The 288,358-nt window shown below is 45.6% G+C and overlaps 5 protein-coding genes across 10 annotated transcripts; 3 read left to right on the forward strand and 2 right to left on the reverse strand.

Annotated features, from left to right (window-relative positions):
* Positions 1–6,578: 6,578 nt before the first annotated feature.
* LZTS2 (leucine zipper tumor suppressor 2) lies at positions 6,579–71,828 on the forward strand. Of its 5 annotated transcripts, none has more exons than XM_066620330.1 (7): positions 6,579–6,665; positions 9,904–9,958; positions 36,484–36,558; positions 63,373–63,783; positions 64,656–65,246; positions 66,580–66,849; positions 67,658–71,828. In XM_066620330.1, exons 4-7 carry the CDS (start codon positions 63,403–63,405, stop codon positions 68,324–68,326), a joined length of 1,911 nt encoding a protein of 636 aa, XP_066476427.1. In that variant the 5' UTR covers positions 6,579–6,665; positions 9,904–9,958; positions 36,484–36,558; positions 63,373–63,402; the 3' UTR covers positions 68,327–71,828. The 5 variants fall into 5 exon arrangements, with proteins under 5 accessions (XP_066476427.1, XP_066476429.1, XP_066476428.1 ...); XM_066620332.1 differs by lacking the exon at positions 6,579–6,665 and adding an exon at positions 6,700–6,731; XM_066620331.1 differs by lacking the exon at positions 6,579–6,665 and adding an exon at positions 9,123–9,270.
* Positions 71,829–73,331: 1,503 nt separating this feature from the next.
* Positions 73,332–108,646, reverse strand: PDZD7 (PDZ domain containing 7). Its single transcript, XM_066620329.1, has 15 exons — positions 108,454–108,646; positions 104,721–104,861; positions 102,731–102,905; positions 99,472–99,648; positions 98,744–98,891; positions 97,706–97,766; positions 95,506–95,976; positions 89,031–89,216; positions 85,579–85,754; positions 84,359–84,450; positions 83,223–83,314; positions 82,643–82,714; positions 80,675–81,277; positions 79,566–79,666; positions 73,332–73,478 (listed from the first exon to the last, which is right to left on the reverse strand). Exons 1-15 carry the CDS (start codon positions 108,644–108,646, stop codon positions 73,332–73,334), a joined length of 2,835 nt encoding a protein of 944 aa, XP_066476426.1.
* Positions 108,647–115,518: 6,872 nt separating this feature from the next.
* On the reverse strand, positions 115,519–124,152 carry LOC136643722 (proton channel OTOP2-like). The gene is made up of 6 exons (XM_066618990.1): positions 123,903–124,152; positions 121,776–121,912; positions 121,436–121,494; positions 120,805–120,932; positions 118,721–119,637; positions 115,519–115,692 (listed from the first exon to the last, which is right to left on the reverse strand). The coding sequence occupies exons 1-6, from the start codon at positions 124,150–124,152 to the stop codon at positions 115,519–115,521; spliced, it is 1,665 nt and encodes a 554-aa protein (XP_066475087.1).
* A 4,621-nt stretch (positions 124,153–128,773) lies between these two features.
* Positions 128,774–152,144, forward strand: SFXN3 (sideroflexin 3). 2 transcript variants are annotated; one of them, XM_066619824.1, is made up of 12 exons: positions 128,774–128,855; positions 136,680–136,846; positions 138,088–138,258; positions 139,987–140,085; positions 141,303–141,378; positions 142,433–142,518; positions 143,521–143,648; positions 144,480–144,529; positions 145,326–145,403; positions 146,138–146,187; positions 148,415–148,462; positions 150,546–152,144. In XM_066619824.1, the coding sequence occupies exons 2-12, from the start codon at positions 136,683–136,685 to the stop codon at positions 150,640–150,642; spliced, it is 1,047 nt and encodes a 348-aa protein (XP_066475921.1). In that variant the 5' UTR covers positions 128,774–128,855; positions 136,680–136,682; the 3' UTR covers positions 150,643–152,144. The 2 variants fall into 2 exon arrangements, with proteins under 2 accessions (XP_066475921.1, XP_066475922.1); XM_066619825.1 differs by lacking the exon at positions 145,326–145,403.
* A 60,307-nt stretch (positions 152,145–212,451) lies between these two features.
* Positions 212,452–220,889, forward strand: KAZALD1 (Kazal type serine peptidase inhibitor domain 1). The gene is made up of 4 exons (XM_066622403.1): positions 212,452–212,947; positions 214,660–214,820; positions 219,645–219,792; positions 220,795–220,889. Exons 1-4 carry the CDS (start codon positions 212,452–212,454, stop codon positions 220,887–220,889), a joined length of 900 nt encoding a protein of 299 aa, XP_066478500.1.
* Positions 220,890–288,358: the final 67,469 nt, after the last annotated feature.

The raw sequence follows: 288,358 nt of genomic DNA on the forward strand, positions 1-288,358 counted from the left end.
GGCTCCAGAGGGTGGGTGGAGGTGACAGTAGCAGACACAGCGGTGCCACTCCCACAGACCTCACAGGCATGGCACCCTGGGGCTTTTGTCCCCCTGACCCCTCCAGGACTATCACTGAAAGTGGGTTCAGGCCTGAGAGGGGGATGGGGATGACAGCAGATGCTGCCGCCGCATCCTAACCCCCCAGTCTTGGAGCCCTAAACAGGTCCCCTCAGTTCTGTGCTAGCTCAATACTGTAGCTGGTGCAGATCTGAGCAAACCCATAGGTACTGCAGGGGCCCAACACGGGAAAAGGAAACGGATGTTCCCTTACCCCAAGGAGACGTCTGGTTGCCTCCTTACAGTGGCAGCGGTACTGCTGAACTGTGCGGAAGCAGTCTGCATAGGACTGGGCTGTTACTGAATTTTCAAAAATAAAGCAGTAACATTTAATAATACTTAGTTAATTAAGATTTTGCAATGACAGGAAACTGCTGTAAAAATTGTAACAAATATTTTATTTAACAATGTTCACTTCCTTTTGTATACAGCTCCTGTATTGTTGATAAAATAGTAAAATGCACCTTTCATCCACATATTCTTTCAGCAGACAACCTTTGTAGCATATTCTCCAATTGCAAATCTGTGTGGTTTTCTTTATCATACAAGGATCATAATCGCCAGCATAGAAACCGTTCTTTTCACTGGCAGGTCTCCAAGGCCCTGTGTATATAACCTAATAGTGCTGGTGAAACCAAATACCACTGGTGTTATTTGTTTGATTGTACAGTACTTATATTATTATCATGTTTGATTGTAGTTTTATTGTCAGTGGCATACTGTATGTTCAGTATACTTCTAGCATTAACTGTCATCAAGTGTGAGAATTAATTGTGCTGATGATATATCATGGGTGAATGAAATGCCTCTTTGAGCATGGCCACACATCTTTACAGTCTAGTTAGTGCAAAAGTGCAGATCTTAGCAGGATGATTACCAGATATATCACCCAAAACCCCTGGGGGCTGGGGGATAAGAATAGGCCCTCAGTTTGGCTGTACTTGTCATAAGAGGCGACTAAACAGCCATCGGGTAGATGGGACTCCTTAGCCTGGGAAGGCAGCTCATCTGAGAGAAGGAAAACTCTGATCCCAAACCTCCACTGCCTTGTGGCTACATCCAGTTATGGAAAAGGCTTCAGGAGTCAACCTCGAGGCAAAATCCGGAGCCGGAGTCCCTGAGGCAGTTCATGGCTGAACACAGTCATGTTCTGGCAACTTCTGCGACGCCGCTGGAACCAACCGTATTGGCTTCTGCCTTTCCATTGGACCATTTCAGCGATGTGGAGAGGGGGGATTTGCTGCATGGGTAACAGTCTATCCTCCATATCTACTTTACCCAGGCTTCGCGCACTGGAGAGGACACTCTGTTCCAGAACCACTATTCAGAGTGCGATACCGTAGTCTTCCGAGACTGAAGGATGCCAACAACATATCACCCAAACACATTTTATGCTGATGCACGTATTTTCAGCAGTTCACATGGGAGAGATCTTTTGTTTACGATTGAACATTATCTAATCACACCACTGTAATATAAGCACAATACATACTTTTGTCTCCTTTTGACTGAAGGATACTCTTGCTGTTGGGTTCTGACTCTCTCTCAAGATGTGTTCAAATGTCTCTTCTATACTCTGCGTAAGTATAGAATTCAGAAATAAATCCTCACTTGCATTGAGTTCAGATACGGAAATGCATTTGGAAAGGCTTTGGAAATGCATATCAACACAATTAAACTGCAGAAGCACAACTGAGAATTAAAGCATCTTCCTTACAAGGAGCCCAATCCTACCTAAATCCCCGTGTGATGATGCAGCGGTACAGGCTCAGGGTAAGCCCCAGCAGCTGCTATGGGACAACTCAGATCTGCACCAGCTCAATTGCTGGTGCAAATTCACGTTGCTCTGTGAAGGTGAATCAGGCCTTGAAGGCTCCTGACCATGATCAGCCCTCCTCCCCACCCTAATCACTGTCCTGTTCTGTCCATCTCTCCCCTGAACCATCCTCCCTGCCTTCCTCCAAACCCCTGCACAGGCCTACCTGCCACGGTAGGTGTCCATGGGTCTTGACTACCTGCTATTGTCTAGGTTTTTGGGGAACTCTCCAAATAACTGGGGAGGGGGAGAGAATTCCAGGTATGGTCTTTTTCTACTTGGCTTTGTGTTTTTGGTGGCAGTGGACTTTATCAATTCTAACTCTGGTATAAGGCGAAAGGAAAAAGGCACCAAGACCATGGTTCCTCCCCTCCCTGATCACCTCCACATGATCTAGCAATGTGTATTCACCAGGAGGATAGTTAATGGAAGGAACTGCATATTGCTGAGGATCACCTGGAAAGAGTTGTTTTCATATGCCCTGTTTGTGGGTTTCCTGAAGGCAACAGGATGCTGGATTAGACTGACCTTTGTCCTGATCCAGCAGGCCTTGAGCCCTGGCTTAATATCTCTGTAATGGCAAGGCTTCCAGTACTGTATCTTGTTTCATGCCCTTGCATGGTGTAGCATCTGCCTCTTTTTTTTTTTTTTGTGGCTAGTAATCTTGGTTGTTTTTCTTTTCTAGTTTTTTTTGCTAGAATCAGGTTCTTAGTTATGTAAGCAAACAAATGCACAGTTGATAGCTGTCAGTTCTCTATAGTGGCATATGCTAAGGACTGGGAATTTTCTTCATTGTTATTTTCCTTTGAAAAGCCAGTGTGGCTTAAGCCTGAATTACATGCAAACATTTGAACATATGAAGCTCTTTTCACACAACCTGAAATGGTGTGTGGTGAATAAATGGAGGGGCTTCCACTCAGCTTCCATGACTTCAACTGCTCTGAACAAGTTGCATGCACAATCAGGAGCTTTTTACCTCTAATCCAGGGGTCTCCAAACTTTTTGGTCAGAGGGCTGCATCAAATGTCAGGCACGGTTTTGAGGGCCGGAAAAAAAATTTAAATATAAAATTTATATAAATAAATTAGAGATGGAACTTAGATGTGTGAATAAATGAATGAATGGGCTCATTCATTCAACCTCTCTGGCCCTTAGAACACCCTCCAGATGCAACCAGAGCACAGTTCCAGTCATGTTCAGCAAAGTGGGCCAGGGGCTTTCAGGGGACAAGAGGCTGGCTTCTGGCCAGATAGAAGCTGGCCATGGGCTGCATTTGGCCCCTGGGCCGGGGTTTGGAGACCCCTGCTCTAATCCAGTGAGTCTGTCCTTTTTGTAATAGAGTTCTCTGCTGTTTTTTGAAGGGACTGCATCATTGTGTACCTTCCGCAAAAAGGTGGGAAGTAGGTAAGCTGGTGCAAATGCTGGCAGCATCCTGTCATGTGGAATGCACGTGGCAAATGTGCCAATTTAACACTGACTTTTTAAATAATATTCCAAAAACCATTCATCAAATACATTAGTCTCAAAATGAATTATGTAGCTAATTGAACAAGGCAAGGGTTAAATTGACACAGTTAGCACTGAGTTGGCTCATTATGCGAGTTAAAAATCCAGTCTGCAAAAGCAAAGGCAGATAACATGATTATGGAAACTACTGTGTGCATATATTGCACAAGGGGAAGCATTACATTTGAGCGGAAAAAGTTATTCATGCAAAAAAATACACGCACTCTGCATAAATATTACTACTGGTAAATTGCAGCCTGAGGCTAGAAAAAAGCCCCAGATAAAACCTAAAACCCCCTCCCAACTACATCAGCAAAACAGGAAGAAGTAAGTTAATCTACTGTGGAAACCACCTCCCCTTTGCTCCTTTACTTCAGTGTAGCCCCTGCAATCTCATGTGCTTGTTGCACAAACATACATGAGGGGTCATCACCCCTTCCATCAGCATATTCTGGGCTCAAGGAGAAGTTCCTGCCTTGCTTTAGAACAGGGGTGCCCAAGCCCCAGCCTGGGGGCCACTTGCGGCCCTTGTGGCCCTCAGGGAGACCTCAGTCTCCAATGAGCCTCTGGCCCTCCAGAAACTTGCTGGAGCCTGTACTGGCCCGACGCAACTGCTCTCAGCGTGAGGGCGACTGTTTGACCTCTCGTGTTAGCTGTGTGATGAGGGCTCCCTCCACTGCTTGCTGTTTCACATCTGTGATGCAGTAGCGGCAGCAAAGAAAAGGCCAGCCTTGCTTTGTTCAAGGCCTTTTATAGGCCTTGAGCTCTTGCAAGACCTTCATTCGTTTATATAAGTTCCAGCTCTAGTATATTAATTTATGTAAATTTATTCAAATTTTAATGTAAATTAATCCCCCCCCGGCCCCCGGCACAGTGTCAGAGAGATGATGTGGCCCTTCTGCCAAAAACTTTGGACACCCCTGCTTTAGAAACTGGTGGATAACCTCGTGATTCTGTTGCTTTGAAATAATGTAGGTGACTGTGCTCTGATTTCTGGTTTTTTATTGGAAGTGCTGGGTGCATCTTCTGCAAAAGGTGAAAAAGGCATTGTTCAGAGGTAATAGGTAGTAGTTAAAAGGAATGTAATGGAGTGGAAAAGCAGGCTTCTGCTCCCTGCCCTTAAAGCAAAAGGAAGTTCCCTCTTGTCTTGCAGGCAATGCAAGAAAAGCCACTTGCCTTAAGACACTTGCATAGCTAATGTCAACGACTGCAGGCTCTCATGGCCCCTACATATTAATTCCATTGGAAATGACAGTTAATTACTCAAACTTAGAGTTCCACCAGCTTGTCTCTCTCAAGGGACTTGAATTAGCTCAGCCACTCCTGTGTTTGCAGAGTGTTGTTTACTTCCTTGTTCTAGCAAACACACTGCCAGTTGTCCCATCTTTTTGTAGAACATCACAATACCAGTGGACCTAACAGATCTCTCTTTTTAGGAATATCGCAACTCAGGTGAACTCCATAGAAGATCAGCTGGGCAGTTTCCTTATTGTTGAAATATTGGCAGGAGGTATACTGCAGGATTACTAGCATCAGTGCCGGCCCATCCATGTAGCCAATTGGGGTGGCTGCCTCAGGTAGCAGATTATCAGGGGCATCCTCCTCTGTCTGCTTGCTTACCTCCATTCCTCCTCCTCTTCCTCCTCCCACTTCCTGGATTGGTAAAGGAAGAGGTGAATGGAACATAAGAGATGTTCTGGCCCACCATTTTCCTCTCCTCCACACTTCCTCTTCCACTGCCCCCTCTCTTTCTTTTCCAGGCCTGGGACCAGGAGGAGCAGAGGTTGTTGCATCACCTGGTGGTGGGGGCAGCACTTGGTATACCACCTCAGGCATGAGGAGATATTGGGCCAGTCTGGTCACCATAAATTTTTCCAAGTTTGGAACTTTTTCCAACTTTTTCTTGTTTGTTTGGAGGCCCTGCTACTGTTTTCATAACAAGTGACATGTGAGAACAAGTGGTGTTCCTCTTTTATTTAGCAGGGGGAGAGTCACTGTCCCTCTTCACCCCGGCAGTATCTTTTCTAGTGGCTGTTTACTGGTGTTCTTCTGCATCTTTTTAGATCACCAAACCTGATTACAGGATTAAATTAGATTAGATTAGATTACAGGAAGTAATTTAATTATTTGATTTTGTCTGTAAACCGCCTTGTGAACTACTAATACTCCTCCTCCTTCTTTTTCAAAAGTGGTACAGTGTGTGTGTGTGTGTGTGTGTGTGTGTGTGTGTACACAAACTTACAACATCATCATTATCATCAACAACAACAGAAAAGTTACTGTGGAAGCTTGCTGATACCCCCCATCCCTTGGCTTCTTGGCACTGAGCCAGGAGTGGCCTCAGGGATGGGCCAGATTAGGCACCACCAGAGGGCTGCATCCATCCATTGACCTAGCTGGCCAGGGCGCCACCTGAGCAGTCAGTACTCATTGCAGTGGTGAGGCCCAACGTAAAATGGGTGGGGGTGACCAGTGAAGGGCCTTGGCCCAAGACCCCCATGCAACCTGGCGCCCGCACTGCATGTAACACCTTCCACAGAACTGCAGTTTTCATGTGAACCTTACCAGAATATATGACCACTGGCTTCACACTTTTACAGAATTTGTGGACTGGAGCATGCAGGAGGCAGACACTCTTTCCTGGATACAGTATTTCCTACTACAGAAGCTGCTATTTGTTCATGTAAACGCAGCCCAGTCCATATAAACGGTGCCATGAGTGGAAAACACTTCCATCTGTTATCTCAACAGGCAAGGGACGTGGAATGGGGAAGTCCTACAGAAAATCCCAACAAGTCCCCTCACCTTTGGGATGATGATGATGATGATGATGATCAAAAGTTGCACCATGGGACTGGAAAAGTGCTATTGAACTCATAATCAGTACGTCAAAAGTTGGGGTGGGTGCAGGAAAGGCATCATGCTCGGTCCAAGGCTGGAATGATCTCGCCTTACAGACCCAAAGCCCCTGCTCGGAACCCTAAAGGCGCCCTTTCTTTCCTTCCCCGGTAGATCGTCTGGAGCAAGACTCCGCCCGCCCGCCCGTCGGGACTCCCCCGCGCCTGGCCCCTTCCCGCTGTCCGTGCGGTCGACTGGCCGGCTGGTTAGGGGGGCTTTAGGGGGGAAGCAGCAGTGGCCGGGCGGAGCTTGACGCTGGGGCGGGCGGGCTGAGGCTTGGGCTACAGTGGCGATGGGAGCCGTCGGTGGGGTCAACAGGGCTGTGCTGGAGCTCCTCTCGGAGAGGGTGAGTGAGGGACGAGCTGGCTGCTTGCGTGGACCTGGATCCGTGGCAGAAAGAGACTTTGCAAGGGTGGGACAGTGGGGATGATGACTGAGGGCTGCAGGGCAAGCTGGGGACAGGCAGGGGACACGTGGAGAGAAGCACCCCAGGGTGCCTTATGCTGGTCTACTAGCTGAAGGGGTCAGAGGTGTGGGGCAAGAGCTGGGGTGGGGCGTATGTTTGGAAATCTGCACAGTATATGAGAGATTCTCCATACAATGAGGAGGGAAGAGACTTTTGGGGGGGTCTGTGGGGAAGTGGGGGGGGGATCCGTGCAGCTGTGAGTTGTTGGAGGGTCTTTGGGGAGATCGGGGCGTCTGGAAACAGTCAGGGGAGAGAGGACTGGGAGATCAGCTTGGGAGGTTGGTGGGTAGGGTTGGGTCGGATCAAAGTGTGGGGCAGCGTCTCAAAGGAAGGGGGTGACTGCTAGGGATTGGTGGAAGGGGCTGATATTGAGGGGCTAGCCGGAATGTTGGATCCAGGGGGTGCTGGGTCCAGTGTGGGGCTTCAAGGTTATAATGACCGAGGGCCAAATCCTATCCAGTTTTCCAGTGCTGGTGCTGCTGTATCAGTGGGGTATGCACTGCTTCTTGTGTTGGGCAGGCAGTCACAGAGGCTTCTTCAGGGTATGAGAACATTTGTTCCCTTACCTTGGGCTGTGTTGCGCTGCACCGGTGCTAGAAAGTTGGATAGGATTGGGCCCTGAGATGGGCTGGGTCTGGGATAAGGATCAGTCTGGTGCAAAAGAGTGCCTGGTATGTTGGGTGACTGTTTCAGCAACTTTGTTTCAGGCCTGGAAGTTGGCAAAACCTGAAGGGTGCTGTTGGTGGCTTCCTTGCCCTGTTTCACCTCCAGCCCAAAATTTCTCTGACGTTCTTTCCCAGCACGTGCAGTGGCCAGCTTGCCCCAGCAGCTTCCTTTGCTCCTTCAGAACATTCCCTTTCCATTTCACAACCTCATGGGAAAGGCTGCCTCCCATGCAAGCAGAAGCCAGATGCATTTGGACCTCCCCTCCCCACCCATGTCTACTCTTCCCATTCCAGCTTTGACATCAAGGAACAGGCGCAGCTGGAGACTTTGGCATCTGGAGAAGCAACCGCCATAGGAATGTAAAGTCACCCCTCCTTAGGCAAACTGCCCCTTCCTATTGGATGATAGCTTGTAGACCAGGATGTAGAGCAGTTAAGGAGTGTGTATGTTTACATTGGTAGTCTAAGTTTAGGGAGTGCCGACTTTATAGTATGGATAATTTATTCCGCCTTATGCCTTAGAATGTGGCTCTTGGGCACATGCCTCATGCTATGACTGACTTCATTTGAATTGGCAACTCTCTGCTTATTCACTCTCTGCTTACTCTTCTGAATAGGAACCTCAACTTTTCCATCTGTAAAATGGAGCTAGAATTTATCTCCCTAAATTAAGAATTAGTTTCCCACTCTGAGTAGGGAGCAAGGAAATGTCTGTTAAATAATAGGAAGGAATTCTTGGGCAAGGTCCTCATGGGTGGAGAACATAATTTGGAGTTGCTTTGTTCTCACCTTTCCTTTGGAAGTATTTTTCTCTTCCAGTTTAGAGATGGTGGGAAGGTTCATAGAACCCGAATGGCAGCATTCCTTTTGGGTGGTATTTGTTCTGCTTAGATTTTTGAGAAGTGAAGATAGTAGTGGATTACAGTGTCCCTCTCCTCTCATCCAGACCTCATTTTGTGTGCTCCAAATGCTCATGAGAAAGCAGTTGGTAAAATGGCATTTTTTAATTGGATCAATATTTGTTGACAAATATATGCAAGGTTTTTGAGTGTCATAGCACGGTTCTTCAGAGCTTATGGTTTGGGCAGTGTAGCAGCCAGTGGCAGCTGCTCAGTGAATAGTTCATTGAATGCTAATGATTCGGTCTCTGCTTTGTGTCTGCAGCATGAAACGGTCTGTAACTTGATGCTTGGACTTCTAAGGTTGGAGATGGAGGTGTAGAATCCTGGAGGCTTGTAAGCCTGTGTGTGATTTGCTCTTTGTGCCAGCTGGAAAGAGGAAAAATCTCCTGGGCCTTCCTCTGGCATAAATCCAGGAGTTTTTGTGCACTCCTGTGCCAGGCACAGGAAAGAATTGAGGCGATACAAATTGCTGCCTTGTAGGCCTGATCATAAGTTTGGTAGTTCATGTGCGTTGACTTTAGGTTGCTCTGGATGATGTCGTGGAGCTTGTGAGGACTATGACAAGTGAACTGCTTGCAAACAGGGGAAACGTGATGTGAGCTGCACATGTGGGAACATACACACAGAAACCCAGTTGTTAGCATGAGAGAAATGTGAAGCGACGGACATCCCTCCTCTCCTGTTCTCTGATTAGCTGGAAAGCATGTTTGGCTGTGACGCTGGGCAGTTTTTTTTTTGGGTGGAATGGTAGTAAGGGGAGAACAGGCAGCAGGAGTCAACTTGAAATCACAAGTGGTTGACTCTGACAGGATGTGTGAGCCTGCATCCTCTGCCCTTTTCCTGCACGGACAAGCTTTGCCAGTGGTCTGTCCTTTGGCTGGGAAGTCCGGTTGTTGTTGACTAGGCTGGATTTGCTTGGTATGTCTTTCTGTTTTTCTGCCTGCCAAGGCATATGGTATGGGATGCAGAGGGGTGGCCATGGTGTTGCGCTCGGATTTTCTCTGGCGCAATTTGAAACACAATGTTGCCTGGAGGGAAGAGCGTCCCTGCCCTGATCTTAGCATGATAAACATCAGGAACTTGGGGAGAGAAAGCAAACCCATTTCAGCTGCTATTAAATTATTTGCTTGTGTTTGTAACTTTGATGCCAGAGCTGGCTGTTTGGGTGGGGAGTTCCACTGTGGAGCAGCAGAATTGTTTGTGAAAAAAGTGGGAGGACTCTAGCAAGGAATCCCCGAAGCTGAGTGGAAGGCAGAGAAGGAAGAACTGCCTCTGTGGGTCTCCGGCATGCATGTGGAAGGAAAGGGTTCGTTTTAAGGATTGATGGATTTTAGTAGGGGGTGGTCTGCTTTTGGCTGTCTTCATCGTATATCCTGTGCTGTCCCGTAGATGCATTTTGCATCTTCTTACGGAATCCTGAGCAGCATGGATTACATGAGGCTGCCCTAGGGCCCAGTTGTGACCTGGGCTTACACTATGTCATACCAATGGCAAGATCCATTCTGCTTTTCCCTGGAGTGTCTAGCCTCACTATTTTTTGTGCTGTTTCAGGAGCAAGTGGATGATAGCAGAGCTGAGCTGAGATCACTTGGAAGACCTGAGGCAGGTAAGGTAAATGAGGAGGGACCCTTTCTAGATATCTGAGCAAAGGTTAGAGGGCTCCTGTTGCTGGGTTTCAAGACACAGGATGCGTTGTAGGTTGGACTGAACAACCTTGGTAGCAGTGCTGTTTATTGGATCAATTTAAGGTTGCAATCCTACACATGCTTACCTGGGAGTAAATCCCCTTAAACTCACTAGGGCTTACTTCTGAATAGGCATGCTGAGAATAGCTCTGTAAGATAGTTCCCAGTTCATTCATGATAGAAGGAAGGTTGGTTTCAAGTCTTTTGCTCATTTGGTTCATCAAGAGCACTTTACAGTTAGGTCAAATCACAGCAGATTTGGTTGGCGGTAGGCTGCAAATGGTCACTGCATCAGGTTGTGGCCAAATAGCCTCTTCCCCTTTCTCTCTTTGTCCTTACTCGTTGATTTTCTCTTCCTCTCTTCTTTGCACCTCTTTAATTCAGAGCGTGACACCATAGTCTTCCGAGACTGAAGGATGCCAACTCAATTTTATTTTCTGAAGGACTGATAATTGGCTGGGTGGGAAGAGACAATTCTCTGAGGGAAATGGGAGATGGCTTGTACTTAGGATGATTTGTGGAGAATTTGTAAAAAAAGAAAAAAAGTCCTGTATATATATTTTTAAACCACTAAGGGCGCAATCCTAACCGGCACTTCTGCTGGCATAGGAGCCCCGGGAGGGTCGCAAACGTGCTGTAAAGCACATTTGCGCCTCCAACAGAGGCCACAGAGGCCAGCAGAAGCCTTCGTGGCGCCTTCCTCCCCGCCACTTGTGCCAGCGCACCCGCGCCGACACAAGCAGCAAAGGTAGACGTGGGGGGTGGGTGGGGAGGAGGTGGCTGTTTCTGGGTGGGTGAGGGTGGGCGATGGGCGGCCCTGGGGGTGGGCACGTGGGGAGCCGGGGGCGGGCCTGGGACCTGGTGGTTATGCCGGATCCCAACCCCCATCCCCGGGGAGAACGAAGCTGCTTCAAGCCGCTTCACTCTCCTCGGACTTGCACCACCTATGGAGGTGGCGGAGGTCCAAGGAGACCCATTGGGGTGAGCAGCCCTTACCCAGGGTAAGGGGAAGAGCTTCCCCTTGCCCCTGGCTGAGCTGCTGCAGCCAACGAACCTGCGTTGGATGCAGTGCAAGCCTCCAGGCTTGCCTGCTCCAGCGCAGGTTTGGATTGCGCCCTAACCAAGATATCCCTCACCAATACTTTCCTTGCAAACTACCTGGAAGTCATTCCAGCTCAGTCTTGTGTATCGGATAGAAAAAAATGAGTAGCTCACTAAATAAACCTAGTGGCATATAAAGGGCGCCCCATACTACTTGTTGCATCTTAGTGTCGCCTGAACCCAATCCTTTCCTTTCATTTTGATTCTCCTTTGTTGCAGAAATGGAGGGCTTGGTCTGCCCATTTGGCAATATTTACATGTTGCTGATATCTTTATGGCAAGGAGGATAGCTGCTCTCACTTTCCAGAGGGGGAGTTAATTATATAGAAGTTACTAAAAGGTCTTTTTGTGGAGGTCACTGAGAGGCTGAAACAAAGACGCTCATCCATCTGGATGACCTTCCAATGAAGGGCTTGTAGTTCTCCTTTCAAGGCAATTTGAAACTCTGATAAATGTAGCGAAATGAACGTTCATCTGTATCTGTAGATACTGACAGCCTTGGGGCTGTCTTTGCAGTTTGTTATTGTCCTGAGTAATAATAGTACAGTACAGTATTATGATTTTATCTATGCCTGCAAGTCATGAGCCGTCTTCCTGTCCCTGTGCTGTGTTCTTGTTGCATGTCTGAAGCTCAACAAGGGCGGGCTGATAAAAAAGATCCAGAGAGTGGCCATGTTTCCTATAGCAATTCTTTGGTTGTCCAGATCCATCAGATGACATCAGACTTGACCTCCTTCACATGCTCACCCAGCCTCCTGGAAATGCTTACATGTTGAGCTGATCCATGTGACTGTTGTGCATGTGTGAATATGGCAGCTAACATGGACAGGGCCAATTGTGTATGTCCTTTCCTCTACAAAACATCCTCTCCCTCAGAGGGATGCTGATTGGGTGGAAAGATCTGCATAATCAGCCTTGCCCATATAATCACATTATTCACACATTCGCACAGACACACTCACACACACTAGAGCAGGGGTGCTCAATAGGTGGATCGCGATCTACCGGTAGATCGCAAGGCAAAATGAGTAGATCGCGGAGCCCTGTCTCTCCAAACTGCTAGTATGTCAGTTTCGTCTAGTGACTAGACGAAACTGACATATTTAGCTGACACTAAACTGACACTGAAACTGACACTTTAGCTGCTCTTCAGGCATGCAGCAACAAAACTGACTAAACTCCAGCAGGGGCTCCATACATTAAAGGGGGTGTCTGTCAGATGCTTCCTTCCCCCCTGGTAGATCTCCTGGCCTTGCTGGGTTTCAAAGTAGCTCTCGAGCCAAAAAAAGTGTGAGCACCCCTGCCCTAGAGCCATGTGGGACAGCATCATGGGGAAGCAATTCTCACATGGCTGGTTGGGTGTGTGAATGAGTACTCATCTGATGTCATTTAACGGCAAAGACATTGTTATTGCTTCTGTGCTTAATTTCTAAAATTAGAGTTGCCAGGGCTTGATCTTCCCTGAAAAAATCCTCTGCCCTGAAAACCTTTTCCATTATTCCAGGTGTGTGTTGGGTGGGTGAACGAATGGACTGATTTTAGTTACTGGTAAGGTAAAGGCACTTGGCACATGCTCAGATTCACAACCTTCTTGTTTTTACTTAACACTTTGAGAACTGAGTTCTAACATTAAAACATGCTCTGGAGCTCTTCTTTTACCATATGTTTAGTTGGGACTACTCACAATGTGCCTAAAGCATTTTGTGTGTTGTGTTTGGTCTTTATTTTTCTGAAACACAAAATAAACTCTTGCTGCTTGGTGAGTCAGTGAGACCTCTCCCCTCCCTACCAGACTTCAGCTGTGCTTACTAATTTTGAATGAAACCTGCTAAGGTGCTGGGTTCCATCCTGCAATCACAGTATTCGGGTGGAGAATCACAAGCCAGAACTGGCTATCTTGCCAGGACTGGAAGATGCCCAAAGTCTGAATGGGATGAGCTGGGTCATGTAGCACCTTGGAAAGTGTGGACTACCAGCAAGCCTTACTTGGGTGGAGTAGAAATTATTCTGTGCCTTATACTTCAATTATATCTACATTAACTTGGAGATTAAATCCCACAAGTATCACTGGGATTTACTCCTTAGGAACTGTGCATAGTTATGCAGCCTCCTTGTATAAAGCAGCATGTTAATCCTCAATAAACGTGCCCAGGATTGAACTGTTAGGTTGCATCCAGATCAGTACCTTGTTCTGTTTCATTTACAGTGCAAGTTTGTGCAAGTTTACTCAAAAGTAACACTAGCTGAATTCTGTGGTTCTTACTCAGCAGTGAAATTATTTAGGATTGCAGCCTTAAATTTATTTGGCCTTTTCCCTTTATTGATGCTAATGTTAAAGTTTCACAAATTTCATCCTCTTGATATTTAAAAATAACTTTTTATTTAATTAATTAATTAAATTTGATTTTGTCATGTTGGGGGGGGGCTACAAATCTTGGTTGCAGATAGATGCCTTAGCTATGCCACTAACTGGGGGAGGCAACAGAGCAAGTGGGTGGTGAGCTGCTGGGGAGAGGAGGTGGGTTCCTCCCAACTTGCACTTTTTAAAAAGTCTGGGTGTGACGTCACTTCCGGTTGTGACATCACTTCTGGGGCAACATTTTGAGCTTGGCGCCGGGCTGCATGATCATTTGCTACGCCACTGCATACATTCACACTAAATGATTCTTAAGTAGAGTTCTAAAGACTGACCAGTCATAAAACAGGGTGCGGAACCACAGTTGTGTCTTGCACAATTTTCAGGGACTAGCAGGCCCTGCCAAAACACCCTTGATGGACTGTTAAGAGAGGGAGGGGATGTAAGGCAGGATCCAAAAGAATTTATTGAGGAAGTAAGGGCATAATCCTAACCAGGTCTACTCAGAAGTAAGTCCTATTTTGTTCAATGAAGCTTACTCTCAGGAAAGTGTGGTTAGGATTGCAGCCTAACAATCTGTATTTCAAAATTGTGGCTGGGTGGGATGGATATGGTGGGAAAAAGTGTTTTGAAACTGAATTTTGCTTTTCCTTTGAATATGGTCAAAGCTGTTTTTTACCTGGCAGCTCTAGAGTTCTTCAAAATCACATAAAAATTTGGTGTAAACAGAAGTTTGCGAATGAGAATCATCTTAGTTTCGCTTGCTTTAAGATTAATGCACACCCTCCACTTTCCTTGCACTCAAGGAGGCCTTCAATAAAGCAAGGCTTGCTGCTAATAAAAAAAAATTATTATTAATAATAATACAACTTGGGAATAACCTGTGCTGAACTCAAATCAGACTTAATTTTGTGTATGTTTGTGTAGCAAGATCAGACTGTTGGACTCAAAGAGGCCTTGAACAAAGAAAGGCTTGCTCATGCAATGGGACTGAACTTATGTAGGAGGCTATACTTCAGTATTAGCAGCTCAATTTGTCACTCAATTTAGGATATGCATCTGTGGAATGTTGGCATCATTATGATTTCATGGGATTTACTCAAGGTACCATATATCTGCGCATCTGATCCCAGTGCCCTCTTTGAGTGTGTGGGCTGAGCATGCAAAAAGAGTCTCTGAAAAAAGAGCATCAAGTCAATTTTGGTTTTATCCCACATCTAAATAGATTGCAGACAGACACTGTGGCTGGCCACACCTCTTCACAGAGCCAGACTGCACAGATGGCTCAATAGAGGGAAAACTGACCTGACAGTAGGGTTTGATTGTAGAGGAAGAATTAAGAGAAGGAGTGGGTAGGGGACCGCTCTCTGGAATGGTGCAATAGAAAAAGGTTGATCGATTGCCCCAGCATGCCCCTTGCTTGGTGTGCTTTGCTTCCACATGCTTGGCAGGAGCTGCAGATATGGGTGATTTGCATGCAGAAGAGCAGAGGAGATATCCATATGGCCGGCTAAGGCATGACTCCTTCTTCTGGCCCCAGGGACAGCCCCTACTCTGCTGCTTCTTGTTAAACGGATCCCAGCTAATCAATTTCTGTTGCTTCCCATGGAATTTCCTGACATTGAGTGGTTTGTTGGTTAGTTGCTGTGTCCTGCTACACTCGGCAACATATCAGCTGTGTCACTGGAGCCTGCCTCTTAGGTTACTGTGGGGAAAGCCGTCTGCTGGAACTAATTATTCCCTTATGTGTGGGAAAGGGATATAGGGGCCCAGTGGGTGATGGCCTCTTCCCTCCGAAGCCCAGATCTTGCTCAGCATGACACAAGCCACAGGAACTTACTTGCTGGCTTTCATTTGTGTGCACTAGGGAAGCTGACATGTTCCTCTTTCTGTTTTTCTGCCTTGGGAGATTCTGGGGTGATGGACATTGGGGCTCATGCAAAGTCCTTTCCCCCTACTATGTGGGCTAATTTTGCAGTGATCAGGGAGGAAAGAATCTTGAGTTGGTGCCTATTCTTTGCAACTCGGTGTGCCCTCTGTGGCCTTGGAACAGAGGTCAGCTTCCCACACTTGAGGTTAGCAATTTTCTTTGCTACACTTGAAAATTGCTTGAGTTGGCAGCTACAACCAGACTGCCCTCTCTGCCTCACCCTGAATGCCACTGGGGCTGTGTTATTCTCAACCACTGAGTTGCGCTGACAAACACGCAGGATAGAGAAGACTGCATCCTGATGTGGTAGGTAATAGTTGGGTGGAGAAGAGTACTCAGTTTGATGCCTGCCACAAGGGCATTCATCATCACGGGCAACACACAGCAGACTGAATAGCATTCATGGCACTTGCTGAGGGCTGGAAGTGATATCATTAAGCAGGAAGTGACATCATTAAGCAGATGATGGGCAGAATGAAGTACTTTGCTTTCACACAGAAATTTATTAGCTGCTAATGACAAGAGAAAATGAGCAAATCTTGATCATATTTTCAAGGTATGGGAGAGCCCAATTATCACATGGGCTGCCCTTTCAGCAGTGCCACTTCTGCCACGGCATTGCCTTGCAGCTCTGCATCCAGCAGCAGATGATCATGGTGCTAGGAGAGCCCAATTATCATGGAGGGCAGGCAGATAAAAAGCTTATAGGGGCTGTATATGGCCCACAAGCCTTTTCTTTGATATCCTTGATCTAGGATGAATGGCAGTGACATTTGCAGAAGGACAAGAGGCAGGGGTTAGCAGGTATAGTTATGGAAAGAAATAAGAGCTGATTTTGAAGACATGCAGGGCAAAAGAAAGCTGTGAGGGAAAGGGCACATTTACAAGCTGACCAACCAATTCACTGCTGGAACAGCGAAAGAAACTAGGTGCAGTCTGCAGAAAGGATGAGTAGCCCCATGTGACTTGGTACCATAGTGGGGACAAAGGATTAAAGGATTCCCTTCCCCCACACCACAGTCCTGATTGGCAGGGGGCACACGACCTGCCTGCTACTTAGTTTAGAAAAAACAAGCATGTCAGGGTCAAGCATGTTTTTTTACACAAAGTGTCATTTGAACCTTAGTCCAGCTGAAAGCAGTGCAACTTTCATGGGTGAAACATTTTCTGGATCATTACCATAAATACTGTATAGAACTTGCAGAACCTGGTCTTGTATAGTCCTAACCTGCCCATGTGGGAAAGATGTGTGAAGCTTTTGGTTAGCCCAGTGGTTCTTGAACTTTTCCGGCTTGCACCTCCCCTGATCCTTGTGGCCATTGGCTACAGCTCCCCATTACAATACCTCACCTCAGTTACCCTCAAAATGGGGATGAAGGTGTTATAATTATACACCTGAAACAAGGAGGCTGCAATCCTAACCACGCTTACCTGAGAGTAAGCTCCATTGAATAAAATAGGACTTACTTCTGAGTAGATCTGGTTAGGATTGTGCCCTGAGTTTGTTAGCAGCACACCTGAAGGGTTTTAGAAAGGGAGGGGGGAAGTGATGAATTCGCAGGAGGGGTTGTTTTATGTGTATCTGCTAATTGCAAACTGATGCAAACTGAGACCTAGAGACTGTTTGGTTGGAATCCTAACCCCACTTTCCTGGGAGTAAGTCCCATTGAACACAATAGGACTTACTTCTGAGTAGACCTAGCTAGGATTGTGCCTTTTGTCTTACAATAGCAGCCAACAGAGTACCCCCCCCCCCATGGAGGCAGGAGGAAAAAGGGATGGCTGAAAAGGAATGGGGATTTTTTTATTTTTAATCAATTGGTAAGTTGATTAATTGGCAGTTAATTGGTAAGTTCATTTGTCTCTCAGGATGCCATCTTTCCTCTACAGAGGGATGATGGTGGCATATCTCTTTCTTGGGAGAGCAATTGGAAAAGACCAAAGAAATAGAACAGTGGAATGAATGAGTGGGTTATAATACGTCACTTTAAGCGGAGTAAGGCACTAAAATCCAGAACTCTTCAGTTCCCACCCAGCATCTTGTCAGCTTTTCCAGACACCATAGCCAGTTACCCTGCACATGCCTGATCTTGGAAGCTAAGCAGGGTCAGGCCTGGTTAGTACTTGGATGGGAGATCACTTGGGAATACCGGGTGCTGTAGGCTTATACCATAGTCTTTTGAGACTGAAGGTTGCCAACCATTTCTTATGCTATGTTAGCATCAAATGCTTCATATTTCCTTGGCTTCCATCCTGCATGTGGATTCCTAAGATCATGCTGCTGATTCAAAACGCTGTGTTCCTTTTCCTCTTGGCCTTTGCCTCCATTTGGAGGCAAACACTTGTGGGAGAACGTGGTGGGTATTTTTCTCAAATGGGTCAAATCTGAAAGAAAACTGTGATGAGGAAGTTGCAAGAGGGTAGTTACTACTACCTGATTCCCTTTGTGAAAGGAAAGCTCAGCACCTCCTAGTTCCTGTGCAGCACACTGTTTGTTTTCTTTGCCTTCCATCTGGCCAGAAATAGCATGTCCCAGGTTATGTGCGGTTGTGCTTGAGGGCCTGCAGCCAAAAAAACCCTCCCATGATGTCCATTCACACCCTTTGTTTGTTTTTGTGACTGTGGAAAATGCTGCCACTTTCCCCTTTAAGTGAAGTTTGTTTTCCTCTGAGTCTGGCAGCTATTTCGGTGCAAGTCCAAACGTGCATGTGGCCTGTGCAGAACTCCAGACTGAGCCAGACGTGGGCCTGCTCCCTTGTCTGTTCCGCAAGAACAGGCTCAGCTACTTTCCTGCTCTCTAACGCTGTAAGGCTCTGTTGGCGATGCTGATCAGCTCATTTGGTGGCTTGATTCTGCCCTGTGTCTTGAAAACATCAATGGAGGGAGGGGAATGGGACAGAAGATCTCTGCCTGAGAACAGAAAATTGCATCTCATGAAAGCTGAGATGTTCCTCTGCTTCAGCAGAGGCTAGACTTGGCAGGATGCACTTCCGTAGGATGTTTCCTTGATTGCCGGGGAGAATCTAGCAGAGGGCACCACACCTCCTGGGTTGCAGTGACAAAAACAACCATTCTTTGCTGCCTCTCTTCTGTTGCGTTCATTCCTTGTGTTCCCTGTTATAGTTCTCTACTTGGATTAGATGTTGATTTCCCAGGAGGGCGAAGACAGAAAAAGATGAGCATTGTCCAGTTGCTGCTGGGGGATGTAAACCAGTCTGGATTTATCTTTCATTGTGGCAGCAGGTCAATCTTGTGGGCCGGCCTCCGCAGGACCCTGTTGAAGTTGGTGGTAAAGTTGCTGACCTTTGTGATGCTAGCAGGCAGTTTCTCCTCAACCAGCTCTTTTTCTTCCAGTGCTGGGTCAGGCAGGACATGTCCTGTTTGAAAGGACTAAAGAAGGATGGATTAGTGCAGGGAAAACAAACCCGGACAGTCACCTCCAGCTGTTCCAGTTCAGTCTCCCAGCTGCTAAAGGTATACTACTAAATAAAGCAAATGGCATTTTCTATCCTTTTGTGTCAAATGATTTTTCTACAGTAAAATGTACTATTTTTGAAGGATGTCCATGGTTTGATAGGGACACACTTGCATTTGAGTTTAAAATATATTTGCACTTCAGTGCAAACAGGAGGGTATTGTCATGCTCCAGTCCCTGATTATAACTGCAGTGGGGCTGTTACCAGCTGTAGGCTGGCCCAGGTGTGAGCTCTCTTGTTAGGGCGAGTTGCAACCTTGCTTTGCCTGACTATGTGTGTGGCATAGAGGGGAAAAGGCTGCATATGTCAGCCTTTGAAATGGGAGGACAGTCAGGCTGAAATCCAGCATCTGCAATTGCTAACATTTCCCAAAGTCCAGTGTGTTTGCAGGTAGATGCATGGGCTTGGGGGCACCCCCTTTGGGTAGAATGCCTGTGTTGGTGTGATGTTCAGGTTGGATGCAGAGGCAAATTCTGTGTTGTTGAAGTTGCTTTTGCTTAGAATAAGAAGCTTGCCTTGCCTTGTCGGTTTCCTAACCCTGCTGAAGGACAGGTTTCCCAGGATTCTGTTAGCTCATGTCTGTTAGCAGAAGTACAGTAATATTTCTGCTCACCTTTGGTTGCATGGAAGGGAAGAAATTAGCTCCTGGCTATTGGATCCAGTGGGTTTGGTACAGATGTGTATGGACAGTGTAATCAAGGTCACTTGAGTGTTAGTCCGTATTACAACAGGCAGAAGTAAACAGTAGCTGAGGAGCCTCACTTGAAATCCTGGTGGGGCGAGACCAGAGGGTTTGGCCTAATGAAATGTCTTAAAGAGACCTCAAGTTCAGTTCTACAACATACTTCAGTAGAGCAGATGCTTGTAAATGCTGAGTGTGAATTGCTTTACTCTTGTCTACTCTAGAAAGGGGATGGGAGGTAACATCCAGTAGAACAGATGGGGGGACGTGGAAACCGAGTCAGGTTGGCTGAACTGACAACACTTGGCATTGGACTGCCCTCCTAAACAGCAGTGTAATGGCCATGGATTTGAATGAGTAAATGAGTGGGAGAGGTATCTTTGTGATCATAGTGGGAAGGACGAAGGCTGGATGTGCATTTGGTTGCAAGTCTGGTTTATATCCATAGGCTCAAGGAATCCTCATAACTGTGAATGATGACATAATAACTCATTGCTCTTTATAAAATCTAGTTACTTGGCTATGCAGTTGTAGAGAAGAAACAAAAAAAAATTTAGGCTTCTTCTCAAGATTAGAAACCCTAGTAGGTCTTGTAGAGCTTCCTATGAACAGGGTTTTTTTAATGGAACCGAGTTTCTGTCCTTGTCCCCGCTTTTTGATTCATACCCTAAACTTCTCAGTTTCTGTTAATCCATACTCTCAGTCTCTGAGAAAATAACACCATAAAATTGGATCTTTTGCAACTCCCCCCCACAAACTGCATAGATTGTGCAACCAAATTTACATTATGTACGCCCCAATCCTATAGGCTTTTTATGACAATGGGACTAGCATACCACTAGTGTGAAAGGTCCTGTGTCAGCATGAAGCTCATGCCACTGCTGGGCTATCTGGGACTGCTGCCACAAAGTAGCTACAATGGTTGACTCTGCTGCCAATGACGCTGGATGAAGCTAGGGTTGGTCGGCTGGCATGGAGGATGGTTCATGAGTGGGGAGGGGGAGAAACCAGGGAAACTGAGGGCAGGAGAGGTGGCTCTAGTGGTGCTCACTTTTGCAGGATCCTATTTTGCAACCTGACATGCCACTAGGCTGTCCTCAGTCTTGTACCAGTCTGAGAAGACCCATAGCTGATTGGCCAGCCTATCAGGAAATAAGTAAAAAAAAATACTTACCTCCTGCAGGTTGTCCAGTTATCCCCCCTACCATAGCATGCAGTGTGTGCTCCAATTGCATGCTACAACATGGCGGGGGATAGGATTGGGCTGGGTTTTTTTTTTGGGGGGGGGGTAATAGATTTCAGGCTTTCGGTTCACAAAATTTGGTTTGTTTTACAAAGAACACGCTCTCCTTTTTAGATACTGTGAAGGTGACCTGTTTGAATCGGATCTGGCCTTTTTTTAGACAGGCCTGCAACTAGATCAGGAGTAATTCCATATACACAAGGAGAGACTGGTGTAAATTGAAGAGTGTGAGGCATGCTAGTGAATGGAATGAAAGAGGATTTGGATGAAATGACCTTTAAGTCCCTTCTAGCATTTTGATTTTATAAAATCAGCAAAGCGACTGTAGGCGTGTGTCATAGTGGGGGTGGTGATCTTTGGAATTGTCATTTAAAAGAGGAGACACTGTACTTCAGGGCAGTTTTGCAGAGAACAAATAGATCAGTTTCTGAGCATTAACTGGGCCCATGTGTAGTAAGAATAAATCAGTCTATGATGGGCTGTTTTACTCATGAACTGCAGAAGAAGCTTTATGCAGAGAATTGCACAGCTCCATACACATGGCACCCTAATGGTTAGTGTTGTAGACAGGGAGTTAGGGTTTTGTTTCCAGCAATTTGTTTTGTCATGAGTGACTTTATTGCCCTGGTTTTTCCACCAACAGTGAGAAAATGCACATCTGAGTATATGTTGCACAGCTGTTTCACTGTGCACCCAAAGTGGACTGACATTGTACTGTGTCACTCCAACGTCCCTCTTTTTACTGTGCACCCTTTATTCCTTCAACCCACATTTCAGCTCCTCAGTTAGGGTCAGAGTTGTGCAGTTGGAAACAATTTTGGGTGGAGTCAGAATCGGTACTGATTCCACAACCCTGGTTGGAATGATGGATTATCTCTGGTTATTTTTGTGCTCGCTCTTTTCACTTGAACATGAGCCAGGTGGGAAGATAGGTGACACATTCAAACACAACTTGGGATGAAATCCCAGTCCCTTATCCTACGGGCTTCCTCTCATACGGACTATCCCCAAGGTGATCAAATCCCATAGTATGCTGTCATAGAGCCTGTTCCTGTTCAAATTTCCAGCTCCGATGCAACTACAATGCAGCCCTTGAGGAGGCCTCCATGATTGCCCCTACACTGCAGGATGTCTTATATACTCTGCTATAAGAACAGCCTTGCTGGATCAGGCCATAGGCCCATCTAGTCCAGCTTCCTGTATCTCACAGTGGCCCACCAAATGCCCCAGGGAGCACACAAGACAGCAAGAGACCTGCATCCTGGTGCCCTCCCTTACATCTGGCTGGCATGGTTGCATCAGTGCTGGTAAGTTGAATAGGATTGGGCCCTATCAAAATAAAAGTAATTTCTGTCAAAATAAAAATTGCTTCTGTGTACAACCCCCATTAGGCTCTGCTTTTTCTCCAGCCATGTGTACCACTTCAAACTGTACCACTTTGAATTGCAGGTGATATGCTTAAATCTTTTTTTTGTATTAAAACAAACAAAAACAATAAAAGCCCTTTGACATAGAAAACTAGCATATCAGGAAGGAGAGTTGGAGATTTTTTCCCCTGGTATCCACTTTTCTATGTGAAGGGATTTTTTGGTCTTCTCTTGATCTTTTAAATACGTATTTAAAGTGGTGTGTATGTCCAAGTCAGAATTAGTAAAGGTGAAGCATCCTTTATAAACGTGGCCTCCGTCTCCTTATACATGGCAAGAGACTTGTGGTAACCAAACCTCCTCACAAATTTATTAATTTAAAAAATATATAGTATATTACTTTTCAACAAAAAGTTCTTGAAGCAGTTTATGTAGCAAAAGGAATGAGAAGATGATTATGTCATATTGTGAGAAAAGGCCCAGTCCTCAGGACTGCAGCATGCAGACCAGATATTCTCCCCACATACAGCTCCCTTGGGTCCAGCTCACACTCCATCCCTGTCTAGGGAAAATGAGCACCCCTGCCATTCAGTTCTTTTCCATGTCTTGAAAGAGCAGTTTTTCCATAGGCTGCCTTCCTATGCACACTTACCCTGAGAATAGGTCCCATTGAATTCTTAGGGATTTACTTCTCAGTGAAATGCATAGGGTTGGACTGGGCCAAGCTAGATATCTCAGTAAGCCCATCTCTATCAGGTGGGGTTAAAGTAAGAAGTGCACTGGAAGAGCTTCTTTTAAGTCTCCAAACAGCTGTAAGGCCCTCTGATTCAGTGTGGAAGCATGGCATTCCCCAAAAATGTTTTCCTCTTACGTTGTTTCTATGCCAAAAGTCCCCCTCAAAACAGCAACTGTATTTTCTTCCAAAGTGGCTATTTGTGGAAGTTTGCACATTGGCAGGGCTGGTCCAAGGTGATTTGCCACCTGAACTCAAATTCTGCGATTCCGCTCAAATTTGCCACCCATTCTCACCAGTGCTCACCTTTTGTGTGTCATCACCACCCAGCACATGTTATCCCTGTCTGCTGCTTCACTTCCACTTTTTGTAAAGTTGCTTGGCTGGGAGAACTTTGGGAACCAAACATCTCCACCCCCTGCATTTTCTCCAGTGACCATTTGACAACAAGCAGCAGCCAAACTAGAGTAGAAGGAGATGAGCCTTCCTAGGCTCATCCTTACCTTGCATTCGTAGTGATAGTGGAGTTGCCAGGTGAAGCACCTGACAGACTGTTGCAGGGTGCAGGATGTTTCTTGCTAGCTCCCCCAGCCTGCAACCAGAGATGCAAGGTTCAGCTGGCCTAATGAGTGATCTGGCCCTGCACACTGGGCACCTATGGTAAAATAAAAATGATTCTATTGCAGTGTACCTGTGACCCAGTGTCTTGCCCAAATTCTCCCTATCCTGCCGACTACGCCAATTTGTAGAATCCCAATTTTCCCTATCCTGCTGACTATGCCAATTTGTCCCGTCCAAATATTTCAACTCCCTTCTAATGCCCACTTTTTGGCTAATTAACCCCCTCCTTTTCCAAGAACAGCTATGGTGTGCAAAGAAATGAACAGAACTCCTTATCAGTTGAGCAATTAACAATAATTTATTGCTACAAACACATACACTCCCTGCAAGTCCTTTTGTCCCAAGGCTTTCCCCTCCCCAAAACTCCACTTAGCTTAGTGGGTAAAGGTCTGAAGCCTCTAGTTCAGTTTTCCTAGTAGCAGTTTACTGCAGCAGAGTCCCTCCTCTGTGTTCTCTCCAGCAGAGTGTCTTCTCCAGCAGAGTCCTGGCAGTCCCCTTCTGTGTCCTCTAGCAGAGTTCTGGTAGTCTCCTTCTCCTGTAGCTCTGGGTCAGGTAGCTTTGCTCCTTCTGAAGTTGCCTTTTATCCTTGTATGTCCCATTAAATCCAAATTAGGCTCAGGTGAGCCATCTCTTCAGCCCATGTCCATTCAACGTCCCATCAAGGTCAAATGAAGCTCAGGTGTCCATCCAGGTCTCTATTGGCCATGATTGATTACAGCTGTGGAGCCAGCCCTGCCCTTCCCAGAGCTGTCAAACAGCTGTCAAAACATGGAATCCGCTGTCAACCCCACATCATCCACTTGATGATCTTCTGATCTTCCATTACACCCAGGTTGTCACAAAAGTGAAACAGGTAATATCAGGTTTTCTCAGGAATTTCTCTCTCTCTTGCGCGCACGCGCGTGCACACACACACACAAAATATGAATGGGTCAAAGAGAGAAAGTCTTGTCTCCATGTTGTTGAGTAGCTGTGTTGGGGACCCAATTCTATTCAGTGTGCACTGGCTTACCGCTGTAAGGCACATTTGTGAGTCCTAGCACCGGTGGAGCGCCGGCACTAGCCTGGTGCTGGTTTAGTGCCAGCGGACCACTGGAACTCTGCCACTTGGCAGTTGCATGGACTGCTGGGCAGTGGAGTGGTAGGTGAGGGTGTGGAGGGGGGAGATGGGGAAGAGGCAGGGCAGGGGAAGGCGGAGGCAGAGGGGGGACAGGGAGAGGGTGGGGAGGAGGCTTGCCGGGGGGATGGAGCAGGGCAGGAGGGAGGCGGGACTGGTGGAACTTTGCTTCACCGGATCCTGAGCCTCCATGTCAGGCTGTCCACCAACACGGAGACTCTGAATTCTACGTCAATCCTTGGGTCGATGTAGACTTGAGTAGCCTCATTGTGGGGCTACTTGCTTTCCCCAGGGGAAGAGGAGGTGGCAGCGGCTGCTGACTGGGGTGCATGGGATGCAGCGACAGCCATTTTCGGCACCGCTGCAGCCCCACACACTGGGCAGCTCCGGATTGGGCTGCCCGTCTCTTACGTTCTCCTGGTACCTCATCAAACTCGCGTTTACCCCAAAACCTAGTTAAGAAAGTACCTGAAAACAGTGGCGTCACTAGGGTTCACGACACCTGGTGTGGGAGGTCAGTGCGTCACCCCCATGCAGTGGGAGGGGCAACACTCCAGGTGGTGGGCGTGGTGATCTACCATAGTCCTACCCCCACTGGTTTTTTGGCTGTACCTTTTGATAGAATAAAGATATTTCAACGCAGTTTGTTTCATCGCATTCTGCATTAAATTACACATTGATTGATATATAACATGATGTATTATTTTTGCAAACTGTGATTTTAGTGATTTTGGTCACTAGCGGTGTCACCTCCCACCAGGGTGTCAACTTACCAACACCTTATTGGAGCAGATCTCAAACTGTTAGCACTGGGAATGACAATCTGTCCAGGACCCATCATAAAGCAAATTAAAATAAATAATTATAAATAAATTAAAGTAAAATAAATAAATAAGGGAAAGCCAGTCCTGTTCCACCAAGTGACTTTTCTCTGCAGCCTGTCTGCAATCACCCCCCCCCCACACACAAAAAGAATCAGTAAGATTTTCACTCCTAACCAGTACCCAGTTCAATTTAAGTTCTTATATTTCAAGCATATCACTATCAGGACCCACCTGGCTTTACAAGACTGAAAGCCCAATCCTATGCCTGTCTACTCAGAAGTAAGTCCCATTATAGTCAGTGGGGCTTACTTCCAGGAAAGTGTGGACAGGATTGCAGCCTAAAACAGAAAAAAATTTCACCTTACCCTGTCAAGCCTCTGTTTCATACTTTTTATGGGTGGGGGGCTGCCTTCTGGAGCATTTGTTGAGCTCCAGTTGCATCAAATCAGGACCATTCTGGTGGCCTCACATTTCCCTTTGCCTGACCTGCCCAGAAACCAAGGCACATTTGCTTACTCGCAAGTAAACGCGACCATGTGGCTTAGTTTCACGTTCCATAGGGCTCAATACATTCACCAGCTTGGAGGGAGGGACCTCCTTCTCGGGTGATTTTGGGGGGCTACATTCATTGGATCAGGACCATTCTGGTGTTGTTGGATTCCTCTCAGCCTGCCCTTTCGGACGGACTAAGGCACGTTTGCCTACTCATGAGTAAATGCGCGATACGGCTCGGTTTCACTTTCCATTGAACTCCATGCATTTTTTGTTTTCTGGTCTTTCCCCAATAACTTTTGTTAGAAAGATTTCACTCCCGTTTTTTGCATTGCATTCAGCTGGAAATTCCGCATCCAATGGTATATAACATGATGGGGTTACACCTAACCACTGCAATTTTAGCACGTCACCCTCCCAGTGCGCGTCACCCCCCCTTGTGCGTCACCCAGTGTGGTCCGCACCCCCACACCCCCCTAGCGATGCCACTGCCTGAAAATACATTGTAGAAGGTACCTGAAGAAGCATCATCTATGTGAAGGGTGGGAGCTGAACCTGAATGAAATAGTTTGTGTACTTTGAGATGGTGAGGTTTTGAAACTGATTTGGGAAAGGTTGCTTTCCTGGCTGGCAGAATCAGTATTTTGAAAATCTTGTTCTGGCTGATGCTGCTTTGGGTCACCACTGCCTTTGTGCTAGCCTGCTCCCCATCAGCAAACCTATATATTTCTAAATAAACAGATGTTATATATACACTCACATCTCTGGTATCCTCTTCTCAGGAGGCAATGACTTAGTCAAGTTGCCCTTAAATTTCCTACCACTCTGGATTCAAAACAATGTGATAGTAAGGGAGCATCCCTTTCTCTTGTCAGCATTTTGCAGAGACTTGCCAAAGGCTGTACAGGGAGTCTGTGGCAGAGCTTTGAATTGATGTCTAGGTTTTTCATGTCAAAGTGCTAGTGACTGTGCTGTGTTTCTATGTTGCTGGGGTTGTGATATGTTTCTGTTCACTTAGATCTTGATACCTAAAGAGAAAGGGACTCCTACTGAAGGGGCTTTCCCTTTTAAAGAAAGTGTTATGCTTGGTGTCAGCAAGCTCTTTGTGCTTGCCAGTGGAGGTGTTGTGGTCTAAAAATTCTAAACCTTTTTGTCTGGCTGGCAAAAGTTGCAACAACTGGGACTAGGCCTTGTGCAAAAATGTTCATCCTCCCCCTCCATCTGGCGGTGTTTTGCCTGCCAAGAGGGCTTGTTTCCGCACCTCTGTTTTATTTAAGGAAATCCCAGGCTGACAATGTGAAGCAAAGGAATGCGCCGTCCTGGAGGCAGCAAGTCTTACAGCAGAACCTTTCTCTGCTCCAAACCTGCCTTCTGCCTCAGGGGGTCTCGGGTTTGTTTTGCTGCGGGTTTGTTTTGCAGGCAGCGCTGTAAGGGTCATCCATGCCGTTCTGCACCGAAATGACCTATTCGGAAAGGCCTTGGTGGATTTCTGGATGGATGAGGCAGCAACAATGAATGTGTTTATCTTGTGGGCTGAGTGCTCCTCAGAACAGGCCTAACTGGTGCAGATGAAGGGCGGACCATTTCTCCTCTTTCTGCTTGGCTGCGTTGCATTTTGTTCCCTTACAGCGGAGAGAGCTGTGCTGAGAACTGAGCAGGAGAAAGCGCGGTGGTGGTGAAGGCCCAGGAATCTGGAGGGGGGGGGGTGCTGAATTTGTGACCGTTTATCCTGGTGAGGCAGGACTGGCCTGCACACCACCATCTGATTTTATTGTAAAATGACCCGTACTCTGGTCCTAGTAAAATTGTATGAATTAGCTATATAGTGTAAATTAATACGAACGTAAGCAGTGTTATGGTGTGTGTTCTTACACGGCAGGAATGTAGCTTGACCATTTGTCATAGCCAAGTCTTCAGGTAGTTGTTCTCTCATCCACGTGTGTTACTCTCCCATCATAAATGCAATTTGTGTCCCAACCATGACATTAATACCATTGTTGAAGGTACATCTTAGGAGGTATACTTTCTGCCACCTATTCACATATGTCACCTCAAGTAGGGCTGTCACAACCATCTTTCTTTTTGCATCCTTTTTTCTACTGTGTGTTGCAGATGAAGAACAGCCCAGACCGGAAGAGAAAAGTGGATTTATAATAGCAAGGTTACAACTGCCACAACCATGTAAACAGCTGCAGCACCCTCATGGCTGCAAAGTGAAGTGGCCACCCACAGCAGTGATGCACGTGACTCCAGCTTTGAGAGATGACGTCTTTTCTTGGAGAGACTCTGTACACTGTGGAGTTTAAATTACAAGCCCTTCATTAAATAAAACAGAACAAAGCAAAAGGAACAAAGCTAATTCTGTTTTCATGGTTTTAAAAGATGGGGGGGGGGGGCTTGAAATGAAGACACAGAGCCTCTGCAGGAACATGCTTAGGGCCTATAAGAGAGCAGAATAAAGTCCCAGTCTGCAGCAGAGCAGATTCCCAGGCCTGCTTTTCCACAGGGACCAAAACGTATTGGAAGTTTAAAGAGCCTGCAGTGGTGTGTGGGTAATCACAGCAACTGCAAGTGGGGCTGGCTTACCCAAATGACTTCCCAAGTGGAACTGAAGTTATGGATTTTCAGTTTATGGGTGGCTGCACTGAATCAGACCTTAGTCTGCTTCAGTACAGACATCCTCTGAGAAATTGGGTCTCGCTTTTAGTTTTTCATAACTTCTTACAAATATGGCCCCAAATATTAAAGCTTTCACCACTGAGTGCATGCTAGTAAAGTCATGCAATGCGGGGATGCGAAGAGAATAATTTTGGTCAAATAAGAAAAGGAAAGATGAAATATGAGGATTTCCATTATTATTGGGAAAAAGATTTTACTTAGTTAAATTTAAAAAGAGGCAATCACACTGGTATGGGGGGAGGGAAAGGTGCACAACATTTCATAAAACTTGCTGAATGTTTAAACCTATAGTGATTTGCCTTGACAATGTCTTTTGGCACTATCTTGCTTTGGTAGCACAGTAGAGAGGCATGTGTTTCCTCTTGCTTCTACCCCTGGAGAGCGGCCAAAGATGGCAATTATTGGGCCAGCCAAACCTGTGCAACGGGATGGGTTTCCTGTCCCAGTTTGTGAAGGGTTAAACATTTACTATGCTTGAATGTACTGTGTAGCCACATGACTGGCACATGATGGATCCCATCTGGTCATATGAGGCTTTGTGTTAAAGTGTGGGAAATGTTATGAGTGGTGTGTTCATCCATCTGGTGTTTGTTCAGGCTGTTGAATGCGCTCTTAGGGCGAAGGAGAGTGCTGAACAGGAGAAAGTCTGAAGTGGACTGCTTGAAGAGAAGACCTCCTGGAACTTGCTATGTGCCAAGAGTTGCCCCTTGTCCTCTCTGGGTAAAGGCTTATCTGCATGTTAGGTTAGGTGGAGGAGGGTGTGTGTCTTGTGTTTTTGGAAAGCTCAAAGCAACATGCTTCCCTAAATAGAATTTGCAGCACTTGCTGCCTGCAGTTACTGGGTTTCTCACCTTCTAACAGATAAATGTTATGTCTGCAACTTTGCTTGCATGTCACTTTTTCCCAAGGCATGTGGATTTTAGCTCTGTTGGTTCAAAAAAACCCACACCCCCTTGGGGAGTCCATGCTCAGTCTGATTGAGAAACTGAGGTCTTTTTCTTCTGTTCCTTAAGAGTCCTGTGCTTGGTGCCACAATGACCAAGAAACAAACCTTGGACCATTTCAGTTCTTCTGAGGATATACCCTCCCAATCTATTTTCCATCATATTGTGGGGCCTAGCCTCTCATGGCCCTGGTACAGAGTAGATTCTCTTAAAACTGGCACAAGAAAGACACTAACAGATCCAAAGTTAGATCTGACGATTATGGGGCAAGAAGGAGATGAACAGCAGTTTTACTAGGGAACATTCTGGCCACTTCCCACATTAGTTTTAAATATATGGAGTGGCATAGTATTTTAAGATGCATGAAATATGGGGGGAGCAAAACCTATATAGGACAGGCCTCTGGAAGCAGCACCAGAGGTTGCACATGTGTCAGAAATAGGTGAACATATGTGCTAGCTGGTGTGAGACTTCAGTTGCTGATACTTCAGTACTGCCTTCTTGTGGTGGATTAAGTCTAATGTATGACTCATGTGCTACTCATTGGCATTCCAGCATCTTTTTCCATGAATGAGATCATGCCTAAGGCTAAAATTCCCTGTGTCTGAGCTATATCACAATGCCAGTGTAGGCCTAGAAGAGCAGTGTGGTGTCCAGTGTGGAGTTTTTTTTGGGGGGGTGTGTGGAAATTACTCCTTCTGTGCAACTTTTCCTTCAAAGTACTTAAAACAATAATAACACACCACTTGTTAACTGTACTTAATTGAGTGCAGGTAGTAGTGATATGAGCAGTACTCCAGAGTCCTGTCTTACTGGGCTATTAAGAGTTATAGTTTATGTGAAATATGTCCTATCCTTACAAGAAGGAAACTTAACAGTGCAATTCTGTGCATGTCTACTCAGAAATAAGCCCTGACTTCAATGGGCTTTCCTCCCTAGTAAGTGTGTACAGGATTGCAAGCTTAATGCTTTAAAAATTGTATTTAATTATTATTTAAAAACCCAATTTAAAGAGTTTTAAAAATCCACCTATGTGGGGGCATCTTTATACGTTCATCAACTCGTTTCAACGTACAAAATACCTTCCAGCTATTTGATCCTCACAACAGCCCTGTGAGACAGGTTTGGATGAGACTTGCTCGAAGCCACCCGGTAAGTTTCGTAGTTAAGCAGAGATTTGAATCTGGCTTTGCCATGTCCATAGATGATGCTGTCAGCTAAATCATGCTGCTCTTTTACTGGTGTGGTATCCCTTTAAGAGTAGCCCCTCCCCAGTTTCTTCTCAGTACCCAGCCTGTGCAGCAAGATGTTCCAGTGAACTTCCAGGAACAGCTGCTGGGTGAATCATATGGCTGCCACAGTCACACCAGGGGGTCTGGGCTGCACTTCTGTTTAAAGAAGGAAAAAATCCAAAGATCATATAAACGCCAAGGGCTGAGGCAGCTGCGTGACAGGAGGGGTGGGCAGGCCTGTCTTCTCAAATCTGCAAGCAGGTCATGGAGATGTCTCTTCTGCAAGCCAGTGTTGAAGCTGCCTGGCATTTGCAGGCAGATGAGGGGGTGGCAGCATCAGGGCCTTGCTTGCACAGCGTCTGTTGGTACCAGAGTGCGGTGGGCAGCAAGGGTGGGTGTTCAGGAACAAATACACCCCAAAGAGCTCTTGATCTTCTGTTGCCCTTCAATCCCTACCCACAGCCCTTGTGAATCTGAGCCCTCGACAAATCTGTGTTTGTCCCAGCTCTTCTGAAGTGCCTCAGTCAATCCTACTTGCAGTCCCTGTGACTTTAGGTTGACAGTCCCCCCTCCCCCTCTATTTTTCTTTTGCTGTTTTAGTTTTCACTGATGTTTGTGTCTTGAGTCAAGCATGGCCTGCCCTAATAGCAGCATCCCCTAGGATTCCAAACTGGGTTATACTTATCGGTAGGTTTGATGTGTTGTATCCACAACAGGAGTGACCATGAAGCCCATAGGGAGTGAGAGCTTTTATTGGCAGTTTGTCGGAAGGAAACTGAGGTGCAAATGCAAGAGATTCTTGGCAGGGCAGGAGGTCTGGTCTAGAGGGTAGAGCCTCTGTCTGCCTGAAGATAACATCCACAAGGTCGCCAGTTCGAGGCCACCGGCACCGTGCGACCTTGAAGCAGCTGACAAGCTGAAGCCGAGCTATTCCATCTGCTCTGAGCGTGGGAGGATGGAGGGCGGAATGTGAAGCCAGATCGGAATGAAACACCTGAATGTAGTGGTTCTTGAAAGAAAGAACCATCTTTCAATTGTAAAAATCCCTATTTAATAAGGGATTTAAATAAAGCCTGCCTATGTAAACCGCCTTGAATAAAGTCTTGAATAAAGACCAAGAAAGGCGGTATATAAATACCTGTTGTTATTATTATTATTATTATTATTATTAGGGCTGACAGTGAAATACATAGTGCAAGTTGACTTTATGTGGCAAAGACTGAGGTGTCGCAGGGATGTGCCGTGTGGAGGCGGCAGGGGAGGCAGAAATGCTCCATCTGAGTCCTCCAAAAAGTGCTGCTGCTGCCAAAGCTGTGAGTGCGCAAACATTCACAATGCAATTGCTCCCAGCAGAGTGTGTGGGTTGTGTTTGTGTACCTGGTGAAGTGAGGTGAGGCAAGGTTGTTCTGCCTCACCTGCTGTCCCCACCCTGCACATCCCTGCATGTTGTAAGAGACCAATGCACACTGAGATGGTTATGCTGCCCAAGCAGGCCTGAATGTACACATATGAGCAACCAGAATTGCCTTATACACTAAGTCAAGAGTATGGGTTCATTTAGTTCTGTGTTGTCTTCTTTGACTGGCAGTGGCTTTACAAGGTTTCAGATGGGGATCTTTCCCAGTCCTACCTGGAGATGCCTGTGATTGCACTTTGGACCTTCTGTATGCAAAGCAGGTGCTGCAGTATTGCGGTAAAGCCTTTTTACATCCTCTGAAACTGAGGCAGATCTTTATAGAAATTGTGGGCAGGTGAGCTATTTTGTAGAGAGCCAGATTTTCACAGGTGACACATGTGGCTGCCAAGTGGCAAGAAAATGTATTACTTGGGTCACAGTTTGCCCCTGTGAGATAAGAGCAACCTTATCTTTTGGCAGCCAACAGCATCACCTGTGAAAGCCACATGGCTTTTTACAGTGCTATGTGGCAGCCGTAGAAAATGGTTTCCTTGTGGTTGGGCTTTATTTTGCTTATAGAAGCGGTGGTCATGGAGGTCACCCATCTAATGTAGCTTCTTCCCACATCACCAATGTGTCTACATCTGGGCTTCTTATGCTGACATAAGAACAGCTTGAGTCTGGCAACACAGGTGATGGGACTTTCCATACATTATGGGTGCAACATGGAACCAGACTACAGAGTGTTCTAGTAGTTACAGTGCCAGCTTCTATGCCATTCCAGTACCCTATGAATTTGGGCCTAGTAGATTTCTTACCCGGGCATTTTTGTGCTGTATTCTCAGTTGTAGATATGCAAATAGTGAAATTAATAATAAGTGAAAGTTGGTCTGAAGAAAAGAAGTAGAGATCAGTCATCCAGCAGGAACAAAAAAATACTTAGTTTCTTTCAGCAGGTTATTAGAGCAGGAACCAGATGGATTTCCCAAGGCAGGGAGTCCCAGAGCTAGATGTAAGATATGCCCTGACATATGAGTTGTGTTCCAGCTACTCTTGTTCCTGCCTAGAGATGGCTGAAGGTGGCAAGTGTGTCTCCCCCAAGGTATTTGTTGTATGTGGTTTCCACTATGATTTAAGCTTCTTTTTAGATGCAGGAGAGTTAGCAGAGGAAAAATTCAGAGGAAGTATTTCTACTAAATTGTATCTACAACTTTTCCTTTGCATCTTGGTCTTTGTGAGTAGGGGCCAATGAAGATTTTCTTTCCCCACTCCTCATTTTCTTATGCTACCAGGTTTGTTTCCTTTCTCCAGAAGTCTGTTCACATTGAAATAGTACAAAGATTAGACGACAGGATTTAAATTTTGCCTTCTGGTGTGACTAAAGTTGATTTTGTCTTGCCTGTCTCATCTTCTGTGCTTGGGCACTCAGAAGATTACCAGCAAGATGGGGAGTGAGGAAATCTACAGTATTGTGAATGCTTTTGCAGGTGTACAAGCTTTTAGTTGTCTTGTATTCAGATGGCCTGTACTTTGGCAGAATCATTTCAGAGCTTTCTCTTGGCTTGACTTTTTATAGAGCTTGATAAAGCAGCCACTTCTTTCTCTACCTTTTCTCCTCCTCCTTCAACAGACTTATGTTTGATCCTGAGAGACTCATATTTTTGAAAATTGACCAGATGGTCATATTGCACATGGCCTTGGGCTTAGTTGAGTTGCATGTATTTATGAGTATGCCACACCATTTCTGTGTAGGTTTTTTTTAGTGAGTTGCTTGAGCATTATTTCTTGTTCATGTAATGAACGATGCCCTCTACTGTTCAGTAACAGCAATACAGTGACAGTGTACAGCAATAATAAAAATAATAAAACTGAGCTTTCTGAATGTGCAAAGCACTTCATGTGCTTTATCTTGGTGAAATCCTTAAAACAACCTTCTTAGGATAAGTAAGTAGTTAGGTAGTATTATCCTTATATTGCAGGTGGCAAGTGAAGGTTGAAAGGGAGTGCCTTGCCTAAGGCTACCTAGGCATGTTCATGATAGAGGTGAGATTCCAACAGAGAACTTTGTGGTTTGTAGCAAGTGGTGTAGTTGAACGTTTTCAAATGCAGGAGCTCATCATGACACTCCCCCTAACTGTACCCTACTAAGACGATACAACAAAATAATCAATTTTTAATGTCTTCATTAGAGACTTTTCTCATCTTACCATTTACTTCTACTTTGAAAGTTATTATATTTGATCTGTACCTGATTTCATTCCAGACTCTTAAAGTGGGTTGTAATAGTTTAAATTAAATGTATAAAAATTTAAAAAATTGGAATTAAAGTTGCAGGTAAATATAAAAGGTATGTTAGAGTGCTAGCCTGCATGTTTCCTCAGAAGTAAGTTCCACTGTTTTTAATAGGACTTTTTCTCAGTTAAATTTGCATAGGATTGTAGCCTGAATGTAGCGCAAGCTATATACTGTCTCTCAAGCAGCCCTTTGAAAAGACAAGGGCCTCTCAGAACATACCATATGCCCCTAGGCAAATTTCTCAGTTTGCCTCTTGCTGAGCCTCATGCTTCTTCTTTGCTAAAATCCTTTGAAAACAGTTTCAAAAGCATCACCTGAACTCTCCTCCTACAATAAGAGTGGTGATATCATCAGCAGAAGTCCCAGAACTCTGCTTCCCCACAGCTACACTCTTGTTCGTAGCTCCGTCTTTTAGCTGGTATCGTGCATTACTTTTCCTGCCTGTTACCATCCAGTATGAATAAGTCTCTGTGAGATCATGTACTGTATATGTTGCACTGTGTGCCTGTCGCATTCTCGGCATCACCTGGCAGGACAAAGTTCCAAACAACACAGTCCTGGAACGAGCTGGAATCCCCAGTGTGTATACAGTGCTGAAACAGAGACGCCTGCATTGGCTCGGTCATGTTGTGAGAATGGATGATGGCCGGATCCCAAAGGATCTCCTCTATGGAGAACTCGTGCAAGGAAAGCGCCCTACAGGTAGACCACAGCTGCGATACAAGGACATCTGCAAGAGGCATCTGAAGGCCTTAGGAGTGGACCTCAACAGGTGGGAAACCCTGGCCTCTGAGCGGCCTGCTTGGAGGCAGGCTGTGCAACATGGCCTTTCCCAGTTTGAAGAGACACTTGGCCAACAGTCTGAGGCAAAGAAGGAAGGCCCATAGCCAGGGAGACAGACCAGGGACAGACTGCACTTGCTCCCGGTGTGGAAGGGATTGTCACTCCTGAGTCGGCCTTTTCAGCCACACTAGACGCTGTTCAGCCACACTAGAACCACCATTCAGAGCGCAATACCATAGTATTTCGAGACTGAAGGTTGCCAACATGATGATGTGCCTGTCGCATATATTTCCAGTAGATTTAGCCTGACTGTGCTCTAAGTCAGTCATCCTAGCATCTCTTTAAGCAAGCAGTTTAATATATCTTTGGGTTTCCCTCTCTTCTCAGTAGATGGTGCTGTGTCAGTGGAAAAAGAGGACTTGAGGCCTTTAAGGAAAAGTGATGAAATGAAGCCTGCCTAGTAGACAAGGCTGAGCCAGACACAGGTCCCAGGGTGCATCGTACATGCAGACTGAATGAACATTCTTTAACTACTTGTCCTTCTTCAAGTAAAGCATGTTAAAAGAGCGAGGATATGGTGAAATTTCCCCTGTACTCTTAGCACATACTTGACTGGGGTTCTAACCCGCATTAGACTATCCTGCAATGCACATACCATAAAAGAATTGCAATTATTCTGGATTATTTAAGAGAGAATAGAAAGGTTAGCATCTCATGTGTGCAGTGCCAACTATCTGATCTTATCTGATTCCAAAGTACAAAATTCACTCCTCTTGGTGTTACTGTCATGTAAAAAAGTTGCACACAGATAAGACCATCCTCACCAGGCTGCAACTAGTACTGTATTTATCTACCACTTTGGAGCAAATAACAGAAAGAACAGCGGTCTGTACACTTATGACTAGTATGGAGAGAGGAAATTTTTCTCATAGAACTTGAATGTGATGTCATCTAATGAAACAGATTGACAGTAGGATAAGGACAGGTAAAAGAAATGTTTTGTCAAATGACACATGATCAAACTAAGGAGAAAATATATAATGTTAAATCTTAGATTTGCTATTAAATCTAAGTTTTGAGATCTGTTCACTGTAGAAAGTAGTTCTTCTGTTTAATTTTCTTGCACAAGTATGTACCTGCCTTGGGCCTTTACCCACTTTCTGTTTTATTTGCAGGAGACTTCATGAACTGTGTCTGAGGAGTGTGGACTGTTCTGGCCTGTTTGGAGTGGGTGAGCAGGCCATATCCTTGTGAGTAGAGATTTTTCTTCTTGTTCCAGTAGTTCCGTGGAGAAGAGATAAAGGCAGTCTTATTTGTGTGATTCCACAGGGGGTTATGGTTAGGCTCCAGAGTGTTTGGAGGATTGTAGAAAGAGGTGATAGTTGTGTTTAGACAAAGGCCCCATACAAAGACCGGAAACTCCTTGTTTGGGCAGAAACATCTGCTCATGATTGAATGAGTACTTTTAGCAGATGCACAGAAGAATGTGAGAAGTTCCCCTAAAAACAAAGGATCCATGTGGATCAAAATAATTCTGTGTCCTTGCCTTACTTTTGGTTGCTTGGACATCAAGCCCTACTCTGGTCTGGTGCTAAGAACAGCCTTCCTGGATCAGGCCTAGGTCCCATCTAGTTCAGTTTTCTGTATCCCACAGAGGCTCACCAGATGCCTCAGGGAACACTCAAGGCAACATGACTGCTGTATCGTGTTGCTCTCCCTTGCACCTCACATTCTGGGGGAAGGTGTGGCAGGGGGAGAGAGTGGTATGGGAGAGGTCGGAGATGGTGGAAGGCCCTGCCACCATATCCTAATCCCACTCCTGGACTGAGAGACCTGACATGGGTCTCCTTTGATTGGTCTCTTTGAAACTGCATCCGCTCGATAGTGGGCTCAGAACCGAGGAGACCCATCGAGGCTGCCTGGGGATTACACAGGGTAAGGGAGCGAGTACACCCTGAGCTGCTTTCTGTCCCCATGGGATGCAGTGGTAACCATTTCAGTGTTGCTGCAGTCCTGGGCACTGGAAAGCTCAGGATTGGGCTGCCCAAGCCCTAAATGGCATAGGTACAGGATACGATCATCAGATAGGATACCACTACCATCTGAAGCCAAGGGGATGGCAGTTAGGTGCAGGGCCTTTTCTGTGTGGCACCACATTTTTGGAATCAGTTACCAGAAAATTTGAGAACAATGTTCTCAAATGCCCCTCCTTATACAGTTTCTGGAGTGGTCTAAAAACTTATTTATTTTGCTTGGCCTTTGAGGAGGGAGGAGGAACCTCCTTGGGACCCTTTTTGTCCTTGGATGCTGTTTTTATGCCACTGTTTTTATGCTGCTGCTTTTTTTTCTATTCTATCCACATCATTTAACTTTTAATTTTAAATTGCTTTTTATGGTTTTTATTTATAAGTTTTTATGATTGTACAGTATATTTTCTTATTGTACAACTTGAACATAGGAAAGGCGGCATAGAAATCTTTTAAATAAATAAATAATTCTCAATTCCTTTTTTTTGTTACTTCTTACCTGCAGACCACCAAAAGAACCACCCTGGGTTCAACATGGGTGTGCAGAGATCACTACCTGAGTATATCTTATGCCCCCCCCCTTCCTGCTTAAAAATCTCTATGCAGATGACTTTTAAAAGTTTCTATCCTTCTGACTAGTATATAACATCTTTGTACTGATCCAGCAGTTAGAATGACAGTGGTAACATCTCGTCTAGCATGTGGCATTCAGTTTGGGGCATCACAGTTCAAGAAGGATTTTGAAAAATTGGAAAGGTTTTACAGGAGAGTTTCAAAGATGGTAAGAGCTAGAAGACAAATTTTTCAGGAAGGATGGAACAAACTGGATATTTCACCTAGGAAAAAGAACATTGAAGGACATGTTGCTGACAGTTTTTAAACACACAAAAGGAGGTCAGAGAGAATAATTTTTACTCAAGAGTTAGGCTTAAACCACAAGAAAGTACTATAGATTTAGGTTAAATATGAGAAAAGATGTCTCTCATAGAAAACGAAACACGCTGCATGTGGAATTACTTTTCCCATCAAGTATTCCTACATAATTGTTTTATAAGCTGATTTAAACACAGAGTGGCCTAAAATCAAGCACTCTATTCTATAACTCTGTTAGCTTAATGGAGATGCTAAATATATTTTAAAAGAGCACTAGAGGACCTGCTACCCAGCATGCTGTAGGGCCAGTTAGATAAGAGTGCTCCAGGGCCAAGAGTGTTCTAGTGGGAGATTGGTTGCCTCTCCTCCCCCCCCCCCCACTATCCTTTGTTGTAGATTGTAAAATGTTAGGGGGAAGAGTCTTCCTAAGTGAACGGCACTTCAAAGCACTTCATTTTATACAAGTTTAAAAAATCTAGTGTGAATGTACTCCTATGGGGGGATTTCTGTGAGGTTAATAGTGCCCTTTAGTGGGTAAAGGAGGAAATGATACTTGAGTTTGAAAATAAAACATCACATGTTCTTTCTGGGGTGAAAGGAGTGGGCGAAGGTGTGTGTTCAAAAAGATTCAGCAGGGCTTGAGGGTGGGGATGACCATGGGAAAGTCACCAGGGAAGGAAGGGCCAGCCAGCACCTATCTGCTGCTTACCTTCTGTCTTGGCTCAGTTTCCTTACTAGGTGGATTGATTGCAAGTGACAGCACGCAGCAGGAAGACTCGTGCACGTGGCCACCTTCCTGGGGTCTTGCCAGCTTCAGTCAAGGTCATGGGCTCCTCTATCACGGCTGTACAAAATCAGATCAGGCAGCCAGCTGAGGGCAGCGGCAGCAGGAGCAGCAGGGAGATGTTGTGACCTACTCCAGACTGGGGTGCATAAATTGAACATAAGAACAGCCCCGCTGGATCCGGCCATAGGCCCACCTAGTCCAGCTTCCTGTATCTCACAGCAGCCAACCAAATGCCCCAGGGAGCACACTTGATAACAAGAGATCTGCATCCTGGTGCCCTCCCTTGCATCTGACATAGCCCATTTCTAAAATCAGGAGGTTGCATCATGGCTTGTAACCCGTAATGAATTTTTCCTCCAGAAACTTGTCCAATCCCCTTTTAAAGACATCTAAGCCAGATGCCATCACCACATACTGTGACAAGGAGTTCCACAGACCAACCACACGCTGAGTAAAGAAATATTTTCTTTTGTCTGTCCTAACTCTCCCAACACTCAATTTTAGTGGATGTCCCCTGGATCTGGTGTTATGTGAGAGTATAAAGAGCATCTCTCTATCCACTCTGTCCTTCCTGTGCATAATTTTGTATGTCTCAATCATGTGCCCCCCTCAGGCGTCTCTTTTCTAGGCTGAAGAGGTCCAAACGCTGTAACCTTTCCTCATAAGGAAGTTGCCTCAGTCCAGTAATCATCTTAGGGCACAATCCTAACCAGGTCTACGCAGAAGTAAGTCCTATTTTGTTCAGTGGGACTTACTCTCAGGAAAGTGTAGTTAAGATTGCAGCCTTAGTTGCTCTTTTTTGCACCTTTTCCATTTCCACTATGTCCTTTTTGAGATGTGGTGACCAGAACTGGACGCAATACTCCAGGTGTGGCCTTACCATTGATTTGTACAACGGCATTATAATATTAGCCGTTTTGTTCTCAATACCTTTTCTAATGATCCCAAGCATAGAATTGACCTTCTTCACTGCCGCTGCACATTGGGTTGACACTTTCATCGAGCTGTCCACCACCTCTCTCCTGATCTGTCACAGACAGCTCAGAACCCATTAGCCTATATGTGAAATTTTGATTTTTTGTCCCAATGTTCATTACCTTACACTTACTTACATTGAAACGCATCTGATATTTAGCTGCCCGTTCTGTCAGTTTGGAGAGATCCTTCTGGAGCTCCTCACAATCACTTCTGGTCTTCACCACTCGGAAAAGTTTGGTGTCGTCTACAAACTTAGCCACCTCACTACTCAGCCCTTTCTCCAGGTCATTTATGAACAGGTTGGAAAGCACTGGTCACAGGACAGATCCTTGGGGCACACTGCTTTTCACCTCTCTCCATTGTGAAAATTTTCCATTGACACCCACTCTCTCTTTCCTGGTCTTCAACCAGTTCCCAATTCATGAGAGGACCTGCCCTCTGATTCCCTGACTGTGGAGTTTTTTCAGTAGCCTTTGGTGAGGGACCATGTTGAATACCTTCTGAAAGTCCAGATATATAATGTCCACGGGTTCTCCCGCATCCACATGCCTGCTGACCTTTTCAAAAAATTCTAAAAGGTTTGTGAGGCAAGACTTACCCTTACATAATCCATGCTGATTCTCCCTCAGCAAGGCTTGTTCGTCTGTGTGTTTTGAGATTCTATCTCTGATGAGGCATTCTGCCATCTTATCTGGAATAGATGTTAGGCTGACCGGCCTGCAGTTTCCCGGGTTCCCCCTCCTTCCCTCTTTTTATTGGATGGTGCCTGGCATTGGCTGAACAGAAGATCTGTCCATGTATGCCTACACTTTGACCAGGGCTTGTAGAGCTGTGAATTTTCTACCAATCCTGCCTTATAGCAGATAACAGACAGTTCAAAAAAATCTCCACTTCTCTTTTTGACTCAGGGAGGTAACCAGATGAAAGGGAAGTCGGGGCTCCTGTACTTTTGAGGGATGCACAGAAGAGCCAGTGTTGGTAAATGCAGCTAGTGGGGGGGGGGTGTATGTATGTGTGAGTGAAAAAGAGAGAAGCTGTACTTACTGAACTCATCTCTCATTCAATTGAAAAGTGCTGGAGGCCAAGCCTCCTTTGCAACAGAGTACCCTCTTTCTCTTCAGAGAAGAAGGTGATAATGAATGATGCCACCTCTGTGACCCACTCTTTAGGCTAAGGCAGGAAAACAGACTTGTGGCTTTCAACCTAACCATAAGATCAGTGGCCTGGGGGAAAGATAAGCCTTGCCCAGCTGGAAAAAGGCCAGCAGTGGAGACTGGGAGCCCAATCCTATGCATTTCTACTCAGAAGGCCCATTATAGTCAATGGGGCTTACTCCCAGGAAAGCGTGCATAAGACTGCATCCTCGGGCTGCGATCCTACCCACACTTTCCTGGGAGTAAGCCCCATTGAACTCAGTGGAACTTACTTGTGAGGAGACATGCATCGGATTGGGCTGTGGGACTGCTAATCTCCCGGGCACCAGCATGCAGTGGGCTCTGAATATTTGGGAGCCGCCTGGCCTGGGCATCTTCTCGTGTGCGGGATAAGAAGTCCCCCCGGTGAACCAAAAAGGGCTGATGCGCAGGAGTGCGATGCGTGGCGTGGGGGGTGCTGCTTCGCTGCCGCGCAAGCGATGCTTAGATGCGGGGCACGGCCGGCTGGGAGGCGCGCCGGGGATGCGTTCGGAGCGCGCCGGCCGCTGCGCTCCGGGGCTGGGCATGTGGTGGAAGGCTGCGGCCAGGCCGGGCCGGGCCGGAGGAGGGCGAAGTGGGGCCGGGCGACTGGAGGGGGAGGACCCGGGCACCAGAGTCCCGGGTGGGCGAGGGGAGGAGCCTCTTCAAACTTGTCCGGACGCGGCGGCGGCGGCCGGGAGAACTGTGCGCCCCGGAGCGGCCGAGCTGCGGACCGGCACCATGGAGGCGGCCAGGCCAGGTGCGGCGCGGCGCGGTGGGGGCTGCTGCTGTTCCCAAGCGGGGCTGGCGGGCCCAGCCGGGGAAGAGCGGGAGGGACAGACAGCCTCCTTCCTTCCCCCCGCGCTGGAGTGGAACCGGTTGGTGCGCCAAGTGCTGGGGAGCGGGAGGCAGGCTGGGCTCCCGCGTCCTGGAGCAGCTTCTCCCGAGCCCGGAGTCGCGCTCTCCCGCCATCGGTGCTGCGTGTTCCCACCGCGCTCCTTCTTCTCCCCGGGGCGGCGAGGAGAGGCGCCTCCTCCTGCCCTGGAGAGCCGCTCTTCGCCACTTTCTCCATGGAGAGGTCTCCCGCCGCGCTCTCGCGCCCCCTCCAAGCATCCCGCTTTCGTGCCTGCTATGGGGAGATCGTGGCTTTCCAGGCAATGCATGAACCGGCCTGGTGGGCTTCCCCGGTTCTCTCCTTGCGTTCATGGGGAAACTTTGGCCACTGGTGCCCTGGATGTGTGTCAGGGGAATGGATGGATGTGTGCCAGAGCTCTCCCTTGGCACCAGACTGTGGATGCGGATGAGCCCCCGCCCCCGCCTTGTGGAGCAATGTTCCATGCGAACCAGAGAGGGCTTGGAGGGGTTTGCTGCCTGTTGATCCAAATTCCCGAGGGCTCTTGGCTGCCCACCTCCAGAGGAGAGCGCTGTTTTTCCCAAGGTGCTTTCTGAGAATGGCCTCAGCAAACAAACCCAAGTTTACTGGACCACCCAGGATAGTTTATTCAGGACCCAGGCTGCAGTCCTGTGCACACTTACCTGGGAGTAAGCCTCATGGACTATAATGAGTCCATTATACTTACTTCTGAGTAGGCATGCATAGGATTGTGCTGCCAGACAACATCTGTGGAGGAACTTAGGGTACGTGCCTGCCTGTGGTGTGTGGAAAGGCTACTATGGCAGTGTGGTGATGGGCAATTGCAGGTATGGAGAGGCCATTGGGGAAGCTGGGTAAAGCTGGTGCTGAAACAGAGTCCTCCAGAGTGACAAACACTGGTTATTATTGTGTCATCAATGCACACGCAGTGCTGTAGACTGACTTGGAATTTAGCTCTACTACTAAATCTTTGTGCTAATGGAGGTGTATTGGGCCCTGTTCCTTCAAGAAGTGACCCTGGGTGATGGAGAGCTGGCAATTTTTGGTTCCTTTGGTCTCCCAGCAAAGCATTGATGGTAGCTAAAAGAGGCCTTCACATACACATACACATGTGTATTTTCTCCCAGTCACACTCAACCTGAACATGGCAGTGTGTGGTAGTAAACTTTGTATGTGCCTTCCATGTTTTCGTGTTTTCTTTAGCGTAGTTGTTGTGATCCAACAGCCATTTCCTCTGCTTTTAGTTTTAGTGGTTGTGAGAGACACTTTAGTGGTTGAGAGATTTTTGTTTGAGTATGGGATAGTGAATGTTATGAACTAATAATTTATAAGAGCTGTAAAGGATCCTGTTCCAGGATAGGGGGAATTCTTCAAGTTCTCAAGCTCTATGAGTGCATCTTTTGCCCTTCCTTGCACTGTTCTCTGCTGAGATTATATGGGAGGGAGCTGGGGCTGCAAATGCATGTTTTAGTTACCTTGAAAAGTGAGATGGGAGGAGGCAGGAAGATTGAGAATAGGAACCTTGGATCTCAGATCATAGGTTGGGACTCTTGCTTGTAGCTGCCTTCTGGATTTGGGCTTCTTGGAGTTCCTGCCTGAATCTTTGAGAATTGTTTAGTAGAGGCTGTCTCACAATGGGCTGCTTACTTTCCTTTGGATTTGGTTTGTGAATCCCCACTTCATTCTCTAAGGAAGGGGCCACAGTACTTGAAATTGCCTGGCACTTTTCAAGCTCCCTGCTGCTGGCAGTTTGGCCTTGCAAAGGTTGGAAAAGGCTAAGAAAACTCAGTTCCATTTGCACCTTCCTCTGACGTAGTGCATATTTGTTGGTTAACTGAGAGGGGCAAAAGTGTCAAGGGACCAGGAAGCCTGTACAGTGCTCAAACTGCCAGGGTTGGGATTGAGGGATTCATTGGTGATTGATGCATGTATGCAAACAGCAAAGCTGCCCTTTTTCTTGGGTTCACTTTATCAATAGTGCAGGGAGGAGTGGAGGGATTGTGGAAGGGTAAGGGTCTGCCCACTCTGATCATGTTCTTTGTTCTCTTGCTTTAGGCTGGATGGGTTTGATGGCTTCAGCAGATGCCTCCCCCCTCTGTGTCTTGGACTGAGATGGATGGGGGAGAGGGAGGATATGGCCCTGACCCCCTCTCCTCTTTTTCTTTCCTGCAGTGGCTTGTTTTTTTTACCCAGTCACTGCTGCTGTGCAGGCATGGAACTTAAGACTCACGGCAAGAAGTGGAGGCTAGTGACTTTTTCTGAGGATTTAGCAAAACCTTGGTGCTCCATGTATTAGTTAGTATCATGCTGTAGTTGCAGAGCATTGTGGGGAAATGCTCCCTGTGTTCTGACACTGATATGGAAGAGAGAGGTTGGATCTTGAGATGGAGGAAGGATTTGTGAGAATCCTTTTGCTAAAGGCAGTGTGTGTTGCTGGAAGTGGCACCCTTCCTTTGGTCTCCCAATGGAAGATCCAAGGTGTGGCATTTCAAATTTGGCAAACTGTGGCTGTAGTTGGTGGCATTTGCCTTTTAGATCAACATAAGGCAGTGATAAACTACTATGGCATCTTATCTGGCCCCCATCCCAACAATCCAAAACATATTGCCTTCCCTTTGCTGCTTTCTTTCATGCAAATCAAAATGCCAGCAAAGGGTTTTTACATCCTCCCAACATAGCTCTTGCTAAACATTAGTTGTGCACATATGATATTCCTGCTTTATGGGTTGCAAATGCTTGTCCAGTGATGTTTGATGTAGTAGTGGCTAGGAGATTGTGCTGTAAAACCAGGAAGTCCCCAGTTCAAGTGTCACCTTCGTGTCAAATTCACTGGGAGGCCATAGGCAAACTTGTAGAGTGCAACAAAAGTTAATAAAATAATATATGTGAAATGTTTGGAACACTTTGAAGCACTATATAAATGTTAAATAGTTGTATTAGTAGGTTGTAGCTGGTTGGGATCAGAATTCTCAGCAGCTGGCCCTCTATTTAGATTGTCCATCTGCTACCCCTTTTATGGCTGCCTGTTGTTTAAACCAGTATATTAGTGAGCAGGGCTAACCCAAGGGTTTTTTTTTTTTGCTGCTGTAGACAAATTAAAATCCCCTCCTCATTAGATATAATGAACAGCATAGCAAGAACATATTGAAATAATCAAGAATTGATCAGGGTCCTATTTTTTAATTTTCATATTTAATTTGTAACTGTATTTCTTTCTACCCCATCCCCTGCCAACTCTGTCTGTGCCCCAAATCTCTGAAGGCTCTTGATTGTGGCCCCTGAAATGCCAGGAATGTTGCCCAGCCCAAGAGTGGCTGAGCTGTCCCTGTGCAAGCAACATATTTCTTTTTAAAAACACTTACATACCTGAGGGAAGTGCTCCTGGAATTTTGACATCTAGATACTTGCCTAGTTTGCTTCTGTGGTTGGCCCAGCCCATGTGGTGAAATCTTGGGCTTAGAGGTATAGGCCCTAGCTGTGTGTTCAGTTTCTGAACTTTTCTGGTTACTTTCTGCATCTGGTGTGAACACGATGGAATTCAAGAGAATTGCAGGTTTGGAACTCTTGTGCCTGGATCCCATGATCTGCTTAGATTGGGCAGCTCAGTGACAGGACCATTGCAACCTGGAAAACTGTGTCCTGGTCCAGTGCATCCTGACATTGGACATTTGCATGTATTCTTTTTTTTCTCCCGGACATTTATGTCCCAATACAGGTGTGCGGCCCTTAGCGATGTTCCGGCTAACGGTGGGAATGCATATCTGACGACCACGTATAGTCATGTGGTCATCAGGGGCGCATACCCCCACCCTTCGAAGCCTTGCTTCTGCAAGGCTCAGATGGAGGGAAATTGCGTCTCTTGTGCGATTTCCGGGTTCCTCTGTGAAACTGAAAGTTGCATGAGAGACACAGTTTCCCTCAGTCTGAGACTCTGGGAGGCTCAGACAACCCTCTGGAGGGGAGGAGAGCAGAGCATCCCCTTCCCTGTGGAGGGTTCACATTGCGTCAAGCACCACTTGACAATGGGGATCGCGGTCCCGATCCTTGTTGTTAAGTGGTGCATGGTTGTATATGTATATTAGATGTACTTTTTTATTTTAAAATGCAAAGGTAGAGTTAGGGTTAGGTTTAAGGATGGGGTAAGAGGCTTAGGATATAAAACTTGGGATTTGTTGCCCAGTTATAGTGGGATGCAAGTGAACAGGATGCAAAAACAAACCTAGATGCGAATGTCCAGGGATATCTATTACTGGGACACCGCATTTGACTGGAACATAATCATCCGGGATGCAAATATGCTAGTACAGTGGTTCCCAAACTCCTTCAGAGGAGTTGGGAACCTCGTAAGTTGTAGCAGGGGAGGGGCGAAGGCAGCAACAATCCCAGGATTGCACAGCTGTAGGGAATGGAAGGGGAGGGTTTTGATACTTACCTTCACCAGCTCCGGCCTCCGGTGGGTGCGGGAAACCCTCCAAAGGGCTCCCCAAGGCTCCAGAAAGGTAAAAAATAATGATTGGAAGTGGTTTCCAATCTTTATTTTTACCTTTCTGGAGCCTTGGGGAGCCCTGCGGAGGCATTCATAGGGCTCCCCACTCAGGCCAGAGCTGATGCAGGTAAGTGTCAAACTTTTCATCCCCTGCACTGAAGCAATCCTGGGGATCGCACTGCTGCCTTCCCCCCTCCCTACCACTTAAAGGAGCAGACACAGCTGCTTCCCAGGCTGGTGGGTCAAGACCCACCAGTTTGGGAACCACTGTCCTAGTGTGCAGCTCTGTGTAACAATTCAGGAAGGCTGCCTCCAGTGACAGATAAAAACCCATGTCTCCTGTTTGCTCCTGAAGGTTTCCCCTTTTCATCTTGTGAATATTTGTGGTTGTGGAAATGGTATGATTTTCCTAGAAAAGTCTGATGCTGTAAGGCTGATGTGAAGCTGGGACACCGTCCAGCAGCTTTTGGCCTTCTTGTGCTTGCACAGGCCATTGTGGTGGTGGAGAAGTGTTAAATCCCCGGTCTTCAGGCTCAGTGAGAAGGTGAGGGTGGTTGCTCCCCATGGCTTACCAGGAATGTGTGGGGAGAATCCCTGCTGGATTGACCCAGCCATGCCCTGTCTGAATGCTGCCCCTGGTTGGCATTCTGAAGGCTCCTCTTCTGGGTGGTCTGTCACTCTGTATCCATCCAGCAATCCTGGTCTCACAGCTATCATAACTCATTAGCTTGGCATGTGTGGAGTTATCACATGGCCTGCACTGATGCTGAGGAGAGTGGAGCTGCTCTAAAAAGGAATGGGATGCTCTTCTGTAGATGGTTCTGTCCTGGGAATTTAATGTTTGTGCTTTTGTAGGTTCTTCATCATGGCATTTTAATCTCACAGTGGCCCACCAACTGATTCTGGGTAACCCACAAGCAGGAGAAAAAGGCATATTTCTCTCTTGCTCTTGCATCTGTGTAGAATCTGTTATGTTCCTCCTCATGTATCATTCCATAGTGACCGTGGGGCAGTGAGCCTGTGTTGGAGATACTTCTTTAAAACTTTCCTGGGGGTGAAGAAAGCACACCATAGCAAAGTATTTTATGGAGCAAATAGTTCTGAATAATGAACCAAAATGAGCAAATCAGGCCACACTCTGTAGGAGAAGTCATCATATTCAGGGACCCTACACGTTTGACCAGGGGACAAGTTGCCTCCTGGTTTTGAATGTTAACAGTAATTAGGTGCTGAACGTAAGCATAATCTGCCCATTGAAACTTGAACCTGGATCTTCCAGGTCTGAGTTCAAATCCCAAACCACTACGCTGTCCTGGCTCTCTGGTTGTTGCAGATCCTGTTGTCCAAAGCAGAAATGGTGCTGGTGGGAATGGAGATACTTCCAAGCCCAGTAGATCATGTAAATGGCCTGGAAAAGGACTACTCAAGTTTAAGATTCTGTAGGTGTTGAATCTATGACCACTGCAGAAAGTTGACCAAGGATATACTCAAATGCAATGCTGGGTTGGGAGATATACTTGTAGAAAGGGTTTGTACTGAGTCACTCTGTTGGCCCAGAACTGTCTACTTTTCTGGTAGTGGCTCTTCAAAGTCAGACAGCTGGGGACTGAACCCAGAACCATCATCATGTAAAACATGTATTCCATCAGTGAACGATGATCCCTCCTAAACTGGTTTTCTTGAATCTAGATTCTAGAGAGAGCCCATTCAGCCTATTGATCCTATTAGGAATAGAGAATTAAGCTTATAAAATGTTAGAAGTGAACAAAGTAATAGAAAATACGCACAGTGCTTTATAACTGGGAAATGTGAGTGTGCTTTGCAGTGGACCCTTGGTACCCCCAGGGGATCTATTCCAGGACCCCCCACCCCATGGATACCAAAATCCATGGATGCTGGAATCAGTGGTGGGGGTACTGCAATTTCTCAAATTAGGGTCATGGTGGGCCCACAGCCCACTCCATAGGACTCCCTGCCTACTCAGAACACGTCTCTGATACAACCAGAAGTCACCTCCAGTTCGGACCTGCAACTTCCAGTTGCACTTGGAAGGTGTTCTGAGGTGTCCCAAAGGCCCACAGCCCTCTCCATGGGCCTTTCCTGACCTCAGAAGTGGCTTCCAGTCATGTTGGAGAGGTGTCCTGAGGCTGGGAAAGGTCTGTGGAGCGGGCCGCGGGTCTTCCTGCGCCTCAGAACACCTCTAGGACACTACCGGCAATGGCTTATGGTCATGTCCTGAAGGCCCTCTGAGGTGTGGGCTTGGTAGCTGCAGATGGTGGAACCCACGAATACCAAGGGTCCCTCTACTTCTACTAAACATTCCAGTTTTTCAGATGAGACACTGAGGTACAGAGATGGTTACTCAGTGATGTATCTCACTGTCCGGTGTTAGGATTTGAACACATTTCTTCTGGTCGCTAAATGACATTATTTACTATCAATTATTGTGTTCCAAATCCTTATAAGTAGAAAGGGTGGAAAGATGTTGCAACTTCCTAGGTGCTATTTACATTTTTTTTTAGATGAACAGAAGTTTAGAATTTTTCCATATCTGATCTTTATATATATATATATATCTTTGACTTTTGACCTATGTAAGAGGTTCAGGATGGCTTCATCATTAAAAAGGAGGGGGGAGGGGAAAAAGGGGGGAAAGCTTAAATGAAAATAAAGGTTAGTGATAAAAGCTGGGCAAATATTAAAAATTTCCAAGCACTATAATATACTTTTGGATTCCAACACCAGACTTTTAAACCCTGGAGTAACCCGGCTGTTGGGATTTCTTTCAGCCAAGTTTATAAGGTAGGTCTGCTTTGTGTCACCCTTTTAAATGTCAAGGGGATAGTAGTAATATGCAGTTTGTCTAGGAGGAGTTTTTGTCAGACATAAGCCATCTAGATTTTGGAGTCATGAGATTCTGTTAAGCCACTGACTTTAATTTGGGGCAGCCCAATCTCTAACTTGCACTGGAACAGGCAGGCTGAGTGGCCTGTGCTATATCCAGCACAATGTAGGTGCCGTCAGGAGGGCAAATTGGGGTAAGAGCATTGCACCTCAGCCACCCATATACAGCTATTTGGATCGGTGCCAGCGATTTCACTGGCACAAATCTGAACAGCCCATGTAAGGTTGCAGGGCCTGGGAGTGGGGCTTAGGATTCGGCCTGTGCTGCCACAGCAGATCACACCCCCCTCCTGGGCCTGATCTGCTCCTCCTGCCTCCATTCTGCCCTTCTGCCACCCTTTCCCACCCCCTGCACCAGCCTGCTTCAGCTGGTGCAAATTTACCCTCTCTGGATCCAAATTCATTGCTGGTGCACATCCCTGCGCTGGGTTCGCCGGCTCTCAAGGTGGCGCAAGCATGCTTTATGGCACTTCACAATACTCCTGAGCTGGCACGATGTGGATTGTGCTCTAAGTAATGTTCTGGGAGATGTTGATTATTTAGCCCTTGTAATGGAATACGATCCAGGACACTTAATTCCTTAGCATTTCCCTAACTGGATATGCTCCTGAACTGCTTTTTCAATTTCAGATCCCATTTTGTGTTGTTTTGAGACCAGGTTCTTATCAATATTGAAAGTTTTGTGTAATTTTGCATGCGCACACACGCATTTGCTGACCTCTCCTTACCCCGATTGCTGGTCAGCTTGCTGTGTTCTCCTGTCTTACATAATGCATTTACCAAGTCCTAGGCCTGTGTGGCACAGTCTACAACTTTCCTAGTCTCGGAGTGGTCCAGCTGTGAGGTCAGATCTGGGACTTCCCTGGAGTTCCAGCCTCAGTGGTTTAGGCCAACATTTACATGAAAAGAGAAGCTTTTGTTCCCCACTTTAGCTTCTGCTGCTGTAGCTGCTGGTGGATTAGTCCTCCCGTAATCCCTTAGCCTGGCGGTTGCTGGGAGATGTTGATTATGCTACAGACAAGAGGATCCTGACATCAAACAGAACCTAAAGCAGTGGGAGCCAACTTGGAAACAAAGATCCGGTTTCTAGGCAGATGACTGCCCTGGAAGAAGAGGAGCAGCAAGTGTAGGGGTGAAATGTGGTCCCCTTCTTTGTATGGGTTTCTGACTCTGAGATTTAGCCTTGGGAAAAGGTATACCTCAGTAGCTGTAAATGTTCTTCACTTTTTCTGAGCTCCAGCCATACTATTCAGTGTAGGCTATTTTGCCTGGTGGTAATGAAACTCCTGGCTTTTGTGCTGCTTCAAAAATATTTAAAAATCTATTTTCAAAAGGCAACTTTTTTTGGTTGTTTTTTAAATTCACCCTGCCTTTAATTGTTCTCTAAATTTATCCTGCCCTGTTTTTTAAATTCACCATCCAAACTGATGGCCAAGGAGCTTACAAAGAATGAAAAGGTCTATGCCAGTGGTTCTCATCGGGACCCACTTTTTAGAATGAGAATCTGTCAGGATCCACTGGAAGTGATGTCATGACTGGAAATGACATCATCAAGCAGGAACATTTTTAACAATCCTAGGCTGCAATCCTACCCACACTTAACCAGAAGTAAGTCCCATTTACTATCATTGTTAAAAGAATATATATAGTAGCTTGTTAAAAGTACAGGTCTGTCACATTTCCTCAAATGCAGTCACATCCCATGGTAGCATCAAGTCTAATATATTAAAAATAAAATATTGAAATGAATGGGGACCCACCTTAAATTTGCTTACAACCCACCTAGTGGGTCCCGACCCATAGTTTGAGAAACACTGGTCTATGCAATAATGCATATTATTAAAAACATTACTGTTTAAATGCAACTGCAGTTAAGAATAACTGTATCAAAGCAGACAAGAACCTAGAAGGTATGTTAGTTAAAATCCACAAAAGCTTTGCTAAATGAATAATTATTTTACCTGGTGCCTAAAAAATGTTAAAGTCTGCACGAAGCCAGTATATCTGGGGAGGACATTCCATAGCCAGGGTGCCATAACAGAGAAGACTCTGTCCCCTGGTAGCAGACCACTTAACTTTTGAAAGTGGTGGTATGTTCATCAGAGTGTCTACTTATGACATAAATTAAGAGGCAAGTTCATGGAGGAGATGACATTCCAGGTTCCCGTTTAGGGCTATATAGGGCAAAACCATCACTGAATTGTACGCAGAAACGAACTGAAAGCCAATGAAGTTCTTTCAGCACTGGTGAAAAATCAACACAACATGTGTCCATTAACCTGGCTGCTGTGTTCATTTTTAAAAAAGATTATTAATATATGGACATACAGCAGTGCTAAGGTTCATTACGATGCTGCATAACTTGTGCTTCCTTCCAGTATTGGGAAGAGTGGGTGGTGATGAGTGGGTGCAATAGCTACAGACAAAAGTATGTGATAAGCAAAGTCTGGATTCATGCCAGTGGTCCCTCTGGCCTAGTATCTTGCTGTGCTGGAGGCAGTAACTTTAATCCTTCAGGAGGAGGAACACAGTCCCAGAGCAGTATGCTATGATCAGCTTTTGAAAGTTGTGGTGTATTTGGGAGCAGGCTAATATTGGGCTGCCCTGCTGATGGAACGCGCATTCCACCAACATTGACTGCTTCAAGCAGCCGTCAAGTGTTCTCTGGCAGCATGCTGAATAGCATGCTGCTGGAGTGCCAGTGGGAAGGACAGGGCCTTCTTGCGTGCCTGCCTGCTCTCTGGCCCCTGCCGGAGCAGGTAAGCCAGCAGGGGGGGCAGGAAGGAGTAGGGGAAGGGCAGAATGTTGGTGGGAAGGCTGCAGGAGGGGTGGATCCGCTGGTGATGGCATGTGCTGAATCCTAAACCCACCGCAGCAGTCTCCCCATCCCCTTTCTCTCCTTGGACTTGGACCAGTGAAATTACTGTTGCAGGTCTGAGGAGACCAATTGTGGAGCAGAAGGCTTACAGAGGGGTAAGGGGATTTAAACTCCAAAGCCTCCCAATCCACCTCCCCCTGCTGGATACAGCATGTACCTTTTCATTACGGCTGGATCTGCCGAAGAGGGGGGAAGAATAGGATTGAGCTGTAAGGTTCCTTAGGCAGCAGGGCAGTACACATTTTACATATATCCTTTATCAGAAGGTTCCTGCTCTGAGAATGGTTAGTCTGAGCCATAGCTTGTGGCCATAAAGACATTTTCAGGTGTGAAACTGGACTCACCATTCTTGAGAGGCATCCATAAGGAGAATCTTATTAGAATTTTTTGTCTTAATTTTTTTCTTTATTTTTGAACAATAATGAAAGCAAAAAAAAAAAAAAGAATATGTATAAATGAATTACATTGAAATTACAAAAAATTACTGTTTACTAATCTATACTATCAACAGTAAGGTGTAAACAATAAATGATCTATGTGTATCTATCTAAAAAGACCTTCCAGATATCAAAAAATGTGGCCTTACGTAGTTGCTGCCTAGAGACGTTCAAATATAGATGGAGTTAAGGAGTCCTTAGTGCGTTAACTCCTGTTGGGTGGGCTTGTATCCTTTTAGGATTTTAGGATTTTTGCTACAGTAAGGGCACACAGAGTCTACTGGATCAGACCTTGTTCATCTAGTCCAGCATCCTGTTTCCCAGAGTGACCCAGAGACATCCACAAGCAGGCCATGTAAGCAGGTACCCCTTCCCTACTATTGTGTCCTGCCAGCCAATAGGCAGAGCCTCTGAACCAGGAGGTGGCATACAGCTATCATGATGAGTAGCCTTTGATAGACTTGTTCTCCATGAATTTCTCTAATCCCCTTTTAAAGCTATCTAGGCTAGTGGCCGTGACCACATCTTGTGGTGTTGGATTCCATAAATTCTGCGCTGTGTGAAGGATGACTTCCTTTTATCTGTCTCGAATCTCCTGCCAGTCACTTTTCATTGGATGACTTGGGGTTTATATGCCCAGAGGCAGTATCTCTAGCCTGTGCAAGTGACTTGAAGAATTTCACCTGTAAGACACCTTCTGTGAGCTGTGCAGTTTGATTAATTCAATAGCAGTGGTTCAGCATCTTTGCGAGATGCAGGAAAATATCAAGAAAGGGGAGTGTGTCGTCTGCTTTGTATCAGTTAGGATAAACTTTTCTCTCTGTGCTCACAGCTGTTTCTCAACATGTACCATGGTTCACCTGACTCTGTGTGATGCTTGATATTTCAGGTGAAGGAAATGCATCCCTTATTGCCAAGTGTATGAATCTGTCTTGTGTTGTCAGATGTTTGGCCTGTCTAGTCTGTGCCGTCCGTTGTCACCAGCAGCGGCTCTTGGGGGTTACAAGTTTTTGCCTGTCATACATAAAATTCAGTAACTGGAGACCCCAGGGCTAAACCTGAGTTTGCTGCATGCAAACAATGCTCCCTACTGCTCACCTTTTGGCTCCTTCTCTCTGTCTTCCTGCTAGCACGCTTGACTGATAAACCCATGTGTTCCAAATTACTTTTTCTCTCTAGTCATGTGATGAGCTTAGAAACAGTCGTGTTAAGTGGGTTCTTTTATCCTGCTTTTGTGAACTCTTAAGAAAACAATTCTTTTATGTTTTCTGTTTTCTCTGAGCCATGGGGGCTGGAAAACTTGCTTTGTGATGCTCAAGTTGTCAGAATTGCAATTGCACAAAAGTGGCTTTTGCAGTCTACTCAGAAGTGACTCACTTCCCCAAACCCCTGCTAGTGTGGCTGACTTCTACCATCAGGCAGGAGGCTTAAGTTTTCTTGTCCTGATAATAACGGTTATTTTGAGCCAATTTTCAACCCGTTTCAGAATGTTAATGCCTCTATTTCTTGTGCCTGGGAGTTCTACAGGCTTGTAGCCTGCTGAGTGGCATCTTTTGAAGTCATACGTGGTTCCTAAAAGAACTTATTGTGGTAATGATGATTTTGACAGTCTAGTGAAGGGGGTATGGGGACATATTGGTTAATCCATTGGGGGTATGTAATCATAAAAATGTTAAGGACAACTACTATAGAGTAACACACAGAAAAACCCCTTGTTCATGCATAGGAAGCCTAAGGAGCAAACTCCCTGTTACGTTAAACATGCGCTGAATGCTGATATGCTTGTCTTAACTAAATTGCAGGTGGATTGTCCCTCCCCCCCCCGCATGAAATTGGGACCATAGCATATGGGGACCCCTAACCCTTGCCCCACTGTCTTCCTTGCCCATATCCCACCCCCCTCCCTGCCCGGCATGTCTGCTATTTCCTTTGGAAGTGAAGCTCTGAGACAAAGAGCAGTGGCGGCCCCCTAAAAATCCCACATTCTGTGGTCCCAGTCTGTGTGGGGCCTGATTTGCCTGCTGCATTGTTAAAGAAAAACAAGCACGTGGTTAATTCAAATGTTGGACCCTATACTAACTGTAAAGGTCATTGATTATACCATGGTGCTTTCTATAGCAAGTGCCCTTAACTGTCCATCTGCCTGGACCAATTTTCTGCAGGCACTTGGGAGTTCTGCCTCCAGAGCTGTGGATCTTGCCGCCTAATTATTGGCTGCCTTATTATATGTACCATCTGGGTTTGGTTTGAGCTGTCCATCTTGCTTCCTCCACTGGGATCCAGGCAGGACCCTAGCTTTAAGACCCCCTAAATGAGATCACTTAATGTGGATTAGCAGACATGCTTTCATCATGCTGCCGAACCTGCAGTCAAGGCTGAGCAGGTGACTAAATTCCACCCTTTCCAAGTGTGCTCACAAGTATCCTTGGGATTCTGTTCTGCAGTAGTGATCAGGTGTGTGGCCCATACACTGTCAGGTCAATGTATTCTGCTATTGTTAATCTGGAGTAAGAGCCACCCTCTGTTATTGCTCTCTTAACTACTAGTGCAGCCTAGAAGCCCTGCTGTGTCAATTAAAACACTCACAAACAAGCAAGGATTGACTTGTCTTGGCAAGGCAGAAAACAATAAAACAACCTACCCTTCTACCATTCCTGTAAATATGACCGACTGTTGAGGGGAGCACACCTGAATTCACTGTTCATAAGTCTGTGTTCCAAGCCTTTGGAATGGAGTTGGGGAATATGGTAGTGTTTGGGGTGGGGGACGGATGGACTGAATTCTGTATGTCCGAACTTCACAGAGCTGACTTTAATAGACTGTCTACTTTTCACTCCCCTGCCACCAAATTTTAGTGCTTCACTCCTGAGAGGCTTTTCCTCTGTTCAGGGTGTTTGAATGGCTATGGAACGGGAAACTGCCACAACCTCCTCTCTCCCCATCCCTGTTTCTTCGTTCCACTCTTTTTTCTTTCCCTGCCCCACAGTGAACTTCTCTATCTCCATTTGGTGTGCAGAGAGAGAGAGAGAGAGAGAGAGAGAGAGAGAGAGAGAGAGAGAGAGAGCCTGCTCAGTTCATAGTGGATTCCTTGAGATCACTTGTTTGAACCTTTTTTTTCTAAGGCTATTCTGAGGGTAGTGGAGAGTAGAAAGACATAACATACTGCTATTTGAAAATGGTTTCGTTTTTTCGTAGATTTCATTATTTGAAAGGCAGAAAGCAGTGTTATGTGTTTTTGTTCCAAGTTCTCATTTTTATTAATTTTAAACATTTTAAAAGTGTACTAGGTTTGTGATGTAGTGTCAGGATATGCAGCCCCAGTATTATTTTTAACTGGAAAAGTAATCTATTTTAATTTGTGGAAGATATCTTAAACACCAAAATGTGGTGTTTTGTGTTTTTATTTGGATATTTTAAACACAAGGTGGTGGGGTTTTGTGTTTTTATGTGTTTTTAACCAAAAAAAGAAGAAAAGAAAAAAACACACACCAGACATAAGGACCAAAAAACAACTGCAGATTCTCAGAACTGTTGGCTAGTCTCTCTGTTAGATATTATTTAGAACAGTGGTTCTCGCACATTTAGCACCGGGACCCACTTTTTAAAATGAGAATCTATCAGGATCAACTGGAAGTGATGTCATGATGGGAAGTGACATCATGAAGCAGGAAAATTTTTAACAATCCTAGGATGCAATTGTACCCACACTTAGCCAGGATTAAGTCCCATTTACTATCGTTAAAAGAATATACATGATAGCTTGTTAAAAGTACAGGTCTGTAACATTTCCCGAAATGCGGTCATATACCATCAAGTCTAATAGATTAAAAATAAAATATTGAAATGAATGGGGACTCACCTGAAATTGGGCCATGAACCACCTAGTGGGTCCTGAAGCACAGTTTGAGAAACACTGATTTAGAATATTTATATGCTGCTTTTAGCGAAAACTTAACAGCTGGGGAATAAGAATGTGGCTCTTTGTCCCAAAGGAAATCCCAGTATAGGTTCTCTATATCTACTTTTTGTGTGCTAAAGACATGCTGCTTTATGGCTACCAGGTTTTTCTGGACAGTCAAGGATGTGCCCACGCTAACTATTTTCTTTAGCATTGTGGTCTCTTGTTCACTCATTTTTTATGTAAGATCCACACAGTGTAGCTGCTTACTTTCCAGTGTTGTTTGTGTCATCCTGTCTTGTTTTTTTTTCAGATTTGTGATGATTTTTGGAAAATACAGTTTGAAAAATATGGTTTGAAAAACCATATTTTTTAAAATATAGTTGAGGCACATGTCTGCCTAGCATAGCTGACCAAAATGCTATTCAGACTTCTCAGGGTCCTATCTCTTTTACTGGTTGTTTCCTTTTCATCCATCACATATTGGCCCCTCAGCAGCCTTCAGTGAGCAAATAATCTCTGCTTCCTGCAATAATGCCCAATCTAGATTCCTCCTCCCCATCCAGTCTCCTCCCTCCCCCACATTGCAGTGTCTTATCCTGCCAGTTATTCCTGTCCTGGGATGGGGAGGGGAAGAGTCCCTGACCAGGGCTTGCTTGTTCACCTCCAACTCCATGTTTCCTGCTATGGAGTGTTGATATATTTTTAATTAACCATTTTTTGGGGTTGCAGAAGGAAATGAGAGAAGGTCGCCACCAGCTTCTAGCAGGGATTTACAAATGCAGTGTAGGGAGCTGGGATTCCTGCCAACTGATGGGTCCCAGCTTCCACCATATTGTATGAGGATAGACTCCTTCCATGTACTGCTGAGGGCAGATGTGTCCTCAAAAACCCCTCCCACCTTTCCCAGGCAGATTTTTGTGATTTTTTTTTACTTCTTAAGACATTGTGATTGACAATCTTTTATCCTATTAAGACTTGCAAGGGTGTACTGGTCAGCCAGTGGCACTGATGGCCACCTTTCATTCTCTCTCATCCATGCACCCACATTACCAAATCATCCTTTGGAAGGTTGATTTCAAGCACAGCCTGGTATGGTGTTGGCTGTGGTGGCCTCTGCCCTCCTTCTGACCCCTCCACTATCTGAGGTGTGTTGCTGTGTCAGGATTGCTTGAGCACATGTTACCTCTCGTTCTGCTCCCATTCCCTGCCATTGTCTTGGGTGCATTTATCTCTGATTTATGGGTTTGCATTTGCAGACTAACAGCCCAGTCCTATCCAACTTTCCAGCACCGGTGCAACCGCAATGCAGCCCTGGGGTAAGGGAACAAATGTTCCCATACCTTAAGGAGGCCTCTGTGACTGTACCCCCAACACAGGAAGCAGTGCATATCCAAATGGTACAGCAGCACTAGCACTGGAAAATTGGATAGGACTGGGCCCTAACTTGGCATCCCAACCTGGGGACGATTCTTTTCAACTGTTTTTAAATAGTTGAACCAGAGAAAATCTGCTCTCATTTTAATGATCTCAAGAACAGTGTGATGATGTGTAAACCTCCTTTACCCTATGGAGGGGAATTTCCTCTTTTATTAGCAGATAGATAAGGGGAAGTGCAAAGGCAAACATGGGGGGACGACAAAAAAGAGAGAGAAGCGAGGCCATGGTACTAGCTCTGAGGTCCTATGTGTTCCTCTGCCTTTCTTCCCACCCATAACCCATGCAGATCCAGGTGTTTTCTATCAGGGTTTCCCCCTCTGCTGTGTTTGCTATGTTCATAGCATCTTACACTGCCCAAAATGGGCTGGTCTGGTGCCTGGGGTTGGAATAAATGTGAGTTAGTTCCGCTCGGTGATCCTGAACTGCTGGCAGGAGCGGGAGACACAGGCGCTTTCTATTTAAAGCACAGCACAGAGGGCAGGTTATAAAAAGGAAATCTGCTCTGTGGACAGCAGCAAAGGGAGAGGGAAGCAGGGGTGGGGAGGTGCTGCTGTTGCTGAGGCCTCCCTCCCCCATGGCTCTTCTTTGTTGGTGGCATGGCAGTGCAACAACCTCCCAGAATCCCTCAGTCCCTCTTCTCCCCCCCCCCACCCATCTGCTCTGTAGAGATGGCTTCCTGAAGGGCTAAGCTGCCTAGCTTGTCGGAGCAAGAATTTTTACAGCGCAGTGCTCTTACAAAAGAGAGCAAATGGTGTCCTGGGAGGAATGAGCAAACGTCTATACTGCACAAGACGCTTTCACTCCCCACAAACATTAGAAGGGTTGTCTGCAGCAGCGCATCGAATTCTGGAATTCAACTACAGAGAGGAAAAAAATGTGGGGGGAAAATGTGAAGGAAAAGATTTCCCACTGCAAGAGTTGTTGGGCCACAGAGCATCAAACTGTGGATAGTCTGGAGTCTTTAAGGAGCCTTCCAAAGCATTATGGAGTGCGGACTTGCCAGCTCCTCTAAGTGCCTCCCTAACTATCAGGTGGTGCAATTCCAGATTCCAGCTTTGCTTTTTAAAGCAGCCAGAACCAGACCTCCTAGAGGGAAAGAAGGATATCCCAGCTGGCATTCAGGCTAGGAGAAGAACATCCAGCTGTAAGGGGCTGCACAGGTCAGGGGCAATTGCCATTCTCCTACACCAGGGGTGTCTAGACTCTCTGATGCTGTGTCAGGGGCCAGCGAAAAAACAATTAATTTACATTTCAAATTTGAATAAATTTACATAATGAATATATTAGAGATGTGAAGGTCTTGCAATAGCTATAAAAGGCCTTGCACAAAGCAAGGCTGGCCTTTCCTTCACTGCTGCATCACAGATGTGAAACAGTGAGCAGTGGAGGGAGCCCTCGGCTGGCAGCTCATGCAAGATGTCGAACAGTTGCCCTCATGCTGAGAGCAGTTATGTCGAACCAGCACAGGCTTCACCAAGTCTCCTGAGGGCCAGAGGCTCATTGGAGATTAGGGACTCCCCACAGGCCAGATTGGGGGTCCCCAAGGGCCACGAACGGCTCCTGGGCTGGGTTTTGGGTACCCTGTCCTACAATTTGAAATAATGGCTGGAATGAAAATAATGGCTGAAATGGAAGACTGTGGAAAGAGTTGGGGGTCCAGGCTATCCTTCCTGTTCCCTTCCAGACATGCCCGTCTTTGAGGTTTAATGAATGCAACCTAAGGTGCCCTTTCGGCATCTGTGTGGCTACTTCTTTTCTGTGACTTCATCCTGTAGTGCTGCTGTAATGTTTAAAAACCTGCTACTGCATGGGTCTTCTCCGTTCCTTTGGCACACCTGATCCTGGCAGGGTGACAGCTTCATGTAATGTAGGATGCAACCCCAGAAAAGCTGTTCCCATATGATTCCCATATGACAAAAGAACACCAGAGTCAGGGATATTCTTTGCAGTATTATTGCAGAACTTTGATCACTTCTGTCCACTTGCAAGTCCTTTCAGAATTAATTGGTCCTGGTTTCATCTTCTCTTGCCACCAGTACTGAATGCTAAGTCTTCTTTCTCCCATAAAAACAAACAGTGATCACTGTTAGACACTCTAGATATGCATTTTTGATCTGGAGTGTGGGGTCTACAGATTGTTATAATTTTATACATACTAGCTTGCTAGTATTTGGAAGTGGAGAAGGTATCCAGCTTCCAGCTAATATTTTGTTTGCAGTATTTGAGGGTGGGGAAGAAACACTTGGATTAACTAGTGCAGAATCTTCCAGGGCTTGTTAATATCTTGGTAGCACTAATTTTGAACTACATATGTGCCAAAGTGTGAAGCCTTGGAGCACTCCCAGCAGAAAATGTCCCAGTAAAATTAGAACAGGCGCTCTGTGCAAATGGACCCTCTGTGTGTCTGTCGAAGGTGGTGTGAGGTGGGTGAAGATGATATACACAACAATGCATGTTCTTGCTGCCTTATTTAGCGAGTCTGCCTGGGTTGATGAGTTCCAGGGAGCAAAACATCCGCACTTAAATCTTACTACCCTCCTGGCACTGTTAACATGAGGGAAGGAATTGCTCTTATTCAGAGAATCCCAGTCTACCAGTACTTTCCTGGCAGAAGGGAGAGGGAAAACTAGCTTAGCTTTTCCTAGTGTAAATGAAATGGGAAAGAAATGTTCCCCAGTGTTTCCTGCTTCATTTAACACTTGCTGTTGTGACTTTTCACTCTCCCCTAAGCTGCACCTCCCCCTATTTAGCAACTTTAGCAGACCTTTCCACTGACCTCTGGCCTGGCAGAGCATGGAGTTGAGCCATGATGAGCTTCTTTATGTGGTTTGATCCCACCCCAGTCCACTTTGAGTCTCAGGCTGTGTGCCTGCTATCTCACGAGAGGCCAACTCTCTCATGAGAGGCCAACTCTGGGATCAGGAATTAGAGTCAGTGTGCACAGGGTGCGTGGCAAAACTGGGACCCCAGCATGGATCTCTGCATATGCAGTCTTTCCTCCTTAGTCTTTCTTCCTTACTGCTCTGAAAAAAACCTCTGTGTGTGCATGCATGCACATGTGCGGTCTAATGGCCATGAGATTGAATTAATCTTCCAGTGTACATTGGACAAGCTACTCTCTATTAAGGGGAGGGGGGGTGTGAAGTTGCATGGCTGCTTCAGCACAGATGCAGATGGCAGGAAATGACTTTTGAGAGAGGCTGCTGAAATGTCAAAAAGGGAGGCTTTGCATTCTCTCTGAAAAGCCATTTCAAGGTCACATCATGGAGGCCTCAGGGCAGTTGTGGCAAGGCCTTCTTGCCTCACGTGGGTTCATGGCACACTGTCCACTCTGCATAATGTGAATGATGACTGGTTACATATGGGTGGATGTAGGCATAGAGGCTTGTTGGCCACAATAGGAGAAGGGCTTTAAAGATTCAGGACCTTGAATTGAGCCCAGAAGTGAATTGGCAGCAAGTGCAGTTTTTGCAGAATAGGTGGAATATGTGAAGTTCTGGTATACACATTCAGGATATAATTCTGCATTTCAGGGGTGAAAATTGGCCTGACCTATTCATCAGCTTTTGAAGGGAATTTGGCAAGTGTGGAGTATTATTTGAAATTCCATATTTTCTTTGAACATTAAGGTAGAGTAGTAAAATTTGGTATGCCAATCTGGAACCTGTACCTCCCTCTAACTGGACAAAGAGGCACATTTTAAAGCAACAATTCACTTTAATTTAGTAGAGGAGATGAACCACTTTATATCCCAGCTCAGTATCCTTCTCAAAGGCCATTGCTGGTGCCCCCCTTGTGTTTCTTTTTAGATTGTCAGCCTCAGAGCTGGCCCAAGACCACCTGATGCCCGAGGCGACATGCAAGGTACTGCCCCCCACCCACTTGATGATGTGCCAGCCTCTGCTTCTTCCACTTCTCCTAGCTCAGCACTCCATCTTTCTTTTCCAATCCAAGGAGGAGCAGTGGAGGCAAGTAGGCAGACTGAGATGGGTGCCCCGTCACCAACCTGCTGCCTAAGACAAACTGGATGAATGGGCTAGTCCTGGTGAGCCCCTTTGGGATGGGTAACCATTCTCATCCCCCCCCCCCCACATAAGGTGTGGTTGTTGAAAGGTGATATATAAAATATTCTTAATAATGGTAGCAGTCATTTTGAAACTTCATAGAATGAACATGATCTACCCAAACATTTTCAGGAGAGGAGCAGAAAACATGAAAAAGCTGTTGTTTGGATCTGCCAAAAACTATTGTTCTTGCCAAAAAAGGCCTCCCAGCAAAGGGAGCAGCCTTAAACAAACTCTTGTTTTGAAAATAAAACCCCCAAATAGAATCCTGTGTGCTGTGTGTGGGGGGTGGAGTGGGGCAAGGAATAGATAACTGTAATAAAGGGACAGAAGTACATTGTTGCTATCCTAGTGGTGTCCTCTTAGCTAGGGGAGAGCAACTGTCCCTCTTCGCCTGAGCATGTTATCTTTTGCAGTGGCTGTTGCTTGCATCTCTTCTGTGTTTTTTTTTTTATTGTGAGCCCATTGGGGATGGAGAACCATTTCTTGATTTTTTTTTTACTGTGTAAACCATTTTGTGAACAACTCTTGTTGAAAATCCGCATATCAATTGATTTGATTTTTACCCCGCCTTTCACCCCAAAGAGTACTCAAGGTGGCTGCTATAAATAAAAATAATAGTAAACATAAGGCTAAGCTGTGGGAATGTAGTGATTGAAATGGCTTTTCTTGATTGGTCTGATCATTCTTTCAGGGCATACAACCAAACTGTTTTTTTTACCATTCCATGTAGTGAAAGGCTCTAGTAAAAACAAAAAATTAAACTACCCCTTTCCCCAATGCAGTGTGATGAAACTTAATATCCTGGGTTAAACCGCTGAGCTGACGAGCCTGTTAACCACAAGGTTGGCAGTTCGAATCCGCATAACAGGGTGAGCTCCAGTTGCATGTCCCAGCTCCTGCCAACCTAGCAGTTAAAAAGCATGTAAAAATGTGAGTAGAGAAATAGGTACCACCACAGTGGAAAGGTAACGGTGTTCTGTGCGCTTTGGGGTCTAGTCTTGCTGGCCACATGACCATGGAAACTATCTGCAGACAAACACTGGCTCTTTGGCTTAGAAGCAGAGATGAGCACCGTCCCTAGAGTCAGACACAACTAGGCTTAAGGCTGGGGGGAACCTTTACCTTTTACAGATTTTCAGGAATGCAAACTTGGATGCAAATTCCTAGAAGTATCACAAAGCCTACTAATTTCCTTTAGTTCTCTTGCTTCTGTTCTCTAGTCTCTTTCTTTTGTTTCTTTTAGGCAAGTTGCAAAGCCCCTACTGTGAACGTCATGGCCATAGTGCAGATGCTTCCTGTCTCCATTGAGTCTGCCTCTGAAGGGGCTGCCCAGCTCCAGACCGGTGCCTGCTCGTCCCCCGCAGCCATGGGCAGTGTCAGTAGCCTCATCTCAGGCCGACCTTGCCACAAGGCCACAACTGAGTTTGGCCCTTTCCGCCTACCTGGTGCTGCTGGCTCTCAAGAACCCTTGTGCCATGGGCTTCCTGCCAAGAAAAGTGGCTACAGTTATGCCAGTGAAGAGGATTGGGCTGAAGCTGTGTCTCCCATCAGCCCCTGTAGTGACACAGAGGACCTGCAAGATGACAAGCCCCGGATAGGCACCATCCGGGGACCACCCCCGAAGTTGGTGCCTGTCTCAGGGAAACTTGAGAAGGTAAGGAGGAGTGGTACTTGAGTAGAATGAGCCAGGCTATCCATCTTTCTGGTCAGTGAATATTCACATAGTGCTGGCAAAAGCATGGTGGCCTCCCTCCCTCAATTGTTCAGTAACCCCCATTGCTTAGGTGCTGTACTTCTACATCCTACATTTAGGCTGCAATCCTAACCACACTTTCTTGAGAGTAAGCCCCATTGAACAAAATAGGACTTCTGAGTAGACCTGGTTAGGATTGTGCCCTTAGAGATGTAGCTCCCTTTTGATATCATGCAGTTCTCCTGCTCAGATCACCCATAATGAAAGCAACTAAACAAGTACCTATTCTTCTTCTCCACCAAAAGGATGTATGCTAAGGCAGTAGGGAGGGGGAGGACCTCCTATCCATCTGCCCTCACTGAATGGTACTTCAAGTTACATGTGTGCTATTTGGCTTTAAAAGGCAAGTTGAGGAAGCTGTAACAGCAATACATTGCTCAGGTTAGCCTAAGGAAGTGCTTCAAAAGCCTAGATGGTGGGAGGCAGTACAGTCTCTAAAGAACTTTGAGAGGGGCTGAAGCTCAGTGATCAAGCTCCTGCTTTGCATTCAGAAGGTCCTAGGTTCAATTCCTGGCATTACAACATAGAACTGGGAAAGACCCCTCAATAAAGCCCTGCAGGGTTGCTGCCCTGCCAGTCAGGGTAGACAGTATTGAGCTGCATGAGCCAATGTCTGACTGGATGTAAGATGAATTCAAGCACAACTTATGTGACCCTTTCATTTGACTGAGGATAAAGCAGTCCAATTTCCTCACCTGAAGGTGCAATAATGGGAGTGGGCAACTGTCGCTTGCCCTTGTCTCACAATCTTGTGCCTTTGTGCTGTTTTTTAGAACATAGAGAAGACGCTAATCCGCCCAACGGCCTTCAAGCCGGTTGTGCCCAAGAACCGCAACCCCCCACTTCAGGGGCACTTGGCTCTGCGTCCTGGTACCTCGGTGCTCTCTGAGAGTCAAGCTAGCCTCGCCCAGCTCTTTGGTGGCCCTTCTGCAGGCGGTACTGAGAAGCACAACTCACTGAGCTGTCGCACCAGCTCCCATTCTGGAACGATGTCTGACTCGGGACGCAACTCCCTCTCAAGCCTGCCCACGTACAGTACCGGTTGCAGCCAGCAGATGGAGCCAGTCAGCATTTCCATGGGCCACATAAACCTTGACAGTCATGGTGGCAGTGGTTCACGGGGCCTTACAGGTCCTTCCAACTCGGACAGTGGGAGGTCATCGTCGAGCAAGAGTACAGGCTCTCTGAGTGGCCGTGGGCATCCTTCCTCTGACAGTGGCTCGTGTGGCGGGCGCTCACCTGTGCACAGTGGTGCTGATGAAGCACTCCTTGTTCATGAACTTGAGGAGAAGCTACGGGAGCGTGAAGCTGAGCTGCAGCATCTGAGGGATAGCTTGGATGAGAATGAGGTGGCCATATGCCAGGTAATCAACAGGTTGCTCACTTGCTCCTCCTAATGTAGGAAGGTCTGGTGCAGCAAGGGAAGATCATGTGCATTTGCAGGGGAGTGGTTTCTAGTTTCACTAGATAGCTTTGTCATTGGTGCTGGTAGTATATGCTAGAAACTGAAAGGTTTTTGTCCAATAATGTGCAACAGATATGAGCTTCCTTTGGTCCCAGTTGGGCTAAATGCAGTTTCTTATTTCTGCAACTGCCTCTTCAGTGCAGAGAGGGAGTGCATAAGAACGTAAGAACAGCCCCACTGGATCAGGCCATAGGCCCATCTAGTCCAGCTTCCTGTATCTCACAGTGGCCCACCAAATGCCCCAGTGGATTGTCTATCTCACAGTACAGTGTGATCAGTGCTGAGCAGGCTGGCAACACTGCATGCTGGGAGCTGTAGTCCTTGTAATAGCTTATTTCTCAGGGGTGGCCATTCAGTTCCTTGCAGCTTCCATTCTTGGAACTGAACATACACATTACAGCCCCCAATGTAAGCACTAGTTCTGGCTTGAGGGTTTGTCTGGACGTTGGAATGTATGTATGTCAAAACATCTCTTGCCCACCCAGCACTATTGTGCCTGCACAAAAGCGTCACAGTAAATGAACCGCATCTGTGCATAGGCACTAACACAGGTGCTTTCTGTAACTCAGGTGTCCATAATTTGGGAGCCCAGCCTATTAGGAGCTAGAGAACGTAAGCCATTTCTGCACAACAGGAACCAAATGTGTACACCCGTGGGCTGGGCAGAAATGGGTTAATAAGTTTGGGTATGGCAAGCTACTTTGACTGGGATATTCCTGTTGACACCCAGCACAACAGGTTCTTCCCTGACATATTGATTAATACATGTCTTGCTGCTGTCTTCTGCTCAGTTGGCTTTGCTTACCTTCTCCATGTTTCCCATCAGTGGACCCTTCCCTGATCCCCAACAACTTTTGTGCCCTTTTCTGAAATGGCCTCTTAGCCTCCCCTTCCTGCTTGAGTATCTTCGCTGGGCAGCCTCTCCTCCTGATTTTAGCAGCTCCTTGCCTTCCTACAAACACTTTAGTCTGGCGTTCTGAGTTTTCAGGACAGATTGATTCCCTTCCTAGCTGTGACTGCTTTCTTTGTCCTCAGTTGTTTTCTTACATGAAGCAGCCAGGAGGGAGGACATGGGTAAAACAAAAGGCAAAAGGGACAGTTCTGTGGCAACCCCTGTGGGGAAATGTTCCCAAAGGCAGCACTGATGGGTGTTGGGCTGCCAGCTGGCTGCATAATGGGAAACTGCACAGCCCTTCTGGTTGCCACCTGGGTTTTTTGCTTCCTCCTGCCAGGTGTACGAGGAAAAGCAGAGGCGCTGTGAAGAGGAGATGGAAGAGCTGCGGCAGGGCTACACCACCAAGCTGCAGCAGGCGGCCCAGAAGGCCCAGCGGAACCAGCAGGTGCTGCAACTCCAGATCTTCCAGCTGCAGCAGGAGAAGAAGAAACTCCAGGAGGATTTTACGCAGCTGTTAGCGGAGCGTGAACTGCTGGAGAAGCGGTGTGCTTCCTTCGAGCGGGAACACACAGAGCTAGGGCCACGGTTGGAAGAGACCAAATGGGAGGTGAGCTGAATTGGGGGGGGGCTTGTTTAGGGGATCATGCTGAGAGTTTGATTGAAAAGCCCCAAGGCCATAAATAAGGTTGTAACACTCTCAGCAGAGTCCTAGGCATGTCTACTCAGGAGTAAGTCACATTGTGTTGAATTTACTCCTGGATGCAGCTTAAGTATACTGCCAACTACCTGGTATTTTAAATTCTCCTTCCAGAGATTTTGGAGAGTCCTTCTTGCCTTTTCTCTTCCTCCATGCTTGCAGAACCTTCATATACCTGCTCTCTGTCCAAAGGGGCTGCCTTCTCCTCACTGTTGGTTGACTTGTGATAGTCAAACTCTAGAGAGCTGAACTGCAGTGCTTGGAGGGTTCTTGAAAATAGCCACTGCTAGGCTTTTTAGGTCGCTTCGTTTGCACATGTGCTTTGGACTTCGTTCTGGTACCACCTGAGCAGGTGTCCCATGGAGGACACCAAGGTAGGGGAGGTCCTGGTTTTGGGATGTGTGATGTGTAGGAAATCTCCCCACAACAGGAGCCTCATAAATCAGACTGTTCTTTTGGTGAAGAGAGGTATTGTGGATCAGGACTTGCCCCACAGAGGCTATGTCACTCTTGAATGCCCCTTCTGGCCTCTTCCATTTCAGTCCTTATCCTTGTGAACTGGAATCACTCTGGCTCCAGTTCTGCTACCTGCCTTTTGTAATAGAGAGCAGCTAACATACTACTCCACTTGTAGGATCTGAGCAATAGCTCTGATGAATTACAAATTGAAGTCTCCTTCCTTTGCCAGTACACTGATGTATGTGTTTTTGTCCACCAGGTGTGCCAGAAGTCCGGCGAGATCTCGCTACTAAAACAGCAGCTGAAGGAGTCCCAGGCAGAGGTGGTTCAGAGGGGCAATGAGCTAGTACTTCTGAGGGCCCAGGTGAGGGAAGCACGGGCTGAGCTGCAGGCTAGTGAGGAACAGGTGCTGGGATTGCAGGAGATGGCTCGCAGCAAGGCACTGGAGCTGGAGGTCTGTGCCAATGAGTTAGCCAGGCGCAAGAGTGAGGCGGAGCTGCTGCGGGAGAAAGTGGGGCGGTTGGAGCGTGAACTGGATGGTCTGCGTAGTGCCAGTGGGGAACTCTGCCCCCTGCTGGCTGAGTGTGATGAGGCGAAAGCCCAGCGGCAAGCAGCGGATACCCTGCAGGGCTTGAGGGCCCAGGCTGAACGGGTGCGCGCAGAGCTGTTGTGTGAGCGGCGGCGTGGGGAAGACCAACGGGAGGCTTTCCATGCTGAGCGCCTCACTTGGCAGGGGGAGAAGGACAGGGTCATCCGCTATCAGAAGCAACTGCAGCTCAACTATATCCAGATGTACCGGCACAACCGTGACTTGGAGCGCCAACTGCGCCATCTCAGCCTTGAACTTGAGGCCCGGGACCTGGATGAGTATGAGATGCATGCTGGTGAAGGAATCTGCTTTGAGGAGATTGCCGCCACTGAGATCTGAGCATGCCCAGTAAAGGGGCCACACTGCCCTAAAGAGATCCCGGCCACTAAGATGGGAACATGTTCACCAGGGACTCCATCCTGCCTTGAGGAGATGAGAATGGAATGTGCCTGAGACCAGTGGTGGAGGAAACCAACTACTGTCGAGCTGAATCATGAATTTCAGTGGGTAGCACTTGTTTCATCCCTTGATGTGGCTGAGGACCCCCAACAGGAGGAACCCTCTATAGCTCAAAAGATTTCACTGCCATTGAAACTGGACTAGGGCTTGAGGCTGGGCAGTTTAGCTTGCTCTCTATGGGTATGGGAGCTAAAAAAAGCTTTTCATCAATGCTTCCCAGAGCTGCCTTGAAAGGTAGGGGTGTCCAACCTCTAAATTCTCCCTTCCTCCCCTTGGGAAGTAGCAACTGGCCTATTCCCCCTTTGCTTTGGCTGTTTTGAGAAGTGGCTCTTGAGTGCTGTTGCCTTCCAGCTTCCAACCCCACACAGTCTCCTGTTAGGATGCCCTGCTGTTGTGGAAATGGGTAGCACTGTTTTCTTCCCACACATGGCTGGAGATGCATTGATGGCCACATGGTGGGGTGATGAAGAGGGACTTTGGCTTTCCTCCGTTACCTTCATGAACTGACCAATTGGCTGTCAGGCATTACCCAGTGAAAATTAGGTTGAGCTGGCTATGAGTGTGATAACAGCCAATTAGCTGCTGATCTACTTAGTTGAGGGGAGGGAATTCGCATCACCTGCTTTTAGGCTGGCTGGAGAAGCTGTTTTAATGGCTGCTCATCTCTGATCTTTGGCCTAGCCCTGGGCGGTGTGTGCCCTGTGCAAAGGAAATCATCATCATCAAAACTGTGCACTAAAAAGAAACTGAATCCCGTAACCTAGACCAGCTGTGCAAATTAAGCAACTTTATATACAATTGCTTTCTTTGCATAATTTGTACTATTTCCAGTAGTCGGAAAGGGGAAGAAGCTTTCAGGGCACCTGACTCAGAAAATCAGTTAGGCATTTTCTGGCTTTGGACGTTTGGACACTGTGCAACTTGTCTTGCAAGTTAAAAGGTCTTGCCCTACATCAAAAGGGCAAGATGTAATGAAAATGACCAAAATGGGTTTTCAGGATGCTGAATTCTGGTCCCAAATTCTTTGCTTATGTGGAGTTGCAGAATATCTGCAATCCTGGCCCAATCTTGCCCAAAGCATCACAGGAAGACCCTGTGCTAAGGGGAAGCTTGTTATCACCTATGTTGTGGAAGCAGGGCTCAAACAGACCCCAGTGCCCTTTTCCCCAAGAAGACTCAAATGCCAACACAGGCAGATTCCTGGGTCTGCTGTATGGTACATTCTGTTCTTACCTCAAGGGAACCTGCATGGTTGGCTAAAGAGGTTCCATCTGTGGCAGCTCATTGAGAACTTCTCTGCACACTTGGGACACCTGTTTTCCTGTTCCCTCTCATTTCTATGATACCCAAAGAATTATTTTTATAGGATCAACTCAAAATGTTTGAGTTCCACCTGTGTGTAGGGCCTTCTCCAAGATTGTCTTTCTTGGGAGGGTGAATGTGTCTTTGCCCTTCTGGTATTGCCAGAGTCTTCCCATTTTCCTGAGGTGGTTGAGTCACTTGCCAGGGCTCTTGAGTCACTTGCCAGTCTTGCTCCCCCCCCATCTCACTGTCTCCTTTCTCTATAAAGACATGAGGCACCCTCCCTTCCCCTTACTTGCCTTTGCTGCTCCTGGTCAGGAACCTATTTGAGAGTGCCTTCCCTTGGCCTTGTTGCCTGGGTCTTCCTTTCCCTATACCCATCCACCCTCCTCTAGCATATGTCCTTCTGCTTAGCCATATCCATCTTCTGGTGGCACTATAATGCTTGAAGGTTCAGTGCTGCTGAGTTTGATATGCTGGTTGTTTTCCCCTGAGACATGGCTGACTGAGTCCTCTGCTGACTGGGTGTGCTGGTTGTCCCTTGGGTGATAATGAGCAGAGTCCTTTTTACTGTTCCTAGAAGCCACATTCTCTAGGTACCCCTGTTCTCTTCTGTCCTGTAGGTCTCTGCCAAATCTGTTTTAATTTGAATCCTTTTGAGTATCTGGTATTCAATCAACTTCCCTCTAGAGTCAGTGCTGAGCAGTCCATTTTTATTAGCGATTGATTTGAGCTCATTGAGCATCAGAGTTGCTCTATCCAGTGCACTTAAGTCCACAGCTCTGCCTCTTAAAAAAATACTTATTAATCTGTGCTGTTTACTGGCTCTTTTGAATGGGGGAATAATCCAGTTGGGATCCTGCCTGATCCCTTCCTTCCTGCTCTGGAAACCTTTCCTATTAACTAGAGGACTGTGGGTGCTCACTGGCTTTTTGATGGCTGTTGGAAGTAGGGTGTTTGAAATGGGAGCATTCTTGCTGAAATTCCTCTTTATTCTCAAGAATAAGTGTGTGCTCAAGAGAACTGTCATTGAAGCATCTTCTGTATTCTGAGATGTGGAAAAATCATTTCTGGCAGACATTGATTGAGAGTTCTTTTGAGTACTAGGTCCCTGTACGCAGTCTGTCCCCTATAGGCCACACTCTGTCCCCCAAAGTGCTTAGTGACCCACCTTCTTTTGAAATTGGCTGGAGAGTCAGTGAACTTCTCATTGAACACCAGAGTTGCTCTGTCCAATGCATTTAAGCCCACAACATCTAAGCAGGGAAAATGCATATCACTGTGGTCATCAGGAGGTCAAACAGTAGGTGGGACTAGCTTGACAGAGGTACTGCTGAACCAGTGGGGCCTCCACATAGAAATTGTTTTTTATTCCAGCCAATACAAGAAGCATGAGAAAGCTGAATAAACGTGGCATAGATATCCATAGTGACTCACCTTGCCTTCCCCCTGTTCCCAGTTACCCCATGTACAGCTAGTGCTTGATGTGCCCACCATGCTAAGCTGTTGTTAGCCCATTCCCTGTGGCTGTGCACACATACACTGAATAGGGAGATCACTCTTAGAGTGACTGGGACCTGGGTGCAGCAGAATTTGGCACCCTGTTGAGTGCCACTCTGGGGGAAGTGACCCCTGATATCTGCCAGTCCGGCCTAACCTTCAGCGCTTCCTGTTCCTCTGCATGCAGAAACGTTGGACTTGAGATTTTGGTAGCAGGGAGGGGGAGAACTGTATTCCAGTTCTATATGAAGCTCTGAACTGCTTGCAGTTTGTAGTTGCCATGCTAACTTAGAGGATTTTATGCATTCCAGGAGAAGACGCAACCCCTGCAATTACTGCCACCCCTAGCCTTTCTTGCCCTACTGCCCATTTCTGCGGGGGAGGGGGGAGACACATCACTAGACCAAAGGAAAAGCTTGGTGCATGTCATTTCTGTGACCCTTGATAACCTGCCCCCTCCCCACACTTTGGCACCACTTTGTGTTCTTTTCTTTTTTATTTTATTTCTGAAATTGTATATTTTCCAAGCTGTGTAAATTTCTTGTACAAACCAAAAGAAAAGTGTGAATTAAAAAACAACCAACATGTCTGTGTTTTAAGAAAAGCCACATGGTGGATGGATGGGTGGGTGGCAGTGGCGGAACATGGCAGGGTGAGGACTGAGTGGTGAGGGGCTGGGATTGTTCTGGTAGTAGAGGAGGAAAAGGGGTGGGATCAGGTGACTGAGGCAGAGTGGGAGGTGTCCACTCCAAAATGGAAGGTGCTTTGTACTCGCACATTCCTGTGCTTGTTGCTGTATATAAACTGTCCAGATGCTCCTTGCATCATTTCTGACATCTTCACCCAGTGACTTGTAAAATGCATGTGGCAGCATCTTGTAAAATGCCTGGCAATGGCTCAATTGGGAAGATGTTGTCTTATCTCGTAGGAAATCAATGATCTTCTGGCCCAAAGCAGCAGCTTTACCTTATGGGAGACATGACCACAGGATTGTCTCTTTCCATTTAGCAGACTCTCTATTATTAGTAAACGTATGCTTGGAAATAGCCATTTGAACACTGGACAGCCTTTGCTAGAAAAGGCTGGAGAACTTTTGTAGCTCCTTACCATGTGTGGTTCAGGTAGGCTGCAAGGAGCATGATGCTCCATTTTTATCTGTTGGCTAGCATGGTCATTACCAAGTGATTCTGAGCTGTGGTGGAAATAGTGACCATAGTGATCAGTTGTTGCTAGTTTGACCCTCACTCACTCTGGATTTTCTATTATCATTTTGATGGAAGGAAGAATATTAAACCCAGCTTACATTTTTCTTTTTTAATCTCCCTAGAGATTGGATTAGTGTCTCTCTTAGAAGAGAAGAAAAAGTTCCTGTTCACTTGCAGACATGATTCAATGCGTGCTTGTTTTAAAACTCTGCTTTTGCATAATGCTGAGGCCTGAGTTAGCCAGGTGTCAAAGAAGCTTTCAGGCTGGTTTGAAACTGACTGAATGCCAACCCTGCATGGGTATTGATTTCTACTTGTAGCCTTCCTTCTGTTTCCCGTTTCCTGGAGCTGGGCTTGCCACCCCAAAACATCCACTCATAAGAGAGAGATGCACAACGTATTCATGTGACAAAAACAATGTATTTTTTTTTCTTTTACCAGAGGCTTCTCTTTGCGACCTCTCTGTGATACAGGAAACTTGTTGCAAAGAGATTTGTCTTGGTAGCAGCTGTCTCACTTACAGCTGTTCATTAGCATTTATTTGCAGATTCTGAAAACAAACCCCCCTGATTCTTGTCAGAGTTTATCCTCTGTCAAGGTTTATCCTGGGCCGGGTTCTATTACTCTGCATTTCCCTAGTTCTGCTCCAACCGTGCTTCCCTGGAGCTGGAAAGCTAACTTGCTCCATTAAGCCCCCAGGTTGCTAAGTGGCTGTTAACTGCAAACCTAGCTGATGGTTTGCTTCATAGGTACCTTAGCTACCTTTCTGCGTTACAGGCAGGCTTCGTACACAAATCCTCAGCTGACAGTGGGGCTTGGAGTGCTTTCTAATTTTGGAGCTGGCCATGTTCCTCAGGGCAAGTGGCTTTTCCACACCTTTACTTCACTTTCTTCGGCACCTTCACCACAATCTCCATGGGCTCCTTGGCTTTGTTGCGAAAGGCCTGGCGGATGATGTTCACAGCTCGCTGGTGCGTGACATTCTGCAGACTTTCTCCTTCCACGGCAACTAGCTCATAGCCAGCCTAGCAAAGGACAAGGACAAGAGTTAGGAACCTAGGCCCAACTATCCCATGTGTGTGATGCAGCAAACCATTCGACAGACATGTATCATGGGTCAGGAGAGAGTCGGGGGGCTTGCAACCCTACAATTTTTGGATCCATCCAACTTCCCAGCACTGATGCAGCCGTGCTGACAGGGTATCTGCAGAATCTTGCAGTGGGGGGTGGCCTCATGGAAGCCTCCTCAAGGTAAGAGAACATTTGCTCCCGTACCTCAATGCATTGTGGCTGCATCGGCATGGGAAATTTGAATAGGGTTGGGCCATTAGTCTTGGTACTGAGTATGAATTGGAGATTCAATCCTTCACTGCCACTGCTGCATCACAGACGTGAAACAGCAAGTAGTAGAGGGAGCCCTCATCCCATAGCTCAGGTGAAAGGTCGAACAGTCGTCCTCACATTGAGAGCAGTTGCGTCAGGCCAGCAAGGGCTCCAGCAAGTCTGTGGAGGGCCAGAGGTTCATTGGAGACTGGGTGCTCCCCGCGGGCCGGATTGGGAGCCCTCGAGGGCCACAAGTGGCCCCCGGGCCGGGGTTTGGGCACCCCTGTTGTAAGGCATGGGGAACAGTCCTGCATGCGACAGTCGGGTGAACTGGAGTTTTTTAGTTCCCATTCTCTGAACCTGAATTATAGCACTTAGATAACAAACATCTCAGTACAGAAGGATGGCAAAGGAGTATCAAGAAAAGGAGTATCATTTTGGGATAGACGTGGAGCAGGTCTAGAGGTGGGCAGTTAGGATGGTGAGGGGGCTCTAGACCAGGGGTGCCCAAACCCCGGCCCGGGGGCCACATGCGGCCCTTGAGGCCTCTCAGTGCGGCCATCAGGGAGCTCCCAGTCTCCAATGAGCCTCTGGCCCTCCTGAGATTTGTTGGAGCCCACACTGGCCCGATGCAACAGCTCTCAGCATGACGGCCAACTGTTCGACCTTTCACATGAGCTGTGGTATGAGGGCTCCCTCCATTGCTTGCTGTTTCACATCTGTGATGCAGCAGTGGCAGCAAAGGAAAGGCAAGCCTTGCTTTGTGCAAGGCCTTTTATAGGCCTTGAGCTATTGCAAGACCTTCATTCATTCATATAAGTTCATCTTTAATAAATTCATTTATGTAAACTTATGTAAATTTATTCAAATTTTAAATGTAAATTAATTCTTTTTTCCCCCGGCCCCCGACACTGTCAGAGAGACGATGTGGCCCTCCTGCCAAAAACTTTGGACACCCCTGCTCTAGACCATGTCCTATGAAGACAGTTTGAAAGCAGTTTGGAGAAGAGAACATTATTAAAAAGGGGTCAGACCATAGATACTCATGTATAGTATGTGAAATTTTTGCCAAGTTATCAAGTTCCAATTATCACTTTGCCTTATCTCCGGGTCAATCAGAGGGCAGAGCCTTTCAACTCTGAACCGTTTCATTTCTCCTTAGCTCAGGCAGGCACCTCATTTGTTTCTATAGAAACTTTGCTGGGAAATTCCAGCCAAAGTTAACCTTTTATTCTCCTTCCTTCCCTTTTGCTGCTGCAACCTGGTTCCTTTTTGCAAATGCAGGCATTTGGCAGAGGTCTGTTTTTTTTAACACCAGGATGGGATCCTCCTTTCCATTTGAAATAAAGTCCAAGGCTACAGTTCAGTGCACCATTATTTAAGAATAACTCCCATGGAAAGCAGTGGGTCTACTTCTGAGTAAAAAGGGTTGCAACTATATGCAACTGCACTTGCTCATCTCTCTGCTGTGAATTGAATTGCACACTCCCAGTTATGTGTTCTAAGTTGTATGTTATGTAGAGCTCCTGGCTTGACACACCAGGCACCTTAAAGGTGAATTTGATTCATGGTTCTCCTGCAGTGGTTCCCAACCTTTTTTCACTTGCATATCCCTTGGCAGCCCATTTCCGTAAATTGTACCCTTCATATTAGCTAGATGTTTGTAATAATACAAGCCCTCATCTCTCAGACTTCATGTATTCATCACATACTTTCTCTTTTCATCTGTTTGAACAGAAGACTCTGTCCTTGCACCAGAAGTGTGCTGAGAAATTCTGGGTGATTGATCACTTTCCATATTATGTCTCAGCTTTTTTACTGTACTGGTTTTCAATCACTGGTTCATATTTGAATTGATGACCAAAAACTAGCTATTGGTGGGGCTTTCACAGCCATCTAGCTACCTCCCTTTATGCCTTGCTGGCCCTGCAAGCCATGATCTGCATTATGCCATTCTTTTTCAAGTACCCCTAAAGGTCCTGTTGAGTGCCCCTGGGGATACATGAATTCCAGGTTGGGAACCACTGTTTTACTGGTATGTTGTTTACAGTGCACATACTCTGATAGTGCTTCCAAAAAGGTGGTGAAGACCAGAATTTAAAAAGAAAAAAAATGTATCTTATGATCTTTGTATCTTATGAAAATGTATCTTATGAAATTAGAGACTACAGTTCTTAGATAACAGTTACTGGTAGGTTATTTTTCAGGATCTGGCCTCAGGTAAAATCAGACAAAACTATAGTCAGACAACCCCCTAAGTTTAACCCCCGACTTATCTGAGGGTCATAGAAAATTCCATGATTGTTGGCTTAAAACCTGTCCTTAACTTATCTGTCGGGTTGACCTATAGGCAAGTATCTGCGGTGGCTATATTTGAATTGCTGCCTTGTGGAAAACGGAGAAAATTTGTTCTCAATTGCTTTGGAATATAGGACCAGGACAAACAAGTTTATATTACATTAAGGGAGATTTTGATTATGGTATGAACTGTTCAGCAGTGGAATGGTCTGTCTTGGAAGATGGTAGACTCTCCATCTTTGGAAGTCTTTAAGAAGAAGCTGGCTAGCCCTCTATTGGGGGTGTTGTAGTGTGGAAAGCTTGCATTGGCAGGGGTTGGGCTCAATGATATTGTCAGTCTCTTCCAATTCTGTGATTCTAATTTGCAAGTAGCAATAGTGTTGGTATGGGAGAAGGCAGTGGTTTTCAAATTGCTTCAGGAAATCCTAGGGTTCCTCAGACTCTTACAGGGTTTCTCAGTGAGAAGATCATTAACGGAGGATTGTGTGTTCTGGCCTGATCCAGTGGGCCTGATCCAGTGGGGCTGTTCTTATGTTCTTATGTTCATGCTGTCATTTCAAGTGAGGCAACAGGGAAGGGTCAACAGTCCAATGCAGTGATTTTCAGCCTTTTCCATCTCAGGGTACACTGACAAGACACTAAAATGGTCAAGGCACACCACCATGTTTTTGACAATTGACAAGGCACACCATACTGCCAGTGGGGGGGGGGGTAGGGGGAGGCTCACATCTCCCATTGACCCTACTAATAAATGACCTTCCCCCAAATTCTTGTGGCACACCTGTGGACCACTCGCGGCATATCAGTGTGCCATGGCACAGTGGTTGAAAATGGCTGGTCCAATGAGTTAATTGTACACCTTGAAATATACCTGAGAATCTTCTGCAACATGCTGGGGTTCCATGGCAGAAGTTCCTCAGCTGATGAGTTGATGTGAAAGGCCCAGCATTTGAAAACCACGAACATATAAGTGATGGACAGGAACTGAGTGTCATCCCCATCATTTTGGGGTGATGATTCCTCTACTAGGTCTAAGCTTTGCAGAGGAGATCCCTCCTGGAGCAGAGGTGAGGTGGGGGACATATAGCAAGCCACAACCCATTACAGATCCAGAACCTCTGCCTTACATGGAAGGCAGGGTGCCTGTGTTCTGAAAGTACTTGTGTCCTTACAGAGCAGATCCTCAGCCTGTATTTTTCAGGCATTGCTTGTGTAAGCAGCTCCCTTCTTGTACTTCCTTTTGCTCTGTATGTTTTCTATTAAGTGACAAGCCTGAAATGAGATGGAAAAGCCAGACCTCTGCATACAGTGTGTAGAGCAAGAATCACACTGGAGGGAGGGAGGGAGAGAGCCAGCCTCCTGACCCCTTAGCTGATAGCTTTGTTACTGGACTTTGTAGGGAGGGCTCAGGAGCCAAGAAGAAACTGCAGCAAGTCTTAGGCCTTCAGTCCCTACATAGCAATCCTGGCAAAACCTTTTTCACCTACGTTTTCAGTCAGCCCTTCCCATTTATTCCTGCCACAGGAATCCAGGGTAATTCAGCTTTTTAACTGAGCCACCTGGCAAACTGGACCCACAACTCCCTGAACAAGGAGGCCACCAGGGGGGAAATTAATTACAGCTGCTCCTGGGGACAGATGAAAAGTTGCCTGGTGGGCGGGTGGGCTGGCTCAGGCCCACAATGGCTCTTTGTCAGTGCCCGGCCTCATTACAGAGCCCTTGTGAAATGCCACAGAGTGCCCTGAGCCATAGGGGACCCTGAATGGCACAACAGGGGTGTGTAAGCGTGTGTGTGTGTGTGTGTGTGTGTGTGTGTGTGTGTGTGTGTGTGTGTGTTGTGGGCCCTTGGTTATAGGACAAAGCACAATGAGTTGTTGTTTTTTGTGGCTGGTGGCGATCATTTTAAATAGGTTGTCAAGCTATGGTGTCAAATGGGGGGGCAATGTTCATGCATAGCCCCTCCACCTTGGCAGGAATTTTCTGCCGTCTGTTGCCCCATTCAGCAGAGGGAGGGAAGGCTACATACTTGTTTGTGAAATCAGGAAATTAGATCACCAAGTGTGTGTTGGACTCCTTAAGAAAGTGAGTTACAAATACTGAGATTCTTACCCTCCTGGTGTGGACTAGTGATCCCATTCTGAATGTGTGCATGATTATGGGATTTCAGTAATAGCTACTCCTGTGTGAATATTTCAGTTCCTGCATGAAATCAAGGGAATTATTTAATAGATAAGTCCTGAAGATGAGCTACCACCTAATGGGAAAAAATAGCTCCCTTTTTAACATGGCTATTTGGATCCACATTTTAGGGGTAAACTTTCGCCTCTTAGTAAAAGGAGAAGCCACAGTGACACTTATGGGATTGGTATGGCACTTCCCAGGGATGAATTTGACTGACTGAAATCTCTCCCTTTCTTACTCTTTCTCAATAATACTAATCCCCCCCAGGAATATCAGTTCCATCTATATACTTGCAATTAAAATTGTTGCATGAATATATTAAAAATTGCAGTAGAACCCACATAGTTAGGTTTTAGCTGTATATTAAAATTCTGATGGCTGAGAGAAGGCAGTGTATTAATTTATGGTGGTAGGAGGAAGTAAGCAGGAAATATTCGGGGAGCGGGAATACTAATTCATATCATACATGGGCTGCATTGTAAACACTACTGAACTCAGTATGATTTATTCTGGCTAAACCTGCATAGGATTAGACTGTGTGAACAGTGATGCAGAGGGGCCAGATTACTTCTGCAGGGAGAGAGGGGAAGGGAAGACTTCAGAGAGTGAAGCAGCAGTGAGAGGATTAGGAGAGCAGAGGAATTCAAGCTCCCCTGTGTGACCTCGAACACGCTGCATTCCTGCAAGTGCTGGCAAATAGGAAGGAGGGTGCTGTCCTGCTCTGCTGGGGGTGGGTGGGTAGGTGGGAGAGAGAGGAAGGATCTGACTGTGCAAATCCTGGCTCCCAGTGGGGTTTCTGAAGCAAGCAATTGCTTTATGCAACAACTAGGACAAATCAATTTTAAAGGGGAATGGAGAAATAAGTGATGCACCAATGCTTGCCCCATTCTGCAGTCACTCTGTTGGCTGCTGCAAGTAAGCACAGAAAAAATAAGCAATTATATGAAAATTTGAGCCACAACCTTTTATGGGCTTGTGGAGCTGCCTTATGCTAAGGCAGACCATGGATCTAACTGGTTCAGTATTGTCTACTATGCTGATGGGCGGTGATTCTCCAGAGTTTCAGGCAAGGGTCTCCTTCAGTCATATTGGGAGATGTTGCCTGGGATTGAACCCAAGTCCTTCTGGATGTAAGCCTATGCTCTACCACTGAGCTACAACCCCCACTCTTGTGGGGTGCTTTGCTCTGTTTTCTGAAGCTGATGATGGTATAATTGGGAGGGCTCTGCAAGAAAGAAGCTGGGCCCTGTACCAGTATAGGCCTGCTACCACATGAAAGTCACCCTTTCCATCACTGGTGCTATCTTTACCTGCAGTTTTCCACTCAGAGATGCTGCTCCACCAGGAAAGATTTTCTCAATCTTCACCATTGGCTGCACTTTGGACTCTATACCGCCTGAAATACTGATCCCTGAAAAGCATAATGTGGAGTGAGTGCTGGGGAACCAGCGGGATGATTGACAGCAACCCCTACCCCTGTGGCTCCCGGCCTTTGGACAGCAGCTGCACAAACTCCTTGAGGAAGGTCTCAGAGAGTCCTGACACACACACCCCTTTTTTTTTTTTTTTTTTTGCATTTATGTCTTTGCAAGTTCGATAGCTTTTTGACTTTCCTACATATCTTGGTCTTGGCGTAATAGAGATCAGACTTCTCTATGCCCATACTCTTGGCCCAAATAGTTGCTGCTGCAGTCCCTGTACAATGTTTGCTTTTCTTGGCCTTTGAGGTAGAAAGGCTTTCCAATATCATAAACACTTTGTAGGCCAAACAACTACCATAAGGCAGATATATCTTTTTGATACACTTGCAGTCTGACATGCCTGCCCCTTAGATACAATCAGCAGAACTTCCCAAACTCCTCCTAGGAAGCGTTCAACAGTGAAATCCTCTTTTCACTAGAATTAACTAGAATGTAACTTTTCACTAGAATTTATCTATTACCAGTCTTCAAAGCAATGATGGAGAAGTGGCTAGACCCATCAATAGTGTATAAAGTGGTCTGTTTTGTGTGTGTCCCCCCCCCCTTTTCATTGTCATCCTAGAGGAATGTGAATTACATTCTTTGGTCATCCCATGTAGCTATAAACATTCATGGTGGCAAACCACCACTATGTTACTGCTAAGTTGAAAGAATGTTCAGCCACTAACTTTGCCAGAGGAGGGCTATTTGATGAGTGAGCACAACAGTGACCCCCTTTTATACCTTTCAGGAACTGCAGCCTGAAATCTAAATACTGTATCCAGCAAGCTGAGGCTAATCACTTTCTAATGGTTTGAGAGATACAATCTGGAATTATCCCCTTGGGAAGCTGTAGGGATCACCCAGAATGAGGGGGAGTAGTTGGGCTCTCCACCCCATGTTGAAAGTATGTTTATTCTAGTTCAGCTCAGAGAGGATGGTTGAAGCCTTTTACTTACCCAGAGACTGCTTGTTCTTGGACAGATTGACAGTTATCAGCTCATATTCCTCCTCCTTCATGTCTGTGGGGCCATTTTGGAGCAGACCATCTGGGATTAGCTCTCCTGTCTCTGTTTGTCCTCCCTTGCTAGTCCCTGGGACTTCCCTGAAGAGCTGAGATAGCATAGGCCTAGCTCTGCGTGGCTTGTTGATCACAGAGTACAGGGTATCCTTGGCAGGCAGGGCTTCCCCATTTGGGCCACACACAGTGGCTTTGCTGTGGCTTGATTTTGGTGTCCGAAGCCTCCCTCTGCCAGGCCGTCCATCACCTTGCTCTTGGGGCTGCACAGGTGCTTCTTGAGTGGGTACTACACGTAAGGGGCTTGCTGATGTTTTTGTCGGCTTAGTTAGAAGCCAGTTGGGCTGCATTCCAGCAATAGCTGAAGAGGAGACACTGTGGGATGTGTAGGCATCCACTGGCACATCTGGAAGAGGGGTGTAGCTTGGGGAGTGAGTCCGTTTGGGGCTGGAAGAAAGCTGCAGTCTTTTCATTCCATCCTTCAGTGTTACCATTTCTTCCTCCTCACTGGTTACTGGCTTCAAAAGGAAACCACCCTTAAAATCTGCAACCAGGGTGACAAGATGTTATTATTACCATCATTCCTTTCCTAGCTGTCCTCTCTTGGCCGTTCTCTGAACTGGGGAATGAAACCATGGAAAACATGACTAGTATTTTTACCCTTTCAGTGAACTTTTGATAGAGGCCAATGGGCTTTGAGTGAATGTTTGGCCTGAGTTATTGAATGAGTTAATTAAAGAAAGATTTGAACTAGCATACTAGAATCTCTAGAATCCCAGCAGTGTACAGCAGTACGAAAGCTGGGCTGCTAATGTGCACTTCTGTCACATGCAAAAGGCAGCGGCAAGGGATGTGCAGCAGCAGCTTCAGAGGCCTGCATCAATGCCTGTAAGTTGGTGGTGGAGGTGCATTGTAGACAGGGGGATTTTCGAGGAGGATCTCACTGGCACTGGAGTGCACCAGATCCTGTCTTCTCTTTCCCAGGCCACCCCATCACTTTTCAATCCTCCTACATACGCCAGGAAAGTGGCTAGTGTTTGTCCAAGGAGACCCATAGCTAATTGGACAGCCTATGGAGGGGTGAGTATAAATAATATTTTATTCCTGCTGGTTGTCTAATGGTCTTTCCACCATTGGCTGTCACACATGCTCCACCAACCTGGCTGCATCAGCACCAATATTGGAGGATCAGATAGGGCAGTCATATTTATACTCAACTTTTCAGCCAAGGTTGGCTGAAAGTGGCTTACAGTTAAAATGCACAAAAAAAGATCTATAACATACAAATACATGGAAATGTTTAGGGTAGTCACTTCTGGACCCAGGCAATTGACAACAAAGTCCGGGCTCCAGGCACTTCCTTTTGAAGAGGACAGGGCAGAAGGAGTCGCATATGGACTTAATTTGGTTGACTGCAGCTCTCTTGAGATGTGGGAGGGGGTTATTTTGTTCCTCAAAATCGAGGTTTAGCCATCACCAGTGGCTGCCAGTCTCCACTCTTCTGTCAACCTACTGTACATGGCTCCTGTTATCAGGAGCTGCATTATACTTTTAGGCCAATGAGTCTACCTTTACTCAGCACTATCCTGATGAACAGTGGGTCTGCTCTGAAGATGCCCATCCCTGCTGGCAGCTGCCTGAAATATTTGAACCAGAGGTGTTGAAGCATCTAGGCTTCCCCTTCCTTCGCATTGGTCAAACATCTGCATAAAGCCAGACCTGGCAACTAGAATTTAACATGCAATCAACATTGTGCACAAAAAGTCATACAAGTTGTATAAATGCATTGCACAGCTAGAATACAAAATGTTTTGTCACAGTTCCCAATCACAGGTTAAAAGGTTTAAACATTTTTGCTACACATTTTCAGGGGGAAGTGAGCATACCAAGATCAATGTGGAGGACTTACCAGGCACTGGAGTGATAAGATGTCTCTTTGGAGGTGTTTCATGCTGTGCTGGGCGGAGAGCAGGTGACCTCACTGTGAATAGGAGAGAATGAATTGGTATCTCCCCTCCATTTTCTTTGGTACTGTGTCCTTGGGTAGTCTCACAGCAAGCCCTGCTTCCTGGTTACTTCCCCTCTGTTAATTTCTGAACAAAAAGAGGTGCTCAGGCCCAAGGCTGTCTGGGACTCATGCCTTATGCCTCAGAAGTCCAGTCTCCTAATGATTAGTCCTAGATGTTTGGAGGCAAACTGCCCTTACTCTGCATTATACAGACATGTGCTTTGTGCACACTTAGGGTAAATTAGGTTGTAATGCTTAATCAACACTCAGATTAATCTATTCTAAAATGTTTTGATGAGCTAAAAAGATGGACTTTTCTGATGGTGAGCCTTCTGTACCTGGAATACCAGCTGGTTTAACATCTATAAAAAGAAGAGGCTTTTGTTGTTGCCCCAATATTCACTTCAGACTATAAAAAAAGATAGGGGGGGGGGTAGAGTGTCCTTGTCCTGTCTGCAGTTCCTTTTGGCTTCTTCCTCACCTGCTCTGCTTTTCAGCGTATCATAGGCTTCAAGTTCCATGGGCATTACCATGCTGTCGAAGCGGCCCAGATCTGTGGAGGCAATCACACTCCTGCACAAACGGAAAGAGGTGGTCATCAGCCTGTGACAAATGACTACTGAAGTAATACAGCTATTTCTGGGGAGTTTTAGCAACCACATGGAGCACCAATCAATGAGAGGGGGGGAAGACAGATACTCTGAATGAGGCTTATGATGTGATCCAACAACATGTGCTCCTTCTCATGTTTGCCTGGACCACCCCGAACCTTATTCAACCCATTGTGTGCTCAGACATGCTCTTTTCTCCTTTTATGCGCATCCCCAGTTGCTGACACCAGGTTGCTGGGGCCCTGGAACATAGCCCAGCACTGGGGGTCCCACCTGCCCCCTGATGGGGCATGAAGTTGTTATATAGTGGGTCTTACATACATAACAGAGTACTACTACTTTTGCTGGTTCTGTATATGCAGAAGGCAGTTTTGCCACGTGGGGCCTCAGCCAGTGCTCAACCTGACCAATCTTGGATGCCACTTCACACATTGCCTCACCTCTGCCCTTCTTGCAAAGTTGTGACATGATAGTCACAGCAGTGTCAGCCTGGGTAGCTAGTCTGCCTGGCATTTTCAAGGAAGGGGGTGGACATGTTTGCGGATTTCTTTCAACTGCAAACTCAAATAGTGTCCCATTTTAGCAAAATGACATAAATCTGTGATAGAATGGGGTGGAGAAGCTGTGGTTGCAAGAGTGGCAATGCCTAGCAGTGCATCTCCGTGCCTCTTTTGCTCAGCAGGTGGACCAGCTCTGATGATGAGGTTGATCTTGGAGCTTTCAAGGAGGCCCACCTCATATGGTAATTGGAGGACTGCAGGATGCTGTTATGTTGCTGTGGATTGCCCCCATATTCCTTTCCCTGCTGATGGAGTGGCTACAGTGGCCAAAGCCTTTCCCGTATACGAAGCAATACCAGCTCCACGGCTAAGTTGCAACTTTATCAAGCCCCCTTAACAAGTCCCTTCCTTTCAATGGTGACAAACAGGTTTTCTGGGGCTTCTCCCCAGAAGAATTCACAGGGTTCTTTGGGTCTTCAACACAGCTGCCTCTTGTCTTATCCTACCTGATATCTCTGAGAAGCAGCAACTTCTCAGGCCGGTCAAGAATCGCCAGCAGTGGCCTCACCAGGTCTTCTACCCCACCTTCGTGGATGTACTATGGAAAAGAGTAATCATCAGCAGAGACCAAATCACTGCCCCCATCTTAGTATTTTGTTCTGGGCAGCCTACCAGTTGCCATATACACCCCACCCCCTTTATGAGTTCACTGTCTAGCTTGCTCAGAAGGGGTGGCACTAAGGAGTTCATTGGTTTTGCCTCTCGCTCAAGTTTAGTCACCTCCTTCCAAAGGTCTGCCTTCTGGATTTAAAGGGCCAGATAATGGGCCTTCATGACCTTTCCAAAGGCAGAGAATTTGAACAAAAAAAATGTCAAGCATTTACAGTTTGAATTGGGAAATGTTTTTTAGAAGATGGCTGTTAAATCTTGCTAGAGCACTAGGAATCCAATCTTGCCCTTTGCACCAATCAACTGATTTTGAAAAAAGAAACCAGATATTGGGCTGCTGCAGAATGTCATGGTCTCTTTCCTGGCCCTGGTTTGAGTTGTTCCTCCACACTACCTGCCCTAAACTCTCCTTCCAATATTAAAGACCTGTGAAGATTTTACTTTGAGCTTCCAGCAGCAGCCCTGCCTGAAATAATTCCAGCCTTGCCTTGGTTTAGAGCACCCTCAAGTGGCTATTTTGGGCATGCTGGAGGCCTGCATGAATGAAGACAAACAGGAGATGCCAATAACTGAAACTGGGAAAAATCATCCATGTTGTGATGATAGTCTGAATGGCAGGCATGCTAATGTAAACTAACCTTTGGCAAATAACTGCGCTGGCATATTTCTGGCCTAAACTACTGGCATAGGAGAGCTCCAGAGAAAAGTAAACACACAAACCTGCATTTTGCGGCAGGAAAATATGCAAAACTAATGGTGTGTGAAGTCTCGCCAAGCCAAGTCAGTGAGAAATAGAAAGAGGGCAACCATAAGGAAAACCCGGCTGTATTGGTCTAAGGCCCCTTTGATCTAAGGCCCAGAATTAGATCTTTCCAGGTAGACCACCGGGGGGGGGGGGGGGAAATGAGGTCATTAAAGCCCAGCTTTAGCTCAGAGAGGTGCAAATGTAGCAGAGGACAGGCTGTAGATTATAGAATCCAGGTGAGTGCAAGGCATTTAAATCAAAAGAGCGATGGGTCCTTGAAGACCTCTTAGGAGGCATGAATGTGCTCCTTACCCGGGTGCAGTGCCTCAGTACAGCTGCCACCTCATCCTCCATCAGCAGCTTCCTAGCCATGTCTTGAATGAGTAGCAGGTGGCTCTCTGTAGCTGAGCTATGCTCACTGCCATTGTGCTGGGGGGATGATAAAGGCGAATCCCTCAGGCCCAGGGAAGCAAAAAAGCGACCTTTTTCTAGGGGATGAGCAGCAGAGGAAATTTAGTGAACAAACCATGCCACAGAATAACAAAACACAGCAGGACCATGAGCCATTTGGAAGTGCAAATCTGAAATGCATGCACATGCAGTCGTTTGCCTGGGTGCAGCTGCCATAATTGTATAAGCAATTCTTCCCCTCCTACACGCATCCCTCTCCCGAGAAATCCAGAGCCCAATCCTATCCAAATTTCCAGCGTTCATGCAGCCGTGCCAATGGGGCATGTGCTGCATCCTGCATGGAGGGGGGGTGAGTCATGGAGGGCTCCTCAAGGTAAAGGAGCATTTGTTCCCTTGTTGCGGGGGCTGCATTGATGCTGGAAAGTTGATCAAAAGAGGGCCCTCAGTGTAATACAGTGGTTAGAATACTGGACGTGAGCAACCCAGGTTGAAGTTCCCCCTCATGTTAGGAAGCTTGGACTATGTTTTCTCAGCTGAAGCCACATATCCTAAGGATAGCAGTAAGGTTAAAATGCTGTTCTGTGTTCCTTTGATGATGGGTCTTGTCTACTGTGTTTCAAGTGATGTGCTGAACTGCCTTCAGCTACTGTGGAATAGTGGGAGTGAAAATATTTTAATTAATTAACAATTTAAAATAAATCTAGACATATAGAAAATAAATATGTTGGGCTTGGACCATGCATCCTCATCAAGACTGTGAGCCCGGCATTAGGCTGCAGAATTTTAAGGCCACCTCCTCTTCCCCCACTGATGAACGCTGTTCCCAGAACCAATGTAATCCAGAATAATCAAGGGAAAAGACTGTGCTGAGCTCCAGCTACATCAGCCCATGATGAGGCAGCTATGGAAAAGGACCAGAAGAGGATGTAGCTATTATTTCTATGGCACTACAGAGTGTGCAAAACTGCTTCACAGTTTATTTCAGCAGAATGTCTCAGCAATAATAATAATATAATATACAGTATTTATATACCGCCTTTCTTGGTCTTTATTCAAGACTTTATTCAAGGCGGTTTACACAGGCAGGCTTATTAAATCCACGCAGGGATTTTTACAAATTGAAAGAAGGTTCTCTCTTTCAAGAACCACCACATTCAAGCTGTTACACTCCGATCTGGTTTTAACATTCTGGCCTCCATCCTCCCACGCTCCGAGCAGATGGAACAGCTCAGCTGCAGCTTGCCAGCTGCTTCAAGGTCGCACGGTGCTGGTGGCCTCGAACTGCCGACCTTGTGGATGTTAATCTTCAGGCAAATGGAGGCTCTACCCTCTAGACCAGACCTCCTGCCCTTATCCTGTTGTTTAGAAGAATGACCTGATGACTCTCAGAGAGCTTCATGACTGACAGCTTAATACTATGTATGTCTTCTCAAAAGTAAATCACATTAAAAAAAACAATGGGGCTTACTCCCAGATAAGTGTGGATAGGATTGCAGCCTGAGTGAGCTTGACTCTCAGTGAGCTTCATGACCTGGGCGCATCTGCCAAATCTGGGTTCCAATACTGCATTCTATCCATTGTCGAACAAATGGCCCTTCAGTACAGGGGAACTGAGGGGCACTGCACTCCAGGCAACCGTTCAGCCAAGAACATTGCAAGTTCACTGCTGAGAAGGGAAGGGTTTGAAGAAGTAGTCATTGGCACCAATACTCACACACACATGTCTTCAGAAACACACATACACACAGAGCCACATGCTGTTGGCAAAGGCACAGCCTGCACTCCTGCTCAGTTACCCCGTTTCAGACTTCGGATAACAAACTTCTGTATGACGCTGACTGCAGGCAAGGGGAGCGGGGGGGGGGGGAGAGATCAAAGATGAAGTAATTAGGAACCTGCAGTAAAGAAGGGTGGGTGAAAGTGGCAGCCATTTCAAACTGGTCCCTGTATTGTTTCATGCAAAGAGAGAGAAGGAAGAGGCTGTATCTGCACAATGCATTTTGGGGGCAGCATTTTTTTTCCCCATGCATACTATCTCTATAAATCTGACAGCAATGAAATTCAGCCTGTTTTGGTGTTCCATCAGTTCGCATCGCAGGGACAGTATGGACAATGCTGTCTCTACCACTTAAGGAACCATGCCAGTTCCCCTCTACCACTTTGTCCCAGCTTCTCCAGAGACTTGCACTTCCAATCTAGTGAGAAAATCTTAAAGCAGGGGTTGTGGTAACCTCACTTAGGCTGATGTGACCACCAGACCATTTCCATGTTTGTATCTAGGATTGCTACCGCCTGGCCTAGAGATCAAAACAATCAGTCTTGTGGCACCTTAACTATTTATTGTAGCATCACCTTTTGCTGACCCTTTGATTAGGACACTTGTGTCCAGATCAGAAAGACAGCATTGGGAAACAGTCAGTCCAATCCTATTGGGCTTTAACGGCAGAAAACACACAAGGTTGTGATGCGGGGGGGGGGAAGGGTGGAACAAAGAGGCAACGGGAGCAAGGGATGGTGAATTGGCTCTGGGAAGGGGACAGGGCACAACCGTTTCTGCATCACTGCATTGGTGGGGGGAGAGAGGGCATAAGATTGGGCTGCTGCTTCTGTAGTATAGCTCTTCGTTCATCCATCCCCTCCCCTGCAGGCCTTCACAAGAAGAATTTGAAGTTTCTTTTGTAGCAGGTGGAAGGGATGATTTAGCAAGTGTGGATCTCTGCAGCACAGGAATGGAAGATGCTGCTCCTGTATGCTACCTCTTTGACTTGAAGTTATGAAAGGAGCAATCGCAAGCTCCACGCAGGAACAAACAATGCCAAAAAAGCAGGGCCCACTGGGGTGGTCCAAGCACTACCCTCTTCTGGATAGACAAGCACTGCCCCCTTCTGGCTAGACTTTGTAGCAGTTGGTCTTAACCTTTTTTGGTCATAGACCCCTATGAGAATCTGATGACAGCTATGAACCTTCTCTCCAGAAAAATGCACATAAGCACATTATTTTTAGAAGGTTAAGACCTTCTGCTTTATAGGGAGAGAGCAATAGGCCAGCTAAAGCCAGAAGCAGAAATTCCCCAGTTCAACTGCCAACAATGTTGGGAATTGTTTCTCCTGAATGCTGATTGGCAGTCCCATTCAATATTTTGCAATACTTTTGCCCTTCTTCTGTCCCTTCTACATTATGCTTAATAAATGCCTCCCAGTGCCAAAGCTTCTTGCTACCATGGAAATTATTACCAAGAAAATGCAACCAATATGCCTTCTTGCTACCAAGACAATTACTGAACAAGCCTGGCAATTGATTCGCACCAGATTCCAGAGCTAAAGAGGCTGCTAAGAACAAGCACTTTTTGTTACCTTTCTCCCCCTCAGACCTTGCAGGAGACTTGGCACGTCTCTGTGCCTCTGGTGATCCAGCTGCTGAACTTGGTTTCCCTGACCGGGTACTCTTAAAGAACAGGTTCATGAGGGTTTTGGAGCGCTGAAGAGTGACCTTCTTCTCTGTGGATACTGGTTTCTCCTTCTTCTGCTGGCGTTTCTCCTCTGGGGGCAAGAGTCCAGGAAATCATATCAGAGGACCACACCCACAGGATATTATGAAATCTGATTCTCATAACAACCCCACTGTAGCATCAACACTTCTGAAGCCTATTGTGGGTACCTATTTACCATTTGTGGGTACCCATTTAGACTTTTGTTGTGCCTCTCCCGCTGTGTATTAGTTCATAAACCCTTTCAGTGAAGTATAATCAGGAACAATGAGAGGGACTTAGACTGAGTGAGTGAATGCTCCAGTTCTACTAGGGTTCCTTGTGAGCACATGATATATATGGAACTCCAGCAGCGAGCACCATGAATTTTCCAAGGAACATGTGGCTTGTGCAAAGAGGACAGAATTATCTTCATGGGTGGGAAAAACAAGGAGGATGCCATTGCCAAAATGTACAGGAAGCTAAGCTTATTTGTAAGAAGGACCCACATGTAGCCAAGTTCACCTGTGGATTAGAGATGGATCATATTTAGCATGTGGATTTAACTTGGGATAGCAGGAGGCCTGTGGATGGGGATTTATGAGTATCAGGAAAGTTGAGGGAGGAATCCAGGTTTAGATTACTGACGTGGGGTGTTTTTGGAGGTGGTGAACAGGCAGGGACCTTCTGTTAGAAGTGGTATACCAAATGCTGTCCCCCTTAACTGGCGATATGTCAGCTTCTGCTTTTCCCACTGTCTGGATTGGAAGCGGGGGATGGAGAGGGAGAGGAAGTGTGGAAGAGATCTGTTAAGTAGATCTGCTTATCACCTGCTGGTGGCAGAGTGACCAGATGCGCACCTAACTGTTGATGCAATCTATCTAGATTGCACCTCTTTCAAGTGAATGCACATCACCAGCCACATTCCGGATGCCCATCCAACTGCATTCACATCAGCATCCTATCGAAAGCACTGAAGTGAGGACAGACTGCATCCATATTTCAGTGGGCATTTGGATACAGATCCAATCTACGTTTGTGTTCCTGATTGAGCAAGTGATACATGTCTGAAAGTCTGGTTCCATGCAGGGATCTCGCGAGTTGGATCAAAATGAGGAAATGCGGGTAAGTGGTGGAAATGGCAGGTCAAACGAGTTAAATTGCCTTACTCTTGGTTTGCTCTGTCCTTCTTTCCACAAAATTGTTTCATGGCACTACGTTCAGTACTCAGAATCAAAAGAGTCTTGTATTTCATTAATAAAAAAGGGAAAGTATAAGGAAAAATGAGTGGCATTTTTTTGCCACTCTACACCTTTTCTTTATCAACGTCAATAACAATAACAGAACAACTTTGGTAAAGAAAGGTACCAATAGTAGTGGGTGCTTTAGGTACCATACTAAAAAACTTGGGAAAACACCCACATACCTTAGGTGTAAATGAAATTACCACATATAAGCTCAAAAAGTAGCTCTACTGGGAAATGCACATATTTTATGTAAATACCTCTAAATATCCTAGGTCAGCGTTTCTTAACTTTGGCCCCTGCTATACCACTTTGCATCTATAGGAAGTACTACGGCAGGAAGTACTACTACTACTACTACTATAGTACTACTATAGGAAGTTCTTTGCAGAAGTGCGTGTGGCCTCTGGGAAACCAAGTGCCTCGGGAACGAAGTGCCAGGTAAGGCACCGCGAGTTTAGCATCTGTGCGACTGCAGCAGTAGGGCAAGGAAGCTGGGGCCCCAGATACTGCCCTTGCTCTTCCCTTGAGAAGAGGGCTGCTAACCAGTGTAGGGTTTTTAAGTACCCCTAATCAAAAACAAACAAAATTTAAAAAGCTATGCAGTCATACAGACAGCAGCAGGGTGGGGGCTATCCAGTGTTTTGCATCGAGTGCCACATGTATGACTATATGCCTCTGGGGCATAAGTCATGGGTGTGCCCTCAGTGCAAGGAGCTCCAGGGACTCAGGGAACGCATCCGCTCCCTTGAAGCCTTGGTGGCTGACCTGGAGAAGCAGAGGCAGGCAGAGAAGGACCGTGGGGAGACTTCCGGGGATGATCAGACTTCATCCCAACCTCAGGCATGCAGTTCCTCAGCTGCCCGGGTGGGAAGTCTCGGGGCTGGAGGATGTCATCCTGGAGAGGAGGGAAACAATCCCTTAGGGGGGACCCCTTCTCCAGGGGATGGGCCCCTATCTGAACGCACTCAGGATACTCCTCGGGAGGAGGGGGGTTGGGGGCTTCTTGTAGTAGGGGATTCGATTATTAGAAACATAGAGAGGGGGGTTTGCGATGGATGTGAGGACCGCATGGCGACATGCCTGCCTGGTGTGAAGGTTGCGGACATCACTTCTTGTCTAGACAGGCTGGTAGATAGTGCTGGGGAGGAGGTAGCGGTTGTGGTGCATGTCTGCACCAACAACGTGGGCAAGTGTAGCCAGGAGGTCCTGGAGGCCAAATTTAGGCTATTAGGTGGGAAGCTGAAAGCCAGGACCTCAAAGGTAGCGTTCTCTGAAGTGCTACCTGTTCCACGCGCAGGGCCAGCTAAGCAGGCGGAGATCAGGGGTCTCAATGCGTGGATGAGACGGTGGTGTAGGGAGGAGGGGTTTAGATTCATTACACACTGGGGAACGTTTTGGGACAAGCGGGGCCTGTACAAGAGGGACGGGCTTCACTTGAACCAGAATGGAACCAGACTGCTGGTGCATAACATTAAAAAGCCACCTTGAGTCCCTTCGGGGAGAAAGGTGGGGTAAAAATAAAGTATAATAATAATATAATAATAAAAGGTGGCAGAGCAGCTTTTAAACTGATCCCTGGGGGAAGGCCGACAGGAGACGAGGGGCATCCGGTTCGGAACTCTTCATCCCTATGGGACGAGAACGGGGAGGTTAGAGAACAACAAGGTAAAGGCAGAGTAGGAGAAGAAATTGGGAATGGTAGCATGATGGGATGTGATAGACAGTTTGGCACAGTGAGAGGATGTGGGGACAAAGGAGCGAATAAGCAGCCCATCCTAGGGCATTCCGTGTACAAATGCTTTTATGCAAATGCCCAAAGTCTCCGAACAAAGATGGGAGAACTGGAATGTCTGGTGACAAGGGAAAACATTGACATAGTGGGTATAACGGAAACCTGGTGGAATGCGGAGAATCAGTGGGATACCACAGTCCCGGGCTATAAACTCTACAGGAGGGACAGGGAGGGGCGTGTTGGAGGTGGGGTGGCCATGTTAAGGAAGGGATAGAATCCAGCAAAGTAGAGATTGAAGGTGGGTCCGACTCCAAAAGGTTAAATTACCAGGCCTGAGGAGTGATGTAATACTGGGGCGTACTATCATCCTCCAGACCAGAAACCGGAAGGGGACCTTGAAATGAGGAAACAGATCAGGGAGGTGACAAAGGGGGACAGGGTTGTAATCATGGGGGACTTCAATTATCCTCATATTGACTGGGTCAATTCGTGTTCCTGTCATGAAAAGGAGACCGGATTCCTTGACATGCTAAATGACTGTGCCTTAGAGCAGCTAGTCATGGAGCCCACCAGAGGACAGGTGACTCTGGATTTAATATTGTGTGGTACTCAGGACCTGGTTAGAGATGTAAATGTTACTGAGCCATTGGGGAACAGTGATCATGCTGCGATTCATTTCAACATGCACGTCAGGAGAAGAATACTGGGCAAATCTCTCACAAAAACCCTTGACTTCTGACGAGCGGACTTCCCTCAAATGAGGAGGCTGGTTAGAAGGAGGTTGAAAGGGAAGGTAAAAAGAGTCCACTCTCTACAGAGTGCATGGAGGTTGCTCAAATCAACAGTAATAGAGGCCCAGCAGAAGTGTATACAGCAAAGGAAGAAGGACTCGACTAAGTCCAGGAGGGTGCCCGCATGGCTAACCAGCCCAAGATAGGGAGGCCATAAAGGGCAAAGAAGCTTCCTCCCCTAAGTCTTGCCCTAATGAAGAGAATAAAAAGGAACATAAACTGTGGCAAAAGAAATGTAAGAAGGTGATACGGGAGACCAAGAGAGACTGTGATGAACACATGGCCAGCAGCATTAAGGGGAATAATAAAAGCTTCTTCAAATATGCTAGAAGCAGGAAACCCACCAGAGAAGCAGTTGGCCCTCTGGATGGTAAAGGAGGGAAAGGGGAAATAAAAGGAGACTTAGAGATGGCAGAGAAATTGAATGAGTTTTTTGCATCTGTCTTTACGGCAGAAGACCTCAGGCAGATACTGCTGCCCGAACGGCCCCTCCTGACCAAGGAATTAAGTCAAATAGAGTTTAAAAGAGAAGATGTTTCAGACCTCATTGATAAATTAAAGATCAATAAGTCACCGGGCCCTGATGGCATCCACCCAAGAGTTATTAAGGAATTGAAGAATGAAGTTGCTGATCTCTTGACTAAAATACGCAACTTGTCCCTCAAAATGGCCATGGTACCAGAGGATTGGAGGATAGCAAATGTCACGCCTATCTTTAAAAAGGGAAAGAGGGGGGACACGGGAAACTAAAGGCCGGTCAGCCTAACATCTATACCAGGTAAGATAGTGGAATGCCTCATCAAAGATAGAATCTCAAAACACATAGACGAACAAGCCTTGCTGACGGAGAATCAGCATGGCTTCTGTAAGGGTAAGTCTTGCTTCACAAACCTTTTAGAATTATTTGAAAAGGTCAACAGGAATGTGGATGTGGGAGAACCCCTGGACATTATATATCTGGACTTTCAGAAGGCGTTCAACATGGTCCCTCACCAAAGGCTACTGAAAAAACTCCACAGTCAGGGAATTAGAGGGCAGGTCCTCTCCTGGACTGAGACCTGGTTGAAGACCAGGAAACAGAGAGTGGGTGTCAATGGGCAATTTTCACAATGGAGAGAGGTGAAAAGCAGTGTGCCCCAAGGATCTGTCCTGGGACCAGTGCTCTTCAACTTCATAAATGACCTGGAGACAGGGTTGAACAGTGAGGTGGCTAAGTTTGCAGACGACACCAAACGTTTCCAAGTGGTAAAGACCAGAAGTGATTGTGAGGAGCTCCAGAAGGATCTCTCCAAACTAGCAGAATGGGCAGCAAAATGGCAGATGCATTTCAATGTAAGTAAGTGTAAAGTCATGCACATTGGGGCAAAAAATCAAAACTTCACACATAGGCTAATGGGTTCTGAGCTGTCTGTGACCGATCAGGAGAGAGATCTTGGGGTGGTGGTGGACAAGTCGATGAAAGTGTCGACCCAATGTGCGGTGGCAGTAAAGAAGGCCAATTCTATACTTGGGATCATTAGAAAAGGTATTGAAAACAAAACGGCTAATATTATAATGCCGTTGTACAAATCAATGGTAAGGCCACACCTGGAGTATTGTGTCCAGTTCTGGTCACCACATCTCAAAAAGGACATAGTAGAAATGGAAAAGGTGCAAAAGAGAGTGACTAAGATGATTACTGGGCTGGGGCACCTTCCTTATGAGGAAAGACTACAGCGTTTGGGCCTCTTCAGCCTAGAAAAGAGGCGCCTGAGGGGGGACATGATTGAGACATACAAAATTATGCAGGGGATGGACAAAGTGGATAGAGAGATGATCTTTACACTCTCACATAACACCAGAACCAGGGAACATCCACTAAAATTGAGTGATGGGAGAGTTAGGAGAGACAAAAGAAAATATTTCTTTACTCAGTGTGTGGTTGGTCTGTGGAACGCCTTGCCACAGGATGTGGCGACAGCATCTGGCCTGGACGCCTTTAAAAGGGGATTGGACAAGTTTCTGGAGGAAAAATCCATTATGGGGTACAAGCCACGATGTGTATGCGCAACCTCCTGATTTTAGAAATGGGTTATGTCAGAATGCCAGATGCAAGGGAGGGCACCAGGATGAGGTCTCTTGTTATCTGGTGTGCTCCCTGGGGCATTTGGTGGGCCACTGTGAGATACAGGAAGTTGGACTAGATGGGCCTATGGCCTGATCCAGTGGGGCTGTTCTTATGTTCTTACTGGAAGTAACTGGCAGTGATCAGTTACTTCTGTGTTAAAGGCCAGACACAAAAACCGGTAAGAGGCTCAGGATTGATGGGAGTGTTCTTCTTAGTGTGTGAAAAGTGCATGCTGGAGCTCTGCCCACCAAGCCAAGCTTCCTACCACTGTTTGTCGTGTTACGTTTTGGTCTCACTGCCAGGTGGTGGGGGTCTGGGGATCCCATGGATACCACCAAGCACCAGTTCAAGTACCATTGGTGGTATGAGTTCCACTGGTTGAGAAACACTGTCCTAGATCCTTGGGAAGGACATGCTAGTTAGAAAACACCAGTCACCATCAGGTGGGTTGCGGCCAAGCAAAATAATATTGCCTTAACACCTACCATGGATGGTCAGATAGCTCTGGGATCTCTTGATGGGCCGTCGGGGACGACTGAGTGCCAGGAGGAGTGCTGTTTTGGGGGAGGGGTCCATCACTTCCCTGCTGGCAAAGGGCCGGTGCCTCCTCAGATGGAAGGAATCTTTGAGGCTCTCCGTGCGGATGGCAGTGTCTTTTAGGATCTCCATGGGCCGCACAATCCGGTGGGTCTCAGTCACTAGGCTCCCTGAAAAGGAAGCTCTGTCAGATGGCGGGTCAGTTTGCATGGCGGTTTCTGCCTTTTCTGATGAGTGGCTCCGAACAGGGAATTCCTCTGTGGAGATGCCAACGTCCACCATGCAGCTTTGAGTGGAGTTGGGAATGGGGGCCATGAACAGGCCATTTATAGAGCTGAAGGGGGTCCCTGAGGAGTAGGATGACACAGATGAGCTGGATTCAGAGGTCTGTGACAGCTGCTGCAACTGGCCGTTGGTCACTGTATGCAGAGTGAGAAAAGAACAATGAGTATTTAGGGATCGTCCCAATCTATCAGTTATAGCAGGGGTGTCAAACATAAGGCTCGGGGGCTGGATGCGGCCCCTGGACGCTTTTTATTCGACCCTCAGGCTCTCAGCTGCTGAGGTGTTACTGCTGAAACATCAGCCCACATGAAAATTGGGCTCTCCCATATCTTGAAATATGATCAAGATCTGCGTATTTTCTCTTCTGTCATTTGTAGTTAATGCAGTTAATGAGAACAAAGTGCTGATTTCTGGCTATCAGCTGCTTAATGATGTCACTTTCTGGTTAATGACATCACTTCTGGCGCTCAGCAGGTGCCCTGAATGCTAACTCTGGCCCTCTGTATGAAATGAGTTTGACACCCCTGAGTTATAGCATCTTACATGCACACATTTAACCCAGTTGTTGCACAAAGACCAAGTCTTGCCTTGACTTGCACTTTAGCTGTGGGGATGCTGTGTTCTCCCAGCACCGAATATGCTATATTTTGTACCTGAGAAAATGTAGTTCTTTCTTCCCCTGCACCACAAATAGCACAGCTGTTGCTTTTGCCATTGCTGTGTGGCATAAGATGATTTGTGTACCATTGACGCAACATTAGGGAACACACTGTTGGTGACCATTTCATTTGATCTGTACTGTTTCGGTTTTACCTTCTTGTTGGACCAATTCCTAGATACTACCTCAGTAATTGAAAGCTGATGAGCTGCACAACTTTTTTCATCCATGTGCATGATGTTAATTTATGGAATTTGCTGCCACCAGATGCATTGGTGGACATTATTCTAGATAGTTTTAAAAGGTCTTAGATAAATTCTGCAAGTACAAATCTATCAATGGCTACTAGTCCTTATGGTTATATGCTACTTCCAGTATGCTTTCAAATATTCACTGCTGGAAAGCAAAAGCAGAGGATGGCTATTTGTGTACAAGTCCTGCTTGTGGGCTTCCAGCATTACCTGGCTGGTCACTGTGGGAAACAGGACACTGGACTGAATGGACCTTTGGGTCTGATTCACATAGGTTCTTACACACATTACCTTTTAAAAGATTTGATTTTTTTGATCGATTTGCACTTTAGACATGTTTATTTTGTACAAATCCAACATGAGAATGTCCTTCCAACTTTCTAAAGGAGAAAACACCAGCATGCCCATCTTTCCCCCTGGCCTGTATAGTGATTAGAATGTTCCTTCATTCAATCAATTATTTTATTATATTTGTGTGCCAGACTCGGACTTGTCCTACTGCTGCAAGCATACCCATGGGGAGAAGCTCTGGAAAGTAGAGTGAGTTCCATCAGTATCTATTTGTGTGTAGCACAGGAAGCCCTAGATCATGTGTTTTTCATGGAGAAAATCCCAGGTTCAATCCCTAGCATATCCAAGCAGGACAGGGAAGAGTCCCTGTTCAAAATTTTGGAGAGCTGCCTCTGCTTCTGATGTAGAGCTAGATGGACCAACAGTCTGATTCAGTAAAAAGTATCTGTATATGTTTATGGATACTGTTTGTAGTGTGTGTGATGTTGATTTCTTTACCAACAGCCCAAAGGCATGGGATGGATTGGCAGCAGAATGATTTTTGAAAATGCAAAGAGGGGGAACAGCTTACTTGCAGAAAACTCTGGCATTCCTTACTGGTTGTCAGCAAAGCAACACATAGTTGCAGGAGGCAAAGATTGGAAATCTGCATTTATGACTTACATCTGTTGAGCCAGCAGTATTCGGCCACCATTTCCTTGTATGCCGGGAATCTCCCTGTTTCCTAGATGGAAGGGATAAAAGAGACATGACACATGATTAGTCACAGCTTGCCCAGCACTGCACAGTGTCTTCAGAAACTAACCCGATCCCAGGCGGAGAGACACTTTGATAAATAATGCATCCCACACTGCCAGGTCCCTTCCCAGCTGAAACTGGATCTGCTAAGTCTCAGAAGTCTGGGTCCCACAGCATCTTGGGCAGGAGATTACTGGGCACCAGGAAGACAGCAAGAAAGGGAGATCAATTCTGCTGTTTTCACATGCAGCACATGAGCAATGCTCAACTTTGTGGAGGAATGCAACTTCCTCTCTATCCAAACAGAACTGCACTATTGGTGAAGTCTTTCCTGCCTTTCATTTCTAGCAGCTCCTGCTTCCTTAATAAAAATAGTGTAATTGGGAAGGGGAGAATCTGTAGGCAGTTATGTTGTAGCCTCCTCAGAGTTGTAACTAGGGTGGAACCTGAGGAGCACCTGCCCCGGGCACTATACCCAGGCAGGGCATGACTGCCCCTCAGGCTTCACCATAGTTATGGAGGAAGCACTGGTGGCTTTGTGTCCCTGCAATGAGTGCTCCATCCACTGGGGAGAACCCGGAAGTGACATCACAATGTCACATGATGTTGTGATGTCATTGTCCTGGGTGCTGGGGCAGTGTGTTACACCTCTGAGCCTCTTAACCTACTTTTTCAGGTTAAGATCCCACCTTCTGGACACAGTCACAGGAAGGAGGTATGCTATTTTTGGCTGGATAAAGAAAGAGGCTGAGAGACTGAGAAGAATGATGATAAATGGTGAGAAGTGGAAATAATTCTGGAGATTAGAGAGAACTCTGCAAAGACTCTGAAATCAGCATGCTTGTGACTCTTAGAGCAAAGCAGTAATCCCCACTGCAATGGGACCATTACATCATCTTCCCAAGGCTAACATTAATTCACATCCTTCTCCCTGCCCTGTGCTTGGTAAAGCACAGACCTCACCTTGATGGTCAGCATGATGTGGGTCTGCCCCTTTAGCACTTCCACTGCCTTGCTATGGCTGATGTAGTCAAACTTGACTCCGTTGGCTGCAAGGACTTGGTCGCCGACCTTGATTCCATTTTGATCAGCCAACCCGCAGGGATCCACTCTGGGAAAGATACAACATTAAAGTGACTCCTGAGCTATTACAGTGGGACTTGTTTCAGGGGGGTGAGGGCAGAGCAGAGGGGAAGAGTGAGAAGGGCAGAAGAAATGGCCACATCTTCCTAGGTTTGTAAGAGGCAGAATCAGAAGTGCAAGTGCTATAGTCCTAGTTTCTCCTCTACACTGCAAGTCTATGTATGCTTTCCTGGGAGTAGGTCTCATTAAACACAATAGGACTTACTTCTGAGTAAAGATGCATAGGATTGTTCTGCTAGAACATGTATAAGCAGACTTCAGGTGTGCAGGAGCTACATTGGTTTTTTTTCTCCCTAAAACCCCCAAGTGTCTAGGAGCAGCAGCCAGGTGCAAAATGATGACTGAGGAAGGAGACACAGCTTTTCCTTCACAGGAAATATATGAGCTGTAGCCTAGATACATCTCCTACTTTTTATGGCCAGAATGCCTAGAATAGGAATACTTCATAAGCAATATGAAGGGGGGGGACAACCCTTACTTGAAGTCAGGTGCTGTATTAGGGTCCTAAGGAAGAGACCACAGGTTCATTTGTACAGGAGAAGACTTACTTGGAAACATAGATACCAAGGCCATACTCCTTCCCCCCACGGATGTTGAAACCCAGGCAGTAGTCATCAGAAGTGGTGTAGAGATGGACAATCCTTCGCTTTCCAATCTCTGAGCTGGTGTCTGATGGAGTTGAGCCGCTTTTCTCCACAACCAGGCGTCTATTGATCACATCAACCCTGGGATATGATGAAGAATTCAACCAGTTTTTCAAATGCCAATGGTTTTACGCTTGGATTTCCCCCCCAAGAAATGCTATTTCTGAAAGGGTCTGCAGTCTGACCGCAGGAAAATCAGGGAATCCCAGGATCAGGGGACATCCCCAAGCTTTGCAACCTGGATGTTGAATCACCAGAAAAGAGTTTATATCCCAGCTTTGTATGATCAAATCATAGTCAAGGCAGAGACCTAGCTAGAGAGGTGCAAAATCATAAGTATGTGCAGGCTCCCGACTGCAAGTTTAAGCAGCCCCTTAATTCAGCAACTGCCTGATGCTTTTGCTGCCTGAATGGCTCCGAGGGCAAGTGGCTGCTTCTACTCATGTTTGGGTGCCTGCGCTTGCAATTTTGCACCCCTCTAGCTATACTACTGAGACAAAGTAACTTAAAAGTCATAAAAACAAAAACAGACATACAAATCCAAAAAACAACAATGAAGAATTACTGAAATGTCATCATCCTCAAAACAGCACAATCATAAAAAGTTATTTAAAAAGCATCAGAAATTTTTTTAAAAATTACAGTAGAAAGAAATAGCAATGTTCACTGCCAGTTGAAAGGCGGACAATGATGGTGTCAGGTACCATTCTGTTGCCTGAGGTGACTGCTTCAATTGGTCTCATGGATGGGCCAGCTCTCCCACTATCTCCACCTGGACATCCAAGAGAAGTCCCAGATCCAAGAGCAGAGTTTAGTACAGTACAACCTTGTTATCTGCAGAAGTTCTATTCTGGAACCCCTAGCAGATACAGGAGTCACCATTTAAATACCTTCAGAAAAGAAAAGAAAAGCTCAAAAACAGCATTTCTTACCTTGGCACAGCGAAACTGCATGGTTTCCAGTCACTCAGGGCTAAAAACAGCACTAATGACTCACTTCCAGATTGTGTGGAGGTTCCTGGCTGCTCCCAGTGTCACCCCAGAATGCATTGTGGGGCAATGCTGAGAGGAGCCAGGAACCTCCGCCTGACCTGGAAATGGGTCATTACTACTATTTTTAGCTCTGAGAGGCTTGGAAACCACATGGTTCACCACGCCAAGGTAAGAAACGCTATTTTCGAGTTTTATTTTCTTTTTTGAAGGCATTTAAATGGCGACCCCGGTATCCGCTGGCATCTGTGGTGAGTCCAATCCATGGATGTCAGATCTGTGGATATCAAGATTGCACCTGTACAACTTAATTTGAGTCATAGGCTATTAAGGTTGATGAGCATGTAAGAGCTTGGTTGAATAACCCTTTTTCAATAACGCCTGTGAGTCTTCATTTTCCTCTCCTTTTGCCTTAAGCAACCACAGTCCCCTCTCCAGCCCCTCCACATTGGGGATTCAGCTTCAGAAGCTACAGATGGTATGATTTTTCCAGCAAGCCTGGTATGGTATATTTGGTTTTAAAAGTTAACTGCTTCCTGGGGGATCTAGGGATTGGTATAGGTAGAGCTGAAACAAATATCTGAAACAATTAAAAATCCAGCAAAATTCCCAATAATCCCAAAAAATTCAATTTTGAATTAGAAATTCAAAATGTTGATTTCAAGATGTTCAGAATTCAAGATGTTGAATTCAACATCCAAATATGCATTTTGCATATGAATTTAAAAATTTAAATACTTTACACCAGGAGTTCTTAAACGGTGGTACGCGTACCACTGGAGGTATGCTGGGTGGTGTTGAGTGGTACAAGTGACGCCTGCCATCCAGCAGTGACACAACAAGGGGAGCTTCAAACAGCTATAGGAGGCTTGGCTCAGAGGGCAGATCTCCAGCACAAGGTTTTCGTGCACTTGATAAAGCCCTCTGGCCTCCCCTGAGCCTCTTACCTTCATTGGAAAGGATACTTGGCACTTTCTATAAACCCAGAAGTAACTGGCAGTAACATTATCACCACTTACTTCCAGTTTTACTTCTGCGGAGAGCATCAGAGCAAGTGGTACGCTGGGGGAGTAGCACATTGCTTTACACTGGTTGGCTCCTCTTGATTGTTTGGCAGATTTGAAATACTAAATATCCTAAGTTGTCAACTGTGACATACTAATGATAATTCCATGTTACCTGTAACATGCTGTCAAATGCTAATACCACTGCACGCCACCTCTCAAACGCGAAGACATTATAGTGCCTCTGCAATGTGCAGCGAGAAGGAACTGTTGGGTGTGCTCATTGTCAGTTAACAATGGGCAATTTATGAGACTCAACAGTGCACAATGTTAACTGGGTGTATGGCACGTTCACATGCCCCAGAATCCTCTGGAATGCACTGTGGTTCCATGGCAGACACATGCGGACTCTTAGACTGCCATGTTGATGGGGAAAGGGTTCCCCAAAGGCAGACAGTCTGAAAGTCATTGTAACATACAATTGCATATCAGCTATCTCTACTATTTTAAGTACAAAATGCTATCACATGTCAGCTATCAAATACTGTCAAATGTCAACAGTCACATATCAAATATCGAAATCAAATATCATTGGGTGTCAAATACTGGTATCAAATATTTGGAGAACATTCAAGCACAGTGGCAAAGGAGAATTTTGGGGTGTAAATTCATTTCAGTTCTGGGATATCAGCCAGTACTGTGCATGGCTCAGGACCTTTTGCTGTTTCAGCCTCCACACACATGAGCTCAGTCATGGATTTCTCCTTAAAAAGGTCTGCCCATTCCTCATACTTACACACTGCAGCTTTTCAGCCATTCCTGAGATCCCCATAGAGGCCCACTTCGTACCTCCTTTTACTGAATTAGAGTGTTCCCCCCCAACTCATCACTATTACATTCTTAGCTGTCTATCATGCTAAGGAAGCCCCTTTCCAACCACAGTTCCCATATGATTTAAGTTGGAGGAGTTTAGTCCAGTAACCCTATGCCACCTTGACCCCTCCTCCTCCTGTTCCCTGGCCAGAGTTCACTCCAGTACTAGCTGTGTGCAACTTGATTACTTCATCTCTGCTGCACTGAGCCCAGCACACCTGCCTTGGCCCATACAAGCAACACATTGTGAAGGTATGCGGACAATGGGGTGTTACCATAGTAGGCAGTTCCGCTTACCATGTGGTCTTTTCTCTGGAGAACTTTATCCCTGGCACTTTGCCCATGCGTCTCACAATCATCCGCAGCCGGTTATTCCCCGTCAGGACTTTGACTGCACTCCCCATTGTAATGTTCTCCAAGCTCACACTATTCACCTCTGTGATTTTATCTCCAACACGCAGCCCAGCCACTTCTGTGGGTATTAAATACAGATGGTTCAACTTGGAATTTTTTTTGTTATATTAAGGAATAATTTAAACAAAGGACAAAGTATAGCACACACATTGTAGTATAAAACATAATAAGATACTTAGGATTCCTTACAAGAGGAGGCCAGAATCTCTGGCAACTTGTACTTTGTGCCTACTATTAATATTCCAAAAGATAATATATATAGGGGACAATATATATATCTAAAAGGGGGCACCAAATTTTGAGGCAAGTGTTCTTGTTGAACTGCTTCTCATGTGTATGCATTTGGAAACTCACTTTTTTCATAGAATGTTAACTGGTTACACAGTCAACTGTGAGGTCTGGTGCCTTTTTCAAGTAGTTTGCAATGAGCAATCTTGCTGACAGCAATCTAATAGACAGCTATTTTCATGTTCTTTAAAGCAATGATCCTTTACTGAGGGCGCAATCCTAACTGTGCCCAAGTCCCTTGGGTTGGCCTGGGAGGGTCGTTTGCGCCTCTTCAGGGGGAAGCCAGGCCAGGGCTCAAAGAAGCACTGGCCTTTGGAGGCCGACACAAGCCTCCACGCCGGCTTCCTCCATGCTTGTTGCGTCGGCCTGGCTGGACTGACACAATGAAGAAAGGTAGGCGTGGGGGAGGTGGGGAGGGGGCGGGAGGGAGGCATTCCTGGACAGGGGGAGGGCAGGTGGTGGATGGCCCCGGGGCCAGGCATGCAGGGATTGGGAGGTAGGGCTGGGATCCGGCAATTATGCTGGATCCCAACCCCCGTTCCCAGGGAGAACGCACAAAGGTGGCACAAGTCCGAGGATACCCATAGGGGCCAGCAGCCCTTATCCAGAGTTAAGGTTTCCCCTTACCTCTGGCTGAGCTGCCTCTGGCTCCTATCCTGCACTGGATGCAGCGCAAGCTTCCTGGCTTGCCTGTTCCAGCACAGATAGGATTGCACCCTAAGCACTGAAGTAAAGCTTCTCAGGCACGAAAGGTTCTCAGACATTTTGTGAGGTCATTGGCTTCTTTGAAGATGCTCTGTCAGAACTATTTAATACAATGGCACATGTGCAAAAACGTTTGGTGAGATTATGGTATCATTAAGTTGCCTGGATGTTCCTGCTGTTGGAATTTTGGAGCTGCCTGCAGGGCTCTGGAGGGCATTGTAATGTCCAGACACTTGAGACCATCTTTACCTGCCCTCTGCCCCTGCAGGAGGTATAGTCTATAATGCCTTTTCTCCACATTCTCTCTCTCCCATTGCAGGAGGAAGATATAAACTGCCTGAACTCTGTCTCCACAATGGCAGACAACATCCTCCTTCACATACAGTCAAAGGGAACAACTTCAGGGCTCTCTGCTCCACAAATAGTAGAAACCTCTGATAAACACCAGAAGATATGTATTCTTGGAAAGTGAACATTTCTTGCAACACCTGGAACATCTGGTACTGGGTTAGGTCCTGCAAGTAAAGGGGTCTGCAGCGCTGGGCCCTGGATGACCATTTTGTTGCAAATGATGTAAACATACCGATCCTGCCAAAGTGCATATCTTAGAATGAATTCCTGGTTATATACCTGGAAGTGTTTGGCAGGCTGTCATGACTTCTAAAGGCTGGTAGCAGAGCCTCTGAGAGGGAGTGTAGGGGGTACATTGTACCTGGACCTGGGGTCAGAAAGGGGGCCTGGGAGCCAAAGGGGGCCAAAAAAAGAGACTAGAAGCCAAATTCACATTTGAAGGGAGAAGGGGCACAAAAGAAACTTTGTACCTCCTGATAAAATTTCTCTCAGTAGCTCTTGCTGGTAGGGTAGAAGAGATTTTATGTACCTGCACTGCTGCCTTCCTCCACCATACTGACGAAGATACCCAGGCCATGCTCTGAGCCACCTCGCACACTGAATCCCAGCTTCCCATCTGTGCTCTTTTCCACCGTAATGGCAATGATGGCGTCACTCTCGTCACTGTTAGCTGTGATTGGAAATATTATCATTATTATTATTTTATTAAGAATATATATACAGTACAAATACAGTACACAGCATGATAAAACTATAACTATGTGTGAGCACCGCTGCCTCTCAGTGAGCTGAAATATCCTTTAGAACAGGGGTGTCAAACTCATTTCATACAGAGGGCCAAATAGCATGCATGATGCCTGCTGAGGGCTGGAGGTAATGTTTAGTCCAGTACAATGAACTGATGTCATTAAACAGCATAACCAGAAATAAGCACTGTTCTCGTGTAGGAACTCATTAGCTGCTAATGACAGGAGAGAAAATACAGAAATCTTGATCATATTTCAAGATATGGATATGCCCAATTATCATGCAGGCCACCCTTTCAGCAGCGTCACCTCAGCACTGCTCAGCAGCTGAGATCCCGAGGGCCAGATAAAAAGCTTCTGTGGGCCGCATCCTGCCCCTGGGCCTTATGTTTGACACCCCTGCTTTAGAAGGAGATACCCATCCTTCACCCAAAACATAAGCTTGACTTCCCGGAAGACAGAACCACCAGAGAAATACACATATTCATCTGTGGCAATGTGGAGAGCTTTTGCTAAAATCATATCTCCTCTGTTGATGCACATGCAGAATTATTTCCCCTACATCCACAGCACTAATGATAATTCCCTAAAAAACATGGACTGTGTACGATCTACTCTTCTTGTTTGACAGCACTGTTTTAAATTTCTTTCTCCAGCATGACGAATCAATGTTGCACTGTCATGTAGTGAAAAGAAAATAACGTTGGACCAAGATCTCCCAGCATGTCAAATGTCACTCTCCTCCTTAGCTGTGCCAAATGTCAGCTCCATACCCAGCAGTGCACCAGTCTGTTGCTTTTCCTCCCACTCCCTGAGTTTGCAAGAGGCAAACACAGAGGAAGAGGAAGTGTGAAAGAGAGGAGAATGGTGAGCTAAACACCCACCCTTTCTCTTCTGCTTTATTCCTTTCCAAATCCAGCGAAGAAGGGAAGCAGAAGTGGGTGAAAGAAGGCAGTGGGAACCCTCTCAATCCACTGGCCTCTTGAATGAGCCAGCTTTGACCGTAGCATATAGGGCACATAGTCACTCTGCACTGTAGTGCTGGGGAAATCTTTTTTTTAAAGGAACGTCTTTCCCTTGTACCATTTTTTGGATTGAAATTCTCCTTATGAAACTGCTCTTTGTCCCATTGTCCCATGGAGCAACATTTACAGGTGCCCATATGAACCTGCATATTTTGCCCCATATACCAGAAGGGGCATTTTCAATCAGTAGTATTGCTTGGAGGCAAACGGTTCATTAAAAAGTCTTCTATATTCAATTCATATGAACATAAGAAGCTGCCTTCTGTTGAGTTGGGCCATCTAGCTCAGACAGGATCCTCTCCCAGCCCCACCTGAAGCTGTCAGAGAGATGACTGGGATAATGACTGCAGGCAAAATCATTGAGCTACACAGCCACAACCCCAGTGCCACAGTCCTGATATAAATCTGGCCTTCTCCCATAGTTGCTATTAATGTCTTTCTTTTTTTCTTTTTAACTGTAAGGCATCTGAAAATCTGAACAAGATTTTCCTTATCACATCCACTTTGGCCCTAAATCAGAGAGTTCCTAGAAAATGTCACTGTAGCCAGGACCATGGTTGTGCTGAGGCTCACCTCCACAGCAAGGTTGGCATGGCGAATTCCACACCTAGGATTATTAAATACCTATTACCAAAAGTAGAACAAGGGTAGGAATTCTGGAGCAGACATGGACATTCTAACAGATCTTGGAAATGGTATGAAAGTTCTACAGCAAGCCTTGGGCCGCTGAATTTCACATGCTGGGATCTAGCAGCAGCTTGCAGTCTAAATTTCTTAGCACTCAATCAGGGCTAGCTGATCCACAAGGCAGACTAGGGCAGCAGATTGCCAAGAGGGATTTCAACAGCTGCTCTTTCTCCTGTTGTTCCTCCTCGAAAAAGTAAAGGGGAACAGAACAGAAAAGGAAGTGTAAGTCCCCCAGTAGCATAGCAAGTAGGGGATGGTCCACCCTGGGTTATGTGACCAGGGGGTGGTAACGCCAATGCCCGTGCCACGTCTGGTAGCAGATGGGCTCTTCCACCTCCCAGGCTTCAAATGGCCACAAACTGGTGGCACAATGATGTCATTACATCACTGCTGAACCACTTCTGGGTGCAGTGCATCATGTCAGGTGTGCATGTGGGTGGGTGGCTGGGTGGGTGTGAAACCCACCTCAGGTGGCATTTGTGCTGGCCATGCCACTGAGTCCACCATTCCCCTTTCCCCCACAACCACTCTTCCCCTCTTTCTTTTTGAAAAGAAACTGGAGGAAGAGAGGCAGAAACAGCTGTGAGGTAAGCAGGAGAGCAACATTTGTTTCCTCAGGGACCAAGAGGTCTTGGGCCAGCCTCAAACTCAGCAAATTCTATGTTTCAGAGTGGACAGGAAATGAACAGCACTCTGAATTACTTTTATCTCTTTTCCTTCAAGTGGGGCCTCTGCCCCAGGCACCTCCATTTTTTTTTCTTCACATCAAACACTTCCGCTGTTCTAAGGAAGCCACTGCAATGACTACAACAATTTAATCCTTGCTGACAATTCAATAGAATACTGTAGTTTAATTCTATAACACGATAAGGCAACTTTTCCAGGAATTATACAAATTACAATGCTTATGACCATGATACTTTCTGGTCCCTGGATTTTTTTAATCTGCTGACATATTTACATTTCCTTGGTAATGGAATGTAACACATGTAGGGCTAGAAGGTATGCTACACTGACTACAGAACTGGCCCCTGTGCCACAGCTCAGTCTTTTAGGCTAGCCCACTAATGGATTTAGCCCGAATTCCCTTCTGTTCAACAATGTGTGGAGGGCAAAGGGCATTGTTTACCTTGCAGCTGCTGAATCCTGAGGAAAAACTCTTGGCTTTTAGCAAACTTGGGGCATCTGTTGTAGCCTGACCCCAAAGGTCAGAAAAGGCCAGAGCTAGAGCACTATGGCTGAAGAAAGAAGCTCAAAAATAAAGGTACCACTTGGGGACAGATGGAGGGCTCTTGCTCTCAATCAGCGTAACAAGAGCTTTGCCTAGACTTGCGTTTCCAGTGAAAAGCTATTTCTGGTTAATGCTATAGGAAAACAAACCCTCCAGGGAAAAATGAAAGGCCCTTTTCAATACTCTTCATGCACAAAGCTTTTCAAACATCCCTCGTCAATACATTTGCATTGGGTAGAAAGGAAGCTGCCTTGGGGTTATGTCTGTATGAAAGACTTCAACCTCCAAAGTACACCACTTTCCCATGAAGGAAATTGCCTTTCCAGTTCAGCCTCAAACCATAATTTTCTTATGGTTGAAATCTATTTTTAGGAAGGCTCCTGATGAAGTGGAAGAGTCCCACTGGTTATGCTTCCCACTCCTTTCCATGAGGATGGTAGGTGGACCCTTTTGTGTTTGCTAGTAATACATGTAAAGATAAGCTGCTGGAAGAACATCTGTTCACAGCAGGAGTTTAGGTATAGATTTGGGAAGCAGTAGTTCAGTTTGTGTATTACTCTTTTCCAACAGTACCTTCAATGGGTGAGTTGATGAGGATGACTCTTCCCATGGGGGATGTGGTTCGGAAGCCATGGTGGTTCCCATTTGCCAGTCGGTTCTGCTTACTCAGCAAGAGTCGGTGGGCAGTGCTGATGTCACTGCTGGAGCCCCGAGAATGAGTGGGGTAGATAATCTCTGCCTGGAATGAATCAGGAGCATGTGCCATGACAGGACTGGATGCTGGTTGTTCATGGAGAGTCTTTTACTCTTGGATGATGTCTGTGGATGATTTGGACAGATTTTGTTTTGGGCAGTGGAGAAGCCCAATCCCTTCAGAAAAATTGGGTCAGTTTGTTACATTTTGGCCCCTTAGGTTGCTTCCCAACAGCGGAAACAAATCTGCGACATATTCCACTGAATCATAGTATTACCTCATATGAACTCATGTTATGTTGTTGTTACCACTGAGATCTGTCCTTGGGAAAATTTTCCTGTGCCTAAAAAACAATATCCAGTGGAAACGTCTTCTCTCTCATGGGTTCAGATCCAGATTCCTTCTCTCACTTCCATACAGGTGTGCTCTTTGAATACAAAATAATGATGATGATATCGTTATCACATTAAATTGAAAAGTCTTGGCACAATCCTATGCAGATCTACTCAAAATTAAGTCTTATTGTGTTCAGTGGGGTTTACTACCAGGAAAGTGTGTATAGGATTGCAGCCTGTGGCTACTAACCTAAACACACTTACGAAGGGGTAACTTCCACTGAAATCAGTGCAGCTTACTTCTTAGTAAGAGGCACTTACTTATGTCTCTGCATATGAGTTCTGAGTATGTGGTACAATGACTATTTTATGCAACTCTAGAAACCCTGCCCCCTTGCATGATCTCCAGACACTCCTCTAGTTTCTGAAATTAAGACAAGGTATTTTAATGCTTATTTTTCTATTTGCCAAGGAACTGCAAATAGAAACTGGAACTGTTTAAAAAATGAAATTTGTGACCATCAGAGTATCAATATAACTTGAATCCACTCCTATACAATTGCCATTGGGACTCTATTTCAAGTTATGGTAGACTGATGCTAATTCAGCACTCTTAGACTGGGCACTTAATATTTAGAAACTTAATATGATGGAAAGACAAGGCTACCCTTCTAGCCATACATATGTAGATGGTATGATGGCCAGATATTTTTTAAACTGATGTGACTATTACATGTGCCATGGAATTTACATAGTACTAGGAGCAGGAAAAATATTGCTTGGCGCTATTGGCAGTGAATGACGCTGGTCTTAAAATATCAATGGTCTGGAAATTTCAATCTAATCTTACTGGTTTCTGTGGAATGACTGCTTTTATATCTGTTCAGGAGAAAGGAATCCTAGCCTGATACATTTACATCAGAGTGAACTGGAAGGCCTGCCTGTTTACCATGGGTCAATGGTAAGCTGAAATCCTTTCATATTATTGCATAGATGATAAGGACTTCAGTAATTTAAACAAAGGACCTTCGTGTTTCATTCTTTGTTTTTGATTTGGAAATGATATTCTAGGCAATGAAGAAACACAGACATCAGGACTATATTTTAACACATGTTGATGAATAGTGCTAAAAGCTAAGGGCATGATGCAGGGTTGTTTTTTGTGAGGGGAGCTTAACTATCTGTCAATTCAAGTACATATAGTATTTAACTTTCCTTTTAAATCAATATAGCTGGAAATGATTAATTTTGGCAGGTCTGTGCTCTAAATTCAATGGGAAAATTCTAAACATACATTTATCAGTAGATCCAATTTGGTAATAGAAATACAAATAGGTCACCATATGTGAACAGATGAGATGTTAATTATATTTATAAATAATCAGATTTAAAAGGCAAACTTCAACATACAGATAAAAATAAGATGTCTCTTTGTCTGTAAGTCTGTGCGCTTTCCTATGATGAAAATGCAAAACTATGCATTAAATCAAAGAGATTGTTTTAAATAAAATTTTCTAACAATATGGCTGACAAGCAAATCCCTCCCATATATTTCTCCCATATTTTTTAAGTGAGGACAGCGTATCTCTGAAATACAAGCAGAGGAAAATGGATACTAAGCAACAAGAGTCAGAGAACTTCACCAAAATAGAACCTGCCGTGTACAAGATCACAGTCTATCTCTAATTTCAGCAAGTTCACTACAATGATTCCAGTTTCACACCTGTTCAGGTGAGTTTTAAAATTCCACCCTAACTCTCTATCATGTCTAACAGAATCACTTCATATTCACACTGGAAATTCTGAGAACAGAATCAGGTTCCACTTCCACTGATGTCAGTAGATATCTACTACCTCACTTTAATATCACTCTTCACTGAAATCTAAAATATATATCGCATCTTTGTAAGCAGCACTGTGTATTGCTGTGACCTCTGAGTGCCTTACAACACCCCCTTCCCCCCAAAGGCTCCAGATTTTACAGGACTTTAGCCAGTGTAATTATTGGCTTTAAGAGCTGCTATTTCCTATATAGTGGACATTTTTTCTTCTTGCTTCTACATGGCAGACTTTACAGGGATGTTCTACTACTGAAGAAGCTGGAGAGCTCTGGAAAGCCTTAGTGAGCTCTTCCCTTCTGCTACGCAATCCCAAGGGGGAGGAGAAAGGGGATTTTCCAGGCTATTCAGCTTCAGTGACACACAAGCCCTATCCTCTCTCCTCCCCTTCTGCCTGCCCTCCAAGGCAGTTTCCTTGCTGGCACATTAGCTGGAGCTCAGCCTGCATACTGAGTGACCTGACCTTAATAAATAAGTGATGTCATCCCTTCCATTAGAGACATAGCACAGAGGCAGGGAACCTACAATCACCTGCAGGAGAGGGCAAGATATGGAACATACCCTGCACTGACACAACAACACTTGAAGGCAACTTTTCTCTTACACCTGTCCCTTGTATGAGCAAAGCAGGAATTTTCAGCACCGAGGACAGGTCTTGCAGTCCAGTCTCCTGGAAACACCTGCATTCAACCGCAGCTCCCTATCTGCAGGTAAACCTTCTCTTGCCTTAACCCCCCTCCCATTTGTTAAAGCTGGACTCTTGCTAAACTACTACAAAGACTTCCAGAGTTGGTTAAGAGACAAAAAGGGGGAGAAGGAACCCTCAGAGAATTTCAAATAATAGTCCAGCCCTCACCTGTCTCCATGTTGTGCTGCAAAGTTCCTCACCTGGGACAGACACACAATTGAAGCCTGTAAACCTGGTGTTTGCAAGAAGCACCACCCAACCCGTCACGCGGATTGGTTGCTCAAACTAGAAGCAAGGGCCCCGATAGGCCGGAATGGCTGTCCATTATTGACAGTGCTTCCTCATTGCATCTGCTGTGGATGGGAAGAAGAAAGCCTGGCAGGTGAGCCTCAGGACTAGAGTCCTACTATGCTGAGATGAAGGGAGGCAGCTCAGAGAGGTTACTGTACTGAGTGCTTGCTGTCAAAGTGGGACCATTAAGCCACAATATTATATCCGTGCAGCCATCTGAAGTCAAATTGAGCAGATAATGGCATACTGTAATAAAGAAATGATGTATATTTTTCATTCAAAGTGGGTTATGTTACAGGGGCTGTAACTACTGGGACTGTTTTTTTTTTTAAAGATCTCAGATATTTCATTGAGGGCCTTTTCTGTGTTCTAATAGTTTTCTGACTTTGTATCCTGGTTGTGTGTTTGGTATATTTATGAAAATAAAACAAAAAATACCCCTGTGCACTTCGGGGGGGGGGGGGAGGGGGATGGCTATGTAAATCCGGGATATTAACTTAGCATTTGCAGAAGAGTCCACCCTATTCATATTTGCACTGATTTTAATCAATACCTAGACTAACAGATAATTATTGCAATGGATAATACATGCTGAACATCTTGCCTTGCATTCTGCACCTGGTACTTGAAAAGTCTTTGCAGATATAAGGTTAGAAGGCTTTAATTTTACAAATGGGGATACCTTAGTACAACAAAAAGTAGAAGCCAGACTCCTGATGCTTAGTTCGATGACTCAATAGTGATAATATTTTATGGTTAGAGCATAGGCACATTACATTCTCTTAGGTCCCTAGTAAGCACCTGGTTTTCTCCCAAGAATGAAGTTGGGGGGGGGGGATGAAAAGCCAAGGATCCAACTTGTCAAGTAACCTGCTGGCAGGGTTCTGTCACCCCTGTCTCTATACTTCTGATTCAACAACTGAAAAGGTAGGCATTACTACTCAGGGTGGGGCCCTGATTTTGCCCACAGTTCTTCTGTTGCTGACATTTCTAATCCTTCCTAGGATTAGAGGAATGGTAAAAGGATAAACGGAAACAATTCTCCTCCCCAAAAAATTGACCCTGAAAATGCTGTCTTATATCTTTATCTGTGGAGAGTAGGTAAATATGCTCAGTACAAAGAAGCTTATTCTGATCCATGGTTTCCTAGTTCTGTGAAATGGGGATGGTTTTGAACAAATACCTTCCATAAGAAGATGTGCAGCACAATCCTATACATGCTTACTTGAAAGTCCTGTTTGCAACACAATTCACCTATGCTAACAAAGTTTTAGGGGGGAAGTATAGTTTTCAGTCACATCTGGACAGCAGTACCTACCCATGCTACTGCTTCATCATCATTACACCCAACAGAAAGGACAGGAAGGGATCCAAAATAAGGTGGTTGATTCTCCTCCTGATTTATCCCTTTGTTCATCCCAGGGCTGGCTCCTTTTGTGGGCAAGCAGTGGGCTTGATTACCCACCTCTGATCTGGCCAGGCCCCATGCAAAGTGAGAGCATTTCCTAGACCATTCCACAATAGTGCAGTGGCTTCTAAGACAAACACATGCTTTAACTCTTCACAGGGCCTAGGCAGGTCATGGGTTTATGCAAAGATATGCATTTTTCATAGGAAGCAGTGTACTTATTTCCTAATTAAGAAATACAAGACTCCAAAGATGCAGTCCAATTAAACAAACTAGTCATTAATGCAGGAATACGTTAACTGCAACACTGGGTAGATTTGAAAAAAATCCATGGGCAAAAAAGAAATGCCACTTGTATTGTATATGACTTCTCATCAAAAACATGACAAAGGTAAACATTATAATTGACAAATTGGGTAGAAGGAAAGTAGGACATTACAGTCAAGATTTTTTTTTTAGAACAGGGGTCAGTAATCAATGGCCCATGGGCTGAATCAGGCCTATCACCAGAAATCTAATACTAAGGGCAAGACTGACTAGTGGTAAACAATAGGAATAGGATGAACCCAGCTTGCTCCATTAATTTTACAATCAAATTTTACAATTTATAAATTTTACAATTTTAAAATCATAGGTTTATGTATTGATGCTGACTCTTTCAAGGGCAAAGGGTAAATAATAAAGGAAAATGCACTATAGAATATAATCTTATTAAAATCTAGTGTGTTTCAAAGCAGTTGGCACGGATGTATTTCCAGGTCACTCATAATACCTAGCATTTGTACAGCACTTTCATGCTTTCCATGAATTACCATGATATTGTCCTTAGAAAAACTCTGTAACAGCAGCGCATTAGGATTCCTGTATTGCAGTTGTAGAGCAGAGGTTCAGAGAGAGTGAACTGCCTAAGGTCACCTAGTGGCACCTACAAGATCCAAAAGTGGGAAGTCCTGACTTATAGCTCAGTCTTTCTCAACCACTATGCTACATTGCAAGCCAGCCCTATAGGAAAATCTTGAAATGCTTTTGAAGTATGCTTGGCCTAGAAAGTCTTTGATGGGAGTCTGCAGTTCCAGCAGGAACACCTTGATATGTCTTGATGTTACAGACATAATCATGTATGGCAGGGATGGCCAGCTTCTCTCTTGGGGGCCAGAGCAATCTGACCCCCTCATGTATGGTCAGGGATCTACAATGTTGGCATCCTTCAGTCTCGGAAGACTATGGTGTCACGCTCTGAACAGTGGTTCTGGAACAGAGTGTCCTCTCCAGTGCGCGAAGCCTGGGTAAAGTAGGTATGGAGGATAGGCTGTTACCCATGCAGCAAATCCCCCCTCTCCACGTCGCTGAAATGGTCCAATGGAAAGGCAGAGGCCAATACGGTTGGTTCCAGCGGCGTTGCAGGAGTTGCCAGAACGTGACTGTGTTCAGCCATGAACTGCCTCAGGGACTCCGGCTCCGGATTTTGCCTCGAGGTTGACTCCTGAAGCCTTTTCCATAACTGGATGTAGCCACAAGGCAGTGGAGGTTTGGGATCAGACAATAAAATTGGTAAAAAGTAACAATAAGAGCTTTATGGGTATGAAGTATATCAGCTTGGAGTCTCTAACGACATTGATTGGAAGGTGCAGAGGAATTAAATCATTGCAGTTTGGCAATGGTCCTATGCCCTTCCAGAATGCACATGGGACAGCTATACAATAAAATGTATATGAAGTACACACATAGTCTTGTTGCTTCTTTTCCTTAAAAGTTGAACCATAGGCAAAATGGTTATGTCTGGATTAATATTTGGCCATTAGAAGCCTGAATTTCTTGGGAAGCTGAATGTTATTCATAGGATGCCAGTAGACCTCCCCTGATGTATGATATAGATTAGAATTGGTCCTTTTCCTTAGCATGAATGAGAGATAACTATAATAGATTGTATGTGAAATATACATGGTGCCTCATCGTTTCCCCATTGTGGCTACTGGTTGAACCAGTTATACAAAACTGCAAGGGGAGGGGGTGTAACATCAAAGAGTGGAATATCTCTGACAACCTTTGAAGAAAAATGGTTCTACATATGAAACTAGGGCCAAATGTTTACTATGACTTGATTCCATAGGGCCAGAAAAAACTGAGAAAAGGAGAAGGATGGTCTCTTACGTAGGCATGTTGGCCTAACACTGTTTAGTTTGGTGCACTAATGAAGTGTCCACTGTATGCATCCAGTATCTTCTGAATGAAGCAGTGCTGTGATGTATAGGTAAGAGAATGTGTGGTTTGTTTGCGTATGGTCAGACAGCATAGTGACTCTCTTTTTATAAAGAGCAGTTCCTTTTAACTTCCCTCATACGCCCACATATGCCACTCTCCCCCAGAAGTCATGATGCTGGAACTCAGCAGGTCTTGCAGTAGACTTCAAAGAGACTGGCCACTGAGTGCATGCGATAGAAGATGCCCAGTGGCAGGGATATCTTGACCACAATGGCCCAGAGTGTGAAGCCATAGAAAGACTGCTCAATCTGGCTCACTAGGTGTGGGCGGGTCCCATAGGCGTAGAGGATCCACACCTAGTTAAACAAAGGAGAGAGACAGGGTGGAATCAGGAACACAGACTCTTTGCACAACTAATGGCTACACTGGAGCTACTTTATACATTATTATGGGAAAGACAAACTCTCATCTATTCACTTTATGTCTGTGCAAAAAACAACCCTAATATGTAGAAGTAATTCATGTGTCTACAACATAGGTATATAACACATACCCAGGAACTTGTCATTGGCTGAGGCTTCAGGGCATGTATTTATTGCATAGTGCATATTCTCTTCACACATTACAATGTTCACTGCAGAGATGTGGTGGTGAACCAGAAACTCACCTTTAATGTAACATGAAATGTGGCCCACAGGTTTTGTGTGTTATAAGCATGTAGAAAAACCACATTAACTAGAATATCTACAGGTCCAGCCTAGTTATACACGGATTTTTTATACACGGATTTGACTCAACATGAATGGCCCCTGCAAATGAGAAGGAATGCTGGTCCTTGGAGAAGGGAAAAAATGCACCCCTTTAAAATCAGTTTAAAAAACTGAACAGTCCTTTAACAATAGCCTCCTTAAGGAGAGAGAGAGGGCAGCTGGCTGACAATCCATCAATCCTTCTCTCTCCAGGCAACCCCTCCCTTCCCCCTGAGCACGTGAAAGAAAGGTGATCACTTTGCATTGCTGAAAGGAGGGGTTGAGTGAAGCGCCTTTGTAAGCCCTTGGAGGAAGACTAATTGATGGATTGTCTTCTTAATGACTCTTATCTTACAACACAAATGTCAGAAAGGCTGTTTTTAAATTACCGGAGCAAGGGGAATTTGTTTTTTAAGTTGATTTGCTATAGTGCTTTTTTTGGAATCCATGTGAGTTCTTGGAACCCATGCGAATGAATAACGAGGCTCAACCTGTATTTCATTTTCAGTTGGCACTCTTCTACATTCTCTAATGCATGAACTGGCTCAATGGGGGGGGGGGCCTGTGGAGCGTGTGCTGGGGTCCCATACCCATGGCTGGCCAGCTCCTGAGGCAGACACAGTTTAATGCTGCTCCCCACTATCATCTAGTAAGCCAGGGTCCATTGGCTTTCTGATCAACAGTGGCACCAGTGAACTGTCTTCTTCTTTCCTGAGTGTCACTTTAGGATTTCCAGAAGTCTGGTCCCCAGGCATTGTGCCAGGGGCCTGGGCATCCAGGAACTGTAAAATAGCACCAGAGGAAGAAGGAGGACTGCCTGGTGTTGCTTCCTGCTCTCCACTGCTACCCGGTTTACCTTCTCATGGAGTGCCCAGCCAAGAAAGCTGGGCAGTGGACAAGTGGGCTACAACTACAGGTGGTGGCATGAAGAAGGACTTGCATCCATCTGCTGCCTAGTTCTTGGACATCATGAGGGGTAGCTGGTGTTCAATGGGGTTTACTTAAAGCTTGTTCTTTAAGGCAATCTACATGTTCAGTAAAGCACAAGCCACAGCCCTGTGACCTATCTTAGAATGCAGGTAGTGAATCAGACAGCTGCTTACTTGTCTCAACTGTGCTACTTTAGCGTGGGTTCACACCTGCTTGAGTGCTCTTCCATATCAAAGATAAACATTCCTGAACATAGACAGGAAAACATGTCAGGGAGAAAGAGCTCTAGCCTAGCCTTCTGTCTGATATGTCAGTTTTCTATGTCCAGATATTTTTGGTATGCAACAGCTTTTCAACCATAAAACCCCCACATAATTTGAAGTTGCAGAGTCTGGAAACAAATTTATCTCTTTATCTGGTATTTCAAAGAAAAAAGTCACAGCAATGACATGTCCTTACAAGGAAACATGTTTAGGGTTTAGCTCCAGACTGCATAGGAACTAGGAGTCCTTAACTATCTCATTATTGTGCCGTTTCCAAAAAACAGACCGAGAGCACGATCCAGATATGCTCTTGGGCCAGTTTAAGTCCCTTGCACTGGCCTGGAGCTGTCACAAAATGTGCACCAGCCTCTGGAGGCCAAATCCATTGTGCAAGCACCATTGCGCTGACAGATCAGTTAGTTCAAGCCTGCCAAGTCAGGCAAGCATGGGGGTCTGAGGAGGGTGGGGGCAGGATAGAACGGAGGCATTCTGGGTTAGAGGGAGGGTGGGCGGGCGAGAGGGAGGACTGGGCCAGGTTGGGAGTGAAACTGGGATCCAGCATTTATGCCAGATCCTAAACCCCCTCCTGGGTGGCCTGGCCTTACACCAGGCTGCTTGGATCTGTGCCACTTCATTAGGTGGTGCAGATCTGAGTAGCCCCATAGGGTAGCTGCCAAGTGACACGGAGTAAGGAGACTACATTCCCCTTACTTTGAGTTGCACTGCAACCTGGTCCAGCCCTGCTCTGGATGCAGTGCAGGCCAGCTGGCCTACCTGCAAAAGGGCATGTTAGGATTGGGCTGTAAGCAGTTAGACTGAACATAAACAAAACATGTAACTCACTGAAGTCAGGAGAGAAGCATTTGATGATACCAAAGCTTGCCTTAGGGCACAAGCCTAACCAGGTCTACTCAGAAGTAAGTCCTATTTTGTTCAATGGGGCTTACTCTCAGGAAAGTGTGGTTAGGATTGCAACCTGTGTGCCTCAAAATATTATTGGTTAAAAATGCATTTATTATATTACTAGTAGTGTCAAAAGCCAAATTACTTTCAAACTAAGTAAGGCATTTTGCTGCTCTTGATTTACTTCTGCCCTCTACTGGTCACTTTGATCCTTTCACTCAAAAGCTACTTTCCCAAAGCTTGTAACCACAAGGTCAAATTAGCTAAGGTTTGCAAATAATATCCCACCATTACAAAACAGATTTGGCAGACTTCCTGCAGATAATCTTTACTATCAGTAAGCCCCAAAGATGGAGATGTCATCATGTCAGCATGCTAGAGTATGCTTGACAGAATAATGCAGATCTAATTTGGGGATACAATTCCCAGTGTATAGCAAGTTCCCCTAGAAGAAGTCCTCCTTGGGCATTTGAAAGCAGAATCTGTCTGCCAGATTTTGGCAGCTTCTCTAGATCCCACTTAAACCCGACCCAGCTCACCGAGATATTATAGAAGATAAGGAGAATAGAGATGTTCTGTAGGATCTTCCTCCGTATGCTTGGTCTCTTAGGTTCTCGAGAGTGCAAGATCTGGAAGAGGGATGGGTCACCACCATAGTCTGTCAAGTGCTTGGCTGATGGATTCTCTAAACTAGCCATGATGTTGGTCAGAGTGTGGGATTTGGAGAAAGGTCCATTGTTGCTCTGCTCCATGGGACTACTGGAAATGGAAAAGACCCAACTGGTTCCAGCAGAGTCACTGTTCTCTTGGGCATCTGACTCACGAGAGAGACTTGAGTACAAAGCTTCAGTAATGAAGAGATTCTGCCCCAGGATCTGGATCGTCTTACAGAGGGAGAAGCAGAAGTCCAGAAGATAGAGGCTGCCATTAGCATGAAGGAAGAAGATGGCAACCAAAGAGAAGATAGATACCATGAGGGGACCACAGGAGCTGCCCAGGAGCAAGGTTACATCTAAGTTTCTTACCACACTCTTGTCAGAGGAGAGAGCTGCAGTTTTTTTCTTTATCCTGTAGGTAGCAATGCCAGTCAAGGTGGCCAAGAACATGGCAGACAACAATACAGAATTGAAGATGTAATATGTTCGAAGGGCTTCGGGGATGGTTTCTGGAGACTTGGCAAGCACTCCAAAGGAGATCATCACCCCAAAGGTTGCTGAAATAGCCAAGGCCCCTAGTACTAATCCAACAAAAGCCCCACTGAGGTGGAAGCGTGCCCTGTGAGTCAACGGGGGCTTCTGGTGTGGGGCTTCTCGCCCAGTGTTCTTCCAGATGATGTACAGCATTGTTGAAGAGAAGAGGCTGAATTCAATATTGAAGGGATGTAGGTAGGCCGAGCCTTCTGAAAAGCTGTGGCAAAGACTAGTGGTGCAGGCGCAGCTGTTAGTGTAGGCGCCACCTGTAAGAACATGAAGAGTGTGCTAGTAAATGTGCTTATTTCTAGCATGGCAGAACACACTGGATGACTACCAATCTTCCAACTGTAGGAGATGCTCATCCAATCCCACTAACATTAGAGAGCGTGTCTTCAGATTCTCTACTTAATCAAGCTCCCTTATGATAATACTTAATACCTGTGGCATACCTGAGGAGGGGCAAGAGGAACAAATATCCTGGGCACCAGGCTTAGGGGTTGCCCGCAGCGCCTCCCCCACCAATGCACTCAGCTGGCTGGCACGCTGATCTGAGAGATGCCCCCTGAAGGCCTTTCACCCAGAAGTGTTCTGAGGGTCGGGGAAGCAGAGCACTGCCTCCCTGACTTTCTGAAGGCCTTGTAAAGCACTCAGAGGGCTGAAAAATTACTTCCAGTTTCATGGAGGAAACAGGAATTGATGTTTTGAGGCATTCTGAGGGCTGGGGAAGCCTCTCCAGCAGCCCAGCTGGTGGTGGTGGGGAGCAGCTTGTAGCTGTGGCCTGGGGTGGCACCAAGGCCAGGACTGCCACTACTTAATATCCATCACAATGGATGGAGATGTGGTGAATTTCATACCACCAGTTCTGAAGGATGGCAGGGGGATTCAGATGAGTAGCAGGAGACTAAATATACAAAGAAACAGACAGGAAGAGGCCTGGTGACCATGAGGTGGTGGTCAAGTCTGGGTGGAAAACAGAAAGGCCAAATTAAGGGGTGACCTCAATGAAAGTAAGGAATTGGGAATGGATTAGTGAGGGGAAGGGATGCAAAAGGCAAACATGTGGTGGGGGAAAAGAGCATTTGGTAGCTGGATTTGTAGAGTTTCATACTGTATTTAAAAGCAAGGTTGGGTTTCCTCATGAGGCGTATAGAAAACAAACTTTTCCCCCTTAATGTTGATTTTAAGGTGACCTTGATCGAGGCTCAGGAATGGCTCCCCTTTCTCTACTGCAAATGGCTAAGAGCAGCAAAGCCAAGAGGGAAAACAGGAGCCCTGGTGTTGGAAAGAATGCTTTCAACTTTGACCCCCTCCTTTGGAATACGTCTTAGGATCCAGCCATTCTTCAGGATTGGCCCAGTTCCATCCACCCAAGCTACTCCTAAACATCTGCTGTTTGTTTGCTCCTTCCCCAAACAAGAGCGAGGTTGTACCATGGGGAGCCTGGGAGCTCTTTCCCTGGTGAACATCATGAAATTCTTCTAGCTGCTTCATGGACTCATCCAGTACCACACTCATCCAGAGGAGCACATTGGTGGCCAGAGTGTGCATCAGCCCAAACCTACAAGTCACAGAGAAAAAGCAGGAGCTGCTCAGGAGGGAAGGGGAATGAGTGCAAGATCATTGCAGTTTACTCCTTTCTGGTTCACAACGGAGTAGACATTTCCTGTGCTCTATGTGGAGCCTCCCAATTCAATGAAGCTATATTAGTCCTGGTCATTCCCAGTATTTTCACACCTGCTCAATTTTTAGCACATACTGGCTTGTCCCCAGTTCTTACCTGTGGGGGCCTGCTTCAGTTTCCTGCCCCCACAGTTGCCCCATCTGCGACTTTCAAGTACACACAGCAAGAGGAACCCTTTTGCCGCAACCACTTTAACCCACAGCTTCTGTTCATCTTCTTGATGAGGGTGGGGAAAGTGGGGATGCCCATCTGAACAAAGGAAACCTTGCCCATTTCCAGAGGGGATTATACTACAAAATTCTGACATGATGCTGCTAAATCAGCATTCATCCAGCTCATGGGCTTGCCTTCTTTTGGGCAATGAAAGAGAATTGTCTTACCTGTTTAGGTGCTGGTGTTCCTGGATGCAAACTTTAGCATTAAACAACAGCAACGAGACCTGTAGGAAAGGAACGAGGGTAAAAATTCAGAATGAGAGACAGAAAACTATTGCGTCACTTGTCACCAATGGTATAAAATAGTCTTCCAATTCTCTGAAATTCTTTTTCTTGATTGCAGCTGTCTTGCAAAGAGAGACTGAAAGGCAGCAGAAGGAGCAGGGACTATAGATATGAAGCCAAAAGGTAAGGCAGAAAATACCCTCGTCCTGAAGGAAGGAGCCTGGCTGCGCTGGCATTTCCATGGTAGCCCCCTGAACATGTGAATGAAATTAAATCTCACCTGTATGATGGTGAAAACAGCCTGCACAACAGGGAAGGTGGTGATGAGCATGGAGGCGCAATGCTGCAGTTCATAGTAATATCCCAAGGAAAGGCAGTCTAGTACCAGTGTGGCCAGTGCAAAGAGAGACAGACCACCTGCAATGACAGAACAGAACCCTGGGATGGCATCATGGTTGGCCTGGTTAGGCACTGGGCAAGGGCCCCTGCCCATTAGAGCACCCACCTGGCTTGGCCAAACCCGGTGCCCTCAGTACTGTAGCAGTAGTGAGCCAGTGCACCATTAGGGGACAGGCAGAGAACACCTTGGGGGACCCAGTCCAGGGCTTTGTCCCTGGGTCCTCAGCAACCTCACACTAACACTGGTAATGTTCAATGTGCTATCAGGTAAGAGGTGCCATGGGAGCCCAGTACATGGTTTTTCCCCAAGGCTCCAGCAACTCAGTACTCAGATGGTAGCACATTTCTCCCCCCCCCCCCAAAAAAAACAACACTGCACAGGTAACAGGCAATTAACAGCCCAATCCTATCCACACTTTCCTGGGAGTACACCATTGACTCTAATGGGACTTACTTCTGAGTAAACATGCAAAGGATTGGGCTGTATGTCTTTCCATTTCTTTAGGGTGTGAAGGGGCAGAGTCACATTAAGTGTCAAGGCAGTGGTCCTGTTCCATTTCAAGAATGGCCATTTTGTAAGAGCGAAATGAATTAACACACCATTCCTGCTCAATAAGGAGTGGGTCTGCCTCCTGTCAATCTGTAGCCTTCAAAAGCGAAATCTGAATTCTTCTCTATTCACCTATGACAAGAGTGTAGGCTAAAAACCAGGACTGGCATGAGAGAGGGATTGTGATCCAGACTGAGGTTTATACAAAAGTTCCTTCACTTCGGAACACTCAACTTAAGAACTTAAGCTACGGACATGCTTGGCCACATGCTCGAACCATGGTGTCATGGTTCGCCCATTCCATTCCCATCCCAGCATTCCTGAATGTTTCCCGTCTTATTCCAGCCAACCCTGGCAAGCCCTGTTTTTCATATGACCACATGATATAAAGTACTGTAAATACATTTTTTTCATATTTCACAATTGATAATAGTGATGTTGGACTTAAGAACAAAACAACTTAGAAACAGATCTCTGGAACCTAACCTGCTCTTAAGTAGGAGAGCTTCTGTTCTCAATACAGCTACAGAAAGCTGAGATAGGAGAAGAGTTCAGGCCAGGACTAAGCAATTCCAACAGAGGTAATGTGAGGTTGCAGCCCCTCCTCCACAAACAAAAAAATCACAAGGTGCAATTTTTCTAATCATGCAAAGACACTCTGATCTCATAGAAGCTCAGTCCTAGTGCATGACACTGCTCATGTGAGCAGATATCTCTGGGATAACACCAGAACCAGGGGACATCCACTAAAATTGTTGGGAGAGTTAGAATAGACAAAAGAAAATATTTTTTTACTCAGCACGTGGTTGGTCTGTGGAACTCCTTGCCACAGGATGTGGTAATGGCACCTGGCCTGGACGCCTTTAAAAGGGGATTGGACAAGTTTCTGGAGAAAAATCCATTATGGGTTACAAGCCATGATGTGTATGTGCAACCTCCTGATTTTAGAAATGGGCTATGTCAGAATGCCAGATGCAAGGGAGGACACGAGGATGAGGTCTCTTGTTATCTGGTGTGGTCCCTGGGGTATTTGGTGGGCCGCTGTGAGATACAGGAAGCTGGACTAGATGGGCCTATGGCCTGATCTAGTGGGGCTGTTCTTATGTTCTTAGTTAACTAATTAGAAAATAGCTGAATAGGCTCACAGAGGTAGCCTGGGTGCGTGGAAACGCCAGGATGGGATCATCAAAACAACATTTGGTTGGGTCTGGATACTGGCACATCCAAGCATCATATCCCTTCTGTAAGATTGAACTGTAACAATGCACTGTATAAGTCAGAATCCATATCATGCAGCCCTGGTTGATTTTGCTTTAATGAAAACGTGAGGAATTTAGAATCTCAGGTCAGGAGAGTTCATGGTTATTGATGGTTTCTTTTGCTGGAAAAAACCAGAATGATTGCACACTCTGGCAGCAATGTATCGCAATGGATAGGATTTATGTGGTGCACCTGTACCTTTGAGCCAGCTTGCTCCAGCCTGGTGATCCTGGTGCGTTTTCAATTGTTTGTTGCCAGCAGTGCGCCACCCAAACCAGAGCATCCAAATGCAGGATGAAATCATGAGCACTGCCAAAAAAGCATGGACACTGTGGCTGAACAAGGTGTGTTGGTGCATCTCGGCAAGGAGCACAGCACTGCCCACAAATGTCAGCAGGGCCAGATAGAGCAGGGACAGCAGGGAGCTGGAGCGTGTGGCGGATGCCATGGGGAATAGGGTCCCTTCGCTGGGCAGCTGCAGTGTCGTTCCTTATTCCAGAGCGTAGGACTGTGAACAGAAATAAATGATGACGGGGAAGGCCAGGCATTTACACACACCCATTTTATCTTAGTAAGCTGACATCATATGAACATCCTCCCCCTCTTAATAAACCAATGGCTATCCCAAATTGTACAACCATGGTGCCAGGAGACTGTGTCCTACCAGGTGGCCGACAGGTTCTGGCACAAAAGCACACTCAAGCCCAACTTCATAGGAACATGCCTGGGGGCCAACTTCAGAGCACGGGAAGCTGCCTCTCTCAAGTTTCTATAGATACTGTATCTCTTTGCGCACATCCCATTCTAGCCATATTCATAAGCTCCATATTTTTTGTTCTCTCCATTTCATTCTCTCTCTCTCACACACACATACCCACTGCTGAAAGTTAGTCGATATCCCTTTGCTTTACTGAACACTTTATTTATCAAATTCTTAGCTTTTCTCTCTCCCATATCCACACAAGTACTTAATATCTTCCTAGTATCTTAGTAGAAGAAGCATTTCTTATGTTGATAGAACCATTCCTAATTCCAACTCTGAGTACCCATGCATTCAAATGGTGCAGGCATTACAAACACTAAGGGAAAATTTCTCCTTGCCCTCCATGCATGAATAGCTAATCAAAAGGTTGATCTCTATGAAAACAGTCTGAGGCTGAAATCCTATACACACTCACCTAGGAGCAAATCTCATTGAATTCAGTGGAGCTTAATTCTGTATAATTGATGGAAACAGACTATGGGGACTAATCACCAGCCTCACTTCTCCTGTTAGCCTCTCCATGCACCCAATCTGGCCCAACTCACTCCCCTCCATATGCCCTGATATCCTTTCAAATCTTCTCATATACAGAGATCCACACTGATTTTTCTTACCATTGCATCCAATGCACATGAAAGCAAACTTCAGTGATTTTCATTGGAACAAACCTATAAAAAACAAGGGATGCGAGGACTGCCAATGCAGGCTGGATGAGAAGAGCAGGTAGCTTTGACATCCAGAAGTAATGGGCCATAAGTACCTAGAATCCCTGTGTAGGAGGACACAAATGCATTTCTTGGGAGCAATTTGATTCTGACTGATAGTTAGAAAGGTCAGTCCATGACCATTTTTCTTTAAGATGGATGATGGTGAAAACCCAAAACTCAAAGTTAGAAGTAACGGTGTGATCCCACTCCCATCAGAAAAAAGGACAAAATAGAACCTGAGCTTTTGCACATGGATAAAAGCAACCCAGTTTTGAAACAGGGAAAACTGATACTCTTAACTACCCCGTTCCTCCCTTTCCAGAACTCCTAGGAACAGAGCCCAAATACTTTCCCACAAAAATAACATTGATCACCTTAGAATCCTTGTATGTATAATAATTTCAGAGCCTATCCTCTCTTGCTCCAGGCCCCTTTTCTGACAACCCCACACTCACATGGTATCTTCAGGCTGCTGAGACCCCAGTTTCCTTATTCATTCCTAACATCTGAGAGCAGTTGCAAAATGCCTTCAGAAACTGCAGAAGTGATGCATTATTATATCAAGGATTATGGCCCCAGGGGGCAATTTGAGACCACTCCCATCAGCAGTGTAATCACAGGCAGTGAGATCAAGTCTCCTCTGCCCTTTTCTTTTCTCCCTGTCTCGTTTTCAAATGCCTCTTTACCAGCTAGTGTAGCAGAAACAGCATTACTGAAACTTTAATAATACATGTCATCTAAGATTTGGTAAGAAAATAGAAATACTTGTTTACATGAAGAGAACAAGCCTCTCTTGGCATTGTGGCAAGAGACTAAATAAGCAAGCGATTTCCAGGGGTGTGATGACAAGTCCCAACTGTTGCCGTGTTTTCTATAAAATTTATTTGTCTTTGCAACCCAAACATATTTCATATGAATTTGAACACTTTAGTCTTGCACCATCTTACCCTGAATCTTAGCATTTTCAGAATAAGGTGATGTTGAGAACCAAGATCCACGTTGTTTAATGGCTAGCAAGTATTGACAAGTATTAACACCAGCTCAAGAGGTATGTTACATACCAGCATTAGTTACAAATTCACTAGAGAGTAGCAACCTATTCCAAACATCAGTTCTCCACTGGGAGGCAATGCCACACTCCTCTATCATGGAATTTCTACTTGAGGCCAGTCCACAGGTTCATTTCATTGTAGATGCAGAATGTTGCAATATTTTCCTAGACTCTGGAGAATTGGTTAAAACCCCCAAGCCCTCCATTTCATAAGGATCTCCAAATCTACAGGCTCATCTGTACCTTATAGCGTCAACCTGTACCTTATAGGTTTTCTGAAGCAGCAGGGGCCCATCATAAGAACATAAGAACAGCCCCACTGGATCAGGCCATAGGCCCATCTAGTCCAGTTTCCTGTATCTCACAGCGGCCCACCAAATGCCCCAGGGAGCACACCAGATAACAAGAGATCTCATCCTGGTGCCCTCCCTTGCATCTGGCCTTCTGACATAGCCCATTTCTAAAATCAGGAGGTTGCGCATACACATCATGGCTTGTACCCCATAATGGATTTTTCCTCTAGAAACTTGTCCAATCCCCTTTTAAAGGCATCCAGGCCAGATGCCGTCACCACATCCTGTGGCAAGGAGTTCCACAGACCAACCACACGCTGAGTAAAGAAATATTTTCTCTTGTCTGTTCTAACTCTGCCAACACTCAATTTTAGTGGATGTCCCCTGGTTCTGGTGTTGTGTGAGAGTGTAAAGACCATCTCCCTATCCACTCTGTCCATCCCCTGCATAATTTTGTATGTCTCAATCATGTCCCCCCTCAGGCATCTCTTTTCTAGGCTGAAGAGGCCCAAACGCCATAGCTTTTCCTTGTAAGGAAGGTGCCCCAGCCCCGTAATCATCTTAGTTGCTCTCTTTTGCACCTTTTCCATTTCCACTATGTCTTTTTTGATATGCGGCGACCAGAACTGGACACAATACTTCAGGTGTGGCCTTACCATAGATTTGTACAACGGCATTATAATATTAGCCATTTTGTTCTCAATACCTTTTCTAATGATCCCAAGCATAGAACTGGCCTTCTTAACGGCCGCCGCACATTGGGTCGACACTTTCATCGACCTGTCCACCACCACCCCAAGATCTCTCTCCTGATCTGTCCAGATCACAACAATAAAACAGCTATTCTTACAGTTGCTAGCCTGAACCTACTCTCCAGACTGAGGTCTAGTTATACCATGCAGTTGGGATAAAGAATAGCTCTCCCAGTGCTGTATCTCCTGCCACTGGTTCTTTTAAGGGGATGAAAGCCATTAGTCTTCATTGTCCAGATCCTGAGATCTGTCGGGTAGTGAGGGGTGAAACTTTGCACATGCTCAAAGGCACTTTTGCCCCAAGCATTTCATGTACTGCAGTGCCTAAGCCCCAGGCTACTGAAAAAATAGGGCTGAATGCTGGTCTAAACCAGCGTTTCTCAACATTATCCTCTGCTGTACCACTTCACATGGTTCATCAATTGGAAGTACCACTGGAAATAACTGCTGCTGATGTCATCACCAGTTATGTCCAGGTTGGGAGGCCAGATGCAATGCGACAAACACCAGTAAGAGGCTTGGGGCAGATGGGAGGGCTTTTTTGAGCATGTGAGAAGTGCAGGCTGGAGCTCTGCCCGCTGAGCCGAGCCTCCTAGCAGTGCTTGTTGCCTTGCAGATCATGCTGCCAGGTGGCAAGGGTTTGGGGGTCCCATGTGCACACTGGACATTGCCTCAAGGACCAGTGATAGTATCTGTGCCATTGGCTGAGAAACACTGGTCTAAACCAGTCTAAACACTAAACACAGTCTAAACCAGTGTTTCTCCTCCACCATACCATTTCACATGGTTCACCTATTCCAAGTACCACCGGAAGTAACTGGTGATGACATCACTGCCAGTTCCTTCTGGGTTGGGAGGCCAGATGTGATGGCTCAGGCTGGGCGGGAGGGCTTTTAGAGCAAGGAAAAGCATGCTTTGGAGCCAAGCCTCCAGCCAGTTTGTTGTGCCATGTTCCTGTCTGGGTGGCAGGTGTTCAGGGGTCCCAGGAGCACCGCCAGACGCCACTTCAAGCACCACCGATGGTACCCAGTGGTTGAGAAACACTGATCTAACGGAAACTCTGCTGCCGACACCATCACTGCTGGCACTTTTTCCAGATGCTGAAGGAGCCAAGGAGCGTGCGCACGCACGGCAGGCGTCTCCAGCCAGCCTCTGTCGCCCAGCTCGCAGCCCCCCCGCCTCTGCAAGCGGCTCTGGGGCGCTGGGCCACGATCTATGCCGGGCGCGCGGGGAAAGGCCGGGCAGCAGATGGCGCGGCGGCAGGCTTGTCCTCCCTCCCTCCACGCCTCCTAATCCAGGCGAGGGCTCGCGGGGACAAGGCTCCGGCCCCGCCCCTCCTTCCCCCGCCTGCTGCCTCCTGCCCGCCAGCCCCACCCCGCCCGATCCCTCCCGCGCCAGGCTTCCGCAGGCGCAATGCACATCGCAGGCGGTGGCCCTGCCTCCGGGAGGGGCTCGCCCTCCGCCCATTGGCTGCCAGTGCTAGACGACTGACAAGCCGAGGAAGGGGCTGCGCCTGGGAGCGGAGCCTGCCGTCGGGGACTGCTGCTGGGCGCTCGCGTCGCAGGCGCTGCTCGTGGGAACGCAAGTGAGTTCAGCCTGGGAGAGATCGCGCGGCCTCCCGGGGGTCTCTCCCTCCCTCCTGCTGCCCTCCATGGCACTCTTTTTCCAGCCGCTCTCTCGGCTTTGCGCAGTCCGGAGGCGCCTGAGCGTGGATTACTCATTCTTTCCACCCCCACTCCGCCCCCCCCACTTCTGTGACTCAGGGGTTTGGGGTGGGGGCCAGGAGTTGCAGCACCGGCGGATGCACGCCAGCCAGGCTGCCCGGGCTGAGCATCCCTCCCTCCCGGAGGCACCCAGCCCAGGAGTGGCTCAGCTGAATCGGCGGATAACGGGATTTGCAGCCACAAACCAGGCAGCTTCTCCGTTCTCAACCCCCTCCGGGGCAGAGGGAAGGGGAAGCATCTGCCTCGCCCTTAGCACCGCACGCTTATGATCAGGGGCATGCTTGCTGCTCATATTAGATGCTCTATCTCTTTGTTGGGATGGGCATCTCATCTCTGCCTTCTGGGGGAAAAAAAGCTGCCACAGAGCCTTTATTTGGAAGAGGGCACCACTGGCAGAGGCTCCTGCCTCATTTCAGACATCATAGCCTCCTAGAACAGGACGGGATATCCCTTATACCAGCAGTTCCCAAACTGTGAGCCGTGGCTCCAGAGGGAGCTGCAGAAACCAGGGGGGGGGGGGGAAGGCTGAAAAATCCATGCGAAAAACCCATTGCCCTATGCAATAGGATTGTAGGCCTAATGGGGAGCCATGGCCAATGGCCCGGTAGATCAAGGGAGCCGCCAGCTGAAAAAGTTTCGGAACTACTGCCTTATGCAATGACTCACAGCAGCTGTCGTTCCAGTGGAGACCCTTTTGTTTTCAACAGTGGTGTCACTAGGGGGGTACAGGCTGCACCCGGTGGCACACACACGGGGGGGTGACACCACTACAGACCAAAATTTCTAAAATCTTGGTGTTTTCGAACAACACCATCATGTTATATATCAATGTGTAATTTCATGCAGAATGCAGTGAAACAAACCATGTTGAAATATCTATTCTATCAAAAGTTGTAGCCAAAAAACCTGTGGAGGGGGCAATGGTACTTCATCACGCCCACTGCCGGGGCATTGTCCCGCCCACTGCATGGGAGGAGGTCCATCATGGGGGTGACGCATTATCCTCCCTTACCAGGTGACACAAGCCCTAGTGACGCCACTGCTTTTAAAGGTTGTTTTGGTAATATAGCACTCTGGGCTGAATGAAATGGGTACAATTACTTTATTTTATTTTTATTCTGCCTTTCCTCCATGAAGCACAGAGATACTTACATGGTCTTTCAGTTTTCATTCCACCCCTTTTTCACAACTGATGGAAAAAGAGGGGCAACAACCCTGCAAGATGGGTTAGGCTGAGAGATGATGTCTGGCTCTGGGTGTCTTGATGAGCTTTGTTCATCAAGAATGAGGGTGTCTTTCAGAGCAAGAATTTTGAACTTGGTCTCTCCAGTTCTAGTCTAACATTGTATCCAACTGCCCCACAGTGGCTTAGTATATACTGGGATGACCTGCTTGGGTCTGGATCTAGGAAAACCACATCAGCAAAATCAAAGGAAGGCTATTTTGGCTCAGAATAGGCCTTTTCTATTTAAGCACAAGATACAGTTGTGTCAGCAGCCTTTACAAGCTGATAGACCATGAAAGTGGAACCAGCATCAAACAAGTCTGCATTGTGATAGACTGCAGGGTAGAGGAGGGCACTGTATCCAAAGTGGTTAAGCACTCAACTACTCTTCTCTGTTACCACTGAGTTTACTTCTGAGCTAGAGACAGTCTCAATCTTCTTTTGACTCACAGTTAGGACACGTCCATCTAGCATCTACTTAATGCAAATGATCTGATCACTGCAATATTCATGCATATTCAATTTGTGCAGATTCCAGCCTGTCAGATGCCAAATCTTCATTCCTGGCTTCCCAGTTTCAACCTGGGAAATATACCTGCTAGCATATTATCATGAAGAGCAAGGGGAACTTCCAGTGACCACCCACTGAACTAGGGCAGGGTAGTGCCTAGTGTCAGGCACTCACCCCCTTCCTGTGTACCACTCTTCCACTGTGTTTGGTCATGCAGCTTAGTGGAACAGAACTTGGTAGATCTAGTCCGCTGCCACCAGCCCAAGAGATCCGGTTCCCAGAGGGGTTCCCCGGGCAAAACCCCTCCCCGAGAATAGTATTCAGGGTGGTTATTGCTCTCACTATGACAGCTATACCTGCAGAGTGGGGAGGCTGACAAATCAATTGATCCCAGAACATGGCAGAGGCTTTAAACAATGAGGTTTTATTAACAAATTGATCAACAGAAGGGAAAAACATTATAAACAGGTTTGTTTGCTCACAGATAAACGTCCCCTAAATGGGTGCTGGTTGTTCAGGAAATCTGCATATGTGCAGGCCCTGCTGTACTCTATAGGCTGGGAACCTGTATCACAACTTGGCGTAACCTGAGCTGAGGGGATCAAGAGCTCCCAATGTCTGGAGGGAGAGGACAGACCAACATAAACAGAACCTAATGGTCACTGGCTATTACTTGGTCCCTTTATATCAGGGGTCGGCAACCTGCGGCTCTAGAGCTGCATGTGGCTCTTTCAGCTGTCTGCTGCGGCTCCTCCCGGTGAAAGTGGCCACGGGAGGGCAGGCTGCTTCCCTCCGCCCCCTGAGCTCACTGCCCTCCTTTCCCTTCACCCCCACCTGCCCCGCGGGGTGCCTGGGATGGCAGCCTTGGAGCCAGTGGGAGCCTGCGCAGGTCTGTTTGAGAGTAAGCCCCGATGTAGTTCCTGGGCTACACCCAGGAAGGTGTGGAGGGCTGTAGCCTCAGCCACCTCCTGTGCAGGTCTACTCACAAGTAAGCTGTAGTCAGTGGGGCTTCCTCCCAGGAAGGTGTGGAGGGCTGTAGCCTCAGCCTCCTCCTGTGCAGGTCTACTCACAAGTAAGCCCTGCTGTCGTCAGTGGGGCTTCCTCCCAGGAAGGTGTGGAGGGCTGCAGCCTCAGCCCCCTCCTATGCAGGTCTACTCACAAGTAGTCAGTGAGACTTCCTCCCAGGAAAGTGTGGAGAGGACTGCAACCTGAGAGCTCCAACCAACTTGTCTGCTCAGAAGTCCCATTGTAGTCAATGGGGCTTACTCCCAGGAGAAAGTGGAGAGGGTTGCAGCCTCAGTGAGGGAGGACAGGCAGGCAGGGCAGAAGCTGGCCTGTGGCTGCCCCTCCCCCCTTCTTCTCTTCCCCACCTCTGGAGTCTGTGTCCTTTTTTCCTTCCAGCAGGGTGCCTCTGGAAGGTGGGGTGAGTTCTTTAGTATCCATGTAAGATAAGCAGATGTCATAACTGCCATATGTATTGGAATCCTGAAAGATCTGGTGAAGAGGTAGATGTGGTGTCAGCAGTGGCCCCTTTAAGGGTAAGGCCTGGGCATCCAGCAGAGTGTGCTGCACAGCTGCAGCCACTTGAAGGCAATAGGGCCCTCAGGGATCACCTGAGGTAGGAAGGGTTTGTGGGCAGCAGAAGGAGGAAAGCTTGAGGACAGACTGAACTAAGGAATTGATGGGTGAATGGACTTTGGAGACTGCTGGAGACACTGGAGTTTGGTGTGTGGCTGCTGTGCCCAAGACCTGCGGATGACCCAGGGTCTGCTGTAGTGGTGGGAGGCTGCTGGCAGGAGAGAGGACCTCTGCAGGTTGAACAGGTGAGCTACCCTGGAAGTGGGGTCCAGCAGGACTGCAGGGCAGAACCAGGGTCATTTGTTGGGGGAAAGAAGGGGATCTAATTTGCTTAAAGTGGACATAATTCTCCAGGCAGAGAATGGCCTTGGAATCGGGCAAAACACCGTAGAGGACCAGTTGTCTGAAAACACAGGACAAGAATGTAAGACAAAACTAACTAAAAGCTACAAGAGGGGGCTACATTATAAAAACGGAACCTATAAGAGCATAAAGGTAAAAAAAACTATATATGCAGTATTATCTTTATTTTAGATGTCAAAAGGGTTTTGTAGCTCCTGAGGTGTTTTTTTTCCTCCGGAAAATGGGTCCAAATGGCTCTTTGAGTGTTTAAGGTTGCCGACCCCTGCTTTATATGTATGTGTCGGCTCTGCCCAGCAGCCTTCCACTCTGATCCCCAGAGAATGCGCTCTCCCCATCTTGCTCAGTCAGAAGCACACAGGAAAGAGAGAGTCTCCTCAGGCTTGGTGTCCTTTTCTTTAGCATCACTCACTAGCTCTCTAATTGGCTAGCTCTCCTTGGAACCTGAAGCATCTCAGACTTGGAGGGAAAATCCTCCACAACGAACCACAACTGTTTTATCACACATATGCTTTGTCTTTTCCGAGTGGTGCTCAATACACATACAGATGTGTCGAGACTAGTGACTCAGGAATTGTGTTGCATTAAGTATTTGCCCAGGTTAAATGGATCTGTCAGCCTAAAAAGTAGAGGATCTGAGAATGAACCTGGTGGTATGGATTGTGTTTTAGAAACAGAAGTGACATGAACTGAAGTGAATTGAAGCCTGTGACGTGGAACTCAAAATTGTTTCCTTCCAAATCCATCTAGTTGGTCTCCTTGTAGACTATGGTGGTATATGATGCTTGCCTTGTTTACGAAAGTATTCAATATTCATATTGCTTGTGAAGTTTTGCAGGTAAATAAAACGAGAGATAATATTTTAGTAGGGTTGGTGGGCTCCACGCCCCTTTGCCCCACATCTTTCTGGAATTGAGTAATGTACTTTTTCATGCCATTTTCACCCACTGAGAGTAACCCTTAAATCTTTGACATTTCCTTAGGTTCAGTCTTTGTCCCCTTCCTACATGTCCTTTGTGTGTTCAATCTGTATAGAAAAGCCTGATAATATTTGTTCTAATAATACTGCACATAAAGTCTTTATCGGATTTTTTTTTTTAATTTGCTGCTTTGCCTCACAGGGTTTTTGTTCTAGAGGATTATTCTTACCAGAGAGAATATATGAATACCAGAGACTGACATATTTCTTTGAAGCAGGGAATGTGATATTTGTTGTTCTGATTGCCTTGGAAACGTTCTGGGCCTTAAAAATGGGTTTTAAAGGGCATCTAACACCTTCTCAGAAAGTACGAAAGGCCACTGTAGGGCTGAGTTCAGCTCTGCTGAACTCAGGGGGGTTCTTTAATACAGCAGCAGAAAATGGGTACCCCAAAATTATCTGCCTGATGTTTAGGGGCATAAGAACAATAAGTGCTTTGTCCATATTTTTCTAGTTTCAATTGCCTCCATGTGTAAACCCTCACAAGGGGGAAAATTACTCCTTGAGGAGCAGTATACAATATGTATAAAATAAATACAGATAAATATTAAATATTATTGTGAATACCAGGAGTTTAACTACTGGAAGAATGAACAGTCCAGCCTAGCGTTTGTTTCTGATAATGGGCTTTCTAGAATGCATTAAAAGGAGGTGCCAATAAGTTGTTGCTTTTCCTCCACATTCCCAAGAGGCACTATTAGTCTGCTTTAAACTACCTTGAAATTTGAAATGAAAAAAACTGCTATTTTCTTCTTTTTGTTTTAACTTGAACATCATGTTCTAGGCCAGTGTTTTTCAACATTTTTCATCTCATCTCATCTCAGCACACTGACAAGGTGCTAAAATTGTCAAGGCACACCACCAGTTTTTTGACAATTGACAAGGCACACCATGCTGCTGGTGGGGGGCCCACACCCCCATTGGCCCTATTAATAAATGACTTTCCCCCAAACTCCCGCGGCACACCTGGAGACCATTCACAGTACACCAATGTGCCACCGCACAGTGGTTGAAAATAGCTGTTCTAGGCAATGGGTAGGCTACAATGTACATGAATTTACATGTATTGACCTAACCCAGCACTCTTTTGGCCATATCCCACTGTTGTAGAAGACCTAAGACTCTGGAATCTCTCCCAGGAGAGGAGAAAATCCCAGTACTATCTAGTCAGGCTGCTCCAATTGTGTGCAGACTGAAGTCACTCGGGGTCAAAGCACCAACACATCCGCATCTCAGTAAGGGAGAGGCAAGTAGGGAGAATACCTTGTTCAGGTATGTTGGTTTAAGTGAGAGCTCTGCATACCAAAGGCACAAAAGTGACCTTGTACAAGTCTGATAACCTTTCCACTGTTTTGAATGTTTCTGCTTTTCCTGTTTGCTGAATGGAAGAGGGATTTGGGGTTTTAACTGTTTTTGAAGAACAAACTTCCATGTTCTGAAGTTTAAGAAAAGGCCAAAAAGCCTAAAAGAAAGAGAAAAAGAGACTTCAGCCCATGTCAGTCTACTGGGGGCAGCTGCTGAATCTCTTTCACCTTAAGTTTTGAACATCTCATGTTCATGTTCCTGTCATTTAGTCTTAGCTATCATTCTTGTTGAGTCTGGGGTAGGGAAGTGTGAGGTCATACCACAGTACCCTGGAAATATTTGTTGAATAATACAGATAGTTCAGTTAATAAAGAACATCAGGTACAATTTGGAATCTTAACAGCAGCAGTAGATGGGACTCGTCAGCCTGGGAAGGCAGCTCATCTGAGAGAAGGAAAACTCTGATCCCAAACCTCCACTGCCTTGTGGCTACATCCAGTTAAGGAAAAGGCTTCAGGAGTCAACCTCGAGGCAAAATCCAGAGCCGGAGTCCCTGAGGCAGTTCATGGCTAAATACAGTCACGTTCTGGCAACTCCTGCGACACCGCTGGAACCAACCGTTTTGGCCTCTGCCTTTCCATTGGACCATTTCAGTGATGTGGAGAGGGGGGATTTGCTGCATGGGTAACAGCCTATCCTCCATACCTACTTTACCCAGGCTTCGCGCACTGGAGAGGACACTCTGTTCCAGAACCACCATTCAGAGCGTGACACCATAGTCTTCCGAGACTGAAGGATGCCAACAAGAACAGCAGCAAAATTTTTAGTTGCTTCCAAATGGCAATCAGTGATAACACTCAGAATTAGGGAATAGTTGGTCAAGATCTGGAAAATGGATGAAATGGCAAAACTAAGAGAGAGCATACCAATATGAAAAGGGAGAATGGAAAAAAAAAGAGCAAAGTTTTGAGAAGTGTGGTTACCTTCTATTATTTATTACTGTAAGCATCGTTTTATTCTTGGTATAAATGGTTTGAGGTGTTCTGCATTGCGATAATATTTATGTAATGCTAGGTGAATGGTTTTCACTCTTGTGTTATACACTTTGGAAATTTTGTTGTAAAACTAAAAGAAAGACCAGGATGCAAACACAGCAGTATCACATGGTATGATGAATTTGCTGCCAGACCCAGCAGCTGGTTGTTACTGCAATCCAGTAGGAGTCAACCCCCACAGGAGCTCTCCATGACCCCAGGCTTGGGCTCCATCTTGGTTTGATGTTGCTGTCACATAGACATCACAGGGTAGCTATGTGACCAGCAGTAGACATGAGGTAATTGGCTTCAAGCAAATTCATCGTGGACTGCATTCAGCTCTTGGGTCAGTGAGTGAATATTATTAGATCAAATGACCATGGAGAGTCCTGTTCTCTCCCCCTGGTACACGTGTAACTGATAAAAGCAGTGGCAGCCTCTCTTTTGGTTGTTTTTAGCTTAGAAGAAATTGGTAAGAATGTATCTCCTGAGGATATTCTGGGAGGGGTATTTGGTACCTTTCTTGGGGAGTCTCCAAATCTGCATCTGAATCCCAAATGGTAGTTGCTGCACAGTAGCACTACACAACCTTGAGAGGAGTGTGGCTGTTTGGTATCTTTACTTGTGGGCAAAGGTGTGTATTCTGTATCAGTAACATAAGTATTTTGCTTTCCTTCCCTTATGTGACTACAGAGGATGTCAGGGGAGGTGTCCTTGGGCATCAACATCAAGGAGCCACGATGGGACCAGGGCACCTTCATGGGCAGAGCAAAGCATTTCTTCACCGTGACGGATCCTCGCAACCTTCTGCTCTCTAGTGAGACCCTGGAAGAGGCCCGGAGGGTGATTGAGGATTACAGGTTCTCTTATTAGTCTGGGGATTTCTTTGGCTCTTGGGAGCAGAAGGATAGTGGAGGGGGCGCAGCAAAGGAGCAGAGCTCCAGGACATATCCCACAGTAGAAGTGGTGACGTTATCATCAGGAACACTCAGGTTGCTGCCTTTGAAATTCTTTTTGAAAGAACCGAAACCAAAAAAGAAGCAGGAGGCTTAGCAGGAAGCATAGTGAGAAATTTGTCTAGGGTCATATGTTAATAGGCCATTGTCTTTCCCAAAGGAGACACTGTGTTGCTCATGTTAAATATTACAGTCCTATGCAAATTTACCTGGGAGTAAGTTCTGTTGGAAATAGTGGAACTTACTACTGGGTAAATATGTATAGGCCAGCTCCCTAATATTCATATTTGAGACACTTAAAAATTTTTTAAAAATTTTTATACATTTATGTTAAAATTATTGCAACCTACGCTAAGAGTTTTGGATGAAATGAGCTGGATCTTTAAATGAAGTATAATATATTTCAAAGTAGGAATAAATAGTAGGTGAATAAAACACTATTGTGAAAGCATTAAAGTTGATTTGTTATAGGGCAGCCCAATCCTGAGCTGCCCAGTGGAGCAGTGGCACCAAAATGGTTGCTGCTGCATTCAGTGGATACTTCTACCTGTTGGTCTTCTGAACACTGTCCAGTGATGCTCTGCTATTTAATACAGTGGCTGAAGTAAGTCAAGAATACACAGTGACCAGCAATTGGGACCAGCATGACTGCCTAGGGGAGGCTAGGCATTGAGCTGGCTCAGGGAAGTGAAGCTTACGCAGTCTGAAGAAGACTTTTTTTGGGTGCTGTGTAGCACTAAGCTCCTCCAGTGACCACCTGGCCTTTTAGGACACCAGATTTGGCATAGTGCAAAACAATTGCATTGCATAAGACCTATTCCAAACTAGAATTTTGAGCCAGTCTATTCTGAATGAGTCTAAACAGTAAGGAATCTGTTCAGGCTGTATGCAGCAGAGCCTCAGGACAATTGAGTTAGAAGCTTTGGGAAGAAAAGTGTGTGTGTGTGTGTGTGTGTAAAGGCATATTCAGCTGCCTGTCTTTTTAGATGCCTTTTTCCTTAGGTGTCTCTGGCAGCCACTAGTACAGCTGCTCTTTCTTCCAAACCTGCCCCCATTTCTTCCTAATATAGCAAATATTTTCATCATGTAAACATGACTCCCCTTGATCCATCTCCAATTTTCTTTCCTCTTATGGCTCATTGCAGGTTGGGAAAGGTGTCGCCAGGCCTGACTGAAGACCAGCTATGGCGGGCAAAATACATTTACGACTCTGCCTTCCACCCGGACACTGGCGAAAAGATGATCCTGATCGGGCGAATGTCTGCCCAGGTGCCCATGAACATGACCATCACTGGATGCATGCTCACCTTCTACAGGCATGTACTCAATGTCTAGCATCTTGCTGCTTTGCATGAGAATACTGCCAAAAGTGGGAGTGGGAGGAGAAGGAAGGGAAAGCCAACAGTGCTTAAATCATTCATTCATTCATTCATTCATTCATTCATTCATTCATTTCAAAAGTTTATAACCTGTCTTTTCTATGCCAGAGCAAATGCCCAAGGTGACAATGTATAGTGTATCACAATATTAAGTAAACACATTAAAATAAAACAGAACAACAAAAAATCCAACACCCATTGTTGAGCTATCAGTGGGGGGAAATGAATTAGTCCAGGGAGACAGTCAAGCCACACTATGACAGAGGCGCAGAGGATAAGCATCCACCCATCACCCAAATGCCAGACTAAACAGGTATTGCGAAAGGCCTTGTGAAAAGCCACAAGGGAGGGAGTAGGTCTTAATTTCCCTTGAATGGAGTTCCATAATTGTGATGTCACTTCAGAGAAGGCTCTTCTCCTCACCATTATCCGTCTAACCTGGGACAGAGGTGGCACTTGAAGGGGAGCCTCCTCTGATCTAAGAAGATGGGCTGGAATGTATGGAAGAAGGCGGTCCCTCAGATACTGGACTCAAACCAATCATCTTCCCACTGGAAGAGGGGGAGGTCTGTTTGTTGATATTACCCTATGTATGCCTACCCATAACAGTCCCTTTTTTCAGTGGGGTTTGTTCCCAGGAAAGTACGTGTAGGGTAGCCCACATTGCAGGGTAGGGGGCTTGCAAAGAGGCTTCTCCCCTTGTACAGGTTTTCTTTCTGGAAGTACATCTGTTTCCCTGCCCTCCTCTGCAAGGTTCCCTTCACAGATACTATCTGACTGTGGCTAAAGACACAGGTGTGTGTTGGTCCTTGGGAGCAGCAGCCAATGGTTGGGGTGGGGGATTGTCAGAGGCACCAATCTCCTTTGATGCATGAGTGTGAAGAGTTAAAGCTTCACTGGACAAAACAACTCCCTCTTTCTTTGCATTTCTGAGGAAGGGGCTCCTTTAGGCTGTACAAGATTCACTACATATGTGTGTCTATGGAGTTGGTTGTGCTTTAATGCCGTCAGCTGTGAATGTGTATGCATGATAGCTGTACGCACAGGACTATGAACATGACAGGGTATGAACTGTGATATGGCATTTTCTTTTTGAAATGCTCCATGTCTGCAAAGTTCTGAATGTTGGCAAATATTTGGGCAAAGGTGTATGTTTGGAAAGTTCTGAGTGTCTGAACAGTGAGCATGCATGTGAAACTGTATGTCAGGTATGTGCGAGAACATGAGTGTCATGTTGCATATTATAAGCAGTATATAAATATTCTTATTAATAATGATGATAATAGACCATACCTAACTGCCCCGTTAAGAGTTGTTCCCTTTGGTGTGCAACAGCCAGTATGACAGAGAATTTTTGTGTGCGATAGTTTGTGTGTACCTAGACAGGCAGTACTATACATGGCAGTGTACAGAAATGTGTCCATGTGCATGAAAATGTGCTAAGAGTATCTGTGAGTTACTTACCTAAGTGCAAAGTTTCAAGTATATGCAGTATGCGTCAGCAAGAGGGCATGTGAGTTGAGACACTGTGAATGAGTCCATAAGGCTCTTCTATCAGCCTTTTGAAGCCTGGCGTACTGGTTTCAGTGACATTGGTTTTTTTGTTTTGTAAAAACAAAATTGTGAAAATTCTTTCTCTTTTTTTGCCTGTTTCTTTTCCTGCAGGACAACACCTGCTGTATTATTCTGGCAGTGGGTGAACCAGTCATTTAACGCCATTGTGAACTACACTAACCGGAGTGGGGATGCTCCCATCACTGTCAAGTAAGAAGAAAAGGAATCTTGCCCAGGGCCATGGAATCAGCCATCTTTGTGTGGAATTACACCAGAGGGTTATGTGACATCCTGATTCAATAATGAGCGGGGCAGGCAGGGAGGCAAACCAGGGAGACACCTGCCTGATTGACACACTGGCTGACCCAGAAAGCTCTGTCCAGAGCTATCCCAGATGACATTGGTTATTCCTCCCTCATTCAGAGACTTCTTAATCATTACTTCTATTTTAGGGCCAAGCCCTAGCACTGAAAATAGTTCCTAGTACATAGTTGGTCTTTATAGACCATGTGGTGCTTGATAAACACACAAACAACCCTTTCAAGGTTTGAAGTGCACCCATTGGAATTAATTTTCCAAAACGGAGGTGAAGAAGGTGATGGAAGCCATACTTGTGGGAGACATGCTAGAAAATAGTGACTGGGTTTGTCAGGAAATAATAGAGGGCGTGAAAGGAGAGCCAGGCAGGTCTATTACTGTGTGTAAAAGCAGGAGGGAGGAAGTTGACTGTGGGCGCAATCCTATCCTGCGCTGGAACAGGCAAGCCAAAAGGCTTGCGCTGCATCCAACACAGGATAGTGGCCATAAGTGGCTTAGCCAGAGGCAAGGGGAAACTTTTCCCCTTACGCCTGGGTAAGGGCCACTGGTCCCTATGGATCTCCTCGAACTTATGCCACCTCTTGAGGTGGCACAAGTTAGAGGAGAGCAGAGCAGCTTGAAGCCTCTTATTTCTCCCCAGGAACGGGGGTTGGGATCTGGCATAACTGCTGGATCCCAGCCCCTCCTCCTGCTCCCCACCTGCCCACCCCCGGGGCCGCCCACTGCCTGCCCTCCTCTCCGCCTCCTCTCAGCCTCCTCCCCACCTCCTCCCTGCCTACCTGTGCTGCTTGTGCCAGGCTGACGCAAGACTCCGCGGGGAAGCCCCCACTGAGGCTGGTTTGATATGTTGGCGCTTCCTCCTGAGGAGGCACAAACATGCCTTACGGTATGTTTGCAACCCTCCTGGGCCGGTGCAAGGGACTTGTCTAGGATTGTGCCTTATGCTGGGAAGAGGTTTGGTTACTCATCCTCATTTCTTCAGGTAGGGAGGTCTGGGGGAGAGTTTATGTTCTAGCATGTCTAACGGAAACGGTGGAGATGGGGCTGGGGTTAGATAGGAGGACATTGGGTGGTTTATACTTCACCAAGATTGCTTGCTTCCTTTGCAGCCAGCTGGGCACTGCCTACCTTAGCGCGACGACTGGAGCTGTAGTGACTGCACTGGGACTCAAGTCTCTCACAAAAGTAAGGAACTTTCTGTTTCTCCTAGAAGAATGGAATCCTCCCTAGAAGGGGGCCTGGATGGAAAGTCCTCATTGCAGGATTAAGACACAGTTAGGAAGAGAAGTAGGGTCTCCCTTATGAAAAGTGGCGCTGCATCCCTGTGTGGTTAGAACATTATCTGCCAAGAATTATAGTTGTGCAAACTCCATCAATAGGGACACACAAAGTCCTTATTTGATGATTAGACATTTGCAGATTTGAAGTGTGGATATCTTTGTGAAAGCTGGTTGTGTATACCCCAAACAGAGGATTTAAGTCCTTCTTTCCTGTATCTAGCCTAGCTCGTAGATGAACCAGAGTATATTGGATGTGATGTGGCCCAAGGATTAGACTGAGGTTCCATTGTGTCAGTGTTGAAACTGTAGTCAGAGGAATTAAGGGCCTGATGCAGGGCCCGATGCACCGGCTTACTGCCGGCACGCAAACATGCCATAAGGCATGTTTGTGAGCCTTACATGGGCCCAGCGCCAGAGCTAGCCCAGTGCACTGGGCCCAAGGTCTGTTTCCTGGCAGCTCGCCTGGACCACTGAGTGGTGGAGTGGTGAGTGGGGGCGGGAGGAGGCATTCCCAGTTGGGGGGGGGGAGGGAGTTGAGCAGGCTGATGGAACTCAGCTCCACCAGATCTTGAGTCCTGTGTTGGGTCACATAGAATCAAGAGCTGCTGCAGAATTGAGTAGCCCCATTGTGGGGCTACCACTCTTACCTGGGGAAGGGGACAAAAGTCCCCTTCCCCCACAGAGCTCCCACAGACTGCCGGCATGCACTGGATGCTGTGGTAGCCATTTTGGTGCCACGGTAGCCTTGCGTTCCAGGCAGCTCAGGACTGGGCTGTCAGGGACTTGTCCAAGTTCACGCAGGAAATTGGTGGCAAAGATGAAAGTTAATTTTTGATTATCTCCACTTTTGCCCTGTTGCAGAATATAATTCTGTGCACTTTGCTATTAATTCAATCTGTAGTAAGGATCTTGTTTTCTCTTTTTTTCACTGTCAACCCTTCCTCTTTCCTCCTTGGTAGCATTTGCCACCAATCATCGGACGCTTTGTGCCTTTTGCAGCTGTGGCAGCTGCTAACTGCATCAACATCCCATTAATGAGGCAGAGGTAAGATGGTGTCAAAAGGATGGTGTAATGTAATTTCTTACAGATTACAGAGTGCAGCACTGGGTATCTCTCCTCAGTCTTCTGATCCTAAAAACATGAGCTGCAACTGTATAATTAGTCCACCACAGTAGGTATCTGATTAACAGCCCTGTAGAAGGCCTGACAGAGATCACCCAAAGGGAAATAAATGTAGAACGTAGCTGACAAAATATCAGTCTGAGCAAATGGAAAAAATGTAGAAGAGAAATGTCCTTATTCTAGTCATTTTGAAAGTGTTGTAAAAATACAAAAATCCCCATTTTGTGGGGATCTTTAAATTGGAGTAGAGCAGGGGTGTCAAACTCATTTCATACAGAGTGCAGAATAGCATTCATGATGCCAGCTGAGGGCTGGAAGTGAAGTCATTAGGCAGGAAGTGATGTCATTAGACAGGTCATAACCAAAAATAAGCACTTTTTCTCACTTAGGAACTCATTAGCTACAAATGACAGAAGAGAAAATACACAAATCTTTATCATATTTCAAGATATGAGATAGCCCAATTTTTATGTGGGCTGCACTTTCAGCAATGACACCTCAGCAGCTGAGAGCCTGAGGGCCAAATAAAAAGGGGCCAAATAAAAAGCTTCCACGGGCCACATCCGGCCCCCGGGCCTTATGTTTGACACCCCTGGAGTAGAGAGTGTAGCTCCGTTTCCATTTCGGAGTGTGAGTGGAAGACACTGGAGAAAAGCAGCCTCCTGCTGTGCAGAGAAACAAATGAAGGGAGTCAAAAAGGTCTGAACACAGGCTGTGGGTGCAGTTATCAATTTGCACAATTTCAATATGGATGTATCATGCTCCACTGCCTATTATGTGAGTGCTCTCAGTGATGTCCATCTCCTTGCTCATATGGTGACTCTCCTGTTTTTAGCAGGGGGCGAGTTTTTTTTCATAGCAAGGGAAAGGGGATACCATGGATTACATTAAGGGGATGTGTTTTTTCCTCAACCATTTCTACAGGGAGCTAAAGTTTGGTATCCCCATTACAGACGAGAATGGAAACCGGCTAGGTGAATCAAAGAGCGCAGCACAACAAGCAATTGCACAGGTGGTGGTGTCCCGCATTGGCATGGCTGCACCTGCCATGGGTAAGTACCTGCTGCATTGTTCTTGGGGCAGAAACCAATATTAGAAATTCGGCAAATATTCCTGCTTTGCCTGTCAGGGATCTGGATGAGAAAACCTTAAATTTGGTGCTGGGCTGCTGAACTGCAAAGTGACAATTGTTTTGGTGCTGGGCTGTCAGGTGCACAAAGTGCCTGGGTAGCCCAGCACCAAAACGGCAACTGCAGCACTCTTCTCTAACCTTCAAATGGAGAAAGAGGCAGAGGTCCTCTTATCACTTTCCCCAAAAGGTGATAGACCATTTGCTGTGGTGAGTGGAATTGTCGTTCCTAACTTAGGGTTGCCCAGAACTGCTGTGTTTGTTTACATAAGATGTACATTACGTTTGGACTACTGGTTGTCACAGCATTGTTTGAATCGATTGTGCATCCAGAATATATATTTATCCTTTGCACCGTACATAGGGTTGTGATGAAAATGTGGAGGTTTCTTGGCAGACATTAAAATGAAAAGTAGTCTCTGAACACATAAAGCCTGGTAACCATTATGATATGCTGTTTCATAATGTAATAATTATTAGTCACACTAATTCAGTACAGTTACATATCAAATATAAAATACTGCAAAATATCAACGACCAGATATCCATATTAAAATTATATATTATTGGGTGACAAAACATAGATATCCGGTATTAGGAGAATATTTCAGCAGGCAGTGCATAATTGAAAAATATAGTTGATATCAAAATGTACAATGTAGAATTTTGAGGATAATTTTTGGGAGAGATTCTTTTCAGAACAACCCTGCTGAGTTGGTGTGCTTTCATCTTTGTTCCCTCTTCTTCCTTCCAGCCATCCCTCCTGTAATCATGAATGCACTAGAGAAGAGAGCCTTTCTGAAGGTAGGTCTTTCTGAGTTCTAGGGCCCAAACCTAACTCCCCCAGCGCTGATGCTGCTGCACCAATGAGGATCCGGCCCCACTCCCCTTTCTGCCTTCCACTCTTCCCCCTCCCTGCCCAGAAATTCCCCCATTCCTCCTGTCCCTGCCCCATTCCTCCCACTGCTTTCCCCCCATGCCAGCCTACATGCATTCTTGTGGGTAGCCATTAATGGCAGCAAGCTGTCTGTCTCTGTTTCAAAATGGCCTACAATGGCACATGCTAGCATATAACTGTTTGCAACAGTGTAACCTCTGTTCTGCTGGCATTTGTGACAGTTTGGATTGGGCTCTAGTTGAGCTCACAGCCCCTCCTGGTCTTGCATCCTGTGCCTATAGGCTGAGAAGTATATAGTTGCTTTTCCAGCACTAACACTGCTGTAATTGTGCCCTTGTTGTGCACCGTGGAAAACATCCATAAATTTTTGTCATTTTGTCATGAATTCTTATGGTGGCATGTACATTTGGGCAGATTCTTGTTATGCTTCCCTGCATGTGGCTGCCGAGCTGTTGTGTCTTTGAACGCTTCCCTAGGTCTCCATATGTGTTCCTATCATCTCAAATACTAACTGCTAAGAGAATGATCCCAAATCATTGGTTTCATCTCATTTTCTCCCTGTCTCAAGTGCTCTGGGCTTGATGATATCTCGTAGCAGATGGCTGCAATATTGATCTTCTGTTTAAAGGGCATGTGATCAACTAACATAAAGAAATGGATGGTGGGCGTGGTATGGCAATTTAATCACAGTTTCTCCCAAAGGTTGACGACCTTGAAAAGTATCCTAAGAAACTTTTCTCTGGTCTTCCATCCTGGCTATGCAGGATGTCTGTAGCAAAGGTAGGAGTTTAAGTCTGATCACTTGAACCCTGTTAATGTGCTGTTAAAGTAAAACCTTGTTATACTTGGGGCTGGCCCATCCATGAGGTTTGGCAGTTGCCAAAGGCAGTTGCCAGTTGTCACCACCTCTTTCAACTCCTCTTTAAAAATGAAGAGAAAAATGGAATGGAAATAGAGTGGTAGGTGATAGAGCGTCTCCAATCCCGTCTAGCTCACCACTCTGTGCCCCACTTTCCTCTTTCTTTGGAGAAGTGGCAGAGTCAGCTGCTAATTCATTTCCAGGTAAGGGGAGCAGCATTTGGTGTGCTGTTACAGTCACCAAGAAGTCTTGGGCTGGCCCTGGTTATACCTTCATGAAGTGGGTCCCAGACTTCTTCGACTGGCAGTTCTCTTGACCTACTGGGCCATTGGCTGTGGCTCCCCTTTAGGGCTACAATCCCATACACTGTGTAGGGTGAAGGGTTTTTTGCGAGGATTCTGTAGCTCCCCTGGCTGGTTTCAGCAGCTCCCCTGGCAGTCACAACTAGCAGTTTGGGAACCACTGCCTTTGTCTGTTGCTAAGGCCTTTGGGCCTTTGATGTTCACATATTCTGTTTCAGGCTAAGCAGAGATAACATAGAACTCTCCCTAAGAAATATATTAATGTGACTGCTAAGCTTTGTAAACTACAATCAGGAATCACTGCTTTGAAAACTAATACTGAGCACAAACAACTCCTTTGTGTTTCCCTTCAGCGGTATCCCTGGCTGAACGCTCCTTTGCAGGTTGGACTGGTGGGTCTATGGTAAGTAAACTCTTTCCCTAGTGTGAGTAGGACTGAAGTGCAGCCTGTCAGAGTATCCTGAGTCAAACAGCAGCAACAGAAGCAATCATGAGCAAGATGAGTTTTCCCCTTCAGTAGCTTTTTTCCCCCAGAAGGAAGCTTCTGTTGTTGACAAAGGGAGTTTCCTTCCCTGGACAAATGGAAGTCATGGAAGGCCCCAGTCTATATCAGGACTCCAGAACAATAAAGAAGTGAAACTCCCCTCCCCTTGTGTCAAGGTCCCGATTCAAATGGTTCACCCTGGACTATTCAGTAAAGGAAGGGTAAGTTTCTCAGGACCAGTGATGCATTTAACGTGATGTGTAGTTTGACTCTGTGAAGAGAGATCTTCTTGATTTATTTGTGCTTTAAATACCAGTTAAGAATAATGGCATTTTCATGTGGCATTTGGATCCTGGCTGTTCAGTTGGGAATATTCCATCTTGGAGTTCTTTTGCACAGTCAGCCAGCATGTCCCCCGACTACCTCTTCACTTTTGTGTGTTGGTCTTACAAGCCCAATTGCAATGTTAATAGGGTGATATCCTGCCTACCTGTCATGGATATTGGAACAGCCTTACTGACATAGTACTGTTCAGCATAAGAACATAAGATGAGTCCTGCTGGATCAGGCCAAAGGCCCATCTAGTCCAAACTTTCTGTATCTCACAGTGGCCCACCAGGTGCTACAGGGAGCACACAAAACAACCAGATACCTGCATCCTGTTGCCACTCCTGTGCTCCTGGCATTCTGAGGTAGCCTAATTCTAAAACCAGGAGGTTGCATATACCTATCAGGCTTGTAACCTGTGATGCCCTGACTGGACAATATTCCAGCAAAAGTGAGATGGGACCTCAAAACATCTGGTACACTAGAGCAGGGGTGTCCAAAGTTTTTGGCAGGAGGGCCACATCAGCTCTTTGACACTGTGTCAGGGGCCGGGGAAAAAAAGAATTAATTTACATTTAAAATTTGAATAAATTTACATAAGTTTACATAAATGAATATATTAAAGATGAACTTATATGAATGAATGAAGGTCTTGTGATAGCTCAAGGCCTATAAAAGGCCTTCCGCAAAGCAAGGCTGGCCTTTCCTTTGCTGCCGCTGCAGTGGAGGAAGCCCTCATCCCACAACTCACACGAGAGGTCAAACAGTCGCTCTCACGCTGAGATTAGTTGCGTCGGGCCAGAGTGGGCTCCAACAAACCTCCAGAGGGCCAGAGGCTCATTGGAGAATGGGGGCTCCCTGAGGGCCGCATTGAGAGGCCTCGAGGACCGCAAGTGGCCCCAGGGCCGGGGTTTGGGCACCCCTGCACTAGAGGAAGAAGACTCGGAGCCCAATCCTGTGCTCAGCAGCACGACTCCATGCCTCCGAGCACTGTTGCAAACGTGCCATAAGGCATGTTTGTGAGCCTCACCGCTGGGCTCCTGCCCATGCTAGCTCAGCGTCAGCCGGTGCTGGGCTAGCACAGGGCGGTCGCCCAGCTTCCGTAGCTCGGCAGTTTCCTAGACTGCTGAGCCACGGCATGGTAGGTGGGGGTGGGGGTGGGGAGGGGAGGCAGTGTTCCAGGGAGGGGGGAGACCGGCGGGGGCCGGAGAGAGGGAGGGGAGGAGGCATGACAGGGAGGTGTGATGCAGGGAGGGGGCGGGCTGGAGGTGTGCCTATGGGAGGGATGGGAGGCGGGTCCGGAGAGCTCCACTCCACAGGATCCAAGGCACTCGTGTAGGGCTGCACGCCCTACATGAGTGCCTTTACCTTACCACTGACCTTTTGGTCAGTGATAAAACGAGTAGCCCCATTGTGGGGCTGCTTCCCTTACCCAGGAGAAGGGGACAAAAGTCCCCTTCTCCCGAGGCGCCTCCTGCGGTAGCCCGGGGCGCATAGGATCCAGCGGCAGCCGTTCTCAGTGCCACCAAGCCTGGGCGCCCCAGGCAGCTCAGGATTGGAATGTCAGTTGGGATGCAGGATACTTGTATCCATGTTGTGTTCCTCACCCAGCATCCTGACCCTGAACCAGAGAGCAACTGTAAATGCACTCAAAACTTAGAGACAAGTAGAACATCATCATTGTCCTGGTGGTTGATGGGGAGGATGGCTATTTTCCTCCAGAGGATCAGGGAGTCTCTCTCTCTCTCCCCCCCCCCCCCCGCAGCCAGCTAGAAGTGACATCTAGGAAGTAACCTGTCTTTCTCCTCTCTTTCTGCAGCTTGGTGTTTGCTACACCCCTGTGCTGTGCACTCTTCCCACAGAAAAGGTAAGCACTGCTGCCATCTGTACACCTGCATGATGTGCTCTCTAGGTCTTTCAAGTGGGTGTTGGTTTTGGCTGCTTTATTGGAGATACCCAGATGGTATTTTCTGCAGGGGAGTTTGGCATCTGAGTTATCCTGCCAAATACCTAATCTAGGTAGCTGTAGCTTTCTACCAGCCCCATTGCCTCTTCTTCACTGGATTGATTTCTATTTCCCCTGCACAAAATAGGAAGCCTGGAGGAACCAAAACACCATCTTGCCTTGGCCAAGACTCCCCCCTCCTCCAGTCACAGTGATTGTTCTACGTGTGGCATTGCACAACTTTGTATACATATCTTTCCATTTGTCAAATGCTATTATCCAGCTGTGAGCTTTGGTTAAGGACAATGATGAACATTTATACGAGGATAATGCATTTCAACTATTCAGAGCACTTCAGTGATCCGGAGATATCAGGGTTCTGAACTCTGTACCAAATGCCAATTTCTGCATTGGTATAGTACAGTTGTAGAATACAGTTGCAGCCCTGTCACTTCTTGATGCCTTCCTTTTTCATATTCTAGAACCCATATACCTACTCTCCAAATAAACATCAATAACCATTTCAAGATTATGCCTAAACAACTAAGGCAGAAAATTGGAGGGCATTTAAAATGTCATAATTCCCTGTTTCCACCTGATAACAATATCTAATCTTTGTAAAGTATTTTCTGAGTGTGCAGAGTGCTTCACACGTATTATGATCTTGTCTTTGCACCAACACTGTAAAGTAAGCGTTTTGATTATAAGTGTGCTGAAGTGAGCTTTCAGCCCAATCTTGAGCTTCTCAGCACCCAGGGCTACAGTGGCGCCGAAATGGCTAGTGCACCATCCCAAAGGGCTGGGAATCACCGCTGTGGCTACTTGAAGTAAGAGAGCTTAGGCTCCCTGACCCTGTGTAAGCCCCAGGTGGCCCTGATGTGTCTCCTCAGATCTACCCCTGCTGTTGAATGGGCGCAGATTCAAGGAGACCTGTGTTGGGTCTCCTGGGCCTGGAGGGGGTGAGGATATGGCGGCAGGATCTGCCACCATTTCTGCCCTCTCATGCCCCTCTGCCTCCCCCCATTATGCCTTCGCCTCCACCTTCCTCCTGCCCTGGAACACCTGCCCAGGCTTACCTCTCCTCCACCCTGCACTCACCTGGAGTTCCAGGCGGTGGTCCACCAGCCAGTGCTGGCTCAGCATGGGCTCACCCTGAGTCTACTCCAGTGCTGGACTGGTGGAGACTGTCATAGGTGTGCCTTATGGCACATTTGCGACAGTGCGCACCAGCAGTGAGCCTGCACATGTTCTGGATCGGCCCTTACTTCCCTCCAGCTTCCCTCCACAAATGATGCATGCACTTGGTCTGAATCCAAGACTGATTTTCTTTCCTTCCCCACTTGCTTTAGGTGGAGTGTCAGCTTTTTTTTAAAAAAAGAAAAAAACATTTCAAGCATCTTGCATGCTTATCTTATAAAATGTTCAACACTTTGCTTTTATTTAAAGAAAAGTAATCCATTTTTTTTCAACTTTAAAAAGTGCTCTGAAGGCAGTATGATGGCAGTGGGTGGAGAGTGTCATAAGGGCCATGACTGATAGAACTAGATGAATTAATAATAATGAACCCTTCATGTCGTGAGCCCATGTGGTTCGTGTCAGACAAGGAGCAGGGAAGCCTATTCAAATCCTCACTTAGCCATGATACTCACAAAGTGGCGCTGAGAGAGGCTGAGAGAAAGAGAGAGAGAGAGAGGTTATGAGGATACAGTGGGGATGGGCACAGTCTTGTATTGACTCTTTGATCTCCTTGGATGAAGGGAAGGATAGAAATCTGACTATAGAGTAATTGTGTGGGTGACTTAAAAGGATCTCTGACCTACATGATAATTATGGAATCATCACATTACCCTTTGCAAATGATTGTCAATATCCTTCTTTCCCTTGTTCCTTAATATCTAGATTACCCAAACTCCCCTTTATCCTCTTGGTGCCACAAATATGAATTGTGCCAGTGATGGGTTTTTCAGGATGAGATTGTAAAAAGTGCATTATTTCCTTCTTGCAGCTCAATGCGGGTGAATCGCTTGGAACCTGAACTCCAAACTCTAATCAGGGAGAAGAACTCCGACATTGAGGTTGTCTATTTTAATAAAGGGCTTTGAGAGAGACTTCCTCATGCCGCCCTGGGATGGAGCTGAAAGCAGAGGAACCAGGGATCTGAACCTCCCAAGGAGGCAGTTACACTTTGTAATAGCATAACCCCTTTTTAAATGCTGCTTTCGTATTGGCTGTCACATCTTGGCAGGTCCTATGTGTATGACATAACCTTCCTGGGTTTAGGTGAACCCTAGGGATAGATTGTAATGTGGCAATGTGATTGTCGCTGTGATGTATATCCATACTCCTGAACAAAGCAGAAACATTCCAGTCATGACCCTGAAAGGTGTCAGGGCCAGAGGAGTCCTCAAGCAAACTTATTCCTGTACAATGTATAATTCCAAAGTGGAGTGTGTGTGAGAGAGATCATTTTGGAAGAGGAGAATCCATGGAACACCTTGAGTCTCTGAAACATAGCACATGGTGGGGAAGGCAATGCATACTCCTTCACAGTCAGAATTCCCAGGTTCAGAGCTTAAAGAAGTACACTATGAATATAGGAATAAATGTAATATATGATTTCACAATAGCTACATTCTTGTCATAGTACAGTGTTTATGTTCACTTTTATTTCTGCAGGCAAAACGTATAAGAATCTCTGTATTCTTTTGATATGTTAACCTTTTGCAACAAGCCATCTTCAGGGACACATATAAGTGCAAGAACAGCAGTGCAGGCAGCCTCACAACACTGGGTGGAATTGGTGTAAAAATGTAAACATAAAAAAAGTCCAGGGCTGCAAGCCACTGACCGTATTAAGAGAAGGTCAGCACAGAGAGAACCAGACAGCATTGAAATACGTAGATGAATTTTCTATTGGAAACCTACATTTCAGGCCTGAAGCCTTACTGCTGTGTTCCCCTCCTCTTTTAGTATCCAGGGAGCAGCAGGGGGTGTGGCAGAGGCAACTGAAGATAGGCAAGGTATACCCCTGAGCCCTAGGCAACCTTCTCAGTTGGCCTCATGGAGGGACTGGCCCTGCTTGTTATTGAGAATGGCCTAGCTTCATAGTGCCTCTCTGTTGCGGCTTTTTTTTTGTAGGTTTCTCTGCTTTTCCTGTGATGCTCTTTGCATGTTTGCAGGATTTGAAATTGTGGCCTGTTCTTTTGGCTTAGCTTATTTAAAAGGAATAATGCTAGATATGTTCAGATGCCCTTTCATGCAACAAGGCTGTTGCTGCAATATTCAAAAAGGGGAGCATCTGTGTGGATTTCAGCAAGGAACATTGAAGCAAAGTTAGTATTTGCTTTGGGAGGTACTAACATTTGTGCTAAAAACCTCAGAAGTGGCGCACTAATTGGGACAGTTCGTGGAACTAAGAACATAAGAACATAAGAACAGCCCCACTGGATCAGGCCATAGGCCCATCTAGTCCAGCTTCCTGTATCTCACAGCGGCCCACCAAATGCCCCAGGGAGCACGCCAGATAACAAGAGACCTCGTCCTGGTGCTCTCCCCTACATCTGGCATTCTGACTTAACCCATTCCTAAAATCAGGAGGTTGCGCATACACATCATGGCTTGTACCCCATAATGGATTTTTCCTCCAGAAACTCGTCCAATCCCCTTTTAAAGGCGTCTAGGCTAGACGCCAGCACCACATCCTGTGGCAAGGAGTTCCACAGACTGACCACGCGCTGAGTAAAGAAATATTTTCTTTTGTCTGTCCTAACCCGCCCAACACTCAATTTTAGTGGATGTCCCCTGGTTCTGGTATTATGTGAGAGTGTAAAGAGCATCTCCCTATCCACTCTGTCCATCCCCTGCATAATTTTGTATGTCTCAATCATGTCCCCCCTCAAGCGTCTCTTTTCTAGGCTGAAGAGGCCCAAACGCCGTAGCCTTTCCTCATAAGGAAGGTGCCCCAGCCCCGTAATCAGCTTAGTCGCTCTCTTTTGCACCTTTTCCATTTCCACTATGTCTTTTTTGAGATGCGGCGACCAGAACTGGACACAATACTCCAGGTGTGGCCTTACCATCGATTTGTACAACGGCATTATAATATTAGCCATTTTGTTCTCAATACCCTTCCTAATGATCCCAAGCATAGAATTGGCCTTCTTCACTGCCGCCGCACATTGGGTCGACACTTTCATCGACCTGTCCACCACCACCCCAACTAGGAGGCGAACAGTCTGTTATGTCCTATATTTTGAGCTTCAAACAGATGGAAATCAAATGGTATAAACATATCCTTATTCTGCCCCCTGGAAAGCAGGGTGTCTCAAGCAATGAAGCACCTGAAGAGACTTCATCCCCTTATCTTTTCAGCTGTTTCACCATCATGATTACTTCATTTCATAATTTACTTGTATCCTAGCATAGCAAGGCTTTGTTCAAAAATAAAGTGGGCCAAAGGGCATAAGGCAGAAATGGTCAGCAGAGATGGCATCCAAATTGAGGGTCACTTCTGCCAGCTCCTCATGTTATTTTGGCTCCTTTGTCATTGGACTTCGGGTGAGTGATGATCTCCTCTTCCAAAATCAGAACGAAATCTGTCTTACTCATAACCCTCCTCTGCCTTTCCTCATTAATACCCATGTTTCTGAGCACATATCTTGTTAGGCTTGGAGAACATTTGCTTGGGAAACCGGTGTGATCCCTTATATCCATGTGGGCACAATCCTAACCAACTTTCCAGCATTGACATAGCTGTGCCAATGTGGCATGCACTGCATTCTGCAATGGGGAGGCTGTCAAGGGGGCCTCCTCAAAGTAAGGGCATGTTTGTTACCTTACCTTGGGGCTGCACTGCGGCCAGGTCAGTGCTGGAAAGCTGGTTAGGATTGTGCCCTGTGTCACATAGAGAATATGTTGCATGCACTTCAGAGCATAAATGAGTCTTTGGTGCGCCTGGCTATGACAGAATAACAGTACACATCAGTACTGTACATGCAATGCAGCCAGTTTGTGGTTTTACAGAAGAATTGAGACAGCAATGTGACTGATCTCCATGTGAAGGCATGTGGGCAAAAGAGTTCCTGGGTTGCTGGATCAGTGCTTTGCTGCCTAGGCAGGAAGTGCAGGATGGGCAGCCCAATCCTGAGCTGCCTGGCACACAGGGATGCCGTGGTGCCAAAATGGCTGCAGCAGCACTCTGAACACACCAGGCAGCCGCCGGTGGCTTCTTGGAGGAAGAGGATATTTGTCCCTTTCCCCTAAGTAAGAGAAGCAGCAATGGGGCTACTCTACTCTTAGCAAACTATTTAGCCAGTGCAGAGTAAGGATGCCTCGTGTCAGGCCTTGAGGCTCAACACGGGGTTCCGGATCTGGCAGAGCTGAGCCCTGCTGGTCCTGCCTCTCCCACCCAACTCTCTCCCCTGCCATGTCTTCCCCTGCCTTCCACCCACTCCGGAAACTTCCTCCCTGCCTCTCCCTACCCAGACTGTCCTCTCCGCTGCCCAGTGCTCCGAGTGAGTGCTGGGTGGTGGATTGCTGGCCTCTGACCGGCACTTTCCCAGCACGGTCTTGCACTGGACCAGCTCAGGTGCTAAGCTGGCACATGCCTTACCGCACATTTGCCACAGTGCGTGCTGGCAGTGAGCTAGCATGCACTGCTCTGGATTAGGCCCTTAGTGCCCCAATAAAGGGTCTGATCTGTTGGGAGAAGATTATTTACAATATTTCCCTGTGTTGATGATGGCACTTGCATTGTAATTCCTTAATTCGTTCTGTCTGCTGTGTAGACTTAGCAGGTCAATGTTAAGATCAGCAAATTTGCCATGTGGCATGCAGTGATTTGATGCACTGAATCAGCACATCCGTACCCAGACAGAATCTTTGGATGGGTATATCCCATAACACCTGCTTGAGTGCTTTGACAAATCAGAGGCAAAAAACAAAAGGGGAGCGAGAAAGGAATCCCCTTTGCCAATGGTTTGAAGGGATGAAGCACTTCATAGCTACAGCAGTGCACACTCCTCTCATCCAAGCTATTTTACATTCTGTACAATCTAGCTTCAAATACCATTTGCTGAAGCTCAGAGCCTTTAGTTGAAGCTGATGGTACTTTTGGTCATTGCCCAAGGGAATTATTTAACCTCAGCAACATAAAAAGGAGAAGTAAAAAAAAAAACTAAAGAGGAACTGATGTGTTTGCTGCTGTGTGATGTTGACTTGTACAGTTGAGTGAGGAATATAACTGGCCAGTACTACCTTCCCCTGCAGTGGCTGAAGGTCAGCACTTTAATCCAGTTTTCCGTTCTTTTCATTCCTGGAGCAAATCACTTATTTTAATCTGAGGAAAAGCGTCTGGATTTGTTTGTTTGGCTCCTTTCGTAAATGTCATCTTTGCTGGAGGCTCAGAGTTCCATCAGGGGTTGCTACGCGCTCTTTATCATGTTTACTCTTAACGAGACCTCATCCAACTCTTTTAAGCTTTATGATGGATTGTTTGAGTTGATGTCTTTTCCTTTTTTTGTGTTGGGATATTCAAGGCTTACTTTACCAAACTTAAACTTGTGTTCGCAAGCAGGAATCCACATTGATTCCATATCATACCTCCTACGTAGCTTTAAATAAGGCATCTGTTTTCAAATAAAGTGTATACTCTCTGTCTCTTGCACACGGCTGCTTTCTTGGATGGTAGGGTAGAATCGGTGTATCTGTTAGTACGCTTCCAGTTTGTATAGTGCTGACTTCAATTTATTCTTTGTTTACTGTCTTAGGCAAATATACCATCTGGTCAAATTGCCTTCTAACAGATAACAAATACAAAAGTTGGAGGGAGACAGACACAGCTCTTTAATTTTCCTAACTTTTTGGTTAGTGGTGTATCAATCACTTTCATTCTTCGGTTTTTCTTCTAAATTCGCCTTTCAGAGTCTGTTGGCCTTTTAGAAGAAAAGGGCCTCTCTGTTCCGGGAGGGGTACTCAGTTATTTGAGCAAACAAACCCTCATGGTTTCCACAATGTGCCCACTTTTTGGGTCATTTCTCACATTACAAATTGTTACACGGAATACACTTGCACGTAGGAAATAAGATGAAGCCTGTGGGTAACACATCATGTATGAAATTTCACATCATATTTTATTTAGGAAGCACTTGAAGTTAGCAAGCCAATTACTAAAAGTAATTGGAAACAAAGGGTCCTGTCTGTAGACAAACTGTCTCAATATTTTAATCATGCAAGGGAATAAAACAAGGGATTTTAAGACGAGCATTTATTGTTTTTGCATGGCATGTCCACTTGTTTGTGTATGTTTGCAGATTTGGTGGTTGAGATGGCACACTGAAGTTTGCAGAATGTGAAAACTACTACACTAGAAGAACATACTCTATGACACTTGAGCCCTGATCCATTGCTGCTAAAGAGTGGAACTGCACATTACAAGGCAAAATGTGGACGTTCCACTTCTTTGCCTAATGTAGAGAGTGCATTTGCAGGATGCTGGGAGCTGTTCAACCCTTCCTTCACACCTATTGGTTCTTTCTTGTAAATGCTCCCACCTTTTTAGCCTGTTACATCCCACCTGGGCTCCAGAAACCATATGCAAGTCTCGTAGGAGGCAGGACAATGCTGTGAGAGGCATTTCCAGGGCAGGGGGACTAGTGGGCATAGGAGGGGTTTATGTGCTCTTTTTGCCAACCCATTTTCCCTTTCAAATGGCCCCTCTAATTCTGCATTTGTGAATGTGGAGATGAGCATTTGCCAGGGAATGGGATGATCCTACCCATTGCCTTAAGGTAGGCAAGTTAACCATGCATACATTAAGTAATGTTGGGATTTGCAGTCTGAATCAATGTGTATTTACTCAGAATGGCTTTCTGCTGAACTCAGTGGGGTTTTCTTACACCAAACTGCAGTCCTAATCATGGCTTATGTTTTACTGGCTTGGATCATGAGTGTGCATCAATTACCACTCGAACTATTTTAACTGCCTTTATCTACTAATCAAATACTCTATCTGCAGGTCTGAACACACAGTTGTGTTTTGCTTGCTTTTATTTTTTTTCTTTCACTTTTCTTCCTGAGAACTAATTCAGGAGTGGGGTAATTCCACCTAATATCTCTTTTCCTAAACCTCACTATTCAACATTCCCACAGTTCGCCTTGTCTTTCAGTTGATAATACTCATTAATGCCTGTTATTGGATTTCAATGCATTTTTCTGATCTTCCTCACTTCTAATTTAAAACATCTCTGGAAAATTTGCCTTCCACTTTTCATTTGTTCTGCTGACTGATCATGTCTCTCCTATTTCTCAGGCTGTGGCCTTTCCCTCTCCTGCCATTTGAAAGCTTTCTGAGCAGTTGGGAACTGAACTTGGGATCTTATTCCTGCAGAACCCATGCCCTACTACTAAGGAATGGAGTGCTCCATGTAATTTTTGGCTTTGCAATCAGGCCAAGCATTCATCCTGACAAACAGATTCAAGACTCTGGCTAGAACCTTTACTCTGAAATGTATTTCTGGCCTAGGAGACATTCCCTTACAAAATATACCTTCACCTGGGTGAGAAAATAATCCAGCCCAAAGCCAAGAGAAGAGGGCCAGGTGCTGCCTGAGTGCTCATCCCCATCTGCTTGCCATGTGAGCCTCCCATCCCATTCCCTCTCACCAGCTTAGCATATTGCATAGATAGATCTGGGATGAGCCATCAATCAATGGCTGATAAATAATGTAGGAGTCTGCTGTGCAATAAGACTTGTCAATTGCAATGCTGCCCTCATACATTAAAGATGAAAAGGTACAAGGCTCTTGCCAGAAAAATGAAGACAAATTTTTAATAGCTTGCCAAGATGCTGCAAGATGGAATACACAGGAAAAATGAATTACAGTTTTATTATGTGTTTTATTATGCTGTAATGAACGGGATTAGTTGAGAATACAATATATTTCTAATGCAGTTGAGTGGAAGGGAATCTCAGACACACAGTTGTATTCCACCTCCCTTTTCTTCCTTGTGTGAGGGGTCTGAATATATGTTATGGAACTCTCAAGACAAGAGAATTTTCAGCTGATATTGGAGGACCCCTTGAAACAGTGGATGGGCTTGTTTTACTGAAGGATGAGAATGGGTGGCTAGTACGCTTTGGGACCCAGGTTACAAGAAGGATGCCATGAAAGAAATCAGTAAGAGTAGGGCGGAAGGTAGAGAAGACAGTATAGTGTGTGAGGGGGGATAGCTGAGGTAGGTAGTCAAAATTTGATTGGTTATTTTGAAGCATAGTCTTCCTCACTTCTGAAACTTCTGGTGGGCCGCTCTGAGGTACAGGAAGCTGGACTAGATGGGCCTATGGCCTGATCCAGTGGGGCTGTTCTTATGAAACACCTCTTCTCACAGCTCATTTTTTCTCCCAAGTTTTCATTGACTGTCTCAGACTGCTGCCCCTCCCCAGTTCTTCTGGACCATTTCCAGCCCGTTGCTTCCTTTGACAGGCTGCCTTCTCAGGTTATTGCCTTCCCCTTTCCTAGTTCCCTATCTTTTGAATGCTCTTCTTTGTCTGCCCTGCTCCCCAATCCCCACCTCTCCCCACCTCCCATCTAAGCAGGCCAGCTAGCCGCTGCCAGTGGCTATATCTTCTCCATCACCTTTGTACAATCCCTTAAGTGTATTGCACAGAGACATGTCTTCTAATGTTCTGCGTTTGGAGGAATGTCTCTCTTTGGAATCACATGACTTCATCCAGTAGATAGGCAAAACTCCATAAATACCAATAAAATTGTTTCTGTAGCTTTACAGAATCCCTGTCTGTTCAGTTTCTATGCACATTGGAAAGGTGGTTCATGCTCCGCCTCAACCTATGTCCATTCAAAGCCCAGGTAAGCCCCTGTGTGTTCAGCTGTATCTCTCTACAGACATACAAATGAGCATGCTTAGTTTGTGTGTGGAGTTTGCTGCCTCTCCTATGCCCATTCTGGATCCGTGGATCCTGAAGAGGGCTATCACTGGAGACCCTCTGTTTCATGAACTCTTCAGACTGATGCCATATTTTGGTATGGCATGATGCTCTGGAAAAGCCTCATGACAATGATGCTGTTGGGACACCAAACAAACCAAACAAGCCACTCAAGTGAAAGGCTTTTCAGCAGGCTGCTTATACAGAATGTCTCAGGAAAATGTACACGCACTTTATACTATCAAATTTATTATGCTATAATTTGCACATATGTTACAATACTGTGCAGTCCTAGTCTTTGCACCATTACAAAGGGCAAGAAACTGCATTCTACATCATGCTTGTAAGTCTATTTACATTTCATTGGGGGTATGGATGTTGTACCCAATATAATACAGTATAAGAATAATTGCATGTGCAATGCATTACATTTAATATAGTCCACCTGAGAAAATATCTACAATATAGTGTGTGCAGCCACCTCCTTTCAACGCTTCTAGTGTCATAAGAATTCATGCTCTTGTCACCCATCTCTTGATCTGTCCTAGTGATGAACAGGGTGATGGTAAATAGCCTGTTTTATTTGTGAGCCAGATGATCTGCTAGAAATGTCTGTTTTATAATTTTAGATTCTGGGCTCCTATGTCCATATTGTCCCTGCTATGTGTTCGGTATCCATATCTGGCCCCTGAGGTTTCTAAGTGATTTGTGGTACTTCATCAGGACCTACGGTAATTCTGTCTTGCAGCCTCTTTTTTCTTTAGGTTGGCCCATCTCAAGAAGGTGGCTGACACTGACAAACCAGGGCAGTGGACTTAGAAGCTGAGTCATATTAGGAAAGGCAGAGAGACCAGGTTATACGTAGCAACATTGCAGAAAGGGAAATTCTATCTCATTTCCACTTGTTGATATAGTATCAAGTTATTCAGCCAGATATCAACCACTCCCAGAAAAAGCAGTCATTCTGATTTTGAAGGAACTAGTAACAACATATAATGTTATATATTAGAACTAACAGAAGGCTGCCCAGCAGAGAAGATACTCAGCAGGAAGGGGAGATTAAGAGGCCATATCAGAAACAGGTACAAAAGTTGTTGGGGATCAGGGAAGGGTCCACTGATGGGAAACATGGAGAAGGTAAGCAAAGCCAACTGAGCAGAAAACAGCAGTAATCAGTATGTCAAGGAAGAACCTGTTATGTTGGGTGTCAATAGGAAAATTCCCCTTGAAGGAGCTTACCATACTCAAACTTATTAACCCATTTCTGCCCAGCCCACAGGTGTACACATTTGATCCCAGTTGCATATATGTAGTGTTGGGCAGAAATGGCTTAAGCAGGTGATGATTAACATTTCAAATAGCTCAAAGCCTGCTACAAGGAAGCCAAGTACGATGACTTGAATAAGTTTGACTGCTTTCACCAAATAATTTCAGCTCTAAAATGCACAACAGCCTTTTGTGACATTCAAAACTGAGTACAATCAGTTCTGAGTTCAGAACATCCCCATCTTCTCCCTGATGCACAATGAAACACAGTGTGTGTGTGTGTCAGGCTATTGTATTTTTATATGTGGCAAAGCACACATATAGGATGACACACCAGGATGATTTGCCAGCAAAACAGATAACGGCATGATTTAATTTTTGCCAGAGCTCACTAGTATTCCATTCTGCCATCTTTTTACAGTGCTTCTCTCTCTCAAAAATGAAACAGTGTTTATAGAGGCAAGAGGGGAGAGTGATTTGGGTAAGAGGGGAAAGTTGACTTGCAGTCAGACACACTTTAAACATAAGGGATCAAACATTACAGTAGTGACAAAGTGAGAGTAACTCAAAATAGAGGTGAGCATGGATAGTGAATTTCACGAGGACCAAATGGAACTACTTTTCACTGCCTTTAGATATCTGATTGCACAAATCTATGGAGAACATAAGAACAGCCCCACTGGATCAGGCCATAGGCCCATCTAGTCCAGCTTCCTGTATCTCACAGCGGCCCACCAAATGCCCCAGGGAGCACACCAGATAACAAGAGACCTCATCCTGGTGCCCTCCCTTGCATCTGGCATTCTGACATAACCCATTTCTAAAATCAGGAGGTTGCACATACACATCATGGCTTGTACCCTGTAATGGATTTTTCCTCCAGAAACTTGTCCAATCCCCTTTTAAAGGCGTCCAGGCTAGACGCCATCACCACATCCTGTGGCAAGGAGACATTTCTATGGAGAAAAAGGAACCACCTGTTCAAATCCTGAAAAAAGAGACATACATGAGGTCAAATGAAACAAACAACACATCCTAATTTGCTGGTGCAATAAGATATTTAAATACAGTGTAGGGTAGTTCCACAAGCCCGCCCCAACCTTTTGGGAGTGAATGCTCCAAATCCTTTCAAAATCTCCCTGAATTCTTCCCTTGAAGAATTCTTCTCTTGAAGAATTCTCTACTGCAAGAGGAAGCACATCAACCTTTCTTTACTGCTTACCCCATTCCTCCCACCCCCAGACAAACATACAAAGTGTTCTGTTTCCCCCTCTTTCTAGGCTCATTAGTGGGCTATCTCTCTCACCTGCTGTAATCTATTACCTCCTTCTCCTCGCCTCTCCCAGGGAATCTGGGGCTTGGTTATGATTAAGCAGGCCATTAAGTGGAGAGTGTTTCTACCTTTAGGGCTGGATCATCTGCTTTTACTTCTCAATTAGTATTTTGGAAAACGTCAACCAAGATTAATAGTTGCGTCGCTCCCGGACAGGGTAAATGAAGCCTGGGGAAGGCAAGTTGCAACTGGCAGGTAGATGGCTGGGGTGGAGGTGAACCCCTGCCAGGATAGGCTAAAGGTTCATGTTTGGCAAGCCTGAATCAGTCTGGCAAGAACCACAGGAGCTGTCAGTGCATGGAAGCAAACAGGCTGGGAAAAGAACAGGCTGGGGCAGAACCTCCGGGAATCTGGGCTGCTGAATCGTTACTTGCTATGGGAGGACCCCTTTGCACATGAAATAGAGTGTTTCATGTGTCCTACTTTTGTCATGACTTCCCATGTCCAGTTCGGGGGGGGGGGAAATCTGCAGTGTAAAAGTTAACCATACTTTGCAAAACAACTCAGGCAAAAACAGATACCTGAATGAAAAATAGCACGTGGCTCTAATAGAGAACATACTGATCTGCAGTGAAGGTGTGCTGGCATTAGGTTGCTATGGGACCTGGGGAAAGTGCCCCAGTGCCCTCTGATAGCGTGTTGAACACTGCTACTGTCACCAGTATTGAGGCTTCAGGGGTTGTCCTGGCCACAAGGATGCTATTCCTCCGATGGCCTTGATCTGGCCAAGCTCTGATACGATCTCTACTGTGAATAATTGCTAAGGGAGAGCAGTTTGTTAATGGCAGTTTCTAGACTTACTGCATGAAAGCAAATGAAATAATAAGATGGGTCAGGGTGGCAATTTTGGTCTTCAGTTCTTGAAATCATAGATGCTGTGAGTTCTGAAAAGGTGATAGCATATAAAAGAACAAGATACCAAGTATGCAATGCCCCTTGAGTACACATAGATAGTGTTCAGTCCTATGGATTCAGGATAACAACTTAGAGAGGCCACAAGAAGCTTTCTGCCACAGATGTAGGTGGAAGATATAAAAGTTTCTCAGTGATGCTATTCCAGGACTGCAGAACTAGAACATCTCATGGAAATGGGGAACCTGAGTCTGGGCCGTGCCACTTCAGACTGCAGGTGGGGGCTCACATGATGGAATGCTCCATACACAAAAATTCCCCCCCCCCCACTTACCAGCCCAGCAGGACTAACAGCAGCTTTGGTGGGCATGTGATTTGGAAAATGGTACGGGGTGTGACACCCTCTCCCACAAAGCAATTGCTTTAAGCCAATGTGGAAGCCATCCCTGAGTTAGGGGATCTAACCATAGAGCTCTCCCCTTGGCCTTTGCTGAGATGGCAAACTGGTGTCTGAGCCATATCACATCAGATTCCTTGCATCAGCCATATCACACCACATTCATTGCATGACTGAAGGCTACTCCATATTGGAGAAAGTGGTCTAAATCAAGCATAGAACTGAAGACCCCTTCTCTGACTGATCCCCACTAGTTTGTGACTACTAATAGAAACAGGAGCAGAAGCTGTAAAAAGAAAAACATTTTAATTACAGTTGTCAAATAAGTACATCTCTGTTGATAGTGCAACTGAATAGACTTGGTAGAAGGAATCCTAGAGCTATTCCCTTTGCATGCGTTTGTGAGTCTTCATGACATGGCTGGCTCCATGCAGCTGGTCAGAGCTCACAAAGAGAACTGCCTGCACCTTAGGAGATGAGGAGGACAGTGAGGGATGAAGACAGGTCAAGGAGGACCTCCGTGAAGTAAAGATTGAACAGGTAGCCTCTGAGTAGTGAGCCATCTGCCTTCTGGCCAACACACTGTCCCCTAGTGTCCTGTAGGTGGGGCTGTTCCTGCTTTCCAACACTCCATACATTAAATTCCCTCCACACAGGAAAAAAAAACTAGATGTTGGGGAGAGGGTTGTAGCCTGTCTAGCTTTCTCCCTGACAAGTTTGCTTTCTCTGTGAAGGGTTGCCTATCTTTTTTTCTTAGTGACTCAGCAAACTTAAAATCAATGGGGACATGAGGTTGATTCTGATTAGGAAAACAGTAGGAAACGGTTAAATCCATTTCCCCAGCAGAAGTGTCCTCTGTCAAGTGTAGTTGGCCTTCATGACAGTAGGTTTCAAACAAGCTGTACAATTACTGCATATAGAAGATTGGTTCTTAATAATAACTTCTAGTGTTATCCACAGTGGAATAGATTTTCTGCAGGAAACCACATAAATCGGGGGTTATGGAGTCTTTGTTTCCACTCCACTCTAGCAGAGCTGCTAGTTCTGACTGAGGCTATTTCTGGAGATTTGGACATTCCTGGAGGCCGTGTTATAATCTGAATAATGCTTTCAGTTGTCACCTGGAGATTGATGCTGATGCCTGGAGATTCCAGGGCTAGCAAGCCTAAACCCAAGGTAAGTGTTGGTCACGAGGCTGTTGCCAACTGCTGGAGTACACTGTTGGCTTTTTGAGCTGCCATTTTGCATTTTGATATTGATGTGTTGCTAATTTCACCACTCACTTCCCCAAAAATCCATGATGGCATCCTTTGGACTAAAAGTGGCTACACTTCGAGCATTTTGCTCAATGCCTTGCCACCTTGACAACAGCAGCAGAATCCAATGGATAGGATGGTTACTGCACAGTCAAAAGAAAAAAAAAAGATCATTTTCATTCAATTTATTTTTATTGACAGTATGTACAAAATGTTTATGCTCCTCTTGTAAAACATAACTTCAAAAATGGTTTGAAATATGAAATGGAAACAAGATTGTAAAAATAACTGGAGCAAAGCAATAAAAATAACTATTAAGCATAATGCTTAAAAGGGCAAAGCAGTAAATACCCCAAAAATGCTGAGTTTCCAAAAATGAAAACAATCTTTGCTTGTCTCCAGAAAGACAAGAAGGAGGGAGCTAAATTAGCATCCTGAATGTTCCAAAGTTCCAGGACTAATGTCAAAAAAAAGGAGACTTGTCTAAGCTCCATGCAACATAGTTCTTCAAAGAGATTCTCATTGGCTAATCTCAAACTTCAAGGAGGTTTGCATGACACAAGGTGTTCCCTGAGATAATGCAGACTTCCTAGACCATTTAGGATTTTGTAGGTCAAAACCAGCATCTTGAATTAAACCTAGAAACCATCAATGAGGCTTACATTTCTTCACTGCTCTTCCTCCTCCTTCCATTCAGCAGCGTAGCTGATCAACATGCCACCCTGGGACACACCAGTTGACCTGCTGCCCCCTGTGACCCAAAAATAATTTTGTGATGTGATGACATCACCATAATTACTTCCGGACATCTTGGGGCAAAGCTGCCTGCTTCAAAAAAAGAGGCCGACCTCACTTTGAACCAAGAATGACTGCAGGGGTTTGCAGGAATCTCCGAGCAGCTTGGCTGTGAGTGAGTGAGGGAGCAGGATCACAGTGACTGGATTGCTGTGGTAGGGGCAGCATTGCCGCCACCCACAGAGTGCCACTTGGGGTCACAGCATCCCAGTGACCCCCCCCCCCTCAGCTACACAACAGCTTCCATTCCCTGGATTGGAAAAGGAAGAGGGAAGATGTGGAAAGGAGGAGAGTGCTGTGCTGGGACATTGGAGAGTGGGAGGGGCAGAGGTTTGCATGCCTGGGGCATCAGGAGATCTTGGGCTTGCCCTGCTTGGAACTAGCTGACAGCCAATGCAACTGTATTCCAATAGATCTTATTAGTGTTTTGAGAATCTACATCACACAGTTATGATGACATTTTCAGAGCTGTTCTGTACTCGCATTTACAGATAAGTTTTATTGTTCCAGGACTCCCAGTTAGGGAAGACATGGAACATTTCCCAGAAAAAATATAAAAAAAACAACAAAAACACAGTACAGGGAGATAACGTTGGCATTTTTACACTTACTATTACAGTTCTTTCCTATGGATTTATTTGTCCAAATATCTGAAAAATATGGTAGCAGCTCTAAATCAGACCTTGGCAGACTGCTTTCATATAAAATACATGTTTCAGTTGTTTTTGTGCTCATAAAATGTAGACGAGGACGACAGATTAAAAACAGGCTTCAGTTTATAATATCCCATCTATTTCCAGGAATGGAAAATCCAAATCATCCTCATCAATCAGTTTAAAACCAGGTCAGAATTCATGCAGGTTATTTCCTCTGCAAGGCCGGCTGGGTCGATATACTGTTTCACCAGACTTTGGGATTTGCAGTGCCATCTGCTACTTTCTTGCCTTAACCCAAACATTGGTTCAACACACCTGATATCAGCTGCTTGGAGCAAAGTGGGAGGGAGAGGGAGCCAAGACTGCTATTCCAACATTTCAGAGCAATTACAGAGAGACCCATGGGCAAGGGGAAGGGAGGGGCCAGGATCGATTAATCTCTGGGATATTTAATGAGGAGCCCCCAACCACAGACTTTAACCTTGCAGATAATGGGGTTAGCGCTGGTAATTCCTATCGATAGAGTCGGCTCCCCCATCCTTAATGAGCTAATCAATACTTGTTCTTAGCTTAATTTCCATCTAATTGCTCTTTAACGACGCCTGATAATGGCCAGTCTCCTGTGAGACTGCATGGGGGGGTAGGGAGATGTTTTAGGATAGGGTTGACATGGGAGGATGGTACATTCTCCTATCCCCCCCCCCGTTTGATCATAGGGAAGGAACACTGTCACTTTCTAAACCGAGCAGGGATTGGGCATGGATTCTTTCTTTCTACTGCATCTCCTTCCGTGGGTGGTAGCGTACTTGCTCCATTGGATTTGTACAGGTGAGCTCAAGATGGATTTGGACCTGGAATATCGGTTTCTTTCATGTACTGATGTTCTTTCTCCTACCTTTTAGGCCTTGTATCTCTTGACAAACAATGAGATTGAATGTGCTTCTCTAATTCAGCAAGTGCCCCACCTTACCCTACATACATGTGCCTCATCTGGACAAACTGGACCTCAGTTCCTCACACTTACTGCTGCTACTGCAGTGTCTCCAAGGGCCTTTTGATGGGGTCACTCAAAGCATGCCCTCACCACAGTTTAGCTACTGCCTCATGCTCCTGCAATTGCAAGATGGCTCATCTGCACATAACAGATAGGTCTTTCTTCATTGCACTTGGATTCCAGTCATCGTTTATGAAGCTCTTGAATGGAGGTCCCTGAAAATGTCTCAGGCACTGACCAATAAGTCTATTTTTTTTTTTTTGCTTTCATGATCTAAGAATCATGCACTCAGACTCTGGGTAGAATAGATGGCTTCTTGCACTTTCTGTGTGTCTGTGTGTAAGGAAGCTTGATAACATGGGAGGAAGGAATCTCCTTACTGTGAGGAGCACTGGACAGAACTTCTGGATTTCCCATTCCTACAGTTAGTTCCGAAAAATAAATGAAATGGTCTAGAAATGATAAACTTTTTTTCTTTTATTTCTTTTCTTTTTAAAAGGCTCTAGAAGCCCAAAGATGCAGCCATCTTTCTGTATTTTGGAGAAAAAAAGTTTCAAAAGTGCTGTATTAGGGATGAAGGGGTGTGTTGGTGTCAGTCATATTACTAATTGCAGGCCGTATCCAACAGATCTACCCCCCCCCCATGGCACAGCTTGCCCATTCTCTGATGGTGAGGTGAACTCTTCTGCTGCCAGTACTGACAGCTCAGTGGTTGGCCTGGCCAGGTAGGAACTCTGGCAGTAGAATTGCCAACATTCCATGTTTGGTCTAAAGTCTCCAGAAATCAGCATTCATCTCCAGGGGACAAATGAAAGCAATTGTGGACATTTTGGCTTAATGACATTGTCATGTTGGGAAAAAGTCCTTCCAGGAATAGCTTTGGTCAGAGTTGGTAACCCTATCTAATGGGCACAGGCCCTTGGCCGCTGTCTGACCCAGCTAGCTGCTGACACCACCCCCAAGATCTGCACTTGGTCAGCTCCCCCAGTCTCTGGTAATGCTTTTCATTACCAGATCACAGCCTTTCCCTTCCATTTCCAAACTGCAGCCTCCTACTATACTTCCCCACCCTCACGCACTCCATGCATTTCCAAACCCCTCATTCTTGAAGTGCAATTTCTCCCAGTCCTTATGTAGTTATAGGATGCAATTTGACCTGCAGTGTTGTCCTCTTGACCTTTTTTCAGTGGAGAATCCAAGAGAAGTTTAAAGAAAAAAAGTTTCAAATTTTGGACCAAGACAAGCCATTGTCTTGCAGTTATGTTGGCCAATTTCCACTTGTCCTCTAGATGGCAGCAGAGGGTGCTGTACAATAGTGACTGCTGAACATGCTACAATTCTGGTTAATCCATTCCAAGCAGGAAGATTACTGTACTAAATAACTGCCCTATTAAGTCTTGCTAAACTGATATATGATTGCCTATCATATGTGAAGACTATGGCTCTAAGGAGAGAAATGAACAATCAATTTAGACTTAAAACATTCCCTTCCCCTCAGGTCCCTAGACAGAAAGCTCTAGTGAGATCTGGGCCCAGCATGCATTCAGGGTCTTTAGAGTAGGATGCTGAGAACATGATAGCTGGAAGAGATTTAAAGGATCGTTGTAAAGAAATATTTCCCTAGGGGGATTTTACCTTTGTGGGAGCTCTATTTTTTCTATCCCAGAAATGTGTTATATTGCTTCTCTTTAAATTATTTTCTTTAAAAGTGGCTTATCAGATTGTGAGTGGCAGGTTCCGGATAAAAGTTCTTAGCTGATTTTATTTATTTATTTGTTTTAATATATTTGTTGTTCAATATATTTACTTGTTCAGGTCACCCAACAAATCAGTAACCAACAGAAAAACAATGGCTAACTTGACGACTCTCACACAACTAAGAAGGAGTTCTAGTATTAGCTCTGATTCATGAAAATAAGAGCCGACTTATCCTAATACCATATTGGTTCCAAGCTGTGTCATCTAATTGGCTCCCGGAACAATCAGTCTCATTGGTCAGTTTTGAGTTAAAGAAATCCACTTTTTGTTACATACGGCAGTTGTGTTTTATTTTTCTGGTTATTTGGCTATAACTTTTGAAAGAACACAGATAATTCAATGTAGTTTGTTTCATTACATTCTGCATTAAATTACACAGGCACAAAACTGAGGGTCAGAAAAAACGTTTTCCAAAATTTATGGTGGTTTTACATGAATTTGGAGTGTTGATTCCAAAAACGGCATTGGTTTTTCCCTATCATGTCTATTTTTGGAGATAAGGCATAGCCTTGTTCATGAATCATTCAAGCAGCTTCCTCAAAGGGAAGCTGCTTGAACCATTCACTAACAAGGTTATGCTGTATCTCCGAAATTAGATGTGATAGGGCAAAAGTGATGCCATTTTTGGAATCAGCACCCCAAATATACTCAGGACTAACTTTTAAGATAGCAAAATGTGTGTTACCTATGTTGTGTTACACATCAAATGATATATAACTTTATGATTAACTTTATTATTCATAAATACCAAGGTTTCCACAATTTTGACCGCTACTGGTGTTCTCTCCCCTTGAGCTACACCACTACTGCCCTACACCCTCTGCCCCCCAGCTACACCACTACTGTCCCCACTGGACTCCACAAACATCATAACAGAATGAGCTACACCCTACCACTACCAGCTACACCCTCTGCCCCCCAGCTACACCACTACTGTCCCCACTGGACACCACAAACATCATAACAGAAAGCTGCTTACTATGTAAGAACATAAGAACAGCCCCACTGGATCAGGCCATAGGCCCATCTAGTCCAGCTTCCTGTATCTCACCGTGACCCGCCAAATGCCCCAGGGAGCACACCAGATAACAAGAGACCTGCATCCTGGTGCCCTCCTTTGCATCTGGCATTCTGACATAGCCCATTTCTAAAATGAGGAGGTTGCACATACACATCATGGCTTGTAACCCATAATGGATTTTTCCTCCAGAAATTTGTCCAATCCGCTTCTAAAGGCATCTAGCCCAGATGCCATCGCCACATCCTGTGGCAATGAGTTCCACAGACCGACTACACGCATGTAACAGGACGGCTGCTTCCTTACCAATCTTCCTTCTACATGTTGATCAGTCTTCCAAATGAGGATGAGGCATAACCAAGAGTCTATTAGAGTTTTGCATTAAGGCTCTCCAAGAAACAATTCCTGCACAAATAGTTTATTACAAAAAACAAGTTCAATTCAAATACTGGTGCATACTTTCTAAAAAAAATGTGGCATCAGCAGACATGAATTCAACAGTTTATGTTTTAATTGAATAGGGTTACAAATAGGGTGAGGTGTGTGTGTGTTAAAGTAACCCCAGCGAAAATTGCTGCCTTGAACCTGGGGTTTCCTTGCTTGTAATGCCTTGGAGACATTAAACACAGATTTGTCTGGGAGTCCTGTGCCATAGCCTGTCCTTTTAGCTCATGCTGGTAAGCTCTACTCTTCAGCTCTACTCTTTGGTAGGATGTTACTGATTCCATTCTACTTACATTGCAGAAAGATAATTAACAGCAGGAATGGCTGGCAAGGAACCTCCCCGCCCCTTCTTCTTTGCTGAGCTACAGAATGGCTGTGTGTCTCTTTTTACTTTTGGATTCCAGATGTCTGATTATGGGGACCTTGTAGCAGCCATTCCTGGGAGCTAAGCAGAGTGCTCTGCCAGATATTGAGAACAGGGCCAGTTTTGAAGTCTTCTTGCCCTGACCAATTCTGCTGGGTGCATCACTTGTCTGGTTAAGTCATGAGACATTTGGATTTGTTGGCAAAATGGCTGGCGTGGTTGCCCAACAGTCAGTGACTCATCCACAAAACTGCTTGCGTTTAGACCTGCCACTTCCCAATTTTACAGATCTGCTGGACTGATTTTTCTCCACCTTGTAGTTGTTTAAACTTATGCTTAGTCTTAGCATTAAACAATTGTTGTTGTTGGCAACCTTCAGTCTTGAAAGACTATGGTATCGCGCTCTGAATGGTGGTTCTGGCACAGCGTCTAGTGTGGCTGAAAAGGCCAATTTGGGAGTGACAATCCCTTCCACACTGGGAGCAAGTGCAGTCTGTCCCTGGTCTGTCTCCCTGGTTATGGGCCTTCCTTCTTTGCCTCTTTGCCTCAGTCTGTTGGCCAAGTGTCTCTTCAAACTAGAAGAAGCCATGCTGCACAGCCTGCCTCCAAGCAGGACGCTCAAGAGGCCAGGATTTCCCACCTGTTGAGGTCCACTCCTAAGGCCTTCAGATCCCTCTTGCAAATGTCCTTGTATTGCAGCTGTGGTCTACCTGTAGGGCGCTTTCCTTGCACGAGTTCTCCAAAGAGGAAATCCTTTGGGATCCAGCCATCATCCATTCTCACGACATGACTGAGCCAACGCAGGTGTCTCTGTTTCAGCAGTGCATACATGCTAGGGATTCCAGCACGTTCCAGGACTGTGTTATTTGGAACTTTGTCCTGCCAGGTGATGCCGAGAATGCGTCGGAGGCAGCGCATGTGGAAAGCGTTCAGTTTCCTCTCCTGTTGTGAGCGAAGGGTCCATGACTCGCTGCAGTACAGAAGTGTACTCAGGACGCAAGCTCTGTAGACCTGGATCTCTGTATGTTCCGTCAGCTTCTTGTTGGACCAGACTCTCTTTGTGAGTCTGGAAAACATGGTAGCTGCTTTACCGATGTGTTTGTTTAGCTCGGTATCGAGAGACAGAGTGTCGGAGATCATTGAGCCAAGGTACACAAAGTCATGGACAACCTCCAGTTCATGCGCAGAGATTGTAATGCAGGGAGGTGAGTCCACATCCTGAACCATGACCTGTGTTTTCTTAAGGCTGTTCGTCAGTCCAAAATCTTGGCAGGCCTTGCTAAAACGATCCATGAGCTGCTGGAGATCTTTGGCAGAGTGGGTAGTGACAGCTGCATCGTCGGCAAAGAGGAAGTCACGCAGACATTTCAGCTGGACTTTGGACTTTGCTCTCAGTCTGGAGAGTTTGAAGAGCTTTCTGTCTGATCTGGTCCAGAGATAGATGCCTTCTGTTGCAGTTCCAACTGCAACAGGACATGCTTCAGCAGGACAGTGAAGAAAATCCCAAACAAGGTTGGTGCAAGAACACAGCCCTGCTTCACTCTGCTTCGGATGTAAAAGGGGTCTGATGTGGAGCCATCGAAGACAACAGTGCCCTTCATGTCCTTGTGGAAAGATCTGATGATGCTGAGGAGCCTGGGTGGACATCCGATCCTGGGGAAAATCTTGAAGAGGCCGTCCCTGCTGACCAGGTCGAAAGCCTTTGTGAGATCTATGAAGGCTATAAAGAGTGGCTGTCGCTGTTCCCTGCATTTCTCCTGCAGCTGTCTAAGGGAGAATACCATATCAGTGGTGGACCTGTTGGCTCAGAATCCGCACTGCGATTCTGGATAAACGTTCTCTGCAAGTACCTGGAGCCTCTTTAGTGCAACTCGGGCAAACAACTTTCCTACAACGGTAAGGAGAGAGATGCCATGGTAGTTGTTACACTCACCCCTGTCGCCTTTGTTCTTGTACAGCGTGATGATGTTTGCATCCCTCATGTCTTGAGGTACTCCACCTTCTCTCCAGCAGAGACAGAGGATTTCATGCAGCTCAATGATGATGATCTCTTTGCAGCACTTTAGGACTTCAGCAGGGATGCTGTCTTTTCCAGGTGCCTTGCCAAAGGCAAGGGAGTCCAGGGCCACATGAAGTTCTTCTAGGGTTGGTTCACTGTCAAGCTCCTCCAGCACAGGCAGGCACTCAATGTTGTTCAGTGCTTCTTCGGTGACTACATTTTCTCTGGAATATAGCTCAGAGTAGTGCTGCACCAAGCGTTCCATCTGCTGCGCCGGATCCTGGATGACCTCGCCTGTGGCAGACTTCAGAGAGGCCATTTTCTTCTGCATTGAACCTAGGGCCTGCTTGATACCGTCATACATCCCCTTGATGTTGCCCATGTCAGCTGCTATCTGTATCTGGGAACAGAGCTGGAGCCAGTAGTCGTTAGCACATCTCCTGGCAGTCTGCTGTGCTGGACTTTGCTGCGAGCAGCTCAGAGGACCTGCAGGTTGCGCTCACTGGGACAGGCCTTGTATGCTGCTTGAGCTCTCCTCTTTTCCTCAATGACTGGTGTCAACTCCTCAGAGTGGGCTTCAAACTAGTCTGCCATTTTGTTGGTGGTCTTGCCAAATATGGACAAGGCGTTGTTGTAAATGGCATTCTTGAAACGTTCCCATCTGTTGGATGCGTTTGCCTCGGCCGGGCCTGGAAGAGATTCCTCAAGCGATCGTGCAAATTCCTCCACTTTTCTCTGATCCCGGGTCTTGCTGGTATCAATGCGAGATCTTCCTTCCTTTTTCGTGTGGTACAGTCACTTTGTTTGCAGTTTCACTCTGCTGCACACCAGGCAGTGGTCAGTGTCGCAGGCAGCACCCTGATAGCTGCGTGTGATCTTAATGCTGGGAAGGCTGGAGCATCTGGTGAGAATCAGGTCGAGCTGGTGCCAGTGCTTTGATCTTGGGTGTCTCCAAGAGACTCTATGTTGGGGCTTCATGTTGAAGAACGTGTTGCTGACACAGAGACCGTGATGACAGCAAAACTCTAGCAGGCGTTGGCCATTTTCATTCATCTTCCCAGTGCCAAACTGACCTAAGTAAGTGGGCCACGAACTGTTATCAGCACCAACTCTAGCATTGAAATCGCCGAGGATGAACAGTGGCTCTTTTACGGGGATCCTCTTGATAGCGATGGCCAGGTCATCATAGAATTTGTCTTTGGCTTCTGCTGGAGACGAAAGAGTCGGTGCATAAGCACTGATGAGAGTGACAGGTCCTGCTGATGACTGGAGCTGCAGGGACAAAATTCTTTCACTTCCCACAGTAGGTGGGATGATGTAATCTAGCAGGGTATTTCTGACCGCAAAGCCAACGCCATGTTCCCTGGTTTCGTTTGGTGGTTTTCCCTGCCAGAAAAATGAGAAATTTCTCTCCTTGACAGATCCGGAATCTGGCAGCCTCGTCTCTTGAAGGGCGACGATGTCCATCTGCAGTCTGCTCAGCTCCATGTCGATGACAGCTGTTTTGCGGGTGTCGTCTATTTCTTGCAGGTCATCAGAGAAGCCAGGTGTCATTGTCCTAACTTTCCAGGTGCCCAGCTTTAGGACAGGAGTTTTCTGTTTTCTGTTGCCTTGTGCAGAGTTGCCGATCCGCTTTTTGGTTTTCACCCTAAACCCCATGCACCCCGTGAGGTTAACGGACCGTGGCGAGGCAACACCTTACTGACTGGGGACTGCCCAGCTTAAGGTGGGTGGTAGCTGCCCAATGAGATGCAATGATCTCTCCCACCATCAGAAGCAGCCCTTGGCGTCATGTTCTACGCCAGTCGAGCGAAGACTTATAACCGGTAAACTGCTGCTTCCTGTGTTGTGCTGACGCCATATGGCGAAGTTGGAGTGTCCTCTCCAGTGTGCAAAGCTTGGATAAAGAAGGTATGGAGGATAGGCATTAAACAATGGGTAATAAAATTTGAGCAGATTTATATATGCCGATAACAAAGGCCAACACACATTTGTTACACCAATTCCTGGGTATATTTGGGGTGATGATTCAAAAAATGGCATCTGTTTTGCCCTATCATTTCTAGTTTTGGAGACACGGCATATCCTCTTTAGTGAATGGTTCAAGCAGCTTCCTCATGAGGAAGCCTACACCATGGCTTCCTCATAAGGAAGCTGCTTGAACCATTCACTAATGAGGCTTTAGGAATTGGCACTCCAAATTCATATCAAACCACCATAAAGTTCAGAAAAAACTTTTCTGACCCTCAATTTTGTAGGCCTGTGTAATTAATGTTTTCCCTTGGAGAGTTAGCAAGCTTACTTGAGGGTGCTGAGTTCCATATGAAGTGGGAACAGGATGTGAAATTTGAATGCTGGTGGAGTACAAGGTGAAGGCATGGACTTTCTGAGGGGTCTGCTACTGCTTGTTTCAATAGGATTGTTTCTTCTGTCTGGAAGGCAGTAGCCAAGATGAACTATCAGCTGTCCAAAAATGCTTCACTCAGGCCAAAAGTCTGATCCAGTAGAATCAGGTCCTAGCGATCTTAGAGGCGACTTTTGTCAGCAGGGATATTGATGGCTTTTCAAAGGAAATGCAGGCGCTCTAGCTGTGTGGGAATGGGAGATCTCACAAAAATGCCATTTAATAGCTGTTGGCTTCATCTTTCCACTTCCTGCTGAGTTGGCTGAAAACGCATAAACCATAATGTAACCACATTTCTCAGGAGAGAAACTGGGCTCAGAACACTTCATGGGATCTTCATGTCTGTCCATTAAGTGGCTATTTTATAACTCTTGAGGCTCTATTAATGTATACAGTGGACCCCGTTCTTCAGCCTTTTCTGAATTTCCCCACACTCCATTCCAGGTACTTAGAAGCTGAGGGAAGGGAGATAGGATTGTACTGCTGGCTGCCACCTGGCCACTTTTAAACCCATCCAACTTTTCCCACTGCAGAATGGTTTATTACTCTGTCCTGTTATCAAGTAATGGGCATTTTAAAATGGAATAAATTTAAACAAACTACATCGCAATCCTAACTTGCGCTGGAACAGGCAGGCCGGTGGGCCTGTGCTGTATCGAGCTCGTGTTTTGAGCTGGCTGAGGCTCAGCTTGAGGCAAAGGGGAAAGATTCCCCTTACCCTGGGGAGAACCACAGTGGCCCAAATGGATCTACTTGGATCTACGTCACCTAAAGAGGTGATGCAGTTTTGAGAAGAACGGAGCAGCCTGGAGCTGCTTTGAGCCTCCCAGGAACAGGGCTTGGACTCGGCATAACTGCCGGACCATGGCTCCGCCTCCTGTTCCCTGCCTGCCCGCACTCCCCCACCCTGTCTCCTCCCTGCCTCCTCCCTGTCCCCAGACCCCCCAGACCCCTGTGCCCGTTAAGCTTGACCAGCGCAAACTTACCTTCCTTCACCACCAAGGAGGCTGGATTTGGCCTCCACAGGCTGGCACACCTTCGTGCGCCAGCACAGCTGTCTAAGAAGGCACAAATATATTATGGCACTTTTGAGACCTTCCCAGGCCGGCATCAGGAACTTGTACCAGCCGAGCACATCCTTAGGACTCAGCTCTTAGTGTATGTAAACGACCAATGCTTCTTTGGCAGAGATGGAAAGTCTAGCATAAGACAGCCAAACCTAGCCAGACAAGTTTCTGGAGGAAAAATCCATTACGGGGTACAAGCCATGATGTGTATGCGCAACCTCCTGATTTTAGAAATGGGTTATGTCATAATGCCAGATGCAAGGGAGGGCACCAGGATGCAGGTCTCTTGTTATCTGGTGTGCTCCCTGGGGCATTTGGTGGGCCGCTGTGAGATACAGGAAGCTGGACTAGATGGGCCTATGGCCTGATCCAGTGGGGCTGTTCTTATGTTCTAAGGAGTCCATGGTCCAGGAGGTCCTACAAGTTTTAAGGTGGAACTATCAACAGAGGTGTAACTAGGGCAGAGCCTGAGGGGCACCTGCGCCAGGCACTATGCCAAGGGGGAGCGTGAAGTTGACAGTGCCTCCTCCTCCAGGGAGAACCAGAAGCAGTGTGTCACTTTCAGGTTTTCCCTAGAGAAGGAGGTGCTGGCAACTTCACACCCCATTCCATCTTCTGTGGAGGCTCCCCTCTCAAGCCTGATAAAACACACACCTCCAAACGGCTGTAAGAAGGTGAGGGCAGGCCAGAGGAATTTTCGCAGAGCACAGTTTTTGTGTGCTGCAGCTCTGCCCTATTTGCTGAGCCTCTTGCCACTGCCTGGAGGCTCACACTGCGGTCTTACTATTGGGCAGCAGGTAGCCCACAGTGCCCTGGCAAGTGCCACAGGATGCACTGTGACATCACAACACACAATTGGTAGTTACCATTCTAGGTTTTTAATGTCCAAAAATAAGGAAAAATAGATTTTAAAAAATGGGTTGGAAAGGAATCAGAGCATTCATCATAATGGCTCTTAAGTAATGTGGAGCAGGGAAAGAGATGGTTGGCTATATAACACATCCAACCTCACACTTCAGTATTGCAGTCCACCTGTGTGAGGCAAAGAATAAATCTGTTACCCATTCACTCCTACTCATGGGTAAACCCAAATCTGGCCTTGGAGCAGTAGGGTAATGTCTCTGACTTGTGTCAACCCTTCGCACTCCTGTGTACACAGGAGTACAATCTGTGTACTCCTAATATCTGTGTACCCTTACCCCCAAATTTCTATCAAGCACTGTAATTTCCAAGGCCTTTCCTTGCTGGAGTTCTGCTTGCTGTCTGCATTGCCCTTTGGAATATTCCTGGTTTTTCCGCAGACAATAGGCCTATTTACTTCTCCCATTTTCTTTGGAGGCAGTGGATGGGAATAGGAGGGCTATAAAAGAGTTCTCATGGCAGCTCCTGTAACTGGCCCCTTTCCTCTCAGTGCTAATGTTTTTAGCAGCAGCCGTGGCAGGAATGAGTTTCAAAATGCCAAAGAAATAGCTATGCCAGCAGCTGCCGGTGTTCCTGAATCAGCATTTCTGCAAAGCACCACCAGAAGGGGGGATGGGATGGGACTCACAGATCTCTTGGTAAGTAATAGATGTGAGCCAGTATGGACAGTTTCTCATGGGTCAATTTAGTGTAATACTGCATGTTAGATGAGAGGAGGGACCATAACAATGCAATATTTATGACTATTTTTTTTAAAGCAAAAAAACCCCCCCTCAGATTTGTAGTTCAACAGAACTGGAATGCAAGCCAAATTTATGCTTAGTATAATCAAATGGAGACAAGCAGAGGACAGTGGATTAAATGAAAAGAACCATTGGATTCACAATCTCAAATTGTCATTTTAGGATGGAACTTCCATTCTTTTAAGCAGACTGATGATTCCTCAGGGACACCATAGGCCATCCTGTGATCCATGTAAACCCTGGCAGAACCTTCAGAGGTAATGTGTTTTTCAGCCCTTTGTAAAAATAGGAGTGTAATCTGAGTAGAGTCAACCCTGTTCATATTGCAGTTGGTGATACTATGCAGGGAGAAAAGCATTGTGGGGGGTTAGTTACCCCAGAGAAAGGAAAAGAAAGAAGATCCAAGGTAGGGAAGCTGGGAATGGGGAATAGACAGAGCACAGATGAACAAAGTGTGTAAGAGAAAGAACAGGCAGTTGCCATTTGGGGTATGTAATGCTCTAATTACACTCCTATTCTCGATATGGAGGAGGAGAAAAAAAGCAAGGCCAGTAAAGGAATTCTATTTCTGGCCTGAATCTGCCATTTGTTCTGCTGACATCAGTGGGACCAAAGGAACCTTTAAGAAGCAAGGAACGGAAGGTGCTCTTCTGTGTTGCCTGGTTGAATTGGAATTGCCATGCCAGCTGTCCTCTAGACAAGATCACTGATGGAATTTGACCTGAATAAGGGGTTCACTAGCATTAAGTGACGATCCTTGGACACTTTCAAGCAGCTTCTCAGAAATTATTTTGACAAACCAAATAAATTGCAATTTCTTGTTCTCACTAGCCGCTATTTTTTTGGGATTCCACATCTGGATAGCAACCATGTCTCACAAAGGCAGTCATATGCCTGGGAAGGGAAAATAAAATATCCCATATTAAACCTGAAAGGATAATTGTTCATGGTATACCCAGGCCAGCCCATCCATGAGGCCAGATGAGACAGTTGCCTCAGATAGCAGATGGAGGGCCCAATCCTATCCCACTTTCCAGCACCAGTGCAGCTGCAATGCAGCCCCGACATAAGGGAACAAATGTTCCCGTACCTTGAGGAGGCCTCTGTGACTGACTCCCCACCACAGGATGCAGTGCACGGCCCATGGGCAGGGTTGCCCTGGCACTGGAAAACTGGATAGATTGGACGCTGATTGAGGGTGCCCACTTCCTTCTGCCCTCTAGCCCCCACTGCCTCTCTTTCCCCCACTCACTAGATTGAAAAAGAAAGAAGGGGATGGAACAGATGTATGGATGAGGGTAGAGTAGTAGGCTAGGGTGTACCTGGCACATTACCAGGTGGCAGCATTTGCCACACCACCTCAATCTGAGAGGTTCTAGACTGGCCCTGTGTGTCCTATCTTTGAATGTTAAAAATAAATACCTAGAAGAAGAGATGAGGTCAGTGGCTGGTTGTGTGATAAGCTGTTTAAAGTGGAACTCTAAGGAAATTCAGGAAGTGTATAAAAGGGAGAATGGTGTGCTAATGAAGCATGTGGGTCACCTGACTCAGCGGAATTAATATACTGTACTCCAGAACAGAATCTGATTGGATCGAGTCTCCAACTAGATGTGATGGAGCAGCCATGTATGTGTTTCATATGTTTGCCTAGATCACATATCAAATGGGGTTGGGGTCCATTTTTTACAAGAAAAGACACAAGCAGGTATGAAGAATTGTATTCTTCTTTCCCCTCCCCCGCCTTTTCACCATATTTATTTATTTTTCGGATTTTAATACTGCCCTTCCTCCAAGGAGCTCGGGCTCGTATACATTGCTCCTTCCCTCCTTTTGTCCTCACACCCTGTGAGGTAGGGGTAGGTTAGGCTGAGAGTTACTGATTGGCCTAAGGTCGCTAAGAAAGATTCATGGCTGAGCAAGAATTTGAACTTGGATCTTCGAGGTCCAAGTCCAACTCTCTAACCACTACAGTATAGTGACTATACCAGAATGTCAAACTTGTTTCATACAGGGGGCTGAAGTTAGCAGCATTCATGGTGCCTGTTGGGGGCCGGCAGTGACCTCGTTAAGCAGAAAGTGACATCCTTAAGCAGATGACAGCCAGAAATAAGCACTTTATTCTCACATAAGAACTCATTAGTTGCAAGGACAGAACATGTGCAAATCTTGTTTATATTTTCAAGATATGGAGGAGCCCAATTATCATACTGGGAGAGCCCAGTTATAACAGGGGCCAGATAAATTGTTTCTGGGGGCTGTATTTGGTTCACTTGCCTTATGTTTGACACCCCTGAACTACACCAGCATTTCTCAAGTATGAGCCTGGGAGCCCCGGGGCTCCTTCAGGGTCTCCACGAGCACATCATAAGTGGCCTTCATCTTCTCAGTTCTGTGCTGGTGCCCTTGGAGTTCCAAGATTCTGTGCATGCGCCAGTGAGGCTCCGAGCACTGGAGTCCAAAAAGTTCGAGAATCACTGCTCTAGTGGTTAAAGTGCTTTTCTCCCAGCCCAGCTCCAATTCTGGACTAGGGAGCTGGACTAGGGAGAAGTGCTTGATGCAACAGAGCATAGTGAGGTAAATGTGGTGCAGTGACCATTGTGAGAACCAGTGTGATGTTGTGGTTAGAGGTCCAGTAAGTATCATTCCCATATTGCAGCTGGGGAACTGAGACTGGAAGTAAGTGGCTTACCTAAGGATGCTTAGTGAGAATCCATAGCAGGAGCAAGATTTGAAGGAGGAAGGCCTGGTTCACAGGACTCAGGGACAAATCCTATCCAATTTTCCAGCACTGATGCAGCTGTACCAATGAGGTATGCCCTGCATCCTGCAGTAGGGGAACAGACACAGAGGCCTCCTCCAGGTAAGAGACCATTTGTTCCCTTTGTCACGGGGTGGGGCAAGTCCCTTCCCCTTTAAGATGGGCTGGGTCAGGTGTAGGGTATTAACAACTAAGGAATAAAACCTGGGGTTGGGTGCCTGGAAAGGAGAGTGCAGGGGGAAGGAAGCTTACAGCTTGATAGTGGAAGCAATACTGAGATTTGTAAGTATAGTTTTAGCCTCTTTAAGATCTTTCTTGTTTTTAAAGCTATTGTGTTGCATATGGAAATGTTTTTATGGAGCAATTGAACTCCCTTAAGTTTAATTAAAATCTTTTATGTAAAACATTTGGTGCAGTAATTGACCAGGGCATGTATGATATTGGGACCTGGCTTGGAGTAAGCAAAAAATAAATAAGCATTGCTCTTGAGGGTGGTGGAGGGGGGTTGAGTCCTGGCAGGGTTGGTGTCTCCCCTGGTCCTTCCCTACCCCAAGGGCAATGTTTGTTACACCCTTTCCTCAGGGCTTCATTGCTGTTGCACCTACACTGGAAAGTTGGATAGGATTGAGCCCTCGGTCTCTAGAGATTGCACCATAAAAACCTCTTGATAGGTTTTTATGGGGTTTTAATGAAATGTTTATCGTTCTTTTGATTCAAATCCAGGTAAATTGCAACTACTCCAGAACAAAAGAGAGAGCCCAATCCTATTCATGCCTACTCAGAAGTAAGTCCCATTGTGTTCAATGGGGCTTACTCCTAGGAAAACGTGTATAGGATTGCAGTCACTCTCACAAAAGAGGATGGTTCTAAAACAGTTAAAAACATTAAAATGTTGTCTGGAAGACTTGTGTAGATTAAAAAAAATTGTTGGCTTGTCTGCAGAAGAGAAAGAGACTCTTGGCCTGCTTTGGAAAGGGGCCTCTTCAGCTGGACATCCCAGTAAACCATACATGGGCGGAAATGGTGCGTGTCCAGTGCACTGAGTATTAAAAGTTGGCAACGACCTATGAGCTGCCAGATCTAGAAGAGTGAAAGTGATGTAAATAATGGGAAGGCAGAGAGTTCACCCTCCTTCCCTTTGTTGTGCTTGCAGGCATGTGTCTCCTCCTGCTCTTGCAGCATTTCTAAACTTGATTTGCTTCCTGTACTAGTTTTATGTGACTGCTTTTGGGAAGAGTGTATGGAAAACTCCAGGTTCTGGCAGTGGAATCTCATGCAGAGTTTAAATCAACAGTAGTAATTTTGTAAATGGCTGGGTTGATTATAGACAGATGCACACCCTACTAATAGTAGGAAGTGGATGGGTCTCTTTTGCTTGTGCAATACATCCCAATGAGGCACCAGTACAGTTCTAAAATATGTCTGATTTTGGAAAGGGATTGTCTTTTGAGGTGCAGGACAAGGATGTGATTTGAACTTCACTTCCTAAACACTACCTACTATTGAAACAATATTTGAGATTACCTTTTTTTAAAAAAAAACCCAAAATCCTATGACTTTCTACTCAGACATAACTCCATTGTGTTCAGTGGAGTTTACAAATGGCTGGAGGCCAATGACTGTGGCTCTCAGACACCCCACCAGCCTGGAAGATCTGTGGCAGGGCCAGTTTGGGGAAGGATCATGGGAAATTAAGGATGTAGAGCAGGCCAGGCAGGGGGCAATTTGGAGGCAGGAGGAGGAGGATCTTGGTGCCAGTAGCACACACCAAGATGCTATCCCACTTTCTCTCTCCCCCCCCCCCAGGCTTCTTGGACTTAATGTCAGCAAAATAGCTGGCATAGGTCTGGGGGATCTATTGGAGGTCAGGCAGCCTATGGGGAGGTACGTAAGAAAAAGCTGTACTTACCTGTCCTGTACAATCTAGTACTCCCTCCTAGTACACCACCTGTCTAATTGCTGTCAACAGAGGCTCATTAAGGTTTCATAAGAAATACTTTACTCACAGTTGTATATGCATTTTCTGAGTGGTCTGAAGTTCCGACTACTTTGGAACAGAGAACTGTTCTCCTCGTAACATGTGTGGGATGTTATCTGCCATTGTGGGGACTGAAGCCTCAGGTAGTATACCTCCTTCTTCAATGGTGTGGATGAGAGATGAGAGTGTGTGCAAAAAAGCAGGAAGGAAATACTACAGTATTAAGGACCACACCTCCTGCAAGGATCATAGAGGGCAGGTGAAAGGTCTCAGGTGTTTGGAAAGTACACTGCCCTCCAGACTCCTGCAGGCAGTGTTGTATCCAAAGTCCAACAAGTTATTGATGACATACAGGGGGAAAAATGGACAGATGCACCCTAAAGGAAATTGGATCTCCTTTATTCACTTCCATTGATTGACAAGAAGTTAGACAGGCCTTTGGCTTTTGTAGTTTCTGTTTCAATACTGAAGTATTTTATAGACGATCAAGTCAGCTTTTAACCAGAATCACTACACAGACAGCACTACTTAAATCTCTTTCTGCCCTACGTTGTTCAAAAACTCCCTACTTGAGAACATTCAACTTAAGAACTTTCAAGAACCAGACATTCCTGGTCATATGTTCATAGATAGCAGTAGCGCCCATTCCCAGTATTCCTGAACATTCCTCGACTTATTCCAGCCAGTCCCTTTTGACCGCTTTTCAAGGCAAGACCACACAATATGACGTGCAGTATGGTAGGTATACTGCAAATACATTAGTCATATTTAATAACAACAACAGCAGCAGCAGCAGCATTTGTATATTTCAGAAAATGTTTACTACTGATAATAGTGATGTCAGACTAAAGAACTAAACAACTTACAGACTCCTGACACCTAACCTATTCTTAAGTAGGGGAGCTTCTGCATGGGGCAATGATACTGAGTAAAGGACAGTTGAAAATTAGGGACATTTGGCAACCCACATGTGCAGGGTGTGTTGGTGTGCTTCTGATAGCTGTCAATGCTCTGTAGCTTATGAATTCTGTTCTTTGCTAGAGTGACATCTAAATTCCTGCAAGAATTTGTGAGACATTTTCTATCTAGATCTGAATTGTTCCATTTGGAGCACGTGTGGTACAATGGCTAGCACACTTTGGAACCAGGAAATCACAGTCCAAATTCTATGGCGGCCGTGAACTTACTTGGAAATGGTTTTGTAAGTCTCTATCTCTTTGCCAGTTGGTACAATGGGGAAAAATTTACCTCCCAGAGTCGTGATGAGGATTAACATGATAAGGATTTGCAACGTACACTAAAAGGGCAATAATGCTTTGGAAGCACAGAGAAGAGCAGGAGCCTTGCCCAGCTGGCAATGGAAACGCTTAAGGGAAATGCTGATTGTTCCTTGGTGGATAATGAGAGAGAGAAATTTCACTGCCGGATGCTTATTTGGGAACTGTGGCTTCAAACTAGCACTTGTACATATGCATTTAAAATAGAAATGGCTTTCTTAATGCAGCAGGAAATGCAATCCAGAGTTCCCATCTCTGTGTACATTTCCGTTTTGGCCATGAGGGACCCTGCTACTCTGAAACTCTGAAGAAAACCTCATTATTCTCAAAGACCTCATATACCACTTATAGATCAATTATGGCCTCCTGGTGTCTTGGCCCTTAAGAAGCAGGAAGACTGGCCCAGTGCATAAGGTGTGAGTGAAGGAAAAGGAAGCCCTAGTTCAGTTGGAGGTCATCCTTACTGTTGACCAGCAGGCAATGGTGTCTCTTGAAGAGCTCAGGACTGAGCTGTCAGAGGTCCCAGTTGAATACAAGACAGGAAAGGATTGCTTCTGAGCTACCTGCCCTGGAGACCAGAAGCAGGGCAACTATGCTGCACGTGCTTTCATTTTATGAGCCAGGGATGGAAGCCAGCAAGCATGTTAATGGAGGACAGGTTGGCATCACACATGGGCTGCCGGCTGCACGGATGTTTTGTCTAGACCCAGCCCAGAGAAAGGGCTCACCTCTTTTGGCAGAGTGTGCAGAAAGCCTGCAAAACTCCTCTGTGAGTGCATTCTTCACCCCTCAATAGTGTTCCTGTTGTGCACAATTCCCAGCCCATTGCACTGGATGGGTTAATGCCCTCCCAAGGGGGGTGCTGCCTTGCCTGCTTGCTCTTTTTAAAACCCTCCCCCCCCCTTCAGTGGCATTCCCTGCTCAGCAAAAATGCTGCTCTGAAAACAAAGTTCTGTTCAATCATTTCAAAAGGAGACCAGGTTTAACTCATTCATCCCAGCAAAGCAGACAGACCTTCTCAGCTCTCTGATGAAGCTGCTGTTCAGGTGGCAGGGCTTCCACCACACTTCCAAAGTGCCTTTATGGAATGAAGGACTTGCAGAGCTGACAAAATACAACGAAAGGTCTAGAGCAGGTGATTTACCCAATAGAGGAAGAGTTGCTTGATATCTATCTGTGTTCTTTTCTGTCCCTTTGTGCTGCTTATGACATTTTGCTGCTTGCAACAGACCATCAAATGGCACTCCCTTCTCTTTTTGTATACAGTATTAAACCCATGCACCTCAACTCCTTCCTGCTTTCAAATCTCTCCCCCTTTCCTTTTCTATTAGCAGCATGGTGACATTTTGCCTTCTGTGTTAGGGGTGCTAGGTTTGCTGCCATGATGCCCCTAAGTACTGGCCAATGATGGGCAAATCCAGTGCAGTTGAGTCACAAGTCTCTACCCCCTGCAACTCAACTCAAAAATAAGTCCTAAGGGGGGGGGCACTTTCCAAGTTGCCCAGAGTGTTTTTGTGATTTGAAAAGACTCAGAGTCGGTCCCTATAAAAACCCGTGTGTGTGTGTGTGTGTGTGTGTGTGTGTGTGTGTGTGTGTGTGTGTGTGTGTGTGTGTGTGTGTGTGTGTGTGTGTGTGTGTGTGTGTGTGAGAGAGAGAGAGAGTTCTCTTTACACACTCCCCTGCTGTCCCCATCCACCTGTAAACAAGGCTGGAGGGGGTGGGAGGCACTGCAAGAGAGAGAAGGGTCCTGTGAAGCAGCTGCAAGGCTTACCAGAACAACCCAATTCTTTGCAACTCTACTCAGAAATAGTCCCATTACAGACAGTTATTCAATGAGGCTTCCTCCTACCAAGTGACAATGGAGCCCTCCAGCAGCTTAGCTAGAAGAGGTACAAAGCGCTAAGTTTTGCAGAGAACCTTACCTTGACTTGCAAAGCACCATGTGCTGCATGGAGCCTAACCGCAGGCATGCAAGCAGCCCCCTCCCCATCAGAGGAGGGATGGCAGGTGAGGCAGAACTGCTCCATTGTCTGTGGAAAAACACTGTAGCCTCCCCCCTTGCATATACCCAAGGAGGCTCTCCTTACACCCGAGAAAGCTGGTGTCACCTGAAAGCTGAAAAGCTCACCTGCCATCCCTGTTCTGAAGCAGGGGCTACTTGCACATCTGTGGTGAGGCTCCATTCAACACATAGTGCTTTGCAAGCTGAGGTGAGGCTCCCTGCAAAACTTAGTACTTTGCACCCCCTCCAGCTATGCTACTGGAGCCATGCAGTTGGAAAGCGTGATCACTATGAACTGCCTCCTCCCCCTCTGTGGGCTTCTCCAGCCAATTCTAAGGTAAGAACCCCCTTGGGCTCCTTGTTCTGCCCTATCTCATCCAAAGAAAAGAATCAGACTGCTCATCCTTCATCCAATGATCATCAAAGGAAAAGGGAGCCTGCTTCCACCTCCCCCCCTGATGCAAAAGAAAAACATTAACCCTTCCCTGCTGCTCACCTGGCTGAATGATGACTCCCCAAGGTCTTTCACATGGTATAAAAAGTAAGCAAGCACACCCAGATCCAGCGTGCATTAGTAGGGAATCAGACCTCAGACTCGAGTCAATGTCTGAGTATGGGTGACTCAAGTCTCCATGAGTCAGCAAAAAATGATGATTTTTTCACAAGTTGGACTTGAGTCACCTGACTTTAGTTCCCATCCCTGGTACTGGCTGACAGTTTGCTACTGGAAGGGCCAGCTTCACCCTGTTTCATGTTAGAGTCAGCTCCACCTGTGCTATTTACACACAATACGCAAAGTGCATTGTGTGTTTAACAAAACCCTGAGTTTTCTCACCTGAACCATAAAGGGGAGAGGTATATTTACAGTGCAGATATATCATCAGGGAAGATGATGCAAGGAATGGGAGAAGGTAATGAGAAAGGAGACACTTGAAGCATGGTAGCTGCACCTGGAAGACTCTGGGGTTGGGAAAATGAGGCTTCAATGCCTACAGAAGAGGGGGGGAGGGGAAAGGTGAGTGCATGAAAGTTCCAGCCTGCATACAAGTATGTCTATGCTTTTCTCTATTTGTCCTGGACTGGCTTCAGTGGGTTTGGGAAAGGCAGCACCTTGTCCCAGCTTGCATGTTTGCCTTTAGAACTCCATGATGCTGCCAAACAGAGGCAACATGGAGGATGGTAGTGATGGCCATAAGGAAGCTCCAGATTCAGAGGAGTGCTCCACTGACTGCCATCTGCTGGTATACTACAGTGGAAAAGGGCAGTTGTTTTTGTATTCTTCTTGTGATGTTCTCAGAGGCATTTGGCCACCATGGTAAACAGGATGGTTACCCTTGGATATCCCTTTGATCTAATCCAACCAAGTCCTTCTTGTGTCCTATCTATCAATATCTGGTGTATGTTGCCACACCTTTCAGTGTCCTTGTCTCATTCTGCTGTGTTTGTCAGCGAAGAGACTGCTTTGTAGAGTGCATGTCAGTGTCTACTTGGTGTTGATGGGGTCTTGCTGCCATAGTCCTCACATGTGATTTTCACGCTGAGGACAGCAATGGGAGACTGATCCAACCACATCTGCTTGCAAGTCTTGGCCTGCTCTGTTGACTGCAGATGTAGCCACAATAGCAGACATGTATGGCAAATGCACTCCTTGTTTTTCCAACCTCAGAAGTAGTTCCTGATGTGATCCGTATGTTTCAAATGGGTGTCCGCGAGTTAGAAATGCTTCAGCTGTCTGTAGCACTTACAGTTAATGCCAGGCTGTCCTCTTCTCTAGCCAGACATGAAATGAAGTGGAGTTGGCTCCAACCACCCTAAAGCTTTTGTGGCTGCTTCTTAGGGCAGAGAGTAGTATTTGGATGAGGTCTGTAGTAGAGAAAACACAAATTGCAACTGGATACCCAAGGGAAGGGGGGGGAGTAGAAGCAGCACACCAGGTGCGCACTTGTTTGGTCTGGAGCCATCAAATTCCCACATCCTCTAATTTAGCCTCCATGTGATAGACAGGGTAGCACTACTGGAAAGGGAACTTGGTTGTTAGCCCAACATTACTGTGCGGTAAGGTATGAAGGAAACAATGCTGTGTGAAAGACACACATTTGCAGTTTCCAACAAACTCAAGGGCTGTGTGTGCTTGTTTTTGTGTATGCAGAAGGGTGTACAATGGACATTATATAATATAAAATGGAGAATTGGACTTGCATCAGTGAGACCTGATTCGGTGTTCCATCAATTCAGGACAAAACCAGATGTGACCCTGGTTGTATAACTCCTGATGCAGTCCTGCTTGAGTGAATAGCCATCTGGTGTTCTTGTTACTTGTGTTCCATGTTTCTGCATTGTCAGGCATGAGCTGTCTCTGTCCTCTACCTGACTGGACAAAATCCCATCTTCACTGCTTTGCTTCACTGCATTCCTGAGCATCTCTAGATGCATTTCAATAGCTTTTGTGCTTAAAAGTCAATTTAACTGGTAGCCAGTAATCAACAGTGACTGGAGAATCAGGGCATGATCCTGATGAGTGTGCGCCAGCTCACTGCCAGCACACAATGTCATAAACATGATGTAAGGCACATCTGCAACTATCACTGCTGGCCGAGCAGTGGAGCTGGCCCAGTGTGAGCCTGTGTGGGGACAGCACCTGTGGGAGTCTGGCAGACTGCAGCCTGGTTCTCTGTGAGATGTGCTGGGTGTGTGGCAGGAGGTGGGGGAGGGTGAGGAGAAGGTGTGATGGGAGAGGGAGCAGAGCAGGAGAGGGTTGGGAATGGCAGAGTTCTCGGCATCTTTCCTCTATGCTGGTTAAATAACTGGCACAGAATCAAGTAACCCCATAGTGGGTATGAAGGAAACAGACCTCCTTCCCCTGAGGAGCTGCCGGCAGCTGTCCTGCACACTCAGGTTGCTGCAGCAGCCATTTCTGGTGCCACTGCAGCCTTTCACACCTTGCAGCTCAGGACTAAAAGATAGCCAACCCTAGTTATGTGCAGAGCTGGACCCCACACCTGTGCAAAGGCAATCAGCAGGTAGCGTGCCTGCTCAGGCTGCAGAGTTCTTCCTTTCAATAGTCCTCAGTCAGCAGTCTGTCCCACCACAGCAGTGACTCCCCAGTTCTCAGCAGATCCAGCAAGGCAGCCACACGTGAGCCTCCAGCAATCTCCACTAGTCTCTAGCAATCACCAACAGTCTCAGTTCCTCAGTTGCAGTAGCTCCCCCTTCCAGCCTACCTTCACTTCCACTCCCACCTTTGCTCTCTCTCCTGTTCCTACCCTCTGGCAATGATTCTTTCACCTTTATCTCCAAAGTCCTCTTTATCCCTACTAGGTTAAAGCTGTAAACCACACCCACTGAAAGCAAAAGTTCTGGCTTTAACCCATTTCTGCCTAGCCCACAAGTGTACACATTTGGTCCCTGTTGCATATATGCAACATTGGGCAGAAATGGCTTAAATCATGTTTCTCAAATTGTGCGTCAGGACCCACCAGGTGGGTTGTTAACCAATTTCAGGGGGGTCCCCATTCATTTCAATATTTTATTTTTAATATACGGTATTAGACTTGACACTACCATGGTATTTGACTGCATTTGGAGAAATGTTGCAGATCTGTACTTTTCAGAGGCTACAATGTCCCTGTATGTGCTATTAACAATGATAGTGAATGGGACTTATTCCTGCTAAGTGTGGGTAGGATTGCAACCTAGGATTATTAAACATTTTCCTGCTTGATGATGTCACTTCTAGTCATGACATCACTTCTGGTGGGTTCTGACAGATTCTCATTCTAAAAAGTGGGTCCTGGTGCTAAGAGTTTGAGAACCACTGGCTCAAATCCATACTTCTCAGATCTGTCAACACAAGGAGCCACGGCTGACACCATGTACTCCTCCAGGGAAATCTTCGACTAAAATCTTCCACTACTACAATACTTCCGTCTATGGAGCCAACAGCAGCATAGCATGGCAGGAGCAAATAGGAGTGGATACCTGATCCAAAGCCAGCCTGGAGAACCCTCATGTTCCAGTCCAGGAGTACTACAGACTCTCATGGATTGTGCCATCTATCCCTCCTGTCTGCAGATTAGCCATCGATGGGCTATGGCTTTATAGGTGCTTTTTATGCTGTTTCCTAGGAGGTATTAGAAATAGGAGCTCAATGCCTGAGGAGCTCAATACCAGCAATCATAAATGCAATGAATGTCTTATTTGGGGAAGCAGGGTGTTTTCCCAGGTGCAAAACACTATGATTTGAGTGCTCCAAAAATGAGAAGTAATCTACTGTGCAGGAAGGTTTGCAGACTGTGAATGACTAATGGGAAAGAAATCTACATTGATTGTGTTTAAAAAAACAAAACACAAACCTGACCACAAAGAGAGGCTGTTTTTCACATGCTAGGAGGGAGGGAATGTAGCTCAGCAGAAGAGCATTGGCTTTGCATACAGAGAGGCCCAGTTTCAATCCCTAGCATCTCCAGGTAGGGCAGAGAAAAATTCCTGTCTGAAATCCCCAGGAACCATGACCTGACAGCAGAAGAGGGAGGGGTGGATCAAGGCTGGGAGTGGGACAGTCTGTCTGAAATCTCCAAGAACTATCATCTGACAGCTGAGGGGGGGGGGGGGGGAGGATCAAAGCTGGGAGTGAAACAGTATTGGCAACAGTGGCACCGACAATATCCGATCTCCCTTCCAAGCCTTGATTGGCCTTCCCAGCTCCATTCGGACTTGTGCCAAAAAAGTAGCTTGTGCAGACCTGAGAAGGCCCATGCAGGCAGCAGAGACTTACTCCTGGGCAAGGGAGCAAACATTCCCTTACCAGGAAGAGACCTCTGGGGCTGGAGACCCCTCCATGGGATGCGGCATCAGCCCTGTTGGTAATGCTGCCTCAGGACAGGGGGAGTTAGATAGAACTAGGCTATAAGGCAGGTCACAGTGATTAAAACAACTGACTAAAGCAAACAACTAAACTGACAGCCAACAATAAAACCATGAAGATAATCAGTAATAAAATGATAAGAACAATATTAAAATATGAACTTCAGAAAGCTCAGAACAGAGTAGTCTTCACCAGTCACTCTAGAATAGCATTAATAAAGTGGTGCCCAGCAAGTGTACCTGGCGAAAGCATTCTGTAATCAGTGGGCCACCACTGAGAAGTCCCCTACCTGGTCACCATCTTGTGGAGACAGACTTGTGAAGCACTTATCAAATGGATAGGTTCATATCGGAGCAAAGATCCACCTGATATCCTGGATCCAAGCTGTGTAGGGCTTTGTAGGCCAAAGTGGAAGCAAATGTTTTTAATACTAGCACCCAGCTATTCCAACTGGCCAGTTGTAAATTGTCCGACCTCCTGTATTTTGATTCACTTTCTGAGTTGTCTTCAGACACAGCTCATACACAGTGCATTACAATAACCAAGTCTGTACCATGCAAGGTACTTGGCCAGCATGAAGAACAGAATTTTTATAGCCTTTTTACCATGGGAGGGTATATGTGTCTATGTGCTTGCCACCGTGGATGCTCACAGGTGGAGAGCCGGTTGGTAATAGTTCAGAGACATGCTTGTGCCCAGAACAGAATACAGCAGAGGACCTGCAAATTAAATACAATTCTGCTCAGGCTGTGTCAGACGGGCCAAGCTGGGTAATGGCCAGAGCCCAAGATCATCAGAAATGGCCCAGTGTCTAACTTTGTTGAAAGCCTGGGTGGCAGCTGTTATCTCTAGAGTGCAATCTGGAGCACTTTGTAGGGGCTGTGCTAGCTGCCATCATCTTTTTAAAACAACGGTACAACGTACTGACTCCAACGTAATGACTGAGAGAGTGATGTGTGGCACTTTGCATTGTGGAAAAACAAATGACGAAGGCCAACACAGTGACTGCAAAATGCTCTGTACTGCGGCTGGCCACTCATAGGGAGGAGAGAGAGTAGGGTGCCAGTGTGCTCCTGCATGTGCCATTGTAGAGGGCAGGGGGTCCAGCACACCACTGGGGGGGCCAGCTTAAGGCTATCCACCAAGGTTTTGCTTTTGCTTCTTTTGCACACAGGTGGGCACATTGGCTGGATGTGGCTTCACTGGAAATGCGCTCACTGAAAATGCTGGCTACTACTCACTTAGTGCTGAGTCTGTATTAATCCCAGGAACCCCAAAGTTTGGGAAACAAACCAGGGTTTCCATGGTATGGAGGCCTTTTGAACATACCTGCAGACTGAAAGAAGCCTGTGGCAGGATCCTCTGCCAATACTACTTAAGTACATTCTGAATATAGCACATTGTGATACAAACCCCCATCTCCTACACTGATGAGGACATTTCACTACTGAAAACACATGGTCTGGAGAGAATCGGGCATTGGCCTGGAAAGGGAAAGGTGCCTAGAAAGCAGTTTTCCCAGTGAGAAAAGGAGGGCGGGAGAGTGGGGTGGAATTGCTCAAGATCAGCACTGGCCAATCCAAACCCGCCTTGGAGTATGAAGCGTTTTTCTTGGTCCTCTGAGAGGCAGCCTGGGAAATGCGAGTGTGGCTGGCGGCAGAAGGCAGAATGGTTTCTGAAAGAATTTGCTGAAGGGGGAATTTTGACGGGAAGCCAGCTCAGAAAATGCTCCAAGAAAGGCAAGCCAAAGGCCCCTTGCTTACAGCTTCTGCAAATAGCACAGGCGAAGAACATGAACCGCTGAATGGGACAAGAGCAGTTGCACTGGTTGGCTCCTGGTCTATGGCAACACCTGGAGATGATAGGCTAGCAAGGACCTGGCTATGGATATACAGTGTCTGCACTACAACTAGATCAATAGTCATTCTCTCTCTCTCTCTCTCTGCAGGGAACCTTGGGAACTGTGGGTCATTTAAGGGGGGTTCATGGGACCCTACATTTTTGTCAGAGGCCATCTCTACAGGACAGAATTCTCAGCAGCCTCCCCAAATCACAGCTCCCAGCATTCTTTGGGGAAAGCCATGAACCTTAAAGTATGAAAATAGTCAGTTTGCAGCATAGGTATGTCCCTCTTGGTAACACAGAATATGTTGTCTGATTTGATATGAAGGTTGAACAACGAATCAGCAAGGCTTAGTTGCGCCAGGCTTAACCTGAGAACTGGTCTCCCACATGGAAGCATGTGAACATAATAGCAGAGAGCTTTGATTATGCACACAGTGTACATTCCTTGTTTCCCTGTGGTGTAATCAAAACAATGAGCCCTTGTGCATGCAGTGGACCCCTGTTTTACAACAGGTTCATTGTACAATGAAATCTATTTACAATGGGATCTCCATAGTAAAACAAGGTTCAGTACATGACTGGTTATTCATTTTAACATGGGTGAACAATGGCCACCAACAGGACCTTGTGGGTGAGAGATAAGCCAATCAGTAATGCAAATGAGAGCATTCCATAGCATTTCAACAGCTGTGTTTTTAACATCATGGCTGTGTGTATGGAGGGAAGGATATAGTCTTGCAAACTATATCACCAACAGGACCTTGTGGGTGAGAGATAAGCCAATCAGTAATGCAAATGAGGCATTCCATAGCATTTCAACAGCTGTGTTTTTAACATCATGGCTGTGTGTATGGAGGGAAGGATATAGTCTATGCAAATGCAAGCCATCTAGGTAGCATCTCAGTTGGCAGCAGCACTTTTAACATTGTGGCTGTATGTATTGAGGGAAGGATTCAGGCTTGTAAACTTGTATTTTATATTTACAGGGCACACTCCTATCCTGCGCTGAAACAGGCAAGCCAAGAGGCTTGCGCTGTATCCGGCATAGGATGGGGCCCAAAGTGGCTCAGCCAGAGGTAAGGAGAAACTTTTCCCCTTACCTCTGGGTAAGGCACCCTGGCCCCTATAGGTCTCCTTGGACTTGCGCCACCTCCTGAGGTGGCACAAGTCAGAGGAGAGCAGAGCGACTTGAAGCCTCTCTGAACTCCCCGAGAACAGGAGTTGAGATCCGGCATAATTGCTGCATCCCAGCCCCGCCTCCTGCTCCCCACCCACCTGCCCCAGGGCTGCCCACTGCCTGCCCTGGAACAACTCCCTCCCGCCTCCTCCCCGCCCACCCCAGAGCCTTGTGTTGGCCCAGTTGGGCTGAGCAAGGCTTGGTGCCTCTGTCAGCATGAAGGCTTGTGTCAGCCTCTGGAGGCCCACGCGCCTCTGCCTGCCAGCCTTGCCGACTCACGAGGAGGTGCAAATGTGCCTTTTGGCACTCTTGGGCTAGTGCAAGGGACTTGTGCTGGTCCAAGGGCATCTCTGGATTGCGCCCACAGTTGTGTAAACTGATAACCATGGCCTCTAAAGAGTGCAGTAGGACACCTATTAAATCACCATTTAGAAAGGGAAATAGCTTAGTTCTATAGTAGAAGCATCAACTTCTCAAGTCTTGGAACAATTTGTCAAAGGGCAATGTGTTATTGGGTTCACATTATTTTCACATTATAATGTTGTCTCCTGAATGGATTACCATAGTAAAGTAGGAGTCCTCTGGCTCTCAGAAGGCCTCTGGGGGGTGGCATTCTGTGGTCCTGACCCTGGGCAACACAGGTGGAAAGATCACCACTGTTATCTGGTGCTGAAAGATGTTAAAATGCATGTCAGAGAATTCATTAAACAGGCCTAAAAAAACAAAACAAAAACACCCCCCCTTTTTTTAGTTACCAAGGATGTTTGAATGAATTAGGATATTTTTGGGGTGCTGAATTCAAAAATGACATCGTTTTTTCTTGATTGGCTATTGGGGGTACAGCAAAGCTACCTTATGTGCTAATTCAAGCAACTTCCTTGTCATGAAGTCAATGCCATGGGTTCCTCATGAGGAAGCTGCTGGGCAGTGTCAATCCTGAGCTGCCTGTAGCTGCGGGATCCGGCGGCTCCCTGGCGGGCTCCCGACGGAGCCAGCGCCTCCCGCGGTACCGCAGGAGGCTTCTTGGCAGAAGGGGACATTTGTCCCCTTCAGTGGCGTTGCTAGGACATGCGGGGGGTGCGGGCCACACCGGGTGACGTGCCCTGGGAGGGTGACGCGCCTTGGGGGGTAATGCGCTAAAACCATGGCATTAGGAGCGAACACATCATGCCATACACTGTTGGATGCAGAATTCCCAGTGGAGTGTAATGCAAAAAACAGAATTGAAATAGATCCTTTCATTCAAAAGTTATGGCCAAAAAACTGGAAGGAAAAAATGCATGGATTCCTATGGAAAGTGAAAGTGAGCCATATCGCATGTTTACTCGTGAGTAGGCATACTTGCCATAGTCCATCGGAAAGGGCAGGCTGAGAGGAATCCAGTGACACCAGAATGTCCTGATCCAATGAATGTAGCCCCCCCAAAACACCTGAGTTCCCTGCCTCCCTCCCAGCTGCGTCTATTGAGCCCGAAATGAAGCCACGTGGCCGCATTTACTCGCAAGTAGTCGAACTTACCTTAGTCCAGGGGTGTCAAATCCATTTCAAACCAAGGGCCAAGCATTCATGATGCCTGCTGAGGGCCGGAAGTGATGTCATTAGGCAGGAAATGATGTCATTAAACAGGTCATAAAACCAGTGGGGGTGGGATGAAGGTACATTACCATGCCCAGCACCTGGGGCGTTGCCCCGCCCACTGCATGGGGTGATGTGCAGGCCTCTGGCACTGGGTGACGCAAATCCTAGTGATGCCACTGGTCCCCTTCCCCTGGGTAAGGGAAGCAGCCCCACAATGGAGCTACTCACTTTAGCGGCAACTGTTTGGTCTCTGCTAAAGTGAAGGCGCTCGTGTAGGGCGCACAGCCCTCCATGAGTGCCTAGGATCCTGTGGAGCTTGGCTCCGCGGATCTGCCTCTCCCCCGCCTCCCGGAATGCCCCCAACCACGCCTCCCCCTCCCCTGAATGTCTCTCCCATGCCCCAACCACGCCCCCATTCTCTGTTCTGCAGCCTGGCAGTTGCAGGCACTGCCGAGCCGTGGAATGCAGGCGCCCGCCGAGTGGTGGCTCAGCGCTGGCCGGAGCTGAGCCACCTCTGGCGAGAGCCCAGCAGTAAGCCCTGCAAACATGCCTTATGGCAGAGGTGCAGCGCGGACCACAGGATTGGGCCCTGAATCAGGGTATAAAGTGGCTATGAGGTACTTCCAAAAGTAGAGCAAATCAGGCAAAACCGATGCCATTTTTTGATTCAGCACCCCACATATACCCAAGAATAGGTCTAACTTTTATGACAACAAAATGTGTATAGGTCTGTGTTATAGACACAGATCTCCTTCAGGAGACTTGATGGTAGTGTGTACTATGTGGGAAACTAATTTTTCACTAACAAAACCAATTTCTAGCAATGGGATAAATTAGGGGCCAATTTACCAGTACCCACAAGTGATTGGGAGCAATTTTCCCATAATGTAATCCCATATGGGTAGATTACTGATATACCTTTTTCCTAAAAGAACATCCCTGCTCTGGGCCCTCTCAGTGGATTAAACGGCAGGGAAAGAAAATCAGGATTAATGGATCATTGTCAGAAAAAAGTGAGGATGAGAGAGATATGTTTGTGTGAAAGAGTTCCATGCCTTTTCCACGGGAAAAAGTCTCAACCAGAGCACCAAGCCGCTAACAAACTACCTGCATATTTTCATGAAATCTAGAAAAGTATTCTTTAAAATTGAATACTTGGATTTTAATTCTTTAAAATTAAAATTCTTTAAAATTCTTTTAGTTGAAAAGTGGTATGTAAATACTGTTAATAATAATAATAATAATAATAATAATAAAATGAATGTTGGGACATTCATTGTTCTGAAATGAAGATCCTCTTGCAGTGATGCATGCCTCTGGCTTATTAGCTATCCTGCTTGTCCAATGATAGCTATGCTCTTACTTTTCTGTCATGTTTCTTTCCAGACCCCAGAGCCACCCAGTCTCCCTCTACGAAATGCTCAAAGAAATAAAACTAACAATGGATAAAAAGTCTGTGTTTGATTATCTTGGCTGAAGCCCTGGGATTTCTCTTGTGTTTGCATAGGAAGAGGTTCCAAATCAGGTGCCGGCAGGAGGCAGACTTGTCGGCTCATTTCCTCAGATCTCTGGGTGTTTGCCAAGAAAACCTATAGAGCAATTTCTGCATATGGAGCAGGGGGTGAAGACGGGTGAGAGGCTGGAGATTTATGAATTGGCCAGCAGTGCTGTAAATCAAAACCACTCACAGTGCAACCCCCTGGTTTGTTGTGAGGATGAGAGACTAGAGCCATGCTTGTTTATGGCCTTACAGCATACGAGAACTGCAAGCAAAGCAGATTCCCAGTGCATGGCAAGGCACTAAGACTGCTACCACCTGGTGAAGGAGACCTTGTTTGGAAGGGGACTGATACTTATGCATAGTCAACAGACTCTATGGTCTGCTGATCCACCAGAGCATGTCCTGGCCTGTACAGCAGACAGCACACAATGTACAGTCTGAGAAATGACTTTTTATTTAGATATCCCCCAGATGATTGGCAAGGAAAGAAAGCATTTTGCATTGACTGGAGGGGTTGGCACGCTGATCAGAGATTTCTTACTGCTTTTATTTCCCCCTTGTAATTCTGGACATATGAATGCACAATGCTGCTTTATACTTAAAGGACAGATCATTGGTCCTTCTTGCTCAACATTGTCTATGCTGACTGGTCATGGATCTCCAGGGAGGAGTCTTTCCCAGCCCTCTCTGGAGATACCAAAGACTGGACCTGGGACTGTAAACATGCAAAGAAGATGCTCTGCCACTGATTTACTGCTTCACACCTGGAGTGTGGCATGATAGGATACAGCATTACACGTGAATGTAAGGAAAGCTCTGCTGGATCAGGCCAAAGGCCCATCTAGTCAGTGGCATCACTAGAGAGGTGTGGGGTGTGTGAACTGCACAGGGTGACATCCTTGGGTGTGTGTGTGTGTGAGTGAGACACACCACTACTGGCCAAAATTGTGAAAATCTTGGTATTTTCAAAGAATATCATCATGCTATGTATCATTCAATGGGTAATTTAATGCAGAATGCAAATAAACTGCGATGAAATATCTGTAATCTATCAAAAGTTATAGCCAAATAACCAGAAAAATTTTTAATATAACAAGAAGTGAATTTCCTTTACTCAAAACTGACCAATGAGACTGATTGTTCTGAAAGCCCAATTAGATGTTATTATGACACAGCATGAAATGAATACAGTGTTAGTGTGAATTGGTTCTCATTTCCAGGTATCTGAGCTAATACTAGAACTCCTGTTCAGTTGTGTGAATGTCATCAAGTTGGCCACGGGTTTTTTTGTTGGTTACTGATTTGTTGGGTGACCTGCACTGTTTCAGATTAAAACAATAAATAAAGTTTATGGGGGTTAATGGGAGTTACACCAACCTTAATGATGACACTGCATTTAGGTTGTACATATGATATTGTAATTTATCCTATATGGTCTGATACAGGAGGAGCTCCATCCTGTATCCCTATGGGGGTGCAATGAGCTCTTTTACCGGATGATGCGGACCCTAGTGATACCCCTGCATCTAATCCAGCAACATATTTCTCAGAGTGGCCCACCAGTTGCCTCTGGGAAACCTACAAGCAAGAGATGAAGGCATGCTCCTCTCCCACCATGGCTCCCCTGAAACCGATTTTATTCAACTTGTATTCTTTTCACCTCCAGAATAAATATGTGAATGATGGGTCTCATCTAAAGAAGGCTTTGGCAAGAAAGACATTCAGAATTGCCAAACAGTGGTTTGGTCTAGTCTGCTTGACTAGCACATGTGACAGTACAGTATGCTGTGATCATCTGCTCTTAAACCAATTCACTTGGAAATAGGACTGGTTTAAATAAGGTGCTGGATGTACAAAAACATTCCATTGGCTATATCTGAGCAAGTCTTACACGATTGCCTTGACTGGGATCAGTCTCCCAGAACTGCCTCCCTCAGCACCCACCATTGCAATTGGCTACATCAGAAGGAGAGTTGATCTAGCAAGGCCATTGGCTTGGCTGTGACCAATCACAATTTGGTGGATTCCTAGAACTATCTTCCTTAATGGTAATACTTCCTGGTCGCTATTACATAACATTATGTAGGGAGTGGTACCTGTATTTGCTTATTTTCCTCTCCCCTCCTCATCCTCTTTTGTAGCATGTATATTAGATTGTATGCCATTATTTTAAATTGTAAAGCATTTTGAGTACACTGGCAGAAAGATGTAGTAAGTAAGAGCACAGTCTTATGCTTGAAGGCAATCCTATTGCATTCAATAGGGCTTACTCCCAGGAAAATGTGGATAGGACTTGGCTCTAAGTAAGTAAGTACATTTAACCATTCAGGGCGATACTCAATCCTGTGCTATGTTTAAAAAAATTCTTACCTATTGGGCTGCCCTCTGTGTGTATTGCATTCAAATACAAGAACAGCTTCCATTGAGACCAAACATTGCTAGTTTACAAACAGTGGACATTCGACAGAGCATCACCCTTGAAAAGTGGTGCCAGGCTGAGGGCAGGCTTAATGCTTCTTTGCTTTCTTAGCATCTCATGCAAATCAGCCCTAACATTCCTCACTTTCACATATTAGGAAGATTTGCCCCAGGCGACTTATGGATCTGAATGGCTCTGGTGTTTGTTGCCTCACCTGTGGTGACTCTTTTGAGAATTTATCAGTAGAAGAGGAAGATGACTTGTTTGTTCCTGATGTTATGTTGGCTGCTCGGTTTTGACATTTCTATTTTACCTGTGCTGTTGTTTTGTTTTATTGTTTAAATTGCCTGATGTTTTACTGGTTTGTGTCCATTGATATTGTGTTCATTGATGTTGACTTAGGGCCCAATCCTATCCAACTTCCCAGCATGCCTTGGCACTGCATCTTGTGGTGGAAGGGCAATCGTGAGGATCACCAGAAGGTAAGGGACCATTTGTACCCATACTTCAGCAGGGATTTGTAGCTGCATCGGAGCTGGAAAGTTAGATAGGATTAGGCCCTTATTGTGTTGATTGTTTGAACTACTGACTTTGTTTCAGCTACTTTGAGCTTTTTCACTGGGTTAGGAAAGGCAGGGTAAAAATGTTTTTAAATAAATAAGGAAGTAGACTGAGCTGCCAGCTTCCCAACTGAAGCTAGCCGTCCCTCTGAAACTCTCCCTCCTGCCAAGGCACTGATGATGACCTGTGGTGAAAAAATAAATATTTCCTTGTACAAAGAAAACATTGAGGTCATTTGTGTGTATGAGCCAAAGGGGACAATGCCATGAGTGTTTAAAGGGAAGAACAGATAAGCAAGGGTGACTCTTTCTGTTTGCAGGCACTAGACACAGGCAATCCAGGGTTATCTCCCAAACTTTTTGATCATCATTCCTCTACCTTGGTGTTAATTAACAGAGCAAATTTGCAGCTACAGCAGAAGGTTTTCCTGACTGTTTTCTCATTGCTTATCTTCTGTGTTGCCTTCACGGCACTTGCTTGGCCCATTAAAGTGAATCTTGCACCTGGATTATCCGTAATGCTCTGAAAAACCACACTTTCAGTTTAGCTGGGAAACCCCATGATTCCATTTTGACTTTTCTCATGTTTCAGGTTATTTTTCTCCAGCAGGTTCCTAGATACTCCAATAACTGCCATCATAATGAACATTTCCAGTCTGTATTTCAGGGGCCCATCCTGGATATAAATCTTGGATATAAGGAAAAAACAAAACTCTTTCTTTCCTGTTCCTCATAATGAATTATCAGTAATGGGGACCCTTTGGGGATGAGGATTGTTCTGAGTTACTCTAGCTGATGTAACCAAAGGGGCTAGTTTGGGTGGGTAGATTTCAAAGTCAGGGCTATTGATCATTCTGAGATGATGATCTGAAAATAATAAAAAACAAATCAACAAAAACAGAATTTAAAAACAAAAGCAACACACAAAATAGGAAAAAAAGCAGCTGTCATAAAACAAACTTCAACAGTAACCTCTGATGAGCCCCCACCCTCCTTGCAGCTCCCTCCTCTATCTCCTTGCCACACATCTCCCTCCAAACATCCGCATCCCCAGCCAGGAACTGTTCTTGCAGGAATGGGTAGAATGGCAAGTTGTACAACTGCAAGGAGGAATGTGGATTCAGAACTATGACTACTAAGGGAGGCAGCAATGTGGACAGTAGTAACCTTGATCTCCTAATGTTTGTTTCCACACTTTTATACCACCCTTCTCCAAGGATCTCAGGGGGGTGTATACTGTTCGTCCCCTCCTTTTGTCCTCACAACTCTGTGAGGTAAGTGAGGCTGAGAGAGAGTGACTGGCCCAAGCTCACCCAGGAAGTTTCGTGGCTGAGTGGGGATTTGAACCTGGATCTTCCAGGTCTAAGTCCAACACCAGAATCACAACACCATCCTGGTTCTCTTATGTTGAAGATAGTACACAGCATCTTGATCTGGCATTATTTACCAGGATGCCAGGATGGCATTACTTTGTACTGTCATTGAGACCTGATGGTGAACTACTGATAAGAATTGAAATTGATGAGGTGATATTTCTCCGCTTCTACTCTTACTTCTAATTACTATTACTTCTACTTCTGCTATTACTTCTAATTCATAATATCAAAGTGATGCTTTCTCACACCCACTTTTGGACCGTGAGCTTGCCTCTAAGTCAGTGGTTCTCACACATTTAGCACCAGGACCCACTTTTTTAGAATGAGAATCTGTCAGGACCCACCGGAAGTAATGTCATGACCGGAAGTGACATCATCAGGCAGGAACATTTTTACGATCCTAGGCTGCAATTCTACCCACACTTACCCAGGAGTCAGTACCATTTACTATCATTGTTAAAAGAAAAAACATAGTGGCTTGTTAAAAGTATAGTTCTGTAACGTTTCCCCAAATGCAGTCACATACCATGGCAGCATCAAGTCTAATATATTAAAAATACAATATTGAAATGAATGGGGACCCACCTAAAATTGGCTTGCGACCCACCTTGTGAGTCCCGACCCACAGTTTGAGAAACACTGCTCTAAGTAGTTCAGTGTTTATCAATCCAAGGACGGTGTGGTTTCTGATCACATTGGATAACCTAATGGGTCAGGCTTGTCCTCTGTGAATCTAGCCTGAACCTTAGCATGGTCCTTATTATCCTCTTCAGTGTGTGTTTCCCTTAGTCCTTAGTGCTAACAAATCTGGTTCCTCTGTATGCCTCTGGCTCAGACCTGTTCAGCTACTCACTCTAATCTTGCTATATACTGTATAGCAGTGATTTTCAACCACCATGCCATGACACATGGCTGGTGTGCCGCAGGAGTTTGGGGGAGGGCCCATTGGGAGAGGTGAGTCCCTGGCCAACAATTTGGTGTGCCCTGTCAATGGTCAAACAACTGATGGTGTGCCTTGGCAATTTTAGTACCTTCTCTGTGTGCCATGAGATGAAAAGATTGAAAACTGCTGCTGTATACAGATTCAGAAGATGGCCACATCTGTACTGCATCTCAGAGCAAGCTTCTCATCTTCTCCCTTCAGGAAAAAGCACCAGCCACTGTAGGTACCCTTGGGAATCATATGAGTTTGAGGACTGCCATATTGGATTAGTTCCAAACTGGCACCTGTAATACTAAGCAAGTCCTTTAGCTAAAATAACTATGATGCCAGAGAAGACAATGGCAAGGCTATCCTTTGGAGGCCTGAGATCCCATCAGTTTGTAAATGAATACAGTGGTGCCTTGCAAGATGAAATTAATTCGTTCCGTGAGTCGTTTCGTTTTGCGAAATTTTCGTCTTGCGAAGTGCGATTTAAAACAAACCAAAAAAAAAAAAGGGAAAAAAATTTGTCTTGCGAAGCACGGCCATAGAAAAATTTGTCTTGCGAGTCACCAAAAAAATCACAAAACGCTTTCATCTTGCGAGTTTTTCGTTGCGCGAGGCATTCGTCTTGCGAGGCATCACTGTACATTGCTCAGGGAGGAGGATGGACTAGGCCTCTTATCCCTGACATGCCAGTGCTTGATCTTCAAGAAGTTTTTTTTAATTGGTGAGCAGGAGAGGGGCTGCATGGTTGAGTGCCAACACAATGAATAAATGCCATCATAAATTGTGACCTGACCCTGCCAAGATACGTTTGCAGTTCTCTGGGCCCTCTTCCGGCTTAAGGAGGAACAGAGATTCTTAATCATAGTCTATCTGGTATTAAGACAGTTAGAGGTTTCTGGACTGACCCTAGAAGCCAGGCTTCTGGCTGGGTGGACCAGCCCATGCCCACCCATGAGACTGAATGAGGCAATAACCTCAGGATAAAGGTCAGCTGAAAGTGCCCACCTCTGCCAACCCAGTTGCTTCCACGGTTCCTTCTCCTCTCACTCACTGGCCTGGAAAAGGAAGATGGAGAATGGGCAGAAGAGGGAATGCAGAGGAGAGGAGAGGAGAGTGGTGGACTAGTTCATACCTGGCCCATCATCAGGTAAGGGGGCAGCATTTGGCATGCCACTTTATGCTTTGGAAGACCTTGGACTATCCCTTGATGTACCTTCTTTAAGTGTTACAAGTACTGACCAAGAAAGGGAGATGATATACATGGATAGTCTTGTGGCAAGGTATTCAGAGTGGGACTCTGGGGAAATCCAGGAATGGTTCCTTTTCCTAAGGAATGGGAGGAGCAGAGGGTGGCATCAGGAAAGAGAGGCTGCATTTGGCACACCACCGCAAGTGTGGGGTTTGGGGTCAGCCCTGACCATTTATACTGTACCAGGTCTTCTACGTTTACCAGGTTTGCAGTGCTGAAGGAAGTTTTAAAAAAAATCTCTTCCCTTGTGCTGTTTCTCAGTTGAACTTTGCCCCTCCCCCTTGCAGGGAAAAACATATAGGTGCCATATGGGCAAGGGCTGGCCCAAGACCTCCTAGCATCGGAGGTGAGATGCCACATGCTAGCTGCTCTGTGACTGCTTTGCCATTTAGCAAACCTGTGGGAGAACCAGTTTTGAATCTCCTACTGTCTTGTCTCATTGTGCCCTGAGAAAGTCCTTTGAAGCTTACCATCTTCGCAACCAGCTTATACAACAGGGGTGCCCAGAGACTGATGCAATGGTTTCTCTGTAGCTCTTCTATATCCTGTTGTAAGACGCTTAGTGTTGTGTAGGCAAACAATCATCAGGCATGAATGAAGTTTGTTTCAATAGTACGTATATTCTTAGGGCCAAACTAGGTGTGACATTTAAACTCAACATTAGGCTTAATGCAGAAGGGGTTTGGAAGCAGCCCTTTTTCGCAATTAGCCATGGGGTTTGGTGGCAATGTAGTCTGGGAGTGTAGCACATCTGAGGGAGGGGCTCAACATTCTTGCTATCTTTTTGTGCTGAGATCCCCTCCTCTCTAGATTTCCCCCCAAAGTGAAATATGTGTTTTAAAGCATTGTATACTTCATAAGGTGGTTATTTTTCCAGAGTATTTTGGGATAAATACTGAGCTTCACAACAAGCAAAAGAGGCAGATTGCTCGGCATAACTCAGGCCACAGGCAACCATAGCATAAAAACCAAGGTGTCCCTTGTTTTGTCATTTCTTCGACAAATGACATTTGTCATTAGAACTCAGACTAGATGGGTCAAACTAGATGAGATCTGAAATGTATTATCAAATTTCCAACTCTGTAAACTTTTTTTTTTTTTTAATTGCAGCTATAAGCCTCTGAATCCAGAACTAGACCATGGCGTGGGGCAAAAGTAAGATGCTGTACTGGAATCGCTGAAGATCTGGCCAGGAAGTAGGATGTGGTGTCATTAGTGGCCCCTTTAAGGGTTAAGGCCTGGGGATTCAGCAGAGGGTGTGCTGCACAGTTGTAGCCACTTGAAGGTAATAGGGCCCTCAGGCATAAAAGCACCTGATTAAGGGAGAGTTTGGTGTGGGTAGTAGAAGGAGAAAAGCTGGAGACTGGACTTGCTGATAGACTGATGGGTGAATGGACTCTGGAGACTGCTGGAACAGACTACTGGAGATTGGTGTGTGGCTGCCATGCCCAAGACCTACTGAGGACCAAGGTGCTGCTGTGGTGGGATGAGCTACTGGCAGGAGAGGGGAGGAAGGAGGACCTCTGCAGGTTGAACAGGTGAGCTACCCTGGTGGTGGGGTCCAGCAGTGCTGCAGGGCAGAAATAGGGCCATTGTTGGGGAATAAATGCAGCTAATTAGCTTAAAGTGGGCATAAGTCTTTAAGAACAGTTTGGACTGGGAATCTGGCAAAACAGATTTTCCATGAATATTGTCCTCCCTAAAGTTGCTACTTGCTTTAGAACAGAAGCTGCTACTTGTACTCATATGTTTTCTCCTCCCTGGATCAAAACAGCAGCATTGGGAAGGATGCTAATGGGAAAAATGGCATCAGGGCATATGGTTAAACCCCTTCTTCCACTGCAGAACCAATCTACATCGGGGACCCTTCAGCCATGATTAAAAATGCAAAACTCCATTTCATGTCTTGTCTAGTTTGATTCAGAAAAATAATTTGTGATAAGGTAACTCAGTGTCCTTTTTCCTAGCGCTTCTTGACACTAAGCTGAAGGGGGCACTCTGGGGATGACTGGGTGCTTTCAGTTATGACTGGAATATCTTGTTTTGGAAAATAAGGTACTTATGTGAACCCCCCCCCCCAAGAACCCCTGCCTGTCTGGCCTGCCAGCCAGACATATTCAGTTCTAGTTTATACTTTCAATCAAATTGGGCTTTCTTGTCCAGAAACTGCTTCCCCAAGAAGGCGGTGAGAAAGGTGTCTGGTTACATTTGTGGTTTCTCAATGGAGCACAGAGCCAGGAGCTGGGAGAGCGGCAGCAGAGGGGCTTCACATGGCCATTGAGCATGAAAACAAGGTTTGTGACTGATCAAGCTGTGTGTGTGTGTGTGTGTGTGTGTGTGTAGAAGGAGGGAGGAGAAGGCTGCGACAGGGGATCACATTTCATTGTGACATCACTGGTCCTCAATTCAAGCAGAGATGCAGACGGAGCTAATCCACTGGAAAAGGCAAAAATCTTTCCACATACCTCTATTGACGGGGACATTCAGGACGACACTGGAAGCATCTCATTGTCACCAGGAGCTTGAAACTGCCTTAGACTTTGCCAAGTCTGAGATGAGGTAGGTGCTTCCTCGACTACATCAAAGTGTGGCTAGCAGAGTCACAGATCAAAATTCTAAAAACGGGGTATTTTGGAGCTGCTGTGTCTACTGTAGATAGAATATGAGGAGCTGTAGAGCTTCCAAGGTAGGAATACTAATTATGAGGATTGTCTGGGGGGAAAAAAGCAATTCAAGTCAAGTTTATAATTTAATAAAGGAGGGTGCCTTCGCTGTGGGGGTGTAAAGAGTTACATGACGTTATCTTGTCAAATGCTGGTTTTTTCCAGAAACGTTTTCTCAAAGTTAAGTGTGGGCCACCATCTGCTCATTTCCTAGAGATTTTGACAAATCTCAAGGTGTTTCACGATTTTTGAAACATTTGGAATCAATTCTGGAAAAGGTGAGGATTTTAGTCTTGGCTTCAGATTTTCAATCATGGGAGATACATATCCTTGGAATCTTTTTAAAATAACAGATAAACATCTGTAGTGGATGGAATAGGGCCAAGGAATCCTGTCCATAGGGAAAACATGAAGTAGTGGGTCTGCCTGCGGTCTTTGACCTTACAGCTATTCACCCTGATCCCAATGCAAAGTTCCCCTAAAGCTAGGAGTGCTGTAGCAAAACTCTAGTAAAGTCCTGAAGCAGCACAATGAGAATTGTACTGATCAGTATCATCCCCCAGGGTCTGTTTGGAAAGAGGGGAAATGCACCCCTTTTGTATAATCCACATGAAGCTTGATTCTGCAGTTGAACTAGACAGCAAATGAGCCTTCAGCTTAAACTTTTTGTTGGAGCAGGGTGTTAGCTGAAATCTTGTAACATTATCGCCTATAATCTTGGTGGAAGCATCAATCGGCTCATCAGTATTAATTATTGTCATGGCTATTCAGCTAAGTGTCTGTTATGAAAATGCACATGCCTGTGGTTAGGGGGGTGGGGGTATAGAGAAGAACAATTCTGGGAAGACTTGGCTGTCACAAGATGGCCCTTAATACCTAGGGCTGTGCAGTGTGTGTTTTCTATAAAACAATAGTACGCCTTCTGGTATGGATTAACTTGAGCTGAAATCCAGTGGAATTCTTTCTATATTGCTTGTCTGTAACTCTGTGTTATTGCAAACAGTGCTCATTAGTGAATTACTGCATTAACAGCATGGGATTTATATTTCCTAGATTAGACAAAAATATTTCGGTTGTTCTATTGGGGGGACAAAAACGAGGTAGGGAGTAAAAACTAAAAGAGGTAGTGCAAAGAAAAATTGAAATGCTGGGTGCTGACCCCAGACTGGGAATCCAGTGAAACAGAATAACCCAGAGAAGTTGGATTCTTGTGCTTATCTATGAGGAGAGAGTTGTCTAGTGGGTTGGAGGAGGGACTTGGGACTCTAGAGTTTTGTTCCTCACCTTCTTGAAGGAAAGTGTGTGAAATAAAAATTTGGAGGAGAAATAATCAAGTTCCTCTTCTAACTCTGAGAGAGCAACATCCAGATATCATAATAAAGGATCTTTGCTACAGTGCAATGTTCCACACTGATCATTGGATCATAGAGTCTGAGAAACCATAAGGCCATCTAGCTCACCCTCTGCCCTAAAAATAACCACCCACTTAATCCACATCCCTTTGCAATCTAGATGGCAGTATGTCATAGCATGCGGGCTGCAGGTGGAACTACCTTGAGGTGCAAACAAATGCTCCTGGTGATTCAAGTGAGCAAGCCATACCTTTCGCTACAGGGGTGGCAACCCACAGTTTGAGGATCATTGACTGTCTGCATCTGGGGAAGATGCCTTCATGACTCTGATATATGATCAGCCAAAGCTGCTCCCTGAGTCATACAATTTTGTGCCGTCCAATGTTCTAGCTTCAGCTGTGGCAAGGAAACGGTGAGATGGGTTAGGGGCAGGAGAGACGCCATAATAGAAATTGCACATCTAAGAACTCTTAAATCTGATCTAAGAAGACTTTCTTTGAGAACAACTGTTGGATACCTGATATAAGGCAACAGATGTCCTGCATGTGACAGCCGCATGTGTGAAACCAAACAGCCCTTAAGATCCCGAATGGACTAGCACAGAAAAAAAATTCCTGTGGACGAGAATAACTTCTCACCAAGTGAATATCCCCCTTGGCATGACTGCTTTCTCAATGTGACCTCTCAGTCTCTGCCTGAAAGGAAGCCTGTGTGATATATTTGAAAGGCGAGCCTGAGAATTCAAACACATAGCCTTATGGCAGAAAATGAACAGCAAATGAACAATTCTTTCACTTGCATTCCTGGGTTGTTACAATTGTTCTTGGCCACCTGCTGGTTATTATCTTTTTTCTGTGCTAAAATTTCTGTGACCCGTTTACAATCTGAATGGATGGAAACTTGTTCTGGATATATTTAGCTTGCTTTCCATTCTGCTTGGTGAAGCATCTTCAAATGTAAGAGATCAATGTGCATTCCTTGAGGTTTTCCTTATGTGTATCCCCCAGATCCATCATCCCACGATCCTTCTCTAGAATTCCAAATAGCCCCTATTCTGTTGTTGGCTGACACTGTCCACATGGTTGCCATTCAGAGGTGTCCAGTGTCCAAGCCTATTGCTCTGCTCACCAGTCAGCAGCTGGAGAAGAGAATTTTTTACCTTGTGGAAAATGACGATCTCCATATTAGGTGTGGAACGTATTCCGTAATAAAATGGAGTATATTCCCTCTTAGAGATAATGTAAAAAGAGGACAGAACATTTTTCTCTTTACCAGATTGGTATGTTGCAGAAATAATCTTGGCAAGTGCTGAGTGTTGGACACCAGTGAGAAAAGCTGTATCTACCAAATTCCCTCTCCTATATAACCATTAAGAACAGGATACCTGTCCTTTGTGTCTGACCATGTTATACGTATATGCAACCAACCACCTGTTTCTATATTTTCTGTTTGGACTGCAAAGTCATGGGCTGGATATAAAGGGAGCTGAATACATTCTGAGTACAATTCACAATTGCTGTTCTTATGGTGGACTCCTGTGCCACCCACCTCAATCCATATCGACCCACCAAAGATCGATATGGAATTCTGGAGTTTACTTTCTGTCCAAAAGGTTGGTGCATGCTTCTCGCCTGTTAGCAATGCTGAACAGAAGATGATTTTGGCAAATGTACCTCTTGGCTTGTCACCTTTGGAACAGCTGTATGGCTGCTCTTGTACATTGTAGTGACCCCCAGGGCACCCACCTCAATCCATTGGGGGAGCTCTGTGTCAAAGGGGTTGGATGCACTCATGGGGTGCCCTCTTCTGGCCTGGATGTGCAAGGAGGGAAGCTTACCACAATCATGCTGCTAACAGAAGACTTTATACAATCTGGAATCTGGGTGGACTGTATCTTCCCCAAGTTCCATGCTGCTTGGGAGGTTTACCCTCCCAGTCAATCCTTTCTGGGTGCATCTGGCTGGTCTTCCTGGCATGAGGTACACAGAGTGTTTTATTGTGCTGGTGATAATTTGCCAATAGGCAGTGTTACCAAAAAGGGCTGTTTTGTATAGGGGAATAATTACACTGCCCTTATTGGAAACTTCAGGACCACAGGCTGGATAACAAGACGGCGTAATGCAGAGAAATTCCCTTTTAGCTTAAGGAGGAGACTGAAAGAAAACTTTGAATCAAAGATTATATTTTTATTACAAAATCACACAGGTAAACATAATGCACATGAAAAATGATGAGTCTTGGTCCTAGTACTTGCATCTAGTGCACCTAGCTTTATGGTGGTTGCGTGTGAAACGTATTTGGTGCATCCAAGGAAATTAGAAAGGGAACTGTTGTAGGGAAGGATTTTAAGGGTCCCTGGTCTGCCAAACTCAGTTGCTAACTAAAGATGGGGAGAGAAGGGGAGAAAAAAAGGGGGGAAGAAAGGAAAAAGTCCCAAACGCGAGATAGTTGCCTGACATGTAGAGCGATGGGGGGGGGGGGGTAAGAGTCCTGTGGAGGACCCTCTGACACAGAGGGAGAGCCAGAGAGAGCGAGCATGTGGGGCATCCCTCTCTTAAAAAGGGTTTATGCTGACATGGATGTGACCTGGATGTGCTTGCTTACTACCACACAGTGGGGTACTTGGAATATGTAAAACAGTGAAAGGATTATCAGCAAAATTCAATAGGGTCAAATGACTGTCTTCCTAGCTGGGGGAACTTACACAATACAGTAACCCAGGAAAGCAGTTCAAATTTGCATAGAGTACTTAAGCAGTGATTGAGTTAAAACAATACAATGAATAGGAGACACGTAAACAATGATTTACTATGCCAGACTTCCTAGAGAGGTGGAGGTTGTATCTTCCTAGAGAGGTGGAGGTTGTATCTGCTTGTGACTTGACCAGAGTTTTGGGAAACGTGTGCTGGGAGAAGTGTGGCCTGCATGATGTTTTAGTAACATAACCAGATATAAAATCACAACTAAGGAAAAAGGGGATTTTCACGTAACAGCAGGGCTGCATGGTGGAACCACTGCTGTATGGCCTCCTGGGGCCCAGTCCAGAAAGTGCCTTCCTCTGCTCCTCAAGAGGGCTGAGCCCCAGTGAAAGCAGTCTGGACACTAGAGAGAAGTCCTAGGCTGTTGGCCAGCATTGCCCAAGATAGAGGGTGGGATCCTAGTTGGATGAAGGATGGGGAAACTCATGTCTCCACCCTCTTGGACCTTCCTCCTGACCTGGCCACTTTCTAACTGAGCCCATTTGAGCTCAATCAGGCTCAACTGATGACCTTTCTCCCTGGCCCTATCCCAACCCACCTGTGGCCCCTGCTAGCCTCACAGGGTTGCTGAATGGGGTAGGGTCAAGTAAAACAGCATCTGGAATAGGCTTCCCTATCTGGTACTTGGGTGGTCAAGCTGGTGGTGCCCCCAACTCCTCACGTACTCACAGTAATACTGTACACAGTGATGGCTTCATGCAGCGTGAATAACTGTGTACACTCGTGTTATCTTGCCAGTGTTTAAAAAAAAATGGAGATGGAATGGCTCTCTCAGTTCCTGTGGTAACTGTCTCAGAGCTGATGACAGTGACTGCTACCCCTGGTCCAAGTCTTTCACACGTGTTGCTGTGGCCTTTATAATAGCCCCAGCAGCCACATAGGGGATTTTGGGTACATTTGGAGATAATTTAAGCTTCCATTTTGGCCCAGCAGCTCTGTACGTATGTTTTTGCAACATCTCTCACCTGATTTATTGCAAATGTGCACCCCAGTTGTTTATTGAATTCTGGCTTTTCTTATTGCTCTCTCCTTGGATTACTTCCTAATTTCTTCACATCATTTGTCTGCACTCCTCTTCAGCTGCATGACACTAGCAACATTTGGAGACTGTTAACACCAAATAAACACAAGACTGCAATGATGGAAACTGCATATAATTGAAAAAACATTTCATAAATAAAAAAGTTACTTTTCTAAATGTTCAGTGCGTTGCAGCTGAGAAGCCAAGTGGTGAATCAGAACATAATTTGCTCATGCTCTCCCAGTTGCATTTTGAACCTCCGAAGTGTATTCCATTGTAAGAATATTGCAAAAGCAACTTTTTTTCCCCAGGGGTAACACATAGTATGTATATGCTCGTGCCAAACTTTCCAGAGAGGTGGGAAGGTCCAGGGGTACAGCATGACCTGGGTTCATGCTTCCTTGAAAGAGAAATCATTGGAGGCTTGTGTTGCAAAGATATGTTTCATTTACAAAATCCTGGGCCGACCATTGGATAAATTAGGTAGCATGCTCCTGCAAGCAGGGATTCTGAGTGGGGGTGCATCATACCTGGGCCCAGGTCAAAAAGGTGGCTTGGGAGCCCAGGAGCCAGATTCACATTTGAAGGGAGAGAAGGGAAGGGGACCAAAAGAAACTTTGTACACCCTGATCAAATTCCTCTCAGTGGCTCTGTCTGCAAGTAACATCAGTGACATGCCTTGTAATGACTTTTGAGGCAGCCAGCTGCCAGCTCTGGCTTCCCTGCTTGGTTTCTATTCAAATCTCTCCCAGAGCTCTCTGTCTCTCTTCTCCAGCACCTCCAGTTTCTGCTGCCTCTTGGTCTTAGTAACACAGAATGGAAGGAGGTGAAGAATCACTTTTCTTTTTAGTTGTTTCTCTCAGGTAGACATGGGGAGGGGAGGTCATGAAGGCCTCTGGTAGAGGAGAGGAGGAGTTTCTTGGGAGCTTTAACATTTGTGAACCTTTTTTTTGTTCACTCCAGGCAACTGGCTGAGCATCGCCTCAAGGCTTGGCTCTAGTTCCAAGCACCTTCGCAATAGCAAATCCCAATCTCATAACAATACTATATGGTAGTAGAAAGCTCAAAATTGTCACATCTCCCTCTTTTAAAGAAATATGATCCTCTTGTGAGGCAATGAGGCATTGCTGGGGGAAACGCCACACCAAGCAGACATTCAGTTCAAAGAAGGAGGCAGCAAAATACGTAGCTCTCAAGGAATGACTTTCACTGTTTCATTTTTGAATAAACAAAAAACACTTTGCAAACTTCAAGCAACTTTTATTACTTGTCTGTGTCACACTTCAGCTCATTTCTATTTCAGTTGTATAAGGAAACATATTTGTAAAAGTACTGGAGAGGACTTCCTGTGCCTCAGAACACCCATGGACTCAACCAGAAGTGACTTCTGGTCATGTCTGGGAGGTCTTCTGAGGCCCTCCAGGGCGCAGCATCTGTGGATACTGAAATCCATGGATAAGGAGGGTTTGCCCCCTATACAAACTTGAAGATAGTGCCTTGCCCAATTTCCCACTAAGGGTAATGCTGTTGCTATGACTGCTAGCCAGCCATTCCTTTCATCAGATAGATGACTGGTGAATAGTCCAGGATGTCTGGGTGGTTTTTCCTTAATGGAAACAAATGGTTTGGGACTAGCCATCCATGATGCTAATTATGGCAATCCACTTCCTGGATTGGAAAAGGGGATGGAGGACAGAGGAAGAGGAAATGGGGAGAAACAGAGTGCTGAACTGGAATATTGGAGAGTAGGAGAAGAAGCTGACACATAATTGGGTACAGAGCAGAATTTAACATACTGCCTCAGGCACCAGGAGGTCTTAGATCTCTAGATATTTTTCTGGAATGTTTGGAATGGGGAAGTCATGATCTTGGAGAAGAACTTGGAGGAAGTGACTGCCATTCAGATTTGCCAGCATTGACTGAAGCACATCATAGGTTATTGTTTTCCTACATGATGTAATACCAGACATTCCTGGAGACCCTGCTAAAATAGACCAAGACTGAAAAAGACAGAGAGATATGGAGAAGAGCAAAGACTAGGGAGCATCTCCATTTCTCCCAATCCATCCGTTTCCTCCACAATTTCTCTTCTGCTCCGTTTCCTTCCTCCTTTTCCAATCCAGGAAGTAACAAGAGCAGAGGCTGCCACATCGCCAGATAAGAGTGGCAGTATTTGGTATGCTACTTCAGGCACCAGAAGGCCATGGGTTGATCCTGCACACATAACATTAACCTCCTTTTTCTGAATCCCATTTCTTTCTCTTTTTTGCAGGTACTGATGGCTTTGTGGCCATAAGAGGCAGTAGTGGTTGCTTTTGTGGGCTGCAGAGTTCAAGGAATGGTTATAAGAAAAGGCAATAAATGGATACTAGTTCCAGCAAGCTTATGAGAAGAATGTCTCAACGTGCCAACTTATCCTCCCTACAGGTCACTTTTCTCTTGCTGTTTTTGTGCTGGGATGTCCTCAGCTGGGCCCTGCCTGTAGCTCCAGATTATTTGCAACGTGGCTGGCAGAGGCTTCTGGAGGAAGGAGAAAGCTGTGTGGAATGTAAATTGGATGAATGTCCCACACCACGTGGCTGTCTTGCTGGTGTAGTGCTGGATGCCTGTGACTGCTGCTGGGAGTGTGCCAATCTGGAAGGACAGATCTGTGACTTGGACAATACCAACCACTTCTATGGCAAGTGTGGCGATCACTTGGAGTGTCTACTTGATGCTGGGGATCTACGCCATGGTGAGGTGCCTGAGCCCCAGTGTACTTGTGTAGCCAACCAGGCTCTCTGTGGCTCTGATGGCAAAACCTATGCCCAAATCTGCAAGTTCCAAGAGGTGCAGAATGCCCACCAAGAGGCTAATCTCACTGTGGCCCATGAAGGACCTTGTGAATCAGGTAAGGAATGCCACAGATTTGCTCCCAATGTCACTGGTGTTTTGGAAAAACTGGTGATTTTAAAAAAAGAAAAAAGGGTATAGCCAATTGTGACTGGTTGAGAAAGAGAAAATGAATGGAAAATTATTTCTCCATTCTCACACTCCAAGAACAAGGCAGCATCTGGTGAAATAAACATACGTACCACTTTTTACTAGGAAGGATAAATGAAGAACATTCCCCCTTTCCAACATTTACAACTGGTTTGTGTAATTCTTTTATATGGAATGCTGTGAAGACCAAGCTGGGGGTTTCCACAACAATTGAATATTTGACAATAAAGCATCTATAACTGTTAGTTGGCACCTCCAGGCAATATAGACTTCACTGCTTACAGTGAATAGGTGTCTGGGATTTTTCGAAGGTAGAGGGCCAGTTTGCACAAGCCATATCATGCTTTATTCTGAGTCACTCTAGTCTATTCAGCTCAGCATGCTCTATACTGGCTGGCAGTGTCTCTCCAGGGTTCCAGATAGTGGCCTTCCCTAGCATTACCTGTAGATGTCCAGGATTGAAATGGGGACATTCTGTATGCAAAACAGGTGCTCTACTACTAAACTACAGCGTCTTCACTTGCCACTGATTTCCATACAAACAATCTCATAAGACAGATCTAAGAAGATGAGAGAGAGAGAGAGAGAGAGAGAGAGAGATGCAAAAACACTTCTACTTATAGGAAAGAGTGACTTCCAGACATATTGGCAAAAGTCAGGGAACATTGAAAAGCAATGGGGGCCATTGGCAGCATGAGGTTTTGACATTTTGTATGTAGCTGATATAGACTTATTAGGATTCAGTTCTATTGTTTAGTAGCAGTCACGATGGTAATAATGGAAAGCATAGTGAGTGTGGGAGAAATAGCTTGAAATCAATGGAAAAATAGTGAGTTTGGGGACTGGAGATTGTAGAGCAATTCATGTAGAAGATGGACAGTGGAAGCTATCCAGGTTCTATATGGTGTGACACATGCACATGTGTGCACTTATATATGCACACACAGAGAATGGGCACTGTGGGTGCTGAGTTCCTAATATTTGGCCTCATGTTGCTGCAGAATTTGGAAATTTCTTCTTCATACCAAGAGGAAAAAAAGAGGATCTAGGAAGCGTAACAATCAAACCAACACATAGGCAGACTGATTAGCAGCTGCCAGAAGGATGTCATGTTTCCCCAGCAACAGGGAGATAGCGGAGACATCCCTGGGAAGCACTTCATTTAAATGACTGTGACAAAGCACCGGACCACCGTTTAGGGGCCAAGGGCTCTAGTCTACAGATGTGCCAGGATGCACACACATCTTTGACTAACAGCTGCTTTTGGGCATGAAAAGAAGACTACGCATAATGGGTCTGGGTCAAACATAATGGGTCTGGCTTTTTCTGCTGAAAGGAAGTAAGGAACACAGTGCAACATTTGTGTAGAACAATGTGCTTGATTGTTGTAGTTGTTTTGTACAATTGCTAGGACCTGTCTGTTGAAAGACTGAAAACAGTCCTGGAAATCTAAGATAAACCACACTATGGATTACCTGGGAGATGCACTTAGTGAGATCTCAGCTGGAATGGATTGGGAAGATCCATTATAAATTCTAGTACATATAAGTAATAGCTTTTTCATACTAACATGCCAGAAATTACATCCTTCTCATAAAGAACTTTTTTGGTCTTTCTCAGAGCCCCACATCATCTCTCCTCCCTATGACATCTGGAACATCACGGGGCAAGATGCGATCTTTGGTTGTGAGGTCTTTGCTTATCCCATGGCATCCATTGAATGGAGGAAAGAGGGACTGGATATGCTGCTTCCTGGAGATGATCCCCATATCTCTGTTCAGGTGAGCCACTAGAGCTAGTGTGTAGTCAGGACTGCAGTGATTTGTGTCTATGAGTGGGACAAGATGGTTCTTGTCTAGAAGCCCATATTATTCAGCAGGCCTAGTGTTCCTTCCTTTAGCTACTACCTCTCCTTAGAGGATGGCGCCTGGCCTTTTCTTCTTTCAGCAATTATTCTGTTGACCTTGGATCTTCTGCCTGACCACAGATTTATTGGTTTATTTAAAAATGTGTGTGCCGTTTTTCCTCTCTAAAAAAGGGCTTATTTTTCAACATAATACAAAAAGGCAGTGGTTCCCAAAATGTCAGCCATGGCTCCCTGGGGAGCCATGGAAACCAGCCAGGGGAGCTATGGAATTCTGGTGAAAAACCTGCCACTCTATGCAATGTACAGCAGTGTTTCTCAAACTGTGGGTTAGGACCACTAGGTGGGTCGTGAGCCAATTTCAGGTGGGTCCCCATTCATTTCAATATTTTGTTTTTAATGGCATGTGGCTGCATTTGGGGAAATGTTACAGACCTGTACTTTTGCTATGAATATTCTTTTAACAATGATAGTAAATGGAACTTACTCCTGGGTAAGTGTGGGTAGAATTGTAGCTTAGGATTGATAGAAATTTTCCTGCTTGATGATGTCACTTCTGGTCATGATATCACTTCCAGTGGGTCCTGACAGATTCTCATTCTAAAAAGTGGGTCCTGGTGCTAAAAGTGTGAGAACCACAGATTTATAGGATTGTAAACCCTAAAAGGGAATCATGGTCAAAGACCCAGTAGGTCAGGGGAGCTGCCAGTTGAAAAAGTTCGGGAACCACTTCAATAAGGAAAAACTACAAAACTGAAACACAATCATAAGCAAAACACACAGCAAAAGCACAGACTGACAGCCCAATCCACCTTAATTCCCTTCATGGAGATGCAGTGGCATCAATGTGGCATCCATTGTGTCCTGTGGGGACGTTTTTGGCATATTGAGGCCTCCTTCTGGGCCCCTGTACAGTTTTACCTGAGGTGGCGGGCATCTGTGGTCCATTGCTGTGCTGTCACTTTTGGCAGCAGCCAGGTCACACTCTTTGCCCAAGTCACATTTGCGACAACCAAAAAGGAATGCATAGCGTGAGGTTAGGATTGGACCCTGAGGCTACAATTCTATACACACTTTCCCAGGAGTAAGCCCCACTGAACACAATGGGACATACCTCTGAAAGACATGCATAGGTTTGTGCTGTTAATCGGAGAGCAATAGGAAAGGTTTTCCGGAACAGAAATGTTTTAACTACTGGAAAAATGCTGGTGGGGTGGGGGTGGGGGGCAAACTGTGCAGGGAGTTCCACAGGGTGGGCACTACCACAGAAAAAGCTGCTATCCTGTGTCACTGCCTGTTGTGAATCAGAAGGCAAAGGACATGATAAAGTGTCTCACCAAGTGATCGCAGGGGATGGAAAGACACACATGGAGGGAAACAGTCTTTTAGGAGCCAAGGCTAAAACGAGCTGTTGTGATTCCAGTCTGAGTGTCTGCCGAAGATACAAGTTCAGTTATTCAGTCATTTATTCTCCCCCGCCCTTTGCAGGGTATAATCACACATATTCCCAAAGACAATATTTAATATTGCCTGCCTGTGGACCACCCCATCACAGAAGGCTCTTCAGGCTATCTTCGGAAGGGTTAAAAGGCTGGAGATGCTGCCCAGAATAGAACAGCCACTGTTCTACCCTTCCATTTAGAGGGTGTGTACGGAAGTCCTGGCAAGTTTTTATAGAAACTACAAATCTGTATTATTATATAGTGTTTGGGTGGGGCAAAAATCGATGTCACTGCCAGATTAAAGGCCTTGGATAACTCCATGTTATGGGCAAAATGAGCCACAAGGAAAGGCAGTGTAATGAGTGAGATGGCATCTTCCATTTAGATCAAGTGCTGCTGACTGTGATGGACTGCATTTTGTTGCTGCACCCCACACCAGTTGTCCCTTTGACAGCAGATGCAAGATGCACACTGAGGCTGGTTCAAGGAAGTGAATGCAGGGGTGAAACTGAGAGCAGGAAAAATATCATGAAGTATACCTTTCCTATAGGGAATGCTAGTGTGTGTGTGTGTGTGTGTGTGTGTGTGTGTGTGTGTGTGTGTGTGTGTGTGTGTGTGAGAGAGAGAGAGAGAGAGAGAGAGAGAGAGAGAGAGAGAGAGAGAGAGTGTCACCACTGCCTGAGTTAAGGGGTAAAACACTAGAGAACATTAGAGCAGTGTTTCTCAAGCCATGGGTTGGGACCCACTAGATGGGTCACGAGCCAATTTCAGGTGGGTTCCCATTTATTTCAAAATTTTATTTTCAATCTACTAGACGATGCTACCATGGAATGTAGCTGCATTTGGAGAAATGTAACACATCTGTACTTTTAACAGGCTACTCTGTATATGCTTTTTACAATGATAGTAAATGGGACTTACTCCGGGTAAGTGTGAGTAGGATTGCAGCCTATGTTTGTTAAAAATTTTCCGGCTTGATGACATCACTTCCGGTCATGACATCAGTTCCAGTGGGTCCTGCCTGACAGATTCTCATTTTAAAAAGTGGGATCCAGTGCGAAAAGTTTGAGAGCACTAGAGAATCATCTTCAGTGAGTGGGTAGGCAGGAGTGGCCTATCCATGGGGTCACTTGAAGTGGCTTCTCTGACAAGCAGGCTGGGGGAGGCGACAAACTAGTGAGGGGTGAGTGTGCCCCACCACCTCTACTGGTTGGCTACATCCCAGCCATTTCACCCAGCAACTGCCCCATCTTGGAGAGTGAACAAGAGGAGGATGGGAGTGTGGTTTACTGTTTGTTTTTTTTCCTCCTCCACCAGCAATGATGCTAAAAATACTGGCAGGAGGTGGTCACTGCTGCAATTCTGTTTGCAGCTACCTCTTGTGATGCTTGCTGCAGCCTCTTTTGCTTTCTTTCCTCCTCACTGTTTGGCTCCCAGGATCCCCCCTGCCTAGCCAGTTCAGAACAAGCAGTGGCAGTGATGGGGTGGGATGTGTGCATGTACTGGTAGTGCTGCTGCTTTGGGTACTGGCCTGGCTTGGGCGGGACCTGAGGGGGGGCGGGTATTCAACCAGATGAGACTGGTCCTAATGCAGTGCTGATGCACCCATGCATGAATAGGACTTTAGGATACAATCTGGAAGATGGGACACATTCAGTAAATCGGCTTCAGAAGAGCAGCTTCAGTTAAAGCCCAGGTTGTCACCAAAGAATCTGGAAAATTTCCTGTCTGTAAACTCCAGTCTATGCTGTGGAATTTTATAGCATTGCAAGAGTTCAGAGAACCCCAGGCTGCAATCCTATGCAACCCTTCCTTACCTGGGAGTAAGCCCCATTGACCATAATACTTCTGAGTAGACATGCCTAGGATTGGGGTGTCAGCTTTCATTTTTTCTAGCCCTTATGTTGCAAAAGTAACTACCAACAATGTAAACAGAGTGTTTGAAAAGGTCATCAGTGGGAGTGTGGATAATATGGGCCTGTAGAGTCAAAAATCCTGTTCTGATTGTTGAATCAAAATGGGATAAAATAGGATACATGACTCCATGTATACAGCATCTTGATTTCAGCTCCTAAACTGCCCACCTTTTTCCTGACTCCATATATTCCCTTTTCTTCTCTTGTCTTCTACTATTCCATCTGCTACAAAAACATTACAAATTCTGGAATCTGTTTCCATTTTGCTTTGCAGACAACTAAGCAAACAACTAGCTATTTCAAGGCCATTTTTTAGCTTTTATTTTTTAGTCTTGTGCTTCATGTGTTCATTCCCATTGATTAGAGGTTTTTGGATCTGGGGGTTCAGTACTTTGAGTTGACCAAGAAAGAGAAATCTTGAGCGTGTACATTTCAGAGATGGGCTTCTTGTATCCTGTTTACAAAAGAGACCAAGAAACAGGATGGTTTTAAGGCTAATTTGCAGTCCTCTCTAATTTATGAATTTGAAGAGTCTACCACAGGCTGTTACATCTGCAAGGAATCTGGATTGTTTTCCACTGCGGAAAAAACATAGATGGTATTTCACAACAGGCAGTGATGTCCTCCTACAGAATACCCAAGTATAAAATACACATGCTCCGTGCCAAGATTAACAAGAGAGTTTGCTTATAGAAAACTCAGAAGAGGGCCACCTGGTAGTATGTATGATCTATGTGTGTCCAATACCAAAAAGTAGGTCCTTAGAACCTTAAAGTAAGTATAACAAATAAGGTGGAACATGACAAGCAGTTTCCAAATATGTACAGAGATGACAGAATGAGGCCAATGGTTTTCTCTCACCACTGGGATTAAGGAAAGAGCAAAGAGGTGCAAACTGTAGGAGGAATTAATGTGAGAGGGACATGCCAGGGAAAATGCATTTATCTATGAGTTGGGGAGTTAAACAGACTAGCAAGGAAGGTTGTGGTGCTTTTCTCAGGTCTAATATTCAGCATAATTGATCCTACTTGAGGGTTAGGCAGGGGATCACAGTCTTGGGCTTTGAAGATGCATCTAAGGTATACAGCTTTCGAAACAAGAAAGATGGCAGTGTCCTCTTTGGATGGGGGAGCTTGTGAGTCAGCGACTTCCTTAGGGTCATTCACATAGCGCTATATCCTGGTTTAGCGTCGCATTGAAACTGGACCCAGATTAGACTAAACTTGCCTGCAGCAATCGATTTATGCTGTAAGCAGACCATCCAAAGGAGATGAAGGCAACTTTCAAGGAACAGCCAATGATCTGTTTGTTAGAAAGCTGCTTTTCCGTTGTTGTTGTTCTTGCCTCCTGACTGGCATCTTGTTGTTATTTCATTGATTCTAGTATAGGGGAGGCCCTCAGAAATATGAGGTGACCAGCTGGCTCCAGATTCAAGCCGTGCGGTTGACAGATGAGGGCAAGTATCGCTGCTTCGCAAGGAACACAGTTGGGCAAGTGGCAGCTTTTGCCAGTCTTATTGTTCTCACTCCAGGTAAGTGATTCCCCCCCCCCCCCGTACTGCTAGTTTGGACCCTCCATGCCAGACATTTCTTCCTACATCCAGTAGATTGCCCTCAGTTTCTTGTCCCATCCATTTTCACCTTTCCTGAGCTTTCCTTATGCACAACTACAACACATAACCTATGTAAGGAACTGCATTATGACTTTGCAATTCATTTTTCCTTCATTACGGTTTACACCAACTGAATAATTAATCTTGTTCCCAGTAAAATATCACTATTTTAAATGCCCAAACAATGTTTTCCAAATATATGGAAATTTTTTGCAACTTTACACATTTTTTGGATAGAGCTGCACATTACAAAAACTGTGGGGTTGCCATCAAAAATGGCAGCGCTTTGTCCCCTTAGTTCAACTTGCTTCATGCCCTTGCATCATGCTAAACATTTCCTAAACCTCATCAGTAGCAACCAATCTTGTAGAACAAGGATGAGAAAACTCTCCCAAGTAATGATATCAGGACATGAGGTATGTTGAGCTACACTCTATAGAGGGAGAGGAGGGAATTCAATAAGGAGCTGCCACTTTTAACAGCAGCCACGGGTAGAGTTTTGTTCCTCCCTAAAGCCATAATCTAACACAGAGTTTAGAAATACCATGGCCAAAGTTTCCCAGATCTTCCAGCCCAATATTCTGTTCTCTTTCCACTGGACCATGATATTCTTTAGTATGTAATTAAAAAACCTACAAACACAATTTCCATAATTCACCAAATATTAGATATCTGCTCATGTTAGATATTCATGTGTCACTGTTTGTGCTGTGAGTGTTTAGTTGATTTCTTGATTCAGAAAAGCAACAGATGCTTAAAAATGTTAATTGTTGGATAGCCCTCCTACCTGTTGGCATGGAGAGCATCCACTGTCCAGTTTTTGCAACTTAATGTATGTTGCTTTGTGGGAGCTAATGATCTTTGCCAAGTGTCCCTACTTGCTAAGGACCAATTTATTTGTCTTGTGTTCTGCATTTTCAGATCAGCTGAACATGACCACATTGGCCCTGCCAAAAATGCCCAACCTGGGACCAGATGATGAAATGGAGAGTGATGAGTCATATGACTATTACTGATGGGGCATATGTGGAGAAAGTGTCAGAGGGCAGAGACATTTGCATCCTTTTCCATTTGAGCATTTGCCTCCTCATCTGCGGCAGTCTCCAACATCCAGGATAACCATTACTGAACCTCTGTGTGGGACTGAAAAAAGTCAGTGGAAAATCTTCTATGAACACTTCTGATGCTCTCGTGCCAGTTGATTTTGGCTGGGGAAAATGGGTGTACTTTGTTGAGCGAAGATTTCCAACGAATGTGTGGGGTGATGGGGTGTGGGGAAATGTATTTAGCTGATCTTAAAGCAAAAGGGCATTTAAAGGTACTTTGATCAACCTCCAAAAAAGCAGTTATTTTGGACCTGATACACTACACTCACCTTATCCTCTGAGTCAGAGGTTCCATCTATGCAATTTAATGGCCATAGCACAGGCTCTGAAGAAGAAGGAAAAAAAATGTTGAACCCTGGTCTTGTCATGAGTACCCACATTACCCTAAAGTCATTGGAAACTCCAGATGTACCAAGTTTGGTTGGCCAACTGGTGTGGAAAAAGTAGGCAAGATTATAAAATCCAGAGAAGGACCATTCTGCAGGTTTGGGGAATGGGGTTGAAAATGATATCCATTGTCCAGACCATGACAAAACACATATGCACATGGGATGAGAAGAGCAGGATATCATTCTGAGAGACCTGTGCTTCCATAGGTTTCAATGCTTTAGTTTTAGCAGTTAGCAATGGCAATTTTCTCCCTGGCTGTCCTCTTCACTCTTCTTACTGGTTAAACTGGAAATAACTGGGAAATAATTGGAAATAACTTTTTCTGCCAATTCCCCCCAGCTAGGATGCCTAGGCAGAAAGAGGCCACAGCAGAAAGCCTCTCTCCCAGGTTAACAGAGAGCTCCAAAATCTGGTGGATGTCTTAAAACTAAGCAATATCAGGAGACAATCCACTCCTTCTTGTGTAAACAGAGACCAGGTGGGGGGGAAAAACAGGTAAAATACAAGTTTACTAAGGGACTGAGGAATCAAACCAATGGATTGAGAAAAGGCATGGGATAAAAGCAAGCCACTGATCAAGAGAGGTGGGGTGGCACAGGACAAAAACAAGAAGTTGATCAATGAACAACAGAAGAAAGAAGCAGGGAGGGGCAGAAAAGGTTAGCACGGAGGTTAAAAAGTAAGCTGAAAACAAAAATCTCTGATGTAGCTAACTGGGTGTGATCCTTATCCACAGGCCAACACATATTTTGCTTCCTTAAACGTTACACCAATTCCTGGGTATATTTGGGGTGCTGATTCCAAAAATGGTGTCCATTTTGCCCTATCACATCTAGTTTTGGAGACAGGGCATAGCCTCTTTAGTGAATGGTTCTAGCCTCTTTAGTGAATGGTTTAGTGAAATGGTTCTAGCATGGTGAAATGGTTCTCTTTAGTGAATGGTTCTTCCTCATGAGGAAGCTGCTTGAACCATTCACTAATGAGGCTATACGATATCTCCAAAATTAGACGTGATAGGGCAAAATGGATGCCATTTTTGGAATCGGCACCCCAAATTCATATCAAACCACCATAAAGTTTGGAAAAAACTTTTCTGACCTTCGGTTTTGTAGGCCTGTGTTTTTCACATAGTTCCAGGAGTCTAGTCCTTACACTCACAAGCAGGATAGTGTTTGTGAGTCTGTTGAAAAGCAGGAGCTGCTTCCAGCAATAGACCTGGTCAACATATAAAGGGTGTGTGTGTGTGTGATTGGCCCCACTGTATGCAACCAGTAAGCAGTAACCTGTGGGTCAAGGCATTTGAGGGTCACCTGGGTTTCTGAATCTCCTGTTCCTGGTCATCAGGTGGACATCACAGTCCAGTAAACTGGTTCACATTGTAGTGTCTACATTTAGTGATCATTGGGGAATATGAAGATGCTCAATCAAAAAGCAGCATCCCAAAATAATGGCTACAGCATTAGCAGCCCAATCCTAATCGAACTGCCTTTGCTATAATGCAGTGGCACTGAAATGGCCATTGCTGTATCCAGCATGGGGAAAGAGGCTGCTGGAGATCTACCTCAGGTAAGGTTTTATTAGGATTGGGCTGCTAATGTTGTAGTCATTATTTTGGGATGGTGCTTTTTATTTGAGCATCTTCATATTCCCCATTTGTCCCCTTGCCCCGGGGAATGTCCAAGCAGCCACTATGGGGCTACTCGGGTCTCTTTCTTCATGTGTTGTCAACGGCCGTGTTATAAAACAATTTCCCATTGAAACAATGTAGGGGCATCCTTGATTATATTAAATTATCCCATGTAAGGTTAACAAAGTAATGTGGCAGTTGGTAAACCACATTCTGCATATTTCAAACCCTCTAGGACAAGGGTCCCCAAACGTTTTGACCAGAGGGCCGCATGAAATATCTGGCGCAGTGCTGAGGGCCGGAAAAAAATTTAAATATAAAATGTAAATAAATATATTAGAGATGGGACTTAGATGAATGAATGAATGAATGAATGAGTGGGCTCATTTACGCAGCCTCTCTGGCCCTCAGAACACCCTCCAGATGCAATCAGAGCACAGCTCTGGTCATGTTCAGTCGAGTGGGCCAGAGGCTTTCAGGGGATAAGAGGCTGGCCACGGGCCAGATAGAGGCCTGAGGTTTGGAGACCCCGGGCCGGGGTTTGGAGACCCCTGCTCTAGGACAAGGATTTCAAAATTCCTCTGAGGGAGTTGGGAACCCTGTAAATTACTGTGGGGGCAGGGCAGGAGCAGGGTGTGTGTGTGTGTGTGTGTGTGTGTGTGTGTGTGTGTGTGACCCAACCATGCTCCAACAATCGTGGTGCCTTGGGAACCCAGGGGCATGTTAATATACCTGGTAGGGGGATATGAAACCTCCTGGAGGGTCCTAGAGGCTTGCAGACCCTCTGTGAGCCTCTCTGCTGAAGCAGTCAGCACCAATTGCGTTCCAGCAGTGACCTCTGATTGCCGATCAGAGCTCACCGCTGCAGTGGGGAGGCTCACAGGGGGGCTGTGAGCCTCCAGGACCCTCTATTGCATTTAGCCAAGCAGGCTGCAAAGGGCCGATTCACACACTCTGTGAAACTGTGTTAGTTATCAAGCAGTGAGATTATCCTGCAAAACATTTCTCTCCATTCTAACAACTACTAAACTCCCACTGATCCATGCAAGCAACCCTGCTGTCACATGACAGTATACATTTATGGCACGAGAAACATGCTACTCCAAGGAATCACGCTGGAAGGTGTACACTCAGAAGTGGATGGTAAAATGAGAATTTGATGTAACTTTAAAAAGAAGACCCCATCCCTTCCTGACAATGCACAACTGATGCATGGAATTGTTAACCTCTGGAAGTAGTAATGAGAAGATGTATAAAGATGCTGAAAAAAGTGGTTTATATTCAAGGAAGACAGGGATATTTATTACTTTCAGCTTTATGAAGTATCAAGGATTGGTCTGCTTCAATGATAGAATAATGGACTAGCTAGACAAGGAGGTCTAGCTGGGCAGGAGGTCTGGTCTAGAGGGTAGAGCCTCCGTCTGCCTGAAGATAACATCCACAAGGTCGCCAGTTCGAGGCCACCGGCACCGTGTGACCTTGAAGCAGCTGACAAGCTGAAGCCGAGCCATTCCATCTGCTCTGAGCGAGGGAGGTTAGAGGCCAGAATGTGAAGCCAGATCGGAACGAAACACCTTGAATGTAGTGGTTCTTGAAAGAAAGAACCTTCTTTCAAATTGTAAAAATCCCTGTTTAATAAGGGATTTAAATAAAAGCCTGCCTATGTAAACCGCCTTGAATAAAGTCTTGAATAAAGACCAAGAAAGGCGGTATATAAATACCTGTTGTTATTATTATTATTATTATTTAGACGTGTCATTCAAGACTGCTTGCATCACTATGCATGTATTTTTCTGACTATGCGTGAGTGATCCATTATTACATTACTTGAGTACATCGGCCTCCCACATGCATTTATCCGAACATTACTTTTCAGGTATGTTCCTTGCGGTGAAAGTCACAGTCATGGTTCCAGTGAGCCTGAAACATCTGCAGCATAAGATTTGGTTTGTCTGCCTTTGACAAGCAACTAAACCAAATGATGAAAATTTGTCTCACTGCCCTTTCTTGGGGGTCACCAATCTCAGCAGCGGCTGAGTCATGGAGTGCTGACATTGGCTTGTCCCGAAAGCACCCTCCTTCCTCACCACCAAATCATTGTCCTGTTCAGTCAGCTAGGGAGGTAGCAGAGGATGCACTGCTCTTGCCCAGTCTTTAGCTGCAGAGGGAGTCTCATGGGTCACAACTCTTCTTTGTTTCAACACCAGTTAAAAATTAAAAGAAGAAAATAACCTCCTCTGCACCAGGCCTAAGGTTAATTGTTTGGAATCCGTCACTGCCAAAGAAGTTAATTAAAGTTATTTGTTGCTACTTTAAAATATGCTGGTTCGGCGCTCCTGCTAGCTTTCAAGAAGTTGCTCAGAAGCTTCCATTAACCCCACTGTGCCTGGTCTTCCCGGTGCTTACCATGCTGCTATTGTTTACCAACAGTTTCACCTAGTGTTGCCTCCTGTTTTTTGTGCTGTTTTCCATCAGGACCCCATTTCACATCACTGTATCCCCTTGTCAGAAAAAACTTTCTCTGTTGAATGTATCCTTTGTACTGGTCTTAAAGGCACAGACACCCTCCCAGAAAAAAAAAGTGACAACCTTTGTGCCATTCCCTTTGTTCTCTCCCCATCAATGGCTGCATGCTGTTACTTCTACAGACAGTCAACAGTAGGGCTCAACTGGGAAGCCAGCCACTGCTTGCATGTCTTCCCCTTCACCATGTTCTCTCCACCAGGCACCCTAGACCCTTCTGTGAGCCACAGGCATTGCTCCTTCTCCTTTCTTTGAGTCTTATTTCTTCTGGGCCGTGGACCAAAGCAAGCATTGCCATAATAACTGTCTTTGTTTTGTCTTAGTTACACTTGGAGAAGCTTGCAAAGTTTTAATCATGCCCTAGGGAGGCTCGCTGTGCCAAGGTTTAAGAACGCTTCCTCGAACTAAGCAAAGCCTTTAACCTCTTTTCCTCATGTCTCCTTTTTAAACTCAATAACTGCAACTGGAAAAAAAAGAGAGACGTGAGTAGCAAGAGACTCTGAATCCCTGATGCTATGCAGACTCTAGACAAAGCCTCTTGAAAAAGGCATCATTTAATATGTGTATAGCAAAGGGAACTTCTGAGGATGTTGTTCAGTCCTTGCCTGCTCTACAAATGGAGGAGCAGAGTTCATATATCATAGCCCGCTAGTCTGGGTTTCATCACTTATCCAACCACGCAGCACATTGTCAGAAAGAAATATAGATCTGGGAGTCAGGAATTGCTACCTCACAGCAAGAAACATGGATTTATGACTATATGCACATGGATCAATCTTTTGGGAATTCAGACATTTTCTCCTATGAGAGGACAGCATCAGCAGCACCTGAAGCTTGGTGCATATGGATGTGGCAGGAGAAGGAAGCAAGGAGTGAGTGCAATCAGTGCTGTGCTTCATTAAGGGAGGCCAAAGAACAGTTCCTGGTTTCCTTCAAATCACAGGGGCCTTTCTAGAAGGTCAACAATACTGAAATAGCCAATTAACCCAGATTAGATGCATTCCCTTATAAACATTTATCACATGTGTCTTCTGCCTTATAAATAGCAAGAATACTGCTGCTTGGAGGTTCCGGATATGGTTTTATTGCTGGGGTAGAGAGACAAAACAGGAAACAAGTGCAACCAGTGGGGCTTCTGAATTCATTTCTCATTCCCACTGTCTCTTGGGACTCATGACAGAGAGATGAAGCTGTTCTTCAAGTGGTCCACGAGAGGAGACACATGACCAGAAAGCCTCACTGAAATGTCCTTAATAGCTGGATCAAAACATAGGTCATGGCATGCCTCGCCCAGCAAGAAGCTTGTATCGATGGGGGGAAAAGTTGAGTAACTAGAGGCCCTAAACTCATGAAACTATGCAGATGTTGGGCAAGGCACTTAAAAAAAAGCACCATTCAGTAAGTATATGAAATGGACCTCAGGGAGATATTGGCCAACACTTCCTTCCTCTATAAATGAGGAGCAGAGCTCATATCCTCAGGCTCCTGTCTTCTACAAACACGGCATTAAATGAAGGTATATTAGAAGAGTGTTTTATTTGCCAAATAAAGTATGCAGTTCCTCTCTTTTAATTTCTAATACTTTGATGGTACTACTACCAAAACAATGAACAAAGGGAAACATATCTCACCTTAAAGGACGATTTGTTCAAAGGCAATACTTGATTTTATTGCCTCCCTCCCTATTTAAAATACATCATACCAAGATTAGCAATTCTAATTTGTAGACAGAACTACACTCAGATTCCTTTGGAAATGTTGACGCAGAGAGTGTGGTTGGAGAAGAGTGTTTAGTAATAATCCAGAACAGAGTTTCTCAACTGTGACAAGGTGAGTCTCCACTACAGTTACAATGCTAAACTGTCCCTCCCCTCAATGATCCCTGAAACTGTTGTTTTAGCAAGGAAAGAGTTCTGTATCTAGGACCCCAATTCTAAGTTTGGGGGTGTTTTGAGGTGGGAGGCAGGCTGGAGGGGAGGATCTTGGTGGCAAACACACATGCCAGATCCTAACTCCCATTTTTTTGCCCACTCTGCCCCCTTTCTCAGACTCATGATAGCTATATAGCTGGTGTGGGTCCCATAGGCCATCAGGAGGCCTACTTAGAGGTAACTGAAAATATTTTTACTTACGTCTGGCAGGGCTACCAATTGCTCACCCCACCACTGGATGCAACGTAAGGAGCTATGTTCTCTCTAGAGAATACTGAAGGCATTTGGTATGGTGGAACATCAAGTGGGGCAGTCTCGCTGTTCCACCAAGAAGAGACAGGGAACAGTGGCTCAGCTCACTGAATTACAAGGAGTCTTTCCCCACTTCTCTGTTTCTTGAGAAGGAATAATAGAGTGTCCTTAAATTTCAAGTACAGGGATTGCAACTCTCTCAATAAAATGCAAGAAAATACATCTACAGTAATTTTAATAAGAATAGCAGATTCACACTACAGAATCAGATTCTAGTCTCTTCCCCCTCCACCCCCCACTTCACCTGTTGTTTAATTATTGGCCACTAAATAGTGCCATCTACTGGCAAATGCTTCAATCACATGAAATCTCCTACTTATTTTGCTTGAAAACCCCTTTCCTAATTGATGGGTGAGGAGGGGTTTCAGTCTTCTGAATTGAGATGTCTGGGTAATGCACACTCACATACTTTTTCATCAACAAAAATGTTTCTGTTTTGGATCTCCTATGTCTTATACATTTTGAGATGGAAACCACATATTATTACAGAGAGGAATCATGTAGCCTACCTCAAACTCCCTATTCTATCATCCTGACCTTTCAAATAAATGATATGAGTTTGAAATATATTGTCATGCTTGCACCTGAGGGTGATGCATACAGCTAAGGGACTGGAGTGAGAACTCCTAAAGCAATTGCCTGCAACTTTCTTATGTTGATATCTATCTCTCATTTTAAGGGGCTAAAATATGTTTCATAGGAAGTATATAGAATATCAAGCACTCTGTGCTCCAAGCTTCCTTGGATTTCATGGCAGTTCATGGCCAGGAGAGTGAAAGGGTGTGTGTCTTGGCTGAGCAGTCTCCTCTGAATGATTCATCTTTTCTTGATGTTTCCCAGTCTGGCTTCTATCCTAGTTGCGGGATGCAGAAAGCTTTGGTAGCCCTGCTGAATGATCTTCATCTGGCGATCAACACAGGGATTTTCCCAATTTTGCTGGACTGCTCAGTTTGAAAGCTGTGGACCATGGCATTTTGATGCATCAACAAGAACATTTGGCAAGTGTCTCAGGAAAAGTCAATCAGGCTCACTCCTTTTGATCTTTATAAGATTCAAAGGGTGATCATTAGAGAGGCTATGCCAGCTCCCTGAAAATTGGTGGGTGGAGTTTCACAGGGTTCAGTGTTATCTCTGATGTTGTTCAATCCTTACACAATCCTTACACAAGCTTTGGTTTCAACACTTCTAAATTCTTAACACTCACCCAGAAGCAGCTACCATATTTTTCCCTCCATAAGACGCACTTTCCCCCCCCCAAAAAAAAAGTGGGGGGAAAAGTGTGTGTGTCTTATGGAGCGAATACTGGGGGCAAGGTCCGTACCGGGGGCAAGGTCCTCATTTGCACAGGTGCCACAGGGGGAGTGCAGGCGGAGAACAAAGGGGGCAAGGTCCGCACCGGGGGCAAGGTCCTCATTTGCACAGGTGTCACAGGGGGAGGGCAGGCTTACTTTAAAAATAAGTTTTCCTCCTCTAAAAACTAGGTGCGTCTTATGGTCAGGTGTGTCTTATGGAGCGAAAAATATGGTATATCTGTTCTGAGACTGTGTTTGGAAGGGAACCTGTGGTCAAATGAATGAGGGCAGATAGGTTAAAAACAGAACTCAAACAAGAAGCATATAGTGCTGGTGGAAAATGATCATGGCATGGCAGAGATTAGGCTGTCCATAATCAATGAGGATTCTGTAACCTCCTCTGATCAGGTTAAGAACTATGGGATACTCTTGGATTTTACATTGGTCCTTGAGAATCAAGTTGGAGCTGCTAGCATTGATTTGGACTGAAGTCCTGTTTCCATGACTGATGATATGGTGAGCCCTTGGTATCGGGGTGGGGGGTAGGACTGATTTCTTACCCCCCCCCCAGATAATGAAATCCATGGATAATGAAATTCATGGGTGGGGGCAGGGTTGGACTCACAAGGACTCAAATGGGGGCTGTTCCAGGCCCTTTGGAAATCACACCAGCCAGCATCCCAGTCTCTTCAGAAGGCATAAGAAACATAAGAAACATAAGAACAGCCCCGCTGGATCAGGCCATAGGCCCACCTAGTCCAGCTTCCTGTATCTCACAGCGGCCCACCAAATGCCCCAGGGAGCACACCAGATAACAAGAGACCTGCATCCCGGTGCCCTCCCTTGCATCTGACTAGCCCATTTCTAAAATCAGGAGGTTGCACATACACATCATGGCTTGTAACCCATAATGGATTTTTCCTCCAGAAACTTGTCCAATCCCCTTTTAAAGGCATCCAGGCCAGATGCTGTCACCACATCCTGCAGCAAGGAGTTCCACAGACCAACCACACGCTGAGTAAAGAAATATTTTCTTTTGTCTGTTCTAACCCTCCCAACACTCAATTTTAGTGGATGGCCCCTGGTGCTGGGGTTATATGAGAGCGTAAAGGGTATCTCCCTATCCACTCTGTCCATCCCCTGCATAATTTTGTATGTCTCAAACATGTCCCCCCTCAGGCGTCTGTTTTCTAGGCTGAAGAGGCCCAAACGCTGTAGTCTTTCCTCATAAGGAAGGTGCCCCAGCCCCGTAATCATCTTAGTCACTCTCTTTTGCACCTTTTCCATTTCCACTATGTCCTTTTTGAGATGTGGCGATCAGAACTGGACACAATACTCCAGGTGTGGCCTTACCATAGATTTGTACAATGGCATTATAATATTAGCCATTTTGTTCTCAATACCTTTTCTAATGATCCCAAGCATAGAATTCCCCTTCTTTACTGCTGCCGCACATTGGGTCGACACCTTCGTCGACTTGTCCACCACCACCCCAAGATCTCTCTCCTGATCAGTCACAGACAGCTCAGAACCCATTAGCCTATATGTGAAGTTTTGATTTTTTGCCCCAATGTGCATGACTTTACACTTACTTACATTGAAACGCATCTGCCATTTTGCTGCCCTAGTTTGGAGAGATCCTTCTGGAGCTCCTCACAATTACGTCTGGTCTTCACCACTCGGAAAAGTTTGGTGTCGTCTGCAAACTTAGCCACCTCACTGCTGAACCCTGTTTCCAGGTCATTTATGAAAAGGTTGAAAAGCACTGGGCCCAGGACAGATCCTTGGGGCACACCGCTTTTCACCTCTCTTCATTGTGAAAGTTGCCCATTGATACCCACTCTCTGTTTCCTGGTCTTCAACAAGGTCTCAGTCCAGGAGAGGACCTGCCCTCTGATTCCCTGACTGTGGAGTTTTTCAGTAGCCTTTGGTGAGGGACCGTGTCGAACGCCTTCTGAAAGTACAGATATATAATGTCCATGGGTTCTCCCGCATCCACATGCCTATTGACCTTTCCAAAGAATTCTAAAACGTTTGTGAGGCAAGACTTACCCTTACAGAAGCCATGCTGATTCTCCCTCAGCAAGGCCTGTTCGTCTATGTGTTTTGAGATTCTATCTTTGATGAGGCATTCCACCATCTTACCTGGTATAGATGTTAGTCTGACCTGCCTATCGTTTCCCGGGTCCCTCCTCTTTCCCTTTTTAAAGATCGGCGTGACATTTGCTATCCTCCAATCCTCTGGCACCGTGGCCGTTCTGAGGGACAAGTTGTATATTTTAGTCAAGAGATCAGCAACTTCATTCTTTAATTCCTTCATAACTCTTGGGTGGATGCCATCAGGGCCCAGTGACTTATTGATCTTTAATTTATCAATGAGGTCTGAAACATCTTCTCTTTCAACCTCTATCTGATTTAATTTCTTGGTCAGGAGGGGCATCGATATTTGCCCGAGGTCTTCTGCAGTGAAGACAAATGCAAAGAACTCATTTAATTTCTCTGCCATCTCTAAGTCTCCTTTTATCTCCCCTTTCCCTCTCTCACCATCCAGAGGGCCAACCGCTTCTCTGGCGGGTTTCCGGCTTCTAACATATTTGAAGAAGCTTTTATTATTCCCCTTAATGTTGCTGGCCATGTGTTCCTCATAGTCTCGCTTGGCCTCCTGTATCACCTTCGTACATTTCTTTTGCCACAGTTTATGTTCCTTTTTATTCTCCTCATTAGGGCAAGACTTCCATTTACAGAAGGAAGCTTCCTTGCCCTTTACGGCCTCTCTAACTTGGCTGGTTAGCCATGCGGGCACCCCCCTGGACTTAGTGGAGCCCTTCTGCCTTTGTGGTATACACTTCCGCTGGGGCCTCTATTACTGTTGTTTTAAGCAGCCTCCATGCACACTGGAGAGATTGGACTCTTTTTACCTTCCCTTTCAACCTCCTTCTAACCAGCCTCCTCATCTGAAGGAAGTCCGCTCCTCAGAAGTCAAGAGTTTTTGTGAGAGATCCTTCGAGGAGACAGAATGTGGTGTCAGCTGTAGTCTCTTTAAGGGTTAAGGCCTGGGCATTCAGCAGACACTGCACAGCTGCAGCCAGGACCTCCAAGAGGAATTTTATCAGGGGCTACAAAGTTTCTTTGGGGCCCCTTCCCAAAGGGGGAGGGGAAGGGATGAAGCAGAGCAGGGGAGGGTGGTGATAAGGGAGACAAAACAGAGTAAGGGAGGGAGGCAACATCTGGAAAAGTCTTTGGAGTCCCCAATGAAAAGCCCAGCTAAACCTACCTATATGGCACTGGCAGCTAGATACCGTAATATGGAAAACCAAACACACTCCAAAGTCTCTCTAAAATCTTTTAATTATAGAAAATCATTGCAGAAAATTAGCATCATCATATTTAGGCTCACACGAGAATGGAGGATCCTGTGCACACCAAACATACTTCTGTAGTGGGTGTAGCTCCGCAGCTGTGTCCTAAAACTCCTATACACATGGGAAGCGGAACTATAAGCCCAAGAGTGACTGTAGCAGGCCAGTTTCCTCCCAGATTTGACACTGTTAAAGAGTGTCATGTATGCATTCCTTGGCCCACCACATATGGCTTTCAGTAGCAGCAGCAGCTGTGCACCCAGTATCCCACATAGGAAAATATAAGATCCCAGGAAATTTCTAGGACCCCCTCCTTTGGTTCCTGGGCCTCCATTTTGACCCTGGGCCCAGATACAAATTACCCCCTTTACCCCCTTCTCCTAGGCCCTGGCTGCAGCCACTTGAAGGCAATAGGGCCTGCAGGCATAAAAGCACCTGATGAAGGGAGAGTTTGGTGTGGGTGGTAGAAGGAGGAAAGTGTGACACTGGATTGATGGACTGAAGAGCTAATAGCTGCTGGAACTGCTGATGGACTGATGGGTGAATGGACTTCTGGAACAAACTGCTGGAGACACTGAGATTGGTGTTTGGCTGCTACGCCCAAGACCTGCTGAGAACCAAGGTGCTATAGTGGTGGGAGGAGCTGCAGGCAGGAGAGGGGAGAAAGGAGGACCTCTGCAGGTTATACAGGCAGGCTACCCTGGTGGTGGGGTCCAGCAGTGCTGCAGGGCAGAACTAGGTTCATTCTTGGGGAAAGAGGGGGAGCTAATTAGCATAGAGTGGGCATAATTCTCTAGGTGGAGCTTGGACTGGGAATTTGGCAGAACAATGGCTCAGCCAATCAGGACTCCTGATTACAGGATATCATGAAATATTTTGCACTCTCCTGTTGCATTTGGCTTCCATTGCTTTCCTTAATATTTCCTATTAACTTTAACTACAGGCCCTGCTCCGTAGCTCCAGTGACAGTCTCACCCTCCACTTGAATGCTCATTTTCTAATTTCAGTTAAAAGAATAATCCACTTTGTCTCTGTCTCTTGCTGGCACTTATTCTGTCTGGCAAATAAAATGGGGACGGGGGAAGCACCTTTTGCAGTTAAAGCAAACAGGCTTCGTGGGCGGGTGGGGGCTGAGGGGGGCTTCAATAATTCACAAGGCTGCAGCATACCGAGTGAGGGAGCTCTGGTGGGTTTTAATAAATGCAGCTATAATGTGACATCCAATTTATTATTAAACTTTAAAAAGAGGAGGAAACGGCAGAGTTTAATAAAAACGTTCACATGCCTGATATTAGTCATGGCAAACGGATGAAGGCTGTGGATTTGGCTGAGGGTTTTAATGAATAATATCTAAGTTGGTCCCCTGATACATGCAGGAGAAAGGAGGATATACTGGCGAGACTACTGTGGTGGTGGTAGGGGGGATGGGAGGATTGGGTTTTTAGATATGAGCTTCCCCCATAGACTGCTAGATCATGGGTTTGAAACTATATTCATTGCTAGCTCCCATCACAGTTTGGGGGTCTAATCCAAATAGAGTCACTTTCTTCCTGTGGACATAAGATCAGCTTTGACCATTGCAACAGCAAGGAATAAAGTATTCCAGAGTCAATAAGACCTTTTCGACCAGAACTGCATAGCCATCAATCCACCTATTGTTTAAGACCCACTGGGCAGCACATTGTTAAGCAAAATCTGAGTCACAACACTAAAATGGGAACAGATCTGACAGCACCAAGCACCCTCTCCTCAGGGTTCTTTACACTTTCGCCTATCAACTTATCTGGGTCACTGTAATGGAGTGAGTGGCGCCTTTACTCTACTGCCAACCTTTTGGTCGGCGGTAAAGTGAGTAGCCCCATTGCGGGGCTGCTTACCTTACTTGGGGGAAGGGGATAAATATCCCCTTCTCCCAAGGAGCCTCCCACGGTAGCACGGGAGGCGCTGGATTCGGCGGTGGCCCTTTATGGTGCTGCTGAGCCTGGGCGCTCTGGGCAGCTCAGGATTGGGCTGCCCCTTACTAAGACCTAACCATCACATTACACAGGAATCAATGTAACTTTTCCTTTTTTTGAATGAAGGTAAGCTGCCAGAGGTTGCAATCAAGGGCAAAGGAAGGTAGGTGAGGAGGTGGGAATGCTTGACCCTTTCCCTACCAGCCATTTTCCCCCTCAAAATCTCTTCCAAGTTATTATCCCCATTTAGGGGGAAAGGCACAGATCCCAAAACTTCTGCAGGAAAAACTACCTTGAGGGAGTCAATATGGGGAGGAAAAATGGCCCAGGAGAAAACTGTTAACCATTCTCTCTCCACTCCAGGTGCTTTTCTGAGGCTCCTAGTCACCACCAGCAGCTAGTTTTCATGTTAAAAAAATCAGGCGGATATCACACAGAACTCCGTGTAAGGTGTAATTTGGCCCTAATGCATTGCTTTGGAAGAAGTTGTTAAAAGCTTGAACAATCCTGAGAATAGTTATGAAACAAAATAATAGCTAGTAACATTTGTGTGGATAGCAGTTGAAGTTATTTTCTTTTCAGAATTTTTTTTAAAGGTCACCTCATCTATTGATTGATTGATTTGATTTGTAATCCACCTTTCTCCCCAAAGAGCACCCAAGGCAGATAACAGCAATAATACATAATATACCCCCCCCCAAAAAAAATACAGCTAAAAACTCTTTCAGATAATCAATATAGGGTGAGGAGGAGTGGGACTGCATTGGCCCCCAACATACATATGTATCTACAAATTTTACATGTGTACAAAATGCACTTTCACCTATCCTTCACTTTGAAAATGGTTTCTGTTGACTCTAGGCAGCCTTCTTATTTTCAAATTCACCTACTTGTTTACTGTGTCTTTTGCATCCACTAAGTGCTTAACACGGACAGAACTTATCTCTCACACTCTTCAGGAGTTGTTCAGTTTGGCAGCCAAGTGGCCTATCTTATGCAAGACTCTGGCTGGACAACCTTGCATTAACCTGTTCCTGTCTATCTGGACAGTGGCACCACTGCATGTGAAAAGGTTTTCATTATTTTTCAAGTTTGTTGACAGATTAAAGAAGTATCAGTGTTTAGGTTTCTATACCTACATTGTAAAATAGAAGAGGCCTATATAGGCTATAAGAATGGTACAATAGAATGAGCAACCATCATTCATCTGTTTGATTTGACATGATGCCTTACAAGACATACAGCGGAGCTCATGCTGAAGTCAATTAAGACTTTTTTTCCCCCCTTTTACTTCCACTACCTTCAGACATCGGCTTGAGGAAGACTGGACTGCATGAGTTGATCGAATTCAAGTAGTTATTGGACAAACTAGGAACCATGAACTGGATCTGACAGCATGGCAAGGTGCCAGTGGAAGAACACATGTGGAAATGTGCATCTAGCCTGGAATTCATGACCTATATTGAAACTGACATACCTTGAGGTCAAGAATCTCTAGTGCTTACCTAACAGAGAACACTGAACTTGAAAAGAGATACATAGTTTGTGGTATTGGATTTGCAACTCAAGAAAGGGCAAAGCATCAGAAGCTAAAAGTTACTGCATATGGTAGTGACCAAGATGATGAAAGAGTCATACACTGAGAGAGCTCTGAAATTATTCTGGTCAAAATTACCACAGGTCAGTTGTGCAGCTGGGGGATGCTGTGACCCTGGGCAGCATCCCAGGTGTGCCACCCTGGGTGTGCTGCCCTGCCAGTTGTCCTAGTGATGTCAACACAATTTCTTTCAGAAAGCTCAGGGCCAAGCCGGCCTCTTTGGAAGAAGTGGTTGGTCTGGCTCCAAGTGTTTGCACCAAGAATCACTGTAGGAGCAGGTAGAATAATCTGCCCACCCTCACAGTCATTCTCAGTGTGGTCACATACTGCTTAGAGCCAGGCCAGCTGGATCAGGCAAACTGGTGGGGCAACACACCTGTTTGCCATGCCATTGCCACAAGTCTCCCACCACTACATTCTTACCATTGCCTCCATTGCAACCGATTGCAGATCAAAGTCACAGGTTTTGCACTATCTTTTTAAAGGATCCTTTTAATGGAGTCAATGTGCTGCAATGTGCAGGATGTTGTTTTGGACTAGGAAGATGTAAGTTCTAATCCTCGCTCAGCTATGAAGTTTACCTAAACTCTGATTTTCTAAAATACAGTCCAAACAACACTTCCAAAAATGTTCTAGCTTGGCCTGCCTTTAAAAGGAAGAGAGTTCTGTCACCATGGAGCCCTGGCCAAGAATGTCTCTAGTCTCTTTTATTGTCAGACAGCCCAGTCCTACTGAAATTCTCCTGCACTGATGCAGCAGAGCCAGCATGCACTGTATCCTGCAGGGGAGTTTTGCAGTCTGGAGGTCTCCTTGAGGTAAGGGGACATTTGTCCTCTTGCCCCTGGGAAAACCCCAGGCGTGATAATGGGTCTATTTGGACCTATGCTTGCTAAATCACTGGCATGTCAGAGTGGATCTGTATCAGCAGATCTGGCTTAGAAAGGGGTCCAGGATATGGTACGCACCAGCGCCACCAATCAAGCCCCCTCCCTGGACTCAATTTGCCCACCCCCCCCTCTCTCTCCCTGTCACAATCCTCTTCCCTCCCTTCTGCTGCTCAGCATGGAGCTTACCTGCTTTGGCGTTTGTGGAGGCCTGCACTGCCAGCCGGAGTTGCTAACTTCTGTGCTGTCACAATATGCTTTATGACAAGTTTACAACAGTCTGCGCTGGTAGAGCACTCACTCCACCATTGCAGAGGCACAATAGGATTGTACCATTAACCTGGCAGATAGGATCTTGTTAAGAGGTGCTCCCAGAGGATCAAAAATATTGTGAAGGGACAGAGGGGATGTGGAGATTAAGCTGCTTTGCCTGTGATAGATCTAAACTAATTTGAAAAATGTCTGTGATAGAGGAAAATCTGGGTTATTTGTGAAAGCACCTTTTACCTTTATTGACACAGGCAGCATACACTAAATGTCCATGTGAAATTCCTCTCACTTATCCTTTCAAGATCTGTGTGACATTCTGGCTTTCTATTGCTAAGAGATATACTGTGGACCTGACTCTTGTCCTTGGAGGCAATGAACTGGAAGTGGGGATAAGTTACAGAGCAATAAATTGTCAGTGGACTGAAGAAGCCCATGTTTGCATGTGACTTGGCCTAGGAGTCAGCTAAGGGCACATTCATTCATAAAATCAGTAGTAGCTCTGGCTTCAGTCATTTTTGACATTCTGCTCCAGGTTATCTCCTTGAGTAATGTGGCTGTTTTGTGGAGAAAGAGCTTATCAGAAATCAGCTTAGCTGCTTGTTGTCTTTCCTCACATTTATTTCCACCCTAGCCATTGCTATCTGTTATTCTCCTGGCCCGTAGCTGTCTTGGGACTGCCACTTCAAGATTAGGAATTTTTTTTATTCTTACTGTGGTTCTGAAAAACAAAACAAAACAGGAGGCATACTAATTAAACCTGTTAGGAGAGTCAGTTTCATTTCTAACCAATTGAAAACAGTTGTTGCCTAGTCACTCCAGCACAAATTGGCAAAATAGGAGAAGAGAAGGGCTAACAGTGATTCTTGGCAAAAAAAGTAGGCATGCAGACAGTACGTTGTCTGGGATTGTGATAGTTGGGAATAAAACTTTGTGTGGCTCTTCTAGTGCCTTCTCCCTTGTCACTGAAGAATCCTGTGCTGTGGTTATGAGAAATGGCTAATATGCAGGAGGATTCCTTTGCATAGTTCCTTCCTGAAGAGTTTGGTTCTGCAATGTTGTTTTCCATCCAAGAAGAATGATCTCTACCTCACATATCTCACACATTTTCATCACTCTAATTGTTATGGTTATTGTTAAGCTTTCTATGTTGCCCATCCTCCAAGGAGCTGAAGTCAGCAAACAATGCTGTTCTCCATGTCATCTGCACAACAACCCTGTGAGGTAAGTTAGGCTGACAACTAGTGGCTTGACCAGGGTCACCTAATGAGCATTATGGCTTTGAGAGTATTTGAACTGCTAGCTCCCAGACTGCTGGCAACATCTGAAATCCACAGAACGTTAAACGGTGGTATTTGAAACATTGCTTACAATCTTCAGTGTTTCTGTTTGTTAAAATCTATTCTGTAGTCTCTTTTTTTTTGCAGGGAATCATCACTTCTTCAACATAGAAGTGAGCAAATAACAGCAATTAAAAAGCCACCAGCTTTGAACTAGATCACTGACCAGTTTGTTGCACAGCTTGAGAATACAACTCAGCATATTGGCTAGCCTATCAACCTTTATTTCTGCATGGTCATTTATTTGCTGTTGAGTCAAAATTATGAGGTAATTACTAGAGTATCTAGATGGGGTCTCAGGGAAAAAAGGACACTTACAATCAGTAAACCCTAAATCCACTCTCCATACCCTGCCCCCCTTATCACTTGTGTAACTTTTTTTATCTGCAAACTGTGAAGAGAGGAAAATCCAGGCACTTCCCCTTGTTAACAGCTGATGGGGAACAGAGCCAGCACTGGGCGGAAATTGGTCATGATTATGTACAGTGATGGAGATGAGTAGCGGCCAGCTCGAGCAACTCAAACAGCAGAGTAATGGATTCAAGAAGGGACGTTCAGCCTTTGAGACCTCATTTCCTGGTAAGTGCTGCAAAGAGAGACCACATGGTGGCTGCTTCAAGGTCTTAAGAAGCTTCAAAGGGAGGCATCGTCACCTCAGGGTACCCTCAAACCTGGCACCCCAAATCTACGAAACTGAGGGTATGCCCACAGACAAAAAACATCTTGAAAGCACAAAAGCAATATGCTCCTAAATATCCTCCTTTATTTTTATTTACTAAAATATTATTATTCCCACTTTTTGATTTGTTACCACAGTTGAGATTCTGAGAACAACAGCAGACTCCACAATAGCCATGGGCATGAGTGATTAACCATTTCAACAACAAAAAACCTTAAAAACAAGCCATCTTAAAAATAACAAAGTACAGTATGCAAAAGTAGCAATGGTACCAATAACAATTTTTTTTAAAAACCATTTATCATTGGAAGGTGTGTCAGAGTGCAAAAAAGAGTATGATCACGGAGAACAGAAGCAGAGGGGGTGAAAGCGATGGAGAAATACAAGGGGTGAGCCAAAGGAGAGACCAAGGAACAAGCGCTTCCAGAAGGAGCCAAGGACTGGAACAGAGAGAGATGTCATACAAGTAAGAAGCAGCATGAAGTGAGAGGTGGAAAGGGGATGTTAATTACTGGACAGTGAGGAAGAAGGGGTGAAGGTAAAGGAAGAAGAGAGGGCAAGAACTGAGAGCTCAGTGAGAGCACTATGAGGGAGTCTGAGAGGAAGACAGGGGCTAGTGGGAGGTGGATGGGCTACAGTGAGAGCTTCCAGGCATAGATCCAAATCCTTGGGGGAACAAGGACTCTGAGGCCAAGGTAAGAGGTGGGTAAGCAGAGTTGGGGAAAGCAGTTCTTCACTTGATTGAGTCCAACTTAAGAACCGGGCATGCAGTTGCCAACAAGATATGGTCGTGCCCCTGTTGCGCCCCTTTCCCCTGTAAACCCATGTTCTAAAATCAACCCACTTACACAAACTGAATCTGTCCTCTGGAGCATTATTTTCAGCTCACTCTCCCAAAATATCCTTTCCCCATCCCTATTATGTGCCGCCTCCTCCCATGGGAGGAGGTGACTTGGGGCAGTGTGCCCACATGTTTATATAACAATAACAATAAGGTTTTCAATTTCCCAGGACCGCACAGTGCTAAGAAACAGTTTGGTGATCGCAGAGATTCTTTTTCAAATTTCAACAGTTGACTACCCTTTCCTATTTTGAATTACTCCTTCTTCATTGATAAATATTGACATACTACAAGTCAGTTTTTAAATTTTTTTGACATACTACAAGTCAGTTTTTAATTTTTTTTAAAATGGGACTCATTCTGAATCTACTATTTCCCTTATGTTTCTTTCTATTTCTATTTCTAAGAACTATTTCTTATGTTATGTTCCCTAAACCAGTGTTTCTAAACCAGTTGTATGGGTACCACCAGTGGCACTTGAGGTGGTGTCTGGTGGTATTTGCAGGACCCTTGGACACCTGCTGCCAGCAGCAAGACCAGGAACATGACACAGCAAACAGCGGTAGGAGGTTCCAAAGCATGTTTTTCTACCCTCCAAAAAGCCTTCAAAGTTCACCCTGAGCCTCTTATTGGTGTTTCTTGCATTGCATCTGGCCTCCCAACCCAGAAGAAAACAGCAATGATGTCATCACCTGGTACTCCAGAAAGGTGAACCATGTGGTACAGTGGCAGGCAAACCTTCAGAAACACTCCCATTAAAAAAATGTAACTGAAACCTAACCTTTAGTTCCTTTCCTGTCATAGCCATATGTGGAGATGAGCACATGGTCATGTGAACCTGGCCAGAGTTTAGGATAGTTGTGGGCCAGAAAAACCACTATGCCAAGTTATAAGTCATAATGCACTGTCATCTCCCCTGTAACACACATGAAGCGGCCAGTGACCTGGTCACTGTATTGTTCTCAAGTCTCAAGATTCATATGATCATCAAAGAAGGCTGCATAGCAATTGCCTTCTCTTATTGTGCTTTTCAAATAATAACTAAAACTCAGACACAACTGCAGAGCAAACATTATCCAGACACAGGCGCATCTTTCTCACATCATCAGATCCCTGGAAAAAACCAATGTACAGCACAATCCTATCTTGCGCTGGAACAGAGAGACCAGGAGGCCTGCGCTGTATCCAGCGCAAAATAAGGCCTCGAAGTGGCTTAGCCAGAGGTAAGGGGAAACTCTTCCTCTTACCCCTGAGTAAGTCACTGCAGCCCAATGGGTCTCCTTGGACTTGCACCACCTCCTGAGGTTGCATAAGACTGAGGAGCAACTTGAAGTTGCTCAGTGCTTCTCAGGAACAGGGGTTGGGATCCAGCATAACTGCTGGGTCCAAGCCCCGCCTCCCACTCCCCACCCATGCGCCCATCCTTGGGACCACCCTCCACCTGTCCTCCCCCGCCCCAGAACACCTCCCTCCTGCCTCCGCCCCGCCTCCTCCCCACCACCCCAGAGTCTTGTGTTGGCCAAGCTTGACTGATACAAGTCTCCCTCCCTGAGTCAGCAGGGAGGCTGGATTCAGCCTCCACAGGCCAGCACGCATCCATGCGCTGGCCCAGTTGACTCACGAAGAGGTGCAAATGTGCTTTATGGCACATTTGCGATCCTTCTGGGCTGGCGCAAGGGACTTGCACCAGTCAGGGTCAGGATTGTGCTCGTAATGAAACACAGGGGACAGAAATCAGATATGCCTGAACACTGCTGTAGAATAGGACCATGCTGTAGAATAGGACCGTGTCTTGATGCAGAGTCCTGCTGTAGAATAGGACCATACTGTAGAATAGGACCATGTCTTGAGGCAGAGTCCTGGAGGAAATGGTGGGAGAAAGACAGAGGAGCTCTTCAAAGCACTCTAGGCCACAGTTGCCTCCTGAACATTCAGGAGCAAGGCTGGATCCAAGAGCATGTCCAAATCATGAACCTAATCATTCAAAGGGAGTGCAACTTCATCTAGAACAGGTTGACATTCCATCACCTGGGAACCAGATTTCCTAACTGCTTGAACTTGGAATCGCTCTTTTTAATTGCTTGGACCCTGGTCACTAGTGTAGAAAAATGTAGTGCTAGCAATTTTTTTCAATTAAAAAAAACAACACTAAATAAACCAGATTGCTTGGTGGTATGATTGGGTATTAAGGGACTTAGTACTGCCATTGCAGGACAGCTAACTAATGCCAGAATTTAGCAGGATAGGATTAAGTCTTCTGATGCATGGCCTCAGAACCAAGAACAGTAGGTAGCTAACAACCAAATCTAAACTAAATTGCACCCCGCCCCCCTGCTGATGCAGATGCAGTACGTGCTGTATCTTATGGTAGGGGAGCAGTTGGAGAGGTCTCATTAGGGTAATTGCATTTACCCTGATATGCAGTATTGGCAGTTCAAGAACTGGGATTCTCTGACAGACGATGCCATCGTAGCTCTCCTGTTTATATGTCAGGAAAGCTTTTGCCCAATCAATATTTCTGAAAGCATGTGGAAGGCGGAACTCCTAATTCATAGCACTGACTATGCAGCGCTGTTGCTTCCACTACATAAAATATTTATCTACCCTGTAAACAGGTGGGAAAAAATTTATGTCCTACAAGGGGACACTCTTTCTGAAGCTTCTCAACTAATAATCCCACAAGCCACATACATTCCAGAACAAGAAGAGTTAACGTTACTGCAGAACAGCCCCCATTCTCCAATGCTCTCAGCTACTCTCAAATGAGGTAGCCAGGCCTGGAGTTCACGGGAGCTGTACCTGTGCTTTGTCTTCATCTGTCACTTCTACTGACAGTCAGATCCATCTTAAATTGGGAGAGAGTCAGGGTGGAGGGAAACAATAATTAGCCTCTGTGCAGTTTGCTCTCCTGAAATACTGTAGCCTAGTGATGCACAAGGAGACAATCCTGACATTTTTATTGCTGCCTGGCTGTCCCTACTCATCCTGCATGTAGGAGGGGATTCTGTAAATCTGTGCTGCCTAAGACATAGACCAAGAAAGAGTTTCAATTTGTTAGAGGAAAGACTGCCATTGGCTGACCCTCACCAGGGATTCTGAATTCCATGCCCAAAAACTCTACACTGCGTAACACTAAAACTTAAGTTATGCAATGAGAATAATTATGTAGCCTATGATGGCAGCAGACCTGTTGCTGTAGCACCTATACATCCATAAGAGGAAAGCATACATCCATTTGGTCGATATGTTCTTCACTTGCAAACAAAACTCAGGTGGGAGTTTCAGGTTGTTGAATTTTCTGAAATAGTTTCAGAGGGACTAAAATGTATGTAATGGGTTACCTTCATGAAGGAGACTGCAGTAATCACTTTCTGACACTGTAAAGTTCACAGAGAATAAGACTTTTTCTTTTCAACCGTGTAGTTTTCTTGACCTGCTGATTGTCATTTGTATCACAGAAATTTTCCAGATTACATATTGGAGAGAAGACTTTGGTCACTAAACAAGGGTTTGTTTCTGTTCTCACTGAAGATTTGAAGATCTCAAAGTTTTGAGTCCCTAGACCAGTGGTTCCCGAACTGTGTGCTGTGACACCCTGGGGTACCAGGGGCACCATGGAATTTCTCCAGCAGCCTCTTCTTCCCAGCTCTCCTAGGTGCCACCATTTTGGCTGGGCCAAGACCACAGTATTCTTGCACTATCAAGAGATCTTGGGGGAGTGTAGGTGGCTGGCTTGTCCTTCCATGGTGCACTACTGCTGTGACAGGGTATAATGAAAGAAAGGCACCGTGACCAGGGTAAGTTTGGGAACTGCTGCCCTAGACTGACAGGGATCAAAATCAGCCTGAGCACCTATGAAACCTTTTCTGTGCAATTCAGTAGTTTTCTTCACTCCACGGCCAAACTTTACCCCCATTATACTAACTTCAAATCTATTTTGTTAAAACTGCCTTGATTTGAAGATTGTAACTGAATGTAGACTTGAATGTAAAGAAGTCATTCCTTATTGAAACTTCTTCATTCCCCACTCCTAATTTTATGTTCTGTGCCCTGGAGCTCTTTGGTGTCTTCTAGAAATCTTTATAGTCTCATCCACCAAGGGGCATATAATCTCCAATTATTCATTTATATTGCATTCTTGTTTGCAATCCCTAGCCATTCAAGTTCATAAAATGGCCTATGTCCTACAGACCCCAAAACCAGGGATACAATCTAGAAGGCAGATTAAGGTCATGCTCTCAATACTTCAGATAGGAAGAAGTAAAGAGGACAAAATGGGACACACACACACACACACACAAATTATGATTACTCAAATAGGTTGAATAAATGTATGGTCAAACACAACTGGCAGGAGAAGCCCAGCTCCAATTAAGAGAACAAACAGGTGTATTGTAAATATGTTTTTATCCAGATCAAGTTTGTAGGTCTTTTATAGCTATATGTAAAACCATCAGGCCTGTTCATGCATCTCTCTTTCTCTCTGTAGAAAGAAAAAAAAATATTTCCGATTATTTCTGAACTGGAATAAGTTGGACTCTTGTAGCAGCAGCCAGGCCGTGTGTTCCAGCATGTCTCAAAAGCTGAGACAGCCGGAAAGAGCCTAGCGCCACCAGAAATGCTTGTTCCAGCAGCGCTAGGTACCAATATGACTGGGCATAGCTGTAACTAATGAATCGCTCTGTGATATCTGAAAGTATGTGGATTTTATAACTAGACCAGTGAAGCATTTTTCCATTCCTTGTTCTTTCAGAAAAGGTTGATATGGTAGCTGTCCACAGTGCTGAAACATGAACTCAGCAAATGGGATTCTGTAGTCCCCATGGGAAAACAATATTCCCCCTGGACACCTCAACAAGGATCCTCTTGATCTGGTTTGTTCAGAAGATACAAGGTTTTTTGAATAACTTGACATGAGCATGCTGAGCTCAACAGGGGAGAGACTTAGTATGCTGTGAAAAGCACCCCCCTTTTTGAAATGGGCAAAAATGTTGACAGGGGCATTTCTGTTATTGGGCCAACAAAAGTTATGGCTTCAGTTTTTCAGTATAGCATGGTAAGATGAGGAATGTCATCCCAGTTCCCTTGGAAAAGAGTTGCTTTTCCTCCTCTCTTTACACCAATTTAGAATGAGAACAATGCATTGACTTTTATGGTCCTCTGTGATGTATGTCAATGGACAATGGAGGTTGTCCATGACTTTGTGTACCTTGGCTCAACGATCTCCGACACTCTTTCTCTCGATACAGAGCTAAACAAATGATACCGAGCTAAACAAACGATGGACAATGGAGGTTGTCCATGACTTTGTGTACCTTGGCTCAACGATCTCTGACACTCTTTCTGTCGATACCAAGCTAAACAAACGTGTCGGTAAAGCAGCTATCACCTTTTCCAGACTCACAAAGAGAGTCTGGTCCAACAAGAAGCTGACGGAACATACCAAGATCCAGGTCTACAGAGCTTGCGTCCTGAGTACACTTCTGTACTGCAGCGAGTCATGGACTCTCCGCTCACAACAGGAGAGGAAACTGAACGCTTTCCACATGCGCTTCCTCTGACGCATTCTCGGCATCACCTGGCAGGACAAAGTTCCAAACAACACAGTCCTGGAATGTGCTGGAATCCCTAGCATGTATGCACTGCTGAAACAGAGACGCCTGCGTTGGCTCGGTCATGTCGTGAGAATGGATGATGGGCGGATCCCAAAGGATCTCCTCTATGGAGAACTCGTGCAAGGAAAGCGCCCTACAGGTAGACCACAGCTGCGATACAAGGACATCTGCAAGAGGGATCTGAAGGCCTTAGGAGTGGACCTCAACAAGTGGGAAACCCTGGCCTCTGAGCGGCCCGCTTGGAGGCAGTCTGTGCAGCATGGCCTTTCCCAGTTTGAAGAGACACTTTGCCAGCAGTCTGAGGCAAAAAGGCAAAGAAGGAAGGCCCATAGCCAGGGAGACGGACCAGGGACAGACTGCACTTGCTCCCGGTGTGGAAGGGATTGTCACTCCCAGATTGGCCTTTTCAGCCACACTAGATGCTGTTCCAGAACCACCTTTCAGAGCGCGATACCATAGTCTTTCGAGACTGAAGGTTGCCAATATATATATGATGTATGTCAAATAACATACCCTGGGGGCTGGGGATAAGAATAGGCCCTCAGTTTGGCTGTACTTGTCGTAAGAGGCGACTAAACAGCCACCGGGTAGATGGGGCTCGTCAGCCTGGGAAGGCAGCTCATCTGAGAGAAGGAAAACTCTGATCCCAAACCTCCACTGCCTTGTGGCTACATCCAGTTATGGAAAAGGCTTCAGGAATCAACCTCGAGGCAAAATCTGGAGCCGGAGTCCCTGAGGCAGTTCATGGCTGAACACTGTCACGTTCTGGCAACTCCTGCGACGCCGCTGGAACCAACCGTATTGGCCTCTGCCTTTCCATTGGACCATTTCAGCGACGTGGAGAGGGGGGATTTGCTGCATGGGTAACAGCCTATCCTCCATATCTACTTTACCCAGGCTTCGCGCACTGGAGAGGACACTCTGTTCCAGAACCACCATTCAGAGCGTGACACCATAGTCTTCCAAGACTGAAGGATGCCAACTCAATGTCAAATACTCATATGTGATTCTGTATATATTTATTATGTGATCCCTGATTAGCTGGGATCTCTTGGGGAAGTAGTAGTGCCTATGCAAAAGCATCACAACTAATGCATTTCGCCTGTGAAAAGCACTGATAGAACCATAATTGGGATGTCTAATTTGGGGGCCCAGTGTACTGGAAAAATACCTGTGAACAGACGTGTAAATTTCTCCATTCTCTGCCCCAGGCAGGTTTGCCATGAGAGGGGTGCAGTCTGCTGAGGAGTCCTTGGCTCCTCGAAAAGAGGGGTAGAAACAAAGACGGGACTGATCAAAGACAGCATATTAGTGGAAGCAATTGGTGGTGATGTCATTGCCAACTACTTCCAGGTGATCCCAAACCAGGCCTCAGAGTTCAGCAGAGGGGAGGGGGTTGCTTCACCATTCTGTCTCCTCTTCCTCCTCTACCTCCACCTCTCTCCTGGGTCCCTCACTGGGCTTGCTCCAGTCCCAGGGGAGCAGAGTAGCCCGCAAGTAGCCTGTCCAGAGACCTCTCATCAGTGGCCCTCAGTGCCTTATAAATCCCTGGGCCCTCTATCTCCTGGGCAGTCTCTACACCATCCCCACCCCCTGCTTTACCTGTTCCAGCCCTGTGGTTAAAAGGCCAGCATCACCTCAGAGAGGAGATGTCCTTATCCTGCAATGAGCAGCCAACCCTGTACCTTGATGGCCCTGGGGTCAGTGGGAGGACTGGACGTATAGCCATGCATTGGCTATATGATGCTGGTGGCTTTTCTCCCACCAGGGCTGTGATGTGGCCACTGGAGTCCGCAAAATGGTGGGGTAAGTCTGAAAGTGCATGAAACCTAAAGTGAAGCTATTATTTCAGTTTCATAGCCCTAAGATAGGGGACAGGGAAAGGAAGTCCTTGGACTTTTTCTTTTAATACAGATACATTACCTTATTATATGCCCTCATATCATCTATGTCAGGAATGCTAAGTGCTTTTATTCAGCAATATTAGATACTTGTCCAAAACTACTTTGGAGCTGACAGAGACAAGGAATGACCCAAGTATTCAAGGTCCCAAGTATTCCAGCCAGTTGACCACCCATCAAAACAAGTGTGTCTCTCTGTTTTTTAGGGGCAATGCTAAATGTGCACAATGCTGGAATTTCTAGGAGATTTTGCTGTTTTGGAGAGCCACAATCCATTTCTTTTATTTAAAATATATGTATTCTGCCTTTGCTGTAAGAGAGGTGCTCAAGGCAGCCAACAACATATTAAAAGGATAGAATAAACATAAATTCAATCATAACAAAGTTTTGGCACTTTAAACATAAATTCAATCATAACAAAGTTTCAGCACCAGAAAAGAATAGCAACTAATAAAAGATAGAACATATCAACATAAATTTAGCCGCAAATGCTAAATGAAACAAAACTGTTTTCAGTAACCATCAAAACATTGAATCTAGAGTAAATGGAGTGCCCAGTCCATAGCACCCCTCTGCTATTTTCCAATGAAGTTTCACTAATGGACAAAACTTCAAATGAAATTTTGAGATATGTTAAGAAAACCAGAAACATGAAATTTTCAAGGGTGACAGATGGGGGCAGCAATCCCAGTGTTAAAATAAACCTGAGTACTAGTTAGCAAAGTGTTTGGCAACTAAAAAAAAAAAATCATCACCCTTAAGAGACATTAATAAGTTGAATGTATTAATAACAGACTCCATTACACACACGCGCACATGCACAGAGCTTAAAAACATGAGTCATAATAAACTCTTCAAATGTTGAAAATGCACAGATGGAAGTTTAATCAAGCCCAGTCTGAGCACATGGGTGATCAAAGCTAATCCAATTCAAGTCCATTCATTACAAAAGAGATAAATCACTCCATGATTGACACAAAAGGCTGTAAGTCAAAGTGGATTCTAAGGAGCTATGTCACCAGTGGATCTTATTAGATAGGACACTGAACAAACTTTTCCATGCCATTTTTTTCTGCATAAATGCTTAGAATGCAGAGTTTGGTTGCAAGATTAGGTCCCATTTGATTTTTTTATACAGAGAAAAATTAACCCTATGATTCTAGCAGTGGGAATCTTCTTTTCTAGACGCACATGCTTTCACCCACCTTGCAGTCATTCTACCTTTCCTCTTGTCCATTAGGTTATAAAATTTTCAGGTAGATTTTTGGGTATAAGATTTACAGGTAATTTCTCACCTATGTAATATGTAATAACATATGCAATATCATCATTAAAATAACTATAAATAATATAGGGTGTAACTTCATGGGCAAATGCTTGATTGCTCGTAAACTGCTTTGCATTTTTTGATACATAAAAGCAGGCAGGCTATTTAAATACATGGAAGAAAACATTATAAATGTTCCTGGAGTTCTAGATCCTAGAACTATTTGGCAATTAGAGATAAGGGTACAAACATTCCCTTATCTTAAGGAGGTGTCTGTGACTGCCCCCCCCCCCCCGATGCAGCACACACCCCACCGGTATGGCTGTATCAGTGCTGGAAAGTTGGATAGCATTGGGCCCTAAGTGCCAGTTTTTAAGCAGGACAAATGTGAGAAAAGATGGTGTCTAGAACTAGTCCCTCCTCAAACAGGGGCTCAGGTATCTCAGTGGGTTATGGGTTTTTTGTTTTCTACATTAAAATTTAGCTTGTATATTGATTTTTGTTGACTTAAGACATAAGAAAAGACTTAAGATTTTTTTGAACTTCTGTATCTAATTTTTTTATATTGCCAGCAAAAAATATTGGGCTAGGGGTGGGATACAACTAAAAACACATAAAATAAAAAAAATTCACATTTATACTGATATGAATGCACATGATTTGAACAAAGAGTTTTTAAATGTATATTTTACTAATAAAATTATTAGTGATGCAAAAAGATTTGAACAATTGATCTAAAAATAAAATCAAATTTCAGCTTAAGATAGAAGAAACAAATGACAGAAGTGAACAAGTCAAGTTTGCTGGACATCTTTGATTTCTAATAAACTGCATAATGAAAATAATAAACTTTCATGATTTTGGGGGGGGGTACCCATCTTTTTTGTTAGCCTTTGGGAAAGCAAGCTGATTATAAATTTAATTAAATCAATCAAACAGTACATCTGAGCCCTAGTGATCAACTCACTTGTTCTCTGGCCTGCAAGAATATTTTCTTGAAGGAATTCCAGTCATCACTCCTAGAATTGGCTGAGCTTGCAACTATTCATTGGGGCTTGGTTTTCTGGGCCTTAGGGGTTGTCTTGAAGTTTCAGGGTTTCAGTCTTCTTTTCTGGGTCCCCAGGGGATGAGAGCCCAGCATTAAGTGGGTAAGTTATTTTATGCTTGATTTGAGAAGTTCTGCCATGTCCTCTCTCTCCCCTTGTTCATCTAGTTCCATCTGGAAGTACCAGGGGCAACCAGTGCCAATCTCTCATCCCACCAGGCACCATCAGGTTTCTCCCCTGATGACTCCCAGGTTGGTCTGCCTCCAATGTACCAGCCTGACAATGCTATTCATTGCTTAACTGTCTTCAATTTTGCCCTCTCTCCTCTGTGATGTATAATTCTTGTCGTCAGCAACCTTCATTCATATCAAATCCCATCTTCCAATATGCTTTCATATTGGAAAGCATATGTGTTGCTTTTCATTACAAACACCTCCTTCTCCAAAGCATTCCATTCTGACAAATAAGCTAATTTTGGGGCCTTAATAGTTTTACTTTGTTTAATTGAATGTGCTTAAAAACCTTCCCTTGCCAGCCCTGGTTTCCGCTGTGCACACGGATGCACCTTTACGACTGCACAAAGGGTGGAGATCTCATCATAGGCAGTCCAAGAGGAAGCTTCCGCATCAGGCAACCCCAGTATTTGAATGGGAATGGCAGGAGCACTTTGATGGGAGTAATCCATCTCCATCACTGTAATGACCATTCCCATTAATCGGCCATAAACTAATAAAGTAAGCACTTTCCCCTCTGCACCCCCACCCCTCCAAACTTCATTAAGTCTTTAGTACATTAATATGTCTTACTTAGTGTCTGTTAAGCCTCTTTTTCTCTGCGTACCTGATGAAACATCTCCCATGGGACCGCTGAAGCTTTGACAGCTCAGGCCTCAAGTTAGAAGCCATCACTGGGCTTCGTTGTTACGGCAACACCGCACTTGCTCCTTGCACAGCAGGGGGAGAAAACGATGAAGGGAAGGGGGAGAACCGTAAAAGAGTAGCTACACCTCCAAATTAAATTTGCGATGCCAGGCATCAGATGGGCCCACAGCCAGAGATTAATTCGCCTGATCAAGTTATAAAGAGCGCTGAGGCTGGTAATCAATCTTGTAGCTGTCAGGGAGATAGGCAGTGGTATTAACCTGGCAGGACTCACAAAAATGCAGGCCTCTTTAATTCTTTTCACAATGACTATTATTTCCCTGGCCTATTTTATCCAGTTGCAGTGATGGTGTCAGGGTGGGGTGGGATTGACGGCCTCCTTCCCTCCCTCATGCTGACCATAAGATAATTCTGTATGATTTAGATTTCAGTTGCAGTTCTGACTGTGGTCCTCCACTCAAACGTTTGCCTGGCAGTTAAGGGTAGTGATCGGGTTTGGGAAAAGACATCAGGGCCTGATATTTCCTCAGGTTTCCCAGGTCCCTGCCTCTACTTACAATCACTGAATTTTCTACTTAACATTCTTAAGCCACCCATTTAATACTCAAAACTGGGGGATTGAAAGAGTAATAAAAGGTGAACTTTTCCTTCTCCCGTAAGTCATACTTATGGGAAGCATGAGTGGGAAGGCTCATGTGCAACTGTGAATTGAGAACTAGGGCATGTTATTCCAGATTAATTAATCTGGTGTAAGTGTGAGATTAATCCAGAGACAATGATATAAAGTTGCCAACTTTGGCTGAAACTATTCCTGAAGATTGATTTTCCAGCCCGATATAATGCTGAAAATTCCTAGAGGCCCTGTTAAAATCTGCAGGACTGCTTTCAGTAGTCAACTGAAAATGGATGCTGATTCTTGGAGACTCCAGACCAATCCAGTGCAGGATAGGGGCCAAAAGCGGCTCAGCCAGAGGTAAGGAGAAACTTTGCTCCTTACCTCTGGGCAAGGCACCCTTGCCCCTATTGGTCTCCTTGGACTTATGCCACCTCTTGAGGTGGCGCAAGTCTAAGGAGAGCGGAGTGGCTTCAAGCCGGCATAACTGCTGGACCCCAGCTACGCCTCCCACTCCCTGTCACCCCCTGGGGCTGCCCACTGCCTGCCCTCCCCCCGCTCAGGAACGCCTCCCTCCTGCCTCCTCCCCACCCGCTCCCCACCTACCTCAAAGCCTTGTGTCGGCCCAACCGGGCTGACACAAGGCTCAGTGCCTCTGTCAGTGCGGAGGCTTGTTCCAGCCTCTGCAGGCCAGAGCGCCTCTGCTCACCGGCCTAGCCAACTCCAGAGGAGGCGCAAATGGGCCTTACAGCATGTTTGCAACCCTCTTGGGCCGGTGCAAGGGCGCAAGTCAAGGACAGGATTGTGCCCAAAGTTTGGTCAGATCAAGCTTTGGCCAAGTGTCCCACCTGGCTAGACCAAATCATAAATCCTCAGCAGCTGTGACAGTGGTGGTACCTAATGAACCTTTCAGGGTGGGCAGAACTACCATAGGGGACCCAGTGTAGGGTTTTGTGCCAGGCCGCCCAGCAACCCGGTACCAGTACTGAAAGTTGGGTTTGATTTAGGAGCCCCAAAATCTGTAGTTACAAACAATCTTAAGATGGAGTGCAAGAAGAGTAATGCAAAGTTAACCTCATTATTTGCCAGGCATTGATTTCAGGATGCCCCTGTGACTGATCAGAGAAAGAAACAATCATGGCTATTCCCCTCTTTTTAGAAAATACAGAATCTAGCAACTACTCTAGTCCATCACCAGCTCTAATTGAAACACACAGAACCTTTCTATGGTAGGAGACAGAAGTCAAAGAGAAACATACTAGTATTTGTATTAGCAGAACTGGAGATCAAATTTAGATTGTGCACTGGGTCAGTGGTTCATGTCAGGTTATTTCCAAATGTGAACATTGTGTTCAACTGCCTGTTTCCTGCTAGGCACCCACAATGTGGGAGATGGCAGTCCCTCTGAGAAATGCTTTGGGAGTGGAGGATGTATGGGTGACTAGTCACTTCCCAGCAATGTCAGGTCTTTTGAAAAGCTTCCTGTTTCCTACTTAAATCAACTCTTATGGAGTCAGTCACAATATTACATCTTATTTTATACAAGTGCCTAAATAAGATGAATGTTGGGATATGGGAGCTTCCTCTTGAAGAGAATAGCATGTGAGTGCAAAATTGCAGCATTACTAATATCCCCACCCCCATATCTAATATGTGTGGGAAAAGATCTGCTGGGAACTCTCAGAGGCATCTGACTGTCTGCTGTTGGAATCAAAATGCTGGGGTGGATGGATCTTGTCCTGAGCCATGCAACCCTTATCCCCTACTGTTCTCAGGAGTATTGCACCATGGCTACAATATGCTTGTGGTGTCTGTGATGTTACAAAAAGGACCTACCCTACAATACATTGTGAATCCTCATTACACACAATGTAATGTATCCATAATACATTAGTGAATGAGGATAACAAGAACATATACACTCTTCAATTTTTGTGTATAATTTTCAGTGCAAAAATTACAGGGGGTGGGGTCTGCCTTGCTATCGGGGACATAATTTGGCTAACATTGGCTGGTCAGTCTTCCAGGACGTGTGGAGGTGGCTTCCCTGTATTCAGCAAATGATACCTGAAAATGCAGAACATGTAGACACCCAGGGACACAGGAATTGGACGCGCTAGCACTGGAGCATGGCTGTGTTCCTGCTCCCTCCCATGTGTTCAGTAATTGCAGGAAGAACAATGTATGTGTAGTAATTCCAAATAACAAATTGTAGCACAATCAAAAGAGCTCATTCAGGTGCCACAACATCTGCACAGTGGCATCTCTACCATCATAAGGAGGTCAGAGATTGTTGGACTCCATATTGCTGACTAACCACAAGCAGTGTGCACAAGAAAGTGCCCTCTGCTTGGACTACCATGATAGTCCCAATGCTTCTAAATGAGAAAAGCACAATTTTGTGACTGCCTCCTCTTGGTTACAATCAGCAAAGTAGATTGAACCACTTTAGCCATTTAAATTGCTTTGCCTCTGTTAGGCTCTTGCTAGCCATTAGTTTGAAGGCCTAGAAATCATATATAAAAGGGGTAGAGACTACAAGTTATGAGTAGCATAGCATGGCATCTGGAAAAATATTAGTACTCTTTTTTGAACTGATCTAATAGTAGCTTCTAAAAGGAGACCAGAATGACACTATTTCTGCATGCTCTAGAAATATTACAGTAAAAAAAACAGCATGGTCTCTTTGTGGCCTGTCCTCACACAGGAAAGGAGAATGCACTGTATAATCTAAGTATGCATGGTCCACAGTGCTACTTGAGAGGGGTAAAGTTATTGCTTTACCCCTTTATTGCATGTGATCTATCAACTACCACCAGAGGGGGCTTAAGAGCTGTAGCTACCCTTTAGTTTTTTGTTTGTTTTACAGAGGATCCACTTTGTATGGTATATTAACTAACAGTAATCTGGAATAACGACCACCTGGTCCTGTAGTGATAACCATCAACATAGATTTGCAATCCCCACTTTGCACAGGCACGAATTGAAGAGAATAGAGAACCATTTCCTTTTTAACACTCTCCTGGCAAATAGGATAGAGTGAATATGGTTGGGTTAATTAATCCAAGTTTAGTGAACTTGAGTATATGTCCTGAAGCTTAAAGAGCATAAGAAGATTGCTTAAATTAACCAAGGTCTATAGGAACAGAGCTAGCAAATGAATCTGCACCTCTGAATTCCTAATCTAAGTAACAGTGTCATCCCAGTAAGTGAGTAATGCCATCACAGTATATTTCAACTAACACAGGAGAAGTTAGCTACTTCTTCCCAGCCTTCAGTTACGTTAAATCTCTGATTAATAGCTGAACTTTTCTTCTTAACTCCTCTGCAACTCATCAAACACACACCTGTTTTTATCACTTGCTGTATATAGCATGCTAACTCTTCCATCTCCCCAAGCCAAGGGCTGCTGTGGAATGTCGAGGCCAGGCACGCTCCATCTCCAAATGCCAAATGTGTGCTGCTTGGACATGCTCCAGTGGATTTTGGAGCAGATTGTTGCCAACACATTTGCAGATTAATTCCCACCCCTCTTTCAATCCTGGGTAGGCTCCATCTATCTTAGAAATGTTCAGTTGGATATCTGCAACAGAAGCAATATCATTCTTCTTGCATCTTTTCCCCACTTTAAAGGACCAGAGGGGTCCTTTACATGCTTTTTTGTATCATGTTGGATAGGATTGTAAGAAAGGAAGACGCTAACTGAGCCAATAATAAATAGAAGAGTGCAAAGAAGAAGCTCTTAAGAGTTCGGCCATTAGATGCAGCCAGGGACTGAGACACTTGAAGATCTTACAGCTTACAGATGACTTTACACCTCTGATAGAGGCTCTTGTCTATAAAAGCTCATGCCCTGATACATCTGCTAGTCTAAGGCAGGGGTGCCCAAACCCTGGCCCTGGGGCCACATGCAGCCCTCGAAGCCTCTCAACACGGCCCTTAGGAAGCCCCCAGTCTCCAGTGAACCTCTGGCTCTTTGGAGATTTTTTGGAGCCCGCACTGGCCCGATGCAACTGCTCACAGCATGAGGGCGACTGTTTGGCCTCTCACATGAGCTATGGGATGAGGGCTCCCTCCACTGCTTGTTGTTTCACGTCTGTGATGCAATAGAGGCAGCAAAGGAAAGGTCAGCCTTGCTTTGTGCAAGGCCTTTTATAGGCCTTGAGCTATTACAAGACCTTCATTCATTGATATAAGTTCGTCTTTAATATTTCATTTATGTAAACTTATGTAAATTTATTCAAATTTGAAATGTAAATTAATTCTTCCCCCCCCAGCCCCCGACACAGTGTCAGAGAGCTGATGTGGCCCTCCTGCCAAAAACTTTGGACACCCCTGGTCTAAGGTGCCAAAAAACTCTTTTTTTTAAAGTGCTTCAAACCTTCACGTATAGGGGAAGCAGAATTATCAACTTCATGCATTTAACCTAAAAGTCTCTCATCCCAACATCATTTTTTCAGAATGATTTACTGCTGAGAGTATATGTTTTGGTACTCCTGTTTGCTCCTATTGTTCATGAATCACCTTGTAATCATTAATCTCACCTTCTGAATACAGAGGCTGCAGTTTTTTTTTATCCTAGTTAAATGAAAACATTTTACATCATGCCACATTTTGATTTGAGGATCGTAAGCCAAAGCACTATGAAAGGAGGCACTCAACACAGACACCCACTTGCAAATTCATTGTGGAATAGGTGGCTTCTTCCTTAAGAGATAGTCTATCTTCAGAAGTCAAGTTGGAGGGTCCTCTTGCTCATTCTGCTGCCCGCAGTTTCAGCTGGTAGTGATGCAATTTAGACTTCTCTTGTGGCAGTGTCCCACATATCAAACTTCCCATCTTTTAAGTTCAGGATTTTCTTCTCTCTGCTAACATTCAGATAGCAGTTGAAGACCCACCTATCTCTCATGTTCATGGGGTTCAATTCTCTTTTTGTTGTCCTTCTGCATATTTTCCCTACCCTTTCCTTTGATTTTGTTTGTTTACACTGACTACTGTTTTAATGCTCAATTGTTGTAAGTCATGGGTGAGTTCCTCTAGCAGGAGAGAGGCAGGGTAAAAAAATTCAAAATAAATATGTGCTATCTCCTTTCTGTATCATGGTGATCTGATCATGCTATAAGCTACTGTTGTTGCAAACATAGATCTGAAAACTCTCCCCTAAAATGCATTATATGCATTTTAAGAACACTTCTATTCCTTTTCTTTTTTTGGACAATGCCCATATAATGCAGAATAGCATTCTTTGGTTTGATGTAGCAACGATCTGCATTCCTTGTGGCTAGAGGAGTTTGAAAACAGTGTTATTTATTTTACTCAGAAGTAAGCTCACTGTGTTCAGTTAGACTTAGGCTGTAATCTACTCACTATAAAAACACACTTATGTCACACTTGCAGCCCTTGGACATGGCTTGCTTTCCATCACCATCTTGGGTCCTCTTCATTTTTTAAAAAGAAATATTTTTTGTGGGAATTGCACAACTGCTCATCAACAATCGTGTGCATTTAAACATTGATCTTGTGTGATTTTTTTAATGATCACACAAGCTTGCCTAGAAAAACATATTCTGTAATCAATCTAGTGTAAACAAGAATTAAAAGCATAATCTCTCATTGATAGATTTATATCCATACACATTTTTGAAGTGGTAAAACATCTTCTGTTCTAAACAATTTTTTAGTTTAACGCACCAGGCAGCTACACCAATTCCCACATGACTACAGTACAGCTGAAATTGGTTAGATGTGCACTGCTTGTACCTCCTGTTGACAGAGTAATGGCCCAATCCAGGCCCTTACTTGGGTTGGCGCAAGTCCCTTGCGCCAGCCCAGGAGGATCACAAATGTACCATAAAGCACTTTGTGCCTCCTCAGGAGGAAGCTGGGCTGGCGCTCAGAGAAGTGCCAGCCTGCAGAGGCCTACACAAGCCTCCACGGCTGGCTTTCTCTGAGCACCTAGCATTAGCCTGGTTGCACCGATGCAAGGCTCTGAAGTAGGCAGGGGCAGGGAGAAGGTGCGAGGGAGGTGTTCCTGGAAGAGCGGTGGGCAGCCGGAGGGGGGGGTGGTCTCCTTGGACTTGTGTTGGCACACAACTTGTTGAGTTGGCGCAAGTCTGAGGAGACCCATAGGGGAAAGGCGCCTTTCCCCTTGCCTCTAACTGATCCACTTTTAGCCTCTATCCTGTGCTGGATGCAGCACAAGCCTCTTGGCTTGCCTGCTCCAGCGTAGGATAGAATTGCACCCTCATGCACCCTAGGTAAAAAGCCTAATATAAACCAGTTTTGTGTGACATAATGAGGCTTAACCAAATACTAAATGTGTAACATTTATGTTAAATGGGTAACAGCGCATTAGAATCTGTGTTTTTCATATTATCTGGTGATCTTCAAATCCCACCTGTTTCAAAAATGACCAAAAGAAAGCAACATGCACAACCTACAGAATCAGTGATCAGTGTTACTTGTTGATTTTCTGCCTGCCATGCCTCTGTTAAAAGCATAAGCGCTCTGTCAAAAATGCGTCTTCCTTGCCCAAGTTTCAGTCACTCCAATCACAAATATTGATCATCATCATCATCATCATCATCAGGAATTTATTTATTTATTTATTGGATTTTTAATCCTTTCCCCCTGAAGGGCACCCAAGAACATTTATATAATGCTTTTCAGCAAAAAGTTCACAAGGTGGTGACTAAATAAATAAGTTAACTGTGAAGTCTGAGGGCCCAATCCTATCCAATTTTCCAGTGCCGGTGCAGCTGTGCCAATGGGGCATGCACTGCATCCCGTGGTGGAGGTACAGGCACACAGGCCTCCTCAAGGTAAGGGAACAAATGTTCTTGGGGCTGCATTACTGCAGCACTGGTGCTGGAACGTTGGATAGGATTGGGCCCTCAGTCAGCTCTATTTGGAATACTTTCTTAAGAGAACCTAACCGCCCCCTGCAAATGTCAGTTCAGTCCTGGAAGAATGAACCCTTGTGTGTGTGTGTGTGTGGTGCTAAAGAGAAAAAAAATGCTCAGTAAACACAATCGTGGGAAGAAGAAGAAGAAGAAAAGCTACATTTGGAGGTCAGGGGTTAATGCTGATAGAGCTACTAGTACAAGCAACTAAGAAAACAAGGATTCACCCTGCTGATAAAGGAAACCACCAGGGAGCTGATAGCAGCAAGGCTGGGGAAAGCGAGTCCTAGGAAGAGAGAGTGGCTGAACAAACACCTGAACATAAGAACAGCCCCACTGGATCAGGCCATAGGCCCATCTAGTCCAGCTTCCTGTATCTCACAGCGGCCCACCAAATGCCCCAGGGAGCACACCAGATAACAAGAGACCTCATCCTGGTGCTCTCCCCTACATCTGGCATTCTGACTTAACCCATTCCTAAAATCAGGAGGTTGCGCATACACATCATGGCTTGTACCCCATAATGGATTTTTCCTCCAGAAACTCGTCCAATCCCCTTTTAAAGGCGTCTAGGCTAGACGCCAGCACCACATCCTGTGGCAAGGAGTTCCACAGACCGACCACGCGCTGAGTAAAGAAATATTTTCTTTTGTCTGATGCCTGAATGTGGGCTGTGTCAGAAAGCCTAAAAAAGATAAGGGTGGCAGTGGGTTACCAGTGCCACCTAAGGTTGCCACCTTCAATTCTGACAGGCTCTGGGTTTTAAAACAGCAGCACAAAAAGGAGAAATTCAACAGGTGCAGTTGTCCTCATAGCTGAATCTACATAATTGGCAAAGCTGCACCTGTGTAATTTCTGCCTGTCGCACAGCTCTTAAAGACCTGGAGCCTCTGTTGGGCATGGGAGTTAGTAACCCTAATGCCAGCTGATGTACAAAAAGTGAAACTAACCAAAAGCGAAGACCATTTATATACCACAAAAAAAGTTCAGAAAGTGGTTGACATAGCAAAACAAATGGAAAGACAGATTCCTGTCCCAAAGGGGCTCTCAAGATTAAAAATAAAAAACCAATGCAAAAAGTCTCCTGAAATTGTTGACTGGTATTTATTAACTGTGCTTGCACAACGTCTCTGCCTTGATGTAGGATAGATACAGGAACTGGTAGTGCACAGGAATAGATTATGCCTTGAGAGACAAATTGGTACTATTAACAAACGAATTCTGTGGAACTGCCCAAGAGTAGTACATTGAGCTTTAATTAGACCATGTCTTGGAGTGAGAGCAAAAAAGTTGGGAGGTTGTGTTCTTTTTGTATTTCTGCTGCAGTGTGACCTTAGGAAAGCCCATGGTCACCTGTTCAGAATACAATTTCTTCAGGGCTGAAGGATAGATTTATCTCCCATTGTTTGCCTTGTCACTATTTCTACTTCATCATAAAGAGAAGGGAGAAGCATTGGTCCTCTGGCACTGCCTTTTGTGAAATGGATACCAATATTAAAGTCTTCCACTTGGGAAGGACGGGACGGAAGCCTCAAAATGCAACAACCTGCCCTTATTCAGCTTGCAAAGCTCACCAAGTGTGGGGACAGGGTGCAATCCAGCAAGAACCTGAAAGGCTTTGCAGTAGGATTCAAAGTGATATCTGAATGTAGGAGTCACTGCCTGGACAGGCAGCACTTAATACATTCCAAGGTATTAGTTAACCAAACCAGGAACAATCCCCCCTCCCAACACACACAGAATCTGTGTCTAGTTTGTATTAGCAGTGCATGCCCCACTGCTAATGTAGCTCACCCCAGACTAATTACTGGTGTATATTTTACAGGGAAAGGATAGTAGGGAAGGGGTTAACTTGTTTTGCTATTAGCAGGATAATAGGGATCCTTAATGGGGTTTGAAGGAGATGAGCTGGATAAACAAAGCAAACAGGGAATTAAGGGGTTGAATAACTGCCCTGCTGTCTACAGTTTCTAATCCCTCCTGGGCTGGCCATGGGAGCCTGAGGTTACAGGTGCAGAAAATACATTCAGACGCAGAAAATAAATCCAGAGTCTCAGAATTTAAGTTCTGCAGAGTTTGTCACTAGGTCTTAAAGGATGCTTCTGGCATTGGGCTTCCTACTAATTAAAATTTGGTATGACCGTCAAGCAGTGCCAATGCTAGGGCAAAGCCTTGCACTGCCCTCACCCAAGCTGATCAGCAGCATCAGCAGAATCCCCATTGGCCTATGGGAGCACCCCTTAGGGCAGGGGTCAGCAACCTTAAACACTCAAAGAGCCATTTGGACCCGTTTTCCAGAGGAAAAAAAACCTCAGGAGCCACAAAACCTTTTGACATCTAAAATGAAGATAATACTGCATATATAGTTTTTTTTTTTACCTTTATGCTCTTATAGGTCCCATTTTTATAATGTATCCCCCTCTTGTAGCTTTTAGTTAGTTTTGTCATGCATTCTTGTCCTGTGTTTTCAGATGCCTGGCCCTCTATGGTGTTTTGCCTGATTCCAAGGCCATTCTCTGCCTGGAGAATTATGCCCACTTTAAGCAAATTAGCTCCCCTTCTTTCCCCCAACAAATGACCCTGCTTCTGCCCTGCAGTCCTGCTGGACCCCACCTCCAGGGTAGCTTGCCTGTTCAACCTGCAGAGGTGCTCTCTCCTGCCAGCAGCCTCCCACCACTACAGCAGCCCCTTGGTCCTCAGCAGGTCTGGGGCACAGCAGCCACACACCAAACTCCAGTGTCTCCAGCAATCCATTAGTCACAAAGTCAGTCAGAGTATCCAGGGCAGAGTCCAAAGTCAATAAGCCAAGTCACAGTCTAAGATCAGATTCCAAAGTAAGTCATTCAAATCAGTCAGAGTATCCAAGTCAACATCAATAAGCCCAGTCAGTCTCCTCTCCTACCTGCACCCCTTCCTCAGGTATATCCCTGAGGGCCCTATTGCCTTCAAGTGGCTGCAGCTGTGCAGCACACTCTGCTGGGTGCTTAGGCCTTACCCTTAAAGGGGCCACTGCTGACACCACATCTACCTCCTCACCAGAGGTAAGATCCTCACCAGATCTTCCAGGATTCCAATACATATGGCGGTTATGACATCTGCTTATCTTACATGGATACTAAAGAACTCCCCCCACCTTCCAGAGCAGGGGTGCTCAAACTTTCAACTTTAGGGATGCTGAACCTTTAACAAGTGTATAGAAGAGAGAATTGCAGCAGGTGCAGCTTGTCATCTGTGGGATGACAAGTTGCACCTGCTGCAATTCTCTCTTCTATACACTTGTTAAAGGTCCAGCATCCCTAAAGTTGAAAGTTTGAGCACCCCTGTTCCAGAGGCACCCTGCTGGAAGGAAAAAAGGACACAGACTCCAGAGGTAGGGAAGAGAAGAAGGGGAGGCAGCTACAGGCCAGCTTCTGCCCTGCCTGCCTGCCTGCCTGCCTGCCCTCCCTCACTCAGGTTGCAACCATCTCCACACTATCCTGGGAGTAAGCCCCATTGGCTGCAACGGGACTTCTGAGCAGACAAGTTGGTTGGAGCTCTCAGGTTGCAGTCCTCTCCACACTTTCCTGGGAGGAAGCCTCACTGGCTACTTGTGAGTGGACCTGCATAGGAGGGGGCTGAGGCTGCAGACCTCCACACTTTCCTGGGAGGAAGCCTCACTGACTACAGTGGGGCTTACTTGTGAGTAGACCTGCACAGGAGGAGGCTGAGGCTACAGCCCTCCACACCTTCCTAGGAGTAGCCCAGGGACTACATTGGGGCTTACTCTTGAACAGACCTGCACGGGCTCCTACTCACCCGTCCTTGCGCTTGGCCTTGAGCAGGCTCAAAGACTGCCATCCCAGGCACCCTTTCCTGGGAGTAAGCTTCATCTGCTATAATGGGGCTTACTACTGAGTAGACACACAGGATGTCTCCTCTGCTGTGGAGGAAAAGTCTCTCCTTGCACTGAGTGGGGACCTGCTCAAGGAAAGGCGGGCTGCAAGGGCTGGCAATGGCTGAGGAGGAGGGCAGCTCAGGATTGGCTGGTGGTGAGCCAGTGAAGGGCCCTGAGCCATTCCAACAGAAAAAGCCAGGAGCCTGCTGGATGCTGATTGGCTGATCCTGCTGGAGAGTTGGGGAAGGGAAAAACAGGGAGCTTAAGCCTGCAGAGCAGGCAAAATTGAAAAGGGAAACCAATGCGGGGCAGGTGGGGGTGAAGGGAGAGGAGGGCAGTGAGCTCAGGGGGCAGAGGGAAGCAGCCTGCCCTCCCAACACAGGTGCCTCCTGTTAACCCCTTTGCCACTTTCACCGGGAGGAGCCGCAGCAGACAGCTGAAAGAGCCACATGCGGCTCTAGAGCCGCAGGTTGCCAACCCGTGCCCTAGGGAACCCACAAATACATGGGGTCTCTGGGTAGCAACACTCCCATTTATAGATGGGTGTGCCAGGCAGAGTGACCCCATGAGTCTCTCAAGTGACTCATGCCAACTGCTTCCACCAGTACTGGAAGGTTTAGGGAGTCACAGCCCAGTCAAGGAGACCTGCTGATGGATGTGGGCTTCCGGCCAGTGCCTGCCCTGATCAACCCCCAACTCTATTCCACCATCAAAAGAAGCATGAAGTCACTTTAGGGTTGGGTTCTGACCTGTAGGCCATAAGGTAGACAGATGATTTCTGCATGGGTAGTAAAACTGCAGATTTCTGCATAGGTAGTAAAGTTTTTCAGATTTTTCCCTTCTCATAGCTGCCTACACCCAAAAAGGATAACTCCTGAAGGTCTCCAGTGAAGCATCTGATACAGAGAGGAGTTGCAGTGTGTGGAGCACTTTGGGGTACATGCATGGGGCTCGGAAGATGCAGATCAATGGGAATAAGGATATGGCCTGCTGGGAACTTTAAAAAATGGCAGTTTGTTGTTATACCAACACTTCAAGGTATTGTCTTCCTCCTGTGGGATACAAAGTGCTCTGTGGGAACAATGGTCACATGAAAAACCAACACAGCCACAAAATGTACCAAGATATACCTTATCATGATGTAAACTGCATCCAGTGTGGTTTGTTAGTATTTTTTAAAATCTTGCCTTGCAGATACTTTATGATCTTAAATCCTGATTTTCATACATCATTGTTGATTTAAGAAGGGAAAAACCACACTCATCTGTTATCGTAGGCACTCTTGCACACAAACACTGAATGGGAAATTTATCAGGTAATGACCATAGAGTCACTGGGGATGTTTTGTATAATTATAACCCAAGGCTGTTTTATTTACTATTGACCTAAATGGAACTGCTCACTGTGAGTATGCAGTATTCCACTCTAGTAAGTGATGACAAATCAGAACCAGTCTAGCTGTTGTTATTCGCAAACAATGAATGTACATTAACAGGGAGTGCTGGGAAATGTAAACGCTGGCTCTGAATTTGCCAGGTTCCCAGGGTGCATAATACAGCCCCCCTTCTCTTGCTGAAGCTATGCTGGGTGACTGCTTGGGAACCCAATTTGCTTCACTGGGTGTTCTATTATGGGATATACATTTAATACATAAAAATAAACAGCAGGATCCCAATTGGCTTTTTAGTGATTGCTTTTAACCTAATGAAGGATATGGATCAAAGTTCTTAGAGGCATTTAGAACTTGCAGCTTACCCCAACAAGAGGGATACATCTCATTGAGGATTGTTTTCCTTTTGCAGCCCCAGGCTGATTCTGCAGTACTTGTTCTGTTTCACTCATTGGGCTGTAAAAGTAGATTCAGCATTTACTTTCCTGAAGGGCTCAATGCTAGGATCTGTTTGCAGTGCCAGGATTCAGTCCTGGAACATAGGTGGAAATCTCCCCATGCACCTGCCGAACATATTCTTCTGCTACTGAGTAATTCTTCTGGAGAGCCATGTCAGAGATGAGAAATTCCACATCAGGGAATGCCATTTCCAGAAATACAGAAGCCCTAGAATCTCATTTTCTTGAAATTAAGCATTGAGTGTATTACAGGATTCACTAAGTCCATAGCTGGCAAACAAAAATGTAACAGATGATTCCCATGGTATATGCAGACCATGTTCTCTAGTTCCACCTGACTGTTTTCAAAACAATCATCATAAGGAATTGCACTTATGGTGAAAGTTATAATGACGGAAGAGCCAGTATGGTGTAGTGGTTATGCACTTAGAGCATATGCTTGTCTACTCAGAAGTAAGTCCCACTGCATTCAGTAGGACTTACTACCAGGAATGTGTGAGCATGCTGACATACCACCAGCATGCACAAATGTACCATAAGGCATGTTTGTGGGGGGGGGGACTTAGCGCTGGCCCAGCACTGGAGCTAGCCACAGAGCTAGGAGCTAGGTTGGGGAGGAAGCATGGCAGAGGAGAGAGCAGGGCGGGAAGGGGCGGGACCAGCAGAGCTCTGCTCCAGCAGATCCTGAGCCACATGTTGTGTCACGCAGCCTGACATGGAACTCTTTGATTCTGGAGCATCCCATTGTGGGGTGACTTTCCTTCTCTCAAGGAGCTGCCCAGTAGCTGCCCAGTTGTGTGTTGGATGCTGCGGCAGCCATTTTCGGTGCCATGGCAGCCCTGCACTCTGGGCAGCTCAGGATTGGGCTGTTAGACCTGATAGATCAAGTTTCAAATCCGCACTTAGCCATAAAGCTTCCTGGGTGACCTTAGGTCAGTCACTGTCTCTCAGCCTCACCTACCTCACAGAGCTGTTGCGACAGTGGAAGGAACTATGTACACCACCCTCAGAGGAAGAGCAATATAAAAATGTGTAAAATAAATTTTAAAATGTCTACTTTTTGCTGGGTGTGTGTTACTGAACTGCACGAGTGCTGGATCAAAAATTTATGATTTTAAAGTGGGTTTTTTTTTAGTAATATTTTATCAAACCCAGATGAGAATAAATATTCTCCAAAGGCAAAAAAAAAAAAAAAAAAAAAAAAGAAGAAGAAGAAAAGAAAAGAAAAAGTTCCCAAACCACTCACCTAACACTGCAAAATTCTGTAGAGACAAATGTGCAATTAAATAAATTAACTGCAGCTGCTCCTGATCAAACACAACTTTTCCAAATAAAGGAACATAAACTGACATATTTATCATGGAGCATCCATTTGTAGGTTTTATTTGCTAAACTGAAAGAGGCCCATGAATTCATGTTCCCATTATGAGTTTTTTTTAAAATGCTGAAAGTGATGGTTGAAGTGGAAGAGACTTGGAAATTTAACTGCTGTTTTCCAACAGGAGCTACAACATGGTTCAGCTGTTTCTAGACTACAAGATGGGGGAGGTGAGTTGATTATAGTTCAGTGGCCCTTCCTGTCCTAAGAAGCTATGACTTGACTTTCATATGGATCTATATGGAGATTGATTCATATTTGCTGCCCTCCTTTTGATGCCAGAAGTGTAGGACCCGGGTTCTCTGGGAACCTAGGCACCTTGCTGACATTGGCGTGCCTTTGTGGAATGAAGACAGCTTGGTTTCACTTGGTGCATAGCCATCTCTCTCCCACTCAAATGCATCTTTTCCTAAGACAAAGAGAATGGATATTTAAGTCTTTTTTCCCTTCTGCTATTTCCTGCCATTCAAATGAGCTGCTCACCCCAATTAACCAGATTTTTAGATTGCTGGATGTTCATCTTTGTATCCATTTTGATGGTATCAAGCCAGCGTGTTCTTGTCTGCCCCTTCCTCTTGTTTCACTGACCATTGCAACATCACTGACTTATCTAGTGAATTTGCATGCATGGCATGGCCAGAGTAAATCAGGTGTAGCCTTGCAGTTTTGTCTTCTAATGATAGCTCATACCTGTTGCAAAAAGGAATGGATGGTTAGACAACACAGTTTGTAGCAAAGACACATTGATAATCCTGAAAGACCAGTGTTGGGGAGAGGATAGAGTCATGGCACAAAGGTGCCACATCAATTAATTGCAGCATGAGATTCTCTCCTGCCTTGCCTGTGGGGCACATTGCTCTTGCTTCCCCTATTGGGTCTTGAGGTAGAGTTTGTTGTATGTTTGTGTGTGGAGTCCTTCTGGAGCAGAATATTTGCAATAAGATTTTTGAGAAGATCAGTGTTAAGCAAATATCTCCTGGTACATGCTGTGACATTCAAGAGGTTGTTTGTACAAAGTGCTCTCTCTGTACACCAAGTGGCTTTCACCTTGGTTCCCATCACCAAAATTCCCCTTTGAGAGATCGAAGAGGTATAGCCTTTGAGGTATCAGAGAGGTGCTTGGAGGCAGGCTGTGCAGCATGGCCTGTTCCAGTTTGGACACTTGCCCAACAGACTTGAGGCAAAGAGGCAAAGAAGGAAGGCCCATAGCCAGGGAGACAGACCAGGGACAGACTGCACTTGCTCCCAGTGTGGAAGGGATTGTCACTCCCGAATCGGCCTTATCAGCCACACTAGACACTGTTCCAGAACCACCATTCAGAGCGTGATACCATAGTCTCCTGAGACTGAAGGATGCCAATGAAGCCCTGTGCTGCACACTGCATCATTGGAGCTGTAGTCTCCTTGGCAGGGGCATTAGTACTGGGGTGGGTGTGTTGTGATTGGCTGTCAAATGCAGACTGTATCCTATGGTCCATTGTAGGAAACTGAGTGAGGCAGGGGTGGAAGGAGGTGAAACGGTCTGGTGTTTTCCCCTTCCCATTGTTCCTTATGGAACTATTCATACCTATACCAGCTTTGTTGGTGGTGTCGCACATTACTGGCATCATGGGTACATCTGTTGCCAGAAGGTGCCTGTTGTTATGATATGGTGTATGTTGATGCCTTCTTGTCCCTCATGTTACATCCCAGTCTCCTCCCTGTTTTGACCTTTACGCTGGCAGAGTTGTGCCAGTGTCTGAACTACATCGGTGAGACATTGCATTAGTATCCATGGCACTTTCATTGGAAGGCAGACTTCTTCATCTGTGGGCCATTATTGTGTCGACATACGTGAGACTACACTGGCTTATCTGTAGAACAGGATTAGGCATTTAGGCTGCAATCCTATACATACTTACCTGGGAGTAAACTCCATTGAGTGCAACAGGACTTAGGGCGCAATTCTGCTCTGCGCTAGAAGAGGCAAGCCAAGAGGTGGCTAACGGCCCAAGGCAGCTCAACCAGAGGCAAGTGGAAACATTTCTCCTTACCCTTGGGTAAGACACCTTTTCCCCTATGGGTCTCCTCGGACTTGCGCCACATCCTGAGGTGGCACAAGTCTGAGGACAGTGCAGCGGCTTGAAACTGCTTCAATCTCCCCGGGAATGAGGGTTGGGGTCTGGCATATCCCAGCCCTGCCTCCCACTCACTGACCACCCGCTCTGGGCCCGCCCACCGCCTGCCCTCCCCCTGCCCAGGAACTCCTTCCTCCCACCTCCCTCCTGCTTTCCTCCCACCTCCTTCCTTCCCTTCAGCAAGGAAGCCGGTGTGGAGGCTTGTGTCAGCCTCTGCAGGCCAGTGCTCCTCTGAGCGCCGGCCTGGTTTCCTTCTGAGGAGGTGCAAATGTGCCTTACAGCACATTTGCGACCCTCCTGGGCCGGCACAAGGGACTTGCATCGGCCCGTGGGCACTTGTGCCCTTAGTTCTGAGTAGACATGCATGGGTTTGTCCTCTTAATTGCCCATCTAATCGCATCTGGGCTTTGGGAGTAGGGTAATAAGAGTTTAACAGTTCACCTGAATTCTGTGGTGCGTAGGAGCCCCTACGTATCTGTCTTTCCAGTCTTTCGTTTCTCTGCCCAAGTCCCTATCAAAGCTTGTAATTGTGTAGCTGAGCGTCTGTGCAGTGGGAGCAGAGTTGTATTCATCAACTGCAACCCGGTGGCCATAGATCTTCCTTGCTTGTAAAATAACTCATGTTAATCATAGCCTATGATTTGTCTCTTTTGTCTTGTACATAAATAATGCATGGCATAAGGGAGAATAAATCTGAGCTGAGTGAACAAATGAGGAACTCCATTTTGCTTGTGTTAGTCTACTGTGAGAAGATGTTATCTACCGTAGAAGAGAGAGAGGCACTAGAGAATAAGACAAGCAGCCCAGTCAGAAAGGAAAGTTCCCTACCAGCTGCGAGTTTCAGCTGCATCAATGCCAACTCATTGTGTAGCACTCCAAATATAGGTTCTTATGTTTAAATAATGTTTGTGATTAGTAGCCTGATAGAAGTTGCCTTACACTATGCACATAGGAAGGATCCATATGCACATTGGGGTCCCCGTTCATACGAGTAACATCAACTGTGCATTAGTGGCGTGGCTAGTTGACGTGGTCTTGTTTCCTTCTCATGTAGCTTGTGCTACGGCTCAATGTGTGAACTAGTACCAGCAAAGTGCAGTGTGGCTGAGGCCCAGACCAAACATGCAGCACATCAGTTGGAAATCTGTACATGCCAACCTACATGGGATTTGCAGTGATACATTCACTCCAATTCAATTACCTGTGGAAAAAGCCAAGTTAGTCCCTTCTCTGCTGCTGTTAATCATCCTTTGGCTGTCTTCCTGTGTCTTCATGTACTCCAGCAGCACTTGCCTGCTGAAAGGGGTGAGTTTTTTCCCTTGAGGATTTGTCCTTTGAGGCAGTAAATTTCCTAGTTCTGCAAACCCTCCTAAGCAACAGTCTAGGATGCACCCTCACTTCCTCTGGGGACTCAAAATTCATGGACAGTCACATGAGTTTTCCTACCAGCTTTCCAAAACTCACATGGAAGATTCAAAACTCAAAAATTAAGAAGTGGCTTATTCCATGGGGAAAAAATCTCACAGATAAGGGAAACCACATAGGTTTTACATCTAAATGTGCACCCCAGTTATGGAAAATGCTGATTTCCATGTGTGTTTTTGTACATTTGTTCAGGGCACATAATGAAGTGAAAGTTCACACTGTAGCATTTGTTCTAGGATGACCCATTCTCACATGCAAGTCAACACTGGACACTATAGTAGTACCTGAGTGTATACAGTATATACATGCAACTTGGACCCGAGTTGAAACAGATGGAAGGCCAGCAATTCTGAGCATGTGACATACTCCACTCAGGCAGGGCCTCTGAGAGCAATTTTATCAGGGGTACAAAGTTTTTTTTATGCCCTTTCCCAAAAAGGGAGGGGGTGAAACAGAGTGGGGGTTGGAAATGGGGATGGGCAGAATGGGGGCAAAACAGGCAGAAGGGAAGTGGCAACAGCTGGAACAGTCTTTGGAGCCCAGGTTTACCAGTCTTCCCAATGCAGAGCTCAGGTCTACCTGCCTGACCAGCTTTGGCAGCTACAGTAATACAAAAAACCAAACACACTCCTAAGGGCACAATCCTAACCAACTTTCCAGCACTGGTATAGCTGTGCCAGTGGGGCATGTGCTGCATCTTGCAGTTGGGGGGCAGTCATGGAGGCCTCCTCAAGGTAAGGCAATGTTTGTTTCCTTACCTCGGAGCTGCATTGTCCTTATGTCAGAGCTGGAAAATGGGTTAGGATTGCACTCTAAGTTTCTCTAAAATCTTTCAAATATAGAAAATCATTGCAGGAGATTAGTATTGTGGTATTTAGGCTCACACGAGAATGGAGAGTCTCACGTGTACACCAAAACCGACTTCTGCAGCAGCTGCAGTCCTGCAGCTGTGTGGCTGAGCTCCTATACACTCCTTCATGGGAAGCAGATCTGCAAGCCAAAGAAAGAGCTACTGTAGCAGATCAGTTTCCTCCCTGATGTGACAGTGTTAAGGAATGTATGCATTCCTGGGCCTGGTATGTATGGCTTGGGGTAGTAATCGCTGCCATGTGCCTATAGTAATGCCCCCAGCATCCCGCGTGGACAGTGAGTCTGGGTGAGATTGGAAAATGTAAGACCCCAGGAAATTTCTGGGCCCCCTCCTTTGGCTCCTGGGTCCCCTTTCTGATCCTAGGCCCAGGTACAAAGTACCTCCTTTACCCCCTCTCCTAGGCCTTGCACACAGGCTACTGACAGAACAGCCAGGCGCCTCTTCTTTTAAAAGAGATTAAAACATCCAGAACATCATGGCCTTGTACAACAGAAGGATGGCTGTGGCCCGTGCTTTTGAACAACCAGCTCATTATTTATATACAGTATTCATATTGTTTCTCTTTCACACTCTACCTCTTATTATTGCTCGCCCGTCTCCAGCTAGTCGATTGAACATACAAAATCTCTAGGGCACCTAGAAAGAGACTGCAAAATGACATCCAGAAAGTTCTTCTGAGACCCACTTGCCCAGTTTGGCATTGTAAGCCATGCACCTATAGACAGGCTCTGTCCATGTGCTATCTTCAGAGCTGTGTCCATCACTGCCATTTCTCACCCCCCCCCAGTTGTTCCCTTTTGAATGCCAATTAAGCTGAGCCTCTCACCAAAACAAACACGTTCCAGGCCTCTAAGGTGCATGTCAGGCTCAGACTGCCTGGTGCCGCGACCAGTCTGGCCTTTGAGAGTGATAAAAGAGCTTGAGGAGCTCCTGACAAAGGAAGTCAGGACTGCAAGCATGACACTAAGTTTCTCTATCCAATTAATCAGAGGGGAACATGCAACATCAGTTCACTTAAGAGTGATGGAACTTTTTCCAGGCTGTTTCCAGGTCTAAAAAAAATCTAACTTTGAAAGACCATGCTGGGGAATATGACTGATGTGGGCTCAAAATATTTTTGCAAACTGAGGATAATACCAGAGTTGAATGTATGAAGTCACAAAGGGACTTTACCCCTATTCCACTTACCAAAAGTTGCCAAGCATGACAGTGAAATGAAGAATCAATTCCAGCATCAGGATGCTGGGGGCCCTGAAGCAAAGCCTTACACTGGGCTATCTATGGCACCCCTCATCCCCCTAATGACACATTGGGTGCTACCGCTGACACCAAAGGCATATGGCCTGAACATGCTGCTTTGACATTCCACCTAAATGTACAAAGTGTGGTAGCATTTTGCCATCTGGTTGGCAGTCTCTAAGGGATTGTTGGTAGAAACGGGAGGAAAAAGGAACACAATATTGCACAAGGTTATTGTGTATATGCTTCCTTGTCACATATACCCTGCTGCTTGCTCCCTCTATTGGCCTTTTGAAGAATACAATCTGCACAGACTGTGATCCATTAATCACTTGTGTGCTTCAAATTCTACATCTGAAATGGCACTTTCAAAGTGGATAGTGGATAGAAGAGCACTTCGATTCATCATTTATACACATAATTTTTCACACATAAAAACTCACTTAGAAACCAATCCTATCCTTCCTCCTCCCTGCTGATGCAGTTACACCAGAAATGGATATGCTGTATCCAGCAGGTGGTGGTGGTAGATTGGGAGTCTTCAGCAGGGAAAGGAGATTTCCCTGTCTTCAGCAGGGAAAGGAGTATTTATATACCGCTTTTCAACTAAAAGTTCACAAAGTGGTTTACAGAGAAAAATCAAATAACTAAATGGCTCCCTGTCCCAAAAGGGCTCACAATCTAAAAGATGCAAATGAATACCAGCAGACAGCCACTAGAACAGACAGTGCTGGGGTGAGGTGGGCCAGTTACTCTCCCCCTGCTAAAAAAAGGAGCACCCACTTGAAAAAGTGCCTCTTACCCAATTAGCAGGGGTTACCCAAAAATGCAGTAACCATTTGCAATAGCAGAAGTCTCTTCTACTGTTGCAAAGCCCTATGTAGAACAGCCCAATGCTGCCATAGGATTGGGCTGTTACAGTATAATTCAACCTCTCTATTCTATTGTTTTAAGTCTGGTATGATCCATAAATGTTATGAATTTAAATTTTGGAGGAAAGTAGGAGATTTCCATTTCTGCTCTGGAGAGAAAATGCTGAAATACTGGTGAAAAGATGTAAGTTTCATCTCAATGAGCAAGTTATGTCACTCATATCAAATTTTCAATCCTAAAATCTTAACAGTTTGAAAGTTTGAGAGATGTGAAATTCATGCAAAAAGTTGGTTCCTTCTCTAAAATGGAACTCTCTAGAATCTCTAAAATATTGTTGTGTAATATGGAAATACTAGCTTTATTCACATGTGTTTGGTTAAAAAAAACAAAACCCCATTGTTTCACAGTTGTGACAGGGCTATTTGGAGAGCTGTCCTGCAGATGATCATATTCTTGCTATTCTTCTTGAGTTTTGACACTAACAGCATTGCTGGAGCAGATGTCAACAAGATGACAAGGCCTTCCGTTTTTTTTACCTTCTGCCTCCCCTCTGTTGTTCCCCAGAGGTCAATGCCGGCAAACCAGCCCATGCCAGTTCAGGCATCCCAGGACCTAAAGCAACTCATACTGGTTGAACATCTGCCATGCCCCTTAAATACTCCCCAGTCTGTTAGAGCAGCTTTTCCCACTTGGCTTTCCTGTCTCAGGTGATAGTTATTGCACTGATGGAGAGCCCTGAGGGTGTGAAGTAGGCATCTGTGCATCAGTGCCTGGGGCAAGGGGATCAATGGAAACCTTCCAGTTCTTTGCCCTTCTTCTTGAATGGATGAATGTGCAGATTTAGGACTTTTTTCCCATCAGTGAAACAATTAGGATTAAGGCTGCCGGCCTCTGATGCACACACATTATGAGGCATGATATCAAATGGTATGGGATGATCTCTGAAGCCCCGTTGTAGGGAATGTTTCTAACCAGAAACCGTTGCTCTGCTTTAATCTATGGGGGGAATGTAATATATAATTAATCTTGGGCTGGTGGTGGACAAGTTTGGAGTGGTGATGGACAAGTTGATGAAAGTGTCGACCCAATGTGCGGCGGCAGTAAAGAAGGCCAATTCTATGCTGGGGATCATTAGAAAAGGTATTGAGAACAAAATAGCTAATATTATAATGCCATTGTACAAATCTATGGTAAGGCCACACCTGGAGTATTGCATCCAGTTCAGGTCGCCACATCTCAAAAAAGATATAGTGGAAATGGAAAAGATGCAAAAGAGAGCAACTAAGATGATTGCTGGGCTGGGACACCTTCCTTATGAGGAAAGACTACCAAGGGTACTTTAGTTCTCTTCCCATTGCATCTCTCTGTCTTGGCTTCCAATCCTAACCATGCCTGTTGCAACAAAATCACCTGGAGCTAAGGTAAAAGGATTTACTGAGAAGGCTTCAAAGCCCAAATTTGACCCTGCATCAATACACTTTCTCAGCACTTCCATCCGCAAAACTGAGCAATTCACACTGACCAAAATACATAGAGTTCTGACCACTATGTTTTATAGTTGCTATGTATCAAGAGTTTTTATTATTTATCTTGTTGTCAAAACCTAACACTGACAAGCTCCATTCAAAGTTGCTGCTCTTTCACATTTGCAGTCTCCCTCCTGGAGAAGAACAGCAGGCACTTGCTTGTCTGAGCAGTTTCTCCTCCTGCACCAGGAGACAGATAATCAGAGCCCTTTGCTGACTCAGAATTTCAAGCCTTCCTAATTAACCTTAACCTTCCTCTACTTTAATTGCACTCCCATTTGACCCCATTATCATCCCAAAACACTGGATAGATACTTCTGATGTTAACCTTGCCTTGTTCTCAAAGGGTTGTATGTATGTGTCTTGGATCCCAAAGTTCTGAGTATGGATGACATGGATAGAGGACAGACAGGGCCCGGCCAGCCCATTCATAAAGCCAACTGTTGCATCAGGCAGCAAACTGGTGGGATTTGTCTGTCAACCTTCCTGCCTCCAGTGTTGCTCACCTTCCCACTGCCTGAATTGGAAAAAGAAGGGAGAAGAGAAGAACAGAAAGCGTGGAGGGAAGAGAGTGCTGAGCTAAGAGATTAGAGAGTGGGAGCAGCAGAGGCTGGCACATCATCAGGTAAGGGGGCAGCATTTGGAAAGCTACCTCAGATGTCAGGAGGTCCTGAGCCGGTCCTGTGGTCAGAAGTGTCCTCTATTCTGGGTCCCCAGTAAACTTCCATAAGTTTGTAAGAGAGAAATCCCTTAACATTTCCCTAGTGATAGTCACAGTGCATCTATAATGATAGTGCATAACTTTTTAGGCAGTTGCAACAAAAGAAGGGGATGAACCAACATGCAACCAAAGCCCAAAAGAACTCCAATCCCTTCCAATCAGAAATTAAAAAACAAAGCAAGCACAGTGCAATGGAAATTCCATAACCCAGGTCAGGGTGGTCAGGGTGTTGGAGATAACTGAGCAATGTCATATTCAATTATTGGAACTTATAGTATAGTATAGTAATCAAGTAATGTTGATCTTCAGACCTGGATTTTTTTTCCCCCCAGTCATATGTCTTTATGTTGTGTTTAACTGTCAGATTTTGGGCATGTCAGATACAGAGTTTTTTGGTAACATTCTATATGGTGAATTTTACATTGTTCCTTTTGGGTGGGGAGTGACCTTCTTTTGTTCTTCTGCCTAACATGGAAAACAGAGCCAAGCTGCATTCTTGCAATGAGAAAGGAGAAAACTCCATCAAGACTGCCTTGAAACTTAAAACTTAGCACCTAAGGAGACCATGTGTACATTTTTAGCTAATTTGGATCCACTGTGGCAAAATGAGTGGAAAAACAGCTTGGTATAGGCAATACATCTTGATTTGGAAAGTATAATGGAAGGGAGGCAAGGATCAGGAGGGAAAGACACACGTGTCTGACACCACCCCTGTAAACACAGGAAGCTGCCTTATCTCAAAGCCTTTCCACTCCCTGCACACTTTGCCTGGCCTGTTTTCAAGGGTGGTTGGGCAGTAAAAGAGGACCTAGTCTGGTGGAAGGGATAAGGGTTGAGCCATGCATGTGTTGGTGCCACATACAAAAGGGAAGGGGTATCTCTTCACTTTGGGTCAGGCCTGGTCACTGTGTGCATGTGAGAATAACAACTTTGTCATGATAGATTGGGATAGAATGCTGGAAACTGACTCTTATTATGACTATATCCACATATGGAGACTTTATCCATTTAGTGGATAATACCAAAACAGCCCCTTGAACAAGGTTTATTCTAATCACACAATGCTAGTCAGTCCAACAGACTAAAATCCAGAGTCCCATTGTGACTGTTTAAGCAGTCACCATAATGAAGCCAACTGTGGCCATCAGCAGGGCAGTCAGTATTTAGGAGGACTTGACAAATCCAAGTCCACAGACAGAGGCAAGGCAGAGGCTCCAATGTCAAATTAGAGCACAGATCCTTAAAACAAAGTCTTCTTTTTTTAAGGAGACAATCTTTGTTTTGGTTCCATTAAGTCGTTGGCAGAAAAGAGCGTAACCAGCTGTATTCAACAGAATCAACTCCAAGAAATGGCCAGTTTCCCCCCAAAGGGAAACGGAAAGGATTGAAGGTGCTCTGGTGACAACAGGTTGTCAACATGGATCATCAACAATTACGTCCAACAAATAATGCTGGCCAAGCTGTCTGTTACTCAACCACCCTTGCCTAGAACTTCACACAGTTCTGGCACAGAGGCCTTCTGAAGCTAAAGACGACACAACTTTCCGGGTTGAGCCCATTGTTCTCTGGGAAAGTTCCTAGCTCCTGGATGCCTGAATAAACAAGGAGCAAAATGTGTGCCAGCTAAACCCACATCTTTCTTAATGAGAATGTGCTATTTTAAGCAAATAAGGTTATTAACCCTTCCACCCCTTTATAAGTGTTACTGTGGCTCTCCCGCTTGTAACTTTAAAATCTAAGAACATAAGAACAGCTCCACTGGATCAGGCCATAGGCCCAACTAGTCCAGCTTCCTGTATCTCACAGCGGCCCACCAAATGCCCCAGGGAGCACACCAGATAACAAGAGACGTGCATCCTGGTGCCCTCCCTTGCATTGGTATTCTGACATAGTCCATTTCTAAAATCAGGAGCTTGCACATACACATCATGGCTTGTAAACCGTAATGCATTTTTCCTCCAGAAACCTGTCCAATCCCCTTTTAAAGGCGTCCAGGCCAGACACCATCACCACATCCTGTGGCAAGGAGTTCCACAGACCAACCACACGCTGAGTAAAGAAATATTTTCTTTTGTCTGTTCTAACTCTCCCAACAATCAATTTTAGTGGATGTCCCCTGGTTCTGGTGTTATGTGAGAGTGTAAAGAGCATCTCTCTATCCACTATGTCCATCCCCTGCATAATTTTGTATGTCTCAATCATGTCCCCCCTCAGGCGCCTCTTTTCTAGACTGAAGAGGCCCAAACGCCGGAGCCTTTCCTCATAAGGAAGGTGCCCCAGCCCAGTAATCATCTTAGTCGCTTTCTTTTGCATCTTTTCCATTTCCACTATATCCTTTTTGAGATGCGGTGACCAGAACTGGACACAATACTCCAGGTGTGGCCTTACCATAGATTTGTACAACAGCATTATAATATTAGCAGTTTTGTTCTCAATACCTTTTCTAATGATCCCAAGCATAGAATTGGCCTTCTTTACTGCCGCCGCACATTGGGTCGACACTTTCAAGAGAAACTTGTAGAAATGTTCACAGATGAATGAGAATTCTTCATGAAAACCTGTTAAAACAGTGTACATGCCAGAAATAATGTCATACCAATTATACATTCAGATCAAGTTACTGGAGAAAGCATATGGGTATATATCTCAGATAAATATTGTATATAAGAAATTTTTGCTGCTAAAATCTGCTAGCCTCATTATGGATGTTTCACAGTACAATTCTATCACATTTCTCTTTACTTCTGCTCTCTGCCTTTTGAGGAGCCTATGGGCACAGTCCTAACCCACTTTCTAGCACTGACATAAGGGTAATGCAGCTCTGAGGTAAGGGAACAAGCATTGCCTTACCTTGAGGAGGCCTCCATGACTGCCCCCCAACTGCAGGATGCAGCACATGCCCCACTGGCACAGCTATGGCAGTGCTGGAAAGTTGGTTAGGATTGCACCCTATGTGTTTCAATTAGTGTTGGAGAGTAACAGAGTTACGGTTAGATGTTATCATTTCTAAAAATCAGGGAAGAGCGCTCAATGTTTCTTTGCCCCTTTGGCCTGGGGTGCATCATGAAATCAGTGTCTTGGCACCTGGTAAGGCAAATCAATTTAATTCTTTGTCATGCCTCCTGAAGTTATAAGAGTCAAATGTTGGGATATTATACATGTCTTGACCACCCTTTTTTTGTACTTTGCTTCACATACAGCCTAATGAATAGTTCTTGAGAACTTGAAAGCTTGTCACTCAGAAGTTTGTATCATTTTGGTTGGTCCTAACCAGGGCCAGCTTTAGGACATTTGGACCAAATTGGGCTCCACGACTGAGGGTTCTGCTGCACTAGGGTGGCAAGCAGATCGCCTGCAGCCACAACCGGCACCGGTACACACTCCAGCATGGAATCCTCCATGCCAAGGTGTCATAAGGCTGGTGTAGCGAGTGGAGCTTTGCCATTGGGGGCCTTCCCGCCCCTGCCTCCAGTTGACCTGAAATCAGGCAGAGTGGCGGAAGCAGTTGGCTGTGATGTCTTCATGTCACCAGTACCTACTTCTGAATGCCATACTTTGCACCAGGTACTATCAGCGTGCCTGCTGCTTGTAAGTAAAGGGGCCATATGGGGGGGGGCACCCAGTGCCCTATAAAAAATGTTTTGAATTGGGCCCTGCAGCCCCTAAGGCTGGCCCTGGTCCTAATGGCAGTATTGCCAAACACAGACTTTTGAAAGTTTTCTAACAGACCAACATGGAAACCTATGGTTTTTACCACAATGCATTTTTTAAAAGAAATCTAAAAGAGTCTGAGCTTCCTTTGTGAGAATTTAAAAATGGTAAGAGGTGCTTCCACAACAGAACAAAAGCTGAAACACGATGCATGTGGGGGTGCAAAATCGGTTGCTTGGTGGAAAAGACAAAAAATATAACACTTCTACATTTAATAGTTGCTGTGCATATATGTAATGTTTCTCTCATAATAGTGGCTAATGCTAAGAGTCAGCAAACTAAGCCACGCATGAACTGGAATGGAGAGATTCATCCTTTGCACAATGTAACCATCTTCAAATTGGAGCGAGGGGATTTCCCATGACATCCTTGCATTCTGTAAGGATAGATTTTCTAATATTTAATAATCTTATTTGTAAATATACATGATATATCAAAGCACTAAATAAAGGACAGTTTGGGGAATGGCACAGGCTAATTGTTGAGGGAATTTCATTATGCCTTAAAGCCATAGTTGAAAGGCTCTTCTCTTTCTGCAGAGCAGGTATTTTCTGTTTGGCTTGTGTGAATTTTTAAAAAATAGAAGATTAAGTCAATTTTTGAGAGTGGTTAGTGTACTCTTTCAACGCGTTTTAAAAAAGAAAAAGAAAGAAATATGACTGTGAGCACAATTTCTGTGTTAGATGTTTCCGAGTCTTGTCAACACAGCATTTGAGTTTTTCTACAAGCATGAACAGATGTATCTTTCCAACACACCCATCAAATATAGATGTAGTAATAATTTCAGGTTACAAACGGGAAGACTAAAGCAGAGTAAGGTGATAAAGTTGGACTTGACAGCACAATCCCAGGCATGCCTACTCAGAAGTAAGTCCCACTGTGTTCAGTGGGGCTTATTCCCAGGAAAGTGTGTATAAGATTACAGCCTGAATTTCACAAAAGGTTAGTCCTATAGTTAAGATCTAAATTCTGAACTTATCTGTACTGCAAATCTTAGGTCTTAACTGCAGCTCCACTTCTCCATTAAGATTAATGTAATTTAGAGAAGCATTGAAATATATTTTTTTAAAATCAACAGAGTAATTAGGGTGCAATGGCCCAATCAATGCTTTGTCTGAAGGTATTTCAAATCTTCCATTTTTGATCCTTACCAAACCAAGATGCACCAATATGGGATCATTAACTAGCAACAGAAAATGGGCCAGAGAAGCTTATTGTGACTTTCTAGTACTTATTTAAGAGCATAGTGATGTTTTAGGGGCAGCTGCTGCTTAATAGCAGAAGATCAGATGTCAGCTAGTTTCTGTGAATGTGAAGTGATTTAGGTGGAGAAGAAAATTGTTTCCATTATAACAAAAAGTTGAAATGGACATGGATGAACAGGGAAATCTGGAATCAAAGTAAATTAACAGGTGACCTTCCACCTTTGGGGTCAAAGATCAAATATAAACACTCTGGGTGATGTGAAAGAAGACTCTAAATGATGCTACAGTGTGATGAGATTCAGGGTGTTTTTCCCTCTCCTTGCATGTGCAATCCATGTGGATGCAATGTGGCTCTTTGGCCCAGAAAATGTCCCTTGTAAAGTTGGCTGACAGAATGTCATTCAAACCACCTAGAGGTTCGTACTAGAAATCCTTACATGCTGTGGTACTGAACTTTAAAAACTGGCTTAAAAACCACAGTGCAATCCTCTGAATCTGAATCCTGTGTCCTATGGAATGACTAGGAATCTTAAGACACATTAAACATGGGGAGGATCAGGCTACAGGACTTTAGGAAACTCACTGAATATCTTCTTTTTGTGATATAAATACTAATGTATTTATACAATACAAATGTATAGGCATTAAAAAACAAAATGTAGATCCAGTACACCTTCCAATAAGATTGTTTCCATAATTCATATTTTTATTTATTCCTGATATTTTTTCTAAGTTCCTGCAGTGATTTCAATACTTAGTTTTCATAGGCTGTTCCAATTTTTATTATTGTTGGTATGCAACAGAAAGTTCTCCAAAATTCTCACTGTGTGATCCTTGTGCACTAAGGAGTTGAACAAGAGTGTTGGATTGCAACCATAGCCGTTGTTACAGTGGGGGTATGGCTCCTTGGATGCACAGTTCAGTGGGATACCTTGTTCGTTAGTTCTTTGACTCAGTTTGTGCCATCCTCACACCCCCCCCCCCCCCGGTGAAGAGTAATACTAAGATCTGTGGCTATCTTGAGCCAGTGTTCTTGTTTTGGGTTGTGCACTGTATCCTGAGGTGGGGAGGGGGCGATAATGGAGGCCTCCTCAAGGTAAGGGAATGTTTGTTCTCTTACCTAAGGGCTGGATTGCGGCTGCATCCACACTGGAAAGCTGGATAGAATTGGGCCCCAAATTACTTATTGTACACACTTACATTTGTTTCATCTCAGGCTGCTGTACATACTACTTCTCCCCATGGTTGGTAACAGGACACTGTTGATCCTACTCCTTGTATAAAGAGCTAAGGGCAAATTTCAAATCTTATGTTAGTAGCAGGTTCTGTATTGTACCTCATTCACATATATTATTGTTTTTTTCTGCGACTATCAGCGTGGTCCTTCTAGCTGAGGATGTTTTCTGGACTTTCCTCTCTTTCCTTTTATTTATTTTATTTAAGCCATTTCTGCCCAATGTTGCATATACGCAACAGGGATCAAATGTGTACACCTGTGGGCTGGGCAGAAATGGGTTGAGGAATTTATACCCTGCCTTTCCACCCTGCTTAAGTAAGGGCCTCAGGGCTACTTTCAAAATAAAAAACATCAATACAATAATGAATAAAACAATCCATGTTGGCATCCTTCAGTCTCGGAGGACTATGGTATCGCGCTCTGAATGGTGGTTCTGGAACAGAGTGTCCTCTCCAGTGCGCAAAGCCTGGGCAAAGTAGATATGGAGGATAGACTGTTTCCGATGCAGCAAATCCCCCCTCTCCACGTCGCTGAAATGGTCCAATGGAAAGGCAGAGGCCAATACGGTTGGTTCCAGCGGCGTCGCAGGAGTTGCCAGAATGTGACTGTGTTCAGCCATGAACTGCCTCAGGGACTCCAGCTCTGGATTTTGCCTCGAGGTTGACTCCTGAAGCCTTTTCCATAACTGGATGTAGCCACAAGGCAGTGGAGGTTTGGGATCAGAGTTTTCTTTCTCTCAGATGAGCTGCCTTCCCAGGCTATTGAGTCCCATCTACCCGGTGGCTGTTTAGTCACCTCTTACAACAAGTACAGCCAAACTGAGGGCCTATTCTTATCCCCCAGCCCCCAGGGGTTAACAATAGATAAAACAATACTAAAACATTAGATGTAAAAACATTTAAAACCGTAAAAACAAAACAATAAGACACAATAAGCTCAACTGGATCATGATTAAAATTATCTTTCATAAAAAAGCACCCCAATGTCAGCATTTAAAAGCTTTCCTAAATAATAATAAAAAAAAGGTCTTGAGGTTCCACTGAAAGGACTCTAAAGAGGAAGTTGTTCTCATTTCCAGGGGGAGGGAATGCCACAGACTGGGTGCCACCACTGACAAGGCCCTATTTCTTGTCGCCATCCTCCTCACCTCTACTTTTGCACTTTGTACTTAAGGGCAATGTCGTGGACAGACCTCCGGACTCCATTCTACCTACGTACCTACCTCCCACTGGATAGTACTAATAGTAACAATCTGGTTTGTAGTTGACTGAGATGCCTGTTAGTACTGTATCTCAGAACCTGGTCTATTTGAAGTCAGAAAATCTGCAGGTGTTTTAAATGAGTAGCTTCTTTTTCCTCTCTAGGTATTTAACAGCTACCAGGCAATCTCAAGCCTCCTATTGTATCCTGCAAAAACCTCAGCATCTCATTGAGCGATTATTAATAGGGAGTTTGTCTGGTGTCAGAACACAGACATAAAACACATTAACATTATCACATAATCTTATTTAGTAAACACTTGGTGCTGCTTCGCCTTTGGTAATTGCATTTGGTAGATGCAATATTTATGAAAGGGGAAACGGAAGTGTCACAGCTCATCTCCGTGGAGCAGTAAAAGTCCGGGAACAAAATTGCATTAGATGGGGCTGTTTTCCACATGCCTGGTGAATACACCACAGCTGTAGGGACTGTGACTTGACAGCTATATTTTAACAGAGCAGGAATCTGAATGATATCTTGACCACAAGCTTCAATTTCCTGGAATTCAAGGAATCCACAATCCAAAACCCTGATATTATAGCAGAGCTTTTTAATGGTATAGTTTTCAGGAACACACCCTCTTTTCTTTGGATTTTACACTTCTGATTAAATATACTACTACTGCATGACTTGAAATGGGATCAGAAGGGGCCACAATTCTAGGAGAGAAGCATGGATGTTGAATATATCCAGTAATGATGCTTGTGTGCCTTTTCGGGACCTATCAATCTATAGGCAAAAGTGCATTGAACACCCTTCAGCTGGCATTTAAAGTGATTCTTTACCACACATTCAATCACTAAGTATTGAAAGGGAGACTCAGAAATACTCTTGAGGAAACTTGTGAAAACAACCTTATGAAAACATTTATTTTTAAATAAATATCTACACATGAAGTGGACATGTTCATAGCACTTCTGGTAAAAGAGGTCAGAAAAGAGATTTACCCAAGAACTTCTCATTCAAAATATCATATTTGATGCATTTTCTAATGGTGCCATTTGCTGACTCACCATTGCAATGGCTGCACAGAAGAGCTTTTGTTTTCTTTTAATAACTTTTAGGGCACAATCCTAACCAACTTTCCAGCAATGAGGTAAAGGCAATGCCTTGAAGAGGCATCCATGACTGCCACCCAACTGCAGGATGCAGCGCATGCTCGTTTGGCACAGCTATGTTAGTGCTGGAAAGTTGGTCAGGATTTGGGCCTCAGTGTTTTTTAAGAGCAAAGTTATAGAATATCTCATTCAATTTATACTACCTCAGATTAAGCATTATTAAAATATTGCACACTTTTAAAACCTGCCAAAAGCAGAAGGGCTTCTGATACACATGGGTGTTTATGCACTCTTAGATATTCTTTCTGTTACCTCTGGTCTCCAGAAGTTAACACTGGATTTAAGTTCACCCCTTCAGTGTTCTCTCATTGTTTTGTATGCTAATTAACCTCCATAAAAATTAAAAGATTCACCAGTGAGACTTTATCATCCAGCTGTAAGCTTGCAATAATTAAAATGATAGGCTTCGATTGGCTTGGCAATTAGGAAATGCTACCTTGACAGTAGCAGAAGCAACACCAACCTTTCCCCATCTGTGGGTGTCATTCCCCCCTCCCTACATCCATTACTCAGTCTTTCCTTTGATCTTCACAGTCAGTTGCTGTAGTTTCATTGGCAAAACAAGGGTTTGCCTGCTTTGGGAAGCAAACAAAGGAGGTCATCTGTCTCCTCCTTGCGTCCCCATGGGCTGTGCAAAGACAAACAAACAAGACACGGTTAATAAGTCGACTCTCTCTTGAAGTTCAGGGCCCTGAAAGGTGTTCAGTTTCAGTGCAACCTGAATCCTACATAGACGAGAGGAAGGGGAAGGAACTGCTGACTCCTAAACGGAGTGGCCAAATATCCAGGAAAGAAAGATCTGGCTGGGCCTCCCCCAGCCCTTTTCCAGAGAGGCTGGACAGCAGAAATCCACCTTGTCCTCACACAGGAACTGCCCATCCCTCTGAAAGGGACAGCTGCAAGAAATGCTGGTTCCAAAGGGTTGGAACCTTGGCTCTCATGACTGCTGTAATCCTATGCATGGTTACTACCAAGTAGGCTCCAATGATCTAAGGGGGGCTGTAAATGTGCATGCAAATGTGCCCTGGGCTTTTTCCTTTATATTGCCACCTTTCTGGTCATCAAATGAAGGAGTTTGCTCCAATAGGAGCCTTGGCCTTGCTCCACATCTCTGGTTCTGTTGTTTGTTTACTACTGGGTTATACATAGCCTACTTTAGAGCCACTGAGAGGAATTCTGTCAGGGGTACAAAGGGTCCTTTGGGCCCCTTCTCCCTCCAAATGTGAATTTGGCTCCCAGGTCCCCCCCCCCTTTTTTTTTTATTACCGTGGGCCCAGGTACCCCTTTCTCAGAGGCCCTAGTTCACTCATCAAATGCGTGCAATCAACATCTCAGTGGACAGGTGTATGAGGGGATGAGAGAACACACTCACAGCCCAAGCCTATGCATGTCTACTCAGAAGTAAATCCCATTAGACTCCATGGGGCTTACTCCCAGGAAAGTGTGGATAGGATTGGGCTGTCAATCAGTGTTTTAGTGAAGGTATTAAAATTGAGATTGCCCTCTCTTGGAGCTGCTGCTGCTTCCATTAAAATTATTTATCTGTTTAAAAACATTGACACCCTGGGTCTATTTTTTTTCTTGGTATGCATAAGTTGCAATCCTCAAAATACTGTATTTGGTAGGGAATAAAACCCCATTCCAGGGCAAAACATTGCGCCAGCCCTGTGGAGCTCCATGGGGCTTCTACAGTTGCTGAAAAAAAATAAAGCCATGAATTTTGCAATCACTTTTGGAGAGCAGCAAAAGCCATTGTCACCATCTGCGGATGGCTTGTGGGGGGGGGGGGCGTGTGAATGCAAAGCTGCCACAGGAAGGCTGTTGGTGGGCTAGCTGAAGGAACGTGTGAATCAGGAGCTTTTTCTTGCCCTCAAAACTCATCTTTTAAAGCCTGCCCATTTGGTGGTGAACCCAGATCCTTCGCTGGTTGATGGGAAAGTAAGTCCCATTGAGTTCAATGGGGAAGGGAAGCTTACTCATAGCTATTATTTAGTCTTGTTCCGGGTGACAAGGATCCAGTGGAGGACACCGGCCACCAAACCACCTGGAAGGGTTTAAAAAGCTGCACCTGCCAAAATTCCCCCTGCTATACATTGCTTAAAGGTACAGGCACTCTGTCCTCCATTAGATCTGGTCACCCTGGTCTTGTTAACATTTTCAGCTGGGGTGGAGGTGATTACTGATCTCCAAAATATCTGGTCACTAATGCGAAAATTAAAGCCGAAGAGAAACGTTTAAAAATGCGATGACTCTCCCTAAGTCTTGGATTCCTTTCCCGGCACTAGAAGCCAAGAACATCTCCAGGAATCACGATCACAAACGCCTCCAGGCGAGTACAGAGTTGTGCCTGTCAGGCGTGGGGAAGCGCAGGGCCAGTGGCGTAGCTAGAGGGGGTGCAAAAACACTAAGTTTTGCAGGGAGCTTCACCTCGACGTGCCAGCGGACCCTCCCCCTCCCCATCGGAGTCATTATTCGCCTCTGTTCCGCCCCTCCCCCGCAGGCTCCCTGCAAAACTTAGGGTGCAATCCTAATCAATTTTGCAGCACTGGCATAGCTGTGCCAGTGGGGCATGTGCTGCATTATGCAGTTGGGGGGCAGGCATGGAGGCCTCCTCAAGGTAAGGGGATGTTTGTCCCTTCCCTCGGAGTTGCATTGCCCTGATCTCCATGCTGGAAAGTTGGTTAGGATTGTGGCCTTAGTGCTTTGTACGCCCTCTAGCTACGCCACTGTGGACATCTCCCGCCTCCCCACCGCAGAAAAGGAAGTGGAGGGAAAATGTGAGCGCTCTGAAAAGAAGACAAAGGAGTGAGTGTGCGAGAGAGAGAGAGAGAGTTTGAGGGTCAGAAGAGGAAATGGTGTGTTTGGGCAGGTGATGGATCGGATGTGCCGAACTCCAAAGTTTGACCTTGTAGGCTCCAAGCAGTTTTGTGGAGCAGCGAGAGATCCTGCTGTTGTCTTCAGGAGTGAGGCTGACACAGGGTTGGAGATCGTGTGAAGGCGGCCAGGAATGTACACGCGACTTTGAAAGAGCCAGCCAGGTATGCCTGGATTTCCATCATCATCATCATCACGATCGCCTTTCTTCCTTCACAAGGGAAAGGGTGTTCCTTTAAAGAGCCAGAGGAGGGGTCTCTGCCCCCTCCACCTCACATAATCCTGGGTATAAATACACCCTTCCCACGCTGAATACAGAGTGTGCTCCATGCTAATGAGATGTAGGCTTGGGACTCCTATACAGTATACTCTTTCCTGGGAGTAAACCCCATTGAGCACCGTGAGAGTTACTTCTGAGTAGGCACACACAACACTGTGCCCTTAGGCTTCCCCCCCCCCTTTAAAGCCGTGCATCTAACAGCGTTACGTGTGAATGCCCCAAGGCGATTTGAAAACACGTGTTTTATACGGGAACGCTCATCAGAGAACCAGGACTAGCTGCGGCTTCCTGTTCAGGACTGGACTGGGCGAGCCTGCGTGGGTTGCAGCTGCGTGAGAAAGCGCTCACTGGTGATCTGCTGAAGATACTGGTTTGTACTGGGATTGCGTAGAAAGGGGAGGGGGAGGATAAAGTGGCACGGGGGGAACAAGGAGGGGAGCGGCGCCTCCCGCATCTTGGTCGCTCCCTTCCCACTCCTAACACTCAGGTAGAAACGCCCCACCTGGAGGCTCCATCTCCGCCCCCCGGAAAAGCCCAGCGCTGGGGCGTCTTCGCAGCGCAGTCCTGTGGGGGCGCCTAAGGGGAGACCCTCGGCCACCTCCCCTTTCACGCTCCACCTCCATGGGGCAACTGTTGCCGCGTCCTGCGCCTCCACCGACACTGGCGCGTGGATCTTCTCCCCTCCCCTCCTTCTCTGGCCTGAGGTTGGTCGGAAGTTCACCCAGGATCTCGGACCTGAGCTGGATCCCTGATCAGCCCCGCCCGAGAGAAACGGCGCGACTCGTTCCCCCCACGGGCAGGAGTCAAGGAAAGATGCTGTCCCCTCCATGCAACTGCCGTGGGGAAGCGAGACAGATTCGCTTTTAAGAAAACATCTGGGCAGGCTGGAAGGGGAGAAAATATTTCTTTACTCAGCGTGTGGTCGGTCTGTGGAACTCCTTGCCACAGGATGTGGTGATGGCGACTGGCCTGGATGCCTTTAAAAGGGGATTGGACAAGTTTCTGGAGGAAAAATCCATTACGGGTTACAAGCCATGATGTGTATGTGCAACCTCCTGATTTTAGAAATGGGCTCTGTCAGAATGCCAGATGCAAGGGAGGGCACCAGGATGAGGTCTCTTGTTATCTGGTGTGCTCCTTGGGGCATTTGGTGGGCTGCTGTGAGATACAGGAAGCTGGACTAGATGGGCCTATGGCCTGATCCAGTGGGGCTGTTCTTATGAGAAATGGAAAGTTGCCCAGAGAGCTTAAGAATAATAATAAAATTTTGGCGTCACCTCTGGTCTTCAAGTCAGCTTCAACCAAGTCAACTTCAAAGTCACCTCTGGTCTTCAAGCAGCCTGCCTTTCTATAAGATGTCTTTTCCGGGAGAAGGGAGGAAAATCTGATTTGGTTGATCTGATTTCGGTTCGACTCCAGCTTCCCCCGGAGCTCATCTTTTCGTGAAATGCTGGTGGCGGAAAACAGGAGCATCTTGGCTTCTGGGGCTCACGGGCACCGCGAGGGCCACGATCCGAAGCAGGCTTGCTTGGAAGGAAATGTCCTCGGACTTGACTTCTGAGTAAGCCTGCTCCGGCTCTTCGACTCTATACTACCACGGTTTATTATTATTATTATTAACAGTATTTATATACCGCTTTTCAACTAAAAGTTCACAAAGCGGTTTACAGAGAAAAATCAAATAACTAAATGGCTCCCTGTCCCAAAAGGGCTCACAATCTAAAAAAATGCAAATGAATATCCTGGTGGGGGAGCTAAGGCTGCAATCCTAGCCACGTTTTCCGGAGAGCAAGTCCCATTGACTGTAATGGGGCTTACTTCTGAGTAGACATCCATAGGTTTGGTCTCTAAGGCGGCCATTCTGTGCACACTGACCTGGAACTGATTCCCATCGAACTTCAGGAGACTTACTTATGAGTAGACAGGCATACGATCGGGCTGAAAGACAGGGCTGTGGTCTCGCTCCTTGTTGCAAAATACTGGGGGGGGGAGGGGGCTGGATGTAGAAACGAATGGTCTTGAAAGAGTTAATTTCTGGGGCCTGACCTTCTTCCAAGCAACCCATGGCTCATGTTCACGGGTTCCTTTTTTTCCACTTCTAGCACACTTTCTGAAAAAGTTTAGACCCCAGAATTCCCCAACACCGACCGCCTGAGTCACAACATTTCTGCTCAACGTTGCATATACGCAACAGGAACCAAATGGGCCGGGCAGAAGTGGGTTAAAATGCAGTGTGCCCCATGGTCGACCTGACCCCAGGCTATGCTGCTTCCAGTTCGTTTGGACACACCTGTCCTCCGGGGAAGTTCGGGGCTAACTCTCCACTGCCCCCTTTCCATGCATGGAAACACCACTGAACTCAGTGGGACTCCCTTGTCACCCAACGGACCTTGTCTTGGACCATATCAGAGATGGGAATCTCTGCTGCATCGTCCATGTGACACTAATTTAGCAGGGCAGGGAAAGAACCTTGTTCTGCCAAATCCCCATCCAAGCTTCACCTGGAGAATTATGCCCACTTTAAGCAAATTAGCTCCCCTTCTTTCCCCCCCCCCCACAAATGACCCTGCTTCTGCCCTGAAGTCCTGCTGGACCCCACC

This window comes from Tiliqua scincoides, chromosome 3, assembly GCF_035046505.1.
Source record: "Tiliqua scincoides isolate rTilSci1 chromosome 3, rTilSci1.hap2, whole genome shotgun sequence".
Classification (NCBI taxonomy): domain Eukaryota; kingdom Metazoa; phylum Chordata; class Lepidosauria; order Squamata; family Scincidae; genus Tiliqua; species Tiliqua scincoides.

Excerpts from the sequence above, each read along its gene's own strand:
- LOC136643722 (XM_066618990.1), bottom strand. The coding sequence starts at position 124,152 with ATGGCATCCGCCACACGCTCCAGCTCCCTGCTGTCCCTGCTCTATCTG. Across the intron at positions 121,913-123,902 it reads TGGAGCAAGCTGGCTCAAAG|GTGGTCTGTCTCTCTTTGCA; the intron begins GTACAGGTGCAC and ends CTGTCATTGCAG. Across the intron at positions 121,495-121,775 it reads CTGTTTTCACCATCATACAG|GTCTCGTTGCTGTTGTTTAA; the intron begins GTGAGATTTAAT and ends CCTTTCCTACAG.
- PDZD7 (XM_066620329.1), bottom strand. The coding sequence starts at position 108,646 with ATGGCACATGCTCCTGATTCATTCCAGGCAGAGATTATCTACCCCACT. Across the intron at positions 98,892-99,471 it reads CTTGGTATCTATGTTTCCAA|AGTGGATCCCTGCGGGTTGG; the intron begins GTAAGTCTTCTC and ends TATCTTTCCCAG. Across the intron at positions 73,479-79,565 it reads CTCTGAGTGGAAAACTGCAG|GCTGGCTATGAGCTAGTTGC; the intron begins GTAAAGATAGCA and ends GTCCTTTGCTAG.
- SFXN3 (XM_066619824.1), top strand. The coding sequence starts at position 136,683 with ATGTCAGGGGAGGTGTCCTTGGGCATCAACATCAAGGAGCCACGATGG. Across the intron at positions 136,847-138,087 it reads AGGGTGATTGAGGATTACAG|GTTGGGAAAGGTGTCGCCAG; the intron begins GTTCTCTTATTA and ends GGCTCATTGCAG. Across the intron at positions 141,379-142,432 it reads GACTCAAGTCTCTCACAAAA|CATTTGCCACCAATCATCGG; the intron begins GTAAGGAACTTT and ends CCTCCTTGGTAG.
- LZTS2 (XM_066620330.1), top strand. The coding sequence starts at position 63,403 with ATGGCCATAGTGCAGATGCTTCCTGTCTCCATTGAGTCTGCCTCTGAA. Across the intron at positions 63,784-64,655 it reads TCTCAGGGAAACTTGAGAAG|AACATAGAGAAGACGCTAAT; the intron begins GTAAGGAGGAGT and ends GCTGTTTTTTAG. Across the intron at positions 66,850-67,657 it reads TGGAAGAGACCAAATGGGAG|GTGTGCCAGAAGTCCGGCGA; the intron begins GTGAGCTGAATT and ends TTTGTCCACCAG.
- KAZALD1 (XM_066622403.1), top strand. The coding sequence starts at position 212,452 with ATGTCTCAACGTGCCAACTTATCCTCCCTACAGGTCACTTTTCTCTTG. Across the intron at positions 212,948-214,659 it reads TGAAGGACCTTGTGAATCAG|AGCCCCACATCATCTCTCCT; the intron begins GTAAGGAATGCC and ends GGTCTTTCTCAG. Across the intron at positions 219,793-220,794 it reads TCTTATTGTTCTCACTCCAG|ATCAGCTGAACATGACCACA; the intron begins GTAAGTGATTCC and ends CTGCATTTTCAG.